Below are 288,358 nucleotides of genomic sequence, written 5' to 3'. Positions count from 1 at the left end.
CCAGGGTTTATATATATGCCGTTTTCGGTTAACCAGTTAGTGATTTGATTGATGTCGTGTTGCATATTTTTGTAAGCGATTTTTGCAGTGTTGTGAATGGATACTATGGCAGTGTCGTCTGCATACTGGAAGATTTTACTTTTTAGGGGGAGTTGGCTTATGTCGTGTGTGTATATGTTAAATAGAATGGGAGATAGGACAGCTCCTTGCAGTACTCCACAGGTTACATGTACCTCTTGGCTGTGTCTGATCCTATACGTGTGATGTGCTTTCTGTTTTTCGTGTATGCTTTAAACCACTGGAGTAGACGACCTCCAATTTCGATATGGGTAAGTTTCGTTAACAAGGTTTTATGTGTTAGTGTGTCAAATGCTTTTGTTAGGTCAATGAATACCACTAATGTTATTCTGTTTTTATCCAATGCAGCGTTTATTAGATCTGTGAAATCTTCCAGGAGTGTTGCTGTTCCTTTATTTTTTTTGAAAGCCATATTGTGTTTTGGGTATGATTTGAAATTTTTCAACGTATGTGGAGAGTTTCTGATGTACAATGCGCTCCATGATTTGGTTGATTACAGGCAGCGTGGCGATAGGTCTGTAATTACTTATTATGTTTCTTTTTCCCTGTTTGTGTATGGGTGTGATTAGTGCAGTCTTCAGTGTTTCAGGTATGTGTCCCGTTTCGAAGATTTCATTTAACAGTTTTTGTATAACTGGAAGTAGGTCGGTTGAGTGTTTCTTGATGTCTTTTGGTCTGATTCTGTCTATCCCCGGTCCTTTGTTAGGATTTATTTGTTGAATTGCCAGTGATAGTTCTTCTTTTGTTACTGTGGGGAACCACATCGACTGGGTTGCTCGTGGACCTAGTGGAGAATGTTCGTATGTGTGAGGAAAGGTTGTTTCTTGTAGCTTTTGGACAGAGTTCACGAAGTGCTGATTAAAGTTGTTTGCCAACTGTTTGAGGGATTTGGGGTCGCAAGCAAAGCTGTGTTTTATTGTTTCTGTGGCCGTGGTTCTGTGTATATTGTCCAGCATTTCATTAATCAGGTGCCAGGTTTCCTTTATGTCATTCTGTGCTGTTGTTAATTTGTTGCTGTAATAGTTTCTTTTTGCCGTTCGAATCTGGGTTGTTAGGAGATTCCGTTTTCTTTTGTATTCAGCTTTTAAAGCGATATTGTTCGGTGACTTCTTAAGTTGTTTCCATAGGGCATCTTTTCTTTGTATGTCTGTTAGTATGTTGTCTAAATAATAATAATAATAATAATAATAATAATAATAATAATAATAATAATAATAATAATAATAATAATAATAAAGTTACTGAGTCTTTGACGCAAGCAAGTAGGCGTTATTCCCACATCTTAGAAGAATCGATTGTAGAACCGAAGCTATTTTCATACAGGAGTAAGAAAGTTTCCGATGAGAGATAGCAGCAGTTGTTAGTTGTCTAGTGTACCCCCCCCCCCCCCCAATCCCTGTAAAATCATTGATACTATGTGCTCAGATGTCGGTGATTGCTAAGAATAGAGAACAACCGTCCCAATATCCACTCCTAAAGTTAATGGCTAAAAGGGTTTTGCCTACCTCCTTTGGATTGACTCTGTGTTGAAGATGAAATTGCAGGTGGACTTGCTAGATATTGAAGACATATCCATACAGGTGTTGGAGTAATTGGGATATTTTCAATAGACGTTTCAACAGTTGGATTCGAAACTTGTGAAGCATTATCTATCTAGTTATGCAACTCTTAGCTAAACCCATGGCATGGAATAGAATTCTCCGTATATCTTCATTGTTCTTTAATTCTTTTTAAAATTTCTGACTGTATCACACTGACGATGATCCATGATACGTGAATCAAAATATCTGTAATTAACCCATCTTAATTATGTATTTTCCACTGTTTGTACGTGTTACTAATGAGGAATGTATAATGCACAGTCATCTCTTAATAAAAGAGATGACTAACAAAATACATAACACTCCCTGTATAACAGGAGTACCACAAATTCGCTGTTATTTTTAAAAAAACCGCCATACTTTGCTGACATTTTTTAATATACAATCGTCCTTCATTGATTTCATTTCTAAAACACGTCTTTTTCACTATCTTAGAAAAGAAAGAAAAAGGACCACAAAAAAGTGCATCATGATGACGTCATCAACAAAACATCACTTCGTTCATCTTCAAACATTTCCTTAATTGCAGTTGCAGTTCGTTTATTTCAGCTTTTATTCATAATCGAGTCAATTTCTTTTCTAGTTTTCACTATTCAAATTATTTCCCAAGCAATTGTTTAATTTCAGATTGATCTTTTCTTCGAAGATGATTTAATTTTACTGTAGTAAATTAGAAAGGATTCAAATTAAAGCAAAGAAATCAAATTTGAAATACTCACAAAATTTTGAATAAATATTTTTATTAAATATGAATTTAGTAATGAGCAAAAACTAAACAAAAAAATACATGTGATATAAGTTGTATACATGAAACTTCTATTAAGGGGTATTGTGACTTCATAATTAAAAGGTCAGTTTATTCAAATAGACAATGATTAACAGATAAAATTAAATCCCCAGTCATCATTCCGATCCTCAAATTAAACAAAAAGTCTCGTGAGTTGTTTAGATAAATTTAGACTACTACTCACTTCTCCAAACAAGTTTCATTACTAAATGTGGATCCAGAGACCACTAGAGGGCTCTCGCATTTTCTAGAAAGCTCTTGCGTTGTTAACGAACGTCACGATAACTTTTACATGCACCAATCACAAGTCCGCAAACAGTTGTTTCCATAGCAACGACTATGGCTCATTCGGGAACTTTGGAGAACGCCGAGACTTGATTATATATAGCATACAGCAGCCATCAGCTAATAGTTTACCTCGCAGAGTGGGAGCGTGCTTATAACTTCACAGTTCAACTTTTGTTCTTTGAGACGTCCTACAGCAATAAGCGTATCGGTGAACAATTCTTTTTCTCGTGTGCAGCATAGTGAATGACAAATATGCCCAAGTTAGCAGCACCTGCAATCGGAATCGACTTGGGAACGACTTATTCCTGCGTGGGAGTGTTCCAACACGGGAAGGTCGAGATCATCGCTAACGACCAAGGCAACAGGACGACTCCGAGCTACGTCGCCTTCACAGACACCGAACGGCTCATCGGTGATCCCGCAAAAGCGCAGGTTGCCCTTAACCCTGAAAACAGTGTTTTCGACGCAAAACGGCTCATCGGCAGGAAGTACGACGACCCTAAAATACAGCAGGACCTCAAATATTGGCCCTTCAAGGTGGTTAATGAAGGAGGCAAACCCAGGATTAAAGTGACCTACAAGGGGGAGGACAAACTATTCAATCCCGAGGAGATCAGTGCCATGGTGCTCACAAAGATGAAAGAAACAGCGGAAGCCTATCTGGGGTTAGAGGTGAGGGATGCTGTCATCACAGTTCCCGCTTACTTCAACGATTCCCAGAGGCAGGCAACAAAGGATGCCGGCAAGATAGCAGGACTGAACGTGTTGAGGATCATCAACGAACCGACCGCTGCTGCCCTCGCTTACGGATTAGACAAAAATCTGCACGGAGAGAAAAACGTGTTGATCTTTGACCTTGGCGGTGGCACGTTCGACGTCTCCATTCTTACGATAGATGAAGGTTCTATGTTCGAAGTGCGCGCCACTGCTGGTGACACCCACCTCGGGGGCGAAGACTTCGACAGCAGAATGGTGACACACTTCGTAGAAGAGTTCAAGAGGAAGCACAAAAAAGATCTCCGTAACAGTCCACGTGCCCTGCGTCGGCTCAGAACGGCGTGCGAACGGGCAAAGAGAACCCTGTCGAGCAGCACGGAGGCGGGAATCGAGATTGATGCTCTCTACGAAGGAATTGACTTCTACGCTAAAATCACGAGGGCAAGGTTCGAGGAGTTGTGCATCGACTTATTCCGGAGTACTCTCGAACCAGTGGAGAAGGCGCTCAGCGATACGAAGATGGACAAGTCGAAGATCCACGATGTGGTGCTGGTGGGTGGTTCCACTCGCATCCCCAAGATTCAGAAACTGCTCAAGGACTTCTTCAACGGGAAGGAACTGTGCATGTCCATCAACCCAGACGAGGCCGTGGCCTACGGAGCAGCCGTTCAAGCCGCAATCCTAACGGGCGACACTAGTGACGTCATCAAGGATGTGCTGCTGGTGGATGTTGCTCCGCTGTCGTTGGGCATCGAGACTGCCGGAGGAGTGATGTCGAAGATCGTGGAAAGGAACTCTCGGATCCCCTGCAAGACCTCCAATACGTTCACCACCTACGCCGACAATCAACCCGGAGTGGCCATCCAGGTGTTCGAAGGCGAGCGCGCGATGACTAAGGACAATCACTTGTTGGGAAGGTTCGATCTGTCGGGAATTCCTCCCGTCCCTCGTGGCGTTCCTCATATCGAAGTTACTTTTGACATCGACGCCAACGGAATCCTGCACGTGTCTGCGAAGGATCGGAGTACAGGAAAGTCGGAGAGCATCCGCATCACGAACGACAAAGGTCGGCTGTCGAAAGAGGAGATCGACCGCATGCTTGCCGATGCCGAGAAATATCACGAGGAGGACGAGCAGCAGCGCGAGCGAATTGCAGTCCGAAATAACTTGGAGAGTTACGTGTACGGCGTGAAGCAGGCAGTGCAGGATGCGGGTAACAGACTGTCGGCAGACGACAAGGCCAAGGTGACGAAGAAATGCGAGGACGTAGTGAGTTGGATGGACAACAACAGTCTGGCGGAGAAAGAGGAGTTCGAATACAAACTGAAGGAGGTGCAGGCGGAGTGTTCGCCTGTGATGAAGAAACTTCATCAAGGTGGTTCCGGTGTTGGTGGACCAGGAAATGGACCCACCGTGGAGGAAGTGGACTAAAATGTCAGAATTGAATTTCATTATTGAGTTGTTTTTGTTATTCTCGTTACTGGATTCTATTAATTGTAAATAGCAGTCGTGTAAATAAGCTGTATTTGTTAGAGTGGAAAAAATAAACCAATTTTAATTGAGTTATGCGTTTTTCATGCATATTTTTATTTCGCGTGTGTTGTTATTGAGTTAGCCTACCGCTTTTGCATTGAAGTATAATATGACTGTTATATAATTTTAAGGAAATGGTATTAAATTTTTTTAAAATTATTCTGAGATGATAATAGATTTCGGAATGAGATGCGACAGCTGTATTAAAAGAACTTTGTTTTCTTTTAAGATTTTCCTTTCAGTTGATTTTGTTTTGAACAATACACTAGACATCGTCAGTGCCAAACAAACTAAACACAAGAAGCAGTAGATTAAAACTACGTTTATTTTAATCTTTTAAAATAAAATGGTGGGATTTTATTTTAAAAGATTAAAAAAATATATTTTATGATGGGATTCGCTTCCAACAGTGTCCACAATCACTTTTGAAAAGGGCACAGTATTTTTTTAATGCTCAATTACATATATACGAGAAGAAAACCTTCGATTTTCAGTACATTCTACTCATATAAACCATCATAAAAAAAAAGGAAAATGCAAACCTGGTTTACATTTTCTTCTTTTGCATTTTTATCGTGGAGTTTTATCAAGTACATTTAATCGATTGCATATTGCAGTGTATGTCAAATACATTTTACAAAACTATAGAAAAGGCAGTTCTTCTTGATGACTAGCGTTCTGAGAGGTGTAGAGATAATTTCTTGAAAAAAAAGCGCTGTTTTTAAAGAAATTATATTAAGGAGGATATAAAGGTAACTTCGCTAAGTTAGGATGATACAAGCTTTTATTTCTTACCCCAATGATTGAAATCAATCTTCACACACAAATGAAATTTACAGTACTTTGAAGGAACTTGTTTGTCAAATTCACATTCTGTATTTTACATACAAGAAAATGTTACACCGAAGCCTGTTTTCGTACCATAATATTGAACAACCCAATGGAAGAAACACTTCATTAAAAAATTAAGATAGAAAAGTGAAATAAAAAGACCGATCTTTTGATTTCGTTTTTGGTAACTTTTTTCTTTCATTTCTGTTTCTTTTTCGTTCTGTTACCATATATCGAAGGGGGTGCTTATATATCGAAAGGCATTTTCTTTTTCTCCCTTGAATTCCAAACATATTTGATCTATTTCTATCATTAGCAAACAATAATACCTTCTCGCTTGTAAGTATTGTGAGTTAATGCGTCATAGAGAACTAGCAAATACACCCTCTGTCCAAAAAGAAACCGAACTTTTCATAAATAGAAGAAACTAGTGGCGCCACCTGTTGTATCTTTTTGTTGTCGAAAGCGGCAACCTTCATTAGTGTTGTGTCAATGTCTGTTTATGACTTTTGTTTCATTAGAAGGCGAGTTATAGTGCCATGAGTGATAGTATGTTTTGACGAACGGTCGGAAAATGAGTTTCAAACAGAGAGCTGCGATTGACTTTTATGTTAAACTTGGTAAAAGTTTTACCGAAACGCATCAAATGCTTCAGAAAGCATGCGGTGATGAATGCTTATCCCGTACTCAAGTATACGAGTGGTTGAAGCGATTTCAAAGTGGTCGTGAGATGCTTGAGGACGAGGAAAAGCCGGGCCGTCCAAAAACTGGACTGTGCGAAGTTAACGTCCAAAAAGTGCGTGATTTCATCAAAGAAAACCAGAAATCGTCCTTGAGATTGATTGGGGATGAATTGGGGATTCCAAAATCAACTGTGTACAGCATTTTGACGGAGAGTTTGGGCCTTCGTAAATTGAATTAGCGATTTGTTCCCTCAAGTTGACCGACGACCAAAAAATGTATCGAACTGAACACTGCAAGGACCTCATTAACCACGCTACTGGTTAAGACGTCTAAAGACGTCTAGGTTATCATGGATGCGAAGTGCATTTAAAATTGTAATACCATTGATGTTACGTTGAAATACAGGGTGTTCGGGATAAATTTGACATATTTATAATTAATTATATTTTTCCGTAAGTTACATGTATTAACACACACTTCTCTTCATTTAAAAGTTTGGACCCTTCTTCATTCATATACAAGATGTCAGAAAGGATGGATAGCTGGAACCCACCTGAATCATGGAAGAGAATAACTTGTATCATGATGATTCGTGCCCGCCATCAAAATAAGGATATTACGACTGCTGCCCAATGCTCCCTGAATACAGTAAAAACAATCAGGCATGAACTAGAGACTTGCAATGGTGACTACGAGGATGTAGCAAGAAGAAAGATCCCTAGCAGACGATCTGATTGCGTTCGTACAGCAGAATTCCTCGCAAATCTGCAGGAACAGGTGTTGAAGAACCCTGGCATTGGAATTCGGGCTTTGTTCGTGGAGTTGCTAACTGTAGTCAAGCCCTGGATAACAAGGGTAGCCAATGGTAGGCCGTATGTATGGCAGCAGGATTCGGCCCCTTGCCACACCTCTGGGAAAAGTCAAAAATGGTTGTCTGAAAATTTCTACGACTTCACCAGTCCAAATGTTTGGCCTCCAAACTCCCCAGACCTTAACCCCATGGATTATTTTGTATGGGGCGCAGTTGAAAAAGACACCAATCGCACTTCCAGTAATACAAAAGCCCAGTTAATGGATAAAATTAAAACAGTTTTTGCGGCCCTTCCCAGGGAGACTGTAGCATCAGCTTGTTCGAGGTTCCGAAGCAGAATTGAAGCTGTGATCGATGCTAATGGTGGTTATTTTGAGTAAATCTTGTTGATAGTATTGTAATTAACTCTGCCTGTAATGTTTTTTTGTCAATTCATTAAATTTAATAGATACAAAGAAGATTTTCTTTTTCCTTACGAAACTGTCAAATTTATCTCGAACACCCTGTATATGATGGATACGAAGCGTATGAGGACGTATTTGATTCATAATGTCCGGTTAGGTAGTTCAAATTGCTCGTAAGGACTCAAACTTCCCGCCCGAAACAAAGCGCCAGAGTGCTGAGTGGAGACCACCCGAAGAGGGGCATCCGAAAAAAAAGTCTCTCGGAGAAGTCAAAAGTAAACACAATGCTGATTCGTTTCTACTATTCCAAGGGCATTATCCATAAAGAATTCGTTCCGCCTGGCCAAACGGTCAATGGCGAGTTTCATCTTGAAGTTTTGAAGCGATTGATAGCGAGAATTCGTCGCGTACGGCATGAATATCGTAATGCAGACAACGGGTCACTTTTGCACGATAATGCACCATCTCATCGTTCGAACATTGTGAGACTTTTTGAGCAAAAACCAAGTTTGTGTGTTGGATCACCTGTCGTATTCACCTGACTTAGCACCCTATGATTTCTTTCTCTTCCCCCGACTTCATTTGCCGATGAAAGGAAAGTGATACGACACCACTGAAAACGTTCATGCGGTAGTATCGACGATCCTCAACAGTATCCCAAAAACCGATATAAAAAACTCATTTAAGGAATTAATTGACCTTGCAAAACGCTATATCGAAGCTGAGGGAGAGTATATTGATTGAAATAAACGATTTGAATAATTATAATTGGCCTGTGTTTTATTTTCTATCAACAGTTCGGTTTCTTTTTAGACACAGGGTTATAATTTGTTTTATATTATCCCATGGTATTATTACACCAGGTATTACATCATGGTATTAGTAATCATGTATTTTATAGAGCACCTTTTCTGGGTTGTTATGAAGTTCACATTTAGAAATATTCATACAGTTTAGTAAATGCATTGCTGATGCTTCCTCGATATTACAGATTTTGCAGATGGGGAAGACTTTTATGCCATTGCTCAATTTGATTGGTCGTGTGGCCAGTCTTGACGCAAGAGATCATGGTAGTGACACAACGATTAAACTTGGAGTTGATGGTAGCGCTAGGTTTTTCTGCTGAATACCAATGGTGAGGCATGTCCTGGAGAATCATTCTTTTTATGTTTTCTTTTTGAGTAGTTGTAACAAGATCAAAATCTGTGGTATCACTTGATGTTGCAGCCATTTTTGCTACTTCATCTGCAGTTTCGTTTCCCTTTAGGCCCACATGGGATGGGATCCATTGGAAAATTATTTTGGAATCCTTATGTACTTTGTTTATGTTTTTTGCTACGTCTCTAAGTATTTCTTGATGGCTAGTGTAGCAGTTCTTAATAGCTTGAAGGGCTGCTAAGGAATCTGTGAAAAATAAATTCCTTTGGGGGTTTGTTTATCCAAATGTTGCAGTGCTGTGTTAATGGCTATTAATTCTACATTGTATGAGTTGCATCCTATACTGTTGGTTGTTTTTATTTCTATATTTTGAGAGCCATAGATGAGTATGCCACTCCTAGAATTGCCATTTGAATTTGTGGAGCCATCTGTGTAGATTTTTATTGAGGCAGGTCCATAATCCGTTATTTTTGAAAGAACTAATGATATCAAGATTTCAGGGTTTTCTAGTCTTTTTTTTCTCATATTTCCCTATTTCAAAGTTAATAACTATATTTTTCCTCTTTTGATTTGGAGGAAATGCTGGGCAGTTGGCTATATTATTTAGACAATCCAAGGAAATTTTATTTTCCATGATTTCATGCTTTCTTGATATTTTCTTTATTCTGTTTGTTGGTTGCCACTTTTTAAAAAGTTCACTTGTTCTATGATGTGCAAGATTGGCTCTTTTTTCTACAAATATAGTAAGATTTTCTTGCCACCTAATTTTTAAAGGAACAAGGTTGGATTCGAATTCTGCCATTTTTCCAGGAGTTGTATTCCTTAGTCCACATATGAATCTAGCTGCATTTTTCTGAATTTTTATAAACTTATCTAAACTGGTTTGTGAAGTTTGCATCCAGATGGGCAAAGCATATTCCATTATGGGACAGATAATAGAGGTGTATGTGACTTTTAAGGTTTTAGCATCTGCACCCCACTCTTTACCTGAGATACTTTGCATGATATTTAGTCTTCTTTTTGCTCTGACTCCAACATTCTGTCTCCACTTTCTGAGGTGGTTATTAATGGTTAATACACAAATTCTGATTTAGTAGGGTTAATTTTGATTTTTTGGTTTTCACAGTATGTAGCTAAACTTTCAATGGCTTTGTTTAAGTGACCTTCTGCTGTTTCGAAGTTGTTGGGAGCTGAGAATAGGACTAAATCATTAACAAACATAGCTATCTTTGTTGCTTTAATTACATTTTTATCTAAGTTGTTTAAGTAGATGGAAAAAAGGAGTAGGCTCAAAATGCTGCCTTAAGGGAGTCCCTGTCTTATTTCACTTTCTTGGAAAAGATATTATTTATTCTAACCGGAATTGTTCTATTTCTTAGAAAGTCATAAATCCAGTTTAGAACTTTCCCTTGCTTTAAGATTGGTATGATTGTGGCTCTCTTCCAGTCTTTTGGAGCTTTTCCTTATTTTAGGCTATAGTTGTATAGGCGAAGTAGCCAATCTAGGGCTACGGAAGGAAGATGCTTGATTATAATTCCTTGTATGTTATCTGGTCCACATGATTGTGGACCAGATAACATACAAGGAATTCTTGTCTCTAAGACATCTCTCAATTCAGAGATTGTAAATGTAAATGGATTGAAAATTGTTTTTATATTTAGGGGAATTTGCAGCGTTTTTCTACTGTCGAGCCTGTTTTGATATTTGATGGTCTTTTTTAGTGTTCATCTCTTGTTTGCTTATATTTTGAAAATGAAAGGCCAAGGTATTTGCAATCTCCCTGTCTCCAATTGTGATATTTTCATCTGGATCTTTTAGCGTGTTAGTTATTTTACTGGCAAGTTCCTCGTGAACCTTTGTGTAGTTTGAAATAACCTTCCTCCCGTAGCCCTTTGGGATACTTTTCTTTGCTACATTTAGGGTAATATTTTTCCAAGTTATGTAGTCTTTGTCTAAGTCATCATAGTATGTGCGATCTTTCAGCATTTTGCTTACTTCATCCTTGTATTTCTCTCAGTTTGCCTTCTGGAAGTTCGAATGTTATTTTATTCTGGGTGGGTGTAGTCATTTTTGGGTTCAGATTGATTAATAATGGGGTATGGTCGCTTCCTACTGGTTCCAAAACAGACCAAGTAGCTTTGTCGTGAAGATCTGGAGACACCGCAGTAATATCTGGGCATCTTTTGTACCATAAGAATGAGACAGATAAGTGGGTTCTCCACTGTTGAGAGTTATTAGTCCTGTTTCATCTAAGAAATGACTCAGGTTTTCTCCTCTTGGGTTTATTTCCTCAGAACCCCATAACAGGTCTTTGCTATTCATGCCGCCTAAGATAATGAAGTTTTCTTCAATGAGATGGGATAGGCTGGAAAGATTTGGTCCAGGTTTATTAGAAGGATGATAACAATTGAAAATGCTTAATGGTTTTTACTTGGTTCCAGTATTTGGATTCCTTGTATTTCAGTTCCTTCTGCTACTATATCTAGTTCAACAAGTTTATATGACAAGTTTCGGATTAGTGTCAGAAGCCCTCCTCCATTTTGATCACTTAGGTTAGTATGATATCATAGTTTGTAATGCTTAGTCTGCTGGATTGTCGAAGGTTGGTTTCCTGAACGCAGATAATATCAGCATCGTGTTTGTCAGCTAGTAGTAATAGTTCATTTAGCTTTTCTTTGCTTGCTGGAGTAACGATAACATTTAAATTACATTGGATGATATGAATATTTCTTGTAATGGGTGGAATGATTTGCTCATTTCTCAACTCTGACATCATTTCCAAATCAAATTTAGTCTGACTGTCAGCTCCTCGTGGTGCCCTCTGGATAATCTAGTTTACCTAAGTTACATAATCCATGTCAACCTAAGGCTGCTTTTCATCTAGAAATCTAAACCAGATTTTATGCCATTTCAAACCTCCTATAAGCCGAAAAAATTTAAAATAAACAAAAGAAAAAAAAAAAAAACATGAACGTCGCATAGCAGAAGATTATTATCGAAGATATTTAAGATATATTGGCATTAATCTTTCAGTGCATTATATCAAATACTTCACAACCACATTAAAACCTTTCCTTCATTTAAACGGTGATCAGAATACATCATAAAAATTATGGAAACAACTATCACGCTAGAGGAAAACTTTAGTTTAATACAAACCAAAATAAACACTCGACGTTTGGACCTTCACATTAAGGTCATCATGAGCTCCAGCTGGACCTCTAGTGGTGAAGAAAAAACTTACTACATCAACGCTAGAGTCCTATTGTTATTATTATTATCTATTAGGTTACAAAATTAAATTAAGATGGAGAGCAACATGTTTACAAAGAAGGAAAAAATTAATAAATAATAAATAAATAAAATTACTTATATAAGTATGCATATAAATTATAACCAACTGCTATGACAGTGGTCAATAAAAAGCTGAAAAATTGCTTAGAGTCCTAAAGTAAGGGTTTGCTGGAAACTAAGTGGGCTGAATGTGTGCCATCCAAATTCTTGGGATTTTTATGCCACCATTATTGTTAAGTTAGGGTGGTTAATCAAAATTTCACAGGCTGCTTTAAATTTCCGTTCATACCAGGTTTTTGTATGATGTAACGAGCAAGTACTTTTCCAATTAATTTGGTGTAGGGTGTTAAACGCGTGATCTGAGAGGCCTCCTTCACCAAAATTGTTGAATTTAATGTGTCGTTTGTGCTCTTTTTTACGGATAGGGATTGTACGTCCAGTTTCCCCAATATAAGGAAAGTTAAATTTTGTAATAGATTCAAAATCCAGGATGTACCAATGGGGGAGAGGAACCTTAGAGGAGTTGAATATGATTTTTTAATTTTTAAAGGTAGTTTAAAAGTGGCTCTGCGGTTCTGATATTATTCAAATTAACTGCACGATTTCATTTTTGTAAATACTGCATTGCATTTCGAATTAAAATTTGAGTATCAGAATAATCTAGCGTGATATATTAAGGGTTTTTTTTCACCAGAGGTCAGGCCAATAGTTGTAATAGTTGGTCAGTAACTTTAGCATGCCATGTAGATTTTGGTGCAGCTTGTTTCTTTGTATATATGTGTATACTCCAGATGATTACCTTCATGTGAGGGTCGAAACGTCGAGTGTTTATTTTGATTTATATTAAACTAAAGTTTTCTTCTAACAAGGTAGTTGTTTTCATAATTTTCATGATGCACATTAAAACAGCTACCATGTTAGTTTTTACATACTTCTCATCGGATAGTTTTTAGTAGAGTGATATTTGTGGAACAGAAACCTTTTTTTGTTGTTTAGGTATACTCTGGGGATATACGACATTGTTTTGGTGTGTGTGTGTGTGTGTATGTGGAGGGATCTTAGAGATTTTTTTTTTCCTGTGAAGTTGGAAAATGTTAGAATTTTCTGCTAAAATAATATAATAATGATATAATTCTTGGAGCTTTTAAGGGACTGCTGGGGAGATTCCAAACGAGTCTTTCCCCTTTATTTCACTGGTGATGCAAGTGGAGCAGTGAAATAAATAAATAAATAAAATAAAATAAATTAGGCAATGTTGGTATAAAGTTTGCTAAAATAATAAAAAAAAAATGATTTTATGGAAGTTTCAATTACGAATCCATTTCATCCACGTGGCAGATGAGCAAAATTGCTCATGTGATATAAACATGCGCAGAATCTTGAGATCGAGGATTTAAAATTTTTTTTTTTTTTTACCTTTTCCTTTCACTAATATTTCAATACGACAGGCAGGTTTTAACAATGAAGAGATGGCAACTCTTCTGAATAAGTTTGTACATATCAATTTTTATCTGAACTATGTGCATTAATTAACAGGGCGAAAGGTGACTGAATGTATATTCTTCAATATACCAGGATTTGCTGCCACTTTCGCAATAAATGCGTCATAATAAAAAGCGTCACTGCTAGAACAGCTCGTGATAGTGTATATAATCCAGACGGTGAAGGAGAAATAATAATAATAATAATAAAAAAATAGGACAAAAGGCCTGGACATGAATCATGTTTCGGGTGTACCGTTTTCGAAAATTAGGATCATCGACACCAAAACAAGTTAAGGCTCGCTTGTCTTATCTAGGGGGTGGGGGCAAAAATTTTATCATTGTTAAAATGATTGGAAAAACAAAACATTTTATTCTCAAAGATTACATCTATAATGTAATTTCTTTTTTTAAAAAAAGGAAGGTGATTATGCAAAATTTTCGAAACTCCTCCCCCTACTACTAATCTTTTAAAACTGCTTATTTCTTATCTAAATAATACTTAGTTTTGCACTCATTTTGTATAATATAATTTCTGAGGAAAATTAAAGAAAGAGGAAGTCTGTAAAGTTTGAAATTCTAATAAAAATTTAAAGGTAACCCTCCAAATCTAAAATTTGAATCTCTTCAAACACTTTAGTCCTAGCTCCGCATTTTCTACCATTGCTAGGTATTCTCAGCGAAAAATTTGTTCATAGAAAGATCCGTGTATCTGCTTTTTTATTGTTTGTTTGATCATCAGTATATTTGCATCTCGTGTCATGACGTATCCTGTAGAGTTTTTTTTTTTTTTTTTTTTTTTTTTTACAAAAATCTAGCAACAGTTTTCCACATCACCGATTGTATCAAGTAATAAAATTGAACATACGCTAGTAAGTTTTCCACCCCTTATCCCATAAAATTAAGACGAAAGAAAGAAGAAGTGAAGTATGATGGTACTAGAGGGATTTATGCTATCACTCTTAAGTGCATCACAAAGCAAATACTAACGATAAGTATGAAACTTTATCAAAGAAAAGTGGTCGGCTTTTACCGATGAAGACAATATTAATTCCACCTGCATAATACTTCAACCCACAGCAGCAGTGTTACAAGCAATAAAGTTATGGCACGTGATAAATGATTTGCGTCACATTCGCGATCCCCTAAAGTTGAGGAGAAAATGGAGATAACCCACTCAAAGAAACAACTGCCTTGCAGTCCCAGTGAAACGTCAAACACCTCCTTACGTCAGCCCCAGTCCGAAATAGTTCATCAAGACTCTTCGCCAGGCAGAATCAGGTGCAATTTTCTGCCACTGCCCGCAAATCCTATTAATGGCTTACCCTCATTCTCGCTTGCTGGATGCGCTACAAAACCTTTGTCTCCAGCAGGCAACAGAGTGGCGATCGCAACTAAGAGATCTGCTGTTGAGCCTTTATTCGACCATAGACTACCTAAGAAGTATCTTTCTGCTAAGCGAGCAAAGGAAGAACTTGCAAGTACGTCTTTTTATGAAACACCCTTTAAGGGGTCCGCTGATGTCGAACTGTTAAACTTTGCTTCTTTAGCTAAGAATCCGTCGTGTTGGAGGAACATAAAATCTGATGGATTGTCTATCGATCCTCTGAAAAAAGATTATAGATTGTGGAGAGAGGATCCTGTCAAGTCTGAATCTCCTTCTTCGAGCACAACCAACACCTCCGGCGAAGATTCTTTCTTATCAGATGGCATTGAAGACTATTTCACTGAAGGTAGGGAACAACAAACGTGAGATTAGTGTGAATTAATCTATATGGTTACACAAAATAAGACGTAAATTGTCTTTATACTTGGATCTAGACGTTTCGGTTTGCATATTATTGTTTATGAAATTTTCGAATTAATCAATATTTTCATGAATAAGATTAACATTAAATGTACCATTGGATTGTTAGTATCTCCAAAAGGAATTGTGTGAACGAGAACGGTTTCACCTCTCCCCCCCCCCTAAAAAGTAATGAGCATATTGAAATTCATTCATCTTGTTGACCCTTGAATTAGCAGTCATGTGGCGAGCGTATCTATAACTGAATAAGAATGGTAGATCTGCACTTTCTGGTGGGGGAGGGGGTAGAACGGACGACAAAGGAAAATAATTATAATTGTGCAAGTGCAGATGCAACAGATTTCTGTCAACTACTTGCCGTTTTGTGTTTAACTATGTTACATATTCTTTCCCCCCCCCTGGGAGTATGAATGCAATCGCTTAAGATAAAATCAAAAACTCTAATGTCAAAATCGTAATTTTACGTCTAAAAGAATAAGGTGAACTTGATAGAATGACGTATGGTAATTATGGTGAGATATTTAGTTGGTTTTTTATAATGACGTCATCCTGTAATGCATTCTCAAGGACAGAACGATCTTTGCTATTGGGGTGTTTTTAAGACTCGAGTTCGGATACCATTTAGAAAGCAAATAACGTTTAAGGGTTTTCCATTTGAAGATGTTTAAGTTGCTCGTATGGAGAGTAGTTGGGATATCTCAGAAAACCAGTTTATCCCCTCCCAAACATTTCCATAATTATTCATTTGTCTTCTTAATAAATAGCTAAACGTTCTTAATGAGAAACTGATTGTATTTTTTTTAAATTATTACAGATTACGGTCTATTCTGCGATGCCAACTGTAATTGCGAAAAAACCTGCGTCTGTTTTTTACCTTCACCAGATCCCGACGCCAGATGTCGTTGCAGTTGTTGCTGTGAGAAGTGTTCAACCCGTAACATCAAAGAAATATCTCAGGACATTCACGCAAAACCTACCGAGAAAATTATTAGCAAAACTGACACGCCAATGTCTCTAAGCGAAAGATTTTTAAAGTTTTTTACTCTGTCATCACCAGAACGTCTTCCAGAAATGAGTGCGGTCTACTGGGATGTAATCGACCCGTCAATGGAAAAAGACATGTTGGAACTTGAAGCGATCATTGACTGCTGTTCTGAGGAGCAAAATGACTCAATTTTTTTTAAAACGGAAAGATGACGCTGATTGGTCATATCCTAAAGAATGTGATTCGTTGCAGGATAGTCCTACGATCTCGAAGTATCCCAAATCCCAGCAATAAACGTTAATCTTTATATTGACCTTAGATACAACGAGACAAGTCTGATTGTTGAATTTTATTTTTTGACTTTGAATGAAAACGAAAATGCATTAGAAATAAAATGTTAAACTTAAAATAAGTTGCTTTTGTCTCCACTACACTGAAATTTCATTTACAGAAGTCTTGAGAAGATCGTGGATCACTAGATCTTTATCAGAACAATCCATTGATTATTTTTTTTTTTATTAGAACATGATACATTTTTTTTTCAGACTTTCTCCTTAAACCAATTTGGAATTAAACCAAACTTGATCTGTAATGATGAAACTACCACAACAGGAAATCCATGTCGTCATGGCAATGACTTTCGCCAAGTATTACGAGTTACTGACTTCGTTTTCTACAGAAAACGCCTCCGCAGCATAGTTATGAGCAGCGTTTCCCAAACTGTGTTCCGTGAAAAATTAAAATTAATATGGGCCTGGAATTGTTTTAAATGCTGTCATAAGTTCAAACATGTTTGAAAATTAGGCCCTCTTCATTTTGCGTGTGGATTGTGCCATTAAAGGGAGCTCATGCTGGCCTTGACTCAGCCGCCCGCGGTTGTCGACACCTCCAAGCCCGAGTGAAGTACGGAGGTATTTATTCTAGGAAACGTGCAGTCACAAGCAAGGTCAGTACGATGCGATGCGGTCCAGCATGCCTGTAGTGTGCGATGTCACATTTTTGTGAGGGGGATGCAGCCTGCTGCAGCGATAGTGTGCGCTTAGCTTTACATTGAATACGAGACCGATGATACTCGACTCTAACCAATGTGTTGCGTTAAAATTTCAGGATTTGCGAAGTGTTCCGTCGTATTGGGAAACGCTGGTTATGAGGACGATGCAACATTTGTCCTTAGATGGAATCGGATGAGTTCGAATCTTGTATGAAAAGCTTGGAACTTATCTCTTCATCTGGAGTTAAGTCTCACACTGAGAATCAAGGTTTGCTTCCTGGAAATTCTGGTTTTACATTCGTTAAATCGAACAAACCAACTGAACAACACCCAAGTAGCAGATATTTTAACTACTGTATTAGGCTTAATGGTCCATCAGGGCTAAAAATTCGCATTCATTTGTAGAGGCTTCAAAGCAGATATCGCAAATTGCAGCCAATTTCCTCCTTGGTTTTATTAACTTTCACAAAATGCGCACACTTATTAGATCTCTTTTGTGAGCAAATTATTGCTGGATTCAAACTGCCAGACATCGCAACTCATCAAAAATGACGTAACAAATTGAGTTTTCTCACCTTTTGAAAAACTTGGGTAACCTCTCCATTATAACTTTTATAGTTATTTTAATATTCGCTTAACATTGAAATGGCTATTCGATGAATATGTAAAAGAAAATAATCACATCAGATATATTCTCATCTGTAAGAAGCCGAAATGATTTGTTCTTATTTAAACTCTGCTCATTATATTTCTGGATATAAAAAGCTTCAGCGAAGCAAACTCAAAATTGGGTCATAAACTATTAATTTCAGCTCAATCCTAGCAAAAGACAAAGATTATGGTTCTCAAAGGATATGCAAAGAGGGAAACTCATGAGAAACAAGTGTACCTTAATGGAGAAGTAATTGAAGTCAGCAGGTTCGAGTACATGGGATCCATTATTAATGTGAAGAATTGCTGTTCAGAAGACGTTAGAAGAAGATTAGGAATCGCTAAAACAACAGTCAAAGATGTCCAAAATTTGGAAAGATGGATCTATTTCAATGGAAACAAAGTTGAGGATTTTGGATGCAGCTGTTTTTCCAACAGCGACTCATGGATGCGAGATTGGAACCTAAAGAAATCTGATAGGAAAAGGATTGCTGCTTTTGAGATGTGATGTTATAGAAGGCTGTTGAGGATATCGTATACTGAAAGGCGTACAAATGAATGGGTGTTAGAAAAGATCAGTCGAACTTTAAGGCTCCTTAAGGATATCGACAGAAGAAAGTTGAAATCTTTTGGACACATTGGAAGGGGGACTTTTCAGAATAGTAATAGAAAGCAAAGTTCGTGGAAAAAAGAGGAAGGGGTAGATCATCAGTGAGATGGATGGATGGTGTGTGTGTGTGGGAGTGACTGATCTTCAGAGAGTTGAAGCCTCCAGAAAAGCATACAAGGACTACATGCCGAAGTCTGGTGTGGCACATCACTGAGCATCGGGGTGAGCATACGGCATCTGTGGATGTCCAGTGAATAGATTATGAAGTCCTCTTCAACAAATTTTTAATAATTAATGCAAAAAGTCTATATAATTTATTTCAGTTACTTTCTATAAATAGTTCGTTACTGATAAAGAGCAGTTTGTTGCTGAAAAAAAAGTTACAAATTTTCATTGAATGCATCTGAAATCATCGCTAAATTATTAAAATACAGGGTGTTTCATAAAGAATATCCCTATTTGAAAATTGTGTATTATCTCTGCAACCACGAACTACAAATGAATGCGACTTGTGCCATGTGAACGGCCTTGGCCCAGAGTTTGATATATGTGTATAATATAATTAAATATATCACGGGTCATTCTTTTTGAAACATCCTGTATTATGAAAGTTATTTGGCACAAAATTCATTGTTGATCATGAAAATTGCATTCCCATAAATTAATAAAATATCTAAAAGTATTCATTTATATTATTGCATCGTAATATCGTCACGTAACTATTTATTTTCAGTTACTAATTTTTGTTTACCTTATATATAGATTATATTTATTTTCGAAAGTGGTTGGAGGTGATAAATAGCATTAACTCGGACATTGCATGAAAAGATTAGATAATGGTAGTATAACTTGGGCATATGACTAGGTACATGTCAGACAGAGGGCAGCACATATCTGTATTATGATTCACTAACAGATGTTACCGAGCAACGCTTCGTGCTCATTCAAACCTTCAAGAAATACCTAGATGGCAGCACACAACAACATCACGATTACATAACAAATGTTGCCATGACAACGATATCTTGCTTCTTCAAGTACCTTCTAGAACAGTGTTTCTTAACCTGTGATCCGCGGACCATAGGTGGTCCGCAGGCAGACTTAAATTAAATAAATAAATATATATTTTAATTATCCAAACAAAATAAATTAAAATTGACGAGATTACTGATGTTTCAAGTGATGCGCAGTTAATATGCTACGTAAGATATGATCATGATAACAACATTCATGACGATATTCTGTTTTGAAGATTTTCCTCCTTCAACTAAGGCTCAATATATCTTCAGAAGTGCTAAGTGATACTTGGACGAAGTGCGTCGTGAGTCTACCCCAGTTTTTCGGAACTAGGATTTGGAAAAGAAAAGCAAATGAAACAGGTGATGCTAACCTTAATTGTGATGCACGTGTTGTAACGGCGAGTAAATCTGATCCTATTAAAGTAGAAGTCTCAATAATTACATAGTACACAAAGGGATCCAGTGGGAAAAATGTATAGGCTTCTGTTCGGATGGAGCTCGCCTTACAGGCAGACATAGTGGATTGTTTCTAAGGTCAAGGAAGTAGCTCTGGATTTCATACATAGAGAAGCGTTAGCCTCCAAAGGAATGCCACCAGAATTTAAAACTGTGCTATATATATATAACGCTGCCAAGTTAGTTAATTTTATTAAGGTTCGACCTTTAAATAACCGGTTATTTTCAGTACTCTGTGATGAAATGGGCAGTGATATATATACAACTTTCGCTTCATTCTGAAATTCGCTGGCTTTCCAGGGGAAACGTACTAACAAGGATATTTCATTTAAGGTACGAAGTTTTATTGTTTGTAAATGAACGTAATTCTGATTTTGCATCACTCCTTGTTGACGAAGCATGGTTATCAACACTATCCTATCTTTCAGACATTTTGTTTCAAAATTAAATAAACTAAATCTCTCCTTTCACGAAAATTCTTAAATTGTACACCTACGACAAAATAAAGTCATTCGAGAAAAAACTGGTTTTATGGATTAATTATGTAAAAGACATTAAACATTAGAATCCTTTTTAGAGGAAAATGATGTTTTTGTTGATTCTGAGTTTCTGGAAAGGGTTTGTGACCACCTCAAAACTCTGAAACAGAATTTGGACACGCATTTTCTGAATAACGTTTATATATGAAATTTCTGTGGGTTCGCGATCCATTTCAGGTTACATTCACGAGAACGACCTTTCGTTATCGAAAAAAGACCAGTTAATTGAGCTTTCAAGTGACAGTGGGCTTAAAATGCAATTCCGTGATCTTGGTTTGGGCTCGATTTTGGATCTCGCCTTCGGTGAGAAGTGAATTTTCCGAATTATCTCAAGAAGCATTGAAAATCGTCATGAAGTTTTCTACAATCTATCTTTGTGAAAAAGGATTTTCATCGCTCCTTCAAATAAAAACAAAATACAGAAATCGTCTTAGTGTGTGTGTGCCGATCTTCGACTGTAGTTGACCAATATTGAGCCAGACATCCAGCAACTCTGCAAAGGCCGAGAAGCTCAACCATCTCATTAAAAGTAAGCAGTAACATAATTAGATCATATTATTTATTTGCTTAATAAAAATTAAGACTTTGTTCAATGATGATACACTTTTAACCGTTTACTTCCACTTTAACGAATTATGTTTCCATATGTATGCAAAACATGCTTTCAGATTTATTGTTATGAATGGAACAGTTTTTCTCGAATGTTGATAATCCCTACATAGGTTTTTAAAAAAATTACTTAACTTAGTGGTCCGTAGAATTGTTTTAGGCATTTTACTGGTCCTTCGGCTTAGAAAGATTGAGAAACGCTGTTCTAGAACATTTTCTTTTTGGTATATATAGGAACTTAATACCCGTATATTAGCTGTGCTACTCTGATACATGGGAGAACCAGTTTTCTGTTGAATTGTTAGAGCGCTGATCTATTTCTACAGTTTTGAGGGTAAAAGTGAACTATTCTTTTATTATTATTATTATTGTGAACAGCGTAGTTAATAACAAACATGCAGAAGTTACCAGCATCTGCACCTTGGAAGGTCGATGATTTCGATCTTCGAACAGGGGAAGGTCGAGATCATCGCTAACCAAGGCAACAGAACGACGCCAAGCCACGTCGCCTTCACACACACCGAACGGCTCATCGGTGATCCCACAAAAGCCAACGTTGCCCTGAACCCCGAAAACAGTGTTTTCGACGCTAAACGGCTGATAGGAAGGAGGTATACAACGACCTTAAAATACAGCAGGACCTCAAACATTGGCTCTTCAAGGTGGTCAATGAAGGAGGCAAACCAGGATTAAAGTGACCTACAAGGGGGAAGACAAACTCTTCTATCCCGAAGAGATCAGTGCCACGGTGCTTACAAAGATGAAAGAAACAGCGGAAGCCCATCTGGGGTTAGAGGTCAGGGATGCTATCATCACAGTTCCCGCCTACTTCAACGATTCCCAATGGCAGGCAACAGAGGATGCCGGCACGATCGCAGGACTGAACATGTTGAGGATCATCAACGAACTCCCGTTGCTGCCCTCGCTTAAGGACTGTACAAAAATCTGCACGGAGAGAAAAACGTGCTGATCTTTGACCTTTGCGGTGGCACGTTCGAGGTCTCCATTCTTACGATTGATGAATGCTCCATGTTCAGTCCTGCAATCGTGCCGGCATCCTTCGTTGTGCGCGACTGCTTGTAACACCCATTTCGGGGGTGAAGATTTCAATAGCAGAATGGTGACGTTGTTCAACAAGAAGCACAAAAAGGATCTCCGTAACAGTCCACGTGCTCTACGTCGACTGAGAACGGCGTGAGAACGGGCAAAGAGAACCCTGTCGAGCAGCACGGAGGGGAATAGAGATTGATGCTCTCTACGAAGGAATTGACTTCTACGCTAAAATCACGCGGGCAAAGTTCGAGGAGTTGTGCATCGACTTATTCCGGAGTACTCTCGAACCAGTGGAGAAGGCGCTGAGCGATGCGAAGATGGACAAGTCGAAGATCCACGATGTGGTGCTGGTGGGTGGTTCCACTCGCATCCCCAAGATTCAGAAACTGCTCAAGGACTTCTTCAACGGGAAGGAACTGCGCATGTCCATCAACCCAGACGAGGCCGTGGCCTACGGAGAAGCCGTTCAAGCCGCAATCCTAACGGACGACATTAGTGACGTCATCAAGGATGTGCTGCTGGTGGATGTTGGTCCGCTGTCGTTGGGCATCGAAACTGCCAGAGGAGTGATGTCGAAGATCGTGGAAAGGAACTCTCGGATCCCCTGCAAAACCCCCAACACGTTCACCACCTACGCCGACAACCAACCCGGAGTGACCGTCCAGGTGTTCGAAGGCGAGCGTGCGATGACCAAGGACAATCACTTGCTGGGTAGTTTCGATCTGTCGGGAATTCCTCTCGCCCCTCGTGGCGTTCCTCAGATCGAAGTTACTTTTAACATCAACGCGAACGGAATCCTGCGAAGGACGCAGTACGAGAAAGTCGGAGAGTATCCGCATCACGAACGACAAAGGTCAGCTGTCGAAAGAGGAGATCGACCGAATGCTTGTTGATGCCGAGAAATATCGCCAGGAGGACGAACAGCAGCGCGAGCGAATCGCAGTCCGAAATAACTTGGAGAGTTACGGGTACGGTGTGAAGCAGGCAGTGCAGGATGCCGGAGACAGACTGTCGGCAGACGACAAGGTGAAGGTGACGAAGAAATGCGACGACGTAGTGAGTTGGATGGACAACAACAGTCTGGCGGAGAAAGAGGAGTTCGAATACAAACTGAAGGAGGTGCAGGCGGAGTGTTCGCCTGTGATGAAGAAACTTCATCAAAACGGTTCCGGTGTTGGTGGACCCGAAAGTGGACCCACCCTAGAGGAAGTGGACTGAAAAGTTATAAGAAGAAATCTTTTTGAATACTAGTCACGTGTATATAATGTTTATAAGAATATTTTTACTTGTATATTTAAAATAAATAAATGAAAAGTTAATTACCAAAATAGAATGTGTCGTTTATTTATTTGTTCTCAATGTGTTTGATCGTTTTTAATGTTACATGAATGATAATTATTCATTTAAATCCACTCCCCTGAAAACTTGTCTAAGTATAAGCAACTGTCGCGTGATACTGGAACGAAAATACATTTTTCGATGCTTTAAAATATTCTTAATGTATAGTAAAATGATTAAACTTTTTATGACTAGGAAATGATACATATCGACAATTAACTTTTCATTATCTCTTTAACGTATCAATTCCTCTCTTTAACATAGTTTAGAACTAATTTTCTTTTTATTTAATCTTTGCTGTCCAATCACACGTACTTACATTTATGCATTGCTTGATAGCAATTGGCGAATTTAGTAAAGTAGCTTTGTAATACAAGTACTTAATATAATGAGTGAACATTATCTATAAACTGTTTTTTAAGTGATTCGATGTTAATTATTAGTCTGCAACGCATTTGTACTCGTTGGCCTTTTGTCTGAATAAAGGAACAGGGGGTTTGGGAATTAAGTATTGGATAAACTTCATTGCCCTGTGTGACGTCACCATCCCCACTTAATGAAGGTCTGAAGTGGCTTGATAAAGTTCTGTGTTTGGTGTTGAGAGCAGGGTTTCCAGATTATCTAATTTTTATCTTATATATATATATATATATATATGAATAAAGATAATGCAGGTGCGGGGGAAGGATGGTGAAAGAAGAATGCACAAGTCAGTTAGTTGGGGAGGGATGTAGGATGAGTTCAATGTAATAAAATACCACAATTCAAGTTCTTTTTGTGACGTAAGGCAAATCTCGCGAGCATCGAGAAATAAGAGATGACGTCACAAATGCACATAAAATGGTAGCTTGGACAAACAGAATCATTCTAGGTCCCCGTTATTCTCACGTTAATACCCCCCCCCATTACAGAAAAGGGAGAGCAATGGATGAGAATGGGCGTTGTATTACACAATTGCCAACACGTTTGACAGATTCTAACAGTTCTAATGGGAGGTTAGCCGATGCCGAAATGAAGATTCACGAAACAGAACAGTTGAGAAGGTTGTACTCGTCTACAATTCAGCCAACGTCTAAGATGCCTTTTGTAGATTCATCTCTGAACAGGGTAGGAAACGAACCTCAATCGCTTCCTCTTTCGGGTCCACACAAAGTTTCACGCCCAACTAGCGAGTATTCCCCTGCAACAGGAACATCCCCATCATGTGCAATCATCAGACCGATTGACTCAACTAAGAAATGTGACGACCAGCCATTGAGCAACGGGGATCTGCCTAAAAAAAATATTTCAACAAAAGAAGTCGAGAACGATATCCCAACCGATTTAAAAATCCAGATGCCCTTGGAGAATCCTGAAGGCCCGCTGTTAAGTTTTAGTTACCTAACTCCCCTCCCAGCTACACGGTACAAAAATCGGGATGAAGTTTCTACGAATTCTAAATTATGGCGAGATCATTTGAAGCCCGAATCATCTTCCTTGGAAGGAGCAGAAAGTGAGGGATCAGATCATGCGAAATCCGAATCATCTTGGTCAGCGATCATAAGCGAAAGTTCGGACGGAACCGAAGATGGCTTTGAGGAAGGTAAAATACGCAGTTGTTATTCTTTGCGATGTGATAATCGATTGTATTTGTGTCGGCTTTCCCTTCCCCCGCCCATAGCTAAGCCAACCATCACAATTAATTGGACATTCCTATATTTGATTATTCTGAGTGTATGAACTTGTTTAAAGATCATTAATAGAATTTTTTTAAATTTCTGTAATGCTGATATTTAACTGAAGTATTTCTAAATAAAAATGACTGCTCTTATTAAATAAATCATTCCCATACTGATGAAGCTAATAGTATTTCTTTTTCTGCAGGTAGTCCGGTAATGTGCGATGCCAACAGTAACTCTGAAGAAAACTGCATTTGCTTCTTACTTCAAGAACAATGCAGCTGCGATAAATGTATCCCTACGAATAGAATTTCCACAGAATATGAAAGTCCTACGCAAGTAAACATAAGTCGAACTGGAGATCACATGTGTCTGGTTGAGAGGCTTACGAAATTCCGATTATCAATGTTGTCCACTCTCTGATAGACTGCGGTTTTTTTTTGTTTTGTTTTCTTCACAACAGACGAAGATGAATCCATCTGAATAGTGAAAAATCTCTACTAAGATAGTTCATAAGAATGTGACACTGTTATTCCGTATGTGAAGTTCATGAAATCATTTGTCTTTCGATTGCCTGAAGATTAGTCAAACATTCTTACCTTGAGTTTTATGCACGTTTGCTCTAGAAGTACCTCCAAAGTATTTTTTTAAAATTTTACAGTAAGAACATGTCGGTTTTCACCTTTTGTACACACGACATATTCTTTAAATAAATTTTTTTAGATATAAAATCAATTGTATGCATTTTATTTTAATTTTAGGCCCATCCTAAATAGGAAGTGTTCAACCTTTTCTGCTAAATTGGAAGTAAGATTTTTTTTTTTCTTGGCTTTTCAGACTTTTGGGAAGCCAAAGTTTCGGTTAAGTATAAGAACAGATTTCATTTTTTAGTTCGGGTTCCCCCCCCCCTCTTTTCACAAAGCGTGCAAAATCTTTGCACGCAAAGCAACGCAGAATATGTAAGGCTGAGATGACTCCTTTTTTTTTTTTTTACGAATACTTAACGAAGTTTTTCGCTCAGGATTATCAAATGTATGTTACTATAGCTTAATTCAACCACTTTAAACTTTTTATCAAAGTTGTATTTTATTTATCAAAGCAAGTTGAAGTACTTATAAATCATACGCGCTTGATGGTGAATGCAAAACTTATCAGAATTCATCAACTTACGTTTTAACCAACAACTTGTGTGCGACAGAGACAAGACCTCTCCTATTTTTCAACTCAAAGTTCTCTGATTGCATTTTATTTTTTGGGCTAAATCGGCCTTGATGTTATTATTCATATTTCTAAGATCAAGTTGAACAAGCAAAATATTACAATGCGATTTAATACGTTTTTTTAATGCGATTCGTTTTTCAGCTATTTCTTGAAAAATTCCGCGATTGAAATATCCAACATGGAGTCTACATTTAGATACACAAAAGAACCACAGAAATTATATATATACCAAAAATGAATAATGTAACAGAATTTCCTGTGGAAAGGTAATATGGTATTAGTCCATGTTATACAAGATTGCCCTTAAGTCCCGAAGGGGTTTAAAAGAAGTAGTTTTTCATAATTAATAAAAAAAAATTAAAGTTACTGAATGTTTAAACACCTTCGTGACTAATGGGCCACCCTGTATTATAGGATGCTTAGGGTGGTGAAATAGAGGAAAGGGTTATGACGAAACCTGCTACCCTACATCACATACACGCAGGTTGGACAATGGCTCAAACTTTTATTATGCTCAGGAAGATATCTACATTCTACAAAAATATACGATAATTCCAAAGATGTATGCATGCACAGTAATAAATGTACACATTCATGACCAGGAATGAGGGGAGAAACTAATAGTAAATCCAGCACTCCAGTGGATTTAGTGTCTCAAAGAATTGGTTGGCTGTAAAACATCTTAAAAGGCTTGATGCATAGAAAATTGCAGCTGATAAAAATTAGTGTGATATTTTGTTCAGTTTCTATTATAAGTCTCTAACGAATCCTGGATAGACTACAATAATCTTTCCTCAAAAGCTTCACAGAATAAGCCACATTTTTCAGTGTTTGCTGTCCACGTCTCCAATCCTACTAGGACAGCGTTTCTCAACTTTTCTAAGGCCAAGGAGCAGTAAAATGATGAAAACAATTCTACGGACCACTAAGTTACGGAGGCGTGGGGCGATCGGCCCCGGGCGAAATTTTTTTGGCGTTTAAGAAATCTTGCCTTACTGTCTATAAAACCGCAACTGAGTGATGAAATAGACTTCGACAATGTCATCGACGATTTTGCGAACAGAAAAGCAAGAAAAATAATATTTTAGAAAGGTGGAATTAAAGTTTTATTTCAAAAATAAACAGTGTTTTTAATTTATTTCCCTATACGTCATTTTGACTTTTCGTAATTTTTTTAAAAACCTAATTGGGAATTACCAACATTTCGGGAAAACTGTGCCATTTATAACTTAAAACCAAAAGCATGTTTTGAATACATATGGAAACAATTAAATTGGGAGTAAACGATTAAAAGTGTATCATCATTGAACAAAGGTTTAATTTTTATTAAATATGATATAATTATGTTACTATTCACTTTTAAGGAGATGGATGAGCTTTTCGGCTTTGCAGAGTTGCTGGATATCTGGCTCAATATTGGTCAAATTTAGTCGAAGATTGGCACACACATGAAGACGATTTCTGTATTTTGTTTTTATTTGAAGGAGCGATGAAAATCTTTTCTTACAGAGATAGGTTGTAGAGAACTGTACGACAATTTTCAATGCTTCTTCAGATAATTCTGGAAATTCACTTCTCACTGAAGGGGAGATCCAAAATCGAGCCAAACCAAGATCACGAAATTGCATTTTAAGCCCACTGTCACTTGAAAGCTCACTTAACTGTTCTTTTTTCGATAACGAAAGGTCGTTCTCGTGACTGCAAGCCTGAAATGGATGGCGAACCCACAGAAATTTCTTATAAGGTATTCGGAAAATATGTTTCAAAATTCCGTTTCAGATTTTTGAGGTGGTCACAAACCCTTTCCAGAGACTCAGAATCGACAAAAATATCATTTTCCACTAAAAAGGTTTCCAATGTTGGAAAGGATGCAAAATTTTCTGTCTTTTACATAATTAATCCATAAAACCAGTCCTTTTTCGAATGCCTTTATTTTGTCGTCGGCATCAAGAACAGTTAAAGAATTTCCCTGATGGGAGAGATTTAGTTCATTTAATTTCGAAAAAATGTCTGAAAGATAGGATAATGTTGCTTCGTCAACAAGCAGTGATGCAAAATCAGAATTACGTTCATTTACAAACAATAAAACTTCGTACCTTAATTGAAATAACCTTGTTAGTACTTTGCTCCTGGAAAGCCAGCGAATTTCAAAAGGAAGCAAAAGTTGCGTATATTCACTGCCCATTTCATCGCAGAGTACTGAAAATAACCCGTTATTTAGCGGTCGAGTCTTAATAAAATTAACTAGCTTGGCAGCGTTATATAGTACAGTTTTAAATTCTGGTGGCATTCCTTTGGAGGCTAACGCTTCCCTATGTATGTATGAAACAATGCACCCAATTCATATCCGGAGCTACTTCTTTGACCTTAGAAACAATCCCACTATGTCTGCCTGTCTGTAAGGGCGCGAGCTCCATCTGAACAGAAGCCTATACATTTTTCCCACTGGATCCCTTTGTGTACTATGTAATTATTGAGAGTGTGAAATATTTCTTCTCCAGTTGTTCGGGATGGCAAAGTTCTACAATACAGAATATCGTCATGAATGTTGCTGTCATGCGCATATCTTACGTAGCATATTAACTGCGCATCACTTGTATATATAACATCAGTAGTCTCGTCTATTTGTAACGCATAATAAGAGCTCTTCTTAACTCTTTCGATTAACTAAGATTCTACGTCACCTGCCATATTATTAATTCTGCGACGGACATTTGAAAGAGGAATCAAATCAACATCTTTTAGTAGCCTGTTGCCAAACATCGTTTTTACCACATCTTTTATAGCTGGAAATAACAAATTTTCCCCGCTAGAATGAGGTTTCCCTGTTTTCGCTATGCGTAAACTTAAGAGATAGGATGCTTCCAGTGCCTTGCTATTAATTTGTTTGCTTTTCCATTATTAAAAAAAGGTTTCCGAAAGATATATAATACTGGGATTAACTCAGGACTTTATCCGAGTATCACTTAGCACTTCTCAAGATATATTGAGCCTTGGTTTAAGGAGCCTTCAATAATAAAAATCAATAAACAACAAGCCATTGGTTGAAATGTGGATAACACGTTGATTTCAAATCTGACGAAACAGCAAGTGAAGGCAGAAGCAATAAAACTATATTATTGTTCACTTCACCCCTCTTTTATTATTGTCATTCTGCCGCTACAAATTTAACGGCAGAATGACAGATAATAAAAAAAGGGTGAAGTGGACAACAATATGGTTTTATTGCTTCCGCCTTTGAATATTCTGACGATATTTTTTTTTCAGTCTCCATTTGATTTCAATAATTTTTACTTAATCAATTTTAATTTGTTTAGATAATTAAAAAATATATATTTATTTAATTAATTTAAGTCTGCCTGCGGACCATCTGTCCCATCGTCCCGGACCACAGGTTGAGAAACACTGTACTAGGATATGCATATGTATATGCGCAATTTTAGTCTAAAATTATTTAAGTTCACGTTCCTTCAAATGTAATAATAATAATAAAATGGGAACAAATTGCATATATTTGAGTCATTACACCACACTACTCCAAACGCTGTTTAGGACACGAAAATCTTTTATAAGGACTTTTCAACTGAAGGTGAGGTACCGGTCTTGTATGGAGGTGGCAGGGATTTCCTCTCCGAGATTAGGTCTTCTCCTGTTCCATAAAATAAAAAGCCAATCAAAGAAACAAGCAATGAAAATACATACTTATTTCATGGCTTTAGATGTCTCCGAGAAGGAACAGCAGCGTGATAAGTACCCTACTGCTGGCCAGAGTTTCTACACAGTCAATGAATTTAAAAAAGTAATAACGCGGCTCACTTATTTATTTCCTATGGGATTTCCCCCTTTCCTCACCGTCCCTTAGGATTTTGAGCCCGCCTAATGAGTTAAGTATGTATTTTATGACTATAGATCCGTGTGTTCACGGGGGAAGTTTGCCTGTTCTGGGGGTCGAAAAACTCGAGTTTCTGGGTGAAAAAACCCTCTACCTCCGTATGCGACTGACGGGGATCGAACCCAGGTCTTTCCAACCAAAGGGCTTCGTCTATACTGACTGAGCTACGGAGGCTTTATGCGACTCACTAAGAAGGCATCTTCGAAATTAAATATGCTATAGGAACACGTGTTATAAACTAAGCATCATCAGTGCAGCATAAAATGATAAAACTAATCTTTGAAATCCCAAAAGGAGATGCCAACTTATTCTCACCATCATAAGGCCTATGCAGCTGCAAAGATGTTTTGATGTTACTTTGATACTACAGAATACCAAGGATCACGTGTCATATAAGACCACAATCAACGAACTATATATGTAAATACAAGAATTGCCATTTGATTTTCAACATTCCAAACAACTTACCAGTTAAAACCAGGAACTTTGTTGCTTACAGTTACTTAAAAAGAGCAATACAAAACAAAAAAAAAAAAATGAACAGGGCTTCTGGCTTAATTTATCGCTCTTAACGAGTTCGGTGACATATTATTACATTCGCAGGTCTTTGGATGGGCCTAGATGACGATTGAACCCAAATCGTTTCCACTTTGCGTGTGTGAGAGTCCAAAGTAACTTTACATTGGACTTTAAGTCCAATATAAAGTTCCATTGGACTTAAATTTAGAAATTTAAGTAGTCCAATGTAACTTTACAGACATGTTTGCTGTAAAACTCTATAACGTATTTGAATGTTTAAAAAAAATAATATTTAAATTAATAAATAATTCGATTAAAATCACAGAGAATATTTTTGATTTTTTAATTAAAATTTTTAATCCCAAAGAAGGAAATTTTATTTTATAAATTGAAATACGTAACCAGATTTTAATTAACTAATTATTTATCTGCAGTTTGTTCAAAATTTCCTTATATTCGAAGAAATATGAATCTTTTAGTGAATTCAAACCATTAGTATTACATTCTCCAAACTCTTTTAAATAACAGAATAAAAACCTGCATGCCAACCAACAAGTTGAAATTTTACATCTGTTTATAATTCTTAAATAACAATCACACTTTAGAACATCAATTAGTGCCTTAGTCTTAATCTCGCAATGGCCGAGTTTATTTCCAAATCGATCGAGAGATTTTTATTATTTATCATCGTTTAACCCACACAAATTCTTCCATCTCACCCCCTATGTTGTAACATTCCGAAATTTGTTTTTCGCATACGAGTTTTGCGCATGCGTAAATTCTCATCGTAGGTAGATAAAAGGTTTGGTGCAAAATGTATTGTGCGGATTTTCGGTATTAAGATAACAGGATAAACAGTATTCTGTGAGAGGAAACCCCGAACTATAATGGAAAAGGGACAAGAAAGTAAGTGAAGTTAACATTGCTTGCTTTATTTCTTTTAATTTATTGAAATCTTTTTCTTCCTCGCTAGCACTGTTGTACTCATTTATTGAACAGTACGAGATTATCCATCAGCACCGTGAATTAGACAAATGTTAGTACTAACCCTCAACCAATACAACATTAAAAATAGCACTTGCTGGCATTGATCACAACAGTGCGGGATTAACAAACGCTAAAGTAACTTTCCAACTTCTCTTCTAATGTAAATAAAGAACAAACCCCTCCCTACAGGTTGAAAGGGTTTCATAACCCATCAACCAAAAGCAGAGCCTTAAATTAGAAAAATGGTCCCATCCCAACAGACTCTTGGAATAGAATTTCCAGGAAATTAACGAACTTATTCAAGGAGGTAACAGGCGCAGAGAAAATTCTCTCCTTACGGAGGGAGGGAAAGTATGTAGTAGTCAAAGACTCCGAAACAAAAGACTATTAGCAGGTTTTTGAATTTGAAGACAAATTTCCCATGCAGTACATAGAAGCTAATGACGACATATTGATCCAACTGTCTCGAACTTGGAAAGTTTCCAACATAAGGAAAAGTATATCTATATCGCTACAAGATCCTCAATGGTATTCGGGGAAGTATCCTTTTTCAAGGGTGATAAGGACGCCTGTCCTCTAACTTTGTCCAGATGGCAACTTCCCGAGTAATGGTAAATTACCCGGGGGTTCAGAAATGGTGTCTCCGCTACGGTTCCTTCCGGCACTTAGGGGGAAGTTTCCCCAATTCCAAATGCTTAAAGTGCCTGAGCACGGGATATATCTCGGACCAATGTGAAAAACCTTGTCGGAAGCGCGAAAGCACAGATCATAAGTAAACGTGTCCACAAAGAACATTTGCGGGCACCCGGCATTAATGTCTGCCCTGATCACATTCCCTTCCCCCCAAAACTGATATGGAAGTGTTCCCTTAATTAGCATCTAATAAATTTCAACTGACTACGCTGGGTAAAATCACGAGAAAATCGCGACGGGAACCTACACCGTCTGACGAAGCAAAGGCAAAAGACTACTTCTTCCCCACCCCTGAAGTGGCACCTTCAAGCGTCAGAGGCTTTCGCAGTCATCAAAAGCAGCAAGCTGTATAAAAATCGATGCTGAAACGCAACATCCGTTTTTTTCTCTGTAAGAGACCATTTTTAGCCGTTTTCAAGACATCCGAAAACTAAAGTAAATATCTGTTCATTTACTTGTGAAGCTTCCGAGGGCGTCGGCAGGCCGGAATGGAGATCTCAATTCTCCCCCATTTTGGGAACCTTCTGCAACGTCGACAAGGTTCCCAATGTCTAAGTTTACAAATTGGCTTATATTAGGAGAGAAAAGAACCAAAATACTTGTGCGTAATATGATCGGCACGGATAATAAGCACAAGAATAAAAAAGGTGTACGTATCGTACTTGAGGAAAACCTTCGGGCAGAACATTTGGATGAGGGGATAGCGGACCACAATCTAGTAGTTATAAAACTCGGGCATTGAAATCGGCTACAGGCTCGGGAGGCTTTCTCCAAGCCTCCCGGCAAATTTTTCCAACAAAATTAAACCATTCATGAAGAATAAGGGAACAACTGGGCGAATTTCAAACTCTAAAACTAAATAGATGGTCGAACTTAGCATACCAGAAGAGGGCGAAACTAAGGGGATTGTATAAAGAGTCGAGTTAGTTCGAGGCCAATCAACGGAATGGACTGCTCACAGATTGTAACATGGATATTGAAAAAATCCTACACATGAAAGAAAAATACAATTGAATATATATACCAAAGACGAGCAGACTCCCCTGCAGCAGCATTTTACAGTAGAGGGTTGACAAGAAATGAACTATCCCTTGAATACGACACAAGAAATGCTTAATGTTGGAGAAACACCATAGAAAACAGTTTGCGGCTACCCGAATTAAAAGTACTGCAGTCCACTATCAAGAGTGGGAAATAAAGCCTTTCCACCCCATAATTACAAACACAACTTGACAAACCTATAAGGGAAGAAATAACAGAAGACTTCAAAAATATGTCGCAACAAAGTCCCCAGGGTCAGACGGTCTCGGGATGGGATTTTATAATGAATTTGGTAGTCTATCGTCCCAATTCTCAGAACAATATAACGCCTTTCTGCAAACAATCCTCGAGTAATTATTTTATTTATCCCCAAGCCCAACAAGAACGGGAAAGACCTCGGAGACTGATGTCGCTATCTAATTGAGACTAGATTTAATTTCCAAATAATTAACGGGCTTAAAAGCAAATTAGGGCAAGTCATACAGAGCACCCAAACACACAATTCCAGACTACGCAGCAGAACTACACTTGTTCCTCCAATGAAACGAGGGTACCCATTAAGCCCTTTACTGCTCGTATTGGCCTTAGAACCAAACGTACGGAAACGCGCAACGGAATTCCCCACCCGGATACTAACAGCCACCGAACTGATTCCAATACTGGGAATATTCGAATCATACGACAACTCCAAATCGGAAACAAACATCTTAGAAGAATCCTCCAACAGGAACTGCTATGGGAAAATACTGCAATTTCTAAGATCAGAGCCACAACTGGGAACAAATGACACGTTTCAAATCTAACAAAGTAAAGGGCTACCCTCCCCAGTAGGAAAGTCCTCGCTTGGAGGATTGCCCATGGGAAGCTCCTGACAAACGCAAATATGTAGAGGTATACAGGCTATAGAGACCCTTACTACGAAATTTGGCACTACTCGATATCGCAGAACACACACCTTTTTACAATGTCCCTTAGCAAAGAGTCTTAGACTGTGTACAAGAATGAAAATGGCATTTACAGCAGAGCAAATACTGCTCATACAATTTCCGCCACCCCTTAAAAGTGGACGAGATCAGAATGTTGATCGAGAAGTAACCCTGAACGGAAACAATGAAAAAGGAACAAGTATCGTTAGTAACATTAGAAACGTGATAATTTGAGTGAGTTGGGTTTGATGTAGTTGGGATCTATTTTTAGTAGAATGAAATCTGTATTACTATCTGAAGGGAGGATAGACTCACTCCAGTCGCTGCTTAGATAGCTCTGGCCGAACTTAATGTGAACTGAAGAATAGTCTTCAACCGGAAAAGAATTAAGGAATTCTTAAATTCCTTCGGTTGTAGTTCGATACTTATAGGTCTAATGCCGTTTTCAGTACTCCATGTTATTAAACTCCTATTTCTCATGCACATAAATGACGCTTTTGCGGCGTATAAACTTGTGGTCAAGTACTCTCGGCTCTTAGTACAGATGTACTAAGAGTACATATTGCGAGCAACGCATGCAAGACTTTATGCAGAGAAACTTCAATAACAAATAAGAATCTTATCTAGAACAAATCTAAACCTAATGTTTAGAAGTATTCACAACCACGTGATAACTTCCTCTGCACATCCTGTTTTTAACGTATCGGATTCACCTCCGTACAATGAATGTTCATCGCTATTCTCTTCATGAAAATAACACGAACGTTCTCCTGAATTACTTGCTCTAAACTACCATTAAATTTAAGAATTCGTTGAATGTACTTTTCAAACTTGAGGCTAAAATTTAAAAATGCTTTCAACTAGACATCACCAGAGAATTTGATACAACTACACACCAAGCTCGAATATGTCCCAACAGATGCCTATATACTCAAGACATCGTCTGTCAAACTATTACTGGTGTTCAAGTTAACTTCCTGACGCATGTGACTGGCAAAGGTTGAGTTTGATCGTAGGGACTCGTGAGTACAGCAAGCTGAACTGTTCTTTACTTTCGTCTTTTAATTAAACTTAAACGATGTATTAATGATATTAACTTCGTCTATCCTTAATGTAACTTAAATTCGCCTGTTTAAGTCTAACTCGATCCATCCCATTCTTTGCAGGTACACCTACCACTCCATCTACAGAATCCAGTCCAGAACAGCCCAAAGAGGATCTTCCGGAACTAATCGAAGATGCGAACACAACAAAAGTCGCTGATCCAAGCAAACCATCCTACCCCGAAAATCTCGCCATAGCTACGTGCTACGATCCATCGGGCATTCCCATGGAATCGGTGAAGATCTTAAGCTTATCGGATAAGTTTCCTGGAGGTCCAGCGGTTGCTCCGTCCGCCGATTCCGAAAATGTTTCCGAGGAAAAACCCGAAGAGGCTTCCCCTGCGGAAGATACCGAGAAACCTACGGCTAGTCACGCAGATGAAGACCCAGCCATACTCTACAAAGGTCCACCTACGGAAGTCGTAGAAGCCCTTCTTACAGACGCCGTGGCCGAAGTAGCTGCTGAGCAAGTGATTGCTAAGAAAATCAAGGAGATTGAGGAGGAAAAGCTCAAAGCCAGCGACCTTGATAGTAATAAGAACCCTGTCACGGATAAATAAATGTACATAAGCGACTTATAAACTTAGTCATGTTAATAACTAAACTTCTCAAAAGCCAATTGTAAACTTTTAATGTAACAATACTAATAAACTTCTGTCTGGCTACTGTCTTGTTTACTCCGTGTTAATCTTTCCATCCTCGTAAGAGGGAAAACAAATCGCCTGCCTTTTTCTAAAATTGACAATTTTTTTTATAAAGTGAATGTCTTCACTCCAGTGATTAGCTAATCAAAAATGAATCTCTTACGGAAGAGATTTTAGCTTAGCAAGAAATTAAATTGCTGCTCTTACACGCCACCAACGTAAGAGGTCGTTGCAGTCGCGTGAGAGACTGACGGCGAGATGGATATTCAAGTTTTGTTTCAGTATAGAACACAGGTAGCTTCCTTTTTGATGAATTGATTTAAAAATTGTAGCCAGGAACTAAGGGAAGGTAGCATTATGACATTGAAAAATTATTCTTATGTGTCATCACTGTACTCGTGTAGGAATGAATTTAACATTCATTGAAATTTTTATTTTTTTACTATAAGTTTAGTACTGGATACTTTAGAATCAACTTCTTAGAAATATTTAATTACTACTTTCGTTCATCACGAAAGTCTTCATCTGCAGATTTAAAAAGGACTAACGAATGATTCGATGTCCAACACCATCTAATAATAAAAATCAAGGTCTCGGCTTTGGTTATATATATTGATCAAACACCAACGTGCAAATGAATTGGTTTTTGAGAGAAGTTACACAGCATAGTATCGCATCGAGTCAAACATCTCGATGCCATAATCAACTGTTCTCCCGTGTTCAAAGTAAGTTTTTCATTTACAAATTCTGTTAAAATATCTTCAATGTGTAAAAAAAAAGTACGAAACTAGCGTTGAAATAAACTTCGAAGAAGTTTTCCTTTCTTGAGCGATTTATTTCAAATCAAGGAAACCAACTCAAATGTTACTATTCTAAGCTTCGGTTTTCAGTTAAGAGTTCAGTAAGTATAAGTACGGAATTTTCTTCAGAATTTCATTTGTTTTAGTGAAATGGAAACTTAACTTGTAGGCTATAAATGAACAGATGAAAGTTAGTCTGATATTGATCCTTTCAAAAGTTCGAAGTCTAAATTTGAACTTGACTGCTTTGACTATTCACATTAAATTAAACAGAAGCAATTAACAAGTGATTGTGAAGTCACTCGGGATAATTTATAACAGCTTTATCCTGCGTATATCTAAAACAGTAAATAAAAAGCATGCTGAGGAGATCAGACAACTAATTTCGAAGCAAAAAAAAAACTTTACGTATAGTATTTTATATATTAGTGTATATATAATTTTTGGCCTTGTCAAGGGCATCTTCAGTATAACTTTCAAATTGAACAAGAATCGAAACCGGTATATTCAATGACAGCTACGAACTGCACGTTCATGATGTATAGCGTGCTACCTTAATTAAATTATATTAAGGTCCTAATAAAATTTGATAAATAGAAATTTAAATTTCTGGAATTTGTAAAAAAAAAAACTATTACCCACACGAGGGATAATTTAAGTCCATAGTTTGTATTTAGATTCGGTTATGTATATATAGACGAAGACCTGGGTTCGATTTGATTTCCGTCAGTGACGTGAGAAACCTTTTTTATCTGGTCTTTCGACTAAAGGTGAGTTAGCCGCTGGCGAGGTTTAAGGTTTTTCATCCCCAAGAACAGGCAAACTGGCCCAGTGTACACTTCTACAGACAAAAAAAAAAAAAAAAAAAATACCCCCCACGAATGTCTGGCTCTGCAACAAGTAGGGGATGGGTTAACGCGCATAAGGTAGCATCATGTAAACAGGCCGACCCCAAAAAGATCGGAAAAAGACATGAGAGGAAGTTTGTATTTAGATTCGGTCGATGTAGCAAACTCTCACAATCTTTGTAGAAATGTTCCAAGTGATTACTTTCACGAAGAAGTGTAATTTTCTTCCAAAGTACTCGGTGGCTGGTGGTGATAGCGTGCTCGGCAAGTTCCAATTGCTCTGGCTCATAGAACTTAATGAGTTCCAATTGCTCTGGCTCATAGAACTTAATGAGTTCCAATTGCTCTGGCTCATAGAACTTAATGAGTTCCAATTGCTCTGGCTCATAGAACTTAATGAGTTCCAATTGCTCTGGCTCATAGAACTTAATGAGTTCCAATTGCTCTGGCTCATAGAACTTAATGAGTTCCAATTGCTCTGGCTCATAGAACTTAATGAGTTCCAATTGCTCTGGCTCATAGAACTTAATGAGTTCCAATTGCTCTGGCTCATAGAACTTAATGAGTTCCAATTGCTCTGGCTCATAGAACTTAATGAGTTCCAATTGCTCTGGCTCATAGAACTTAATGAGTTCCAATTGCTCTGGCTCATAGAACTTAATGAGTTCCAATTGCTCTGGCTCATAGAACTTAATGAGTTCCAATTGCTCTGGCTCATAGAACTTAATGAGTTCCAATTGCTCTGGCTCATAGAACTTAATGAGTTCCAATTGCTCTGGCTCATAGAACTTAATGAGTTCCAATTGCTCTGGCTCATAGAACTTAATGAGTTCCAATTGCTCTGGCTCATAGAACTTAATGAGTTCCAATTGCTCTGGCTCATAGAACTTAATGAGTTCCAATTGCTCTGGCTCATAGAACTTAATGAGTTCCAATTGCTCTGGCTCATAGAACTTAATGAGTTCCAATTGCTCTGGCTCATAGAACTTAATGAGTTCCAATTGCTCTGGCTCATAGAACTTAATGAGTTCCAATTGCTCTGGCTCATAGAACTTAATGAGTTCCAATTGCTCTGGCTCATAGAACTTAATGAGTTCCAATTGCTCTGGCTCATAGAACTTAATGAGTTCCAATTGCTCTGGCTCATAGAACTTAATGAGTTCCAATTGCTCTGGCTCATAGAACTTAATGAGTTCCAATTGCTCTGGCTCATAGAACTTAATGTAGTCTAGATGCTCATCACAGCTGCAGATTTGCCTGTTTGGCCAAGATGCGATGATCCCCACTGGCAAGGAACCTGATACACTCCCAGGGTGGGCTAAAGGAACTTTAGCCGAATCTAGAAAAATAGATATTTTGTTCATATGACGGGAGAACATTTGTACGCAAACAGATCTAAGTAGTTTAGTTATATCTTCCGAGACACCTTTAACATAAGGAATGGTCACAAGACGGACCACTTATCGCTATTTCGATGAGAGGCGGTGACAAGGAAACTATCTTGTCGACATGATTCGGTAAAACTATTAGGAAGGTGTACTTGATTGATGTGATTTCTTGAGAGAGATGAAGCATTAGTAGATTCCATCAGATTGCTTTTTTATTCTCTTTTAACTGAAGAGTTACGATGGTAAAGGGCGTTGATCTTTTTTTTGTAGTGTGTACAGGACCCATGCCAAATCGCAAAAACATCAACACATCGGTACCATAAATATGAAAGAAAACTACCTACTTACGTGTGCTCTCACTTTGTTAGTCAAGGTTATTTTAAAATATGAAGTAGCCAGAATGAATGACAGTCAACTACGCTGACAATATCTGCCTGAAATTCTTGCTTGAGAAAGTTAAGTATTTCATCTAAAACATTTGTGAATAAGAATATAATATCCAGGCTGAAAACGAGATCACCTGGACAAAGCTAAGTAATTTCATTATTAAATACTTGAGACTAAATTGATCCCACAGATGAAATTTCTGAATATGTAGACAGTATTGCAAGATCAAAATATGCAGTACAATACTCCGCCAATACAAAAAGCAGAACATAGTTTAATCACAACCATTCGTTAGAATTACAAAGATGTTGGGGCTTAAAACAACTTAGCAGATTTGACGTTCCTATGAATAAAAACTGAGTCCAACTGAAACCCTTAAAGTGTCTTTCAGATCCAAATCAAGGTAGAATTCAAATCCAGGTCTTTTATTCGAAACTCACGACTGGTTGCAGAGGCACTTTCAGGTATCTATGATAAATGCATCGTGAGTAAAGTATTATCATACTTATTCTTGAATTCATTCGCACTGCTTGCACTCAACATCCAATGGCAATCCATTACAATCGCGCACCACCCTCTGAGAGAAAAATCTAGCCGCCCCCCCTTCCTGACAGCATTCTCAATTTCAAGTCCTTTCTCCACCCTCAATAAAATGAAATTCCATCTACTGAAATCCTGTATGATCCCCTTCAGACGTTTGTAAATCTCAAACATCAATATCATCCCTCCTGTTGGCTTGTGTGCAGTCTACAAATTCCCAATCTATCTTAATCAGTATTCCACAATTCTGATATCACTTTTGACACTATCAGAATCGGTATAGAAACCAGGAGACCATACATGCGCGCAATAGTCCAAGTGAGGTCTTATCAAGGCCTTGTTAAGAGGCAAAAATGATTTCATTTTTAAATGCCAAGGTTCGTTTCAGCATTGCAATTATTCTCTGCAGTCTTTGCTATATATATATATATATATATATATAGCCCTTGAACTTCAACTTCCAGTCTAAAACTAAGATCACTAACCTGATCAGTTTCTTGTGACATATCCCACCAAAACATATATATGACATTGTATATCACAAAAGTGCATGACTTTTCATTTACTGACATCATCCATTTTCCCTACGCCCACAATTCCAGCCTATTCAAATCATTCTGCGAGTACTGCATATTTTAGTAGCACTCCTGATGATTACTCTTCCTATCTTTGCATCATCAGCAAAGATGTACGTCGCCTGTCAAATCCTTACCAAGATCATTAATATACAGATTGAATAACAACGGACCAAGGACTGATCCTTGCGGTACACCACTTTTTTTTTTTAATTGGTCTTTGTACAAGTGTTTCACCCTATGGCTGTTTCTAGTTATCATTGTAGTCATTCTCTGGTGACCAGGGGCTCGCCAGTAGTGTCCTGCGCCTGTGTGCAAAACTTTAGTTGGCGCCCCTATTTCTCCCTCCAATAAAAATCACTTAAAAAAAAAAACGTTTTTTTTAAAAGTATTTCATCCTCTTTGGCGTCTTTACTATTCTGGCGCCTGTGTGCGTCTCACACATTGCACATATGGCCGGCGCTCCCCTGCTGGGGCAATACTATGCAACCAGTGTGGTCTGTAGGGCCCTCAAGGAAAGAATTTTTATATCCTTCTGCGTAAGTCCAAGCTGTTTTAAGTCATAACTATCTGCACTCCATACGCCATGTAAAGAGATGATGGCGCTAGTAAACCTCGGAGTTGCTCCATGCTCCTCCCGTACGTATCTTACTAACTAGATCTTGGTTATTTTTATAATAGTTTACTTATGGCTATAGGGCGCCCTATTCCCACCACCTGTGCATCAACAACCCAAACGTCATCTCTTTTAATCACTAAGTCTGGCTTACGCAAATCCGCGGAGATCCTATAATAATGTGGTCCCACATCAGTCTCCCAACCTTTGTTCTTATAGTGGTTGTTTAGAATGAAGACCATGGCATCATGCCTTCGTACACGGACCCCATGCGTGCGGAAGCAAAACTGGGCTATATGAGGCAATGTCTCACTGTAGTGGCAGCCAGCCCTACAGTTGGAGTCGTCACTACCCCTCGAGCTGTGCGGGATCGAGTAGGCAGGGCATTGATCCTCGTCCTGATAGTCAATATACTCGAATCCAGGGAGGAGTCTGGTGCCATCCCTTACCCCCAATCATGCTGGGAAGGCACCAGATATGACTCTTTTAAAGGAGCACCATCTACAGAACAGTGCAACAGAGATACCCATCTCTTGTGTTCTGCGGGTGCTGACTTGATTAAAGTACCTTGATAATGGGACCAGCCTTCAGGCCGCCTAAAGTCTTGTATGAATGAGCTATAGAAAGCCTCTCTGCAGATGGGGGAAGAAGATAGTTCTAACTGCGCGAATCTTGACAACCGCAGGCGTGGGATCAGCCATCTAAGTGATGTAACCCCGAGCCACCCTTAAACCTTGCAGACAGATCCCGCGTATACCACTTTGATATTTGACAGTCAGCAATCTTCTTATCCATGCCAATAGTTTATATATAATATAATACAATCCCATATTCTCCAATTTATGCAACAATTTTTTATTTCTGTACCTTACTTTAATTTCATTACCTTAGTAAACCCAAAAGCGCGTGTAGCTCAGTGGGTGTGGCGTTTGCCCACCACGGCGCTTAGCCGCACGAAGGAAGACCTGATTTCGAGTCTAGTTGGCGACTAGAGGAAATTTTTCTAAACATTTTTTCGACTGGTTCCCTAGTTAGTTGATCTCGTTTGCACGCTTTTCCGGGAGAAAAAACCCGCTTGCACGAGCAAGCGGGTTTTTTTTCTCTCGGAAACTCGGGTTTTACGTCCCGTAAACTCAAGAAAATCGACCGTAGAACCCACATTATTTCAGACATTAAAAATACGAGTGTTAGGATTAGGGACCACGAGATGGCGGTACCTGTAGAGCTGTCTCTCTTCCCTGCGTGCTGCTTAATTAGTGAGAGCCTTGGGCCAGCTATCTCTGATTGGGTACCAGTGGAGATTGAACTGCCCACGCAGTCTCCAAAAAGTTAGATAGGGCTAAAAAACTGCCTCGCCTACTCCCTGTATATACGGAAATAAAAAGGCGTTAGCTGATTTTTTTTTTATTAGTAAACCCATGCAAAGTATAGTTTCTCTGCCAACCCATTTCTGAATGGAGCCCTAACCAATTTTTCCAAAATCTTCACCACCCAGAGATATGCTAATAGGTTCGATAGTCGGATACATCAGTCATTGTACCACCCTTGTGCTACGTGATTATCATACATTCTTTCCACTCCTGTAGAATCTTCCCTGTTCTGAAATTCAAATTATATCAGTTGGTATATATATATATATACGAAGCCCTTTGGTCCGAAAGATCTGGTTTCGATTCCCGTCCATGATGCGAGGAACCTTTATCTGGTCTCTTTTGACTAAAGATGAGTTAGTCAGTCTCATATGGAGATTTATTTTCACCCAGAAACTTTAGTCCCTCAGAAGAGGCAACCCCGTACCGTGAACACACGGATCTACATTCATAAAATATATAATTCCTCAATTACGAGGGCTTAATCACTCGTACGAGACAGTTGGACTTCCCATACGAATAAATAAGTTGCATTTCTTCTGCAATTATGCTAAATACAATCCAATAGAATTCTCTTGGATTGTATTTAGCTTGCTGAGCCAGTTTTTCATACTCAGCTTTCCAAACAGTTGTGACTTGTGGTCTGCAGCTTATAATTTTCATAACGGAAATCATCCTTATACACACAGTATTCCCTCCATATCGTTTTCATACGAATCTTAGGATTAATAAATAGAATAGCAGTGAAAGGGATGCGTAATCTATTTATTCTTCCATGTACTGTTCATATTCCTTCCCATTCAACAAATGCTACCCCCCGAAGCCAGCATATTCCACAGGTGATCATAATTTCTTGCTTTGTAGTCCAGCATGAACTTTTCTGAACGGACCATTCATGTATCCACTTCAAGTTGATACTAGATGACTGCCATCAAATAGAGGCAGAAGAGTTACAGTTCTAAAATCTTCTGTTATAATCAGATCGAACACTGATCTTGAGGAAGTTTTCTCACAACAGCTTAATAAATTGTTGCATTCTTCACGAGATTTCACAGCTACCCAATCAATGTATAATTAATGTCCCCATTATGTTTGTTCGTTTCTCACCCATCTTTCTTTGGTAATGCATTTGTCACTACCAACCGATCCATCAGGTCTGCAACATCACCACTGTATTTGACTTGCACTTGCTAGACTCACCTCATACGAGATTGCTTCAAACTCACTGCTACATGAAAAATGGTTACTAATATTGCGGCCATGGGTTTCAACTCTAACTAGATTCAAGTCATCTAATAGCATTTTGCAGCATCCCCACCCCCTCCTCTCCATGCCTCCTAAAAATACTGAACTCTTTGCACTCGATACCAGTTAGTACGTACGTTTGCTTCTTATAGCAAAGGTCCCAGTAATGCTTACAATGAGGTCCCAATATGTTAACTAAGCAACTCTATTCCTGTCTGATGCTTCTAGCATCAGTATACAGACAATTTACTTGTATGACAGTATACTCATCTCTGTAGTCTGCAGGACGTTTGACAGATCTGTTCTTATCTAGTGTCTTAGTTATGTAAAATATACTTTGTACATATTTTAGCCAATAATCTCGTTTATACAATTTCAAATGGAAATTATAGCATAACATGTTAAGACAATTTGCATCCGGATTTTTTCCCTTTTGGGGGGGAGGGGGGGGGATAGAGCTGAGCTGCATTTTTTTTTAGTAAATGCTTTAAGTGAGGTTCTCACTTGCTAATAGTTGACTCTGGCATTCAAGTGATTTTTTTTAAAATTTACTTTCGGCCCTTCGATTGCATCATTATCCGAAGTGGTCTGATAATAACATAGCACTACTGGTAGCGTATGTTTAAGTTTTCACCAAAGAAAGCTTGGACGAACCTAAATTCTCATTTTGCGAATTAGTGTACACCTAAAGATAGTTATAACAGTTTAGGGTGGATCTAACTTTACTCAGTTTAAACACGGGGAAAAAAGGCAATTTAGGTTCAAAGATTAAACATTTTTAGGGATATTCAATCTTACAATAGCAACGGAAAACATTCTTTTGTTGACAACCGCATGTGTTCTTGTTCTCCATGTTGCTCGGGAAATTTGACTTCGTTTAAGAAGTTTGAAATGCTTTAATCGATTGTGGACATTTCGCTCCGATTCCATTTAGACTGAGGCCGTTGGTGCTTTAGCAGTTGTATATTTCACAAATTAAAGACAACATAATATGCCCAAATATTTATTGATCCATTAAAATCATGACTTAAAAAATTAAAATATTAAGACATTGAAGTTATTAGGGTCCAATCCTGTACTGTGGTAGCAGATCCATTTACTTTTTCATATCCAGTTTCACATATGGAGAAATTGGTTCGTCTTCTACGCCAAGGAGAATGTCCACGGAAGATGAAGACGAACTATCAGTCATTTCCACTTCCTCAAAGGAGCTGCCTGATGGGTGCTTAACTTTCATGCATGCCTTCTCATCCACTTCAATGTCAGATGGAGCATCAGCAATCAGCTCGCTTGGAAAGCTGCAGTTTGCTTCGTCACCAGGGATGACGAGATTCTCACTTTTGTATTCTGGAGCCTGGTCTGTGAGAAAATGTTTACCATCGCCCTTCTGTCCACTGTTGGAAGTGGAATGCTCTCCTGATGATTCCATAGGACAGTCTTCATTCTGAGGATCTTCGGCATGGGCATACGTGTAAAATATCTTCGGAGGATCTGTAAAACAAAAATAAGGACAAGACGTTAAATATTAAACATGTTTTTAAATATTAAAGACAATGTACTGCAACTAAAAAAAAACTTTTTCCCCTGTCTAACCCTTCCCTACCCTCCGATGATAAAGAAATTTTAACAGAACTAATTTTCAGTCTTGAACAGACTGACTGGTTTGAGAAAGTTGCTATGCTGTAGAGAGTTAGATTAACATGTACAGTAACGATAACTACCGTACATGAAGAACATCACATTAGGCAATTGTTTGGCCTAATTTTGCCACTACAGATGGTTCGAATGAGACCAGTTTAACAGATTCAAAATACCAGATTCATCCAGCCGTTGTACAATTTGTAAAATGCCGACTGTCAACTGGAATCATTTTGGCAATAAAAATAATTCCAATTGAATCCGTAGCCGAGTCATGCACATCCCACCAAGCCAGAATAAAGTTTATTACTGTTTGAGAAATTTGTCTACGTTTTTGTTTACAAGATGAAAAGATCGAAACCAGTTAGGATGGTTCAACATTCAAGATTCCTAATACCAATGTCCAAAATAACTTTAGTACAATAGGTGCTGCTTCTGCCTTTTTCGAAATATTAATTCACGAGGTGTTAATTTATGAAACGTTGCTTAAGCAATCCTTGTTATCAGATGTACAAGGATTATAAAACATTAAGAATAAAAGTACTGTTTTTTGATAAGCAAATTGATGTTATTAGATCATGGGCAGAAAACAAGTTTTTACTTGTGTTATATAGACGTTCTTACAGAACGTGGTATTTTACTGTTGAATTTTGAATCTGAGAAAGAGGTGATACGTATTCCAACAGGAAAATTCATCCTGGTTTTTGAAATTTATTAAAAAGATCCCTTACAACTGGCATGGATACCTACCACTATCTTAGGAGTAACTGCAGCTTTTAAACATTGATTACTTGGGCAATTCAAATAGTATGGAATTGAACTAATGAGGCAAGTTCGTACTGCAGAATTGTTTTTTTCAAATTCAGTTTTCAAGCCTACTTAAGCTTAGAAGGTAAAGAAATATTCCTATTATTTATCACTCAACGTTCTATTAGGATGCCCATCTATAATAATTCTTAATGCGATTCCCTCAATTAACATGCGCTATGCCAGCAGGACAGAAGTTAGCAATGCTAAGTGCATAACAGAAATGTCGGCAATTAAGGCAAGCTACTTAAAGCTAGTATGAACACGTTGATGGATATGATCAGTTACAAGGTAAGAATACTTAGCAAGCCTTTTTGGCGACAACCCTTCCAAATTGATTAGTAGAATGAACTACTGTTCCCTGCGTAGTTTGGAATTACAACCAAGAAAGTAAGTTTGTTTAGTGTCTTCAACTGTTTTCTGCTGGGTGGAGGGATCGAATACAAGTTTGTGAGAAAAAACTTACCACTTCCTTATATCAAACAAGTTCTCTAATCACAGTTCCTTCTTTTCATTAAGAAAAGGATTTAATCTTTAGGGATCATTGCAATACTATTCTGACTAAATTCCGAGTTCTTTTAATCTTGGAAAAAGATTCCAATGGCTTGCCCTTTAAACTTCGAAATCAGGCAGTCCTCACAAGCGCGATCTAACCTGCAGTAGAACCATGATCTGTGCAGATCGCTACTGTAAATGCATTTGTTTTCCTTCGTGCACTATCACACGACTATGCACAGGGAACATCAATACCTAAGGATGATTTATGTTTAATTCCTTTTTCTTAAGCCTCGGTTATGTGCACTACCTTGAGATTTGCATCTTTACATTTACGGAGAGTGGGAACAGTGTGGCTAAGAATCCTACACTACCAACGAAGTTCGGCGAGGCAGTTGCAGCTAAAAAAATAAGCTGCGCGGGGGGGGGGGGGGAGAAAGCCTCTATTAAATCTCCGAGAAATTAGAAGTTACTAACTTGTTATTCTTCCGATTTTTAAATCCCGTGCGTTTTATTCAAACAGTTCCGTGTGGAAGTAGCAACGATTCCATCGATCTTAAACAACTCAAATAACATGCGGTTTTGGTTATTTGTAGGACTACAGAACCAATAGCATGATACAGAATTAAATAAAGACGGATTGGAAGCTGAATTCCGATTCGCAGCCAAATTTAGGCTTGCAACAAGACTTGTACCAGCCCGTTAGCTAATATGAATTAAAGTCCACTCGTACTTTGTTTCTAAAAACAAAGTAGTCACAGTGTAAGATTATCGATTTACACAATTTCATTTCTAAGAAGACCCCCCCCATTTAGGACATTCAAATTCTCTTTGTCAAAGCGTCAGCAAAACTAAAAGTCAACTTTAATTGTAAACGATATACGAGCCTTTGCACTACGCTAAAAAAACTCCATTAGTTTCGTCTTTTATACCCTTTCCACTTTTCATAAATACTAATCCAATAGTAAAAACCACACAAGTTGAATTGCAGATAATCTCATCTAGTCGACTTGCAACATTTCATCTGACGGGCACTCCAACAACGATCATACAAGAATCAAATAATCTTTAAATCAAGAATGTAATAAGCATCCACAATCGAGGGTTCTCGAAAGAACAGGCCATATCGTTGTAAATGTAAAAATTTTGAATACCTTAACATTACGATGTTTCTAGAAACAATTCTGCATGCTTAACAGCTCTAGACACATTCTCAGTACTTACGCTCTACCTCCATGTCTTCCTTAGTTGGAGTATTGGCCATTAATACTGGGGGATTAGAGGTGTTATGTTAAAATCTAAATGTTAAAAAAACGTACTTATGCTGTTAAAGTGGGATGTTATATAATGTTTAACTAAAAGTTTAATGAGATCTGATTCGAGAGTAACACGTTGAGAATAGCCTTTAAAAAAACGGCTGAAGAAGAGGTGGAGGGAAAAATACTTAAAGCTTTACGTTAAGTGTTGAAGCGGGGAGGGAAGTGATACTACTTCTGCGTTTTGTATCCCGAACCATTCTAGATATCGCAACTATAGAGTTTGGGTTTTGAGTTTAGGTTCCGATTCTTCTTGAAGTAAACAGCATTTCGTTTTTGTCACACAAATATCGCAAACTAATGAGCGTGAAATGGTCGCCATTAATTTCTTTTAAAATATATCCAATAGACAATCAGTTTGCAGAACAGGCATACAAAACACGAAGTCTTGATTAATATTCGTAACTTGTGAATATGGTAGCAACAATAGATTTCGAAGACCACAGATATCATCTGTGGTACGAAAGTCATTGAGAAATAAAGCGAATATGCTTTTTGGGATTACTGACGAAGCAACTAAGCTATGAAAAAATTTGCCAGATGAAAAAAAGCTAACTTTCTGGGATGAAAACCCACCGCATCCATTTGAGACTAACCCGCTTTTAGTTGTAAAGTTCTTATATAGATTTTCTTTTGCGTTCTGGACTGGAGTCGAACCCATCTGTTTCCACAAAGGGCATCGTCGATTCCGACTGAGCTACGGAGACTAAGGAGGTGTCATTTTCATTGGAAATGAATTTCCAATGAAAAGGCCCTTAAGAAGTTTCTCTCATCCAGGATGAGAGAAACTTCTTAAGGGCCTTTCAAATGACAATGATATAATCCGTGTAACACTACGGTAACAATTTTTTTTTTCTTAAGGAAAAGTAGACAAACCAGCTATAGAACATATTATTAATAGACACATAAAATATTGTCCTCATAGAATTATAACCGCAACAACTATTCTAACTAACGAAATGGATCTACATCGTTTTACACGAATCATTGGAATCCATTATAAAACTCCTACAGAGAAAATTATTCATTTCCACCCTGCGAACTAGTTGTCGAACACTCCATGAGTATCGAGTCGAATCCACATAAGACAAATGTCTCTTCAGATCTAATTGTGTGACTAAATTAGATCTTAAAACTACCTCCCCTATCGCTGAATATAGAAAAAGAAAACATGACGTTAGTTTTCCCCACACCCCCTAAATACCATTTATGGCAAAAATTCAAAAAAGTTTGGAACAATTACTCTCGACATCAAAATAGTTTATTTCCTAGCATTATATAAGTCTATTTTTTTTCTCCACCTATCTCTTTTATTTCACCTTTTTTAAAATTCATCTCAATTTTTTTTACGATTTTTTCATTCTCAGTTTAATTTCATAATCATTGTCATCTTTTAAATATGGATAATAATATGGAGTTGGTATTTGATGATGAGTTTTATGATAACTACGATAAGTATAGTAAGTTAATAATTTGCATTTATTATGACCATTTGTGTAATAAACTTTTCTTTTTTTTTTAAATCTCCGTTGGTGGCATCAGTTCTATTAAATTATACTGGCTTTGCCAGTGTGATATAGCGCTGATATAGTTCATGTTCTAGAAAGTCTGCGGTGTTTTAGTCAATTTCCTTGTGATAACTAGTTCTGGTAAGGAAGATGATGAATTATTAGCGGTGAACAGAGATGTTCCCTATTTATAAGGGAACTAACCTCTCTGAAATCGTAACATTCAATGCAAAGCTTAAGTGTAATGCTTTCTTGAGTGGTAACGTCAAAAGAAAAAAAAAAGTTCAATAGTAATTGCTGAACATGTACAATACTTTTTTTTTCGTAATAAGACAAATCTAAACATGACCACAACCGCTTTTTAGGTCAAATATGAAGCCATGACTACTTATCTCCATACAAATCCCATTACCTAAAGTCAAACGTTGATTTCTTACATTGCTTAAAGTTCCAAGTAAGCTATAATTTTCCTCGAGGTGAAAAGGCTCCTGTACAACGTGTGCTCTTTTCCCAATGGGATAAACTCGCGATTATGTTGTCCCAGATTTGAAATGTTAAAGTATAACAGCTAATACAGTGAGTATAAACCTGCGCCACGATCTTTTTCTGGAACTTTAACAGATAAAATAGAACTCGCAACATCGAGACTCATCTGCATCCAATCCAAGTTTACACGCGCCTTCAATGCAAATATAATGTACATTATTGAAAACATGCTTCTACCTTGTTAGTGCTTCTATATTTATATCTGCTGTAGAAATTCTTACGTCGTCGGAAAATTTCATTTCGAAAAGCTTATTTAAATTATTACTTCGAAATATACGTACTCGAAGTACGAATCTTTAGTACAGCCGAACATTGATTCTTGGATGGTTTTTTACTTGGTGTGCGAAATCCCTATTTCACAAAATTGGGCGAATGACTGTTTTCGATATGCCAAGTTCCTTTTTTCACACAGACTTTGGCTATGCTTTTGTTGGCCATGGTTATTTCAAAACTGGATTATACTGAATTGAATTTTATTCAGGCTGCAGAATTCTAGACACTTTAACAGTGAATGTTATATTGACGTAAACTGTCCCGTTTAGTTAACGGTTTTGGTAATTTCGTTAAATGGTTTAATGCGACATAAACTTCGCATCAGAATAATTTTTACATTCATTTAACTAATTCTGTTCACAAACTTTTTTTTTTCCTGGCTAGAAAAGTTCTCGAGATTTGCGTTATTTTATTTCTTTAAATCAAATGTATTGTAGGCTTAGATCTTCCAGTGTAGGAGTCTCAGTAATTGGTCTTTCATGAATGCTAATTTTTCCGTCGGTTCGTGATTCTTTTTTTTTTTTTTAATCCTAGAAATATTTATCCTGGCATGAACGTCCCCCCCCCCCCGAAGTAGCACCCCTAAGATTCTTTCTTGCTAGACTTGCAGACAAGATTTTTCAGCGTTTAAATCTACTCATATCGCTCCATATCCAATGCTTACTTTCAGATCTTCACTACTGTGGAATTTTTTTTTTTCAAAGAAAACGGGAATATGCTATGCTGACATTTCAATTAGAATGGTACTATTTAAATTCGTACTTCTTCCCATAAAGAATACTTCTTGATTGCAATCAATTTGAATTGTTTTGAGAGACTTCAGTGTTACTAGCTAAATCTTAACTAATGCTATTCTACGAGAAGTTTATTTTTGCATTTAAAATGCTTTCATATATAATGTCCTCTATTAGGTGCAAAGAATTGTCCGCCAACAAACTAGAATATTCGTATCGACCACTTCAACCATGATACTTCAAATCACTAGCACCAGTTTGCCTGATTAATTTGATCGTTCTGTAGTCAACGAAATCTCCTATAATTGACTAATTCAATAGTTCTGAAATCGAAGAAACATGACTCATTACTACTTAAGGACAAACTTCAATGACCTTATTTTTCTTTACCTAGAACCCCCATCGATATTTTACCTCGATCCACCGGCGGATCGAGATACTGCAGAGGAGGATGGAGCTACAGCAGTGTCTCAAAATCGAGGACCACCACCTGCCAAAAAGAAGAAAACTGAAGGAAAAGAAATATTTCAAGATCTTAATCCAGAAGATGGCAAGATTACAGCACCAAACCCGAGATCTTCAGACCCACAACCTGACTTTCCAGGAAATGCATCAAATGGGATCTTCAAATTGGTCGAAAACAATACCAAGGCTTTGAATGTGTGCACCCAAACTGACACTGTCAAAGGTGTACCAGATGACCCCAAAATGAAAAAACAGTTGGAGTTCTCAGCTGAGGTCGACATGTTCGAAATGGATGTGGAGCCGAATTCTGAACCCATGATGTAATTCATCTTTTGGGATGGTCTGGAAAGATTCTGTAACCAAGATTCCATTAAGATTGTAAACACTTCCAGATCCATTTAACTCTGTATCACCTTTTTTAATGAATCAATAAAATCTCATTGTCATGGAACATTTCAACTCTTTACTTCATGCAATTGTAAAATTACATTTAAAATATTTATCTTAAAAGTATGCATTTCTCGCAAACAGAACTTTAGTTTCTAAATTTAACTAAATTCAAGTTACCTTCTCAGAGGCGAAAAACTTAAGGCAAAGACTGTCCATAGTTTATTGTATTTAATGGTCTAAGATGATAAATAGGACGATACTATATTATCCTTTGCGGGAGGGCTTATTTGATTTGCCTTAATCTTTAATATACTGAAAAGGAACCGCTTTAATATGGCTGAGTGGATGTCTTCAGCATTGGCTCAACAATTTTAATGGCCAGAGAAGAGACACCTCATTTCACGGCTTAAGTTCCATACATTCCTATATCATCACAAAACGGAATCATCAAAATTTCAGGAAGAATTCTTAAAATAAGTGGATTAAAATCCAGAATTCATCAAAAAGAAACGAGGTTACAACGAATGATTATAACCTAATCAAATATTCCTCATTAATTTCTTCCACAAAATATTTAAGAGCGTATGGTGGAAACCTAAGCTTTATTTATACATTCGTTCATTTTATTGAATGTATTGTCTCCCTAAAAAGCGGGTGGGCTTCTCTTCATTTAAAACGGGCATTTCGCACACATGTTTGAGGGTGGTCTAAAAGGTTCTCGGCCTAACAATGAAAAAACGAATTTATAATTAAATAACTTTTCAACATAATCTACCTTAAGACTACATTTATTCCAGCACCATTATCTTGTCACTGTAGTGGCTCTCAGTAAGATCTGTAAAATAAAATACCCTTCTATAGCTGGAATCACCTCTTGATTCGAAGAAATCGCTGACCAGCGAGGAAGAGTTTTGGGAAGACAAAATCAGAAAGGAGGGAAATAGGGTGGATGTCCAATAATTCATGAATTTATAATTAAAAAATTATAAATTCGTGAATATATAATTCATAATTTCCCATTGCCAAAACACCTTTGTAGGCAGGTGCATTGTCATCATGAAAGATGATTTTTTTCTTCTGCATAAGGGGTCTTTTCTCACGAATTTTTTCGTATTGTCTGGTTAAAAGATCGGAATAATATTCCCCGGTTATTATTTTATCCTTTTCGAAATAATAAACAAAATGTTTTTATCCATTTCGAAATAATAAACAAAATGCTTTTAGTATTCCAAAACACCGATGTCATGACCTTTCCTAGTCTCATCCATAGTAATAAATCGAAGCACAAAATCAGTTTTATTCTAGTTAAAACGCTCCAAGCACTGTTCAGAGATTTTCATGCACATGCGTTTTTGATCTGCTGTGAGCAAGCGCAGCACTCATCTTGCGCAAAGCTTTTTCATTTGCAATTCTTCATGCAAAATACATCCTACACGTTCTTTCTAAATGCCTATATTCTCATGAATTTCACGCACCTTGACTCGCCGGTCATCCAATACCATATTGTGCACTTGATCAATGATTTCTGGCGGTGTTACACTTTTTGGACATCCTTCGCATGGATGATCTTCAAGGCTGATACGGCCACGTTTAAACTCGGCAGTCCATTTCTTAATTGTCGAAAACGAAGAAGAGTGTCCATAAACTTTTATGATTTTCATTTGGCGTTAAACCATCTTTTACCAAGAATTTTATAACCGCACGATACTCAATTTTATCCATTTCAAGAGATATAGACAACACTTTTGCTTCAGACAGCTGTATAAAACAACATTCTTGATAGAATGACCTGCAATTTCACACGGATACTTATGACAGACGTACCAACTTAGAAAAAAAATGTTGACGATAGTGTTGCCATCTATGGTCTAGGCCGAAAACGTTTCAGCCCACCCTCGTAAATTTCTGCTCTTCCAAATACGAAACGAAAGTGAAAATGCTATTTTATATATATATATATATATATATATATATATATACATATACACACAATAGGGGTGGCCTGGCGCCTACCGCGCCTAATCACCCCGAGTTGTGAGCCGGTAAGCTGGTAAGATAAAAAAACGTGACATAAAAACGTTTCAAATTTTGGCTTATCTTTATATACAGGGTGTCCCAAAATTCACGCAAGATTTAAATTTAGCGCCATTTGTGCGGTAAAGTGTTGCCAACGAGGAAAAAAAGACAGCGTGAGAGCTGACAGTTCAGGGTTATTAAAAATGACCACACACACAGCGAAGAGAGTTCGTTGAATGGATTATGGAACAACAAGTGGATGCTTATTTTTCGAACAAAATCATCTTCAGCGATGAGGCTCATTTTCATCTTGCTGGCTTCGTTAATCGAAAAAATTGTAGCATTTGGGGTTCAGAAAATCCACGAGTGATTGTTGAGAAACAAATGCATCCACAACTTATCACTGTTTGGTGCGGATTTTGGGCTGCAGGCATCATCGGTCCATTCTTCTTGGAAAATTCGGCTGGTAAGGCAATAACGGTTAATGGTGCTCGCTATCGCGACATGATAATCCAGTTTTTTGTGTCTAAATTGCAAGATATGGATGTGGACGACATGTGGTTTCAACAAGCCAGTGCCACATGTCATACAGCCCAAGAAACAATTCAATTACTGCACGAGTCATTTCCTGGTCGTGTAATTTCCCGTTTTGGTGATCAGAATTGGCCGCCCAGATGATGTGACTTAACGCCGTTGGACTTTTTTCTTTGGGGTTTTTTGAAGTCTAAGGTTTATGCCAACAAGCCCACGACCACCCACGCCTTGAAGGGGGAAATTGAGCGCTGTATCAACGCAATTCAGCCACATTTATGCAAAACGGTCATGGAAAATTTCCACAAAAGAGTGCGTATGTGCCAGCAAAGCCGTGGAGGCCATTTACCCGATATGCTATTCCATGCTAACCCTATACTGTATACTTTATGAATCAATAAGAAATTACAATTTTTAATTAAAAACCTGTGTTTTTTATTAAAGTTTCTATCAAAATTACTTCTTGCGTGAATTTTGGGACACCCTGTATATATATATATATATATATATATATATATATATATATATATATAAATATAGAATAGATATATGGAAACGGTATGTAAGCATACCGTTTCCATATGCACGAGATATCACCCAAAATTACAAATATTTAAGTTATTTCTCCCCTTAGTGTCCCTAATATTTATATCATACTGCGACTTTTGGGACATTTTGTTTGAGATATTAAATACAAAACAAGGAGTAATTACTAAAATATGTCTGAATGTGAAATAATATTGCAGTCGTGACACTTTATCTCGTTTTTTAACACATTAATTTCCCTCGTGATTAGGTTCTACGTTTTTCAAGTGGTGCATTGGACAGCAATTTCAGACAACTGTGTTATCAATGAACAAAGGTTTATTAAACTCATTAGTATGGTACAATTCAATTTCTAATATATAATTTAATTCAATATTAAGAAAATATTTACAAAATAACATTAGCCTATCACAAGTAATTTGGCTATGATCCTATATGGGTATTGCGATCATGCCACCATAACAAATTCAACACATAAAATCATATGTATAATCCCAGATCTAATTAACACATTAGTTAACCCTATATTATTTTGAATACGCTATATGCTGTAGCACCTGGACATATGTGATCAACTCACTCTATTTAACTATGTAGATTAAATTATCCTTTCGCTGTACTAACACATAACTTTGACATTTAAACTTTCCTATAAGTTACAATACACATGCATGATTCTCAGGACACATAATTACTTATATAATATTAACATTAACAAGCATACTCTCATTATAATCAGTCATGTACTCAAGTCCTAGTATAATTTCCTTATTCTCTTCAACAGTTCAGTAATAAAAAATGATTACAATTACAGACGATTTTCAGTTAACATGAGATTTTTTACAGTATCTTTTTCTCTTGAGTTTTCTATGTTGGCCTCTACCTTTTACCGATTGTACTATCCTGGTATGATCTCTCCTATAATCTGTCACTCCTAAGTTCTTTTGGCAATAAACTGTGCTTACGCGATCTTATCCTTTCGTTCTTGAATTAAGGACACACTTTGAATCACCTATACAATGGCTGTGAAACTCATCACGTGGACACCGACTTCTTTACAGATTTTCTTTTCACTGGACGATGAAACACTTAGACAATACCTTTGGCTAAATGGCATTCCTCGTTTCTTACCATAGGAAATACGGAATCTAGATCCTGTTCACTATTGTTTCCTTGTTGTGATGATGGAGATAACTCCAATCCCACCACTCAGGAAAAACCACGTGAAACCAATACGAAGGAGCTCGTGAATAAACTATCCGGGAAAAAACCCCTTTGGGGGGGGTTTCTAACCCTTTTATAACTTGACTCCTAACGGCACCTTCTTTAATTTCTTTTCTCCACCCCTTACTTGATTCGACTTCACCGACCAATTAGGGTGGCGTTTTTCTACCAAACATCCTTTGGTCGGCGAGCCCGTTACGATGTCTCAAATCCGGGAATTGACCCTGAGCGATAGTCTATTGTTTTTCTTTTGCTAGCCTCTAAATTAATCCCCCTTCCAAATTTTTAAGAATTTACTTAATATTTTAATCTGTAGCCTCTCACATACAATTTCTTATGACTAATCCTTTCTGTCTTACTTAGCTAATTTAATCTTTTATATCACAACTGTAATATATTCCCTTTTTTTTCAACAAACAGCCTTTTTTTCATATATATTACTTGGATGCAAGGATATTTTTCTTTCTTTTAAATAATTCATCTATTAGCTTTTATACAGGGGTTTTATTTTATTTTCTCTTCATGTTACACCATGATAACTGGGAATTCTACATTCTTAAGGTATCAGGGTGTAACACTACCATCTCTCCAAGAACGATTATACAAGCGTGACGTTCTTTTTAAGTTAAGCTAATTAAGAAGAACTACTATTAATATTTTAGCCTAGAGCAAGACATCCAGTGTTGCTACTGGGAGTTCTCAGAAGTCATGTCAACCTAAAAGTAAAAAATGATGGATGAACTTTCTGAAAAATTATTCCCGCACCTAAATCGTTCGCACGCATTTTCAATAATCAAGCCGGTCTTCATATCTTAGGTGAAGTATTGGTTATTGACTTGATTTAGCTTTTTTTTTAATGTAAGAGTGAAGGAAACACATTGATCTAATAAAATAAGAGTGCCTCCAGCGAAACTGAAAAAGAAGAGGAGAATGGGGAAGGGAAGGGTAGGATACAGAAAGGGAGAAAAGAAAATTGGCTTCAGCTTGTAGTTCTAATCCTTGTCGCACAGTGCCATCTCTTTTCACAACTGGAATAGGAAGTCTGCAGGATGACGACTATACAGGCAACCTGGCACTCATGCAATCAACCGATTCGCGGCCGACAGCCTAGATTTCGCTCTCTCTCCGCCTGAATTCATCTGGTTTAAACCTTGGGAGACCACGGAACTCAGCGAACTAAAGACGTTCCTTAAATTTTTGCAGGAAGCGTTCACAGATGCATAGAATTGGTACATGATGATCCGAAATACGAGGGTGGTCTGAAAAGTTCTCGACCTCGACCATAGATGGCAGCACTATCGGCAAGATTTTTTTTTTTTATAAGTTGGTACGTCTGTCATCCTTGTGAAATTGCAAGTCATTTTATCAAGTATTTGTTTTATACAGCTGTATGAAGCAAAAGTGTTGTCTGTATCCCTTGAAATGGATAAAATTGAGTATCGTGCGGTTACAAAATTCTTTGTAAAAGAAGGTCTAATGCCAAAAGAAATTCATTCGAAGTTCATAAAAGTTTTTGGATATTCTTTTCCTTCGTTTTCGACAATTAAGAAATGGGGTGCCGAATTTAAATGCTGCCGTACCAGCCTTGAAAATGATCCATGTGAAGCCGTCCCAAAAGTGTAACAACACCAGAAATCGGCGATCAAGTGCACGATATATTATTGGATGAGCGAGTCCAAGTGCGTGAAATTGCTGAGACTATAGGCATTTCAAAAGAAAGTGTAGGATATATTTTGCATAAAGAATTGCAAATGAAAACGTTTTCGCAAAATGGGTGCCTCGCAGATCGAAAACGCACTCTGGAGAATATCTCTGAACAGTGCTTGGAGCGTTTTAATAAGAATGAAACTTATTTTGAGCGTCGATTTATTAGTATGGATGAGACTTGAATTCACCATTGCATGCTAGAATCCAAACAGCAGTCAAAACAGTGGACAGAAGCCGGTTGTTCAATGCCAAAAGAAGACAAAGTCGGTTCCATGAGCAGGAAAGGTCATGGCATCGGTGTTTTGGGATGCTAAAGGCATTTTGTTTATTAATTATTTTGAAAAGGGTAAAACAATAATTGGGGAATATTATTCCGAATCTTTCAGGACAATGCACCTGCCCACAAAGATGTTTTGACAATGGGAAAATTAAGGGATCTGCACTACGAATTGTTGGAACATCCCCCCCATTCCCCAGATTTGGCTCCCCCTGATTGTATCTCTTCCCAAAACTAAAACTCTTCCTCGCTCTGCGTTTTTCTTCGAATCAAGAGGTGATTGCAGCTGTAGAGGGGTATTTTGCAGATCTTAACGAGAACCACTAAGGGACTGAATAATGGCGCTGAAACATCGCTGGAATAAATGTATTAGTCTTTAGGGAGAAAAATAAAAATAATTGTGAATTATAAATTCGTTTTTTCATTGTTAGGCCGAGAACTTTTAAGACCACCCTCGTAAAACGATGCTGGGCAGTTGATGTTCTTGTATTAACAGGAAGTGGAGGAATGATGGTTGCCAGTTCAATGAAGCAATGACTATTAACGTAGTAGTTGAAATGGACATCCTGCTGAAACATTGCGTCTGTCAGATTGGTTGAAGATGATCTGTGAGAGAGGGAGGATCTAATAACCGAATTGTTCTCCTCTGGACAGCTTCAATAATTTTTAGGGAAGATTTAGGTGCACCACCCCAAATATATGAGTGGTATTTGAAGCATTGGCAGATTTGGGAGTTGTATATATACATTGTTAAGAGTTTGTTGACGGTAAAATAGCACCTTGTAAGAAACACAATGCCTAGTTTTTGGATGCTGAGGAAGCTACTGATGTGATGTTTATACCAGGAAAGACTGGAGGCGAAATGTTAGTTCAAGCATAGAGAGCTGATCTAGTCTTTCGAGTTTTATATTATTGAGGGTAATGATAGGTAAGCTGGGAATCTCTTTTACATGAAAAAAGGCAAGACATTGTCTTAGTGGCATTGAAAGTGACCACTTCATTGAAGAATGGTATGCAAATCGATGTTTAAGACAATGGTTGTAGATGATCTTGAAGCCTCGATTGTCAGAGTACTGCATCGTTTATAAAATAAAAAGGATGATGGGAGAGTACTATCGTCGGAAAATGTTGGGATAGGATTAATGTTGATTGAGAGTAGGTCATGTAGGAGAATGAGACTAGAAAATAGGACAGATCACTGAGGCACACTTGCATTGGTGGTGAAGCTCGAAGCCAGAGCCATCTATCATGACTCGCAGAGAACGACCAGAGAAAAGTTGGCTATCCAATTAGAGAAAGTAGTGGAAGACTAATGGATGACAATTTGATTAGCAGGCCTCGATGCCTACTCTCAAAAGCTTTGGAAATCTGACGAGAGCAGCTCAAAGTTCTCCGAACCTTTCAATGGTACGTATTCAGTGGCGAGTGGCATAAGCTAAGAAATCAGATGTCGACCTTGAATGACAGAATCCACACTGGAGATCGATGATTGATTGGCAGGCTTCTAGGTAGTAAAATAGTTGGCTGTTGGTGATTTTTCCATTATTTTGAAGATGGTCATTGGTCGTCAGTTGACTTTAGTCTCCCCGTTTGTGGAATAGGATTGTTTGCACACATGGAGATAAACACCAACTATGTGTAATAGATTAAAGAGACAATGCAGGACAGATGTGGAGCACGATGTTTAAGAACAATTGGAGAGATGCTATCAACTTCATGGACGATTTCAAATGTGTGGCAAATTCGGTCCTAGTCAAAGTATCAGGGAATCCGATACCAGTAAAATCAGGTTACAGACATCTGGAAACACAGCTAAGAAATGCTCACCTCGGCGATTTTCAAACTTCACACCCAATATTACGCACGGTTAGACCAGAGAGTTTGTAGAAGGGTTGACTGATTTGATGTAATACCATCAGTCCTTCCAAGAGTCAAGCATATAGGGCACATTAGCATCCGAAACAACCTCGGACCATAAGCTAATTGCACTAACCTTTCTAGATGAGGATAAATGAACACAGATGGAATAAAATGCGCTCATTATAAGCATCCATACAAAGCAGAAATTTGTCTGGACCCCTGGAAACTACTACCAGACTTCCTATAACTCTTCTCAGGCAAGCTTCACCATCTTTCATCCAAATGGACCAATGCTAGCTGAGATTGAGACACGTTGGTACTATTTAAAAACATTCTCCAACAGAGTATGACAGAATGGAGCCATAAACGTATCTACCACTATGGAATCTGAGCTCCGAGACTTGTGTAAAGAAAGGAGTTGGTTTGTATTAGTCAACACCATGTGATATGCTGGAAATCAATTAAGAAATCGACACAGAAAAGCAAAGGCAACTGGACGAAAGGCATTTTAAAATTAGATTTCACCTACGCTCGGAAGATAAACAAACGACCGCATTTTACAATAGGCGCTTCGTTAACTTGAGAGTGGAGAGAACTATCACCATAATCATCGAAGCGGTTGTAACAAGATCCCAACAACTGACATCCTTGAAGCCTTCCCGAGGTACTATGAAGAACTGTACCAAGATGACAGTGCCTTCCAAGACTGCTTCTCCTGGAATATTGCATCTCTCCCTGCACACACACACCCAATTAGCACTGGATTGTTCCTTCACACTGGTCGAAATTACAAACCTTTAAGTAAAACGTCTGGGCCAAGGTGTTATCATCAGGCATTGGATTCTGTTCGCCAGTAATCATGGCACTTTACAACGCCTTCTTCCATCGGAAATGTACTTACCAAGCGAGTTCGTAGTGTGCCATACAGTGTTCATCCCCAAGGCAAACAGAGGTCTCTCCCTGGAAACTGGAGAAATATTGATCTCCCACACACGCAAATTACAAGATCCTCGATCAACGCACAAAGAACAAACTCCGTGAGAATGAAATAAGTCATTCAAAGCATGCTGGTGTTCAAGGCTAATTGACAGGATGCACTCTTTTCCTCATTAGAGATCTGTTCTCTTGGTACCTTCTAAGAAATATGCAATAGCTTGTTTCAATTGACTAAAACCGAGTCTTTGACAACATCCGACATTCAATTTTGATTCGCATTCCCTAGAAATTCTGGATCAGTAAGACCTCCTTTCAATCCTTCAGAGAATCTACAACATCAAATCCACCTGACACCAGAATCAATGGATTCGTTTCGATTTTATTATCATCAAAAAAGGGGCCATACTAGTGTGTCCCCTCAGCCTCCTTCTAGAGGCAATTAGCATTCCGCTTTCCACGGAGGAATCCAAAATATTCGCAGAAGCTATTGCCATGGTGTGCATCATTAAGGACAGCAACTCCATCAACAATCTGTTCAATATCCTAGAGAGATTGAAAGTGTCGGGACTAAGAACCAATCGCGACAAAACACAACTGAAGATTTACAGAGTTTGGGATCCAGTCAACATCCTCCCTGGTCTACTTTCTAAAGATTCTTACCATCTTGAGGTACTATTTTCAGTCCAACACAAACTCGATGTTGACCACCTAATAATGAAATAGTAATTAATTAATTGTGCACAGCAGAGTCAACGTTACCAACATCTTAGAACAAAAACACCAAGCGGGCTATACGCAAAACTCTTAAAGTTCTCCTGAGAAAATTTATACAAGGAAGTTCACATCAAGATCCAACAGTTTCCTCGGGAAAAGCACCGAGGCTTCAGCGTTCGAGTTCTAAGTATGCTGTATCCGCGTAATACTGCTTTTCATCTGAAAAACGTAAGCTGCTAAGATGATTAGATTGCAGTATCCTGTTCAGATGAAAAGCAGGTTACGTAGGTACAGGGTTCTTAGAGTGCTCTACAGACATAGCCAACATTCAGGGCAGTATGGCCTGTTACGATTCTTATTCTGCATTGGTACGTAAGGATCAACAACATCCTGTTTGGTCACGTAGTCGAACATTGAGGTTCTACCATTGAGGATAGCGTATGGTAACCTGCGAGTTAACTTTAACTGCTAGCGCGTCCACAACACCAGGAACCCCCTTCTGTGACTTGCCCGAGCTTGAACACCATAGAGTACGCTTTCTAGAGTGTCCAATTTCCAATATCTGGAGGAGGTTGCATATATATATATATATATATATATATTGGGAGATTCCCAAAGATGCAATTGGGAATTCTCAAAATGAGCGGAAAATTTGAATCAATCTGTATCGAATATGTTTCATATATTTTCTTTAGCATCTCTAGAGATGTCACATAAGTCCAGAGGAGAATTCTTGAAGGTCGTTATAAAGTAAAACCTCTTGGAAATAATTTTCACTGGCGGGAATGTGGACATTTATAATTTGGTTCTGATTTAATCTTTGATCGATTCTTACTGTTCTTGTAATGGTAAGCACTTTTGAACTCTGTTAATGTACGAAGGACTTAAGTCTACGCACTGAAAAAAAAATATATATATACACATATTAAGGAGAACAATATGTAAATAAGCTTCCTTATAATTCATTTTACGATGAACTGTTTATTCAATTATCTGTAATTTCGATGAATAGTTTGTTTTCGAGGATTTGATTTCCATAAATTGATTTTTCGGTAAATTGCAAAGTGAATAATTGTTTGTTTGTTTTTTTTCTCGAAGAACTGCCTTTCGATTAATTACTTTTTCGATGAATTGTTTCGATGATCATAGATATCTATCCTATGTGGATTCAGTCACCCGATATAATTAGCACCCCCCCTCCTCTCCTATCAAAAAAAAAAAAAAAATAAAACATCGTACAGGAATAATTATTCACTGATACCTGGAAGATTGGTTTTCAGACATTCCGATCTTCACAAGTATCAAACGAGATCCACATAAGATATTTATTTGTTCAGATTTAGTTCTTTACAGAAAGGTTCCATCCCTATCGCTGCGTGCTGAAAAAGAAGCGTGCCATTTATTTTCCTTCACTCCTGACCCCTCCCATTTTCTGCTGTTTTTCAAAGAATTTTTCCGACAACTACTCTCGACATCAAAAGAAGTTATTACTCAGCATTATATAAAAGTCTCTAGTTTGTCAGAATCTTCTTACCATTTGTTTTTATTTCATAAGCATCATTTTTTTAAATAGCAATTCATAATGGCATCCAAGAAGAGTAAGTAATAACTTAATGTAATATAATATAATGTATTAATCCAGCTCAGTTTCTTCTTTTAAATCTCTTTTATGCTGTATTCAGTTCAAGAAACTATCCTGCTGTCTTTTACACTACATTAGAATACTGGTATATGGACAAGATTACTGCAACTGGTAAAAATTGGTCTTAACTTAAGTCTAATTATTTCTTATGTTACGGTCATCAGACAGCACTAGTTTAACTGTGCTCTTCAGTGTTTTACGATAAATATTTACAACGTACAGGGGGTGTCTTACAGTTAGTAAACTGTCACTACTTTCCATTGCGAAGTCGTTTACTTAGGTCGTACCTTACCCCATCGGAGAACTCCCTTATAGCACAACCATCGGAATAACGCGAAGTCAAAGCATAAGAGGAACATAACATTGAAGAACAACTCCATGATTGCATGCATCTATCCGTAACTTTTAAGTATTAAAAGTTTATTCAGATATTCAATTCCTTTTAAGCAAGGACGGTACTTCAATCCTTCCATTGATACCTGAACATTTAAACTTCAAATGACTCATTTAAAATAAGCTACTTTCCTTTTACAGTACTTGAAAGAAATCTTGCTATGGGCTAAAATACGTAACTGTCTTTTAGTGAGTAAATTTTTTGCGAACCTTCCTCGTACGTCTGAAGTAGTCCCTCCCCTACTCATAACGAGTCCAGATCAGATTAACCAAGTAATTCCACAATTCTTCCCTGCCGTCCTTTAATGCATTTTAAGCCTGTATTTAAATTTTAAGGGTGGACTTTAATCTACATGCCATTTACAAGAAAATTTTCTGACAGTAAAATTCACTACATATTTTGAATCAAATCACCGACTTGAAATTTGCAAGCATTGCAGCGGTAAATTTACCATCCCTAAAGGACAAACAACGATCTGCCTAACGAGACAACCTTTAATATTCAAATTTATGTACCAACCGGTACCTAAATTTGAATATTAAAAATTCTGTCTCGTCATTAGAATTAAAACACTCGGCTTGTCACAATCGATTCAGATCTCGTTTAAGATAACACTACTGTAGTTTATAAGACCCACTGGCGTACTACTTCTACCAACGTGGTAGATTAGCAATTATGGTCTCTAATCCATAAAATAGGTATCGTCCTTTTTAAATAAATTGCACTGACTACGTTCTTTTTTACTTTTCCTGCATCCACATTAACACATTGGAATGTCCTGAGTCGGTCTTTCCATACTAAACACACTTCCGCTGTGCCTTGTTCTCTTCTTGCCAGTCTTCAAACTTGGTCAAATCTTTCATTCAAACTAAACTTATCAGACTGCGGAGTTCTTGGCCCCTAAAGAGTAAAAACCCAAAAAGTATTTGGCATAAACTTCTCGTTACATCTTAGTTCACAAACTTCGTTATGGTTTAAAAATTCAACCTTCTCTCAGGGTGTAATCGTACCTACTTGAGTTCAGAAAATGCCATTTGGATTCATATTCACCCATCTTGCTGACTTTTTTTTTTGCAAAAAGAAACTGCTTTATATATGCTTTCATTTCTCTCCCCAGAGTTAAAGATTATAAAAATCTTATAGCCTACCCACGGTATACTGATACTTCCTGTGATTAACCTTTCATGGTTGAGTCAAATCTATTGAAGTATGTCAACTGTAACAACCACATAGAAGCTACAAAATCAACAGTACTAACATTTGATGTGGGTAAGATTTAAGTACACGCTGTCAACTCAAAAGATCGAGACTTTCTGCATCTAGAGTTGATTTTTAAATCTCAATCACTAGTTTTGTTAACATTTTCGGTTCTTCCATGGATACATCCATGCGATGAACTCAATTTTCAATGTATTTGAATTATTTGCATTCTAACAGGCGGCACCAACTCGACTTGGTAGAGTAGTTTAACGTACTAGTTCTGCAACTAACAAGCAGTTTCTAACCCTGCCATGGACGTGGGTATTCATTCGGCGGGAAAATTTCATCACTAATCCCTCAGACTTCATTGAGGCAAAAGTTCTTCCCTATTTTCAGTTTCTAAGAGAAATTTCCGGATTGCGTAATATTCAAAAGCTTTCACATACGGGGTACTCGTGCACAGTAGGCTTAACTTTATTGAGTGGATGTATTAATAGTTTAATTAGTTTTATGAAGGCAATTTCACTGTTTTAGTCTTCGAAACTTATCTGATCTTTGAAACCGTAACCACAACTAGTTTTAATCTTAACAATTCCACCGATGTATAAAGCTGAATGGGTTTAAAAGGATAATATCAACCATTCCAGTAACAACTGTTTAAGTATTGGGTTTTTTCCGTTTAAATGTGCCTAAAATGTAATTTTGTTTGCGTCTTGAGTATTTTTAGGTGTTAAGCACTTAACTATGCAAAATACCATTTTTAGTTTTGAAACTAAAACAGTTACACTACTCCTGAATTAATCGATCGGAAGAGAATATTCTGATCACCCCCCCTTCGGAAGTAGTTTAACTTTTCAGAAATAGTTTCCATTAAATGGAAACTAGTTTTGAAATTGAGCATTCCAGCTTCATTTTTTGACTATTAAAGAAATTACTTTAACTGACTTTTATTTTTCTGTCCAGAATCCTCAATGACAACTCGTTTCGATCGACCTGAAGATGAAGGCACTGCTGAAAAAGCTGAAGCTATGGACTTGTCTAGAAAACCTTCACCTACAAAGAGTTCCCCTCCAGAAGAGGCTACCATGACCAAAATTCCAAAGCCTGAATCTTCAGCTTCAGGAAGTTCATCAAGCGGAAACAAGGACCCGAGTATAGTCCCTCCAACCGAAGGTGCCAAAGCCCTACCTACGTTCAGAAGAAGAACAAGGTTGAGCGACGTTACAGATGGTGTGGACATACTGATCGAAATGGATGACGACGAGAGGTCAAGTTCTCCATTTCTTCTGATAGAATGACTTAAGCCCATCCAAGAAAAGATTCTCTTATGATTATATTCATAAGATCATTGTAAACACTTAGATGCATCCTTTTTAACTTCATCACTTAAGCAATAAAGTTTTTAATTTGAATTAGAACATGTCTCAACTTAATGTGTCATTTTAAAGTAAAATTTTACTCCAACTTAGAACATACCCTGTCCTCCTTCTATTCCTTTTTAAATTTAATTTATTAAACTTAGTTCGTAATAGAACTCAAGCTGAGTTTCTATCAGATTCCAGGAAAACATTTCAAGCGAGGGATATCAAACATCCCATACACAACTAATTGTTCTCGCTTTACAAGAAAGGGCTTAATTGTAAACCCGTTCTTATCCATTGGATCCAGATAAATCAGAAATCTTTGTTACTATAAGCTAGACTTGAATATCTGCAATCAACTTGTTCTTGGGAGTTTCCGTTTCGAAGACCCCTTCGAAAGCTTTGACCACTTGGTCAAAAATGAAGCCCTGAATGCGATACCGGCTGCAAGATTTGCAGGACCAGGAAAAAAGTTATCAGTGGGGTCCCAAAATATTTGCCAAAAAAATTTAATGAAAAATCAGTTATTTTATTAAACATAATTTCCCATAGATACATTTTGTGTTAGAAAATTTAGTGTCCGGCCTCGGTCTGAGGCCCGAAAACCAAAACCCAACTGAAGAAAATTTACATTTTGACCAAAACTTTCGTTTAGGTCAAAATGTAAATTTTCTATCTTATTTCTAAATGAGGAAGGAACGTAAGATGGCACTGTATATATAACATCAGAAGAGTTCTAGACATCTTACAATTTAGAATTGTTTCTAAATCTGCCCTATTGCATATATTTTTTTTTTTTTTCAGAAGTAACGTTTCCTCTTTCATTAACCCAAGACCATTGTACACAAATAACCTTAAGGACAAGCAATCTACTGGCATGGGAAAATGTAACTACAGTATGACGCAAAAAAAAAAACTGAGTAAACAGGTTTACTAACAAAGAAATTTAACGGTGGAATCTTGGTCAATGAAGTAGTAATGATGGCCGATTTTGCTCGAAATGAGCACCTTGCCTTTCAAGACTGGTTCTGTCATCTTAGAAGGGTTGAGACATCGTGCAGTTATATCCCTAAGGTTGAACTTCAACATACCCCAAACGGAGGGAAGTGTTCTGATAAATAGGCTCTAGAACGACTATGTCCGGTTGCTCCGTCCTTTGGAATACGTGTGCACGAGATGTAATGATTTTGAGTGATCAGAACCAACACATGATCAATATAGCATTCGCTATACAAGGTCACGGATACACCACACCCTCTTCAAATGAAGTAGAGCCCAATTATGCCCTGTCCGAAAACGGCACGCCATGCGGTGACCACCTTGCTGTGAAGTTTCTCTTGCACAAATTCAGCTCTTAAGAAACCCGTAAGTTAATCTGTTTTACAAGGCAGCTTAGATGAAAATGTGCTTTGTCCAAGAACCAGACATTAAGGACTGGTTCGGATCTCTAGATCTAGATATTTGCCAGCATGCGTGCTCAGTCCCCACCGTTGCTGGTAAAAAGCGACCCATCTCAATGACGTACGAAAAGGCACCCAGGTCCTTAAATTCTCTGTAGTGACCGCCTCGATATCCCAAGTGTTACTGCGTTTCGGAGACTGTACACTAGCTGCGGCAAGCAAACGCCTGTAATTCTCATTCGTATTAAGTTAGGAGAACCTCCTACCGGGGCTCGATTCCCATCAGTGACGTGAGGGACCTTTATCTGGTCTCTTTCGATGAAAGGCGAGTTAACCGGTCTCATAAGAAGGTTGAGCGTTTTTACCACCTCTTCGTTTTTCTTCGCCCAAAATAGGCAAACGGCCCCTTGAACACCCGCGGAAGGAGTAACCAACCTATTCCGTAAGATTTCGGTTCCGAATGCCTACTGTAAAAGTTTAGGTCTATGCGTGAGCCTAAATTAGGACCAGTGGTTTCCCCGAATGCCCTTTGCTCTGTGGCAGAACACTCCCGGTACATCGAAACCTCTTAAGCATGCCCCAAGAGACTGTCATTGTCTTAAGGAAACGAACAAACATGTCGTCGGCTTTGACCATTTGCTCTACCAATACTGTATGAACAAAAATGATACTCAAAAATAAACGTCTTTTCTACCATTGCTACGGCTAACAGATTCTACACATGCTCTTCTATTAATGTGCATGCAGTCGAACGGCATATCTCATAGCGAGTGTAGTGAAAGAGGTGTCAAAGTTCAGTAATTTTTCTTTATTTTTGCTATATATATGTATAGTATAATAGAAACGATTCAATTTTTCTGAAATAAATATAAAATATATATATTTAAGCGTAAGCTTTTCAAAACTGAATTTAGGTCTTTATCTTGATAATGGTTACGGTTTAGAATTTCATTGATTATTCCCTCTTATACAAAAGAGGGGTTGTCTGTATTTTATGATCAAATCCGACCTCCAGCCGTTGTTTGTCCGGCAGAATGAGCCAAGTGAAAATACCATTGTGGCGATGGTAGAAACGTTTTGAAAACTTGTCGGTATATTTTGTTTTTTCATTTTAGATGTTTAGAAATTAAACCAGTCACTCACTTTTATATATAAATAAAAACCAGTAGGATATCCTACGATATTAGCACACATCAGGCATTATTTACAGCATTTTTCTTTTCCATTTTTAAGAAAAATTTCCCTAGTCTGGAATGAATAGACGAGGGGAAAAAAAACACGCATCTGCATCGTGATTTTAGTCAACAGTTATTCCAAACTGCAGATTTACGTAAGAATTGAGCATATGCCTATGGGGGGGGGGGGCATGACTACATTGGTGATTAGAGACGAACGAAAATACACGACGATCTCGCTTACCAGATAATGTTGATAAATACAAGTCACCTCGGCCCTGCAATAAGCGGGGCAGTAGTCTCACACAGCACGATGAAACTCATCTGCAGGTCCAATTATATTTAAACTGGAACTATATATATATATGTATAATAAGATTTCTATGCTAAATACAATCCATTTAGTAACACTGCGCATTGCTATCTTAAAAGAATGTGAACAACATAGTAGGCTATAGAGGCAATATTGCCTGGCGATACGGAGTTTTGTATTCATGACGGGCAAACATCCTAACTTCGAATGGGAATAACCAGACATGAAGGTCCTCTTACCATCGTAACTGCCTGGCAGGTCAATGGCCACATGCGATGCAATCGATCCATGAAATTCCCAACCCGTAAAATTGGGTTACTTTTCGTTCCAGGCCATTATAAAGCAGGCGAGTAATATTACGGAGCAAAGGATTTTTTTTTTTTTTTCTGAAAACATTAATTGGTTTCATACGAAGTTTGCAAATTTTTTATTTCTTTTTTATTTTTTTTAGAAATAGGATTTTCCATGTTCGCAAAATGCCCCAAATAACTCCAGAACACAAACAGAACAAGAGCTTCTTGTAATTGTCTTAGTTGGCTTGGCGTAGTGGCACACCCACAGGGTGGCCTTGCCCTTCCAAAGGAAAAGAAATAATAAATTTGAATTAGTAAAAGATTTTGGAAAATTTTCTAGTGTTTTTTTTTTTTTTCATGTTGTGTCGTGTCTTCTATTTCTATACTTGGTGTAACGTAAAACCAAGCAACATTTTTGTATTAACTTAATTTTTTTTATTGGCCAATACAATTCAGCACTAAAAATATATATTATATATATATATATACAGGGTGGTTCAAAATTCCACGTACAAACTTTGAGAGGAGTTAGAGAGCATCAAAATCAACCATATTCACATAGGAAATCATGACCGGAAACGCCACCGGAAGGCAATAACAGGGACACAAAGTTACAGAAAAAACACAAGGCAGTAAGTAGTGTGAAAAACTTTATTAGGTGTAACTGAACAGTTCAATAGTAGTTGGATACATAATATGGTTTCACATCAGGTGCTCAAAGTTACGACCCAGTGATGCATGCTTGACACCGACGACGCATTGATTGCCGTACATTTTCGAAAATACCTGGAGTTTCCCGGATATTACCAGCGGCTATAGCGATTCTTGCCACGAAGTCCATGTCAGAGACAACAGGCGTTTCGTACACCATGACTTTAAAGGTCCCCCCCCCCAGAAAGAAATCAATGCTCGATAAATCAGGTGAGCGTGGGCCATGCGACGGGTCCACCACGCCCAATCCATCGAGCCCCAAAGGACATGTCCAAATACTGATGCACACAAATGCCAAAATGGGCTGGAGTCTCGTCGTGTTGGAACCACATCTGCCAACGCAAAGTCATTGGAACATTGTTCAGTAAATCCGGCAGAACTTCTTCCAGAAAGGTCCGATACTTCTGGGAGTCCAGTCGAGGTGGTAACAGATATGGGCCGACTAAACAGTCAGCGACGATACCTACCCACAGCGCGTGGGTTCTCATAGGCTCACACATGAGCATTGTGGTGATTGAAGACCCTTTCGCGGGTAAATGAAGCTTCATTCGTGAACAAAACATAAGTTCGAAAATCCGGGTCTATGGCACTTTTCTGCAGAAACCACTGCGCGAATTCCACGCGTCGAGGATAATCTTCGGCCATCAGTAACTGGACCCGTTGCAGATGGAATGGATGTAAGGACTCAGAGTGCAAAACGCGCAATACACTGGATCGAGATACTCCTATTGCAGAGGCAAACGTCGGTCGATCGAGTGGGCTTCGATCGTGGCCGCCCACTATCATGCCTGCGATCCCTGAATAATCCATAGTCACACAAATTCCGATGCAAATGAGCAAATATTTGGTAATGCGTTACACGTCTGTTTGAGTGCCTTTCGCGATACATTCGTACAGCGGCTCGTCCATTACCATCAGCTAACCCGTAAACGAGGTACATGTCTATCATCTCAGCATTCGTAAAACGCTGCACGTTCTTCGTACGACGTCGAAAGCTTGAATAAGGAAGCCCTAATTGCTCACCTGGAGAGCTGGCGAACAGCGCCACCTATCACTTTCGGGTGACGTTTCCGGTCATAAAAATAAATTTTATTTAACAGCAGTAGAACATTGTAATCACTGAAAATCATTAATAAGGAATTTTTAATAATAAAAATTTTCAAAAATGTTTATTCGTAAATATATAAATACAACAGAATATATATAAACAAAAATTACTTTGATTTTAATATAAAAAGAAATATTACATAACAAAGATAATTTGGAATTATGCTTTTAACTATACAACAATCAGTATAAATGTAGATTTATTTTACATATTTATTTATTCGTCTTGCTTTAGCCATCACAAAATTTTTAATAATATCTTTAATGTCTAATGAATCCATATTATTTTCAGTTGATATAATTGATAAATCCGTTAGACGCTCTCCAGACCTCGCTATATTGTTTTAACAGTATGAATATTTCCGTGACTGAAGTTATTGTCGTGTCTAAAATCGCCAAGAAAAAAGTTATTTTAATATTTTGTTCAGGATCATGCGTTGTCTCATCTAATGCTTCGTAACCAAACATTTTTATTTTTGTTCTTTTGCGAATGTCTGGAAAAATAGGATCAATATTAAGATCGTTTGCTACTTCTTTTGCAGTTCTAATAATATTTTCAAAATACTGGTCTGTTCGGCGATTTTGTTTATTTTTTTGTTTCAGACACGAATATGTTTTTTTTTTAATATAGCCCAACGCTTCACAGATATTGAAAAATAATTATATAATTCCTGTATTACCCCAAAAACTTTACAGTTTCACAGAATATCTTAGGTGCACCATTAACTACCAAATTTAATGAATGAGCAGCACACGGAATAAAAAAAGCCTTTGAATTTATTTCAAGGATTTTTTTCTGCAGTCCATTATGTTTGCCTCGTATATTTGAACCGTTCCGAAATATTATTATTCAATAATTTTAAATAATTTTTTATGAATTGAAATAGTCCTTGCCCAGTGGTATCTTCTGCAGATTGAAAACCCAAAAAATGTTCATGAATTTCTGCTATATTTGTCTTTATTTTGATTAACAAATCTAATAACAATAGATAATCGTTCTGTGTGGCTTATATTCGGAATAGTGTCAAGAATTAATGAATAATATTTCGCCTCTTTAACCATTTCTAAAATTTTTTGTTTTATAGCTTCAAAAATTATGCGGATGATTTCATTTTGTATTTTATCACCTAAATAATGAGCAATGTTCCTTTTTTGTGATGTTTGGATGCGATGCAAGTGTTCTGCTATTATGGAATCAAATTTAGCGACAGTTTCTACTACCTTTAAAAAATTGCCGTTATCATTTTCAAAACTTTTTGTGAAGAACCTCTAAAAGCTATACACTGTCTTGATAAACATTGTATTATGTAGATTAACCGTCCTATAACAGATTGCCAATGTTTTTTCTCAGTTTCGTATAATCTTTGTTGTGTGCAATCGATAATGCATTTCTTAATCAACGACATTTTAAGTTCGCTGGATTTTGAACAGTTTTTAATGTGCGCGGAACTTGTCTCGCGTATTTTTAGTATATGACTCAAATGTTGCCAATGGTTACAACCGTATTCGTTAGTAAATTGGGGATTTTGACTACCAAATATTTTGCAATAATAACAGAAAACCGAATTTCTGAAAAAACTAAATAACTTCGTAAAAGTTTTTCTCCATTTGCTAAAGTTCGATAATAGCATGAATCGGAAAACTTGCTGCCAGATTCATCTTTGGGAAATTCTTTATTAACTACTTGACGTGGGCAATGCTCAGCTAAACAATCTCTAACTTTGGTAGTTATATGATTCGGCCAATACCCGGATCATTAACATTAAAATTTGAAGTTTCGTGTTTCGCTGAATCGGAATCCAATATTTCTTCTGCTGCTTCTGTAGACAGTCCAGTCAGGCCAGTTTCATTTTCGTATGTAACATTTATTTCTTCATAGTTATCTTGTGTCCTCTCTTTTTCTGTAGTAGAACTGTTCTTCGTTTTTTATGTGGTCCTGAAGTTAAAAATTTATCCAGCTAATGTAGGTTCCAGTTGTACTCGTAGCAATTGTCTTTTCCTGTTCGAATAATAATCCAAATTTCCAAAAAAATTTACAAAACAACAATAAATATATTTTATAAAACAAAAGGCAACTGCACAGTAACACTCTAATGCACAAAATGATGCAAAAATACACCAAAAAAGTATCAAGAAAGGACCAATTGCAGTATGTGTAAACAAACCTAGATCATCTAAAGAGTTGTATAGCTCCTAAATAACCTATGTTTATTAATTTAATTCGAGCCGCGTCAGCCTGACGCACCGATAGTCTACCCCGCATATATACGGGAGTTTTAGCTATGGTCCCTCAGCTGATTAATATGTTTATAATTTATAAACTATTATCTTTAAAATTTTATTTGTCTATCAAAAATCCAAAAATAAGTACACAATTAAAATCAAAGTCAAAAATTGTTCAAAGTCACTTAAACACAGAATACACAAATACACTCAATACGTTTCACATTCAAAATTGAAATGACGCTGAAAAAAATGTAAGTGCATATTAGGATAGACGCTATTTCATCCATCCAAATTCGAAACGGAATTTAAGAAAACGAACAGCGTAAACCTATGCTTCGGACTAAATATTTGGATAGATCAGGGTTTCTGAAACTTCAGATATCCGTGTACTCCCCTTTCTTTAATTTTCATTGTACCTTTTCAAAATACCCTTATCAAAATAATAATAATAATAATAAATAAAAATATATTTCATTGTAAATATCTGTTTTATTTGCATTTAGATGTACATTTAAAAAAAAAAAGATTTATTTTTAATAGAACAAAATTTATAAAGATACTATGCATTTTTACTTAATATAAATAATATATCATCAATGAGAGAAGTGAAATTGCTTATTTCTATATCTGCTATATTGCTCTCTTTTTGTGCGTTATATATATAGACTCTAAACTTTTATAGTCTATATATATATATATATGACTATAAAAGTTTATGAAATTCACATCGTATGATACTTTATGGGTTGTTTCCTTAAGTATCTAATAAGTGGGTTCAAAAATGTTTAGATTTAGTATGTATGACTGTAATTATTTTATTAATAAAATATAATAAGCGCATATTTAACTGTCAATAGGAACTAGCACCTTTTTTATTTGGTAAACTAAACGCTGTGTTTTTGTAAAATATCTTGTTGCCGTAGTACGGCTGAACGAGCGCCCATAAGAATGAATTCACGGTCTGTCTTAAACTATTAATTTCCACCAAAAATATACACAATCGAGAATATTTATACAATTTTCGCTGAGTCGATGCTTACTCTGTGAAATAATGCTGTGGTAATATTGATAACGTTTTACTTCAAACAAATTATAATAAAACTGGTGTTGTATTACGTTAAAATGTTATTTTTAATTATTAATTAAATTAATTATTATTAAGAATTCATAATAATTTGACTGATTTAAAATTTCATTTTTATTGCATTAACTATAATTTGTAATTGTGTAATTTATATAGTACGATAAAATTCAAGAATAAGAAAATTTATATATATATTTTTTATTATTTTCCGTGGTGAAATGGCGCCCCTATCTTCAAGCGCCCTTGTGCGGCGCACAATCTGCACAACTGCACGGCGCGGCCGTGTATAAAACACACTTGCTATTCATTCAGGAAAGATTAGAAATATGAATTTTGCCAAGCATCAAAGAAGCCTTTTAAACTATCTTCAAAATAAATGCTTTCATTACACAAAACTTAATAAATGTAAAAGAAGTTAAGCTTGTGCTGTATTTCTCTTCCAGCTAACCAGATAATTCTAGACGAATCAAGTAAATATTCTTTACAAATCAGATGCCAGAGGTGGAGCCTTTATCAGACTCCCAACCAAAGTTTGAAGCATAGCAATGACGTGCAGCAAATTTAATCCCTTTGTATTTAATCCTGTTTGTGGGAAAAAACGGAACACTTCGTTATTACAAACAAGTTCCCTAAATCACAGTTCTTCCTCTTCGAGGATCCATCGCAATTCTGACTAAATCCAGAGTTCTTTTAATCGTGAAAAACGATGCCAATGGCTTGCCCTTTAAACCTCGTAATCAGGCAGTCCTCATAAACGCGATCCAACCTGCTGTAGAACCATGGTCTGTGCAGATCAATACTGTAAATGCATTTGTTTTTCTTCGGCGTTTTGTATCACACGACAGATGATTTATGTTCAGTTCCTTAAGCCTCGGTTATGTGCACTATTTTGAGGTTTCCATCTTTACATTTACAAAGATGTCTTTTAATTTAATTAACGGTACTCGCAGCACACTCCTTCAGGAGTACTTGACTAGCATTTAGTTCGGGAAGTGAACAGCGTGTCAAAGAAAGTTCTGCATACTGTAGACGGAGGGGTGGGAGAAGTGTCGATAACAAGCCTACACTACCAGCCATACAAGGAAGTAGAAAAAAAAATTTTTTTTTAGCTTTTTTTTTTAGCTTTACCAAAGCGTCAGCAAAACTAAAAGTAAAGTTTAATTGTAAACGATGCATAAGCCTTTGGGCTACGCTATATACGAAAAGAAAAAACTATTAGTTTCGTTTCTGTTAGTCCTTCCACCTCTCTTAAATATTCAAGCACTAATCCGATAGTAAAAACCACACAAGGTGAATGTTAGATAATTTCAGTAGACTTCCCACTTACAGCATTAATCTAACGAGTGCATCAACAACGATTATACAAGAATCAAATATTTTTCAAGCTCTCGAGGATATTGTCCTCACACAATAATTGTTTCAGTTATAATTCTAATTAAATGAAATCGATTTACATCGTTTTACACTAATCATTAGAATCCATTATACAAGACATACAGGGATAATTATTCATTTGCACCCGGCGAACTAGTTGTCGAACATATTTAGGTCTCCATGAGTATCAACTCGAATCCACATAAGATCTAATTCTCTGACCAAATTACATCATAAAATTACCTCCCCTATCGCCGAGTATAAAAAAAGAAAGCACGCCGTTAGTCTTCCCCACACCCCTAATCACATTTATCGTAAAAATCCAATGGTTTGGAACAAATACTCTCGACATCAAAATAGTTTATTTCCTAGCATTATATAAAAGCCTATTTTTCCTTCACATGTTTCTCATCAATTTTTTTAACTTTCATTTCATAATCATAGTAATATTTTAAATATGGATGTAGTAATGGCATTTGATGATGAGTTTTGTGATAACATGGATAACTATCGTAAGTTAATAAGTTGAATTTATTATGATCATTTGTCTAATGAACTTTTTTTAAGAAAAAAAAAACTTTTGGTAGCATCTGTTATATTAAATTATATCGGCTTGGCTACTCTGACGTGCTACTTGTATTGCATTACTTGTGAATCGTAATATTCAATGCAAAGTTTAAGTATAATACTTCCTTCAGTGGTAACATTTAGAGAAAATGTCCAGTAGTGATTGCTAAACATGAACAGTGGTTTTGTTTTTAGCTGACTTGTTTCCCCCCCCCCCCTAATACGATAGACCGCCACATGCCCACAACCGACTTTTAGGCCGAATACGAAGCCATGTCTGTGTCTCCATACAAATCTCATTATGTAAAGTACAGACGTTAATTTCTTACATTGCTTAAGTTCGAAGTAAGCTAACATTCTCCTCTGGAAAATGTTCTTTTTGTGCTCTTATCCCAAAGGGATAAACTTAAGATTATGTTGTCCCTAATTCATGAAATGTAAGTATACCAGCTAATGCAGTGAGCATAAACTTGTGCCACGATATTTTTCTGAAACTATTTTAACATACAAAATAGAACTCGTACAACATCAAGATTTCTTGCTTCTAAACCTATCCTTTTTTGACCTTTGTCTATTGCACAACACAACGTACAACCCCACCATCGGACTCATCTGCATCTAATCCAAGTTTATATACGCCTTCAATGCAAATATAATGTGCATTCTTTAAAAGACGCTTCTTAACTTGTCAGAGCTTCCATATTTTCGTTTATCGACTGTAGAAATTCTTGGGTTGTTGGAAAAGTTCATTTGATTCTTGGATGATTTTTAATCAGCGTGTGCGATCCTTATTTCACCAAATTGGACGAAGAAGTGCTGTTCCATTTATTGATATTGAAATATATTCCATCCATATTAATATTTTCAATACCCGGTATCCTCCTTTCCACACTATACTGACTTTGAACGTTGGTGTAAACTCTGCCCGTTTTAGTTAACAGTTTTGGTAATTACGTTAAATGGTTTGATACGCCATCGTAAACTTCCTTTAAGAGTAATTTTAAATTTTACTTAATTGTGCTGATTTAGTTTTCCCTGTCTTAAAGTTAAAGAGATTTGCACATGATTTTTTATTTTATTTTATATTTTATTTTTTTAAAGAAATAAAATGTATTGTAGGTTTAGAACTTCGCATGTAGGAGTCTCAGTAATTGGTCTTTCGTGAATGCTAATTATTTTTCATCTACTCGTGATTCTACTGTGTTAATCCTAGAAATATTTATCTTAACATAAACGTGTCCACATCCAACGTAGCACACAACATGGATGTGCTAAAGGTAAGAACCTTTTTCTAGTGTCTAAGATTTGTCTTTGAGCGATTAAATCTACTTGACTTACATCGCTTCTGTCTTAACTGGAACCGATTATTTTTTAGATCTTAAGCACTATGGAAATTTCTTTCTTTCTTTAAAGAAAATGGGAATATGCTACAATTAGATATTTAAATTCGTACTTTATCCCATAAAGAATATTTCTGGATTGAAATGAGACTTTAGTGTTACTAGCTAAAATCTTAACGACTTTCCACGTTACTTTTATTTCTGCATTTAAAATGCTTTCGTATATCATTTTCTTCTATTAGATTCAAAGGGTTGTCTAACACCACACCAGAATACTCGTATCAACCACTTAATTTCTGCCACTATGATCCTTTAAATTACTAGCACCAATTTAAATAATTCAATAGTTCTGAAATCGAAGAAACAAGATTTATTTTACTACAAAAGAACAAACTTTGACTTATTTTTCTTTATCTAGAACCCCCATCGATATTTTACCTCGATCCACAGGCGGATCGAGTTCCTGCAGAGGAGGATGGAGATGTAGAAATGTCTGAAAATAAAGAACCACCTGCCAAAAAACAGAAAACTGAAGGAAAAGAAATATTTCAAGATCTTAATCCAGAAGATGCCATGATTACAGCACCAAACCCGGGATCTTCAGACCCACAACCTTCCTTTTCTGGAAATGCATCAAATGGGATCTTCAAAATGGTCGAAAACAATACCAAGGGCTTGAATGGACACACTCCAACTGACCCAGCCAAAGGACTACCAGCTTACTCCAAAATAAAAGCACGGGTCGATCGATGTGCTGCTCGAAAAGGATGATGTAATCCATCTTTTTGGATGGTCTGGAAAGATTCTATGTAACCAAGATTCCATTTAAGATTGTAAACACTTCCAGATCCATTTAACTCTGTATCACCTTTTTAATGAATCAATAAAATCTCATTCTCATTGGAACATTTCAACTCTTTACTTCATGCAATCGTGAAATTACACACTTAAAATATTTCTCCTAAACAGAATTTTAGCAATGGAACTAAATCCAACACCTCTTTACATTTCGAATAGCCGAAAAACATAAGTCGAAGATTCCGTAGTTTATATTTAATGGTCTGAGATAAATGGAACGATACTATTTCTCTTCTGCAAGAGTGCTTATTTTATGTCTTAAACATTTCATGTACTGAAAAGGGAACGTTTCAATAAAATAATGTAGCTGTCTTCAGCTATTGGGTCAACAATTTTTATGGTCAGATGACACCTGATCTCAGTCACATCTCATGACTTAACGTCCGTGCGTTCCTATATAAATATAAAATGATAGGATTAACAAATCACACAGCTCGGAAATCCTGACCCTTTTAATCGGTAGGATTCCCAAATACACAACGAAATTATCAAACATGCTATATTCATGTTTGATCTATCAATCAAACATGAATATCGCAAACCTTGTTCTTGCAAAAGTTCTTCGGCCATATTTGATCAAAGGGAGAACTTCCAAAAGTTCCTGGTATGTGAAAGTACAATATATTGAGAAATCCGGGTAGTACATAATTAACTTAAGAATTACAAAGAACTTTTGGCCTTGTATATATATACAATGATTAAGTGACAAATCTAACTAAACAGTGTCGAACAAAAAATTAGTCCATTTCTAAAGGGTAATCGAAAGTGATTCTTCACTTTCGGATTTTAAATGCCTAAAAGTCTTCATTTCCAACCGCTCCAACTAACATTGTGCAGCAATTACCGTTAAGTCCAACGCACAACAGGATTATCACAATTTCAGAAAAAATTCTTGAAATGAGGAGTTTAAAATGCAGAAGTCTTTAAAAATAAGATTAGGACCAATGAATATAATCAATATTTCTAGTTTTGAGGTAGATTTAAAAATACAATTTCTTCCACAAAATATTTAAGAACATATGTTGGAAACGTAAGCTTTATATTCGTTGATTTAATTGAATGTCTTTGTCTCTCTCGCAAGACTGGAAATTTTGGTCGCTGTAAGCATACCGTTTCTGCTTTAGTGTTTTCATTTGTTTTTACAGTTAATTAGAAGCCACTATGACACCTATATATATAATATATAAAGCTCTACTGTATTGTTGACTTAAGAACACTGTACATTGTTCGTAGGATCTTTAAGATGAAAGATCCTACGAACATTCAAAATATGACTCCTTGATCATATCTGAAATTCAACAATATTTCACTGTGGAACTGCTTCAGGAACGTTTTCCAGCGAATTTGAGGGAAGAAGAGCCATGCAAAAGGTGAACAAGCTACAGTTTATTTTCCACACTTCTCTCTTTGCATTAGTCACTTTTAGTTTTGCCTTAATCTTATGTACTAAAGAGTCTTAATATATACTCAAGTGAATTGTGTTCAGTCAAGTTTAGAGATCTCGTTACACTTCATTTGCATCCTAATATTTTGTAAAAGTAACGTCCCTTCTTTCACCGCTTCCCAAAGAATATGTAAAAGCAGCAGATCCCGATCACTATTTACAGGATTTATCGGCTTACTAGTCGGAATGAATAAACATTAAATTTTTTTTATCTAAGAAAACGGTTCAAATCAAGTATCCACATCGGAATAAGACAAGCAAACTGCAGATATATAATTCTTGATTTACGGTGTAATCAATTGGTAAACCCACTTATGAAATGATCAAATTGGTAATTCGAATCGTACACAAGCCAACATATGAACATCCCCATTCCGACGAAGATTGAGAATGATTCCAATGATCAGATAATATTAGTAATCACAACCAAACATGTATCGGACATTCTTTTTGAAGAACTGGAACCGAAATGTTGATTTGAAGTTTCTATTTATTAAAACAAAAGAAATTGTCTTTTGCAAATGTTTATCCACCATCTCTCTAATAACGATTATACAAGCATGAAGTTCTTTTTAAGTTAAGCTAATTAAGAGCTACTATTAACATTTTAGCCTAGAGCAAAACATCCAGTGTTGCTACTGGGAGTTCTCAGAAGTAATATCAACCTAAAAGGAAAAAATGATACTTAGTAGCATGAACTTATTGAAAAATTATTCCCGCACCTAAATTCGTTCGCACGCATGTTCAAGCTATTCTCTATATATTCCGTAGGTGGAGTATTGGCCATTGGCCTGTTGAAATAAGAGGCAAGAGTGCCTCCAGAGAAATTGAAGAAGGGAGAATCGTTGTAGCTCAGTGCCATCAGATGGCATCTCTTTTCACCACAGGAAGAGAGTTAGTAGGATGACAACGACACCACAGAAGCAAGCCGGCACTCATGCGATCAACTGATTCCAGGCCGATCGCGTACAGTTCCCTCTCCGCCTAGATTCATCTGGTTTAAATCCTGGGAGAGAACTAAAGACATTACTGATAATATCATTTGCGATGTTATAGAAGTCTGGATTTAATGATTCAATTTCTCCAATCGCATTGAATGGGAAGAGAACATAAGAAATTCTTTAAATTTTTGCAGGAAGCGTTCGTACGGATGCACAGAATTGACACAAGATGATTTGAAAGATATCAAACCAGTTGGGGAGGATTGGTGGCTGCATATTTTTATCCTGATATTTTCGATGTGATATTTGAATTCAATGGTGTATGAAAATTAACCTTTGTCCTGCAGTAGAAACTTCGAGTGGTGGATGACTTGTTCGTGCAAGAGGGGTAGGATTCAACCTCCTCCAGATGTTGTTGGAAATTGGATACTCGTAGAAAATGTGCTCTACGGTGTCCAAGCTCAGGCAAGTCACAGAAGAGGTGCCTGGTGTTGTGGAAGTGCATAAGAGGCCATACTACCCGAATGTTGGTTGTGTATCTGATACTATTAGGATGAACTGACGCGTGCATGCGTGTAACAAAAAAAAAAAATAAAGTGTGTGTACATGTATAAAAACTTCGGAAATTAAACAGTATAGTTCTTACCAATAATTTCCGAGACTTTTTGGCAATAGAGAGTCCATCATTAAGGTTGAAATTTCGGTGTTGCAGAAGTACTTCTGCAACACCCAGATGTTCTCCCAAATATGTGCTCATATTTGTGAGAACATCTATGTAATAATTTACCGTCATTCAAAATGATCCTCTGGCTGGTATTAGTAATCCCATGTTCTGCTGGACTGGTTTTTTCCTGTTTATTTGAGGTAATGTAGGACTGATGTTCAGAAAGACGTATAAAAATAGATCGGCCTGTCAGCCCAAAGTAGAATAACTTAGTTGCATAAGACTGAATAGACTCCAGGTAGCAATTTTGTAAATATAGACAGACCAGCGTAAATAAATATAGGCAGACTTTTATATCGACGGTTGCAGACTAAAATATAACATAAACGTATTTGCAAAACTTGGAACAATTTCAGCAAACAGCTGAATAACTCGGGGAATCAAGTCCTGAGGACAATTTTATGAAGGTCGTTATAAAGTAAAACCTCTTGACTTTTGAACTCCTTTAATGTACAATGGACTTAAGTCTACGCACTAATATATATATATATATATATATATATATATATATAATGTAAAGTGGAACAATATGCAAATAAGCTTCAACAGCATCATAGTTACTCCAATAAAAACTGAAGTTATTTTGGATAAAGACTCCTCCTGCCTTATAATTAATTTGTCGGTGAACTGTTCAATTATTTGTATGTAGCGATTTTTCGATGAATTGTTAGTTTTCGATGATTTGCCTTTCGATAAATTGCAGACGGAAAAATTGTTTTTTTCGATAAATTGCCTTTCGGTAATTTGTCGTTCGACGAATTGTTTTCGGTGAACTTTTTTGCATGCTGCGTAAGGAAATTACGCAATAGTGCAATAAATCTTGCTTCATTGTTTTCATAACATTTCACTGCTATCCATCAAATGTTTGGTTATTTAGTAATCCTCGATGATTCATCATTTAGTATCCAGTAGGTTTATTTAACGATGCATTTAATCGTCACTAACATCTGATGCACTAGGTCTGTAACAACACCCAACTATGTATTTGATCTTGTTTGACTCCACTTCACACCAAAACAAAACAAAAAAAAATAAACCTACATGGAAAACTGTTACTAAAATCATAATCATAGCTATCCACCTATCTTATTTAAGTTGTACCTTTTGGACTCCCATTGTCATATCCCAATATTATATTTTTTTCGTTTCTCTTATTATCAGTCGTGCTCCAAGTTGCAATCGTTGCTTGAGCTAATCTTATCACCTTTTAGTCTACAATTTCATTCCCTCTCAAGGTCGTAACTATGCCACTTTCACGTGTGTGCAGAATAGATTCAGGAATTGCCTCTGGCCGGACCCAACTTCCTTTGTCTAACTAGCTGACTTTCTCTTACACTGCTCTTTAAAAATTCATTTGTATAACGACTTCGCCATTAAAGATCGAGCAAAGGATTTGTTTGTCTTTCTGATACATATAAGAGAAATGCTCAGCGGAACACCGAATTATCTCTAAAACTCAGTTCTAAATCAAGCCACGTTTGTAACTTACTATTAGTCAGTCGTGATTAACTTTAACGACACACGCAGGTTCTATATTTTTATGAGAAGTGCATTGGTAAGTCGAAATCAGGCAAGTTATTAACGAACAAGATAATTTATTCATACTAAGACATGGAAATTACAATATAAGAGGAAAACGATTTTACACATATCAAATTTATCTGGTTCTTATTAATTCTGTTAAGTAACAATGCAACGCACGTCTGGCTCTCAAATTACTTAAATCAGCACTTCTAACTTTAAGCTTAAATACAAAGATCAATATACGTTCACATGTACTTCAGACACGTGGTTAATTTCACAAACACTTCAAAATAAATTAACTCTCATCATTAACAGAATTATGCCTAACTAAGCTTCACATTCAATCTCCTTTCCAACATTAACTCTTAATATTGACAAATGCTCATAATTCTTTGGATAACTATTTCACAATAAATTAGAAGTGCGGCTTTTCCGACTTCCCAACTTGACATTATGCTAGCAACTATATAATCAACAATCCCTGCTCTAAGGTTCACAATCCATAACAGTTCTACATTAATCTTACTTGAAACCTGTCTCAGCCAGTTCAGCATTCAAGATCCTTAGAGATCACGAATATAATTTTCTTCTTTCCTTGTTGGAATCGCAAACGGACACTACTCCACGGCAATTACGATAACGCATTCTCGGAGATCGCTTAAGGAACTTTGCAATGGGATTCTGGAACGGGCCGACACCGCCGTTAAAAAAAATCTCCTTTCATCGTCGAAAAACTGCTAACGGGATATCTTTCCCCCATCTTTGGAAATGCTGGACACGGGGCTACCTCTTCGAAGCGGCACCAGAACACGTCAGGAACAGAGAGCCTGTCTCCTTGTTATTCTACCTTCACGACTTCTTCAGATCGAGTTCCCCGGATGTTCTACCAGGGGTTCCTTCCCCCCCTACGAAATTGCGCTGTAGTTTACACTGTAACAGAACAATGACATAAGACCAAGCTTATTGCGGTTGGTAAAAACGAGTTTTAACTTCTTACGTCTAATTCTTTGATGCTACGGTCATCAGCAGAAATAGTTTAACTTTACTCTTTGTTTAAAGATAAATATCTTCGACTTGTAGGGGTGTCTTGTCGCAAGTAAACTGTTACTTCTTTCCATTGCAAGGTCGTTTACTTAGGTCCTACCCCCCAATCGAAGAACTCCCTTATATATAGCACAACCATCGGAATAACGCGAAGTCAAAGCATAAGAACTTAACAGTGAAGAACAAAACTCCATGATCGCATAACGCATCAAATGTTTTGTCTTCCTATCTCTGACTTGTAATACTTAACTGCATTCATTTTCAATGTGGTAGACTAGACAACTTTTTGCTGTTTCTATTGCAAGAAATCAGATATTCGATTAAGCATTACAAGTCAGGGATAGATCCCACTTTTCCTTACCAGAAAAGTTGTTCTTATAGAGCAAAGTGGCCTGAAAATACAACACTACACTGACTCCATAGTCTTCGTGTGCCTAATTCGTGATTCTGACATCAAACTCCACTAGCGAGTTTGAATCAAATCGCCAACTCGAGAAATTTGAAAGAAATGCCGAAATAAAATGTACTTTCTCTGATAAAGGACAAACCACGAGGTGCCTACAATCGATTCTTAGATTGAACATTAAGTCGTGTTTCGTCACTAGTATTAAAACAGACGCAGTTTGTCATAATTAAGTAGTTTCTTACAGCTACTTCGAACTTTAATTTTCGTCGTGAAAATGCGCCTTTTGTGTACCACTGCTACCAAAATAGCAATTTTTCTTTCTAATCCTGATTAAATCGTATACGTAACGTTGAAATATATTTCGCTTTGTCTATAAAATAAGTTACATAAAACTTGCGAAATGTTGCAAAGGTCCATTTTCGGTGAAATGAGTGGATTTTCGTAAGTTTAAGTCCGATTATTACAAATGAACGTAATAGCAGATGTTAACTAAATAAAATGGCATTTATTTACCCATGGACTATAATTGCATTCACATTGCAAGCATTTCCGTTTGTGGTCTAGTTGGTTGCGCTATAGTAGTCATTCCACGGCATGATTGAAGAAGGCATTATTGCAGCATCAAACATCCGATCAGTGACGCCTATTAAATACCAGAGTGGTATGATCTTATTCCTTATTTAATTTTATTTCCTGCATCCATATAAACACATTTCAATGTCTTGAGTTCCACTTTCCATACGAAACTGACTTCAGCTGTGCCTTGGTCTGTTATCGCCAGTTTTCAAATTTGATCAAAATTCGAACTAAATTTTTAATTCTATTCTAGTTCTAGAACAAGGCTTATTGAAAGCGGCTCAAAGTTCTCTCCCTAGAGTTTAGGATTATATAAATCTTACAGCCTACTCACGGTATACTGATACTGCAGTTATGAACCATTCATGGTTGGGTCAAATCTGTTGAATGATGCACGTAATACTGTAATCGTATTAATTAACTGTAATAATTAACCACATACAGGCTACAATATCAACAGTACTCATATTTCATGAGAGTAAAAGATTTAAGTAAACAGTCGCGCAACTAAAGTTGTAGCAGTTGACACTTTCAGTAACTTCTTTTAAATCTCAATCACTAGTTTTGATAACAGTTTTCGTTATACTTCTGTTCGATGAACTTATTTTTGAATGTATTTGAATTGTCATCCTAACCTACGACACGCTCAAACTTGGCTAAGTGATTTAACGTGCTTTGCAACGAGCAAGCGCTGCTGGTTCGAACACTACCATGGACGCCTGTGTTCATCCTGTGGGAGATGGATTTCATCGCCAACTCCTCAAGCTTCATTATGGCTTGAAAAATTTCTTCCATATTTTCAGTGTCTAATAAAAAAATCCGGATTACGTTATATTCAAAACGTTCTCGCACACCGTAGGCCTGACTTTCTTGGCTAGAACTAACAATAGCTGAATTAATCTTTGGGAATGAACTTTTTTTCCCATAAGCAATTCCACTGTTAGTCTTAGAAACTTATCCGACCTTTAATGTGACCACAGCTGGGTTTTAATCGTACACATCCGCCGATGTATAACACTGAATGGGTTAAAGGATAAAATCAACCATTCCAGTAACACTTCAGGTCTTCAGGGTTGTTGTTTTTCAGGTTAAATGTACCTAAAAGTTACATTTTTCGCCTCTTGAGTTGAGTGTCATCGTAATTTTTAGATGTTAAGCACTTAACTATGCAAAATATCATCTTAGTTTCGGAACTAAAGTAGTAACATAAGTTACACTACTCGATCGGAAAAGAATATTCCGATCACTCCTTAGTTCAGTTTAAACTTCGTGTTTCTTTTTTCGTTAATTGGAAACTAATTTAATTTCAAAACTCCGGAAATTGAGCATTCAACTGACTTTAACCGACTCAATGGCAACTCGACCTGAAGATGAAGGCACTACTGAAGAGGCTGAATCTATGGAATCGTCTACTGAACCTTCAGCTTAGAATCATCCTCCAGAAGACGAGGCTTCTTCAGCTCTAGGAAGTGCATCAAACGGAAACGTGAAAGCCTTGAACGTAGTCCCTCCGACTAACAGTGTCGAAGTCCCAAGTTCAGAATAAGAGTACGGATGTGGACATGCTGGTCGAAATAATGTCACAAACTCTTCATTTGAGGTAGAATGATTTCAGCCCAAGAAAATATTTTATGATTCTATTAAGATCATTGTAAACACTCAGATCCATCCTTTTAACTCTACATCACAATTCAGCAATAAAGATTTTAATTTGAATTAAAACATGTCAACTTAATGTGTCATCAAATTTATTCCAACTTTAGGATGTACTTCTTCCTCTCTCCATTAATTTTAAAGACAATTTAATTTACTTAACTGAACTTTGTTCCTAATAGAACTCCTCCAAATAAAGCTACACGTGTTTCTATCACATTCCAGAGAAACATTTCAAGCAGGAATATCAAGTATCTCATACACAACTCTGTAATTGTCCTCGCTTTACAAGAAATGCTTAATTGTAAGACCCAAGATTTTAATGGATAGCATCCTTGGGCCGTTGGATGTTCAAATCAATATCATAGAACGCTTTTTATAGCTTTGTAAGTTCCATGTTTCGCTTCTAGAGGACTGGGATTATCCGATCCCAGCATTTCCATGAGATTCGGATACAACGGAAACATTGTTTTTGAAAACTGCACAACATTTGCATAATCAAGCGATCAAAACGTGACCATGAGAAATAAAATTGTTCTTGTGGCTTTCCGTCCAGAAGGCACCATTTTTCGTCAAGTAGTCCATCAAATTCTTGATTGACAGAATTCAACTGCTGGTGTTAATCTGTTATTCGTTCTGGTCAAAATGTAAATTTTTCTCCTATCCCAAAGGGAAAAGGAAGCAACTTAAGACAGCAGTCAGTACAGCATCCTTCCGGCCAGTTCTAGAAATTTTGCAATATTGTTTCTAAATCCGCCATGTTTGCACATGATTTTTCAAAAATAAAATTTCTTATCCATTACTCAGTCTAGTCTTGTGTACGAAGAACCAGTCAATTAAAAATCTCGAACTCAGTTTCAATAATTATGAAATTCTCGTATAAAGAGAACCTTGGAAGACAATACTCAGTTACTCGCAAAATAACGTTTTAGTATCAGAATTCTATTTTATAAATTCAAATACTAAAAACCCTGAATGATTACATAAAGTTTTAGGATTAAAACCAAACTAACATAAGCACAATCAACCAGTAGAAATGAAAGCTACTTGCATAGGGAAAATGCAACCACAGTATGACGCAAACAGTACTGAATATTTTGGAGTAAACGAGTTTGTTAATAAAAATGTTTGCACACATGTACGTCCAACTATCGGTGGAATAAAGTATTAACGAAGGTAGACTGTGCTCGAAATGGGCACCTTGTCTTTGGGTTTCTTAGTGCATGAGAAGGTTCTGTCATCTTAGAGAACAAGAGAGGGATATCAGCTGGATATATCCTGCAGTTTAATCCCAGAATTCATTCAAAAGTTGAACTTAGGGATAAAACTGCATGGTATGTTCAATAGACGTCCCCCCCTTGTTCTCTTTCAACATACCCCAAACGAAAACATCATGCGATGTGAGATCAGGAGAACATGGAGACTACAGGAATTCTGTGAGCCTCCGAGGAAAAGTGTTCTGATAAATAGGCTCTACAAACACGTGATGCGTTAGGTTGTTCCGTCCTTTGGAATACGTGTGCATGAAATGGAATGATTATGGGCGACAAATCCTGGGTGAACGGAATCAACACGTTTCGATGTAGAGTTCGCTATTCAATGTCACGATTACACCACCCTCTTTAAATGAAGTAGGGCCCAATTATGCCACGGCCGAAAACCACACACCATGCTGTGAAGAGGTTGCTCTTGCACAAATTCAGGTCCCAAGAAACCGTAGGTTCGTCTGTTTACATGACCGCTTATATGAAAGTGCGTTTCGTCCAAAAACCGGACATGGACATTGGCCAGCACGCGTGCACAGAATCTCCGGTGTTGCTGTTAAACTCCGACCCACCCCAACGTAAAAAAGGCATCCCTAGCTCCTTAGGATACCGAGGTAGTCACTACAGAGAATCCTTAAGTTTTACCGCTGTTCGTCGTTGACTGCGTTTCAGAGGCTGTAGCACTTGCTCCACAAGCAGACGCCTGCGATTCTCATATGCGTTCTCCCTGAATGCCCTTTGCATTGCGGCAAAACACCCAGTACGTCAGAACCCCTCAATTAAAGGCAGTGACACTATTGCTTGGGCCACACTTACGAAAACGACGAACAAACTGCTCACAAATATGTCGTAGGCTTGAACCATTTGCTTTACCAACTTAGTATAAACGAAAACAATACTGTACAATAAATGTCATTTCTTCCAACGTCATTGCTATAGCTAACAGATTCTACACATGCTCTATTAATGTGCATGCAGTCGAACGGCATAACTCTTGTACTGAAGGGGAGTCAAAGTTCAGTACCGTTTTTCTTTTTTTTGGGGGGGGCATACCGTGGAAACACCTCTTCAATTAATCTGAAATATATTTTAGAGCTTAAGCTTTTCAAAACTGAATTTAGGTCTTTGTATCTTGCGATAATGGTTACGGTTTAGTATTTTGATTTCCCCCCCTCTTATACAAAAGAGGAGTTGTCTGTATTTGGTATGACGAACTCTGACAGAAGAAAGTCTTCGTTTCTGCCCTACAGAATGAGCCAAGTGAAAATACCATTGTGGCGATGCTAGGAACTTTTTGAAAACTTGTCGGTATGTTTTGTTTTTTTTTCATTTTAGATTGTTTTCAAATTAAACCAGACAGAAGTCATCCACTTCTATATGAAGCATTTACAGGGTGTCCGAAAATTCACGCAAGAAGTAATTTTGATAGAAAACACAGGTTTTTAATTTAAAATTGTAATTTCTTATTGATTCATAAAGTATACAGTATAGGGTTATGCATGGAATAGCTTATCGGGTAAATGGCCTCCACGGCTTTGCTGGCACATACGCACTCTTTTGTCCAAATTTTCCACGACCGTTTTACATAAATGTGGCTGAATTGCGTTGATACAGCGCTCAATTTTCTCCTTCAAGGCGTGGGTGGTCGTGGGCTTGTTGGCATAAACCTTAGACTTCAAAAAACCCCAAAGAAAAAAGTCCAACGGCATTAAATCACATGATCTGGGCGACCAATTCTGATCACCAAAACGGGAAATTACACGACCAGGAAATGACTCATGCAGTAATTGAATTGTTTCTCGGGCTGTATGGCATGTAGCACCGTCTTGTTGAAACCACATGTCGTCCACAACCATATCTTGCAATATAGGCACAAAAAACTGGATTATCATGTCGCGATAGCGAGCACCATTAACTGTTATTGCCTTACCAGCCGCATTTTCGAAGAAGAATGGACCGATGCCTCCAGCCCAAAATCCGCACCAAACAGTGACACGTTGTGGATGCATTTGTTTCTCAACAATCACTCGTGGATTTTCTGAACACCAAATGCGACAATTTTGTTGATTAACGAAGCTATCAAAGATGAAAATGAGCCTCATCGCTGAAGATGATTTTGTTCGAAAAATAAGCATCCACTTGCTGTTGTTCCATAATCCATTCAACGAACTCTTCGCTGTGTGTTGTCAGTAGGTTTCAGTTCTTGAGTCAATTGAACTTTGTAAGCATAAAGATGCAAATCTTTCGTGAGAATACGCTGTAGAGAGCTTCTCGAAATGCCCAATTCAAAACCACGGTGCCGAATTGATGTTCCTGGACTCTCAGCAACACTCGCGCACTGCTTCGATGTTTTCTGTTGAACGACGGCCAGAGTGTATAAGATCACTAATTGATCCAGTTTCCTTGAATTTTTTAATTAATCTTTTCACAGTTGAAGTTAAATCACTATTCCGATCATATTTTGTACGAAAATCGCGAACTGTAGCTGCCAAACCTTCATTATTTTTAAAATATTGCTCAACAATGAAAATGCGTTGTTCTTTCGTGTAGCGCTCCATTTTTAATAACCCTGAACTGGCAGCTGTCTTTTTTTTTTTTTCTCGTTGGCAACACTTGACCGCACAAATGGCGCTAAATTTAAATCTTGCGTGAATTTTTGGACACCCTTTAGATATAAACACCAGTAGGATACTCTAAAGATATTAGCACACAACTGATCTGGTGTTACGTACAGTACGTTATTATTTGACACCTTCAGGGAGTCCAAGTGCTCATCGAGGGAGGGCAGCACCTGCTGTACAACTGTCTTCACCATTCCATCACCACCTGACCACAGCTACAACGCTATCTAGAGTGCCATTGTCATGCAGACTGCATTGGCATTTCAGCTGATCACTTGGTGGCGACATTCTCCACTAATGTTCTTGAAACTATATGAACATTTCACAAACTGTATACAATAAGTTTGTATGCTAAATGGAATCCATTTAGTAACAGCGCGTATTGCCACCTTAAAATGTGAATAACATAAGCGATATTGCATCGGGAGACTGAGTAACCAGACTCGAAGGTCCTCTTGCCATCGTAACTGCCTGGCAAGTCAATGGACACATGCAATGCAATCGATCACCCATGAAATTCTCAATTCGTCAAGTTGGTTACTTTTCGTTCCAGGCCATTATAAAAAAATACGAGTGGATATTATGTAGTGCTACGTCCACTTCAACACAAGGGTAACATTGCTAACTATGGGTATACAGTTTGCAGTCAACGACAATACTTAGGATGCAAGTTTATGGAAGGCTAACAGAAGCCACAATTGGTAACACCATGAGGGGCTCTGACTGCTTCTTTTGATTTTTTTTTCTTAGAATGAAACCTTTTAAGGATAGTTTATTCCTTTTTTCGCACGTTGTACTTAAAAATTGGTTACGCGTTATGCAAAAAATGCTACACTTTTACTTATTGTGACACATTACGAAAGAAATGTCAAATATTCAAAGACAATCTAAAAACGCAATTCATTTTGATGGAAAATACAGCTTAGCATCAAACGCATTGAGGAATCGGTATTTTATTGTAATCAAAAGCTGTATATATATATATATATAAATTGCATGTCATACAGCTAAACCATCTCCCTACTAGGGTGAAGTAGTGATATTTTTGGAAGTTAATGTTAGGACACTTTCAAATTCTTATTTATGCACCTTTGAAGTTTATTATCACCCTCAGTTATGAGTTTGGAATTCGTATCACATGTTAATAAATGAAAAAACCCTGCTTAATGAGAAACTTGTTCCATTCTCCTGTAGGAGAGTTTTGCACTTTTCTATATTTCCATTTAATACGGAAAAAGGTTTAGAAACTCAACTTCAACCCTAATATATATTCCTGCACTGCCATATAAACAGTGCAATCTCAAACATTCATAGCCAATTGAGATATGTCTGATAAAGGCTCCTTTGACTACGAGCCTTTAGACTCGTAGCCAAAATTTCAAGTATGGCAAAGACGTACAGCCAATTTAATCCCTTTTGCTTGTTACAGTTAGGATACTTTGTAACATTAAGTGTAATAATTTTACAAATTCAAGGTATGCGAACTGATTACGGGATGTATTCCCTTTTATCGCCCGCCTGTGTATACAGGAAGAAAACTTTAGCAGAGAAGACAATGCTGTTTGGAAGGCGAATATTATATAAAAAGAAAAAAATGCTCAATCAGTTAAGAATTCTTGTATAAATCAACTTTATAAACAACAGTTAACAAGTTCTATACAAATCAACTTTACAACAGTGTATGACATTAAAAGAATAAGTTCATATTAAACTAGGTCAATAACATAAATTTAATAAAAGTGGGAGGAAAGGATAAACTATTTCATACGCTGCTGACTTATACATTCTTTGTGGGTTCATTAGAATCTTCTTTATCCTCTTCATTAGCTGACGGATCAAATTCGCTGGCAGTCTCTGCGCGAGATGTTAAGTATTCGGGTGTATCACTAGATGCTGCAGATGCGTTTCTAGGTTGAGATTCACGTGAGTAGATTCCTCGCGTGCTGCCTCGATTTCTGTTTGAAGTTCCACGAAACATTGAACCGGGAAATGTCGACAAGGTAGGTGGTACAGCAGCAGGCCTATTCTCTTCTCCCATCATCCAATAATATCTTTGTAATGAAGATGATCTGAAATAGTTAGCAGCCCTACCAGGTCTGAAACCGTTTCCCCGACTGAGATGTCGCCCATTGCTTTTACCACGTTCTTGAGAAACGGGTACACTGACCGAACCCCGACTTCTTTTGAAGTGTTTCGATCTTGTTTGAGTACTTCTCGAAACTTGGTTAGTAGAAAGTATTGGAGAGCTCAATTGTTCAGTGCCACGTGAACGGGGGATGGCCCCAGTACTAGCAGTCGGTTGGTTACATGTCTCTAAGTATGTCAAATCTTCATGCACATGTTCCGATTTATACCCGTTCTTTGCATCGTCTGTAATGTTTGGATATCGGAAAGGTTCTGGGGGGTTGATGTGGTGTTGTGGTGACTCGGGTTCACCTCCATCGCAAACACTGCACACCTCTGAAATAGTTTCTTGCAGTGCAGGATCATTTCCTGATGACTGAGGTGCAAAGTAAGTTGGCCACAACAAGAATCCGGTAGGCACTGGTTGAATCAAGACTGGCATTGCTGATTGGAACATTAATAGGCCTAATGAACTTTGGTTAATACTTGGATTGAATGTTGTTGCAGGTATCAACTGCAACTGACTTAGGTTCATCCACATATTGAAGGCAGGCATCTGAGGAATTGACTGCAGCTGACTTGGGTTAATCCCCGGATTGAAGGCAGGCATCTGCGGCATTGACTGCAGCTGACTTGGGTTAATCCCCGGATTGAAGGCAGGCATCTGCGGCATTAACTGCGGCTGACTTGGGTTAATCCCCGGATTGAAGGCAGGCATCTGCGGCATTAACTGCGGCTGACTTGGGTTAATCCCCGGATTGAAGGCAGGCATCTGCGGCATTAACTGCGGCTGACTTGGGTTAATCCCCGGATTAAAGGCAGGCATCTGCGGCATTAACTGCGGCTGACTTGGGTTAATCCCCGGATTAAAGGCAGGCATCTGCGGCATTAACTGCGGCTGACTTGGGTTAATCCCCGGATTAAAGGCAGGCATCTGCGGCATTAACTGCGGCTGACTTGGGTTAATCCCCGGATTAAAGGCAGGCATCTGCGGCATTAACTGCGGCTGACTTGGGTTAATCCCCGGATTGAAGGCAGGCATCTGCGGCATTGACTGCATCTGACTTGGGTTAATTACTGGATCGAAGGCTGTCATCTGAGATAATGGCTGTAAGTGTTGACCACTAGGAATCTGAGATTCCAAGTTTCTTTCGGTTCTTTGTCCGCTCGCTTGAGGATGCACGTTCGTTTGGGAAGCCACAGTCGGTTGTCTCCAACTATCTGTGGTGAAATCCTGGTTTGTTTCTTTTCGCGGAGAAGTTTCTGGAGATAATTCTTCTTTGGTTAGAGGAGTCCAGATTTCTTGAGTTAACTGGAAACGTCTCACGGCATCGACGATATCATCAACACTAAAACAGGTAAAACCAGGCACTTCGTCTGGATGACAACAACAGCTGCAGTTACATTCTGATTTTTTTGTTGTAGCATAGACACGGCATTTGCAGTTGGAATCACATCGGCACTGAGTCCCACAACCAGTCAGCATTGGAATACCTATTAAAATTAAAAATACAATAAACACCTTATTAATAACACACCCTACTCTATTTACATTTAATACTTAACGCCTTGTTCCTTCAACAAATAGCAAATGTACTATTAAACTGCAGCTGAAGAATAACGATTTTTTTTTTTTTTTTTTTTTAATCAAGACTATGCTTATAAGCAACAAAGTATTCTGAATTCACGAGGGGCGATGTTTACCAGGATTTATTCTACACCCATTCGATTTCGTTTCTCAATTTCCGATCGAAATTGATATCAATCCTCTGTTGAAGGGACACAAGCCATCACCGAAAGCTTGCAAATTGTAATGGTCAGCGGCACTATTTCGCACGGATCCCCCAAGCTTTGTAAATAAACGGCGTGATTGTCAAAGTTATCCGAGTTAACTCTGATAATGACAAAGTTAACCGAGCTATGAGTTGTAGGTAGAGAGGGCGCCACACTAGGATAACGTAATGTAGTATCACCGGAAATATTCCTTTCTGGCTGGAGACCTAACATTTAGTAAATTATGCATTTAATTTTTTTTTTTTCCCGAGCAGTTTAAGGGTGTTCAAGAGGTTTGATGCATTCCAGTCCGTTTAAGTAAGGAACTGCTAGAAAACTTTAGTTCTTTCTCATTGCGATTCGTATTAATACACGCAGTTCTGGTTACAGTCAAATAATTCAACACAGCTTTTGTTCCTTATTTTTAAATTAATTCCTACCATGAAATTTCCTTAATTGCTAACCTAACACTAATTTGCATTGCGAATTGCAGAACCAATGCGATGAAACGCGCATTTACACAAGGAATGAGGACTTCTTTAAGTATTGCATTTACGTAAGATGGAAAATATGAAGGAACTCCCTTAGATTACCGAAGGCTATAGGAATATAATTCGGAGAAAAAGGAGATTTGATAAAGTAAACTGTACATGAAGAATCTTCCATTGATATATGAATAAATATTTACCAGACCGAAGCTTACAAATTCAATTCCAAAATGGCAGTAACTGATACTGAAGCCTGTAACCGCTCAAAAATGAAATAAAAGCCAGTTAAAGCTTTTCATTACTAAATACACCAACCGTTTAACCAGACAGGCTCATTTGCAAATTAGCATGGGGAAAAACAAATACACGTAGTACACAGTTTCGCATGTTAGGCAAATCTTGTTGCAGTACCCACAACTCTGGGCTAAGATACGTTAGATGGGATATTCGTAATAATTCAATTAGCTATCTGATTTTAATAGTCAATTTAAAAAGGATAACCATTAAAGTGGGAAGTGTATCGACCTCTATATTATTAAAAAGGCACGCTAGTATACTTTACGAGTCGACACACACGAATAAATATCAATCAGAAAACATTGCATAGAAATATTTAGGTATAAGGTTACAAAATGATCAAGATCGTTGTTATTATATTCTAATAATTTTCTTAAGACACTGGGAAGGAGATCCTCTTGTTAATTCTTTGAAACAAGCGGATATTAGATTTTTATTTTATTTTTTTTTTTGCGGAATAAATATTCAGCGAAGGGGAAAGTTACTTAAGAACATTATTTGAAAGTAGAGCATTTAATAGATCGAGTTAATTTAATTTTTTTTTTTTTACTTACAATCTTCCTCCCAGTAATCATCCGATAGTTGCGCCTCGGCCATCTGGAACTAAAAAGTTAAAATCGAAGTAAAAGTGTAAAAGACAAAATCGCTGAAAGAAAGTCTTATATAATTGTAGCAAGATTAGTTACTTGCGATCTAGTTCGAGAGTACTTTGCATGAAACTTTTTTTGGGGGAAAAACAAAAGGCCGTAAAAATAGAGGGAAGGAAGGCGTACTGATTTCAGTAGGGGACAGGAAGAAAATGCTTGCAATAATAATAATAAAATAAACAAAGACATGCTTACTTTGTGTATATTTATCAAATAGGGGGAACAGAATAAAATACATATCAATACGCATGTTATACTTGGTTTATTTGAATGAACAATGTTTTCATAAGCAGTTTGTATTCGGTATATTCTACCGTCATGGTACAACGAAGCTTCACGAGCAATAATGGAATATTTTAAATCAATAGTAGCAGTCTTGGCGTAGCTCACAAATCTATAACACCTGCATCTGTCACCAAGGAAATGGGTGACAGATGGTTACACCTTCATCCATATTGTGCGCACTCAGTCCATGAACTGATGGACCCAAATAAAGACAAACGAATAATCTTCTGCAGATGGTTGGGCTCATTCGTCGAAGAACTTGGTATGGAGATGCTTGATAGAGTTTTCTTCAGTGACGAGGCCTAGTTTCCCATGAGGAAACCAGGCCTCGTCACTCTATGTATGTGAATAGTCAAAACATGATTTAGTCATGTTGTTTTCAATAGGATTCAATGAAAACATTTTTGCATTCTCAAAAACTTTGAGTTTGGTGTGTGATATCACGCTATACGATAGCGTGATATCAACGGTGAATAGTTCCGTCTACCAAGACATCATCGCACAGTTCGTGGCACTGCCATTTTTGGTTCCAGCAAGATAGTGTCACATACCACACGTCAAAGAGTACCGTATTTTTTTTCTGCAAGATTTTTTCGGTAACCATCTCATCTGGAAAGAATCGCAGCCTTCAGTATCACCACATTTATCAGCACCAGATTTTTCATTTGGGAGTAACCCAAAGGTGTTGTTTATCGGAATAATCCTCACACACACTGGATGAACTAAAAATGAACAATTCTCTTTGTGCATTATGGGATGTTCCAAAATAATTTTTGCTCTTCCTTTTCTTGTTTGGAGTACTACCTTCAATTCTCCAAACCCCCAACACATGCTCTGAATGCATTGCAGAAATCATTCTTATCGACATAAGTATTTTCATTACTTATTCAATTTTCATTTCTCGCCTGTGTCCGAGACTGGGTCATTCAATCTGAAATTGAAAAGAACAAAAGAAAAACCCACTTTTGGCTTAAAGATAACCATTATTCTTGGATTCTTGCACTAGAAGAATCTGGAACTTTTTCGTTACTGGAAGCTTCGAAAAATCTTAAACAATCCAAGGTGCCCTGGTACTGATTACATTCCTCCAATTGTTTTCAAACTATTCATGAGCTAATTCCTTTCTTATTCTATTGGATTCTATTCTCTAGCTTAAATAAGCTAACAATATCCGATCTATCCTCAAATCAGTATTGCTTTACTTTTGACTTCTCCAAGCGACTCTTTTTTGGATGCCCCTCTTCCGGTGGTCTCCACTCAGCACTCTGGCTCTTTGTTTCGGGCTCATACTCAAAACACCACCTTTCGTCACCAGTAACGATCGTTTCAAGAAAGTGTGAGTCCTTACGAGCGGTTTTAATGATGTCCTTGCAGTGTTCAATTCGATACATTTTCGGTCGTCGGTCAACTTGTGGGGAACAGATTGCAAATTCAATTTACCAAGGCCCAAACTCTCGGTCAAAATGTTGTGCACAGTTGATTTTGGAATCCCCAATTAATTTTCAATCAATCTCACGGACGATTCCGGATTTTCTTTGATGAAATCACGCACTTTTTGGATGTTAACTTCGCTCAGTCCAGTTTTTGGATGGCCCGGCTTTTCGTCGTCCTCAAGCGTCTCACGACCACTTTGAAATAAATCGCTTAAACCACTCATAAACTTGAGTACGAGATAAGCATTCATCAACGTATGCTTTTTGAAGCATTTGATGCTTTTCGATAAAACATTTACCAAGTTTAACACAAAAGTCAATCGCAGCTCTCTGTTTGAAACTCATTTTCCGATCGTTCGTCAAAACACACTGTCACTCTTGGCATTATAACTCGGCTTCTAACGAAACAAATGTCATAAACAGTTGACACAACACTAATGAAGGTTGCCGCTTTCGACAACAAAAATATACAACAGGTGGCGCCATTAGTTTCTTCTATTTTCGAAAAGTTCGGTTTCTTTTTGAACAAAGGGTATACATATACTAACACACGCAAAGGACTTGCAGGGAAAGACGGGGTGGAGGGATTTTCGAAGGAGTCGTTAAGAGGATCTTGAATGAAAATTGGCTTGACCAATACTATTTCCAGAAGATTCAAATCCTTTTAGCTAGAAAATTATCGTTCACAGCACAATAAAGTTTTTTTAGTGCTGTGGACGATACTAAAGATTTCATAGACTAGGCAATGCTTATGGAGACGGTACTTTTGAATATCACAATCACAACAATCCCATGTGCCTATTAAAATCCACATGCAGTTATTCAGTCGGGCCATTCTGCATCATAGTATGATCGGTCATATTTGAAGACAGATTGATAGGTTCGTAGAATTGGGAAAACAAGCTAGAGCACCTTTGTGCCACGACTTCTGGCAAACAGGAAATATCTTCTGTGTTGTGCTCGACTGCTTTTGCTTGAAGGAGATCGACGGTTTCATGCATCAAGGAGCTCCACCACATTTCATTCTTAAGGCCCGACTGAAGGTATCTTGATCAAAGCCAGTACAATGGATTGATTGAGGAGGACAAGTTGTAATGGCTCTTCAATCACCTGACCTAAACTAGGAGATTTTTATGTGTGTGACCATTAAAAGTAATTGGTGCAATCAACCTCCAGTGGATAAATGTTGATAAACTACAGAAACGTACTGCAGATGCATACAATGCAATCAGCCACTAGTTCATAAAGTCTCGAGCTTTCAATGGTTAATTCTCAATAGTTAATTCTGGTTCTCAGCAGTTGCACGGCTGACAGCAAAATCATCTTACAGCATTTCTTTTTGCGAAAGGGTTTGTGTTTATTTCTTGACATTTATATTTATGTCTACCTTGTGCATTGCCGTCGTTCGTACTACCCCCCCCTTTTTTTATTTTTATTTATCCCACACAAGAGGTACAAGAACCTACAGCATATCATAGCCGTGAGATGCAGATCAGAAATTTCGACAGAAGAAATCTATTGACTTTTCTCTTGAAGAACTAGAGGTTTAAGCTGTTAGGAAACATTATGGAGAGGATGTTCCAGAGGACAGAGGTATATGTAATAAGTGAGGAAGAGAAGAAACAAGTTCAATGTGTTTGTGGTTGTACTGAAAATAATGTTGGCCTGTTGATTCTCTTATTTTGACAGGCCCACAGCAATCGGAAGTTATCACTACAAACGACTGTATATGTTAGAAATGCGAGCTTTCTGGATTCATGTTTATTGGGACATTTTCATTAATTTCGGGATGTAGAATAACCTTCTATCAATTTTTATAGCTTTGTAGACCACATTGTATTGTAAATGGGGAAGCCATCCGTGTCTATTATGTAGACACACCTAAGATCAGAAGATTTGGACTTAAGAAAGTTGAATTAATATACAATACTTCGAGTGGGAAAAATTTTGTCAAATTCAGTCACTCCAAAACAATTTTACTTGCTCATTTGTCACAAAATAAAAAAGGAATTTACACCAACTGTTTAGTTTAATATTTCGCTTTTCGCCTGAAGGTTTATATATTTTTATTTTTTATATTATTATTTTTTATTTAATTTTTTTTTTTTTTGAAGTAACAAAAGCTTCTCCTTTCAGTTAAGCGTTTTGGACGAGGCGAGTTTTGGAGAGAACATCTGGAAATCCAAAAATCTTGAGAAATCAATGGTTTTTCAAGCGGAGGTCAGTTGGCAGTTCTCATAAGGGGTGAGGGAAAGGTTTTTCCTTCCAGAAACTTGATTCTTTACACTCTCTAAAAAAAGAAATATGTAGCCGAATAACACACTCAAAATATAATAAAATTAGTTTAATCCTTATCCAAGTGTGAGCAAACAACGTTTGCGCCTGAAAGTATCTTCAGGACTGGGGTAAGGTGGTACAACACCAGGACAACTCGTTGCAAAGGTGGAGCAAGATACCAACACTCCTATCTCAGTATCTCCTATAATGCAAAACAGATCTCCTTGCGGATATGTCTAATGTTATGCATTAAGGGAAGGGCCACTACCCAGACTAGTTTCGACCTTTATTGAGGTCTCTTCAGTGGGAGCCAGGCCCAAGAAGCATTAGCAGGTCATCTCCACCTAATTTATTAACAAAGGGTGGCACACCATTTGGCAACTCCTATAGGTGGAGATGACCTGCTAATGCCTCTGCCTAGTATCTCCACTTGGGCCTGGCTCGCAGTTTTGAATTGGGAGATTGTAAAACGAATATCCTATCAAGAAGGGGTATTTGTGGAACTATAAGGCAGGTGATGTAATAGTAAGAAAATGTTCCCCTCCACCCACTGGGTGAATTTACAATGATTTTTCTTTGTGTTTTTGAAAAGAAAGAAAATAATCTTTGCACAAGATTATTTTCTTGCTAATTTTCCTTCAGAACATCTGGTAGAATGATGGTGATAACAAATGACAAAATTCAACCACCTACTGGCAACAAGACAGAAAGAAAAACAGAGAAAAAAGAAAAACGAAATGCTAGAAAAATCATCGAAACCGAGGATGAAATGGAAACGGAGACTAACACCAATGCCACCAAACGACCTATCACACCAGAAGAACAAGAAAATAAAAGAACCAAACCAAATTACGACAGCCCAGCAGAAACGTCAAGTTCAGAGGAGGAGGAAGAAAAAGGAAATAAAACAGACACCCATTTAGAAACAGATGAACAGGAACAAAGAGACGATCTAAGACCCATAGGAGAATCCCACAATCCTGGAAAAAAATCTCATAGAGGAATTCCAGGCAAAGCTGAAACAAAGGCAATATCAGAACAGACAAAGTTCCCTCACGCAAAGGCCAATGCACCTATATTGCATCTCTTAAAAGATTTCCCCGAGGAGGAGGCGAGACTACGAAAAGCAATAGAAACATTCAACTGATACTCACAGGACAAAACGGGCCAAGAGTCGTCAGTGCAGAATGGAACGACGTGTTTGTCGATAAAATATAGATGAAATCACTCCTGAAAAGATCATTGGTCTTATCGATGCAGAGGACGACGTGGGACTAGCACTGCACAGAGGCCTCTACATGCTAAACCACGTCCGTGGAGACAAATTAGCAGATCTCATCATCAAAACCCACAACAATAGACAGCAGGAGGATTTAAACCTCGCCTAACAAGTCAGTCGACTCCTAGTATCGATCTGCCAGAGGGGAAAAAAAAAAATAATAATTCTGGTTTGTTTTTTCTTCTTTTTATCCTCTTTCAGATTAGAATTTTTGTTGTAAAAAAGGTCTATGTCTATTCCACACAGGAGGGGGTATCCTGAGAACCTGGGCTGCGAAGGCTTACACCGAGGCGGTGCAGCTCCTTGTGGGCTGCATCACCCAGGACAGGCTCTGCCCCCGCTCTTCTCTTCTCAGTATTAAACTGGTCATTCAGGTTGAAATTTCAGAATTTACCTAGTTATGTAATTTTTAATGTTATTTACTAGTTCCTCTTTTTCATGTGGTGCTTCTTTCATTTGTTTTTCCCCACTTTCCTCGGGCAGACACCTGAAGAGGTGACTGACCGGGGAATGCTGAAAAGAACGGATGGAGGGAGATAATGTCGGAGATCTGCTTGGTGCTGACATTTAAGTCAGGCCAAGTAGATCGACTGAGGCCTCTTTTAACTATCTACTACTATCCACTCTATCTTTTCTCCTCCTCTCTCACTATCAAGCTGACTCTGAGCACACCTTTTTTTAAATCTAAAGAGGCCAGTGATGAAAAGCATGAACTCCCATTCGACCTCAATAAAAGTCGAAACTAGTCTGGGTAGTGGCTCTTCCCTTAATGCATAACATTAGACATATCCGCAAGGAGATGTTTTGCATTATGGGAGATACTAAGATAGGAGTGTTGGTAGCTTGCTCCACCTTTGCAACGAGTTGTCCTGGTGTTGTACCACCTTACCCCAGTCCTGAAGATACTTTCAGGCGCAAACTTGGTTTGCTCACACTTGGATAAAGGATTAAACTAATTTTATTATACTCTAACCAAGTGAAAAATAAACTTTCACACTCAAAATATATTCTTGAAAACTGTAGGCCGTATTCAAACAGGAAGAACAATCAAGTTGGTTGATGGTCTCTATTCAACTGAACATTCTGACAATGGATGTTCATTGTCTCTGAACAGTGCATTTATAAATTTGACCTCTTTCCTTCTGAACGTATTAAAATCCTGAACGGTTATCAAATAAATGTAAATTTGAATTTATATAAACAGACACGCAATAGGTTATTACTACTCTATCGCTACCCGCAAACACATTATCCTGTAGAACAAGTTCCCTAAAATAGTATTTCGACTAATCTTATAATTATTTTCAAAGAAAAAAAAAAGTAATTTTTTAACTAATCCCTGGACCACTCATAGGTTCGGACTTTTGTGGAAGTCAGATTTAAAAAAAAAAAAAAAAAAAAAATCGCTTTTCGGCGTCAAACAGGCCGTCTTTAATAATTGATATAATTTCCATCATCTCTACATGGTTAGTATATTGCCATTAAAATTATGTTTAAAAATACTTTTGACTTCACTTATCTTGTATTAACTCATGCTGAATATTCTCGATTGTAGTATATACTTAAATGAAGTCTATATTCTCTTGAAGACGAACTCAAGCTGTACACAAGAGCTGTCATCTTCATACTGTTGGAATTAATGCGTTTTGCAATTACGCAGTTCGTAAGGTTGTAGTGGAAACGACTTAGGACTGACATTCGAAGTATGAAATATAGAGGTTTGGGTTGATGAGAGCATTTACCTGTTGAGAAGTCAGCGGTGTTTACAACACACCAAAATGTATTGCCACGTTGCCATTGTGTTGCTGTGGAGAATTTTGTCGCATGCTAGTATCAGAACACTTAACTATCACGGAACATTGATCGTGAAGTCTGAAAAAAAAAAAAATCATTTTCTTTTTGAGCAAAAAATGAATAAAATTTGCATTTTGTTCAGAATACAGACAGATCTAATTCTTCCTGATGAGGCAGAAATCATTATAATCATACATATATACACCTCCGAATCAAAAAATTAGAATAATCAAAGAAATGTGTTGAATGATTTGGATTCTAATCAATTGCAGAGAAAATAATTATTTCCAAATATGAATTAGCACAATCTAAATCTGCGTACTTTGTAGATATAACCATGTAAATTTGCCTTTCTCTGAGCTGTTTTGTAGAAGTGATCTTGGAAGTGTGACAAGAACCTGAATGTTGCTGAAAGAGGAAATTACCATCACAAATCTTCCGATGCCGGTAGCAAAGTGCTCAAGAATTTCTTGGTACACTTTGAAATTGATTCTTTCGTACACAATACACAGCCTACCTGGACCCTCTGCAGCCATACCATGACACGGGTCGGAAATTTTCACCGAAAGTTTCATGCATGCTTCAAATGCTTCTTAAGACGCAAACACATATCCCTTAATGACCATGGGACATACGAAACAGTTTCATCGCTAAAAAGTACCTTTTCCCCGTCCTCTTGACCCCAATACAGTTTGCTTACACCATCGTCCGTTTTTTTTTTTTTGCTTAGAAGTCATAAATGGCATCGTCTTAGCCACACGCGATTTAAATCCAATTTGTGAAGTAGTCTTATCATCTTAGATCTAGACACATTCACAAAGTTGTTTCCATCTCCTGAGAAAATGCCTTGCATTTCAGAAACTGTTTTTCTTCAAACTCCTCTCTTGATGTAGTTACCCTTCGACCGCTATTACAGCGATTATAAAAACTCTTATTAGAATAAGATCTCAATACTCTACTCACGCTTGCTTGAGAACATTACAATTCCTTAGCTACAAACCGAATTTGGCCTTTGTGTAGCGAAACCATACGAAAGCGTTTTAGTTTCCGATATGCTACTCGTTTGGCTTATGTTTAGCAAATGATTAACTGAAATCCACGCGCAAACGATTCCTCACACACGAGTCAGTCCCCCAGCTACTGAAATATGTGCTAATTCTATGCTCTTCTCAAAATCAATCGGAAAAATTTGAAATTTTGTCATTAACTGAATCACGTTAAAGATATTCTGAATGTTTTCAAAACAGGTCTTAGATTTTTTTTATGTATTTACATGGTTATAATCTACAAAGTATGTAGATTTAAATTATTCTAGTTTATGTTTGGTAATTATTTTCTATAATTATAAACCAGAATCGCAAGTAATTCTACACATTTTTATTCGGGAGGTGTAAATGCTTCTTCCTGTACTTCTTACCCTTCTTTAAAATCCCATGGATGACTAAAATCTGAGCAACCTTATAACAGTCCTGAGAAGCACTTATTCCTGTTAATTACAAAATTCCAACCCTACAAGACATTTGAGATACCATCACTTTCAACCTCTAGTTCGTCCCCCCCCCCCCCAAAAAAAAAAACTACAACTAGCTACAACGAAGGGAGAATGCAAAATTTTCTTCGGTAAAAGATAAACTAATGTAGAATCAAATCTAGTTCCTTCTTATATTGTGGTTAAATATGCCGTATTGCATAAGATAATAGATACCGGAAACCTTTATTCTGAGCATGCGCAATGATCGCTAGAGCGTTGATTGTAATTGTCTGTTGTAGGAATTTTAACATCGTTTATTTTAGAATATAGCTTTATGGGCGGGAAGTATTTCATATTAAAAAAAAAAAAAAACTAAAAAAGGAGCATAATTTTTCACAAAAAGCTTTATTTCTCTAGTTGTCTAAACATTAAAAACAAGTATGAAACATTATAAAAGCAATAAAATCAATATTAAATCACAAGGTCATTTTCTAAGTGGGATTTGTGTTCAGGACTAGCGCTTATCCGATTTGAATTGTCTACAACGTGCAGCTGATGGGTCGGTGTTTCTTCGACGCCTCCTCGGTGAATCTGTTTTCGAAGAGGAATCAGAACTGGAAGATGCTTTCAGAGGTGAAGCATTGCCTGGAAATTCCAAATCTTCTGGGTTGACTGGCACCACCTGATCTAAATTCTCTGACAAGACGCTAGGTACAGTCAAATTTTCTGGGCGGAAACGACGAACAATTCTTATTTCTAGCGGATGTTCGTAGTTGTCCGCCATAAATTCGAAGGCGGATTTAGAAGGAAGTTCCTTTACCGCTCTCTGTGATGAAGAATCCCAGAATGAAGCAGATGGATTTGTATCTGGCAAGTCATTAGCGGATTTGGATTTAGGAAGAGTTTCACTGCCAGTGGGCTTAGAATCATCAGCAGCACTGGAATCACGATTTGAAACATTTGGGGATCGTGATTGGATATCTGGGATCTTTTCCATTATCCTTTCCATCAATATATTGGCAGCTTCTTTCATGAAACTAGGAGATGGAACATTTGGCATTCCACGACCAAAAGCCTGCTCCGATGGACATTGATGAGGGACGAAACGGACTGTACAAGAACCCGAACTATTTTCTTTCATAAATTCAAATCTTTTCAGTAGCGCTTGCTTTTTATTCTCAGCTATTTCTTCAGGCGACAAATACCTTAGGTTGGCAATGGCAGAAGACGCTGCTCCATCTGAAGCACTGGCAGAAGTAGCACTCGCATGTTGAGACGAATTCGTTTGCTCATGTTCACTGCATCCTTCCACAGATGGATGATCAGAAGAACTAAGCTTCAACATTTTCGAGGGACTTCCTTGAATTTCGGAGGAAGCAATATCTGGAACACTGCTTGGAGTTTCAATCTCTTGATGTGTACTAGAAGATGGTCCAGCTGAAATTAAGGGTTTGTTTTCTTCATCTACTAATTTCGTTGGATCAATGACGAGAGGATATTTTGGAGCTTCCGGTTTGTGTCGCCTCCGATAATCCACAATAATATCAAATTGGCTGGGATCGATGCGTTTTTCGCTATTAATGATAGCCTTTAATTCGCGTGCACATTCCCAAAAGGGGATACGTCTACGAACCGATGAAAGTGGAGAAGCAAACAGGCCACTGGCGGGAACACTTTTACTTGTTCCTCCTTGAAGCTTTTCTTCGCACATTTTCTGGTAATCTCTCTCACTCCAAACATTTTTTTGTTCCTCCGAACTAAGTGTGCCTGAATCAATATTCGAGTCTTGAGAATCACCTGCAGTTGAAGAGTACGACTCACTCGTGCTTAGAGACCAGTCTTGATTAGACGAGTCACTTGCCATAACTTCTTCACAGTACAATTGTAAATCTTCATCCGTTATCACATACGGTAATGACCTACTTGACCCACTAGGTTCTTCGAAAGGCAAAGGAGGAGCGGGTTCAACAGAAAATGTCCCCTCGAGTCGTGCGTTTACGTCTACATCTGCTTCTAGGTGTTGCGGAACGTCTTCTATGTCTTCAGCTTGCTGGATTGTTGGAACTTCTCGAGAGTCGTCTAACCGTAAAGGAATTTCTTCAGAATCGGACGTAGGTGGCGAACCAACCGAAGGAGAACGAAGGTTTTCGATGCTATCGTATCCCACAAGCAGAGAATAACTGTCGTACCAATCCTCGAAGTCTTCAAGGTCGCTATCACACGAATACAAAGACCACGACGTAGAATGAAGATCGCTGCGAGTAGAAGCAACAGGCGTTTCACTAGCCACCTCACCGCTTTCTGCAGATTCAGTCGACCCGACGCATGCATACGGCAAAAGTTCACTTTGCGTTGTATGCGATTGTAGTTGTGGAGAGCAAAGAGACGCAGATCTTTTGGATGGATGAGGAATTAACCAGTCCATACCGAGTATAAAAGCTACGTTAAATTTAGGAATACGTTGGAGTAAGAAATTGATAAACAGACTTGACTGCGCTTGGCATTCAAAGGTATTCACAAATGTTAACCTCAAGTGGCCCGTAGACACTTGAGAATCCATCGCAGGGGAGTTGGGTTTTGGGCCGTTTAGTACAGATGATACTTTATGCGAAGTTAAGCAAACTACCGATTTACATCCACCTACGAAATAGTCGATGTTACTTTCAGAACTGTAATCCAATCCAGAGGCCACAACGTCCGATATTTTATTAATGCACACATCATTCGAGAGGGTGGTTTGGAAATATTTATTACTACGCATCACACAGTATGTATTAAAACGATTCCAAGGAACGTGGAAATTAGTACAACACTGCATTGTTTTGTCATCATTATGATGAATGTCAAAGAAAATTATCCACGTCATTTTGTCTTCTGAAAATTCCGACAAATGTCTATTATCTACTCACGTACGGTAACGTGGATGACGTCGCCCTTTTCACAGTTATTCAGGATGTCTTTAAAGATTATCGGAATGCAGACCCCAAATACTGCCACCTATCCGTTTCACTTGCATTTAAAGGCACACTTATAGTCGACTGGTGTTTGTGACGTCACTGCCAGGCAATTGTCATCGAGCAATACAAACGTAGATACTAATATACAAAAAAATGTTAAATAGTTCTTTTTCGCAAGTTGAATGATAATCCCAAACCGTTACCTCTTAGAAATATTCTAAATAATTATTATTTCAGTTTAAATAAATTATTCGCTTTAATTTTATTGTATTTAGTCGAACGTAGTAAACCACATATATTCATCGATTCTGCGTTGTAACAGAGATGACGTTTTACGAGCTTCTGTTGGCAAGGTTTATCTGCAACCCCTATCAAATAATCGCATGCTTCTTAAAAATAGAATAAAATGACTCAACGTGATTTTAATAAGAAATCCGTGACGCTTAAAATATGCAAAAGATCCCAAATAGAAGGGGAGAAAACATTCAGGTTTTTAAGACGCACTATAGTATTTCCCTACATGTTGTTGTCTTTTGATGTAAATACCCAGTAGAACTGTAGCAGCATTTAAACCTAGATATATTTGTTGTCTATTTTTAGTCAAATTGTTTTTTTTTTATAAAGCAATTTCTATTAGTCACCTTTATTGCGATATAAAGGTGTATTCGTTTTAGTATTTAATTTTGAAGTGATTAGCATGGAAAAATATTCAACTTGATGGATGGATCAGTTCCATTTTAAATGAATTAAAATTAGTAGAAACTGGGTATTTGTCATTAATTGCTGTGCCTTTTTGAAATATCCACTTAGTGTATGTTTAATTAAATTTTTTATTTGATTTTATTGGTAGTTAATCATCTTATTTATTACTTATTTTTCATAACGTTTTCCAACTCGATATTAACTGTTTTAAGAGACACAAGAGAAATATTTATAACACCAACGATATGTTGTCATCAGCAATCAAACGATTAAAATGCAATTAAAATATAATTAATCAGGTGACGTTTTTATTATAAATGATTTTTCATTTTGGGATGGTCTGAAGTGTGTGAAAAAAAATCATGTAATAATTTTTTTTTGAATGGCGATTGCACAGGGGTGGGGTGGGAGAAAACCAGGTTCTTAAAAAAAAATCTCAGCAGCATCAGTGGTAGTAGTTTTGTGTTTATGGGAAAATTCATCGGAAAAGGTTGTCCAAGTTAATAATTGTTCCACTCCCTAACTCACAAGACAGGCTTTGAGTTTGAATTCCATTGTTTTTAGGTTGAAAATAGACGTTTGTATATATCGTTGTGGGAGATTACCGTGCTTATTAGGGGTCCTGAAGTTACCTGATAGTTCCATGTTTGTTTATTAGAGCAGGAGGTTTTCGGATTATGTAACATTACCAATGGTACTAATTTTTAATGTTCCCAAGCTTTCTTTGATAGAATTATGAGTTAATGTTTCCACTTAAAACGCTAGTTCCCAGTGATTAAAGACTATTTTCGTTTGGATTCAACGTCAAACCCCAAAGAACATAGTTATGAGTGCTTGTAAAGTTCACCCACAAGACCAAAAGACTATAAATGTACGTAAGCTGCTGTGCTGATTGAAGTATTTAAATTTCTTTTCAAGCAAAGGATTTGATCCAATTAAAAAAAAAAAATCTGTGTATATCATGTCACCAGAGGTCGTCTAATAGATATACATGACTTTATATAATAGTGTGATTTTACTTGTTTGATTCTTCGGTAAACTAGCAGTGTACAAGTGTACACAACACTGATATACTGACTTAAATTCTCAAAGATTAGAGGGTATTTTTTAGAGGCGCTGAAGAATTGAGATCAAGGAATTTTGTTAGTATGGAATGGCGCAAAAAAATAATAAAATGAAATAAAAAACTGAACTTCCATTCCATTCGTATGCCATTCATTAGATTTAGCTGTAGCAATTGTGTTGAGGTTGGAACAAAAGACGTTTAGCATGATTGTCGCTCATACTGAGTTGGTAGAGCAAATGGTCCAAGCCTACAACATGTTTTGAGTAGTTTGTTCGTCGTTTCCGTAAGCGTGTCCCAAGCAATAGTGTCATCATCGCATTAAACGAGAGGTTCCGACGTACCGGGAGTGGCCTGCCGCAATATAAAGGGCATTCGGAGAGAACACGAACTGTTAACACAAATGAGAATCACGGGTGTGTGCTAGAGAAGGTGTTACAGTCACCGAAACGCATCAAAGCAAAAAGTGGTAAACTTGGGATACCGAAGCGGTCACTACAGAGAAACGTTAAGGACCTGGGTGCCTTTTCGTATGTCATTCAGGTGGGTCAGTGTTCTTGGCCGAAGCGCATTTCCATCTAAGCGGTCATGCAAACAGAAAAACCTATAGGTTTTTCTGTTTGGACAAATTCAATGGACAAATTCAGGTATCGAGAAACCTGAATTTGTCCAAGAGAAACCTCTTCACAGCGAGAAGGTTACCGTATGGTGTGCAATTTCTCGCATGGCATAATTGGGCCCTACTTTAGTGAAGAGGGTGGTGTAACTGTGAACTTGAATAGCTAACGCTACATTGAGAATGTGTTGGTTCTGTTCACCCAGATTTGCATAGAACTTGTCGTGTAATCCACTTCGTACACATGTATTTCAACAGGACGGAGAAAATTGTCACACAGGACATCGTTCTAAGCCAATTTATCAGATCACTTCCTTGGGAGGATCATTTCGATGTTCACAGAATTCCCGGATCCTTCGCGTTCTCTTGATCTCACATCACTTGATGCCTTCGTTTGGAGTATGTTGAAGGAATGGGTATTCCACCATGACCCGCCTTCAAACCTTAATGAACTAAGAGATAAATCACGCGATATGTCCAGCAGATGTCAAACCCTTATTCTCTAAGATCACATAGAACCTTCCTGAACGACAAGGTGTCCATTTCGAGCACGTAGTCTACTGTCGTTAATGCGTTATTCGACCAAGATTCCACGGATAGATGTGGATGTACATATCAATAAACATACACGATTTCAGCACACATATACGATATGCTGAAAAGTTGTGATAATCACCATGAAGGAACTGAGGTAGAACTACGTAACTTACACATTATTCTAATATTTCCCATGTATACACCTGTTAAAACGCTGCTGCATCGTTTGCAATCCTCTGAAAAAAAATGTATTTCCCTTGTTGCACAAATTGGTCTATTTTTGTTCTGGGTGTTTATCAGAACTTTTTAGCCCCACCTCTCGTATTTCTTTTTAATAAATCCGTTTAATACATAACATATCGTTGTAGTTATTCAGTACTTTTTTTTTGTTGTTTTTTTTGCGCCATACTGTAGAACAAGTACGGAAATCTTATATCACCCGAGAATGATGGACAGTGGAATTCTAACTCTGGAAGACTCCATTTTATATGACACTAAGTGTGAATAATGCGCTATACATGCAATCCATCATCCTCCCTACTTGCTTCCGCACATTTGCATAACAATATGAAGAATTTCATAGGAGTATTACCACATTCCATCTGATTGTTCCTTCCAGGTTGATGATAAAGAATTGAATGAACAAATATACAGCTTTTCTTCATATTTCAATTCGATGGTTTCACTCTGGTATACTCTCAATTGCAGGGTTGTTTATTAGTTTATTAATAGATATGCAAATATTCCACTGAACCTTCACTCATCACTTCTCCTTTGCTTAATAAGTAGTTACAGCAGTGCCTTAGATATGCACTACCCTTGTGTAATTTAAAGATTTTCTTCTACACATACTTGGAAAGAATGTTCACGTTTCCTCGTGATAATAAAAAAACATACAAACGCCCACATATATAAGTCTCCCGGCTTTCCATGAGACCAGCTCTCCAAATTCAAGCTACACTTACTGCAATCAAGCAAACATAGTTCATTCAATTAAATATACTCATTTCTGTAGAAGTAAAAAAATCAATTCCAAAAACAATGAAATATCTTTATACTGTTCACTGAACCTTCTAAAGATTCAAATAAAAATCCAACACTATGGCTGAAAACAGTCCCCTTCTGTGTGAATTACAATTTTTTTTTTAATAATAATTGTGTACGAGCGTGTGTTGAAAAGTTGTGATAATCACCATGAAGGAATTGAGATAGAACCATGTAATTACATATTATTCTTCATATTCCCCACGAAGTGTTATACGAGGGTGGTCTAAAAAGTTCTCGGCCTCGACCATAGACGGCAACACTATCGGCAAGATTTTTTCTACGTTGGTGGATCTGTCATAAGCATCCGTGTGAAATTGCAAGTCATTCTATCAAGTAGTTTGTTTTATACAGCTGTCTGAAGCAAAAGTGTTGTCTGTATCCCTTGAAATGGATAAAATTGAGTATAGTGCGGTTATAAAATTCTTAGTAAAAGAAGGTTTAAAGCCGAAAGAAATTCATTCGAAGTTCATAAAAGTTTATGGGCACTCTTCGCCTTTGTTTTTGACAAATACGAAATGGACTGCCGTACCAGCCTTGAAGATGATCCACGTGAAGGATGTCCAAAAAGTGTAACAACACCAGAAATCATCGATCAAGTGCACGATATATTATTGAGTGACTGGCGAGTCAAAGTGCGTGAAATAGCTGAGACTATAGGCATTTCAAAAGAACGTGTAGGATATATTTTGCATGAAGAATTGCAAATGAAAAAGCTTTGCGCAAGATCGGTGCCCCGCTTTCTCACAGCAGATCAAAAACGCATTCGCACGAAAATCTCTGAACAATGCTGGAGCGTTTTAATAAGAATAAAACTGATCGTGCGTCGATTTATTACTATGGATGAGACTTGGATTCACCATTACACACCAGAATCCAAACAGCAGTCAAAACAGTGGACCGAAGCCAGTTGTTCAGCGCCAAAGAAGACAAAGTCGGTTCCATCAGCAGGAATGGTCATGGCATCGGTGTTTTGGGATGCTAAGAGCATTTTGTTTATTAATTGTCTTGAAAAGGGTAAAACAATAACCGGGGAATATTATTCCGATCTCTTAACTAGTTGTAGTTTGTTGTTATGTTCCATCGAGTCGTTTTCGACTCCTGGTGATTCTATGAACATACGCTCGCAATTCGGATTTTTCCCTTTCCATATCTTCAGAATTTCCAGGCACATTCCAGTTGCTTCTTTAACTCTATCCACCCATCTGATTCTTGGTCTTCCTCTTCTCTTGCTTCTTTCAACTTTAGCAAGCATCATCATCACCAGACTGTTCTTTGCTCGCATAATATTCCGAAGTATAACAATTTTTGCTTGTTGATCATAGCGTCGAGGGAACCATCTTGCTTTATTCTGTCTATCACTGATTTATTGGTTTGCTTTGCAGTCCCTAGTATTCTTAGTAACCGCCTCCAAACCACCCATAATTCAAATGCATCTATCTTCCTTCTTTCACTCTTTCTCAGGGTCCAACTTTCACATCCATACAGTACCACAGGGAATTCCATTGCTTTCACGATTCTGATTTTTGTTGTGAGGCGAATATCTTTATCTTTAAAGATCTTGCTTAAATTGGTCATTGTTTTCTTTTTGAATAATAATCTTCTTCTGACTTCTTCAGCACAATACCCATCTTTATCAATTTAGATCCTAGGAGCACAAAATTGCTAACTACCTCCATTTTCTCTCCATCTACTTCAAAATCATTAAGTTCACATGTTGCCATAACTTTTGTGTTTTTGAGGTTAAGTTTAAGGTCATATTTAGCACTTTCTTCTTTACATTTCATAATAAGTTCCTCCAAATCTGCTAGCGAAGTCGTATCATCTACATACCTCAAATCATTAATATTTCTTCCAAAATATTTAATTCCAACTGAAAACATTTGGGAATCCTTTCTGTAAAACGCTTCTGTATACTCCTTCTATCTTTCTTTGATGTCTGCAGCTTCTGTAAGATACCCTTTGTGTTTTTAATTTTTCAATATTATAACCTTGGCGCTGAACTACTGTGTCAGGTCCCTGATCTTTTTGAAAAGATCTCTTGTTTTTCCTTTCTTGATTTGGTCTTCTATTTGTTAGCATTCCTGGTTAAAGTGTTTTCCCCTTGTCTCTTCTTGCTTATCGTTGAAACTCTGCATTCAAATGCCATACTTCCTGCAAATTTCCTGCGACCTTCATTTTCTTCCTTTCCTAAATAGTTTTGATAGCATCTAATCTTACAGCCATTTAGACTTCTTCTTGCAAACTGTTGGAATATTCTTCTTTGCTTCTGTTTTAATTATATCTTTAGTCTCTTCTCACAGTTCATCTGGTTCTCTTTCACACAAATTGAGTGTGTTGAATCTCTTCTGTATGCTAATACTATATTCAGCTGGTATGTTTCCAAGATCATATCTGATCGACATTTGTGTTGTTTTCAGTTTCCGTAGTTTCATACCCACTATTAATTCGTGATCAGTTAAACAGTCTGCACCTGGAAAAGTCTTCACAGACTGAATTGCACTTCTACATCTTCTTTGTCCAAGAATATAGTCAATTTGATTTCTATTATTGTCCATCAGGTGATATCCATGTGTATATAATCTACGTTTATGCTATTTAAAGCAGGTGTTAGCAAAAAACAAAGAATTCTTTGCACAAAACTCAACTAGTTTCTTCCCTGCAGTGTTACGAATACCTAAACCAAAACGACCTGTTAGTCCTTGTTCCTCGGTTTCTCCCACTTTTGCATTCCAATCTCCGATAAGTAGCCTTAAATCTCGCTTTGGTGTTGCATCTATTACATCTTGTAACTTGCCATAAATGTCTTTGTCTTCTTCTGATGCCTCTGTAGTGGGTGCATAAACCTGTATGGTAGTCATATTCATTGGATGTCCACTGACTCTTAGAGAAATGATTCTGTCACTCACTGGATTATAGCCTAATACATATCTAGTCAACTTTTTCCTGAGTAAGAAAGATACTCTATTTTTACGACTCATCTCATGTCCTGAGTAATACACCATATAGTCCCCTGACTGAAAATGGCCCATTTCTGTCCATCTAAGTTCACTTATTCCCAATAAATCCAGATTTTTTCGGTCCATTTACATCTTTATTATTTCCAGCTTACCTTGGTTCATACTTCTAACATTCTAAGTTCCAATGTTGGGGATTCTTGTGAAACAGAGAGCCTCCCTTTACCAACCAGCAACAACCACGAACAAGCTTCCTTCCGGATTTGACCTAGACACATCATAACAGCTAGTTCTACTTGTGGAAGCCCTCTGTTCTTCCCCAGTTGCATGTTGGATGCTTTCAGGCATGGTGCTGGGGTCTTACCATCCAGCACTATATCGCACTTTCCCATTTTTGGCATGCTCATAGAATGTTCCTGGCAAGGTACAGAGGTGGTTTTCCATTGCATCCCTCTGGAATATTTTTAGACTTTCCAGTCTAGACCGGCACTGTTCTGTGAAAACGGGAACACTTCTGGAAGGATGTGACTTTTAACCAGCCTAGACGACAAAAATCGTGAGAAAAGACCCGGTTTGGAGAAGAAAAAAATCATGTTTCATCAGGACAATGCACCTGCCCACAAAGGTGTTTTGGCAATGGGAATATTAAGAGATCTTCACTATGAATTGGAACATCCACCCTATTCCACACATTCCGCTCCCTCTGACTTCTATCTCTTCCAAAAACTAAAACTCTTCCTCGCTGGTCAGCGTTTTCATTCGAATCAAGAGGTGATTGCAGCTGTAGAAGAATATTTTACAGATCTCACTGAGAACCACTACAGGGACGGGATAATGGCGCTGGAGCATCGCTGGAATAAATGTATTAGTCTTAAGGGAGATTATGTTGAAAAATTAAAATACTTTGGAAATTATGATTTGGGTTTTTCATTATAAGGCCGATAACTTTTCAGACCACCTCGTATACCTGTTACAATGCTGCTGCATCATTTGCAATCCTCTGTGAAAAAGTCTTTCCCTTTTGTACAAACCAGTCCTCAGCTGCAGATTTGACTTCATTTGTGGTAATTTATGTTCTTTTCAAATGTTTCTTTAAATTTGTCAGTGGAAATAGTCACATGGGGCCAGATCTGGTGAATAGGGTGGATGAGGCAAGTATTGAAAGCCAAAGTTGTGTATTGTCTGTTAGGTTTCATGAGCAATGTGAGCAGGTGCGTTGTCCTGCAAAAACAACACAACTCTGCTCAGTTTCCCGCGGAATGTTTCCTTCAGTACCTCCTTTAATTTCTTCAGAGCTGTTGAATAAACTGCTGCTGTAAGAGTTTCACCATTTTGAGGTACTTGGTAAGGATTACACCATCCATATCCCAAAAGACAATGGTAAGAACCTTCCCTGCTGACTTTTGGATTCCAAACTTCTTGGGCAGTCAAGAACCTTTGCGTCTCCACTCCATTGACTATTGTTTGATCTCCGGGGCATAGTGATGAAACCATGTTTCATTAACAGTCAAAATAGAAGCCAAAAATGTGCGCCTGATTTCTCAAAATTATTTGAGATGACAGCCCGTTTTCTTTTGGTTGGCATTCAAACATTTGGAGATCCACTTCGCTGAGAGCTTCTGCATGTTCAGAGTTTGGTGAATAATAACCTAAACTCTTTCCCTGGATATCTCCAGAGTCTTTGCAACGTTTTTGGCTGCTACTCGTCTATCATCAAGAATTATGGTATACACACTGCATCGATGTTTTCGGTGCGATCGCTGTGGAAGGTTTTCCTGACCTGAAGTTTCACACAAAGTTTGGTGAATCTCAATTGCGGACTTTTCTTGCGGCACGAAAAACTTGCCGGCCCTGACCTCTTGTCTTCAAATTTCTTCAAAACCTCTGCCATGTCTTCTTTTATATACCTATATATAAAAGTGGAAGGTCATATTCTCAGATGAGAGCCATGTCTTTGTACAAGAGCGAGTTCGCAAATCTCAGCGACTGAGAAAACTTCTCCCACAAGCTCCTAAACACCCAGCTAAAAAGATATTCTGAGGTCGTTTTACACGATCCAGGATCACTTGTCTGTTGAAAAGTGACCAATACATATAGATCCAGAAAGAAAAGTTCTTCCAACAGGATCTCGCTCGATCATTTGCGATGACAGCCCATCATGACCCACAAATTTTATATATGTATTGAGTTAATGTCAGGTGAGTTACCTGCCACTGAAGCAATTAGATGTGATTTTTGAGGAAATCTTGTATTTTTTTGAAGTGTGGACAAGCCAAGTTACATTACACACAGTAAGTTAAAGAAAATGATTTGATTTGATCACCGGTTATTCTACTGGCGTGACCGCTAGTGAAAAAAAAAATACAAATTATTTAGGAACTACATCAAAGCTAAATTCTATTTTCAGTAACAATGATGTCCTATTTTTAACATTACAATTGTTATTTTTGATTACATACAGTCCTGTTTATAGTTAACTCTTAGAGAGGTTCCGTGGGTAAAATATGCACCTTTCATATGCTTGGGATTTTTATTAGACCATTATTGTTCAGATTGGGTTGGTTGATAATCTCATAGGCTTCCTTAAATTTTCATACCATGTTTTGGTGTGATGTAAACAACTAGTGCTTTTCCAGTCAATTCTAAGTAAAGTGTTCAGGGCATGATCAGAAAGGCCAGCTTCATAGTTTTATTTAATGAATCGTTTATGTTCCTTTTGTCTGATAGGAATTTTGCGTCCTATTTCCCCCTATACATATAATACAGGTGCAATAAATACAGTATATATATATACTCCAGGGTTGGCCAGCGGAGGGAGTGGGTCTTTGGATGAGTTGAGTAAGCTTTAATTTTGCAGGAGGTTTAAAGGTTTTATTTTTGTAGTATTCTGTTTATGTGATCTGATGACCCTTTAATGTAAGGAATGGTTATAGTTTTATCTTTGTTTTTTTATTGATGTCTTGTAGAGAAGTTTGTTAATCCAGAATCTTAAATCAAAAATAATTGTAATGTTAAAAATAGGACATCAATGTTACTGAACGAAGACTATGTATAAGAATGTTTTTCTCACGTTTCCTTCAATAGAATTTAGCTTTGTAGTTTCTAATTAATTTGCAATTTTTTCCCACTAGAGGTCATGCCAGTAGAATAACCGGTAATCAAATCATTGTTTCTTTAGAGCTTACTGTGTGTAATATAACTCAGCTTGTCCATACTCCAGCTGATCTTAATATGAAGATCGAAAGTAAAGTCCATAATTTCTAAAACGATTGGAGTTTCAATTTTGTACTTATTTTCTTGCGAAATAAGAATTTCGCAAGAAAATAATAAAAATTGAAAATGTTACTGTTCGGGTTACTTGTTCGCTATTGTACTTATGTATTCCGCAACAAACGTGCCGATCCAGCTTCTTTTCAATGTATTTTTTCCCATCCCTCAAGTAAAGATGGACTTGTATGGTGCCCGATTGTGTTAAACTGCCAACATTTAAAACTAAATGTCCACTTTATCTCAGCTTTCAAAGCGACCAGCTTCATATATAGGTAATGAAAGTTCGGATCTCTGCTGAAAAAAAAAAAAATACACTTCCTATAAAAACAATAGGAAACAGATTCCAACAAAGGGAAAAATTCTTTATATACACATAAAGAAAGCAAATCAAATAATGCTTTCGTGGAGAAAGTGCGGGTCATCTTAGAACTGCAGGTTATAAGTTAGTCAAGAAAGTGGTAGGAGCTATTGATTCAACAATGAGGGGAAAGAAAGGCTAATTCCAATACGAAGCCATCCGTGGGATATGGACTATTTTTTCTTTCTAGCAGATGAAATATTAGGAATGTCGGGTGACAAACATGTCAATATTCGTTTGAGACCGGCTAACTGTCGGGCAGGAAAATTTTTTCGCTCCTCTTGAGGTGTTAGAATCCCATGCTTTATTCGTGAAAAGGAGCTACAATTGAAGATCAGCAACGAAGAGAAATGACTATTCCTGAAAAGTTCAGGATTTTCAGAACTCAGTAGGAGTATCCCCCTAATTGAGAATTCCTAGTGATTCAAAACAATCACTCAAACAGAAGGTTGCCGCATTCGAGTTCTACAAGTACAGTTTCTAGTTGTCGATTATCTTAATAAGACCACTTAAGTGTCGTTTCCCTTTTGAATGGTGGTGTTCAGCCTTCCACAATATGTATGGTGGTAGGCTGTGAAAAAAAAAAAATTAAAATTCGGTAGTTTCTTATTCGATCCTTGAGTGAAATCAGCAAGATGTCGGGCACCTAAAATTGAGTCAGAAGATATTATACAGTAGTAGTTTAAACATCGAGTCTAATGCCTTCTCATAGCGAGAAGATTGTGCTTAAACTAAACTTGATCCACTAATGAGAACGACAAATTAGTGACCGTTTTTGAATTACACTGGAAGTATTGGTTTGAGATTTAAAAATTACTCTGGATATTAAAAGTAAAACACTTTATTAAAATACAATAGTAAAAGTTATGAAAATACAGTAAAATTAAAGTCTAAAAAAAGGGAAATTTAAGTCCGATTCACTCATCGCCACTCGTAGCAGAGTCGGTCGTTTCTCCTTTCATTAACTTGGCTTCTGTCTTAGGAGACCTCCCGCTACTTCCAACATCAGGAGACGATGGCTCCATGAACAGTTTCGCCTCGCTGGCTCCTACACCGCCGGCTTGTTTCGCCGCTATTTCCAATTCGTCTACGGATTCCGAACTTTTCTCCTCGTCGGAATGGGTTTTCCTACCCGTTTCTTCGTCGGAGCTCGAAGAGATCTTAAGGTCCTCTCGCAGAGCAGCATCGTTCCCTGGGGTTAGCGGCCTCGTCTCAGGGTCACAGTGAATGCAACGACAGATGCATTTCGGTCTCTTTTGGCCAGGTAGCCGAGGTTGGCGGCAAACGCATCCAACATCGCATATGAAGGAGTCTCCACACTCCTGTGTGGGACATTGAGGTTCTAAGAAAAATAAAATTAAGCAACATTAGCATTCAGTGTATAAAGAAGGAATTAAAATTTAGACTGTCGGTTAACAAATGTAGACAATTTTATGAGGATGAGTAACAGGATACGAATTAAGTGCTCATAATAGATGACCAAACTACTTTGTGGACAGTTTTAAAATTGTGTGCGAATGGCCAAAAACATACGCAGACAGAATATAGATTTGTTTCATTTATTTGGTGGTATCATCGCTATAACAAGAGACATATGCTTAAGAAATATGTCAATTATGATTTTACCAATCCGAGCTGCTAGTTTCACGTAAAAAGAATGGAAAACTTTTTATACGTATTTAAAGAGTCCGCCATCCTTGATAAAATCGTGAATAGATTAGGAACGTCTGGCAGAAAATCTAGTTGTCTGATTAAAGTTGGCACTTTCATGAAGTGTAACATGTAACTGCAGTATATTTCAATAACAAGTTGAAAATTGTTCATTTTTGGATCAATAAAGTAGTGTTGCCCTTCAAAAATTAAGGGTTAAAATTAAAAACTTAATTATTCCTAACAAAAAGTTACTTCAAGTTCATTAATAACGATATTCTTTAGCTCATGAATCTAAAATGATTCAAGTCTAACTTGCTGATCCGTAGCTAACATTTCACAACTCTTAAGATGCCGCATATTGAACGGGGGGTGAATTCAATAGATAACCTTCAACGAACTAGCTTACCCGCAAGTTAAGTTTACCATTAACTTCAATGAAGCAAATCCATGCTCTGAATACTACACGTGTAGTATACTCCCAATGAAAGAATATCGCGAATGAAAACCAATTTTACCTTCGTAAGCATCGCAAGTATAACCCTAAACCCTTTATCCTTTTAAAGGGACGATTAAAGACAAAAGCCATCACTTTTAAATTATCGGTAATATTACTTAGAACACAGCAAGCTAGTAAAAAAAGGTATACCAACTCTTGCGAATGCGAGAGCAGCTAAACTCTAAACACGTGTCAAGGCTGAAAGACACCGATAAAGTTAGTAAAACTTACAAATCAATCACAAGTAAACTTAGAACTCTAGACAGCAGAAAGCTAAGATCTCACCGGCAGAAGCGGTACAACAGGATAGCCAAAAACATTCATTATTGGAAATGCTAGGCTAACTAAATTTGGCCTCCGATCATTGGACGCTATTAGCCTCAAACTTCCCTATTCTTTCTATTATGCAATTTTACGAGCTCCATTTTCTTAATATTTCTTTCATCATTAATCGCAGAATTCGTTTAAAATGAAAGTTTTAAAAATATGCTTGCCCCTTTACTAAAGGGTTGGCACATTTGTTAATCAAAGGGTATTATAAATATCTTAAATATCTACGATCTCATTCCATTTTCAAGATTAAGTAATTAAATTGAAAAGTATGCTTACTCTTCTCTGGCGATCCTGTCGTTGCCATTTTAAAAATCGGGGGATTAAAAATTTAAAAAGAATTAAAATTTAAAAAAATAGAAGTACAAACTTATCGCTGGCACCGCTTTTATAATCCCACTGACACTACATTATAAAACATGCGCATGCGCGTCACCACTCTTCTCATTTACATAATGGCACAATATGTAGAAGAAATCAAAGGGTATTTAGAAACACATCACTTAAAGTTTAAAATATTCATCCTACCCACCCCGACTTCATATTAGACGCTGGTATTGTTGGTTTTAGCATGTTCGCTTTCAACCAATCAGAAGCCAAATGCCATAACTCAAAACATTCTTTATTAATGATAACCTCCCGGATAATGAAGACCAAAATTAAACCATGAAGAATCGAAATTTGTATCAAAAGATTCTACTGTAGTATCTTATATTTATTTTTATTTATTTATTTTTGTTGTTTATTTAGATATTCGCTGTAATTAGGATACTATGATGAGACTCAAGACTACAATAAGTAATTAAAATTGGGCTGGTGTAAAAGAACTGAAAAAATATGGCGATACAGATGTTGTCCACCAACCTACAATACGGAAAAATTAATACTGGGAACTGTTGCTTTTTATTTAATAAAAATTATTTTTTAAATTAAACTGGAGACTGTAGGAAATAAAGGTTGAGCTCTTGATTTATTTCTTTCAGCTAAATTACGGTGAAGTTTCTGTGCTTGGACTAGTATTATGTTAGATCAGGGGCGAATTCTCCATGCTTGCTGCGCAAGCTCATTAACTGAGAAAGAAGTAATATTTATTTGTTAATAAATGCATGCATTTATAAGCATTCCATTTAGGCTTTTATTTTTGTAGACAGAAGACGTCTTAAGCTTGCACGGCAATAATTGAGCTTTGCGTTGTGTATCGAAGGATCAAAGCTACCTTGGCTTGCTCCGTTGTAGGAGCTTCCAGGTCTTCTCAGCACCACTGTGATTTCATGCGCGCGCATAGCCATTTCACGTCGTCTCACTCTGTTGCTTAAACACAGGCCGTACGCAGTCAAAGTAGCTCTAGCCAGTGAGCTTCAGCCAGCCTTGACAAGTGTGCGTGTTGCTTGGGAAAATTAAGTTACAACCAACTTTTTATGACGATGTTATTGACCAGTTCATAAAGAAGAACCGTAGGATAGAATTTATATTCAAGTAGCTAAATTGAAAAAGATAGAATATCATTTGTAAAAAAATTTCTAAATAGATAGTTTTAAATGGTCAGTAATTCATTATTCCGCTAATTAGACTTAAATCACACCTCTCACTCCCTGAATGATAACAAGAGCAAGCGTGAATTTCAAGACCAGCATTCGCCCCTGATGTAGATATTTTACATTAACGACTTCTGTGACATACAATTATCAAATAAACGTCTTTGCAGATGAAGCTGCAGTGATCTTCATTGCAAATTCTGCTAATGAAATACAAAAGAAAAAAACAAAAACATGATAAACACAGCTCTGATGACAGTGACAAACTGGTTTTATGTGAAGGAACTTATTCTCAATACAAAAAAGACAATTTATAATTTAACTCAGAAATTACACTTATTACTAAAATCAATTTTTTCGTCCATGTAATTTAAATTGTAACTATATGGAGATGACTTGTTTTTTTTTTTTTGTTTAATATTTCTCCCACACACGAAAGGCAAAAGAGCCTATAGCAAACAAAAGCCGTGCGTGGGTAGGGTCAGGAGTATAAGTAATATACTGTATTAGGATTAAAAATTGACAGCGACCCAAGTGAGAACCATATATATTAGAGAAATATTTAAAAGTAAGATTTATGCTATCTAGACTTTTTCCATTTTCTATTCTTTTTTCTTCTTTTTAAATTCTTAACTGTGACAATGTTACATTTCGAGTGGATACACACTTATGCACTGTACAGTATTCTAAGCTGGAGAGAAACTCATCATCCCTTACTGATGCCTCTAAGTTCTATCAAAAAAAAAAAAAATCAGCTAATGCCTTTATATTCCCGTATACGGGAGTAGGCGAGGCCATTTAGCCCTATCTAACTTTTGGAGACTGAGTGGGCAGTTCGGTCTCCACTGGTACCCAATCAGAGACAGATGGCCCAAAGCTATCACTAATTAAGCGGTACGCAGTGAAGAGAGACGGCTCAAATGTGCCGCCATCTCGTGGTCCATAACCCTAACACAATATATTTAATGTCTGAAATAATGTGGGTTCTACGGTCGATTTTCTTGAGTTTACAGGACGAAAAACCCGAGTTTCCGGGAGGAAAAACCTGCTTGCCCGTGCCAGAGATCGATCGACTAACTCGATCCTGTCGAAAAAAGGCTTAGAAAAATTTCCTTTAGTCGCCGACTAGATTCGAAACGAAGTCTTCCTTCGTGCCGCCAAGCGCGATGGTGTGCAAACGCCACATCCACTGAGCTACACAGGTAAGTTCTTTACAGAATAAATTAATAACCATACTAATCAACAGTAAATATAGAGACACTAAAGAACTCCAAATTCACTCTATTAAATATCTTACCACTTTAGATAATTGTATATAGACAGAATACTACTATTCTTCAAGTCTGATAATCTGAACGTAAGCAGGAGAAAAAATAATTATTTATGCAGAAAAATGGGCTCCAAATATATAATCCTAAAAGCGAATAAAGAAATGAAATCCTATAGACAGAGGGATATCAGTGTTTGTTACAACTATTTACTTTTGTGAAATTTATCTCTCATGGACATTATCTGTGGGAGGATAATGTGTTTCCCATGCTCCTCAGTTGTGGTGGTAAAAGTACTGAAAAAAATTGGTCAAAAAGAGAACTCAATAATTGGTGGAAATAAATATGATACTGTATGAGGATCAACTTGGCTTTGTGAAGAGTCGGTCATATCTTAGTAATTTATAGTAGAGTTAGATAAAGTAAATGGGTATAGGGTGATTCTGATGGATTTTGAAAAGACATTTGACACAATACCATATGGAACTCTGTTACGCAAATTAAAACAAATGGGGGATGGATATGACACTGTTTAAGTGGATGAGACGGTGGCTGCTAGACAGATATCAAAAACGTGGTATATGGAGAGCGCAGAATCGAGGCGAAAACATGTGACTAATAGTGTGCTGCAAGGTTTAGTACTGGGACCATTTCTGTTTAATTTGTACATAAATAAAAAATTAGTTATTTGTTGATGATGCGAAATTAGGTATAAAGTAATAGTTAATCAAGCGATTTGGAGAGCTTGCAAGACGATTTAAATACACTGTCATTATTATTATTATTATGTAACATCTCCAGCAAGTCCAAAGACTCATCGACGGAAGGCACATACTCTACAATTCGCCGTTTCCACCACTCTAACAGTCGCAACTACCTTCATCTACACCAACGCCATCTACTGCCGACCACCACTAGTATTTTCACAGATGATCACAAACATCCATCCGGGAAAAAGATAAGGGGGTTTCAGTTCAATGTACAGAAATTACATTGAAGAAATGAAATGACAGAAATTACTTTTGAAGCACACACTAACAAGTAGAGATAAGAAGTTGTTATTCCTCTTTATAAGGCCTTGATATGTCCACATCTGGATTACTGTGCTCACGTTTGTTGTCCTGGGTTTCTTGGGTATGAGGAAGCGGTGGAGAGGATTCAGAGGCGAGTGACCAAAATGATGAGTGGTTTGTGGAATCAATCCTTAATGTTCCCTTTGACGATTGATTGAGGGTGTGTGGATTGCAGAAGTTGGTTGATAGGAGAAAAAGAGGGGATATGATGGAAACATTTAAGTTGCTTAAAGGGTTTTATAGGATTGATGTAGGGGAAATGTTTCCACACTTGGCTGGAGGGACCAAAACAAGGGGTCATCCCTGAAGTTGAATAAAGGTGTGGTTAGTAGGTTGGTGTGAGCAGAGACGGGTCTAGAGGTATTTTCACCTGAGGCAGGAGGATAAATTTTCGCCCCTATGTATATAGTTTTTTACTTCTAATAAGTATTAAATATAAATAAATAAATAAATGATTTAGGAACAAAATAAATTTATTAATTATCAAATAAAAAAGTCACAGAACGCAGTAAGAGTACAATAGTACTAGGAACATAAAATTACACATATTAAAAATAAAATCACACTGACCTTAACAAAAGAAAAACAAAATAAGTATTACACATGAGATGAATTAGAATATGACAAATATTTCAGTAATTTAATTTAATAATAGAGACAAAATAATATTAATAATACTTATATAAATAAATGCCCAATATAAAATCTTTTTTAAAGTTTTACTTTTCTAGCTTTTAGTGAAGCCAATTCATCAATTATTTTATCAAAATGAATTTGTTTTGTAAATTCCTGTTCGATTGATAAAATTGCCATATTTGACAATTTTTCCTGAGCAAGTGACGATCTTAAATGTTTTGATAATTTTTAGTTTACTGAAGTCTCTTTCACCAGAGGCTACAGTAACAGGTAGTGTTAGGACTATTCTCAATGCAACTTCTAAATTTGGATAGGACTATATTCACGAATCGTTTTTAAAAGATCTAAACTTGTAACTGCTTTAAGGTCTGGAATTAACGTCATTGCCTGATTTTTGAAACTGATTATTTCTGATAATAATTCTACAAAATTTATATCGTTTGGATAATTTTGCACCTGTTAAAAATTCGAAATCAGACGAAATCCCATATTAAATTTTAATATTTAATAATTTGGCTTCGTTTGATTTCAAAATCGGTAGACAATTCCATTTCTGAAGCCAAATTTTCCATATGGTGTCTCTCATTTGCTGCAAGGAATTAGATAATCCTTCTATTAAGCGTGAAGCTTTAATTATAGTTATCGTTTTTGATTGCAAAGCTTTGTTTATTTTATCAACTTCTTGCAATATTAAATTCCATGTACATAACGTACGTAAGAATTTAAAATTTATTTGTTTCAAATGCTTTTAATTTCAGCGCATGGCAATGATTGCTCATTTTTCAAATCAAATAATATCTTATACACTTGGGGTATTCGTTGGTGTAATTTCTTGATGGCATTTGCTCTTGAGGTCCATCGTGTGTCCGTATGAGTTGTTTTAATATTATTATTAAAGTTGTTTTTAATGCAGACATTAGTTTATCCCATCTAGTCGTCGAAGTCACAAAAAACGTATAAAATCTGAACGATTCCGAAAAATGCGATCATGTTAGCATTTGAAGAAGCAGCATTTTTACAAACTAAATTAAGGCTGTGAGCCGCACAAGGAATGTACATAGCTTGTTTATTTTATTTTTTTTGAGAAATTATGGCTTGTACTCCATTATAAACACCCGCCATGTTCGCCCCATTGTCATATCCTGGACCTCCAACGTTTAGAATATCGAGTCCATCTTTTTCTAATTTATTGACAATTTCAAAGGCTAAACCGCTACCAGTTTTTTCTTTTATCGCTATAAAATCTATAAAGCTTTCTTCAATCGTAATAGAATCGTTCCTAATAACTACATCGAATAATTTGGCACATTTGTTCGTGATGCGATACATCAGGTGTACAGTCAAGCATCAAGGAAAAGTATTTCGATTTTTTAATTCTAGAAAGAATTGCAGTTCGAACACGGTTCCCTAAGAGTAAAAGAAATTCGTCTTGAATCTTATTAGATAAGTATGAAACAGACCCCTTCTTATGATTAGCAATATGTTCTGCGATGGTCATATTGTATCGGCTTATTAATTCAATCAAATTGAGAAAAATTCCTGCATTCGGATTACCAATAATTTCTTGCGTACCTCTAAGAGGTAAATTATTCTTTGCACAAAATAAAATTACATCTAACACAACACGTAAAATATTTCGCCATTTTTCCTTTTCTGTCTGTATTGCTTTTTACAACAGATCGTCTATAAAACCACCAGTTTTAAGTTTCTTTTCAAAGCATTTCCAATGGAGATACGCGTCGCAATGAAATACAGCATTTTCATGATCGGAAATTCGATTTAGATTTTTCCAATCTTTAAATCCTCGACTTTGATTGCAGATGGTAGAATCCATTTTACCTCCTTTACCAAAAAGGATCCATGGAAAACAAAATATCGACATAGATATTTTTGAAAAAATGAGCCAGTTACGATGGATTCGCTCTCCATTGGAGCATTTTTTAAAAAACCATTCCTTTGAAAATCTCTTGCCATCCTCTGAAGCAGATTCTCTAAAATCTGCGTCTTCTCCTTGTTCTGGTCCATGTTCAATTAGAACACGTCTAATTTTATCCGTAATAGGCGGCCATGAAGGAGGATCGTTGAAATTAATAGAATTAAATACCTCCTTTTCTTGTTCTGTCGAATTTTCTCGTATTTAAATTTCTTCTTCTTCAACTTCCCTTCTTTTTTCTTATTCTTCAATGGTAGTGTTTTCTTGAAATTCAATCTTGAGCCTCGACCGGTATTGTCTCGAGTGAACTGCTTGTATTTAAAGCACTCGGCTTATCTAGCCAATTTTGCAACTGTATTACACTATGTTGATTTGTTTCATTTCTCAATTTTCTTCTTTTCCTATGTTCAGCAACGCTGGGTTTTCTTGACACCATTAGTTCATCTGAAAAAGAAAAATTATATATTTGTAATGTAATCACTTTTGATTACATTACAAATATAATACGATATCATACGAGGAAACGAGTGTATCGAGCGAGAACGTCCGACGCAAATCGTTAGTTTGCTTAAGGTATTTGACGAACATTGCAAGATACATTTGGCTTTTTATTTTTTTATTTTATTTTGCAAGTTATTAATTTTCATTTTTCGCCAATTTGCCGCTTCTTTCCCATTGTTCACCTGAGGCAAGTGCCTCGTTTGCCTCACCCTTGTCCCGACTCTGCGTGCGAGGACTAGATTTTCTGCTCGGAGAGTTATGAATGAGTGGAATGGGTTGCCAGAGTCAGTTGTGAGTGCTTTGTCTGTTAATGGGTTCAAAGAGAGGTGTGGTAGATTTTGTGGATAGATTGAATCTCCCGCGATGAGTCTTCGGATTCCGTGGAGGCTCCCGTACAACAACGACAACAACAATAATGATCCTCTATAATTCAATAGTCCTGCAAACCATCTTGGTTTATATGTGAGTTCATTCCTACTTTCTAAAGTACGACCATGTCTTTAAATTCTTTAATATTTAAAACTTATTTCTTAATACATATATGAAACACTTTGATTTTGTGTCATGCTTATTCCTAATTACATACGAATAGTTACATAACAATAATTAAATTGCATTTTTACTTACATTAATGTTGGTTAATAACTTATTCCATTATTATTATTATCAACAGACCTCCATGGAGTCAAGAAACTCACCGTGGCAGGTTCCACTCTCACATGCACAGCTCATCGTACCGCGGATAAATACATCCACTGTTCCTGCACTCAGCAAACTCTCAGGATTGCATTCCAATCACTCGCTCCTCTAAATGCAAAAAATCCACTCCTCATCCTCGTGCTCACACCCACGTTATACAGCTTCCAGGAATGGCCTCTCGTTCTCCTCGTTTCCAGATATTCTATGAAAAATCTCATCCGCACTAATCCGGTAATTACCACTAACCAATTTATACATCTAAATCATGTCTTCCCTCTTCCTTATAACCACTAGGCTCTGTAATTTGCATTCTCTCAATCTGTCCTCATATTCTACATTCCAGAGACCAGAAACCAAGTTAGTTAATCGTTTCTGGAACCTCTCCAGCACCTCGTCATCCTTTCGAAAATCAGACGAACAAATCTGTGCACAAAAATCCATGTGGTCTGGTCAAAACCTTTACAATGGAAACAAAACATCCTTACTTCCACACGTCAGCGTTCTCCGCATTATACCCATAATCCGCTGTGTTGTCATCACAATTGTAGCAAAATGTACACGTAATTTCAAGTACCTGTCCAGAGACTTATCCTCCTCTAAAATATCTTCACTAATCCTATACTTTGCATCCCATTTTTGTTTCCCAAATTTTAAAACCTTACACTTTGTAACATTAAATGGACATCCCCACACACTCGCCCATTCAGACAGTCTATTTAGTCTTCTTGCAAAGCTACATCTGCTCTACTTCTTATAACTCTCCCCAGCTTAGTATCATCTGCAAACAACTGTATATCACCATTTAAGCCCTTTCTAATGTCGTTTACATACAAATTAAACAACATTCTCTCCCTGGGGCATGTCACTAGTGACTTTCCTCTTCTGGGATATCACCTCCCCAATACACAGCCTGTTGATATCTGTCACACAGCTAATCTCCAATGCGACGCACTAATCTGCTCTCCAACCCCATCTGTTCCAATTTAACTAGTTTGTCATGTGGCGGTGTATCGAAAGTATTTGCAAAATCTAAATATATTCCTGTATATGCATTCCCCTTATCCAATGTATTCGTCACCTTGTTATAATAAGTAAGAGATTGCAAAAACACGATCTTCCTTTAGCAAACTCATGCTGTCCAATAATGAGAATTCTACTACTGTCATCATTTGTTATTATGAATGCCATAATTCATAATAACAAATTTATTATGACTTTATTATGAATATTTGATTATCCATTTTAAGTATTCTTAAAAGTTCACTTAGTATCCAGAAATTGTCTTGTTAGCTGCTTTTGATGACTCTTTTTTCGAGATCCCCCCCCCCATACACACAAAGTTCTTCCTTCTCAGCCATCTAGGTGATTGATCTGGTTAGTTTGATGGAAAGTGGACTCTTAAGGACTCCTGTTTCTTCACTTTCACGTTGTTCCGAAGAAGAAAATTCTTCATTGCATCTTGAAAGTACCGATGTAACTTTGTCAGGATATTATCTTAGCTTTGTGCGCCGATAAATTACGACTGTAATTATCGGGGTAATCTAAATATCTGCTTTTCATTCACACTCCACATTTTGGTCGGCAGACATGCATGGTGCATTTTAAAGAAAAACGTTTTATAGAATGGACTTATTGGATGTCGGAATACTTTGTTTAAAAATGACCTTAGTAGAATCTTGCGTTGGTGTTGAGATATAAGGAAAATGGATCTAGAAAGCTTTGCGTATATTGCTCGTAATTTAGTATCTAATAACTTCTCTATGTTGTAATTTTCTCCTACAAAGTGATCTCCGTCAGCAATTTCAGTGAACATTCTCGGCAGTCTTGGTTTAATCTCAAGGAGCGAGCTGATGATTTTGTCACGGAGGCATTTTTATAGAAAGGTAACGGTATCCGTGTTATGACATACGCTTTTTCTGCAATTATGACTCGTTATCAATATTTCCAGGTATATATTTACTAGACCAAGGCCTCCAGTTTCTATTACTTGGAAGTCTGTTGTAAGGCGTGTTGGTTTATGTTGTGAATCCCCCCATATGGAGGTTTCAATGGGCTTTGAATTTCATCTACCCATTATCCTTGGTGCGGGATGTTGTCTATTTCGTACCACAGTCAATAGGCTAGGTAAAGGTTACAAATCCTGTTTTGTCTCTTACAGAAAGTGGTCCCCTACGCATATTGCTTCATACAACTCTTTCTGCTGATCTACATAAACATCCAGATCTTCAATTTTGATTCCTAAATGAGGAGTAATTTTTCTTGATATTTGCCGATGTTTTAGGTTTCTTTCCTAGTATCCTATCCCCCTGTTTTACACTTATGCCTATAATTATACAACTTTCTTCATTCTCATAAAAAAAACCTTGAACCAGCTTTGAAGATTGCTTCAAAACCTACTTCTTTAACTACTTCAAAGATGCACTCATAGTTCACTGTGCCAAATGCTCTTTCGATATCTTGGCTTAGTAAATGAATGACCTGTTGGTCAATCGATTGTGTTCATGTATACATCTCAAGTGTGTTGAGGAATCTATTATATTTATTTCTTTTACGGTGCATGTCTGAGTAGGCGATACAAGCTTCTGTAGATATTTCTGTATTCTGTTTGTGAGAATATTGAAAATTATTTTATAGTCTGTATTTAACAGTGTTATATCTCTCCATTTTTTATATCCTCCAGTGTTGAAGTTTCCTGGATTTGCCTGTGGTTCTAACACTTCTTTAAACAACCTCGTCAACGCCATTTCCACAAGGCTACATAGGCCACTGTAATGAACTTTATTATTACGAGACTCGAAAGAGTTCAAAAACTCGTCGCGAGAGGGTATTCCATCCCACAATCTACAATACTTAATCCACATACACAAATGCCACAATGCATTCACTGATAGTATATTTTGTCTGTAAATTGCAGGAATACTAGGGATGAAAAACCCAGGTTTTCGGGAGGAAAAAAAAACCTCTTAAAAAACTCAAAGAGTTTCATGCCGAATATAGTAGAAACTATATAAAGTTCAGCGATTCCAAGCGTAAGCAAATACCTAGATATTGCAGCAACTGACCTTAAGGGTCAGTTGCTGCAATATCCAGGAAGGGTTGTAAGTTCTGTTTAAGTGTAAGTTCTCATAGAAGAGTTGTAAGTTCTGTTCGCTACAAACTTGATATTAACTAGTTCTACCTACTCACTGATGAGACCTCAATAAAGGTTGAAACCGGTCTGGGTAGTGACCTTCTCTCATGATGTAGAACAGTAATACAACTCCTAGGAGCTAAGTTCACATTATGGGTAAATATCAAGAATAGTGATCGGATCTTGCTCCACCTTAGACATGAGTTGCCTCAGCTTGCACTACCTTAAGGGTCAGTTGCTGCAATATCCAGGTATTTGCTTACGCTTGGAATCGCCGAACTTTATATAGTTTCTACTATATTCGGCATGAAACTCTGAGTTTCTTATTCGGCTAAGAAACGATATGGGATATATATCCCTTAACTTAAACAAGTCATATGTCACCGAATTGAAGCCTTTAGCTCTTCATATATCTAATAACCTCTTAAAATTTTATAGAAACGTTTCTTCAGACCCTCGTCCCCTCATGCTGCATGTTTCTTTAAAAGAAACCTGCGGATAAGAAAAATCAACAAAACCTGTTCGCCTTGGAAATCAGACGTGCATACAAGGTGAAGTCGTATCAAGGATTGTAAATGACTTCTTTATCCTTGCATGTCAATGTTCGTTTCAGCACTACAGTTATCATTTAGGCTATGGCCCCTGAATACTAAATCTGGGAGATCTAGTATATATTTGTATACTAAATCAGGGCCCTGAATACTAAATCAGGGCCATAGCTTGATCAGCTTATTCTAACATCTTATCAATATACCATACCACTGGATAGCTAATCACTCCAAAGTGCATAACTTTACATTAATATTGATCAGACGACAATTTTCACGTCTGCAATTGTAGCCTATTCAAATCATTTTGCAAGTGCCCCATATCGTTATTCCTGATTACCCTGCCTATCTTTGCACCATCGGCAAACAACTATGTCTCCTGTGAAATACTCCCCAATGTCATTAATGTAAAGCCTGAACTAATCAAGGGCGTATATAAGCATCCGTCAGGTCGATTGGGCGATGCATTTCATCGTCATCAGCAACTTGGTTTATATAACATCTCGCTATGTGTTTGAACTTGTTTGACTCCACCTCACCAGACAACTTCAAATTTACTGTTACATGGGAAGTTATTACGAATACTGCATGCGTAGCATTCTACTCTAATTGTACTCAAGTCGTCCGATGTCATTAGCAGCACACGCTGCTCCTCTCCTTCCTAAAAATACTGCATCCCCGTTGCACTCGATACCAGTTAGTACATCTGTCTCTGACAGCCAAGTCTGATTTCACAAATATGACTACTATCCGAGGCCCCGAAGTATTTACCAAGGCAATAAACTATCCCTTTGCTCCTCATACACCTGGCATTTGTGTACAGACAGTTTCCTACAGGGCTTTTTTGTACACTCACTTGGAGCTGCATGTCCCAATTGGATGGTTTTCAGATTCCTATTCTATTCGCATTCGCATGTAACGCTTCATTTATGTAAAAATCCTTGCACATACTTCCGAACCGGACGAACACACAAATCTACTCTAATCACAATTTCCCCCATGATTATCCCTTCACATCATTATTGTTGTATATCTAGTTGATCTCGTTACAAAAAGTATAAATTTTCAGTAATTTAAACAATTTTTGTGATTCCGAAGCGGACAACAGAATAAGCAAAAATGGTATATGTTGGAAAGTTTGTAGGCACGCCAGTTGAATTTACAATATACATACACACAGAACAAGAGAAAAATGTGCTAAAATCAGCAGTATACGAATGAATGTGTTCAAACCAATTTTGACTTTTAGATTCTGAGAGGATGAGCCTCCGTAGATCAGTCGACATAGACTCTTTGGTCGGAAAGACCTGGTTCGATTCCCGGCAGTGACGTGAGGAACCTTTATCTGGCCACTTTCGACGAAAGACGAGTTAGCCAGTCTCATACGGAGGTAGGGAGTTTTTTCCCCCACCCGGAAACTCGGGCTTTTCGTCTCCGAGAACAGGCAAACCGGTCCCGTGAACACACGCATCTACAGACAGGAAACACCGGGAGGCATAGGGCTAACCACCTTACTCTCGAAGCGGTTTCGGTCAGGCCACTAAGCCTAATACGTAGATCCTAGCCTAATAGGAAGATCTGAGGGAAAGTTGGGTAAGAAATAGAGCAGTCGATCAAAGTCCACGGATATAAAGTTTTGAGAAAAATTGGTGATGGGATGGCATCTGGGGGGGAGGTCATTAAAAATGAAAACATTAGGAAAGAACTTGACAGCTTTCTTGATGTGTGAACACTTTCTTGATGTGTGAACATAGCTAATCTAAGGTCATATGGTAACTTCAATAGAATGTGAGGAAAATTTAGCAAAACGATATACATACATACACGCACACCGAGTGTTAGGAAAAGGCTCAGGTATCAGTGAATTGATGTATTCCCAAATGTTAGATTGGCTCCATTATCACAGGAATAGACTGATTTGGAAGAAAGCTGTTATTAGGAAGCCAATCATAGTTCAGATCTAATCATATAGTGGTCATAGTATCTCCTGTTCCTGTACATGAGAAATATCTATCGGGGATTTGAGTGTTGAAGTATTTGTCAACTTATTTTCTTTCTCTCTCGAAACTACGTTCGAATCGTCTGACAACCCCATAAGAATATTTTTGGCATTCATTTCTATCGAATGACGTCACTAATGAATCGTGGTGTCCACAATCAGTCTAAACGCGTCTATCTTAAATTCGTAACCAACGGAAATTCGGCTAGCAAATGTAGTCGGCAATTAAAAGTTCGCTTTATCTAATATGCTCCGTATCTTAACACAATTCTATATGAGTTTTCGATTTGCCAAAGAATGTTTCCCCCTTGTCACGTCACTATACAATGTTTAATTCTAGTTCTTTCACCCGAAACATTTATTTCCTTTCCATTCGACAAAATTATTGAAACATCTGTTGATAACTTAAAGTGAATTGATGAAGTTTAATAGCTTAACCTCCCACTTTTAAGCAAACTAATTTTTAAAACAGTTAATTTACTGTCTGAAATGCATACGGTTAATTAAACATGTTTTAATAGAGAAGTTTAAAGTTAAAACATGTCCATCTCCCCTCCATTCTTGTCAGTCAAAAATCTATAGGATAAGGGACCCGATATTTTTTTTAACTGATCAGTCCATACAACACTCTGATTTGCCGGTAAACGTCATTACCATATTTGTTTTGTAAGCCACATACAATGGTGTCAGAACAAAGTGACTGTAGTTCTGACTCTTGGGGAAAAAAAAAAAGAAACTATGGTCAGCAAATTCCTATTCTTTTTGTGAAGAAAAGTACGCTCCATGCCTTGCACAATTTGCAGGAGGTAGAATAATGGTATAAAATGTTACGTTGTGGATGAATTTTAAGAATTAATTCGATAACTCCCACGTTATATTTCATCTACCAATGAGATTGATAGAACCCACCTGATCTGTTCAGTAAGTTGACAAGTATGACGATTAAAAATATTGTTTTTCCAGACCACTCCTGTTCCAAAACCAGAAGTCGACTACTAATGGTCCCCCATTATTGAAGCATGTCTGTCTTACCTATCCTCTTCGCTCCCTATTTATTTGGATTTTATGATTTCTCTTTGTTATATATATATTTATGATTTTCTGAGAATCCCGTAGTGCTTCATTAACTTCCATAGTCTGTCTATGCTATTAAATGCACGTTCAAAGTCGAATCCCAAATATAGGCTACTCTGACAATTATTCTTAATGTAATCTGATCAATACAAGATCTGTTTGGCCTGAACCCAGCCTGTTCTTTCCTCGGTTTAGTTTCATTCTTTCTAGCAAAATTCTAGTAAATACTGGACTTACATTTAGAAATAAAATCCCTCTCCAATTTTTACAAAGTGTTATAGCTCCATTTTTTTTTTGGCAGTTTCACCAGGAGTCCTGTATTCCAGTCTTCTGGCCATTTGCTACTTGATTAAATAGCAGATGTAGCATTTCAACAGTGGTGTTTATATCTACTTTAAGTAGTTCAGCCTGTATATTGTCACTTCCAGCTGTTTTGTTTTATTTCTTTACTGCCAGAGTTATTTCTAGTTTAGTTATAGTTTCTGTAACTATAACTGAACTAGAAATAATTTATTTCTAGTTCAGTTATAGTCTTGGAAATATTCTACCCATCTTTTTTCTATGTCTGCTTCATTTGTAACTTTCCTTGTTTTTCTTTTTTACAGGCCTTTCTCTTTTAAAACTTTTCCCAGCTAACTTTATCTGAACCTCTTCGGGTCAAATTTACTTACTGCTTCTCTTCAGCCTCTTTTCTCATTTTCTCCGGGAAAACTCTCCACTTTCCTTGCACTTTGTTTAAGCCTGTAGCTTTCATTTCTCCTATTTCTTTTATTTTCTTCTGTACTTTGCAGAAGTGTATTCCATAAAGCTTTTCTTCCTTCACATAATATGGTTTCTTCAGAAATCAATTATTTGTGATTCCTACTCTGCCTTCCCAGAACTTCTTCGACGGTACTATCATTAAGTGTATTCTTTATTTTTATCCTATTTTAAATTTAAAAAGGTTCAAATATTTGAACCATTCAAATACTTTTGATTCAGATTAATTTTTTGGCAAGCAAGTTTTTTCATTTGCGGCTGTTCGGGTATAATGACTTCATATTTTAAGTCTCCACACCATTAAAAAAATCTAAGTAGCCTTAGATATTACATGAAAATCGAACTCTAGTACGCATGTGTAAATATATTTTTAATTTAGCAACATTTAAAATTGGGGAACGCTGCTCCTACTTGGTTATTGTTAACCCTAACAGCCTGCCTTCACATAGTGATTATCCAGCGAGTTAACTTTCGCCAATTTATCAAAAGATGCCACTGATGTCACGCGCATTAATTCGCAGATGAATATACACACGATGTATTAACGAATTTTAATTCAACTTGCTGTGCCAAACGGTCCGTTATTCAGTGTTCTAATTTAAAGATTGACGGAATGTTTTAAATCAAATTTTACTAAAGTCTTGGTCACCATATTTTAGTTAATCGTCATGAGAAGTTTCAGTAGCTTCACAGCAAGTAAAATAGGACACTTAAAATCCCTGCAGTTAGTAAAAATAATTTCATATTTAGTATGAAAAACTAAATCAAATTTCAAGCCTTTTACCCTCAGTGGCACATTCTTTGGAACAGTAGTAGTTTGAAATTAACGTTTCCTGCCTTCAAAACAGTTCATTGAGTTGAAAGATCAATTTATTGATTCTTTAAGGAAAGCTTTCCTTACGTTTTACAAAATACATTAATTTATATTCCTATACAACTTAACAGAAAAAAAGTGTGCCATAGTTTGACACACAAGTACTTCTGGGAAATATGCCATAAACTTCTGAGTTTAGTTATGTCACTATACATACAAGGATTTGCGAAAGGCACTTTTCTATTCCAGAAGTTGCATTTTAATGCACTTTTCCCGTTGGCTTTCTTGCTGTCTAATTTGGAATACAGCTTTAAAAGAATCTCATCGCTTAACTTCCCGCCGGCAAACTCATTTTAACTATTATTCTAGAAAGAGGTTTGGAGCAGCCATACTATTGTAACATTCCGATGAAAAGTTTATTTAACATTGTTAGAATTCGAGGCGCTACAATGGTATTAATGCATTAAGTACACGTACATAATTATGTACTTACTGTTAACGTTTGATTTCAGTAATCATGGGGGAAGTATATTTTCCTATTAATATCGGACTCCATCCTACTAGTTTTATAATGAGAACTCTGCATTTAAATTTGATCTCAAAAGTTTTAACCTTTAGAAGACGGTTCTTCTGGTTTAATGTTGCTCTTTAAAGGGTGGAGAAAAATAAAAGTCCATTAAAAAGTATCAGATTAAAACACTAATCTCCAAAGGAATAATAAATTACGTAACTTTCAAAATAGGTAATTTATCGAACAATTATTCTAGGCAGCACATTGGGCCGAAAGATCCAACTTACGAGATGATTTTTTGATTACAGCAATACTAAAAATACAAGTAAAGTGACGAATGCGCTGTTGTGGGCTTTCTGTAAAAGTCTTGCAGAGATTCTCGATAAAATTGATTTGATAAACGGGAGTTACACCACGAAAGTTTAGTTTAAAATGAGTTGGATCCAAAAATTGATGCAAGTATAGCTTAAAAGCAAAGGAATTAATGAGCAGTCAAATCTCCAATAAATCTGTTCATTCCTATGTTTTAAGTTTACTGTAGACATTTGAACATCAAACTTCCTATTTTTATCGCTTCAGGTGTCATTTCGCCAGGGCACTAGTCAATTGGTAGTCTAGCACTTACACCTACAAAATCAAGTACAAACAAGCTAATTTCCTGCACAAAAATCATACTTGTTTGCGCTAATGATCGACTATTGATCAATCGTCACAAAGCTATGTAGACGTCTTGTAAGTTCAATTATTAAAATTAAAAGTTTAAGTGTAATTGTGTTGTGAATCTAGCACTATCAAGTAATGGGCTAAAGATTTAGTCAAGTTTAAAATTCTTTATTAAAATTATTAGTTAAATTTCAAAGACATTAATAAAAACTCATACAATCAAATGAAATTGAAAGTTTGCAAAACAATTTCAGGAATTTGATCCGTTATACTTCAAGGTCTTCAGTCATCGTTTCTGCTGTCGAATCCTTGGAGTGATCCTTATCCGGTTCTTCGGTCACGGTTGCTGCTGCTTCAGAATCTTTAAGGCAATCCTTATCCAGATTCTCTGATACAGTCGAGTCCTTAGGAAGATTCTTATCGAGGTCTTCCACCACCATTGCTGTTTCCGAGTCCTTGGACAGAATAGAAGCATCACTAGCGGTTGACATATCGGGAGATGGACTAACATCTGTGCCTGAAGTCTGCCCCGAATCCGATTCTTCCGCGGATGGTATGACTTGGACAGTTTCGGCTACTTTTGTAGTTACAAGGGTGCACTTAACCGAAGAAGGCGGAATTAATTCGCTCTCGACAATGGTTTCAGTGGCATGTGCCATAAGAGAACCAGCAGTCGCATGCTCTTCCTCAGGAGCACTGCGAGGGACGTCCCTACAGCGGGAACAAGGGCAAGGACACTGGCAACGTACTCGTTGAAGTGGTACACGACAAGGACAGAATGTATCGCAAGTACATGTTGAGATGCAATCTAGAACGTGTGCTAATTGGGGGGGAAAAGAAATAGTAAATACAAATGTCAGTAGTGAAATATTACCAGTTAAGTCACAAATTGGGTTAGTTTGTATGCAAATTTTATAAACAATTGAGCTTTGTCTTTAGCATAATACAAAAATCTAAGTATGATCTACTTAAATATGAGTCTTAAATTCTACAGGCCCATTAAAGTCCAGATAATTTACAAACAGCGAGTACGTAAATCAACCATTTTCATCATACAAACTTCAATGGCAAAGTTCTCTCATTTATTCGTTTAGAATAGACTAGATTTCCAGTCATTGGCACCAATCCCTTTAAGAAAAAGTATATTTCAGATTATCTGCAGTATTATACACAGAATTTTTTTTTTTTTAAGAAAAGTTATGGTTTAGTGATTATACTGCAAGTTAAACTTCAGTCTGCATTTTTATGCGAATCTAATCGACCCAAGAAAATTTGCAAAACCAGTAGCACGTTGTGCAGTGAGCCGGTTGAGAGTTAGTTCATCTTTTTAAGTTCTATTCTACGAATACTCGGCATGGTCTCAAACGCCGCACGATAAAATGGCACTGCGACAGAAGAGGGATTCAAGAACAGTCAAATCCACAGTGAGATTCGGATTGGTTATAAAGGGCAATACTAACAATTAAACTAGCGCTTGGTGTTTTAATTATATTCCCCTCCATATAGTGAATAAAATGCTAAAGACAGTGCTCTGCAAATTAAGTTCATTTTGAACAGCTGAAGTCGAATTTAAGATAGCAAATTTTAAACTAGTAGTAAGAAAGCGTTCGTGCATTTATCACGAGGTAGTAAAATTGTTCATCGTGTAGGAGAAGCAGTAGTTCAAAGTAAAGGAAGTTAGACAGCACTTAAGCACGAGTGTTAACTCAATTTTAAAGAAGTTATTTTAATTAAGGTATTATCATCTAACATTAAGACTTGCCTTTTTCAAGCGATTCTTGAAGTAATGCAAGTTCATCTTTTTCTTCAAACCCTGTTGCCGATGTAGCTGTACCTTGTGTTGCACACGGCTCGGGGGGCGGTTCCTCTACATGTTCTTCAATTTCTTCCCGAAATTCAGCTGTACTTCTGATAGGCCTAAAATACTTGCCCTTATCATAATTATCTTTATCATTCATTGCTGTTTGCTTTTGTATTTTGATTTCTGTTTAGCAAGGCTATAATTTTAAAAAAAAAGATCGTCCTGCTCCTTGCTATACCTTTTATGAGAAGCCTTTTATGACGAACGTCAAACATAAACCACGTGACGAAAGTATTTGCATTTTGGAAATGTTATCAAACACTAGAGATTTGTGTTTAATAAAATTGTCAATTTACGTAATAATTTCTTTCTGTTTTAAGGCATATTCCCATCTGTGAAAATTTTATTCAAGTATATTGTTTGAAATAAACTACATTTTGAATTTTAAAATGCGTTTTTAAATTTCTGTTTTTATGATTAGGCACTAACTTAGTAAACAACGCTTTGTATTAGTAACGATTAAATAATGTCTGCACATGCAAAACAAGCAATAAACATATAAAAACGTATAAATATATACTGTATATAATGGGATATTTCGAATAACAGTGATATGTCATCACACACGGTGAATATCTAACAAATTTGATGTCAAACGTCAGAATTTAGATGGCAAATATTCTTTGGGAATGCAAATCAAAGAAAAATTACAGTAAGGAAAGAATTTGTATAAGATTTGTTTCCTGGTGGGCCTAGGTATTTAGAAGTTTAACAAACACATTTGTTTAGAAAATAACATTAAATTATAACATTTGACAGAGAACTATCAGGTTGCCTACGACAAATTTGTTATTCAAATTACTCTTTAGGTATCTTTATGGAAAAGTTACAGAGTGTTTATTAAACTGACTAGTTTTTCCTTTTATAATCTACGCATGTAATTATCTTTTTCATCAGTGGTTTTAACAGGCATTTAAGCGCCTACGATCTTCCAAGTAGCCTTAGATTTCGTAACCATAAGGTTAGCCCTAAGCCTACAAATATTCTTTTGTCTGAAACTGTGTGTGTTCCACTGGCCGGTTTGCCTGGTTGATTGACAAGTACAATTGGTCTGATCGAAACCCAAATTCGAAAATGATTCGAAAATGATTCGAAAATTTTAATACATTTTCTAAATAGAATAAATACCATTACATTGAATTCAGCGTTGGTTTGGATTAACTGGAATTATGACTGAAGTGGCTAAGGCTATGAGGCAAGTGTATATATCTGTTAACAGTGTGCGTTCTTATGACCGGTTTGTCTGTTTCTTGGAATGAAAACCAGAGTTGGATTAATTCGTGTATAAGACCGACTCCCTGGCTGATATTATTTTAATCAGTGGAATTCTGTCGTTTGCTATTGTTATTGTGTTGCTGGATTTTCAGAGCGGAATTCAAATGTGAACAATTAAAGCAAAATTGTCAGCCAAGTATCTTCTTAAATTGCAGCCAACCTCCTAATTTCTTAATGCTTCGCCATTTTAAATATTTGTTTGAGATGTCAAAATACTTCAAACCATTAAGATTCTGCAATTGTAATATTGAATGAGAAATTCCACACGATTTGTGTGAACTATTCTTGTAAATGAGCCTCCGTAGCTCAGTCGGTATAGACGAAGCCTATATTGGGTGGGAAAGACCTGGATCCGATTCCCGTCCAAGACGTGAGGAACCTTTATCTGGTCTCTTTTGACTAAAGGTGAGTTAGCCAGTCTCATACGGAGGAAGGTTTTTTCCACCCGGAAACTCGGGTTTTTTCGTCCTTCAGAACAGGCAAACTGGCCCGTGAACACATGCATCTACAGACATAAGACGGGAGGCATTGGAATAACCACCTTATTCTCGAAGCGATTTCGGTTTCAGATGGTAGGCCATGCCATAAAGGCCATGCCAAATGCGAACGTAACAGGCCACTAGGCCTATTACGGGAAAGGAGGATTCTTGTGAATAGTTCTGATAATGCAAGTTAGCAAGTGAAATGTTAAAACATTCTTAAAATGTTATTTTAAAATACAAATAAAAAGCAGGAGAAAAGGACCACCGATAAAGTTTTAAAAATGTCATTATTAATAAAATATAAATTAAACAAATTAATTAATAAAATATAAATATAATTTAATGAACACTTTTCATTGATAATGATTAGACGGCAGGTAATAATGTTGACAGCAGAGTAGCTGCTTTAAAAGTGAAAGACATCAGCATTGTTCATATTCGGTGGTGTGATTGGCATACTTTTTCAATTCCATAAAGAACATATACAAATTACAATATCTATTAATATTTTAGTCGGTAACAACGATGACCTTTGGTTGGGAAGACCTGGGTTCGAATCCCGTCTAAAACAGGATGGAACTTTACAAAGACTTTTCAGATGAGGCAACTTAAGCTGTTATGATTGTACAGTATTTAAGACTAGTTGATTAGTTTGGTTACGCTAAAGGAACTTAGGCGTATGAAGCAAGTGTAATTATATCAGTAAGCGACATGTTTCCTCTGACTAGTTATGCACATTTCAGGATGAAAAATACAGACTGATGAAATACTTGCCACTCCGTCTGAGACTTATTAATGCGCTTTCAATTGAAAAAGTTCCTCTCATAGTACGACAGAAATCAAACTTAGGTCCTACAGCAGGTGTTTCAAACCATAATCATTATAAATAAAAAAGCAATAAACATCTAAATAAGCTTATTAATTCAGACCAGCCTTCAGTTGTAGATTTTAAATATTTAAAATTTTTAAATATTTAAAATTTTTAAATATCTAAAATTATTTTAAAATTTTAAATTAATTTTAGAATTAAGTATAATGCTTACGACAGCCTATGTGGCCTGGTCAAGGGCCTTAAGGATAAGTGCCGCGGCCTTCATAAAGTGACTTCATATTTAATTGAAAAAAAATAATAATAAATAAAAAATAAATAAATAAAAAAAAGCAACGAAGGTGGTAAGAAGAAAGAATATATTCGCACCCACTTTCTTTCTATTTAGATATGCGCGGATCAACAGAATTACAGTAGCTAGTTATTGAATACCAAAGTTAAATACCGATTCTAATATTAGTATAATTATTCATTTATTAATGCAAGTTGGAATGGGTGTATTAATCATTAATTTCTAGTGATTAATATTTAACTCTTGATTGCTTCGTTTCTTTTATGCTACTACATAACAGATAAATAACGTTTCTAAGCTTCAGGTTTTGCGATTCTTAATTTGAAATTAGCAGAAATTTCTTGTTTAGAGGACGATATGACGTTGTTTCACAAGCAGACGAACTAAAAATCTCCTTAATTCTCAATATGTTTTTTAAACCTGTATTCCCTTCTACACCAACATGCTTCGTTTACAAAATTTCACATAAACACAATCATATTAATTATTTTGTTAATGCAAATGTTTTAATTTAATTCTAAAATATATCAAGAGTCATGTTCTTTATAAAAAATAAAATATAAACAAATAGAATACCTAAACAAACATGATTAGGTAAATTTTCACATAAAATACCTTAGCTTTTATTATTTATGGGATACGGCTTTGCAAATTCTGTTAGTTCGATTTATGATCAACATAAAATATAGTATTAAAAATAAAGCTAGTTCGTCTCACATCACTAAACTTATATCCTGTAATCGAATACGTCAAATATGAAGAAAAATTTGCATACACGTGTACACATGACGTAAGCGTCTGTGACGTGCAGCTAGCAATAAAAGGAGGTGTATAGAGCAGTAATCGTTCCTTTTTCTCTTGCTGTGTTCTTTAGCTAAAGGAATCCAGATGGCAGATAGTCAGCAAACAGAGGAGGTAGCATCCCTTGCAAAGAACGATCAGCCAACCGTCACTTCGAGCGAGGATACCGCTCCAAAAGATGACCAACCGACTTTAGCTTCAAGTGCTGATACAGTTTCGGCTGCAAATGTTGAGCAACAGAGCATTGCTCAAACTGCTGATACCAACACAGACGATAAACCAACCCCCACCTCAACTTCTGATACCCCTCCAGAAAACCAGGAATGTATCGCATCAAGTGATAAAAGTGTAGCGGAAGAAGTCTCAAGCGAAGACACGAGCAACCAGCCAAAGGAAACCGCATCGAAAGATTTTGAATCGAGTAGTTCCTCTCATCACGTTACAAAGAAAGACGGATTTTTCAATAGATTCGTTACCTGCTTGCGTGACTGTCTCCTATCAATTTCTTTGAAGTTCAGCCGTGGTAGTAGTAAGTATTGGACTGAGGGGGTTGTTTAATCTATTGTTATTAACTTAGCAGTTTTTTTTTTTCTTAGTTAAATACATGGGAAGTGGATAAAAATTCGTACACGCACGGCGCATACAATCGATATACCTTATTCCTAAATATTCCCCTCCGATTACTGAATCTTATCTTAATTAAAACAACTTTCCTTACTAAACAAAGTTGAGATCCGAAACAGACTATCCAACTTATGTTGGAAAACCTTGAAGCGAGTCATTCTCCGAAGAACTTTGATTAATTCAAGTGCTTTAGTCTAAGAATGGATTTGTTTTTAGCATTTAATTACTAGGTTCAACGTCCAGCTAAACCCCTCTTCTGAAAAAAAAAAAAAAAAAAAAAATTTAGTCTGCTAGATTTTTTATCGCGTGGAAGGTCTTGTGTTGGCAGTACATAATTTATTCAGTATTAATTACAGTACAATGACAATGGCTGACTTATTAGGTGATTTTTCTGGTGTTTATATCCAACATCTTCAGAAGACAATCATAGTCTCACTGTTACACTAAGTGAGTTGGTGTACTAAATTAGTTACTTGGTAACTAATTTCCTAATTAGAAAGCCATATCTGAAGAGTTAATTAGATCTTAAATGATTCTCCCAGACTGTAAATTTATACAGCCGTATTTGGGGAATGGAATAGCTTTTAAAACTGCTGTTGACTCCTAAAACAATCAGACTTAACTTCTGTGTAGTACTTGTTTTGATCCTGTGAAGGGATATCCAATGAAGCGTCTGCTAGACCTGACTTGCCATAACGATGGTGCAAAATTTGTTCATAAAGGCGAATGTCAACAGTTCTTCCTGTGTCCATAGTAAGCCATGTCACATGAATAGAGTACTTCAACTCTGGATGTAATAAAAGGTCATTCTTAGATGAACGGATGAGTTTCCAATTTGACAAGATTGAAATATGGCAGCGTTGCTGATATTAAGCACCATCTTTCAGACGTGCTTTGAATGTATGAATAAGTTTTTCGCTGTAGTTTGAATAGGCAGTGGACAGGGTCTCTAGGGAGCACTTTGTATTTTTCTATCCTGTGGGATTATAGACATTGGCTAAGAAAAGCAGAGTTCAGTAAAAGCATTCTAATTAGAATAGATGACTCGTTCTGAATTAGTGTTTTTACGCTACCATACTGTTTGTATAAACATCTCCTACCTGTATGAGTTTTCTATAACCATCCTGATTCTGTACAGTAATAAATACTATGAAAATTTCGTTGCGTTGCCTAGGAACCTATTGCTCATCCATAATCTAGTATGGACAACTTGCTAACGAAGTTAATTTGTAGTAACGAAATAACTTCGATTAGTTGCTAACTCGATTCTAAAACTAACAGTATCTACAATATACCAAACAGTGCTAATTTCAAACATCTTGTGCTTCTGTTTTACTCAAAGCAATAGCTAAAATAAATTTTACTGATTCTGCTCTTCACTTTCTTTCGAACTTAATCGAGAACAGTTAACTTGCTCAAAGATATTGCAAAATCTTCTGATCCGTGCTGGAAGATACTTCAAATATTTGTAAAATGAGCATGCTGCTGTCTTAAGGTGCTTGTCCAACTACATTAATTCTCAAAGCATGACTTAAAATTTAGTTTTCTCTAAAGAACTTTAGGACTATCAAAGTTGGTCTGTAGTATATGTGCCTGCTATAGACTAATTTCGTAGGTGAAATAGACTAAAGATTAAACTGAATTTGGCTTCGGATTGTCGTAATGACGAACGAAACTCAACTAGATGACATGCTCGAAGGCGTCGTTTTAATTAATCATAATTGTTTCTCAGAAACAATCTACTTCCCCTCATTGATCGCATCTTTGGATCATCCTTCCGACGATTTCCAATTTCCTCCTAGAAACTATCATTGAGTTGCAAAACTACAAACTTAAAAGATGCTATAAACCCCACTTTCGTGCAATCAGTAACGCAATACTATTTATATTAGTCCTGCGCGACCCATCAATATATCACGTGACTGTTTTGCTAAAAAAATCTGATAAGCCTAGGTCAAATTTAAGATTCGTTCGGACAGTGAGATCTCAAAATAGTTCTAAATTATTCTCAATACTGAATTTTCTAAATTGGTCTCTAACTTCGTGCCGATTATCCTAATTATAAAATAATGCTAACGCCTTTAATTCCCTTCTAAGGGGTAGAAGGCCTCGCCTACTCCCATCTAGTTCGATACTTAGCTAAAATCTAAACCTGTAATCTCAGTATGTTAAGCTTGGTTGCCGTTGAAGACTAGAATGTTTAGATTCTATTTAAAGCATGAAACTTTGTGTTTGTCTTTAGTAAACATGCTATTAAATCTTTGTAATAAGGAATGTGATCAGATTTAACCAACTCTTTTCACTTTAACAAGTACTAGAACTTTGCTTGCATGAATACACTTCTGGTTTAAGCTGAATATTTTGCGCTAACAACTCTTTTAACTGTGCAGGTGGTGCCTGTAGCTGTACAGAAGACGCAGCCTGTCGAAAAGAAAACACCAGCTCAACTCAGGAAATCGAAGTTGCCTGCGATCCTAACTGTGCAAAGTGCACGAAGTCGACTAGTTCCTCAGAGGCTCCACGTTCTGGTACCGCCAGTGATTCCAAAGCAAAAGAAACTACTGTAGAAGCCATCGGTTCTAAAACTACAGAGGCAGAGATTGAAAAGAAAGTTGAAACGGCTTCAGCTACTGAAAGTACTGAAGAAACCGAAAACCCATCAACCAATGCTGAGGAACCAAAGGGCCAAGAGAAAAATGGAATAACAGAAAAGCCAGTTGAAGGATCTTCGGAGGTATCCTTAAATACTAAAGAGATAGCAGAAGCTTCCAGCACATCTACTTCATCAGATACTCTTACACCCTCTGAACCATAATTAACTTATTAATTGTAAATTAATTTCAGTTTAAATTTGACGTTGACTTTTTGTACAAAAATAAACTAAATCAGCAATCTAGAATAAATATTTTTCAAGTTGTTTAGTCTGATTCAATTTCTGAAGTTGACGGAATTAATATTCTAAAATCTTTACTAGATGTAAAGTGGATATCTTAATTCGTGTGGTACCATTCTCTTCAATAGAGAATTGAGTTGCTCACCTTTTATGAACAATCCAATTTCTTTTCTAGAGCCTTGATGCAAACAAAACAATGAAAACAAATTTAATTTAAAGGAAGTTAGTCAAATATTAATTTCTAATAAAATTACTGCTACGACTGGAATATTCACTTTCATCTGAAAATGAATCCCATATTTCATCTACACCGAAACTAGTTTGGAATAATATACTGGAAAATGAACTAGTCTCTCTATATAAGAGCTTATATTCAAAAGCACTACAACCTGATTAAAACACATCAAATGACTTGGCATTTTTGTTAACTAAAAATAAGGTGCAGTTTCACACGAATAGCAGCATGAACCCCTTCAGCAAGTCACTTATGAAAGTTGAACTGAAATTTCAAAGGAGACTCCATCTTTCGAAACAATTTTCGACTTACAAGTCTAAGCGCTTCCTTAGAAATGTCTGGCTTTTTACTCTTGAATGCTTTAAGGTGGACATTTAAGCTGAAATGTATATACTTACTGATGGCCTACATTGGCTATCATATTTGAGCACATGAGTATATATAATTCCTATACTAGTCAGCTGACCTTTTAAACCTATCTAGCTTCTGGAGAGCTCGTTCGCCAATGAGAACGGGCCCATGGCTATCATAATTGCAACGGACAGGTAAACAAATACTGCCATTTCTTGATGCCTAATATGTTGCTATCTGAAATGTGGATTATATGTAGTCGATTTTTCAAGTTTACAGCACGAAAGCAGTATGGATGCAACTACCTGCACTGAGATAGTCACGTGAGTCCATATATTAGTTTAAACATTCCATTTTGTCACAGTGCCCTTAGACAAATTTTGTAGGACAGCTCAAACCCAAACTACCAGTACCTATATTTGTCCTAAAAAGTTGTTTTTTTTCTTTCAGTGAGAACACTGATTAGGACTAATGGCGGCAATGATCTTTTCTCCTAAGCTCATTCCTTGATGTCTCAGGACAGAGTAGCTGTCCGCTCGTCTAAAAGTAAGCTGGGGTTGGACCATATATCCCTCTGAAAAATAAAGATTTGTTGCAAATAACTGTTAACCGCGTTCCTTTTATCTTACTGGACTAGATTTATATCTATCTAGTGCTCTAGAACAGTGTTTCTCAACGCCTATGGTCTGCAGGCAGACTTAAATATATATTTTTAATTATCAAATTAAAATTGAATAAGTAAAAATTATTGAAATCAAGTGGAGTCTTAAAAAAACCAACAAATAGCTTCAGAATGTTCATAGGCAGAAACAAAAATATTGTTTTTCACTTCACCCCTCTTTTATTATTCGTCATTCTGCCGCTAAATTTGTAGCTGCAGAATGACGAATAAAATAAGAGGGGTAAAGAGAAAAACAAAACTGTTTTGTCAGATTTGAAGTGAATATGTATTATCCACATTTCAACCAATGGCTTGTTATTTATTGATTTTTATTATATATTGAAGGTTTACCCCTCATTCGACCAAGGCTCAGTATATCTTGAGAAGTGATACTCGGACAAAGTGTCCTGAGTTAACCCCAGTTTTATATTTTTCGGAAACGTTTTTTTAATAATGGAAAAGTGGCTTAGAACTAGGACTTTGTAAAGAAGAGCAAATGAAAGGGGTAATGCTAACCTAATTGTACTACACGTGTTGTAACGACCAGTAAATCTGATGCTATGGAAGTAGAAGAAACAACCAGTTCAAAGAAAAAAATACAATAAGAAATATAAACGGTTCATATTTGGAATTCGGGTTTACTTGGTGTGGAGATGAAAGTGAACAGAAACCTCAATGTGTCGAACGAGTGCATGAACCTGCGAAACTCCGACATTTAGAAATTAAATAGAAATTAAACATTGTGATGTGAAAAATAAGCAAAATGAATTTCTTCAGCGACGCTTAGGGACATTAAATCATGGGAAAGATTGTTTCGGCCATGGGTTCCATTTAAAAGCAAGGTACTGGACGCATACTATCTGTTAAGTTTGCACATAAAGGGAAACCTCATTCTAAATGAGAAAATTGACTACTTCCAGCTATAAAAGATGTGGTAAAAACGATGTTTGGCAACAAGCTACTAAGATGTTGATTGATTTGATTCCTCTTTCAAATGACACTGTCGGTGGCAGAATTAATGATGTGGCAGGTGACGTAGAATCTCAGTTAATCGAAACAGTTGAGAATCCCTTATTATGCGTTACAAATAGACGAGACTACTGATGTTACAAATGATACGCAGTTAATATGCTACGTAAGATATGCTCATGACGATATTCTGTTTTGTATAACTGTCATCCCGAACACTGGAGAAGAAATATTTCACACCCTCAATTAAATAATACACAAAGGGATCCAGTGGGGAAAATGTATAGGCTTCTGTTTTGCTCTTACAGGCAGGCATAGTGGGATTGTTTCTAAGATCAAAGAAGTAGATCCAGATATGAATTGAGTGCATTGTTTGGAATGCCACCAGAATTTAAAACTGTGCTATATATATATAACGCTGTCAAGCTAGTTAATTTTATTAAAGCTCGACTGTTAACCGGTTATTTTCAGTACTCGGGGATGAAATGGGCAGTGAATATATATATATAACGCTGTCAAGCTAGTTAATTTTATTATTAAAGCTCGACTGTTAACCGGTTATTTTCAGTACTCGGGGATGAAATGGGCAGTGAATATACACCACTTTTGCTTCATTCTGAAATTCGCTGGTTTTCCAGGGGCAAAGTACTAATAAGGTTATTTCAATTAAGGCACGAAGTTTTATATTATTTGTAAATGAACGTAATTCTGATTTTGCATCACTCCTTGTTGAAGAAGCATGGTTATCAACACTATCCTATCTTTCAGACATTTTTTCGAAATTAAATGAAATAAATTTCTCCCTTCAAGAACAGTTAAAGAATTTCCTTGATGCCTACGACAAAATAATGGCATTCGAAAAAAAGACTGGTTTTATGGATTAATTATCTAAAAGACAGAAAATTTGCATCTTTTCCAACATTGGAATCCTTTTTAGTGGAAAATGATAGTTTTGTCGATTCCGAGTCTCTGGAAAGGGTTTGTGACCACCTCAAAAATCTGAAGCGGAATTTTGAAACATATTTTCCGAATAACTTATAAGAAATTTCTGTGGGTTCGCCATCCATTTCAGGCTTGTCACGAGAACGACCTTTCGTTATCGAAGAAAGAACAGTTAATTGAACTTTCAAGTGACAGTGGGCTTAAAATGCAGTTCCGTGATATTGGTTTTGCTCGATTTTGAATCTCGTCTTCAGTGAGAAGTGAATTTCCCGAATTGTCTGAAGAAGCATTGAAAATCGTACTGAAGTTTTCTAAGCTATCTTTCTCGAACTAAACCAGTGAAGTGAATGTGAGAAAGAATTTTCATCGCTCCTTCAAATAAAAACAAAATACAGAAATCGTCTTAGTGTGTGTGCCAATCTTCGACTGAAGTTGACCAATATTGAGACAGACATCCAGCAACTCTGCAAAGGCCGAGAAGCTCAACCATCTCATTAAAAGTAAGTAGTAACATAATTATATCATCTTTATTTGTTTAATAAAAATTAAAACTTTATTCAATGATGATACACTTTTAATCGTTTACTTCCAATTTAATTGTTATATCTTTCAAAACATGCTTTTAGAATTAATGTTATAAATGGCACAGTTTTTCCGAAATGTCGGTAATTCCTACATAGGTTTTTTTTAAAAAAAATACAAAAAGTCAAAACGACGTATAGGGAAATAAATTAAAAACATGTTTATTTTTGAAGTAAAACTTTAATTCCAACATTCTAAAATATTATTTTTCTTGCTTTTCAAAATCGTCGATCACATCTTCGCAAAAGCATTGATCACATTGTCGAAGTCTATTTCATCACTCGGTTACTGTTTTATAGACAGTAAGACAAGATTTCATAAACGACAAAAAAAGGTGCCGCCAGGGGAAAAAACCCCAGCTACGCCTCTGTAACTTAGTGGTTCACAGAATTGCTTTAGGCATTTTACTGGTCCTTGGGCTTAGAAAGGTTGAGAAACGCTGCTCTAGAAAGTTTTCAATGTTTTTTGTTCTTACGTATTTATTTCCCGACTGTTTGAGGTATGTTAACCGAGAATTGTAAGAACTTGCTGCGCTGGATTTGAAATATTGATACGAATTGTGCCTCGCATACTACGACGCAGCGTAGCACACAGTTGGGAAAGGAGCGATGTATAAACTAAGACTGTAATACTCGTATTTTCGTCATTTATTCGTTACCTTTCCTGAAATAAAATGCTGAGGTCTGATATTTGGTTCTGTCCCATAAACATTTTAAAGGTATCTACTTAAATTGGGATTTGCAAGGATCCCCGATATAACAGTGGAGAGTAACCACTTTTGTATTTAAGTATATATACACAATACTTGCAAATTAACGGTGAGAAAAATGGTTACAAGCAGTAAATGGCAAGTAGTCATACTGAAGCAATTTAAATGTTTTTCGTGCTTATGAAAAAAATCAATTTTTGCAGTTTGGATTCTATCCTACACTTTGTAGAGAATAAGCTTTATGATGGCATATTTCACAAAACTTCAACTGAAAAGTGGAAGTGGTGGTTATAACACTTACTGTACTTCCGTATTACCACGTTTCTTTCGGGTCAAAAAATTTGAGATATATAAAATGCTGAGTGCATACGAGGCGTGTAGAAAAAAATGAACTTTTTAAATAGCCCACCTAGCGGCAGGTTTGATAAACTGCCATTGCCCCGTTCTGCTATGAGCATTAGTCGAGTTACATCTTCGCTGAAGCGAGCACGTGCACAAGCTGTTCGTCGGATTAGTGACAATGAAGAGGCGTAGCTGGGGAGGGGGGGGGGGGGGTAGTCTGCCTCGGGCAGCACTTTGAACCTTTTTGAACTTTTGCAGTTAATTCTAAAATACAGTCTCGAGAACTCATTTTCAAATCAAATATTGCAATACTACGAATTTTCCTCACGATTGCTGTAAGTGTTGCTAGTTGTGAGAGGAGTTTATCTAAATAAACTTGATTAAGAATTACCTACAGTACTATGAAACAGTTCGCCATTGTCATCGACAATTTTGCTAACAGAAAAGCAAGAAACATAACATTTTAGAATGTTGAAATAAGTTTTATTTGAGAAATAAAGAGTGTTTTAATTTATTTTCTTATACGTCGTTTTGAGTTTTTGTGGTATTGTTGGTGTGTATTGAGAGGGACGGCAAACTCAGGGAGTGCCCCGGTGATAAAAGCTCTGGCTATACCACTGTGACAATGAAAGGACTTGAACAACGTGCGTGTGAAACTTTGCTGCAAACTTGGTAAAAATTTCAATTGCTTAACCTATGGGAAGGACTGTATGACCCAAAAGCAGTGCTATGAGGAATTAAGCAACAAATGTTTAAACACTCATAGCACTTCAGAAAGGGCAGAAGTCGGTCAGTGAAGATCCCGGACCTGGACGACCTTCCACATCAACATAGACGACCATGTCGAGAGAGTTCGTGCTGTGATTCGTAGAAATTGAGAAGTTGTTGAAGAAGTGGGCATCAGCATAGGATGTTGCTATCAAATTTTCTCTGAGAAAAACATTAGAGAACCAGAGAACCGTGTTGAAATCAATCAGGAACTGCTTGCAAATGCAGTGGTTAAATTCAGCCGGGGCTCGGACCCAGAACATTTTTCTTAATTACTCCCTTGACAGTAATTAAGTCTAATGGGAAAACAGACAGCAAAGGCAGGCTATTAAGATGAGCATATGATTGGTGCAGAATTAACAAACGATCGCGCAACCGAAAGATAAAAGCATAGCTGAGAATTCAGTTGAAATGCTAACTCTCTTAAATCGAATTCCATATGTGAAACTGCCATAACATTCACTATATATATATATATATATATATATATATATATATATATATATATATATATATATATATATATATATATATATATATATTTTCTTAGTTTTAACATGTTCGGTTGAATTTTATTGCTGCTTTGCGGCAGACGAACTTGCACACATCTAATTAATAACAATAGTTTTGTTAGATACTGTCTTTGCAACATATAGTTTTGCTTGAGTCTATACAGCATAGTTTCTGTATGAGGGGACATGTGATTCATTAATTAGTGTCGTTTTTATCCCAGTTGTCTCTAATTGTATTATATTTGTTTAGAAATATATTACATGGAGTGCTTGTACTTTATTAACTGACAGAAAAGTATTTGTTTTTCTTGCCTTTGCAGTATAGTGGCTATTGGGGAGTGCGCGTTGTTTACCGTGGAAGCAAATTACTATCGCCATGACGTAAACGTGTTTAAGCTTTTTTCGTGTGCGAGGTATATGCAAAACTTTTTCATTTCTTTTTTCGAAAAGTGAAATCAGGGCTGTGAGTTATATTCGAGTAGATACGGTATTTCAACTATGGATAAATATATTGGTACCCTCTTTAAAACAGAAAAATAGCTCGGATGACAGTGATAATACAAAATTAGTTTGTAATGACAGTTTGTAATGTGTTGTTTCTGAAGAGAAAGAGGTCTATAATGAATCCACAGAAACAGAAATCCCATAAGTTGTAATGCGATAATATTAATATGCTGAACAAAAGGAAAGATTTGCTGACTTGCTGGAGTCTTGACCAGTGGATCGCATTCAAAGGTAAAATACAATTAGTGATTTTGTAGGAACAGTTTTCTGTTTTGTGACGTTTCTCTCTTTATGGTAATTATGCCTACATTATTGTGCTATTATTCAACAATTGTTTGCAGTTTTGAATGTGGATGTATAAAGTCAATATCAGCAGTCGCCTGATTACGAATGCGTGATGAAAGGGACGGGGAGGTTTAGAGCTTACCCGGATAGTATCCAAAGGTAAATGCAATTGATTATTTTGTATAGGACCCCAGAACTTATTCGTTTAGAATTTAACCACTGTTCAAATGGTAATGAAAACGTTCCTCATTACCACCCTATTCTCAGCCCCAGCAGGCTTTTTCCTGTTTCCCAAACTGAAAACCACTTCGAAAGATCGTCGTTTCCAAACGATAGAGGAGATTAAGGAAAATGCAAGAAGAGAACTGCGTGCCATCACAGAAAGTGCTTCAGGAAGCATTCCAAAGGGAAGAAATGTTAGGATTGGTGTAACGCCTGTAGAGGGGGGGGGGACTACTTTAAAGTGGACAGTGCTTAAAATGTTGTAAAATGAGTGATAGTCTTTATAGCAAAAGTTTGGTGGGTTTTTTTTTAACACATCTTATATATTCATCTACAGATATGCACACAAAGGCTCGTAATTACAAAGTTTCGATTCCTCAAACTTTCAGGGGACCTGAAATTGACGTTTTCATTAGGTATGCTGAGTTTCCTCCTTGCAAGTTGGGTTTCATGATATAATAATAAATAATTAGACCTAGAACTCCATGGAATGAAGACACATTGTGGGAGGTCCTACAGTTTGTCATATCATGTACTCACTGCACCCTCAGTGAAGTCATTCCACCACCTACAAAATGCATGCAAAAAACCTACTGCTCATATTTTATACATCTTCTGGAGATGGCCTTCCCCCCCCCCCCCCCTCTACATTCTATGAAAAACTTCACATTGATCTGGTAATAACCTCTAAGCAGCTTAGGATATATATATCCTATCTACCAGACTGCAAATCAAATTGCATTCCTGCAATGTGTCTTCATACTCAACATTTCACAGATCAACTACCTTACTTAATCGTCTCCGTACCCTTTCGAATATCCCTTCATTCCTTGAAAACCAGGTGAGTAAATCTGTGCATAAGCCCATAAGTAGCATTAACAAAGTCTAATACAACAATGGAACGAGAACAGCCTTATTTATATTTATATACGTCAGTGTCCTCTGCATCATTGCTATAATTTGCTGTGGAGTCCTTATAATTTTAGTAATGTGTCCCCGAAGTTTTAGGTTCCTTTTTCAGGATCACTCTCCTCTTCTAAGATTTTCCGACCAATTATATACTTTGCATTCCAACTCTTCCAGAATATAACACTTTATACTTTGGGACACTGAACTGGCAAATGTGCCTATTTCTCCAGTCTATTCAAGTCCTGTTGAAAAGGTACATCTGCTCTAAACCTTATAGTTCTTCCTGACTTTGCATCATTTGAAAACTACTTATCATTCAAACCTTCCCCAATATCATTAACATACAAGATAAACATCAGCAATAGATTAAAAACAGAACCGTATAGCACGCCACTAATGACTTTCTTTTCTAAGATAATCTCTCCCACACACAACTTGCTGATACCTATCAGACAACCAATCTCCAATCCTGGCCACTGATCTACTATCCAATCCCATCCTATCCAATTTGATTGCTAACTTGCCATATGGAAATCTATCAAATGCCTTTGAAAAATATAAATATACCACCAGGGCCACCCCATGGGTAAGAGGTGCCTTTATTCAAGTTATACTTCAGCGCCCCAAATAAAACAGAATTTGCAAATTAAATGAAATTTTAAATGAAATGCGATCTTCCTGATCATGTGCCTTTGTGTGGGGCACAACCCCATGGGACAATCCTATATACCGTTATCTCTCTTGATTAATGCATTTGTCACCTTGTTTTAAGTAGATTGATAAATGCGATCTTTCTTTAGCGAATCCGTGCTCTTCATCAGAGAGAATATTACTGTTGTCAACTTCGTTCGGAATTTTAGTCGACACTAACACTTTAACAATTCCTGACACCTGGATTGATCTTTAATTGAAAGCCTCAACTTTATCGTCTGCTTTACGAAGGGGAAAAATGTTTTTCTTTCCATCACTTTGGAACTTGGCTCAACTTAAGACTCATGAGAAAAAGGCATGCTGCCAACTCCCTGGAACATTACCACAAAACATGTGATATACAGGGTGATTATAAAATAACGTCGCCAACAGGGGAAATTTTGGCGCTGTTTACCGAGTAAAACACATTAATTTGCATTATCGCGTTTCTTGTGAGCGATCATGCAATAAGAGGCCTGTGAGATTTCTTATCATTCGTAGACGAACTGCTTTTCGATGCCTCTTACCTTACGTGAGCGTGCTTTGTTAGTCAAACCCTATTATCGGTAGAATAATAATGCCAATGCTTGTCTTCGTGATTTTCGGCGTATGAAAAATTTACGAAAAGGACCGATTAGCGTAACAAACTTACGAAAACTGACTCGGCGATTTGAAACTACTGGAACGCTAGCAGTACAAGTAAGCAGTGGACCCAAACCAATCAAGCATCAACAAGTTGAACAAGTTGCACTGCTATTGTGAAACAGGACATGACGAATGTGCAGGGTACCAGCAGTGCACAAGCAATGTCCCGGCAAACCCATACACAACGGTGTGGAAAATCCTACATCAAATGTTGAAGTTTTACCCCTATAAAATCAGAATTGCACCCTGGTGATGCGACCACACGAATCGACTTATCTTTGAGATTCTTAGCGCGCATGGAAGTGGATGATGCATGGCCGTGGCAGATTTTATGGAGTGACGAAGCGGACTTTTATTTGAACGGCGATATTAACACACGCAACTGTAGCATATGGGCTGTAATTAATCCGCACGTGTGTTTGCAGATGCCTATCGACTCGCCCAAAGTCACAGTGTGGAGCGGATTTACAGCATCGTTTATCATCGGTCCATACTTTTACGAGGTAAATCGCCAAAATGGACCAGTGACCTGTTTTGTCAATGCTAACAGGTATGCCAATATGCTACAGACCTTTGTGGTTCTATAACTGCAGCAAACAGGATGTCTCGATTCGACCATCTTCATGCATCACCCCACATCGGACTTCAGGTACAGCGTGTTTTGCGACAACATTTCTCTGACAGAAAAATCATTAGTCGTGCATTTCCCACGCCATGGCCACCGAGATCGCCTGATCTCAATCCTTGTGACTTTTGACTGTGGGATTTCTTAAAATCATCGTGTATCAAGGACATGTACTCGATATTCCAAGTCTGAAAGATCGAATAACGTTACACGTGAAACAAATCAATTCCGATATGTTGTGAGCCACTGTCGAAAATGTCGTGCACCGTACGCAGTTCCTGGAACATCAGAATGGTGGTCATATTGAACCTCATTTGTAATTAACAATAAACGTCATGAAATTGATGTGTACTGTCTCTCATTTGCCATTTAGTCGTTCATTAGTCACACCTACTAAAATTAATTTGGCAGCGCCAAAATGTCCCCTGTTGGCGACTTTTGGTACTATTTTTTTCGTTAAATCGAATCCCCATGTTCCACTCTGTACGTCTACCGAATATTGGTGTGTGTATTATTATTCCAATACATTACTCGCTAGAGGGCTCTGAACACTTGATGCTATTTTATAATCACCCTGTGTGTGTGTGTGTGTGTGTGTGTGTGTGTGTGTGTGTGTGTGTGTGTGTGTGTGTGTGTGTGTGTATCAAATCGTCAGCCTTATTCACATCAAGTTTACTCAGTTCTTCACATATCTCCTGTTCGCTCACCATTGTTGACATTTCTCCTTCCCTCTCTCTTCCTTCTGGTGCACTCAAGTTCTGCATGATTTCACGTTCACGAGGATGAAATATCTTTATAAATTGCCCATTTAATATCTCATTCTTCTTTTCCTCTGGCCACATATTGAAGTACTCTTTAGGATTGGTTTCTCATCAGCTAAATGCTGCTGATAGCGCACTTTTGCTACCCTTACCAGTGAGTAGCCTTTCTCGCCTGCTCTTTGTACTCTTTGGGGAACTGATTACTGCTACTCATCTTGCCCCTTCTTCCAGATTGCATGCCTCACCTCTTCGGTCATCAATGCTACACCAAACGTATTTGAAATAACGTTTGAAATACATTCAGACATTGCTTCTGCCAGATAGTTCCTGAGTAGGGTCCACTGATTAGCCAAGTGGTTAGTGTATCCGCTCCAGCCAAAAAAGCTGTTTGTTCGAATCCCGCCATGGGAACGAATGTTTTTCTGTGAAAATACTAGTATTGTGGTAGGCAGTATATGGCGTTGGTGTAGATTTCGCTGTAGTTGGTGGATTAAGTTGAGATGGAGAGTTGTTGAGTAGGTGTCCTCCCTTGATGAGGCTTTGGACTCTTTTGAAGTGTTGCGTAATAATAATAGTATTAATATCTTCTCAAAACAGTTCCCTATTTCGTGATATAGCTGCAAGCTATCTCCTGAGTTTGTGATACTGCTTCTGCCAGATAGTTTCCGAGTAGAGTACAAGGAAATCGGTTCAAACTGATATCCTTCTCACAACAGTCCTCATTCTATGATATAGCTGAAACCCATTTCCCGAGTTTGTCCTTAATCACTAACTTTCTAGTAAAACACATCCCATTTGTTACAGAAGACTTCATGTGGGTGGCCACCAAGTGATTTTTCATGGTCACTTTTTTACCAACTGGGAGAAGCTTTGACAACTCATTTATAATAAGTTCTGATTGAATGATCAAATCCATGATCCTCATGGACCAGTTGTCTCTCAGAATTTCAAAAATTCATTCTCTTTGTTCCACGGATGCCGTTTTTTCTTTCCAATTTATACAGTATTATCATAATTAAAGTCACCCATAATGATCACCATCCTTTTCATATTTGCCCTTTCGTGTCTTTCTCACTACTCTTTCCATTCTCAGGTCTACAGCAACTCAACTAAATATTTCATCCTGCTCACCTATACCGCATACCATACTAACCCGAAATTGCTGCTAATATTTGCCCCTTGCATCTCAACCTATAAGCATAACTCCTCTGTCATCAAGAACACTCCCTCCTCCATTTCTGCTCTATCTTTCTTCCCGAAAAACATCATATCCCTCCATCTCTATTCTTGTCAGGATGTCTTCCTCATTCAACCACGTCTCACTTATTCCAACAAATTTTTTGGTGGATGAACTCAATCAATGTAACAATTTCGTTCTCCTTATTTCAGATGCTTCAGGCATTCGAGTACAAACGCAGTAGCTCACTTCTGGTTCTATAACAAGTCTCACGGGCACTTCTCGAATGTGACTCCTCCATACCTCTCCATGGCCATGTCTCCCGATCACCAGCAATCCTAGAATCCTTACCAGACTCATATACTCTCTGCATATTCCAGGCCATCTCAAGCTTTTCTTTCTCACTTACATATTCACTTCTAAATCCAGTACACATACTTCTCATGCAGTGTCACCCTGATCACTCCTCCCTTCGTTTCCTTGCTGTCTTGTGTTCCTGCATTCTGATTCTCTACACATGCACTACTCCTCCATTCACAAGCTTTTCTACAACGTTATTATTATTATTATATTATTATTATATATGGGTATCTCCATGGAGTCAGAAGAATCATCGCGGGAGACCCAAGCTATCAAAACAATATCTATCATACCTCTTCTTGAACTGATTTAGAGACGAAGAACTCACAACTGAGTCAGGCAATGCATTCTATTCATTCACCACTCTCCAAGCAAAAAATCTAGTTCTCACACCCTTGCTGACCACATTCAAGTAATTTAAATGTTTCTATCATATCTCCTCTTCTCAGCCTATCAACCACCTTTGTAATCAACAGGCTTTCAATCTATGAATGTAGGGAGCATTTTTACACGACTCACCAACTTAGTCACTCTCCTTTGAGCCCTCTCCACCAATTCCTCATATTCAAAGAATCCAGGCGACCAGACTTGAGCACAGTAATCCAAATGTGGAAGTATCAACGCCTTATAAAGAGGAATAATAACCTATTTATCTCTGGATGTTAGTGTGTTCTTCAATACCCAAGTAATCCTATGAGCAATCATGGACACCTTAGAAATGTGTCCTCTGAACTTCAGTTCCCTCTCCACTAATACACCCAAGTCCTTAGCCTCATCAATCTCTTGGAGTACCGTTCCATCAATATGGTACACAGCTGGAAATCTTTTAACCCCAAAATGCACAACTTTACACTTTTCCAGATTGAACCTGACATCCAATACCTTTGTCCATTTTGCAAGCTTATTTAAATGATCATACAAATTCTCAACATTGTCTTGATTTCTTATTGCGCTTCCAAACTTTGCATCGTCAGCAAACAACTGAACATCTCCCTTTAAGTGATTTCCTATATCATTTATGTACAAATTAAACAATAACGGCCCAAGCACAGAGCCCTGAGGCACACCACTGGTCGCCTGCTTCATCCTGGACTCTGCTCCTCCATACACTACTTTCTGGTATCTCTCCATAAGCCAATCTCTTATCCAATACACCAGTTTAGTATCCATCCCCATCTGCTCTAATTTGCACAACAGTAATTACATGGGATATCCTATCAAAAGCGTTTGCAAAATCCAGAAGTATCACTGTGTAGCCTTCCCCTTGTCTAACTCAGATGTCACTCTATTATAAAAAGTTGATAAATTGCTAAGGCAGAACCGACCTTTAACAAAACCATGTTGGCCCTTATAGAGTATCATATTCTGATCCACTCAATCCTGAATTCTGACCTTAACCAACTTTTCCAGTACTTTTACCAACACTCCCGAGATGGTAATTTGTCTTTAATTTACAACCGCAGTCTTGGAGCCTTCTTTATGCAAAGGAACTATTCTCCTTCCTTCCACTCCCTAGGGACCATACCAGAGTTGAAACTCAAGTTGAATAACCAAGTAAAAGGTGTTGACAATTCTCTTGCACATTCGCGTAACACTCGAGCTGATATTCAATCTAAACCAAGAGCAGTGTTTGTGTTTAAATTCTGCAATATTCTAAGTACCTCTGTTTCATAAACTGTGAATTCTCACATCAGTTATTGCTACAGGTACAGAGATATTCTCACTTGCGTGATAGACTTTTGAAAAGTGCTCACTCAGTAACTTTACTATTACAACTAATTTGGTCACCTCGATATCATCGGCACCCACTAAGGTTATCCTTCCAAAGTCAATCTTCCTTTTACTTGCCATGTAGCGAAAGAATTCTTTGGAATTATCCCTGATCCCCTTAGCTAAGGTCTTCTTATAATCAGATTTTGCTTTTCTTACTATGCTGGTAACCTTTCTAGCCTGAGCTTTGTACTGCTCATGAGTGTACTGATCACCTTTCTCCTTGTAAATTCTCCATAACGTTTTCTTTTTTGTAGATCAAGCCTGATAGTACTACTAATCCATCTAACGCCTACCTTGTTAATCTTCATAACCATGGGAATACATTCTGATATTGGCTCCCTCAGATATCCACTAAATATATCCCATGCACTGCTAATATCTTTCCCCTGCAATATTTTCTGCCATGGGATGGCTGTAAGCTCACTCCAAAGCTTGTTCTAGTTACATAACCTGTAGTTCCGAATATACCCCTTCTTAAGAGAGAAATCCACAATTTTTTCAAACTCCCAAGTCAATACTACAAGATCACTCTCACCAATTAGAGGTAACGAGGACACCTTTCTTATGCATATGTCCTCTGAATCTATGACCAGATCCAACACCCTTACACCACAACATAATTGCACAATTAGTACAGTTATGTGCTGTTTCAAGTAATTATCTCTTAGTAAGTGTAGGAATTCCAATTCCCTTTTGCCACGTGATAATTCCTCCTTCCAATCGATATCACCATAATTAAAGTCCCTCATAATAATCACTAATTTCCTTGCACTTATTACACTAATTTGCTGATGATTGAATTCAACAAAACCCCTTGCACCCCCTGGCCTATAGCAGCAACCAACGGTATATTTGGTTGCGTTGGTCACTATTTCACACCATACTACCCCCTCAAATGAACTATTATTCACACGTCTATCATCTTGATATACTACTTTTTTGGCTGCAACTCATCAGCTATCATCAACAATATTATTCCCCAGTTCTATCTTCTCTGTCCTCCCTGAAAATACTGTATCCATCAAATTCAATTCCAGTAACCACATCTTCTGCTGACAGCCAAGTTTCACTAATGCCTACAACTTTTGGTGAAATTGCACTGACTAATGCCAAACATTCCTCCCTCTTATTTCAAATGCTTCTTGAATTAGTGCACAAAAACTGCAGATTCCCTTTACCTCTTATACCAACTTTAGAACTGATATTCATTCTACTAATTTTAGTATTCACAATAGGCCCATGCCGATTTTTATGTACTATATTTTTTAAATTATTCCATGAAAAAGGATAAAGAAACAGGTATTCACTGCATAAGTTTCTCTGTCTTCCACTCAACCTCTTCAAATTTAGCTTCCCTGTCCAATTACTTCTACTTGCTCAGAAAACAGTAACTTTCTCAAACACTTATGACCCTCCAAGTTCAGATGTAACCCATCTCTTGCATACAGCTGTCTTTTGCCTTCAAACACACTCCAGAGATCAACAAATTCCAGACATCTGTTTTTGCACATTCTGGCAATCATGTCATTCATTATCAACGCTCGTCTACTTAGCTCATAATTGTCAAAGCGAGGCAGCACTCACGCTGTCCTCACTTTGACACTTTTCTTCTTCACGATATCTAACAGTGTTCTTAAATTTTTTGCTACTCGATTAATGCTACCACTCAGGCCATTTGTGCCCACCATAACTATCATCTTTTCTGCATCTTGCCCTCTCTTTATTGCTAAAGTCACTCTCTCTATTGTTCTACCATTATTTTTCTGCTTTTCCAAATTCCCTCTTATTTCCTCAGATATTTCTTTCACTGCATTCGTTTATCGTCCTTCTAGCAACAGTCTTTCCATCTGACTCACATAAAACTTCATATACAGGCCATCTTTATTGTAAAGTTTCATCTTTCCTTCAAATTCATTCCCATAAGTTCATAAAATGCACTCTTTTATCCTCATATACCAGTGTTTCTCAAACTTCAGATATCCGCGTTCCCCTTCTTAAATTTTCATTATTACCAAGTACCCCTTATCAAATAATAAATAAATGAAGTATATTTCATTGTAAATGTCTATTTTATTTGAATTTATATTTTCATGTATACAAAAAATATGATTTATTTTTAATAGAACAAAATTTGGAATAGGTTCCTCTTCATTTCCCATTCATGAAAATCCACATTTCAAGTAATTCATACCATACTTACGAAGATTTTTCATTTTCTTCCTAGTTGGTTTTCTAGAGATGTCAGACGACACAACCTTATCAATTTCATTTGATCCAGATACAATATCAACGTTTTCTTGTTGCTTACAGCTGCTTGTATTTGCTATATTGCTCTCTTTTGTAGGTTTTATAAATCCAATCTTTAACCAATGATCCAAAAAAAAAAAAAAAAAAATAAGCTAACGCCTTTTTATTCCCGTATATACGGGAGTAGGCGAGGCCATTTAGCCCTATCTAACTTTTGGAGACTGAGTGGGCAGTTCAATCTCCACTGGTACCCAATCAGAGACAGATGGCCCAAGCCTATCACTAATTAAGCGGTACGCAGTGCAGAGAGACGGCTCAAATGTGCCGCCATCTCGTGGTGACTAACCCTAACACAATATATTTAATGTCTGAAATAATGTGGGTTCTACGGTCGATTTTCTTGAGTTTACAGGACGAAAAACCCGAGTTTCCGGGAGGAAAAACCTGCTTGCCCGTGCCAGAGATCGACTAACTCGGGAACCGGTCGAAAAAAGGCTTAGAAAAATTTCCTCTAGTCGGCGACTAGAGGAAATTTTTCTAAGCCTTTTTTCGACCGGTTCCCGAGTTAGTCGATCTCTGGCACGGGCAAGCAGGTTTTTCCTCCCGGAAACCAATGATCCATACTTAAGAATTTGAAAGCTAAACAATTAGCCTATTTACTCGAATATAACTTGCATTTTTTTCCCAAAATTAAAGCTAAAATATCGTGGTGCGAGATATAAACGGCATTTTTGGAAACTAAAGTTTTCAGAAAAAAACTGAAAATAGGGTGACTTACCAAGACGCTCCTACTCGCTATCGCTACTTTTGGCATCGAGAAAAGTTTCCTTATGTACATCGTCAGTCATCTACCCAAATAGCTTCATCTTTTCCCCATTATTTCAAGCAAAAATTACCTCAAGTCTTGTAAATCAGCAATTTACAAGAATTGAGATACATAGAGCAGCTATGAAGAAGTGCATATCATTGGTGCGGTATTAACAAAAGATCGCGCGAACCAAGACAAATTAGCATTTCAACAGTTGAGTTTAAATGCTAATTCTCTTCAACCGAATTCCATAACATCTGAAACATATTCGCTATATAGGTATATATTTCTTAGTTTTAACACATTCACGATGGGGTGGTGTCAAGCAAAACCATATGTTGCACCGGCAACATAAGGTTTTGCTTGAGTCTATACAGCAGTTTCTGTTGAAGGGAGAAGTGATTCATTAGTTAGTGCCATTTTTATCTCAGTAGTCTCTAATTGCACTATTTGTTGAGAAATATAATGATTCCATTCGTTAATGATGCATAGCCGAAAATTGCCACTTACCTACCTGAAGATCTTTCGCATACTACTAGGGGTATGAGTACCACATGTTAGGAAACACTGTCGTATATCATTCATTAGATAGTCTGAACACTGGATTACAGTTGTAAAAATGCGAAGGATTTGACTATAAATTAAAGTGATGCATGTACATATCGCGCTTTAATTCCGCTATTTTTATATAAGTGGTGGCTATGGTTTATTCAAGATGCCGTATTATCTGTCATATTACACACGAGCTCTCACAAATATTAGTACTAGCAGCCATATAATTCACGATTTATTATTTTTTTTTTTTTCTTTACATGTAACAGAGGACGCTTTTTTGTTTGTTTTAGAAACAAACATGGCGAGCTCCTTACCAAGTGTTCCTCCAGCTCTGAAAGCTATTCAGCCATATATAAAATTAGCTATTGAACACGAAAAAAGGGATCCAGTTATTACTTACTGGGGTAAGTAGAGCTATATTTATAGCCGGATCGTTTATACATATTTATATACATGTCGTTTTCGTTAACATAAACAGGTGAGTTCTGTTTGAAGAACGTCAACTAAAATATCACTTATATCTTATCACTCTTAAACAGTTTGGATTTAAATATGGACAGTATTTTCTACCTTTGATATATTTTTTTTTTTAAAAAATTTAATCCAAAAATTTACAAGCACCATTTTCAAGAATAACTAATTAAATAATTAAAATGAATTCTCGGCCGATCTGTTGATGATCATCCGCTGCAGGACGGTGTCGGAAAAGTGTCTAAAAAAAAAGTAAATAAAAATTATTATTATTATTTTTTTTTGTTATAACCAAGTGTGGCGTGTCGAAATGAAATGGTACTAATGCTTTTTACGTAGTGTTCTCATTTGCGGAAATTTATCCCCACCCATCTATGGACTGCTTCTGTTTAAATATAACCACGTAATTATGGGGTAAGTAGAGCAAATTGGACAGGGGAGATGCATATACATGTACTGGATTTTGCAAAAGCTTTTGATAGACTGCCAAATGACAAACTGGTGAATCGATTGAAACAGACTGGATTGGATTAACAGATTTCAAGTTGGATCAGTGACTGGCTATCAGGTATCAGAAAGTTGTATATGGGAATACAGTATCCCGAAAAAGGAGAGTCACAAGTGATGTACTGCAGGGATCAGTTTTGGGACCATTGTTGTTCAGTTTGTTTGTTAATGATATTGGGATGGGTTAAAACTAGTGGTATACAACTGTTTGCAGATGTTGCAAAACTGGAGAGAGCAGTGCAGAGTAAAGTGGATGTTATGGCCTTACAGGAGGACTTGAATAGATTGCATAAGTGGGCAGATAAGTGGAACTGTCAGTTCAACCTTGCAAAGTGCAAGGTTTTGAGATTTGGTAAGCATCAATGAGATGTGATAGCGGACAAGGACCTGAAAATCAGCTGCCACATTGCACAAGTTGTGAAGACATCACATTGGATAATGAATGATGCAGAGGACCCTGACGTGCAAAAATAGAGAGATTATGATAGCATTGTATAAGGCCTAGATCAGGCCTCTGGTGGATTATTGTGCACAGATTTGGTCACTGGGTTTTCATGCTGATGAGCATATATTCACAAGAGTCCAGAGAATATTCCCAAAGGTGGTCAGTGGTCTTTGGGATGTGAAGTATGAGGACAGATTGAGGGAATTGTAAGTTGCAAAGCCTTGTGAATAGGAGGTGGGGAGGGAGGATATGATTGAGACATATAAGCTAGTCAAGGGTTGTTATCAGGTTGACATGGAAGAGATTTTTCTTAGAATGGGAGAAGGTGGGGGATAGGGTAGAACAAGAGGCCATCACTGGAAACTGTATAAGAAGGATGTGAGCTGGGGAGTGAGAAGCAGGTTTATTGCATGGAGAGTGGTTGGTGAGTGGAATGCATTGCCCTGAGTGTGTTGTGAATGCAGACACATTGAGTCAGTTTAAAGCATGGTTGAATGAGCATTGTGTGCAATAGTGTGCACCTCCCACAATAAGTCTTTGACTCCATGGAGGTCAGATGTTAATAATAATAATTATATTAACCACAACTCATCAATGAATTGCGGTTGTCAATGGTTGATTATATTTCTCATTGCAAGGTTGAAGTGTGTATTCTTTCATAGCCATGAGATAACATATTTTGATCTGTCCAAAATGCACAAAAAGATTAAAGTTAAAAACGGTTTGCTATACACATATCATGATTACATGAGTACCGGAAAACTTGGTATTATTGGATCACTTGTTTTTCAAATACATCCTATCTCTCTACAGTTGGTTTCCATAGAGTCCTTACAAATTATCAATAAGAAGTAGTACTTCACAGACAGGCTTAAAACACAAACTTGTCCCTAGATATTATAAGCATTACAATGGAGAAGATACCACTAATCATTAAGCTATTGGAAATAACACTGTCATAGTCAGAAGTATTATTTTTAGAGCTTCTATTTATCTGTAATATCTATTCCTAGCAATTGTTAACATAGAACAGAACATAGTGATGTCTTCCACATGCTTATTTCTTACCCATACAAGAACATGCTACTGGTAGCAAGTCAACAGAACCAAAAGAAATAGATGAATTACTGAGTAATTATTTTGGGCAGGTTTATCATCAGGATGAAAGTGGAGTAGTAGCTGATGAGACAAGCATGTATATGAACTTTGAAGTAGACATACTAGAGGTGCTTAGGATATTAAAAAATCTCAATGTGATTTCTTCCATAGGATTAGATTGGATTTCGGCATGTGTGAATGTGCAAGGAAACTGGTCTTGCCATTGCCTAGTCTTTTTAAATTAAGTTTCAGCTCAGGTGTAGTTCCAAGATCATGGAAGGAGCATATGATAGTTTCATTGCATAAAGGTGGATCATACACAGAGGTTGAAAACTACAGGCCTGTTGCTATCTTGTAGGGTGATGATTAAGGTTTTGGAAAGTTGGTTAAAACCAGAATTGAAAAATTATCTGAATACTTTTTAGAGGTCAGTATGGCTTTGTTAAGGTGGAAGTCTTGCTTTAGCAATTTACTTTGTTTCTATAATAAAGTAACACTAGAGTTTGGATAAAGATAATGTAATGCTTATGTTATATTGTTGGATTTTGCAAAAGCATTTGACAGAATACTGCATGTGAATCTGTTAAGTAAGCTAAAACAAATGGAATGGATACAGGATTGGCGAGATAAGAGATTCGCATGGACAGGCATCAGAGAATAGAGTATGATGGAGCAGAGTCAGAGGTCAAAAAAAGTGACCAGTGATATTTTACAAGGCTCTGTTCTTGGTCCATTGTTGTTTAATCTGTATATTAATGATATCGGAGACAATTTACAGGGTGATATTTATTTGTTTGCTGATAATGCTAAGTTTGGAACAACTATAGTAGATAAAGACAACGTTGTGAATGATTTGAATCAGTCTCATTGTGATCAAAGGATAATGGGTTGTTTTTTAATGTGACAAAATGTAAAGTTATTCACTTTGGATTGAAAAAGTTTCAGTTTGTGTACTCTGTTGATTGAGTTTTGTTTCTGGAAATTTATGAGGCCAGGGATCTGGGAGTTATGGTCAATAGGAAACTGAAGCTCAGAGGTCAAAATTTGTACAACAGTTTAGATGATCACTTGGATACTCAAAAATACTCTGACTAGTAGGGACAGAAAAGTCATTATTCCTCTTTAAGTGGTTGAGAGGATTTGGAGGTAACTAACCAAGATGGTTGCAGGCCTGTGGAACTGTGGAATGTTCCAACGAGGATAGATTGAAGATTTGCTTGTACAAAAATTGGCAGATAGAAGGAAGAGAGGTGACATGATAGAAACATTCAAGCTGTTAAAAGGATTTTATAGAATGGAGGCAGGGGAATATTTACAGTATATGTCAGGTGGTGAAACAAGAGGTCATCATTGGAAGTTGAGTAAAGTTTCAGTTAACAAGAATGTGAGATCTAAATTTTTTTTTCCACAATGTGGTGAATTGAGTGGAATGGGATGCCTGAGATGGTTGTTAGTTTCACATCAGTGAATCAGTTTAAGGAGAGGTATAATAGGCACTTTGTGGCGATCTTGCATTGTTGAAGGTGTGATATTTAGGTAGATATATTTGGAACAGTGTTTCTCAGCTTCCATGGAGATGCTCATTAACAATAATAATTACAACAACATATATATATATATATTTATTTATTTATTTATTTATTATGCATGTAACATTGTCAGAGCTGAAGATACTGATTAAAAAAAAATTCACTGATTGCTTTATCATTGGTGAACATAGTTTGCCTTTCTCTAAATTTTTAACAGCAAGATAGGGAAAGTATTTTCTCTCTCTTAACCACAGATACCCACAAAATACCAGTTTTTTGTGGTATTTTGTGGAACTTTAAAATGTTCTTTTTTAAACAACATTTTAAAAAGGAATTGCGAAAAAAAAATTGAGAACACAAAAAATTGTTTTTGCTTCTAGTTACTTAGTAAATAGGCTTTTCCACTCATAATAAGTATGCGTTTTATATCTTTTAGATCAAATTGTAGAACCCATTGTTTAAATTGTGTGACTGTATAAAATTTGAAAGAGTGAAGAACGATGTGGTTGACATGCCTCAGATACGCTTTCAAATTTGATATACCGTATTTACTTGAATATAACTCGCCCTCACATATATCTCACAACCCTGATTTTCCTTTATGAAAAAAGAAATTAAAAAGTTTCACATATACCTCACACACAAAAAAGTTTAAAACTTTAAGAAATAGATAGTGAATGTTGTTATGGCAGCTTCAACTATTTTGGAATTCGGTTGAAGAGAATCAGCATTTCAACTCAACAATCGCTGGCTTGCTTTTGTTGTCAAGTTGCGTGATCTTATGTTATTACCACACCAATGATGTGCACGTCTTCACAGCTGCGCTATTTCTATTGGCCTACCTTTGCTGTCTGTTTAACGCTCTGCTTTCACTTCTCATTAGTCATTCATGGAGGATTGTTCATACTGTATCTCAAGTCTTGTAAATTAATGGTAATTTTTGTTTGAAATATTGAGAAATGGTCAAGTTACAGTGCTCGTTTTAAACTCAAAGATCATTCCAAAATTATAAAAATACAAGCAATAATGAAACTGTTTGTTTTAATTTAATTACAGAAGCAACGTTGCTAAAGATTCACATATATCGCATGATGAAGCCAAGCGACTGATAGCGTAAATAACGTTGATAATTAAAATTTAGATGCATTCATTTTATGAAATTCTGTCATGTTGTATCATCATTTTTTATTTTGGTTTAGGCTAATAAAGAATACAATTTGGCCGGCTAAATCCCAAATTGTCAGCCCATCCTTGTTAGGTCTGTGTCCAGGTAGATACCTAACAGGGAGCACCATGAGAAGGTGAGGATTTACTTTAAAAAGACAAAGACATGGAAATATCAACTGCATTGTGAATGGAGAACCCATAGAGCCTTGCTGCATTCCTGATCCCCTCATATGTCTCGCACCATGATATTTTAACTTCAATTTTGGGGAAAAAAGTGCAAATTATATTCGTTTGAATTCAGCATGTTGCAACTTAATTATGTTTGCTTGCAAATTGTCACACTTTACTTGGCATGGCATCAGGACTTGTTGTCATATTGATGGATAGTAATTGGAAGAGGCCAATGAATTTATTGTTCTGGTGGATAACACGGTCATAGTCAGAAAGAATCCTGTCTACCAATCTTGTGATATTCATGTTAAAAACAGCTTTGATTATCATATCATTGTGATGAGTTCCCTAGCAAAAGTACCATTGGATGTCACAAAATGTATATTTGAAATATGAATTACCATGTAATAAGGAACTGTGAAGCGGAATTGTGAAATCCGATTTAAGAAATGAGTGGTTTGGTTGATTAGATTTTTAAGAGTTCATTGTATGTATAGTTTTTTTTTTTTTTTTTTTTTACAGTTGAAGTGCATTCATGAAAGTTGTGCAAGCACAGAAAAGGAGAGAAAGGCGCAAGCTAAAAGTGGTAAGAAATCAAAGTGCACTAGAATGTGTGATTGGGACTGATGGGCTGATCATTTATTTACTGCAAGAATGCATTCTGAATGGGGACATCAACTATAGTGGTATAAACTGGGCAGAGGAGACAGCATACAGTAATAAGGGAGCCGAATTTTTTGATTTCTTGAGTGACAACTGTCTTAGGCAGCATGTGGTGGAGGAAACACAAGGATAGAGAGTTCTAGATTTGGTCATAGGATCTAAATTATGACTGACATCAATCAGTCACCCATTTCACAAAACAGATTCTGCAGTTTGGCAGAATGTCGCAGGTGCAAAACAGGAATGTGTAATTTGTGCATGAAATGCAGGCAGTGGGAGGTGCTGAGAGACTTGAATGTCTCGATCTCGGGATTTAATGGCAGCAGAGATAGTGCGTTGAAAACAGGTGATTTTCAGTTTGTGGATGCCAGTTGGAGGATGGAGAGAATGTTAAAGACTTATATATAGATTTAGCCCTGGGTTGTTTAGCAGATGGAGATGGTTTGTCTGATGGCCATGATTGTGTGTATGTGTGTGGTAATTGAAAGCAGAATGTGTGGAAAGAGAAATAGAAAACTGCTGAGAAAGGAGATGTAAGGAATGAAGATCTTGGGAGGATAGAGAGGTCAGCTGGTGTGAGAGAAATGAGAGCAGGTGTAAGAGAACAGCATCAAAGAAGAAGGCGAGAGAATGGGAGAGACAGTGGAAGAGAGGAAATTGCAGAAAGACGAGAGAGTGGAGATGCAAGAGAGAAGGGAAGGAGGGAGAGTGGGGGAGAGAGAGAAATTGCAAGGCATATGAGTCAGGGATGCCAGTGAGAGAAGGTTGACTGAATCTATTCAGAGTGCAGAATACCAGAGGAGTGCTTGCCTGCTGGAATGATAATATGTGGCAGTGGCACTAAAGAGGGGTGAAAGTGTGGAGGAGATGATAGTAATGGTTAGATCGGAATGAATGACCCGAGAGAATCGTGTAGCACAAGATTTGAGGTTGATGTTAGACATAGTGGAGCAGAAATGTATCCGAGGAAAGATAGTGAGTGTGCTGCTCCCTGTATGATAATGCAGAGTGAAGGAGAAGAGCAGTGATGATGAATGAAATGATAGTGAGAATGTGCAGGAAAAGGGATCTGAAATATATGGATGCATGGAGTATGTTTGAGGATAGAAGGGAGCTGTATTCAAGAGATGAATTGCATTGGAATGCTGAATAGGCTTTTTATTTTATTTTTTCTGGACAAGTGAGTGTTTCGAGACAGGGAGACTAGAATCACGTAGGCGGAATGTTGTAGGAATGGGGATAATGACTTGAGAAATAAGGAGATGTACAAAGCGAGGTGAAGTATGAGGGGAGTAATAATGGCTATAAGAAGGCTGACAATACACTGGTGTTTCTGTATACAAATGCTAGGAGCAGTACGAATAAAGGGAATGAATTTATGACATTGATTGATTGATTCAGTCTCTCCAAAGTGTGTTGGTATCAGTGAAATTTGGTTAACTGAGGAGGATGTTCTAACAGGGATAGAAATTGAAGGGTATAGCATATTTCAGCAGGATAGGAAAGGTAAATGTGGTGGTGGAGTGTTGCTCATGATAAGAGATGAATGATGAATCATGAGGGGCAGAAAATCTCAGTGGAAATAACACTAATGGCTTTGAGAATATATGGTGTGAGATGGATGTTTATAGGACAAGATATTTAGTGAGATGTTGCTTCAGATCAGAAAATATAGATTGTGATGAGCAGAAAATGTTTTTTTGTCAAATAGTGTCAAATTAGTTTGGCAAGTGCCAAGCAAAAAAGCAGTCATTATGGACGACTTCAACTATAGTGATATAAACTGAGCAGAGGGGACAGCCTGCAGTAATAAGAGAGCTGAATTTTTTGATTTCTTGAGGGACAACTGTCTTAGGCAGCATGTGGTGGAGAGAACACAAGCATAGAGAGTTCTAGATTTGGTCATAGCATCAAAGGATCTGAATTGTGACTGAGATGGCATACTTGTATCCTATTGTTGAGCGTGACCATGTAGTCCTGACTTGGATGATGAATAGGCATGGTGGGTATCAGAACAAAAGGAAGTTATGTGGAATTATTAGGCAGGTGACTATTGTAGACTTAAAAACCAGCTTGCAGCAGTGCAATTGATGAAAGAATTTAAAGAAAGAGGGGTTAATAGGGCATCAGAGATACTTAAAAAAAATTGTTGACAGCAATGACAGATTGTATACCTTGAGTGAAGGATATAAAGCAATTTGGAGTCAAATGGATGACAAAAGGAATAAAAGGGAAATTGCAGAAGAAAGAGATCATGGAAAGCATACAAAGAGAGAGGCGGAGAGCATTTGCTTGAGGAATATAAGGCTCAGGCTAGGAAAGTGACTAGTATTGTAAGGAGAGAAAAATTTGAATATAAGAGGAGATTGACTGTAATTCAAGGAGAATCCCAAGAAATTTTTACGCTATGTGACAAGTAGGAGGAAAAATGATATTGGAGAGAGATTATCTTGCAGGATGGAGATGGGAATCAAGTGCCCAAAGCAGATGACATAGTTGAGCTATTTAATGATCATTTTACTAATGTTCCATCCTAGTACTACAGGCTTTATTCCTAGAAGAATAATGAGTAATGAAGTGTTAGAAGTGAATGAAGAGGATGTATTCTGAATATTGAATACACTAAAGGCCAATAAGGCAGCAGGACTAGATGGAATTTCACCACTGTGGAACTTATTGTGCTATTAACTTGGCTGTTTAATGAGTCTTGTAATGGGTCAGGTTCCTAGAAAGTGGAAGGAGGGTAAAATAGTACCAAATTCATAAGGGTGTGGTATAATGGAGGTATCAAACTAAAGGCCTGTTTGTATTTCTTCTGTAGTTGTTAAAATTTTGGAGAAATCTGTAAGAACTCATATACAGAATTGGGCAGATGAGGGTAATATTTTTTATGCAGACCAGCATGGATTTGTTAAAAGATGCTCTTGTTTTAGCAATCTGATTCCTTTTTACAATAGAGTAACAAGAGCAGTGGATGAAGTTTCATATGGCATACACTGTCATTTTTTGGGCGGGGTTTTCCAAGGCTTTCCATTTAACAGGATGCCTCATGATAAGTTCATTTTTTAAGTTGCATCATATGAGTTTGGATATCAGGTTAGCAGATTGGATTGGCAATTGGCTCTCTGATAGATATGAGAGAGTTGTATATGGGAGAGGTTATTTCAGGGTGTAGGTTATTTGCAGAGGACGTGAAGCTTAGGAGGGTTATTAGTAATATTGCTGATGTTTTTGCTCTTCAAGAGGATTTGAATAAGCTGGAAGGGTGAACAAAGGCAGGATGTCACTTTAATGTGAATAAATGTAAGGTTTTAAAATTTGGGATCCACAGAAGAGATTCTTCATATTATTACTCCAGTATTACTCACTTGGTGGAGTTATACTGGAAGAAGTGGAGGAAGTAAGGGATCTTAGAGTGATTGTGCATAGATTTAAAGTTCTGTTGACATTTTGCAAAGGTTGTGAAGACATCTTAGAGAATTTCAGCAATGTGAGGAGAACATTGACCATGAGAGAGAAAAAAAAAGTATGCTGATGTCATTATATAAAGTTTTCATCAGACCACATCTGGATTTCTGTGCTCAGATCTGGACGCTGGGATTTGAGAGGGTGCAGAGACCCCTATCAAAAATTATTAGAACTGTACAATGTTGATTATGAGGATAGACTGAGGGCATGTGGACTGCAGAGTTTGTGATCGAGGCATTTAAGCTGTTGAAAGGTATTATCATATCAACACTGAGGAGATTTTTCATATGGTAGAATGAGGGAAAAGAACAAGGACAGTAGGCCATCCCTAGAAGTTGCAAAAGGAGATGGTGAATCAAAGGATAAAAAAGTTTTTTGCATGGAGAATGGTAGGAGCATAGAATGCATTGCCTGAGAGAGTGGTTTGCTAGTATGGACCTCCCACAATGAGTCTTGTAACTCCATGGGTCAGGAAAATAATAATAACTTCCACTATCACAACTTCTTATTATATAGTGATCCATATTTTTTATATCTTTTTTGTACTATGCTTTGGATTCTTACCACCATTCATCAACTAGTGACAAGACTTATTATGGTAGTCATGATCTTTGTTAGATATATCCATGCAGATTTAAATCATATCTTATGAAATGAGGATATATGGACTGCATAGTTTCACTATCATCAAAAATATCGAGACACTTGCTCATCCCAAATCTTACTCTAATATGAGAGGCATTAATATGGAGTTGGTCCATTCTTTGCTGCTATAACAGCTTTCAGTCTTCTGGAAGACTTTCAACTAGATTTTGGTAAGTTGCTGCAGTATTCCCTTCTCTTCTTCCAGAAGAGCATTAGTGAAGTCAGTCACTGATAGATGATTCAACCTGGCTTGCAATCTCTGTTCCAGTTCATCACACTGGTAGTCAGTGGAGTTAAGACTAGGACTCTTAAGTGAAGGCCAGTCAAGTTCTTCAATGCCCATTTCATCAAACCATCCCTGCACACACTTTGTTTTGTTGATGGGACATTGTCGTGTTGATACAGGAAAGGGCTTTCACTGAACTGTTGCCATAAAGTGGAAGCACAGAATTGTCTAGAATGTCATAGCTGCAGTGTTAGGTCCCTACTTCCTCATCACTGGAAGTAGGGGACCTAGCCTGAACTATGAAAAGCAGCTCCAGATAATGATGCCTTCTCCATTTGGCATCCAAACCCAGACTCACATCAGAATGCCAGATGGTGAAGAGTGATTCCTCACTTTGAAGAATTCATTTACACTGTTCCAGATTCCAATGGTAGCAAGCTTTACACCACTGCACTGACATAGCTATGAAACCCCATGTTCTTCAGCTCCCAATGAATAGTTGTGCTGGTACTTGCAGTAACATTTTTCATGTCACACGCTTTAGCACTCGACAGTTCTACTCTGTGATTTTTATGTGGCCTACTAGGTTTTGATTGTGTTGTTGTTGCTCCATTTCACAATAACATCATTTACAGTTGATATGGGCATCTGCAGCAGGGCAGAAATTTCCCAAACTGAATTGTTGCAAAAACAGCTTCCTTTAATAGTGCCAAATTGAAATTCACTGAGCTCTTCATTACAATCCATTTCACTGTCAATGTTTGTCTGTGAATCTTTTTTGATCAGATAGCGTATTTAGTTATTAATGATAAATACATTCTTTTTTGCAGATGTATATAGACTATGTTCATTTAGACATCTTAACATGTAGATCAACTTGACTAGTCATTATTTACATCAAGAAGTGGGGGTTCATTGTAACATCTCTAATGCATGGGACATTTGAATTATTTGAGAATTCAAAGTCTGCTATCTAAAATATCAGATGGTACAATGCTATAAATCACTTTTCCTTTATTTCATTGTTATTTGGTGTTTCACAAATCATCCATTTTTTTTTTAAATATTCATTATCACATGCTATCTTATATCCACTAGCTCCTCATCACTAAACTTATTTTCCAGTGCATATAAACTGTCATTATCTATCAAAAAATCAGTTATAACTTTCCATTTTAGTGCTTTTATGTTTTCATTGTTTACTTATATATTCTTCAACAGAAAGGGTATGCATATACCATCCTAATAAAATAACTTCACTGCTCTGATTATGTGAAAATGGATGCAGTTATATAATATGCAAATTTTTGTAATTTATAAAATAGATCAATAGCTTTCATAGAAGTCATGTTAATCTTGTATGGAAAATGTTAATAGCATTTCAAAGGGAAATGATAATTTTTATATCGACCCAGGGCCGGTTTTATCATTAGGCGAACCTAGACAATCGCCTAGGGATGCTAAGACTTCGGGGCACCATACTTATGTGAATATGGCAAATTATATATAGAGAGAGACAATGTATAGGGGTGCCTAAATTTTCTTTGCCTTGGGGCTTCAGATACTCTCGAACCGACCCTGTATCAACCCCATACATGAGAAGTCCCAAGAATGACATGACAGTGCTATTACAGGAAAGTAGTCAGAAGAAAATAATTTGTCATCATGTTTCTTGAAGAGCTGAGGATTGTAATCATTGGGGAAAACAGTAGGGAAAACTATTCCAAAGAGCAGAGGTATGGGAAATGAAGGAGGAGGATGTGAAGTTGGTTTGATAAATTTGGAGCTGAACTGTATATGGATGTTGAACAGTAGTTGCTTGTGTTCATACATGATTAGAGGAAAATGGAAACATGGTAGTGGCTAATTCAGTAAAGCAGTGTCCATGAATATACTTCTAGAAAAGGCATAATGTATCAACAGAGCATCCATATGAAAGCGACTTGAAGGAGTTGGCGAGACTCCCTAAATGCTATTAAGTAAGTCAGTAGCTCTCTTCTGAATATGATCAAGCATTCTGAGGGATGTCCTAGGTGCACTACCCTGGATGTGAGAAAGTTGGACAGATTTGAGATTAAAGTGTCTGAAGTTGAGCACTAGAAAGAGAAGAACAAAAAAGAATACTAAGCTTTTTTTGGAGGCCAAAGAAGCTATGGACGTAATGTATTTGTGTCAGGATAGTTAAATGTGAAAGTGAACCCAAGAAGAGAAAACTGATCCTAGTTGGTGAGCAGAATATTGTCAAAGTGAGGGATAGTCATTCATGGTCTTTCTTCTGGGAAAGGACTGTGTTTGGATGGCATTTAAACTTTTGAAGTTATCCCCCCTTGAGAAGGGTAAGGAGATCATTGTTTAAACAGTGGGTTAAAGAAGATCTTGAAATCAATCACCCAAATACTACAAGGTTTTGAAAATGGAAAAGAGGAATTGAGGGTACCGCCATCAACGAAGCTATGAATTGGATTGGATGTCAGAGAGAGGAGTTTGTTGATGTATAGGAGCAAGAGTGTTGATGAAAGCATAGAATCCTAGAGTATACATCACTATGGAAAATCAAATGAAACCCCATTCAGCATTACTGCAAACTGATGATCTATTCACAAAGGGTAGGAAGAATACTATAAGATGGCACGCAGTAATGCAAGACTGAATCAAATACCTTGGAAATATCAACAGAGATCACTTGAGTTTGTCCAAACTTTTCCATGGCCTGTGTCCAAAGATGGTTAAGGTTTGCTAAGAGAGCCACTGTGGAGTGGGAATGGTGAAATCCATATTAGTGATCACTAAGTAATTGATGAATCTCCAACTAGTGAAGTGGCTGCTGTCAATAACCTTCATTATTTTTGAGAGTATCGAACTCAAAGCAGTAGGACTGTAATTTGATGATAGACTTTTATCTCTCTTGGGAACAGACTGGATAAAAGTTTTGAGGCTGTTTGATAGATGCCAGATGAGTATGACACTTTGAAGAGGCGATACAAGATGGTTGTTAGTTCTGGAGCACAAGATTTTAGTACAATGGACAAATACTGTTGGGGTCAAGAGACTTATTGTATCCATGCTTGAGTAATTTTCTGATGTTCTTCGGGCAAAAGGTCAGAGATGGCATACTTTAAATAGTTCATGGAATAGTGTAAAGAGATTTGCCTAGGTCATCTATACAAGAATTGAAGAGAAAAAAACTGATGCCAAAGAGATCTGCTTTATCTGTAGGGGATGTTGCTTTTGTGCCATCGGGATGCAAGAGAAGTGTGGAAACATGGAATGACAAAGGTTGCATCCCACAACCTTGAATAGCAGAAGACCCAACTGCCATTTGAGCAGGTGATAAGATTAGTACATTTGTCCTTTATAAAGTCTGCTTTGGATTTTTTGATGTTTTTGCAATTGTTACAGGCTGTAGTATAAATTTAGTGAGGGGCTGGAGGTTTTGACTTGCATTATTAGATGTATGCTGAATTTTTGTCCAAGAGATTGCCAAAGCAGTTCTACAGGCCCACGGTCATATCTAGAAGCTCTTCAGTGGACTCTACAACAACAGCATCTGCCATATGGTCACTCTGTACCTCAGTAATGTTCCACACAAATTTCCATCAGTTGGTCCTGTTGTAGGCTTTTCCCGAGGCTTCAACTCTCCAAAGACCAGTTACTCCAGACACACTATCTCATTCGAGATCTACCACTTCCTCTTTTCCAGAAATTTGTTTCTGGAAAAGAGGAAGTGGTAGATCTCGAATGAGATTGTTTTGAGATTTCGAAAAGCTTTTCTTCCATTCTTTTTGTGTGTCTAAAGTATTCCATTTGTTGGCCTTTCACTGTACAAGATCCTCAACAGTCTCCTCTAACACTGCATCTCAAAATCTGTTGTTCTTTTCCTAGGTTCCAAATTTCATATTCATTAGCTAGTGGAAAAACAGCTGCATCTAGATTCAGTCCTCAGCTTTGTTCCTTAGTGATCTGCCCTCCCAGACTTTGGAGAAATCTCTGACTATTGTTCTAACTATTACTATCTTCTATTGTCCTCTGAATAGCAATTTTTCATGTTGATAATAGATACCAGATTCTCAAATTTGCTGACTTCCTCATATTTCTCTATTAAGGTACATTTGCTTCTCAGGATCTTCTTGATCTGTATTTCCTTCAAGATCCATAATCTTTGTCTTTGCTATGATCGAGTGTAAGTGCTCTATTCTTGCAATTTCATTAACTCTGTCAAGGATTTGTCGTGGTTCTTTTCTGTCATTATAGAGAAGTACAGTGTCATCCGTTTATCTCAGATTGCTGATCCACTTGTCACCTATTTTAATTCCTGTTTTCAGCCCAACCAGCGCTTCATTCATTATGTCCTCAGTGTAGATACCGAACTGGTGATGAAAAAGTAGGCAACCTTGCCTACCTGAAGTCAATCAGTTAATCCAATGGTTAAAACTAATTAGGTCATGCCTTGCAGTTCTTCATATTTCCCTCCTTGTGCAGTGGTATGAATACTGGCTTCTTGTCTCTAGGCCATATTCTGACCTAGATCTGGTCTCCTATATTCTTATAAGCAATATACAAAACACTTATCCCTCCATCCCCTGTGATCTTAATTAACTTTGGTTGGATTCCATTGCACCTGGGGCCTTATTGTCAAACTGTTTTTTCAACTTCATGCCTGAATGGAGGTGATTCAAACTTAAGATTATCCTGGGAAGGTCTCTTTTGAATGCTCCTCATCTTTGCTGTTATACAGTTCCTCACATTATCTTTCCATCTATTTTTGATCCCTGTTCTTCTGTTAGTACTCTCCATTTCTATCCTTGATAACATTCATTTGGAATTAAACTTATAGTTAAGCTCACAAATTAACCAAAACATCCTTATGTAATTGTGCCTCCTCATCTGGAACTCTAACCCTTCATGTTTCTTAGCATAATATTTATCTGTTTATGTTTTTTTATATTCCTCAGTCCATGTGTCTTTTTGTTTCTATTACCTCCTTCTTGTGATCAGGTCCCATTGATTTTGAGAATGAATTCTCTTCCTCAGTCTCCAAGAGAGCATACATTGTATATCAATGTTTGATGTCCAAGTACATGTGTCATGGGTACTGGAAGAAGATTAGTAATAACTAATCTGTTATCAGGGGCAAATTCCAGCAGTCTTTCACTGTTGATGTAACATTCACTTGGACTTTACCTGCTATAGTCAAACTTGCTGTTATACATGCTTGCTGATAAGTCGAAGAACCTATTGAGAAAGACTGTTCCAGAGGGGGGGGAGAGGTTGATAGAATGGAAGAAGAAAGAAACAGGTTTTGGTGTGTTTGCAGTTGTACTGAAAATGGATGCTGGGCAGCTCTTGCCCTTGTTTTAATAGCCCCATCAGAAAGCTGAGGAATGAAGTGGTTGTCATTTGGTTGAGCATGGGCCAAAGAAGTATTTGTAGCACAGAGACATAGCTGAAACTTTGCACCTGTAAGGTAAAGGTTGAAGTGAGTCTGTAAGGATAAGATCTGTTAATTGAATTGCTCTCCTCTGGACAACATTGAGAATTTTTAGGGAGGTTTTAAGGATGATACACTCCAAAACTTACATGAACAGGATTCTAAAGATGGGCATATTTGGAATTTATATAGTAAGTAGCTTAGTCGGTGAAAAATAACATCTTGATCAGAAGAAATGCCTTTTTTTTTTATAGCTGCTGAAGAAGCTATTCATGTGATGATCTTATGCCATGAGAGGCCGGAGGTAAATATTAGTCTAAACAGAGAGAGAGAGACTGGATCCTGGCTCACCTGTGATTTATATATTACTGAGGATAAGGGCAGGTGAACTGAGGTCCATTTGTGAGAGAAAATACAATTCTACATTTTGGTAACATTGAAAGTGACCAGCTTTTCTTTACCCCATTATATCCCCTCTTTCTCCTGTTCACAAGACTTTTTAAACTGCATTCCCTGTCTGTCCTAATACAAGTGGTAGGGAAATTGGTGTTTAAGGCACTGAAGGTGATATTGCAGTCTGAGCACTGCATGGTTTGGCAAACAAATCAGATGAATAGAGAGTACTATCATTTGCCAAGCAGTGAATAGCATTAGTGGTGATTAAGGATATTATTATTAACACCAGACCTCCATGCAGTCAATGACTCAACATGGGAGGCACACAGTTACACACAAAGCCCATCAAACTGTGCTTTAAACTCATTCAATGTATCTGTTCACCACAGTGTTGGATAACACATTTCACTTCCCAATCACACTCTAAGCGAAGAACTTGCTTCTTATGCTCCTGCTCACACCCTCCCATAGATGTCCCATTGTCCTATCCCCTTCTCCCATTCTTTGAAAAAATTCTTGTACATTAACCTGATAACAACTCTTTACCAACTTAAATGTTTCAATTATATCCCCTCTCTTCCTCCTGTTCACAAGACTTTGCAAACTGCATTCCCTGTCTGACCTAATATACCACATCCCAAAGACCAGTCACCCTTAGTACTTGCTAAAAACTAAATTCTTAGCAAGTACTCTCTAAGACTGTGGGCAACAGAGTATGAATGATTCTTATTTTTAGTAACAAGAATTCTGAGTAATTAATTGCCAGCCTGTTTATCTAAGTGGTAAGCATATCTACTTTCCTCACACTACAATGTTTGTGACTGTCTTTAGGTGATGTTTGCAATCATGTCTGGGCAAGAGATGAATTTCAGTGTAATACTATTATTCCGATTATTGAACGCCTGAAGTGCCTTGAAAAAGTTCCATGTTTGGGTTCTAGAGCAAGGTTTCTGGATTATATGATAAAATATAATAAATATATAAAATATCCTCAGCTTACTCACAGTACTACAGGTGATGACCTTTTCTGAGTGGAAGTCACACACAAAAAAAAAAAAAAAAAATGTTTATGCCTTGTTAACTAATCTGTATAAGAAACACAACTCCCAGATATTATACATAGCAGCAGTAGTAATGATGTCATCTTCCTGCTTATAACATGCTGCAACTTTTATGAAATACCAGTATGTTGTTGCCAGATTTTTTAATGTTGAGCCCATACATGAGAGATTGGTTAATCAACCTATAGTGCATTAGTACCATGTATGGGTATTGTCAATGTTGTCACTGCTGTGACAACAAACAGTAGAACCATATATGACTGTGTATGTCTGATAATTATGGGTGGATTATGAAAGGTCATCTGCTGTTACGCTTTGTGTCTGTCATTTACATTTTTTGAAGTCAGAGCAAAAATGTTTTGTATTTCTTCATGCTTATTTCTTTCTTCCTTCCTTTATTCAGACATTCAAATGGTCTTGTTCTTAGTGTCCATTTTATTCTCCTTGCTTGCCTTTGATATAAAAAAGTACTAAGTTCCAAATTCCAAGCTTGATGTTTTGGTTCTTAAACAAATATTTAAGCTGAAATGTATCCATCTGCTAGCTTCCTAGTATACTTTAATATTCATAAAATAGAATCCTTCTCCATACAGAATGCAATAGATATAACTGAAACCAAGCACCTATTAAATAGGAAATAGCATGAGTCATAAAAAATATTGAACTAAAAAATACTATTTTCTGTTTCAGCATGTCTGTATGCTTTACAAACTGGACTCAAAATAGACAGAAAATCAAAGGAGAGCTTGGGTTTTCTGATGGCAGCCATGGACTGGTTAGAGAAGGTAAATGTGTGTTCTAGATCAAAATAAACTTTTGATACAAAAATAATCACAATGTTTAGATTTTTTCCTCATTTAGTATTTGTTTATATACTGAAATTACTTTATTAATTATATTTAATTAAATAGTAAATAGAGTGGGAGTGAAATGGACGAACAGCGAAATCAAGCAAGCGATGCTGGAAAAGAAAATGTTATGGAGGAGGTACAAAATAGTTGGTGATGATCAGATTCCATGAAGAGTATAAGGTGCAGGCTAGGAAGGTGACGAGCATGGTAAAGAAAGAAAAGGTGCAGTATGGGAGGAAATTGGCTGGTCAGGTCAAGGCTAACTCAAAGGAATTTTTCCATTACATGGCAAGCAAGAGGAACAATAATTATGGCAGACTAACATTGGTGGCATGACAACAGACTATAACAGTTGCAAAGGATATAGTGGAATTATTGAACGAGCACTTTATCAGCGTATATCATACTGGTATAAATTATCCAGTACAATATATAGAAGAGAGGCAAGTATTAGGAGAATTGGAAGTGAAAGAAACAGAGGTGTCAGATGTTGGTTGGGTTAGATGTGAATAAGGCTGTAGGAATGGATGACATATCACCATATATGCTTAAGGAATGTGCACTACAGTTTGTTATGCCCTTGACCTGATTATTTAATGAAAGTCTTGCAATGGGTAGGGTTCCTAAGGAGTGGAAAGAGGACAAAATAGTACCACTCCACAAGCATGGTTCAAAGACAGAAGTCTCCAACTATAGGCCAGTTTGTATAAGGTGTTGGAGAGATTGATAAGGAATAGAATACAGAATTGGGTTGATGGACATGGTATTCTTTATGAAGGTCAGCATGGATTTGTAAAGGGTAGGTCCTATTTCAGTAATTTACTTGCATTTTATGATAAGGTGACAAGTGTGTTAGATAAGGGAGAATCATATACAGTGATATTCTTAGACTTTGCAAAAGTGTTTAATATCTAACCAACATACTGTCTATTCCCATCCTCTGCAGCTTGTACATCATGTAGTATCACATAATGGATAGATTGGCTCTCCGAATGATAACAACAGGTTGTGTATGATGGAGCAGTGTGTCAAAAAAGAAGGGTAACCAGTGGTGTGCCCCAGGGTTCTGTTCTTGGTCCCCTGCTGTTTAACTTGTTTGTAAACGATATATCATGTGGACTGACTGGGGGATCTTCAGTTATTTGCTGACGATGCGAAGTTGGGAAAATTATAATTAGCTTCTAATGCTGAATTCTTTCAGGAAGATTTAAATAGACTTCTTACTTGAACAAAAGAGCGGAGTTGTAGTTTTAATATCAATAAGTGCAAGGTGTTGCATTTTGTAATGCAGAAATATAAGGCTGTGTACTATATTGATGGTGCTATACTGCAGGAAGTGGATGAGATTAGAGATTTTGGAGTGATGATTGAAGTAGTTAGAGGGCATATTGTTAGGGTTGCGAACGTTACACATCATAGCGCTGCTATGATAAGAAGTACTCTAACATGTAAGGATGTGGTTGTGCCACTGTATAAGGCACTGGTCAGACCACATTTGGACTATTGTGCTCAGATGTGGTCACCTGGTTTTCAGTGTAATGTGGAGACATTGGAGAGGGGTCCAGAGACGAGTGACTAAGACAATATCAGGAGTTTGGAATGCTGGCTATGGAGAGAGGGTGAAGGGATGTGGATTGCAGAGTTTGGTGGATAGGAGGAAGAGAGGCGATATGATAGAGACATTTAAGTTAGTGAGAGGATTGTATCAGATTAATCCAGAGGGGATTATAAAAAAAGGTAGAAGGTGAGAGGGGAAGAACCGGAGGTAATTCCTGAAAGTTATGTAAAAGTATGGTGAAGAAGGGTGTGAGGAGTCGATTTTTTACATGGAGAATTGTTAGTGAATGGAATGCATTACTAGAGTGTGTTATTAATCCAAGGAGTGTTAAGGACTTTAAGATTCAATATGATAAATATGTTTTCAGTTGAATGAACCTCTCACGATGAGTCTGTTGACTCCATGGAGGGTGTAATAATAATTTATACAGTAGGCCTCCTGCTGTAAAGAAGTTCAATGGCCCACATTAATAATCTGCCAGAGTTGCATAATATGTTATAATAAATTTTCCTTAAACATTGTACATGTGGGATTTCAGTATTGAATGGTGTCTACCATAGTGAGAATCAACTTATTAACACATTAACTTATCTTTGGCTAGCATGCATGCATCATGCTGAAAATGTAGATTGTCAACTAAATTCAGTATTCCAAGGAAAATTATCATCTTTATGAACTTGGCAAAGTCAATAGAAACTGCCATAGTGTTCTGAACAAATTCTCACCAGAACACTATGCTGGTGTATAGAGAAATGTTTTGTTAATCCTTATTAAAAAACACTTGATCAGGCAAATTATTTACAAGAAAAATAATAATATTGTAATAATCCAAATAACACAAAATTAATGCGTCAATTCAGGTGAAGTAGCACTTAAGTTATTAACATTCGATGTCCACAGATGCTGTATAGTCACTCCCATACTTAGTAGGGTTGTGGGATTGAAGCCTTCTGCTAAAAGAGGTGGTAGGGTTGTAGATGCCCTTTCTACACAGAGTTAGTAGGACAGTCACAAACATCTATGCCCATTGATTTGAACCTGCAGCATCTTGGCTGGATAGCAGATACGCTAACCACTTGGCCAACCAGGCTGACAGGTTGCACTTCATTATTTTATATGGATCCTCAAAGGGTGTACAGGATACTCTAATAGTATGAAATGAAAAGTTTACATAATTACTAACTTCCTTTCAATAATTTCTATCCAAATTTGGCTCTTATTTCGATCTTACAAGGCATTTCTAATTGTTTCAATTCACCCAGATCTTGATCTTTCTATGGATCTTTTTTTCCCCTATCGTTTGGATCAAAAACTTTCTGCTAACATTTACTTCTGTTCAGGTAACCATACCACCTGAGATTAGATCTGCTCATACATTCTTGAATGCTAACAATGTCAAGTTCGCTCCTAATATCTTCATTTTTAATAATTCTGCCATTGATGTTGTTCACTCCTTACAGATATGAAACCAGAAATATGAGAATTATGAATTTTATCAGAACTCTCATATATGGTATCCAATCTTTGATCAATTTTAATTTTAACCCAGCTCTAAGATCCATAAGTTGAAATTATTTGAACACTGTCTTGTATATAGTTAGTTTAGTCTTTTACTAATTTCTGTCTTATTCTATATAAAGTTATTTATTTAACTCCCTGCCATACCAATTATGCTTATTCTTTTGTCCATTTTCATATTTAATTTGCCATTTTCACTAAAAGTTGTGCCTAAAAATGTTTTACTTGTTCTATAAGTTTTTCAGTCTTGATGTAGTTGATGTTTTCAATGATCCTACTAATTTCATAGTCTTTGCCTTTTCATTCTTGATTTTCATATCAAATTCATTACATAGTGATTTATTTTAGTTAAGGAATCCTGAAAACTGCTGTACTGGATTTATTTAAGAGTAGATCATCATCTGCATTAAGTAAAGAGTTGAGATTGAATCTCCAATTTTGATGTCAGGCCTAATACTGCTTCATAGTGTGTATCCACATACAGTAGATGGTGAATAAGAGTGAAGATAGTGTAAACTCTTATCTCACAAGTGATTTTACATCAAACCATCTTCATGTACCTTCTTCAGTTCTGACAACTGACTTACAACTAAAAGATGATATATTCTTCATATAATGTTATTTTTACATATAATTGTAGCATTTTTTTAAACTTTTTTCTTGGTACCTTCTCATATACTTTTTTAGATCTACAAAACTTCTCCAAGTTTCTCTTCTACAGTTTTTTTAAGTTTCTTCTCAAGTTTGCTTGCATGAATTTTTTTGCCTTTGAAAACTCATCATCATCATCAATTTCCTGATGTGTACCATCAAGGAGTGTTCCGGCTACTCTGACAGCACTACCCAATTAAGTTTACATTATTATTAATCTTCTATGAACAATTTTCCTGCAGGTGAGTCTCTTACTTGTCAGCATTCCAATATTGTCATATCTAACATTTCATTCTTCTAAGGTATTTTTGACTGAATCAATCCATCTATATCTTGGCCTTCCTCTGGGTCTCTTTCCTGCCATCTTGACATCAAACACTTTGCTAACTTTTCTTCGTCCATTCTGTTTAAGTGGCCATACCATCTTAGGTTAGCTCTGCTCACACATTCTCAATTGCTAACAGTGTCAAGTTCCTTTCTAATATCTTCATTTTTAATACGAGTCTGCCATTGCTGCCATCTGTTCACTCCCCAAATTTTTATCAGAACTTGCATATCTGTAGTCTGTAGTCTTTGATCAAGTGCTTTATTTAACCAAACTCTCAGATCCATAACTTAAAATTGGTTTCAACACTGTCTTGTATACTGCTAATTTAGTTTTGGCTAATTTCTCAATTATTCCATATACATTTATTCAACTGGCTCCTAATCATAAAAGCTTTGCTTATTCTGTTGTAGCATTACCAAATTTAATTTGCTATCTTCACTTAAAAAACTGTGCTAAATAGCTAAAATATTTTACTTGTATAGGCTCTCCATTCAGAGTACAACTGAAGTTTTCTGTGTTCCTCCCATTTTCATAGTTTTGTTCTTTTTATTGCTGATTTGCATGCCAACTTTTTTACAGCAGTTGTTCAATTTAGAGAATACTGGAGACTTTGGATGTGTTTAGGAGTACATCATCATCATCTGCATAAAGCAAAGAGCTAAGTTTGATATCGCTGATTCGACTATCAGATTATTATTATTATCTGATTATATGCCACTTTCTTTCATGATGCGATCCATATAGATAATAAATAAAAGTGGAGATAATGTACATCCTTGTCTTACCCCTGATTTTACAAATCATTTTCCTGTATTTCCTTCAATTCTAACTGATGACATAACTTTCTCTGTATAATGTTCCATTTACCCCATATAATTGTAGTGTTTTGAAAAGCTTTACTGTGGACACTTGTCATATTTCTATGATTTCTCAATTATTTGTTGTAAACTTAAAATCTGATCTTGACAACCTCAATTGCCTGAAACCAGCTTGTTCTTTTCCAAGTTTCTCTCCCACAGTTTTTCCTCAGCCTCTTTTCAAGTATAGTTGCATAAATCTTATGTGGAACACTTAATAGAGAAATTTCTCTGTAATTCTCACATTCAGCTTTATTCCCTTTTTTTTTTTGTAGATAGGAAGTATGAGAGCTCTACTCCAATCATCTAGAATTCAGCTTTCTTACCAGGCTCTCTGAATTATGCAGTGTCATCATCATCATCAACTCTTTTTCCATGCCTACTGGCACATAAGGCTGCAATGCTGGTTTTCCATCTGCCCCTGTCCCTTGCAGCTGCTCTTGCTTCTGCCCAACTCGCCCATCTTGTCTCCTTCATTTTGGATTCCATCACTCTTCTCCAAGTTAATTTTGGACGACCTCTAGATCGTCTTCCTTCTGGAGCCCAACTCAGTGCTACTTGGGGAATTCTGTTTATCCCCATGCAAATAACATGTCCGGTTCATTTCCATCTTCTCAGGCGAATCTCTTCATCTACTGATTTGGAGAAGGTTTTCTTTAAAAGTTCCTCGTTAGTAATTGTATTTGGCCAGAAGATTTTTAAACTTCTTCTTAAACACTTGTTTTGGAAAATGTCCAATTTATTACTTTGTGCCTTGGTAAGTTTCCAAGTTTCAGAGCCATATAGCAGTATTGCTTGCACAATAGATTTATAGACATTAATTTTCACTTTAACTGTAATATTTGATGCTTTCCATAATTTGTTTAATGACCTGAAACAATTTTGTGCTTTAGCAATTCTTTGTAAAACGTCTTCGTCAGTGCTGCCTTGTTTATTTATTACTGATCCAAGGTATGTAAAAGTATCAGCATCTTCAATTGTTTCATTTTTTTAACTTACTTTCTTTATTTGATTTTTCATTTATTCGCATGACCTTGATTTTATTCTTGTTTATATGTAGACCCACAGTTTCTGTGCAGCGAGCAAAGACATCAGTTTTTAGCTGTAAGTCATTTAACTTGGAGGACATGAGCACTATGTCATCAGCAAAATCAAGGTCTTCCAGTGTTAATGTAAAATCCCAACATGTTCCTGTCTTTTGATGATTAATTGAGTTTTTCATAATCCAATCAATTAAAATTGTAAATAATAGACCAGATAACACACAACCCTGCCTAACTCCAGTTTCAATGATAAAGAAGTCTGTAAGTTTTCCATTTACTTCCACGCAAGACTTGCTGCCATCATACATATTCTTAATAATGTTGATAAATTTATATGATATTCTGTATTCTTCTAATATTTTCCAAAGTTTCTCTCTATTTACTAAGTCGAATGCTTTACTGAAATCGATGAAATTTAGGTAAAGTGGGCCTTGAAATTCTATACATTGTTTGATTATATTTCTAAGAGTGAATATTTGTTGAATGGTTCCGCAACCAGTTCAAAAACCTTCCTGTTCTTCTCTTAGTAAATTTTCGATTTCTTTTTTTAATCTATTAATTAAAATTTTGGTAAACACTTTTGTGGGAATTGACAGCAAACTTATTCCTCTCCAATTTTCACACTTAGTCAGATCTCTTTTTTTAGAGGTTTTTATAATTACTGCTTCTTTCCATTGTTCGGGAATTGAATTTTTTCTGTCTTCCATATTTCATTGTATAACCTTTGTAATTTGGCAGTAGTTGTGTTAAGATCAGCTTTTAACATTTCGGCATTGATGTTATCTTTTTCACATGCTTTGTTAGATTTTAGTGCCTTCGGGGCATCTTTGACTTCGCTCAACGAAATCTCGTCTTCGGAAATGTTTAAAGTGGGTGTTACATTGGTTGTAATATTTTGTGGCTGTTGAGATCCTGTATCTACCTTTACATTTAAAGTTTCTTCAAAATAGTCTCTCCATCTTGCTTTGATTTTGGAGTCAGTCGTCAATAACTTTCCTTTGTTTTCTCTAATGGAGGAAGGGATTGCTTGTTTGTTACCATTGATTTGTTTTATGATCTGATAAAGTTGTCTAATTTGTCCATTTTCTGCACCATGTTGTACTTCTTTTGCTAATTCATCAATATATTTTCTCTTGTCAGCTCTTGCAGCTCTCTTTACGCTTTTATTTAGTTCATTATAGCGATTGCTATGCACCTTATATAATTGTTCTGAACATGTATTGTTCATTAATGATTTAATCTTTTTTCTCTCTTCAATGATCTTCCAAGTTTCTGCAGTTAACCATTCTTTATTTTTCTTTTTTCTTCGTTTACCAATTATATCTTCAGCAATTTCATTATATGTATTCCTGAAGTTTTTCCAATATTCTTCTACTTAGTTGTTTTCTACTGTTACATCTTGATTTTCCTCTATTTCTAATATATTGAATCTGCTCTTTATCTCCAAAGCAAATTTTTCTCTTGTTTCTTTAATTTTTAATTTTTCAACATCAAATGCAGTTCTTGAACTTCTTTCTTTCTTAATACACTTTGAAGTTTTAATTTCACCTTTGTCACTAACAAGAAGCGGTCAGAACCAACATCTGCACCACGTTTGACTCTCACATCAAGCATGGATCTTACGAATTTACTATGATAGTGTTAAATTGTGAATGAAGATATAAGTAATAATACTTCATTCATAATTAACATCATCTACTATGTCATAAGCAGGACTTATTTAAATTTATTCTGTTAGTTTCTTGCTTATAAAATGTTATTCATGTAATTCCTTTTGAGTTTTGTTAGTTAATTTTATTTATGTGATTTTAAAATATATTATAGACATGAAAAGCCTCTATATTAAAGTGTTAATTATTTTATTTACTTTATTCCTTTGATAGTAATATAAGAAACTGTAATATATGTAATTTTAATATATCCAGAAGATTCTTTGTGGTAACATTTGATTAGTTGTTATGAGAAAACATGCAAATTTCTCCTAGCGCGTGAACTACTATATACGAAGGGAAAGGCAAGTTTGATGTTTTATAAAGGATTTAAAGGACCGGGAATCGCTTGGTATTTTAACTTACCTTTTTCTGAGTTGGATTTTTACCAAAACTTCCTAACGCCTAGCAGTGAAATAGTGCAAGAAATAGGTTAATACGTATAAGAAAACGAAGAAATAAGTAGATAACTTAAACCAAGTGCATAAAGATTATATTCTCCCAAGTCTATAAATCAGTTGCGGAAATGGAAGATTCTTTTAAGTGTGTGTTACTACATAGTAAAAGTCAGCAAGAACTTAAAAATTGTTGTTCGATCTACTTATTATGTGTTGAAACTATTTCCTGGTAAGATTACCTCTACCATACTTAGCAAGAAGTAACGAAAATTAATTCCTCCGAAAGTAAATTGTTCCTAGTTGCAGCATTCAGCGAGTCAAGATTTAATATGTGATGTGCTAAGACGTTTTCCTCTTCAAATGATAAATGCTATGTTATTGAATTAAGTGTTCATTAACTGAATGAGAATACTGTGAAGCCTATTTGTTGTAATTTAGGAATCTCGAAATTACATGAACTAAAATTGATTAATTGAGCCTAGAAAATTACAAATGAATGTCTGAATGTTCACGAGTTGTATTCTTTCTGAATATCTTGAACTGATTTGATATTTAAATGTTTTGAGATGTAACCTTGATCAGATTAAGGTTATGATAGAAGTTCTTTATAATATGAAGAATAAGATCTGTTAAATATAATCTTTAATTATAAAGTTTAAGCTCAGCTGAGTAGTATACTAGAATCTTAATGAGAGCTTTATATTCGTTTAATTATAATGTCCCTGTTGGAATACTGTGTTATGATGTAATTTATGTGACACTGCATTAAATAATTTTATTTGAATTGAATCTTGTATTTGCCTGATTATTTCATTGCACTGCTCATTAAAATAATACGAATCTTAGGGGGAACCCTATGTAGTAAGAATAAAAACCTCAGCCTAAAATCAACTTATGATAACATGATCCAGTTGAAGGTTGATTTATCTAAGTTGCTCTTGAAATTTCTGAACATGGAGTGGCGCAGTATAATATAAATTTTCTTCATGTTCGGATGATATATCAGCCTACAACTAATTAAATACTAATGAGAGAGAGTTATAAGACGATAAAGCATAATTGAGCAAGAAGTACGATACAACAAAATGGTGCAGTCGACAGGATTCGAACCTACTCAGGGAAACCCCAATTTTTTTTAATTTTTCAACATCAAATGCAGTTCTGGAACTTTTTTCTTTCTTAATACACTTTGAAGTTTTAATTTCACCTTTGTCACTAATAAAAAGTGGTCAGAACCAACATCTGCACCACGTTTGACTCTCACATCAAGCATAGATCTTATGAATTTACTATTGATAGCAACATGATCAATTTGGTTTCTTGTGCTGCCGTCCGGTGTGATCCAAGTCAATTTATGTATTTCTTTATGCTTGAATTTACTTCCTCCACTGACAAAGTTGTTCATTTCACAAAAGGATACAAACATCATGCCATTTTCATTTCAGTCTCCACAAGACTCGAAACCTAAGGATTTTTCTTCTACACATGACCTTTTACTCACTTTTGCATTAAGATCACCAATGAGTATTATCATATCCTGTTTTGGAATAGAATTTTTTACTTTTTGGAGTTTTTCATAAAAACATTCTTTTATTTCTTCATCTCCATCATTAGTAGGTGCGTAAACCTGCACAACAGAAAGTTTGATAAATTTGGAATAAAACCTGGCTGTTATAATTCTCGTTTACTGTTTCCCATTCCATCAGGCTTTTGGTTACTTTTGGGTTCAATATTAGCGCAACTCCTTTTTCATGCTTCTCCTCTGATCCAGAGTATAATATTGTCTTGTTGTCTTTAGTTATAAGTCTACTAAAACCAGTCCATCTGAGTTCACTGATGCCTAAATTGTCTAACTTGTAATTGTCCATTTCATTTGTTACCTTCCTAGTTTTTCCTACCTGGTACAGTGTTCTAACATTCCTTGATCCTATCTTTAAAATTTTTTGTGGCTTCATAAGTGACTCTTTCAACAACAAGGGTTCCGAAAGGCTTTCCCCTTGGTGTGTCATATATACGTTATCCACATCAGACCAGGCTAGATAACCATCTTCTGGGGTCTCGCAAGTCACGTCTGTTGCCAGGAGCATTTGTTTATCCAGATTTGCAGTTTCCGTAATCAGATAATTTTTACAGGGAGGGGTGATTAGCCCTTCACCGAACCCCCAAAGGGTACCCACTTATACCCCCGGGGACTGGGTCTCCATTTATCGCTTCTTACGATACGCAGGAGTGTGGTTGGGGTATTCTACTACCCGCCCTGAACGCGGGGAAATTATGCAGTGTAGCCACTGCAAAACTTTTATAGCTCCATATTTGAGCATTTCTGGTAGGATATCATCTACTCTAATTGCCATTCCACATTTCATGTTTTTGATACCATTTTCTATGTAATGTATTGACATGCACTCCTGTTTGCATTCTTCTTGAAAATTTTCTACTACCTCTGTCACTGCTTGTTTGGTTTAACTCTTTCAAAGAAATTACTCCAGACATCTAGAATATCCTTATCTTCAGTTTTTTTGTCACCTTTAGCATTTTTGATTCCTTTTACAGTTCTCTTTCTTCCCAAGCTTTTTCAATAGCCTCTAGACAATTTTGCTACCTTCCTGATAATTATCTTCTATTTTATAAATATTTTATTGGTATTAAATCACAAACAAATATGTCAAATAAAAACCTTTTTCTTTTTTTTTTTTTATTTTGACTCGATTCATGAAATACTTTGTTTCATTTCATCAGGAAATAACATGAATAAACTAAAAAACTAGAAAGCAAGTAATAACAGTTACCATCTCTAGAGAAAAATATTTGAACACATTTAAACAATGGGAAGTGTGCATTTGCTATTGTTGGCTGCTAGTTTGTGTGTTGCTATATACTGTTGATAGATACAAGTGCGCCATGAATGAAGACCAGACTTGATGTAAAATCACCCCTTGTTTTTTGTTGCACTGTAGAGGATGCTTCATCATTTCTTTGAACTCTCTCAACTAAAAACAGTCATCCAGATTTGGCATTTTACTTGATGTTTTGTTTCTGTTGTATGTGCTTCCAGTCCTGATTTGTGCTTTGTTTCATTCGAACGTCCTTGAAGTGTTGCGATTGGCATATCTCTCCAGATTTGTCTGTCTCTGTTATATTACTTTTGTTTAGCTATTTTTACCTATAGTTTAACTCTCTTACATTTTCCTGTGTATTATTTTAGGACATTTACAAACTTATTTGCTAAGAACTTGAAGTATGCATTCTTCTTGTCTAGTGAAGTTTTCTGCTTCTTTAACATCTTGTGTCCACCATGGTGTTCTTAGTTCTAATTTTCTGATTTACAATGATTTATTTAATAATATAAATAATAATATAAAAATATGAAAAAAATATCAATTTTTATATATAAAGAATGAAATATATGTATAACAAATTGTAAGATTTAAAAGAAATCTTAATATATTAAATTTTATTTAACTTAATGCGCTTATCAATAAAATCATTTATAACGCTATCAAAATTCAAATTTTTTGCAATTTCATGTTCTATAGATATTATTGCCAGGGACGACAAACGTTCTTGAGACATAGAAGATCGCAAATAGGTTTTTATTAATTTTAATTTGGAAAATGACCTTTCTGCTGATGCGACCGTAACTGGACTGGTCAATAATATTTTAAATGTCATAGTAATATTTGGATAAATATCAGACAAATTATTTGCAACTATGAATTTTAAAATATTAATGGGTGCATCTTCTGGAACAATATTTCTAAAAATAATTAATTCATTGTAAAATTCAGCTTCATCAATATCTGTATTTAATTTTTGATATAGCTGTTTGCAGCAAAATTTTAATTCATTTTCTGTCATTTTTCTTATTAATTTCATATCATAAAGAAATCCAAATGATTTTTTGTAAATTTCATACAATTCAAATCTTTTTTTGACAGTGTAGAGCAGTATCTAAAATTACAAAAAAGAAATTTATCCTAAAATTATCTTTGTTATCACCTATGTGTGATTCATCAGGTGTTTCATAATCAAAAAATACTTCTTTTCGATGTACTCGACTTTCTTTAAATTTAATTTCTATTTCTAATAGATTTGACAGTTCTTTAGCAATCTCAAAACATCTATCAAATCCTGATATTCTCTGCTCTTTAAAGTACTGCACTAACTCTTTAATATGCTTAGTTGCTATGGTAATAAGTTGCTATGTCTATGGGAATTTTTGCATTTTGTAATACTTTACTTATAAATTAACTTTTGACAAAAGCTCATACCAAATTAGAAGGCTTAGTATAAACTGAAATAAATTATTTGTTCATATATTGAAACCACTTCTACTTTGATAGTATTATCTGATGCAGTTTTAAATAATTCTTTTAATGCATTTAAAAATTCTGGAATTTGAAAACGTACAGCTCTAACTGATTCTATTCTATATTCCCATCTTGTATCACATAACGGTTTTGGAGTTAATTGTTTCACAAATTTCTTTAATATGTCCCAACGTGAAGTTGAGGCAGCAAATAATGTATATATTTTTTGTATAACATTAAAAAAATTTATTGCTATAATTGATGATTTTGCAACATCTCCTAAAATCAAATTTAAATTATGACAGGCGCAAGCAGTATAAAATGGCTTTTCGTTTTCATTTAAAATGTAAGCACGGACTCCCTTATATACTCCTTTCATATTCGCTCCGCTCCATTATCATACCCTTGCCCTCTACAATCTGATAATTTAAGATTTAATTTATTCAAAAGTGATTTTATATTTTCAGATATACCTTTACCAGTAGTATCATTAGTTGTTAAAAACGTCAAGAAGTGTTCACGAATTTCAATATCTGCTTCAAACATATGTCAAAATCTAAAAATTACTGAAATTTGCTCCTGATGACTAACATCAGGAGTACAATCGAGAATTATTGAATAATACTTTGCCTGTCATATCATATTTACAATATTTTGTAGAATTTTGGTTCCCATATCAACAATTATTTCATTTTGTACAATGGGTGATAGATACGAATTTTGTTTCTTACCTATAAATTTTTTTTTCGAACATCGCATTAAACGATCTTTTAAAAGTGGATCAACTTCTGCAATTAATTCTATGATTCCAAAAAAATTACCATTATGGGCTATGTACATAAAGTATCAAAATTACCTCTAAAAGCTAAATTATGTTCAGATAAATAAAGAATTGCTGCTACTATTCGTCTTAAAACATTTAACCTTTCTGCTTCAAATTATATGACATTTTGATTTGCCTGATCAATTGTATTGTGATTTTTTAAATTACATTCCATTTGTGTCTATGAATACATGCATTTCATGTGCACTGGATTTCGTTCGTGCGACTTTAATCTTTCACTTACATGTCGCCAGTCAGAAAAGCCATTATTAGATAAAAAAATTATCATCAGAAGAAAATAATTTGCAACAAAAACAAAAAATAGACTTGGAAGAGTTTGAATATACAAGCCATCTTCTGTTTTGCTTCTCTCCGTTTAAAATTGTCCTAACATAGTGAGCTGTGGAAAACACCTCTTGTTGTCATCTTTTGGAAAATCATTTTCAGTCAGAGGAGACTTTGGATTTGTGTTAGTGTTGCATTGTTCAAAATTTTGGGCCATGTTGCTGGATCATCAATAGTAAATAGTTCACCTTCCTCTGGTGTCTCAGTTTTAGGATCTTCAATACTCATTGTTTGACCAAACGCGTCATGTTCTCTGCCTCCTTTGAGTATTTCAGAACTCTCGTTATTAATTAATGTTGAAGCCAAAGAACTGTTTATAGTTATTTCAGAACTCCCATTATCAACTGATATATCTTTACAAATATATGAGTTCAACTTCATAAATTTAAACAGTAAATTTCTTTGATGTTCCTCAGCCGCTTCTTTTTCTTGTTTTCGCTTTTGTTTTTCATGTCCACTTGGGTATTTTCTTCCATAATAATCTCTCTCAAACTAGTCATACTCTAGAATTAAATACGATAGATTTAATTATAAAATAAGTTAATAAATTAAAACAAAATTACTTACCTGATAAATAAAATATATCTAAAATAGATAATATTAGAAAATAAATAAATCTAATATAGATTGAAAACTGCTATTGAAGAAATATTCTGATGTCGGATAACCTAAAATCAGTTTACAAAATATATTTTTAAGATGTTTTTCAAGTAATGTCACATAAAAAAATTGCCACGACAGTACTTGTATATACTTACTTGTTCATAAAATCATGAACTAAAATCGAAAAACTCTTTAAAATTATTAAAAACACCTGTTTTAAAATGCACTTTTCCCTTATTTAACACTATGTTGTACGATATTGTTATATATCTTAGAGTAGTTTCAAATACTACTGCTCTAGCGCTATGATCTTATTTCGCTTACTATAACAACAATAGTTGGTTGTAAAATTATATACATATATTTTTCTATATAATAATATTTTTTTATATAATAATTAAAAAAATTAATGGATTTTCTTTTTTCAATTTTTTGCGCTTTGCGGGGCCCTATGCCACCACACAGTTTGCACACCCACGAATACGGCCTTGCTTGCAGACAACTTCATCACCTAGCTGAATTAGTCAATGTTTTCTTTCAGAGTTTGCCACTGAAGCTCCGAGGTTTGTATACCCAAACACATGCCAATGGTCACAGAGAACCTTCTCTGTGACCATTGACACAGATAAGTTTCATTATCCATTTCCCCATTTTGAAGTTTCCCATATAACTCTACTTGAAAATGCCTTCCAATGAAGAAGTTTATCTTCATGTTTGGTGTTGAATGCTATTGCTACTCCCCTTCCCTTGATTGTTATTGTCCAAACATAACATCCTATACTTCTTATTTAGTAAGATCTCAACTGTTATCTTCTTTATCTCAGTAATACCAATTATGTTCATATGGTACTTTTTCAGTTCTTCTACAAGTTCAGTTTCCTTTCCATTACTTATTCCTCTTCAGTCCATTGGGAGCATAGGGCCTTGACCACGGATCTCCATCTGATTCTATTTTGGGCCTCTCCTTTCATCTGTATGCAGTTCTTTCCAATCTTTCTAAGCTCCTCTTGTCCACCAGCTCTTCTTTTAATCTAACTCTCTTCCACTATCCTTGCAGATTCTAATACTTGTTTGACTTTGTCTTTTTCAGATTTTTTTAGTACATGCCCTATCCATCTCAATTTCTCTGATTAATATCATACATTATTTATTGGTTTTTGTTTAATTTTTTGCCATAATTCATTATTGGATATATTTTCTGACCATTTTATTTGTAGAATTCTTAGACATTTATTTACAAAACTTTGCAGTTTTTTTTCCTAATTCTTTTTGTTGTTGTCCATGTTTCTGATGCTAGAGTAATAGATAGAGTAAAACTGATTTAACATTTATATTAAGTAATCTGATTTTGTATTTTATATCTATTTTCTTTGATCTCCATATTTTCCCTAAAATGTTAATTCTTTATGCCCTTTGTATCTTCCTCTGCTCCTCTCTGCTTATTTATTATTAAAGTTATCCACTGTTTCTAAGATTTGACCATTGTACTACGTTTTCATTTTATTTATTCTTGATCCAACAGTCAAGGCTTCTTGATTGGGTTTATTGTTTTTTTCCTTTATATGTTGTGTATGTGCCAGTCAACATATATCATCTGCATAACAATAATTAATATTATATTATAGATGTTTTATTATATAATATAAATTATTATAATACAATAATAAATAATAATAATCTAGGTCACATGGCTGTTCTATTAAATTCCACTGTATTCCTTTTACATTTTTTTATGGCATTTCTCATAACCCAGTCTACAACAGTAAGAAATATTGTTGGGGAAAGAATGCAACCCTGTCTAATTCCTGTTTTAATATCAAAATTTTATAAAAGTTCTCCATTGTGTATGATTTGTATTTTATATTTTTCATAAATTTTTACCTGTGTTGCTAATTTTACATGGTATGCCATAATATGACTTTAATTTTCATATTGCTTCTCAGTCAATGCTATCAAAAGCTTACTTTTCATTAATATCTCTTGTTGATAGTTCCTGTCTTCACTTCATCTGACATTGCGTTAAGCCAATAGAGAGTACAATTTGGTCGGCTAATTCCCAAATTGTCAGCCCATCCTGGTTTGTTCAGTAAACAGTGGATGCCTATTAACAAGGTGCACCTTGTGAAGGTGAGGATTGGATCTTAGGTCAGAAGCCCCAGCCAGTTTTCCATATTCCTTAAAGGTGATGTCGAAGTCTCCTCCCAGTTATTTGACTTTGATTCTTAAGTGGCACTACCTGGAAAACTGAATAGGAAAATTTTCCTGTAATTCTCACATTCAGTTTGATCACAAATGAATCAATGTATACAGTTGACCCTTGAAGAAAGTGGGTTTGAACTGTGCGGTTCTACTTATACACAGTTTTTTTTTAATAAATATATATGAAAATTTTTTTAGAGATTTCGACAATTTGAAAAATCTTGCAGTCGAACTACATAGCTTAGAAATATCGAAAAAAATTAAGAAAAAGTTAGGCATGTAGGTATTGACAGACATAACACACGCAATTTACAGACAAAAATTACTAGTTGTGGTGGTGTTGGAGGTGGGTGGTAGATGGCGTTGATTCGTAGTAGAGGTAAGGTGTAGAGACAGTTGAAGATGTCCTCCCGCGATGAGTCTTCGGACTCCTTGGAGGTATCAGGAATAATAATAATAATAATAAGATAATAATAAATAAATAAATAAAAGTGATAATGAGCTATACTTAAATAGATTTGGAATCAGGTATCTAGAGAAAGCTTTATTCATTAGGAATGACCAAAAATGCAAAATCTAGTCTCCCAAATGACAAGATCAAATGTGATAATCAATATTAGGTATAAACATCGTTGGAGGCCTTAGAGAATGCAGATGCTACACTTTATATATGCTAATACCAGCAGTATCAGGAATAAGAGAGAGGAGTTTGGTTTGGGGCATTGATTAGCACAGACTTGCCAAAAATTATATTTGGCTTACAGCAGATGATATACTTACATGGATAAAATGTGAGGGGTATAGTATTTTCAGGGAGGATAGAGAAGATAGGATTGTGGGAGGGATACTGATGATGATAACAGATGAATTACAACCAAAAAAAGGAATAAGAGATCAAGAAGACAGGCTTATGATGGCTTTGAGTTTGATTTTTAGTTCATTTGAGGCAGTCTAATGCAATATAGAGGGCTAGTAGGAAAAATACAGTTGGTTGCTACTGTAAGCCAAGGGTTGCCAGGTATGATGCAAAAGAGATATGCATCAGCAAGTTAATACGGTAAGTGCAGGTCAAGTGATTATTATGGGGAACGTCAACTACGGATACATAGATTGGAATGAGGAAGAATCACATTGCAGGATGGAAATGGAATTTATACATCAACTAATTAATAACTTGAAATGGTTATTAATTTTTTTAAATAGTTAACATATAAATAGTTAAATAGTTCTAATTAACTAGTTGAAATAGTGTATGATGGAGGGGAGTCAGGATTTGAAAATTTGAATCTAGTCATAAGATCAGAAGATCTGTCCATAATCTTGGTTATGGACAGATTATTGCCTCCAAATGGGAAGTGATTATTTGGCCTTGACTTGGGAAGTTATGAAACGTGGATTTTTGAGTTAAGAAGGGATATATGTAAAACTACAGGGTAGGTGATTATGACATATTTAGGAGGCAGGTTGAAGCAATGCTGTGGCATATTAATCTGCAAGAGAAGGATGTTAACAGTACATTAGAGATAACCAAGGGGTATCTGAAGGAAGCACTTTCAGGGTTTGAAATATCGTGAGGATAAATCAGGTGGGAGATTGGATGAGTAGTGTCATTAAACAGGAGCTGCAAAAAAAAAGAAAATGTTGCAGATGATATATAAGGAGAAAGTGATCAACAAGCTCATGAGCAGTACAAGGCTCCAGCAAGAAAGGTTACCAGCATACTAAAGAAAGCAAAATCTGATTATGAGAAGAAATTAGCTCTGAGCAGGCCAAAGGAAATCCCAAAGAGTTCTTTTGCTGTGTTGCAAATAAAAAGAAGAATAACTTTAACGAGTACTGATGGTGGCAAGGTGACAGAAGGGAATGAAATAGTTGTTACTGAGTGACCGTTTTGCAAGGGTCTGTCATCCACATGGATACTGATGCAACAGCTGTGACAGGAAATGATGTGAGAATTAGAGGTTGGTGAATTAGAAGTACTTAGGATATTGCAGAATCTCACTGCAAATATGGCTGTGGCACTAGATGGGATATCAATTTGATATTATGGGAATGTGCAAAGGAATTGGGAATAAAATAAAAATAACGAGGACCATCAGAAGGACACATGCCTTCTAGGTGTGAACACTTTTTTCTTTTCTTTTTTTTTATGTCCACAACCACAAAAATTTGGAAATCTATAATACGTTAATGCTATATTTAACATGGGTGATGGCCTTGTACTATGCTATTTACAGAACCAAATTCATTTATAACCTAAATATTTTCATAAACATTCATGCCAGTGAGGATTATAATCTGCAGCCATTTAGTAAAAAGCAGCGATCCTCTCCAGTTGGCTACCCAAGCTTACTTATCTCAATCATAAAAATGACTGAGTCGACTAAGGCATGATATTGTTTTGATTGAAATTATGGCAGAAGCAACAATGAGGCAAGTACATTGTGTGTTTGATATTTTCCAGTGCTGTGCCTGTTTGCTGAAAAATGCGATTCCTGTTAGGGAGAAACCATCATCTCAGTATGAGAATGTCTAATTTATTTTCAGTTGAAAAGCCCTGATGAACCTATGTAGTACTATGAGTTTTCATAGTATACTACATAGGTTTTGAATCCAGGTTTTCTAATCAAAGAATATAACTATGGACCACATATCTCATATCTCTGAAATGCATGTTCACTGACTGAATTTGTTTGTTTTGCATGGTGAAGAGCCCTAATTTCTAAACAGGAATGAAATTGGGATAATTGTTTTAGAAATGACATGCATAAAAACAAATCTCTTAGTCGCAGTTCTTACAGAGCAAATTTTTCTGGATGAGTTGTAAAATCCTCAGTTTTCCACGACTAGGAAATGCAAAAGTAACACTTGGAAGAGATCCTGCTCCTTGTCCTAGCATAAACCAAGTTTCAAGTTTTACATTACTTGAAAGGAAAAACAAGAAATATGGCTACTTTCAAAATATAGAAAATAGTGTTATTATTGTTGTTGTAATTCTAGTAACAAGGCTTATACGTTGGTCATACATAACTGGTAATTAGCTTATGGAATTAACAACGCATATAAAGGATATTAATTAAAGGCAACTTTAATGAATAACTTCAATATTTTAATTAATTAATATCCTTTATATGCATTGTTAATTCCGTAAGCTAATCACCAGTTAGGTATGACCAATGTATAAGCCTTGCTACTAGAATTACGATCATCCATGGAGATTCCATCGCACGAAAGGCCCATCAATACGGCAAAATGAGGTTGAAGATATCGAGACAACTAAATCGTCTGACCTTCCTAAAATGCTGCCAGGATAACAAGGTAATCCCTAATTGTGTTAAATTTAAGCACTGTTTTACTTCACAGAAATCTCTCCGTATTTATAATCGCACTAGCTTCGCCCTATTAAGAGAACAAATTACCATGACGCGTGTTCTCCTTGCCGACGAAAACAAAACCTTACGGGTGCTAGAGGAAGAGCTTTCAGACATGCTCGCCCATGATCTTTGGATGATTCTTTATGATGTCTCATGCACTTCGGCAAGAAAAGAATTCGAAAAAATACGTAGTTGGAAAAATACGAAAACCTGATAAAGAATTCTACTTTACCACAGCCACCACTCAACACTGTAGTCAACCTCTCATCTGTAGTTTTAAAGCCTGAAGCACTCACCACACTTTCACGTGGCCACAATTTCGCCCTAGCTCCTAAAAGAATACCTGCCGAGGAAATCATGATCCAAATAGAACGTGGGATTTCCATCCTTCCTAACCATATCACCAACAACGTTGAACTGGATGTAGCCGGTGTTCTCACCAAAGCAAAACCTCCAAAAACCAACTTACCCAAAGACGAATATGCAGCTCTACTAGAAATGAAGAAAAACAAAAAAATAGTAATCACCAAAGTGGATAAGGATAACAGCACTGTGGTGCTCAATCAAAAGGACTACAAAGGAAAGCTTAATGCTTTAGTACTAGACCGTACTACCTACCTCCCTATTGAATATAATCCTACCAGCTCTCAGATTAGAACTCTCTACAGACTCCTTAAGAAAGTCATTTCTTGGCCTGTGGAAGTCACTAACAAACTAAAACCTTATAACTCTAGGACCCCCCCCCCCCCCCAATTATATGGACTCCCAAAAATACATAAACAAAATGTGCCATTACGTCCCATAGTAGATGGCATTGATTTCCCCACATATAAATTAGCCAAACATTTAGCCAAAATGCTCACATACTATACTGGCAACACCATCACACATAAAAAAAACTCAGCCCACTTTAAAGTCTGTATAGAAAACCTTACACCCCAACACGCTGACATAAATGGTCAGTTTTGACGTCTCCTCCCTATTCACTAATGTCCCAATCAAAGAAACCCTAGAGCTCATCCAAGCCAAGTTTCCTCCCGATATTTCAGTTCACAATGAACTCAGGCTATTTCGTTTGGCAAGAAAAATTCTACAAACAGATAGAGTGGACATCCATGGGTTCACCACTTTCCCCACCCTTGGCCAATTTCTTTATGGAGACCTTTGAAGAGAAAGCCTTAAACTCAGCCCCACAAAAACCCACTATTTGGCTTCGATACGTGAATGATGTGTTCACTATTTGGCCACATGGCTCAGATACACTCCACTCCTTCCTAACACACTTAAACAACCAACATCCCAGAGTCCAGTTCACCTTAGAAAAAGAAGAAAACAACACCCTTCCTAGACACTTTAATCACTCGCCAGCTTGATGGATCTTTGGTTTTCTCTGTTTACAGAAAACCCACCCATGCAGGCAGATACATTCACCAGCAATCCCATTCCCCTAACAACAATATGGGGTTATAAAAACACTATATAACAGGACAAAATTAATCTGCTCAGATGATGATGCCCTAACGACTGAACTAAACCACATCCTCAACACTTTCTTAGCCAATGACTATAACCCCCAAAAAATCCAAAAAATACTAAAACCAGTAAACCACAACCCCCCTCCACAATAAAGATGACACCAAATCTATCACCATCCCCTACATCCAGGGCACCTCTGAGAAAATAACCAATATCCTCAAAAAATATGACCTGACTTCTTGTTATAGACCATATAAAAAGTTGGCATCCCTCATCCGCTCTACCAAAGACCAACCACTTCCCCTAGACCTACCTAGTGTATACCAGGTCCCTTGCAGCTGCAAACTGTCCTACTTTGGCCAAACAGGCAGGACAGCAAATATCAGGATTTCAGAACACAAAGACTACATCCTGTTTCACCAGTAGCCACTCTGGGCTGGCAGACCATGCCTTAGATACCCACCATAGAATTCGTTGGAAGAAAACTAAAATAATACACCGCAGCAAGTTTAAGTACGAAAGATTATTCAAGAAATCATCATCAGCTCTAAAAAAACATTCCAAACCTCAACAAATTTGGGTGCATGAAACTACCCCAAATTTGGGAGACTTACATTATGAGAACTTCAGCTCAATGGCCAAGACAACCAAATTAGCCTGCCAGAGGGCACCATTAGGACTTTAGGAACAATATTAGTTTCTTGCCTTCTTCGTCATTTGCTTTTGTTAGTGCCTGCGTGCACATACCATATTTTTATGTTCCTGAAGATGGCAACATGACGTTGCCGAAATATTGAAGTTATTCATTAAAGTTGCCTTTAATTAATATCCTTTATATGCGTTGTTAATTCCGTAAGCTAATTACCAGTTATGTTGTTGTGATATTTTACTAAAAATGGGATAAAGAGATGCTTTTTCATATACATATCAATTTATATCAATTACATAATGTAAATTGTATTCTATAATAACAGTTACATAATAATAATATAATATTCTGTTATTCTCATTCACTCTGTAAAAATGAATAAAATAAGATTGACTATTACTTTTATTATCAAATTTTTATTTCTAATGGAAAAAAAAAGAAAAACAGTTACTATTAGAACATACAATTTTCCAAATACAGAGCAATACTCGACAGAAGATGCCCATGTTATTTCATAATACTCAAATTCTGTTTTTCATGAAATCTGTTTTTATCAGGGAAAAACATGTTAAAATTGAAAAGTAAATTATTTCACCAAAAATAAATAACGAACATTTTCCCTTGTCCACACAGAGCACTGGTGTGATATGGGTTCCAAATTTCTCGTGTGGGATATATATATATGTTTGAAATATAATTAAAGCATTATATCAATATATATATATATATATATGAGATGATGCCTTAATTATATTTCAAAACATTTCTGAATCATTGGCTAAATCAATTTCTAAGATGTTTTATTTCTTAATTTTTTGAAACATTCTGTGTACCATTATCCTACCTAATGCAAATGGTTTTTGAAATCTATCTGTTATAAGATCATTTTTAGTAAATAAAAACACAGTGTGTGCCAATACTAAAACTTTATCTATTAAATTTTCATAGAAGTGTGTGCCACAGATTAGAAAATTTCAAAGTAGCATTAATATTTGTTTTTATTACAAAACAGTAAATTTAAAAAAATTATATTATGACATATTCAGAGAGGGAAAAATATAATTCTCTCTAAACAGAAATACAGAAAAATTTTTTCATGCAGTTCAGCTTCCTTCCTTCCTTTTTTTTAAAGGTCAGAAAATAGTGTTAACTATTTTCTTTATCTAGCTTTCATGACATATCTAACTTTCATCACATAAAGATAAGACTTTTCTTATCTTTATCTTAACAAACAATAATGTATTAGTAAAAATTACAATTTTAGCTTATCGCTATTCCCTAAACAACTGAATACTGTGACTCAAAGAATAGAAAGTAGTGGTTAGAATAATCAAATAGCAAAGAAATTGTATGGATATAGACGGATAAGAGAATAATTATTTCATTTCTTGATGGTTAAATGAAGTTATAGATTTCGAATGCTGAAATGTGAAGTACATACTGTCACTCTCATAATTATATTATAAGAATGACAAAAAAGTCTCAGAATCAGAAACCGAGTAATGCAATTTAACATCATTTATTGTTCATAAAAATAACAACAAAAAAAAAATTCTAAAACTGAAATGTGACGATCCATATAATGGTATTTTTCAAGGAAAGAAAGTAAAAGGTCATATTTATTTCAATAAATGCTATTTTAAAAAATTATAAATATTTAACATAATTTTCTGTGCAAACAAACATTTGAAAATTGTGTAAAAAATTATTATTATTATATATAAGGTGCCTCCATAGACAAAAGACTCATTGCGGGACACCCAACATTGAAATACTAACCGTTATTCACACAATACCTGTCATACTTCCCCTTAAACTCATTCACAGATGAAGCATTCACAATCACCTCTGGCAATGCATTCCACCCATTTATAACCCTGCAAGCAAAAAATCTAGTCCTGACACCCTTGTTAATCACACTCTTACACAATCTCCAGGGATGACCCCCCTTATTCTCTCCCTTCCTGCACTGGTCTTAAAAAAGTTATCAGTATCAATCCTATAAAACCCTTTTAATAATTTATATGCCTCTATCATATCTCTTCTCCTACGTCTATCAACTAGTTTTTGAAGTCCACAAAAATACTTCTATATTGTCAGTAAAATGAAAGAACATAAATTGTTTTGTTCCATTGCACTGATTTGAAGAATAAAAGACAGCAAATTTGCTACTATTAAATGCATTCATAACAAAGGCTGATCTCTTGTTATTTCAGGATTGATTATTTTTGAACATGTAAAATTCGTTTTTATTGTTGGGAAGAGATACAATAAATTGTGCAGCACAAAAGGTCATATATCGAAGGACAGTAAAGGAAATTATCAACAGATAATTTCCAAGTAACACAACACTTTAAATCAAGTGATAAGAAGGTCTCTCCATTCCATTTAATCCACTAATTGCTCTAAATACACCATTAAGGAATTAATGGCAATGGAGGAATAAGTGTAAGCAATTACATGATAAAAGGTAGAATGGCAATAAAATTTTGATCCATGAAAAATGTTAGGGTAGCCTGACTATTTCATCCACCTTGGCCAGTAAGGAGATTAATGTGAAAATGTGTGAAGTTATGCATTTTGGGATTAAAAGATTACAAGCTGGTACTGCATTTCTGGAATTTTACTCCATCCAGGAAACTGATGAAGCTAAAGATTTGAAAATGGTAGAAGATAGAGAGATGACGTTCAGTGGACTAATGTTAAGGCGGTGAAGATGTCTCATAGAATTACTTGGTTATTGAATAACACACAAGCAAAGATAGGGAAGTTGCCATTCCTCTTTATGAAACCTGGATATGTCCACATCTATATTGCTGTGCTCACATCCATCATCACCTGAATTTCTTGGAGATGAGGAAGTTGTAGAATGGATCCAGAGATGAGTGACTGAGATGGTTGAGTGGTCTGTGGAATGCCCCCTATGAGAATTGATTAAGGGTTTGTGGGTTGCAAAAGTTGTTTTATAGGCAAAAAAAGAGGTGATATGATAGAAACATTTAAGTTCATAAAAGGGTTTTTCTAGAATTAATGGAGGAAATATTTCAGCACTTGGCAGAACAAAAAGGAAGAACAAAAGGTCATCCCTGGAAATTGAGTGAGATTGTGGTCATCAAGGATGCAAGGATTAGATTTTTTGCTTGGAGAGTTTGTGAATGAGTGGAATAGGTTGCTAAAGTCAGTCATGAGTGTTTTATCTGTTGATGAGTTCAAAGTGAGGTGCAATAATTATTGAGTGGATAGTTTGAGTCTCTTGTGAGATATCTTCAGACTTCATGGAGGTGCCTCTGTAATAATAATAATAATAATATTGTTATTATTGTACTGGTACTTCCACGAATTAAAATCTACTCCTCGCAATCTTATTTGAATTCTAGGGATGATCTCTTCTTCTGTTCCCCTCTAGCCATGTGCTGAAACACTTCTCCTGCATCACTTCTATGAAGTCCTTTAAATGACTTAAAATTTTGTAATATTCCTATTTTTTGTCTATCAACCAACTTCTGCAACCCACAAACCCTCAATTTGTCCTCAATCACTCTAGGAAGTAATGCACAGACCACTCACCATCTTGGTCACTTGCCTCTGGATTCTCTCCACTATTTCATTTCCAAGAAATCCAGATGACTAGACCAGAGTGCAGTGATCAAGATGTGGACATATCAAGGACTTATAAAGAGGGATGATAACCTGCTTATCTTTGCTTTAAATTGCAGATACCAAGAAATTATATTCTTGCTTAATCCTTTATCCAAGTGTAAGCAAACAAAGTTTGTGCGTGAAGTATCTTCATGGCTGAGCTAGTTGTATATAGTGGCTAACAACTTCGCATCAGTTGTCTTAGTATCCCAGAATGCAAAGCACGCATCCTTTTGGGTATGTGTGTAATGGCATGTATGATAGGAAGGGACACTATCCAGACCAGTTTCGACCTTTACGGAGATCTTGTCAGTGGGAGAGCCAGACCCAGAAGGGATACCAAGGTGCAATGCAGAAGTTATATATATCTCATATACAACTAGTGAAAGTGTGTATCACCTTATTATTAAATTACTCTAGATCGGATATAAATGCTGAAACTGATGAGACTTCAATAAAGGCAGTCTAGGTAGTGGTCCTTCCCGTAATGCATACATTATACACACCCGAAAGATATATGCTTTGCATTATGTTATGGAATACTAAAGGGATTGATGTGAAGTCATTAGTCTTTATACAGATAGTCCAGTAAGGAAGATACTTCACATGCAAACTTTGTCTGATTATACTTGAGTAAAGGATTAAACCAATAATATAATTTCTTTGCATATTTAATTTATAGCATAACTAAATGAAGACATGTTCAGTATTCTTATCTCTGCTTGTTAGTGTGTTCTTCAATAGCCAAGTAATCTCGCTACCTGGGCAACCTTAGCAATATATCTTCTAAACTATCTCCTACCACATTCAAATCCCTAGCTTCATCTGTTTTTTTGGAGTATAGTTACATCAGTGTGGTACACACACAGCTTGTAATCTATTTATCTCCTCAAATGCATAACTTTATATATCTTCACATTAAACTGATACCCATTATCTTTTGCCCATACTGATATATTTAAATCATCCTGCAAGCTCTTCATATCTCCTTGTTTAAAACTATTACTCTATCTAATTTTGCCTCATCAGCAAACAAACGAATCCCTTCAGATTATTTCCTATATTATTTATGTATGAAATACGAGGGTGAAAAGTTCTCTGCCTCGACCATAGATGGTTACACTATCAGCAAGATTTTTTTTTCTAAGTTGGTACATCTGTCATAGGCATCCAAAAGTGTTGTTGGTATCCCTTGAAATGAATAAAATTGAGTATCGTGCAGTTATAAAATTCTTTGTAAAAGAAGGTTTACTGCTAAAAGAAATTCATTCTAAGTTCATAAAAGTTTATGGGCACTCTTCTCCTTCATTTTTGACGATTAAGAAATGGACTGCCGAGTTTAAACGTGGCCGCACCAGCCTTGAAGGTGATTCACGTGAAGGACGTCCAAAAAGTGTAACAACACCAGAAATCATTGATCAAGTGCACGATATAGTATTGGATGACTGGCGGGTCAAAGTGCGTAAAATTGCTGAGACTATAGGCATTTGAAAAGAACATGTAGGATATACAATATTTTGCATGAATTGCATATGAAAAAGCTTTGCACAAGATGTGTGCCATGCTTGCTCACAGCAGATCAAAAACGCACTCGCATGAAAATCTCTGAACAGTGCTTGGAGCGTTTTAACAAGAATAAAACTGATTTTGTGCATTGATTTATTACTATGGATGAGACTTGGATTCACAATTACACACCAGAATCCAAACAGCAGTCAAAACAGATGACGGTTGTTCAGCGCTAAAGAGGATAAAGTCAGTTCCATCAGCAGGAAGGGTCATGGCATCGGTGTTTTGGGATGCTAAAGGCATTTTGTTTATTAATTATCTTGAAAAAGGGTAAAACAATAACCGGGAAATATTATTCCGATCTTTTAACCATACAAGACGCAAAAAATTCGTGAGAAAAGACCCATTTTGCAGAAGGAAAAAATCAACTTTCATCAGGATAATGCACCTGCTCACAAAAGTGTTTTGGCAGTGGAAAAATTAAGGGCTCTGCACTATGAATTGTTGGAACATCCACCTATTCCCATATTTGGCTCTCTCTGATTTCTATTTCTTCCCAAAACTAAAACTCTTCTTCGCTGGTCAGTGTTTTTCTTCGAATCAAGAGGTGATTGCAGCTGTAGAGTGGTATTTTGCAGATCTTACTGAAAACCACTACAGGGATGGGATAATTGCACTGGCTCATCGTTGGAATAAATGTATTAGTCTTAAGGGAGATTATGTTGAAAAATAAAAATAATTTTGAAATTATAAATTTGTATTTTCATTGTTAGGCTGAGAACTTTTCAGACCACCCTCATAAACAGTAGTGGTCCTAGCACAGAACCTTGTGGCACACCACTAATAACCTGCTTTCTCCTGGAATCTGCTTCTTCATATAGCGATTGTCATATCCATGTGGTATTGTGTCAAATCCTTTGCAAAATACAGCTGAATCTCCATGTAGCCATTCCGTTTATCGAACTCAGCTGTCACTCTATTATAAAAAGTTAGTAAATAACTAAGGAATAACTGATTCATCTTAAGGCCATATTGCCCCTCATAGAGTGTGATATTCTTATCCACCCATTTCTTAATTCTCTTTTTGACCAGTTTTGCCAGTACTTTTACCATCACTCCTGAGATACTAATTAGTCTGTAATTATATTTATTTTATTATTATTATTATTATTATGGGCAACTCCAAGGAGTCCTTAGACTCATCGAGGAAGGCCCTAAACATTATGTCAAGAACTATCCAACATTTGTGTAGTACTACCATATTTTGCTTTCAACTCATTCACAATCATGGCACTCACAACTGACTCTGGCAACCTATTTGACTCATTCACTACTCTCCAAGCAAAAAAAACCTAATTCTAACACCCTAGCTAACTATACTCTTACTCAGTTTGCATGGATGGCCCCCTAGTTCTCCCACCACCAGACCTGTTCTGAAAAATTTCCTCTGAATTAATCTTGTAAAAACCCTTCAGTAATTTGAATGTCTCAATCAAATCACCCCTTTTCCACCTTTCAACCAGTTACTGTAGTCCACAAATCTTCAACCTGTTCTTGTAAGGTTCATTCCTTAGACCTGCACCCTAAACTTTAACTCCCTATCCACTAACACTTCCAGCTCTCTGGCTTCATCAATTTTCTGGAGTACAGTTCCACCAATGTGGTATACAGCTGGTAATCTTTTTACTCCAAAATGCATAAACTTACACTTTGCCACATTAAACTGACATCTATTCTCCTTTGCCTAATTTGCCAATCTATCCAAATCATTCTGCAAAATTTTGACATCATCTGTATTAACTATTGCTCTACCCAACTTTGCATCATCGGCAAATAATTGGACAGTTTCTCTCAGATCCTTTCCTATATCATTAATGAACAAATTAAATAGTGGCAGTTCAAGTACAGAACTCTGCAGCACGCCACTAGTCAAATGTTCCATCGTGTGTATCTTAAGACAACATCAGTGTGAGCGAAGAACAGTAGTAAGGAATCTGAACAGTAGAATAGTAGGCACATGCATTCTGCTCATGACACAAGATGAAATATTTATAAAATAAATATAATTTTCTAGTGTGGCACATGTAATTGTATAATCACATAACATAAAGCAGTTACCATTTTCATGTTACAAAGAGTGGCTGTATTGCTCTTCATTTTCACCATCTTATTTCAAATTTATCCCCCTTATTATAAAGGTCAACAAAACTATGATTTTTGTTGACCTTTATTTGACATTACTACAGTTAATTTAAAATTTCATTGTTGAGAATGTAACCCCTGTTTTTCAGATTATGTCTATAGGAAATAAATTCCTGCTCTATGATGTATGCTAGAAATAAAATTACCCCGAAACTCAGGATCTGCCTGTATATCTCATTATAGTACAACTTCATCTTCTATAAATATAAAGTTACATTTGTTTAGTCTACTGTATATTTTTACAATTGAAATATCAGCTTTCTTTTATGGTAAGGTTGATGATATAAATAATCACAGAAATGAAAATTTCAGTTTTTTGGTAAAGTGAGTATCATAATACAGTAAAACATTGATTATCTGAACTATCATGCATTCAAATCACTGTCCCCTCCCCTCCCAAAAAAAAAATTACAGTATCCACTTTTAGTGCAATGGTTGTTATGAAATATTACTCCTGCTGCTTAATACATTTGTTTCCGATTATTTATTCAATGATATATGCAGTATATATGCATTGTTGTCACTGATGTGTCAATCTCTATTATACCATTGGCCGTTCAATTGTTCAACTGAAGAAGAAGAAATATTTGCATTAGTCCAGGATGAAGAATCGACTGACTTAACCAAAGTGATTCTGATCATGAAGAGGAAGCTTGGAGCAGGCAAACCCATGCAGAGGCCTCTGCTGTTCTAGAAAGACCTTGCCATGAAAAAAAAAAGATAGTCTGACAGTCTTGCATGGTTTGAAGAAATCAATATTACATATATTAAAAATAAACCTTTCCAAGATTCATTATATACAGGGTGTTCGGGATAAATTTGACAGTTTCGTAAGGAAAAAGAAAATCTTCTTTGTATCTATTAAATTTAATGAATTGACAAAAAAACATTACAGGCAGAGTTAATTACAATACTATCAACAAGATTTACTCAAAATAACCACCATTAGCATCGATCACAGCTTCAATTCTGCTTCGGAACCTCGAACAAGCTGATGCTACAGTCTCCCTGGGAAGGGCCGCAAAAACTGTTTTAATTTTATCCATTAACTGGGCTTTTGTATTACTGGAAGTGCGATTGGTGTCTTTTTCAACTGCGCCCCATACAAAATAATCCATGGGGTTAAGGTCTGGGGAGTTTGGAGGCCAAACATTTGGACTGGTGAAGTCGTAGAAATTTTCAGACAACCATTTTTGACTTTTCCCAGAGGTGTGGCAAGGGGCCGAATCCTGCTGCCATACATACGGCCTACCATTGGCTACCCTTGTTATCCAGGGCTTGACTACAGTTAGCAACTCCACGAACAAAGCCCGAATTCCAATGCCAGGGTTCTTCAACACCTGTTCCTGCAGATTTGCGAGGAATTCTGCTGTACGAACGCAATCAGATCGTCTGCTAGGGATCTTTCTTCTTGCTACATCCTCGTAGTCACCATTGCAAGTCTCTAGTTCATGCCTGATTGTTTTTACTGTATTCAGGGAGCATTGGGCAGCAGTCGTAATATCCTTATTTTGATGGCGGGCACGAATCATCATGATACAAGTTATTCTCTTCCATGATTCAGGTGGGTTCCAGCTGTCCATCCTTTCTGACATCTTGTATGTGAATGAAGAAGGGTCCAAACTTTTAAATGAAGAGAAGTGTGTGTTAATACATGTAACTTACGGAAAAATATAATTAATTATAAATATGTCAAATTTATCCCGAACACCCTGTACTTATTTGTCTACAATTACTCATGTCTGTTTATTTGTGTTTATGTAAAAAAAAAAAAAAAAAACTATCATTTATAGCTGAAACCATGTAATGCAATTATAATAATGTAAGTTCAAAATAAATGTAATATACATTGTTTTCTTCAAAATGTTTGGTTATTATGTATGTTTGATTAACCAAAACTAACCTTGATCCCAATTAATTCAAATAATCAATCAATGTTCTACTCTATAAATATCTTTAATTGTTTTTATGAAATCATTTTAAGTTTTTCAAAATAATGAATTAAATGGCAAAAATATTATATAAATGTATGTGTGAAGATAAGAATGTTATTACCTTTTTATATTTTTTAGGAAAAAAAAACCAGACATGATAATGAAGCTATTACCAGTGAGATAGTAGCTCAAGCACATGTTGAAAATTATGGTCTTAAATTATTTCTTTGGGCTGATGGTGAAGATAGAGCAGCTAGGTTTAATAAGTAATATATATTTGTTTTAGTATTCTCTGATGATGTTGTATATTTAAATTTCAGTTAGTTTTAAATTGTCCTTTTTTGTCATTACATATTCTATGATTCCATTCTATTCTTATAATAATGTAAAAAACAGATTCTGATGTTTTTTGATGCCTAGAAAAACTTTATTGTGAAAATTGCTGTCTATTTAAGTTACTGTTATAAAATAGTTTATTTTATAAACTTTTTTTAAAAATCAGAATTTCAGTAGTTAAATTTTTTTAGGAATATAAAAAGAAGTTGTAAATTTATTTTAAAAAAAGTGTAACACAAATGCTACATATAGTATATCATTTTGTTTTCTTTCCCCATTTTACATCAAGTAATACATTTTTATTACATAGGAAAAGACATGTAAGTTAGTCTTCTCTCATTTAAAAATTAGATGAAGCTTATGTAGTAAATAATAAGCAAAAATAATGCATTATATGGAAAACTTAGTAACCTATAAGTAGAAAAAAGAAATAATGAACAGAAAGTATAAAATATTGTTAATTATTGATCTAATTTCTTATTAATGTTGTTGTTGTTGGACATGTTGAACATCTTGTGCTTCGAGTTAATAACAGCTTTTGCAATATGTCAAAATTGAATGTAAGAGTTTTGCAAGTCTGTTAACAGTGTGATGAAGAAATGCGCTATGAAATATTTAGTGCATCACCATAATTCTAATTACATTATTTCAAGTAGGTTTACCATTTATATATAAAAAAAATTTAATTTCCTGATAAATCACATCAGTTTTGATTCCGAGATTATTCATGTTTTACCAATGCTTTAATAGTAATAACATCTAAAGAATACATATTATAGATTAGTTGCAGCTCCTTTGCTACTGTTTGAATGTATTGAGGTGGCAGAGTAATGAGAATGATAGTTAACTGACTAGCTAAATGTTAAGGATAGTTGATTCTTATATCTTTTTGGTAACACAGAAATAGATGCCAGAACAGTATGACAGCTTGAATGTGCAATATAATTGGGGTTGACCAGGAGACTGATTTATTGCATTTTTTATTTTATTTATTATTTTTCATATAATAAATAAAATATCAAATAAATGTCATGTGTGCTGTGGGCAAGAGCAAAATAATCTGTTCACGTTCTTTTCGTTAAGCTGGAGGTTGAGGTGGAACGAAAGGTGAGTGGGAATAGCAGGTTTGGTGAGTCAGCACCTCAACCGTAAAAGAATGTCGAGTAGTTTTGCTTGTGTTACTATATGTTTAGCAGAAATGTGGATATGATGGATGCCATTTCTGCTGAATAGTACCAATAGATATATCTGTAGAAGAGACAATTTAGAAACTGACTATCTGTGAGATAATGGCTAAAGATGAAACTAATGAGTATTTTTATGTCATCTTTCTGGTAAAAGATCAGAGGAGGTATGCAGTGAACTGCTTGTGGAATAGTGGGAAATGTTTTGCCTTGGTCACACTCAGTAGTTTCAGTGAGGGAAGGCTTGGTTGCCATTTCCACAGGTAGCAAGTCTTCTGCATTTGATTTGTTGGGATTTTTTTTACAAATGTTGCAGGTTGAAGGTATGAATTTGGTGCGTTTGTCTAGAGCTGTTTCAAATATGCTGAATCAAATCTACACAGTTTCAAACTGTACTGTATATGAACAGTTATATTTGTTGAAAGTTTTTTCACTTGGTTATAACCATAAATTAAAGATACCAAGAAATTATATTCTTGGTTTCATCCTTTATCCAAGTGTAAGCAAACAGAGTTTTCACTTGAAAGAAGTCATTTCATGGCTGGGCTACTAGTATATAGATGCTAATGACTTTACATCAGTTGCCTTAGTATCCCATAATGCAAAGCACATATCCTTACAGACATGTATAATGCTAAGCATTATGGGAAGGGCCACTACTCAAACCGGTTTTGACCTTTGTTGAAGTAAAAAAGTAAAGAGACATCATAGGCCTAGAGTAGTTAGATAGTAATAGGAGAAAGAAAAGACAGACAGATAGTATGAGAGATAGAGAAAAGGCCTCAGCTCTCTTATATCATCGTATAACCAAAGGCTATCAGTTTTCCTTTTTCACTAATCTCATAGATGAACAACCAAAAGCAATAGAAAATAAAGCGCAAAGATGACTGATATCCAGGTGGTTAGCCTTCTCTGCCTAGGATTGCTTCCAGTCATCCCTGCGATTGACTATAAGGCCACATTGAATTATGAGAATAGAAAACTATTTAAAAAACCTCTCATAGCAAGAATAGGCAGAATTTTATTTCCCCCTGGTGAATATTGCATAATGTGGGTGATCTCTATCATCTAGTCAAAAATTTGATATCTCCTAGAATGCTTCTTTCTAAATGCAAAAATCGTCTGACTGAACAATGAAATTTCCACAATACAATATTATAAAGCGTTTAGATGTCATATTGCTGATTTTCAAATCCATGCTTTTTTCTAACCTTCCATAAATGGCATTTTAATTCATTAATTATAAAAATCAAAATTCTCTTCCCATTGCTGACAGGTGGCGGGTACTGCAAAAAAAAATAACCTGTAAGTAATGGAATGCCCAGTACGTTATATAATCTGTTCCAAATATGCAGAGGGCAACTGTAGAATGCACGTTCTACTGTTTCCAATCAGTAACAGATGTCACAGATTGGATCTCCATTGTTAAATCCCTCAATTAATGCACCTCCAATTAGTGCATCATTTTTTTTCTATACCCAGATTCGATTAGTACGCCTATATACATCTTAAAAATTAATGTTACAGATTTCAAAAATTTTCTATCTATATACATTTTTTATGGCTAACTAGTTTAAAAAAATCACTCACCAGGATGAAATAATTTAGTTACCGATTTAAAACATTTTACAAAATTATTTTTTAATGGCATACTACACATCTTCATGTATACTATGTTCCAAATTTACTGCCAAAATTTATGTCATCTGCTAATTACATAGCATTTTGATGATCATATCTTGTGCCTCCTTTGCAATTGTTTTCCTTACTTTTTTATTTGAAAGTATTTTCCCAACCTTTAATCGTGAGTAAAAGAATTAGTGAGCAAAAAAAAAAGTGTGAAAATGATTTGAAAAGTAATCTCATTGGAAATAAAACTTGAAATAATAAAGAAAAATGTACAAGGCTAATAGAGAGGAAAGATAGGAAAAGAACACAAAAATGGGTGAATCAACTATAAGAGCAATTTTAAGCAAAGCTGCTGAATACAAAGAGATAGGTAAGGCTGCTTCAAGTGCATCATGAATTCATTCGAAATGTATTATAATGATTGAATTAGAGAGACTTCTTTCTACATGGATCAAAGATTGTAATCAAAAATGGATCCTGCTAAGCACTGACCTTATTAAATCTAATCATTAAGTCTCTTTGCAACCTTGAAAGAAAGGGCTATCAATGATGGAAAAGAAGAAGAATTCCATGCTAGTGCTGGTTGGTTTGAGTGTTTCAAAAAGAGAAATAGCTTACATAATGTTCTAATAGCAGGTGAAGCTGCAAGTGCAGATAGGAGGTGGCCATAAATTATCCAGAGATTTTGAAGAAAATTGTGGAAGAAGGAGACCATTGTGACCAACAAATATTTAATGTCAGTGAAACCAACCTTTTTTGGAAAGTGAATGCCTTCCAAGACTTTTCTTGCCAAATCAGAGAAATCTCAGCTTGGTTATAAAGTCTATAATAAATTTAGTTTAATCCGTTATCCAAGTGTAAGCAAACAAAGTTTGCGCCTCAAGTATCTTCAGGACTGAGGCAACTCGTGGTAAAAGTGGACTAAGTTCTCATCACTTGTCTTAGTATCCCCTATAATGCAAAGCACATATCCTTATGGACATGTATAATGCTATGCATTAAGGGAAGGGCCACTACCCAGACCAGTTTCGCCCTTTATTGAGGTCTCGTCAGTGGGAGCCAGACCCGGAGGTGGTGATACTAAGGTGGAAGTAATGGAGAAGATATATTTACCTATACGAGTTGCCAAAAGGTGTCTCACGTTATTATTAAATTACTCTGGATTTAGAGAAAGATGTTGGAAGTTATTTTTCCACTTGGTTAGACTATAATAAATTTAATTTAATCCTTTATCCAAGTGTAAGCAAACAAAGTTTGCACCTGAAGTATCTTCAGGATTGAGGTAAAGGACGCATGGTAAAGGTGGACCAAAGTCCACCTTTACCACGAGTTGGCTCAGTCCTGGAGGTACTTCAGGTGTAAACTTTGTTTGCTTGCACTTGGATAAAGGATTAAACTAAATTTATTATAGTCTAACCAAGTGGGGAAAAAACTTCCAACATGGTTATAGAGTCACAAAGTCGAAGGAAATTACTGCTAGCAATATGCAGCCATTTGGAAGCACATTTTTTCACATTGTGCAAATGATTTTAGAGACTTTTCAAATGAAGCTAAGTTAATTAAATCTCATTCTGAGAAATTGCGTGATTCCGACCTGCTACATTTAGATGCACAGCATGAAGATCCTGAAGAATATGAAAAAATTTAATTGCTGACAAGCCCAAAGAGATTTCACAGAAACAATTTGAAAATATTTTTCAAATTGTTTCTGTCATACAGTCAAAGTTTTTAAGCAGCAATGCTTAGGGGCTGACCCTGATGAAGAGAGAAGCAGTAAATTTTCCAGCAGAGTAGAAGAGGCAATAGAGCCATACTGTCACTTGTATGAAAAAAAAAAACTAGGGAGCCCCTTAGTGTGTGTGTGTATATATATATATATATATATATATTAATATATATTAAAGATAGCAAGCAATTTTATAAGCTAGGTTTTAATCCTTTTTCCCAAGTAAGCAACCAGACATGTAAGTCAAGTTTGCACCTGCTCGTAGTGCAAGTCTGAGGCAACTCGTGGTAAAGGTGGAGTAAGCTCTGATCACTTTCCTTTGTATTTACCCGTAATGCAAAGCATATCCCTTTGTGGAGATATATGATGCTATGCATAAAAGGCAGGGGCCACTACCCAGACCGGTTTCAACCTTTATTGAGGTCTCATCAGTGGGAGCCAGACCTAAAAATGCTAAGGTTGAAGTAATGCAGAGCTTATAAATTTTACCTAACAAGTTGCCACAAGGTACTTTGACCTTATTAAATAAAAATCTCAGGATGAGAGTAAGATGCAGAAAGTTTTTTACCTTGGGTATATAGTATATTAAAGATACCAAGCAATTTTATAAGCTAGGTTTAATCCTTTTTCCCAAGTAAGCAAACAGACGTGTAAGTCAAGTTTGCGCCTGCACGTTACTCCACCTTTACCTTGTATTAGAAGCAAATGCAATTGTTCAAATGAGTACTCACTTCACTAAGATCTATCAACCTGGTGTATGCATTATAGTGTTACCACTACATTGAATGTAGGGATAGAGGTCCATGCAAATGAGGTTCGGTGGTTGCATAACCTAAATAATAATTTGATAATAGAGACAGGTGGGTTATCAGCACATATGCTAAAGAAATGCTCAAGCAAACTGGCTAGGCCTTTGACATGTTTGTATGATAATCCCAGTTTACCTCTCAGAATCTTTGGAGTGGTTTTGAAGATTTTATAGATTTTAGAGGAATTGTTAAAAACTCACATATAGAGATGGATTGAAAGACAAGCTATACTTTGTATAAGTTTATTAAAGTGACGTCATATCTGAGCAATTTGATCATATCGGCTTTGCTAAGTCTTTTGATAGGACACCACCTGAAAGGCTGTTGCATAAAAATATTATGGATGTGGGATTTGAATATAAATTACTGATGTGGATAAGTAGGGACTGAGAGACAGATATCAGAAATTAGAATATGGGGGAAGGGATGAATGTGCCAGCTTCAAGGTGACCAGTAATGTATCCCAGGGATCATTCTTGGATCATTATTGTTCAATCTAGATATTAATGATTTTGGGAAGGACTTGACAGGAGATATTGCTGTTTGCTGATGATGCAGATAGGTAGGACAACTGGCGAAGTTTTGAATAAACTTGAAGTGTAGGTAAATAATGACTGTCAATTTAGTATTAGCAAATGTAAAGTTTGAGATATGAGATATCCAACGGAATATTATATTGGTGGGAGTATGCTTGGAGTAACTGCCGAGGCTAGAGATCTTGGAGTTTTGGGGGATAGTAAGTTTAATTTCAAAGTTCACATAGCAAAAATTACAAATGCAGCTAGGACTTGCATAATGCAAGTTTGATTAATGCATTTCTGAGTTACCATGATTTGAAAAAATTATACCTCTGTTTACTTTCCTTTCCACAATGCAAATTTTCAGTTAATGTAATCTTATTTTATGTAATAGTGAAAAATATTTTAATCGTGCACTAAGGTTACTGTATGTCAGGTGGCCAATAAGTTTAGTGCATGATTATCTCTAAGGAAATGTCATATGAATCACGAGATAAGCTTACCTGCATAGGGCACGCCATAAACAAGTGTTTGTCCACTGCCTGCCTCAGTGTGTTCCATCATCCATCAGAAACAGACATTCTACTTGTTTGTCTCCTGCTAATAAAGTCACTTGCAGAATTTGCATTTAAAAATTAAAATTTTCTACCCCTGTTAATTATGGATATAGTCCGACCACATAAGTGAGAGCTATTGTTGGCAGACTGCCAAGAAGAGTCAATTCATGTTGAAGGGAAGAAAGAAATCAGGCGATGTACGAATTGGTCACCAACACGCAAAAATTACGTGCTTTATATGTAAAATTTTCCAACTGTTATACAAGCAAAATAGTTATCACTTTAAAAACTATGACGATCATAAAAGAGAAGTTAATTTTCCGACATGTAATAATAAACACTCATCCCACAATATGGATTGATTACCCTATTATCGAAATGGATTATCCTTCTTTTGACATGCAGAAGTGTCGAAAGGTCTCATATTTGTGGGTGTACTATAAAGGAAAGAGTGAAAAAAAAAACATTGACTGGTTGAGGGGGGGGTGAAAAGGCCATCAGAAATGTGTATGATAAGAAATGTTATCATACACATGAAGGTTATTAGTAAACCTATAGTAGTACGTTTATACTATGGATGGGCTAAGGATTTTTTCTTTTCATTTTTTATCAATTTTATGTATAAAATTATTTTTGCATAGTCTGGGAACCCTGCTCTAGAGACCAAACATGGAACTTTTTTCAAGCCACTTCAGGCCTCCAATAAGCGGGGCAGTGGTCTCACACTAGGCAATAAAATTCATCTCCCACCTAATGACACAAACATAAGCCTTTAGCAGGATTTGGGGGAGAGAGTACACTAACCACTCGGCCAACCAAGCTGGTGCATAATTACAGTATATTTTCATTATCTTTTACATGGTATTCAGTTCAAGTGCTATTTAAAAGATATTTTAAAAATTCCTTATGAGCATTCCTGAAGGTTAAGGACTAATTATAATTGTTCCTGTTGATTATATTCAATTAATGTGTTTCCATTTTGCATGATGCACTTGTGGGATGAATAAATTATGTTAATCGAGGCCAGCCTGTGCAACTCAGAGGAAATAATTCAGTGTTGAAACAAACATTGACTTGTAAGAATAAGAAAGTCGTTTTACTTATTTACAAGGCTTGATACAACTGCACTCTTGGATTACTGTGCACAAATTTTGTCTCCTGGTTTCCACAGGAATAAAAAAATTGTGAAAAGGCTGCAAAGAAAAGTTTTACAGTGATGATATCAGGATTATGGAATGTCGATTACAAGGACAGATGGACTATAGATACTTTTAGTCAGGAGAAAAAAAAAGGTTGTTAGAGATGAATAGAAGTTTAATAAACTTCTGAAAGGGTGTTATGAGATATCAGTTGATGAAAATTTTTGTTATATGGAAAATGAGAAGGGGACATCCATGGAAGTTAAGTTTGTATGCAGTTAAGAAAGGGATGAAGGCTAGATTTTTTTTTTTTTGAGAACAGTGAGTGAGTAGAACAGTTTGTCCTTTGAAGTGATGAGTGCATCTAGTGTGAATGAGTTTAAGAGGATATGACAGTTGGTGTAGGCGATGTATGGCCTCTATTGATTGAGTCCTTAATCCCCTGGAGGTCTCTGGTGATGTTAATAATGATTTCGTAACAAGTAGCTTTTTATATATTCTTATTCTTGAGCTTCTGTGGTGGATAAATGTTAGCCATGGAGCTCGTTAATTACAATTCCCATCTGAGAGTTGTTTAACTTTGCTTAGCAAAGTTAAACATTCTGAACATTAGCAGTACATGTTTTTCTTTTCAATGGCATATTCAGTTTTATTCGGCTCAGTACTAGGTAGTGCTCACTAGTGTAGATTAGACTCTCCTGTATGCTTTTTATCTTTAACCAATCTGAAGACATCAACAATGACTTAATGGATAACAATGTGCATTTATGGAATGTTAAGTAATGAAGCATGGTGTGATAATAACTAGTTCAAATCCTGAGCCAAAATCTTGCTATTACTTACCTTTATTATTAGCTTTGCCCTTTTCTTCAATTTTTTGCAGAACATTTTTATACGTGCGTGAATTATTTCCTATACTGCTGTTTTTGTCTCTAGCAAGAATTGGCTTTTCTTTTTTCTTTATGTCATCTATTCTAATGATTTCAAAAATCCCTCAGCCTTTTTCCTTGTTAGAATCTCTATGGATTGAAATATGAAATATACTTGAAATATGCTCCTCACATTCAAAATGTTTGTAGTAATGTTTTATGTTGAATATCATAGTTGCCCTCTCTTTTTCCTGATATCCAGTGAAAAAAATCATTGTATTAGTTAAACAAATCCCACTTGTTTTTGTCTTCTTAATTTTAGTAAAACAAAGTAGTATGTCAGAATGGTATTTGTGTAATTCATCTGTTAGCTCTACATGTTTTCTATTCATGCCTCTTACATTGATAGTGCTTAAGAAGTATTAACATGAATGCATTAATCATTCTGAATTCTGGAACAACAAGGATGGACTGGTTTTGTGAGTTTGTATTTTACATTGCTTAAAACAGAAGCTATGTGTAATAATAAATTTAGTTTAATCCTTTATCCAAGTGTAAGCAAACAAAGTTTGCACCTGAAGTATCCCTTCAGGACTGAGGCAACTAATGGTAAAGGTGGACTAAGCGCTCATCTCTCCTTGTCTTAGTATCTCCCATAATGCAAAGCACATCTCCTTATGGACATGTATAATGCTATGCATTAAGGGAACAGCCACTACCCAGACCGGTTTTGACCTTTATTGAGGTCTCGTCAGTGAGAGCCAGACCCTGAGGTGGTGATACCAAGGTGGAAGCAGTGGAGAAGTCATATTTACCTAATGAAGCTATGCGATCATACAATCTCACGTAGCTGAATCCATCCTTGATTTTTCAGCATATAGGTTGTACAGGAAGGTGGTGGTTAAACATTGGTCAGAAGCTTGTCTTTTTTCATTCCTTGTAATCTTTGTGAGAGTCTTCTCCCAGTTAATGTGTCTTTTACCCTTAAGCAGTAAAATCCAGGGACTCATAATTAAAAATCTGGCATGTAGAGCATATTGTGTAAATTTAATAGATTTCATTCTGTTTAAATATAGATTCAAAGAATAAATTTTCATTCCAAGAACATGATTTCTCTCAAAAATACTTGTGGCATATGATAATGAGTAATATGAAATAGAAGAAAGTAGTTTACCTCCAAACCCATAGAGTGACTAAAATTAGAAACTACAGTCACAAACAAATATTTTTAAGTAATAATGCTTATTTCCAATAGTAAAAGTAGTTTTCTGAAAATCTTTGTGGAACATTGCTGCAGCAAAATAAAATAAAAATTTTACTGAAATGAAACTACACAAATTTGTTTATATAAATCATACTTTTTTATGATAATAGTTGATCGACTTTCTCTCTTGAATTTTTAAATTATAAAGAAAAAACTTAATTTTTTATTAACATTGAATAATACAATCCTAGATATAAATCAATGTTTGAAATAACATTTTGTTTCTGTTAGAAATGTGGTAAAATCATTCTATACTGCTGGCATGATTTTTGATCTTCTCACAACCTTTGGAGAATTAAGTGATGAGGTATGTAAAATGAAATGTAGTTTCAAAGTGTTCTAAATAGTAAAGACAATTATTATATTCTTGCATGAATCATATGAAGTTGATTAAGAAGTAATATGAAAAATTTTCATACGGTTGCCAGTTTTTTTTGGGAGACATGTCACAAATAATAGAACAACAGTATAAATTGTCAAGTACTATCTTCCATTTGTGTAGTAAGTAAGTAAGTCATTATCATTTGTGAATGCTTTGTTACACACAGCCAACCAGCAAAGTTTGTCTTTCTAAACCAGTTTTCACTAAGATAGATCTGTTAAATCCTATCCTTGTAATCTGTTACCGGTCCAGTAGTATGTGGTCCTCAACTAATATATGTGATTTGCAAGGTTAGAGCATCAGGTCGGGAGTTGCTTAAGGGTTAGCTAGCATATTTGGCTGAATGAATAGCATCTTCACTCCTTTCTGTATGGGGTCAAATTCCATTATGGTAATGGATGTTTGTAAATGTCTTTAGGACATTAATGAATTTCATTGCTTACTGATGAAAGTCATTCAAAAAAAAAAAAAGAAAAGTAATTGGAGTCTGAAATGGCTTGAAAAATTTTTTATTTTATCTCTAGAGCAGGGTCTCCATACAGTCTATTCCTTTACCATGTTTGCAAGTTTATATTCTTTTAGTGGGATGATTTATATTTAAAAAAAAAAAAAAAAAATGTAGACCTCTATGTCCTGTAAGGAATGTTTGTTCACTCGGCCACTTTGCCTGTTCTGGGGAGCATAAAATCCCCTGCCTCTGTATGAGATCGGCTAATTCACCTTTCAAGACAGATAAAAGTTCCTCATGTAACTGATGAGAATCAAATCCAGGTCTTTCTGACGAAAGGGCTTCGTCTATGCTGACTAAGCTATGGAGACTAGAGTCTTAAAGAAATACAATCTCTACACACATGGCTTTCAAGTCCTACCAAAAGCTTGCTAACGTTATATGTTCCACTAAAAATTTACTCCCTCCTCTTTCTGTGCCTAGAGTATACATACAAAGTGCCCTATCCTGCAAGTTGGCCTACTATGGATTTGCCCACTTGTTTCACTTAGTTTTGTGTTGTCTTTGTGTGTATGTATTACAGTGTCATTGTAATCCCTGATTATGTCTCAGTAACATATGAAATATTGGAAGAATTAAATAGTATTTTAATCTTACTACTTCCTGAGTGCTGTTTCACTCCATTAAGTTTCTAACATGAGAAAAATGTAAGACAATGAAGTATTGCATAAAGTAGCTAAACAAAAGTCATGGGAAGACTGGTAAAAAATATGGAAGATAAATACCAAGAAGGTGGCAAAATATTCTGTAAGCTATTGGAAAAAAATTGCTTAGAAATGGAGGAAAGAGTACTGTAAAAGTAATCAGAAATGATAAAGTGATGTGAACCGAAGATAAAGCTATTTTAACTTGTAGTTATTACTTTAAAAGATTTGACAGCATGGTAGTAGAAAACATTCATGAAGAATGCAATTGCAAGTACATATCAATACTTGAGGAAGAAAAGACCATCAGAAACCTAAATGTGAAAAGACACTAGATTGTATTCAATCAGAAATACCAAAATATAGAATTCTAAAAGTTTTGCAGTTGCAGCAAGGCATAATTCAAAAGGCTTAAGCCAGAAGATCAAATTCCAGATGATTGGAGTATAACTCTCCTAGTACCATTCTATAAAAAGAGAAACAATGTGAGAATTACAGCATTTCCTTACTCTGTTATTCCAGGTAAGATTTATAGAAACATTCTTGAAAAGGGCTAAAGAAAAATGTGGAAGACAAACTCAGGAAGAATATGCTAGGTTCAAGCCAAATAGAGGTTGTCTGGATCAGATTTGTACTTTAAGACAGATAGTTGAGAAATCACAGATATATAACATTATCTGCATTTATTTCTAAGATCTGGTAAAGTCATATGATAATGTGACTAAGCTGTACAAATGCTGCAAATATATGGTGTAAGTGAGATGTACAATATATAGTCTGTAAGTTTAAGGTACAAGAAGATGGTTTGATGTAAAATCAGGTATAAGATGCTATCTTCAGTTATTTATCATTTATATAGATCCCATTATGAATTTGAATTCAAGATATTCAGCTGAGCTCTTTGCCTTAGGCAGATGATGTTGTACTCTTATATCAATCCAGTACAAGTCTTCAGGGCTCTGCAATAAATTGAATAACTGCTTTAGTAAATTTGACATGAACATCTGTAATAAAAAGACAAAAATTATGAAAATAGGTTGGAATGTGGAAAACATCAAGCGCATTAATTAAGTAAATATTGAAGTAAAACAAGTAAAATATTTTGGCTATTTAGGGAATTTAAGCAAATTAAATCTGCAAATAGACAATAGAAATAAGCAGATCTGATATGGTGGGGAGCATGTAAAACTTTTTTTTTTATTATTTTTTTTTAATATCACTCCCATCCCATGAAAGGTTGCAAACCTAAAGTACCTTGGTACCCTTGGGGGTACCAAGGGTACCAAGGGTACCCCCAAGGGTACCCTTGGTAATAAGAAAAAATAAGAGAAAAGTTAACCAAAACATTAAACTAGCAATATACAAGACAGATAGTATAAGATCCAAAAGTGGGGTTAGAAATAAAACACTTGACCCAAGACTCTAGAAGACCACACACAGTGGAGTATTCTGAGAAGAATTAGAATGAATGAATGAATGGCAATAGAAGAATCATATTAAATGAAGATATTAGAATGTAACTTGATATTGTTAGCATTCAAGAATGTGTGACAGAGCTAAGATAGTATGATCATTTAAACAGAATGTGAAAGGAAAGATTAGCACAACAGGTGTTTCATGTCGGGATGGTAGAGGAAGACTTTTTTTTTTAGATCGATACCATACATAAAAGGTCAAAGGACCTATAAGTACATCAGTGCCGTGGTTGGGGTGCATGCGAGGACTGAGATAAAGTTTGTTGACAATTTTTGAAGAGTTGCAGAGTGTAGTTGTTTGAGAATACTTCTTACAGAAGACTGTTCAAGATTCAAGAGGACAGAAGTAGATGGAATACAAGAGAACGAGGAGAAGGTGGTTCAATGTGTTTGCAGTTGCACAATGATGGAATGCGGCAGATGTTGCTCTTGTATTAACAGATGCCACAAAAGGTGGAGGAATGATGGTTGCCAGTTCAATGAGCAGTGACTGTCGAAGTATCTGTAATATAGATGCAGTGCTAAAACAATTACATCTATGAGCTGAACTCCTGTTCTTCTGGACAGGATTAAGAATTTTTAGAGAAGTTTTAGGTGCACCATCCCAAGCATTGAGTATTCTAGAGATGGAGAATTTGGTGTTTTTACACCCTACCAACTCTTGACTTTTTTATAAATAGTTGGTTGGGTGTAAAATAGCATCTTGAATGAAAGCGGATGCCTAGTTTTTTGGATGCTGAGAAAGCTACTGATGTTATGTGCTTATGCCAGAAGAGACTAAAGGTAAGTGTGAGTTCAAGCAGAGATCTCAGTTTGTCTGGTGAGTTGTGTGTTACAGAAGGCAAAGGTAGTGATGAAGAGATCTGTTTTGTGAGAGAAAAAGCAAGACTGTGTGTGTTTTGATGGCATTGAAGGTAACAGATCAATTCAACAAATCAACAAAAAAAAAAGGCATTGGTTGTATATCATCTTGATTCTTGGAATGGCTATGCACTACATGGTTTGTCAAATGAGTAGAATGAATGGAGAGTACTATTGTTTACAAAGCTGTGGATTGGATTAGTGGTAATTGAGAGTAGGTTGTTTATATACAGGAGAAAGAGAGTAGGTGATAGGACAAAGCCCTGAAGTACTCTTGCATTGGTAGTGCAGTTTAAAGAGAGGAAGCCATCCACCATGACACACGGTGAATGACCAGAGAGGAAACTGGCACTCCAGTTATAGAGGGTGGGGTGGCAGGTTGGCTGAAGGATGTCAATTAGTTTAGCAGGCATTGATGCTATACATGGTCAAGAGCTCTGTAAATGTCAAGCAACAGCAAACTTTCTCCAACAGTTTCCATAGCACATATCCAGTGGTGGGTGATGTAAGGTAAATAGTCCGTTGTGGATCTTGAATAGTAGAATCTGTACTGGTGGTCGCTGATTATCTGGTGGGACTCTAGGTAGTTGAAAGTTGGCTGTTGATGACTTTCTCCCTTATTTTGGAGAGGATGGAGGTTGGTAGTTTGGTAGACTTCTGTCTTCCTGTTTTAGAATAGATTAGATATGTGATTGCTTCCATACATTGGAATAAACACCAGCTGTGTACAATATGATCTATTGTCCAGGACAGATGTTAGCTCTGGAGCACAATGTTTGAGAACACTTGAAAAGATTCCATGAGGACCAGATGACTTAAGTGTCCAAGTTATTTAATCATTTTCTGATTTTGTTGTTGTTGTTGGAAAACTATGAGGCATATAGTGCTCAGATTCTGATATGGTAAGAAGTGATTTCCCGTGGTACAGGAATTAGGAGAGAAGAGAGAGAAGCTAGATCATCGGCTTTATCTTTGGGTAAAATAACAGTGATGCCATCAGAATGAGTGAGAGAGAGGGGTGTAAGTGCAAGTGAATAGAAGTTGATGGTAGACTTCTGTCTTCCTATTTTAGAATAGATTAGATATGCGATTGCTTCCATACATTGGAATAAACACCAGCTGTGTACAATAGATCATAGAAATGATCTCTATGATTTATTGTCCAGGACAGATATTAGCTCTGGAGCACAATGTTTGAGAACCAAGGAAAGGAGGGGTAGAATTTCCGGAGGCCATTTCATTTGGCACCTTTTGTAGTGCCAGAGGATGTGAGATTAGAAGTAGTTTGAAGGAAGCATTGTGGGTGAGATCTAGATTGATAGACTGAAATTTAGATGGATAGGTGCTAGTAGTTTTAAGGGCCAAAATGTAAGATTTGACAATATCAGTATTTGGAGTACTGACAAGACTAATTTTGTCAGATTATTGTTGATAGGAATTTAATAATAAGATGAACCTAATCATATAGTACATTGCACACTCCTTGTGAGGGGACATATTAAGAATTTGATGATGGTAAGAATTCTCTATGCAGTATTCAAGTTTAGTCATCTATAGATTCAAGCATGAATAAAATAGATAATAGAAACAATGTGAAAGCATTAATTGCTTGTTTAGATTGCTATTTTATAATTGCTTATCTGAATATAATAATGTTGTGTATTGTAATCTGGAATTACAATACACAATACATTCCAGATTACACTTAAAGCAAGGCATAATTTTAGATGTATTGTACCATTGAGCCATTTATTTTAGTCTCTTAGCCAGTGTTTCTTTCTTTCTTTCTTTTTTTTTTTTAAGTTAATTGTATTACTAAACTCAGTACTCAGCATCATTTATTTGCATTATTGATAAAAATTACTCATGCATGCCACTAAATTAGAAACCTTTATGAAGATATACGTAAACACCACTTGTGCAGCGTATATGCACAATAATTGGTCACATGCACCTTCATGTGCTCTAGGCAACTATTTAAGAATGCTGCTGGCCAGTAATTGTCAATAGTGTTGATCACAATGGGAAAAAACAAAGGATCTTTCAGAGTTTGATAAAGGACTTATTGTTGTGCTTGTCTGGCTGGAGCCACAATATTGAAAACAGCAGAGCTGACTAGTTTCTCAAAAGGTGAGATATCCCAAGTTTAATCAGTGGAAGATAACCCACTTTGTTATTTTCTAAGAGGTGTGACTGTGGTCCTAAGACAGTCTGTCAGAGTTTGCCATCATCTGAAAAGGCTTGTATGACACAGAACTTCCTATGTGGGCAATTGACCAAGGCATTTAATGAAGGCTATTCCCAACCCATATCTCCCTGAACTATGCAGGGAATTGAAGAGGTTTAGTATTGCAAGTCGCATGCCTGTACGTAAAATAAAAGTTTCTGATTCAGTGGCTGATATGTGTACATATCTAAAATCTATAAAACAATTTACTGATAATACCTATTTTTATGTTATATTTATATTTTTCAAAAAAACCTGTTTTCAATTAAGGTTGCCCAGCATAGGAAATATGCTAAATGGAAAGCAGCTTATATTCATAATTGTTTGAAGAACGGAGAAACTCCTATTCCAGGACCTATGGATAATGAAGATGATGATGAACTCAGAATTATGGGTAACTTTTTGCATGAATGCCTATTATTAAGCTGACATAATGAAAGGGGGGGTAATAAAAACAAATAAAGCTTTATTTGTATATGTTATAAAATTTTGAGCAATTAATTTTGAAATTGCTATGATAATTATTTAAGAACTTCAAGATATCTAAAGACTTTATTATGTTTTATTCTTTTTGCTCTGCTGCCTACAAGATATGAGTTACAAATATATGCATAAAAAAATGAAGGGTAGTTGCCCAGAATGAGAGATGTGAGAGATAGAGATAAAAAAAAAAAAAAAAAAAAAACAGCAGCATTTCTACTTATTTCTGCATGCATAGATGATTATAACCAAACTGATCAAATGCACAGCTAATATTTTGTGTTCTATTCTGCAGTAATCTATTTGTTTTTGAATATTCATACTGTAATAAAAATTAACATAATAGCAAAATTAGCATAATACTTGGTATATATAAATTATCAATAAAGTTCATCCATAATTTAATAAAATAATTTAGGTAGAATACTGTGTTGGTTCAGTAATATGCATTACTTAATTCTGGGTGAACTTTATTGATAATTTACACATACCAAGTATTTAACTTTTTTTTTAATCATCCAAGCATATAATATGAAGAAAAATCATGCCAATGGCGAAAATCTTCAGATTTTTAAATTACAGCAATACCTCAAGTAGTGCAGTTAATGCATGCTGAAAATATAATTGAGTACTAAGTACTAATTGAAACTGCACTGACCAGAGCATTAATATAACGAGTTTCAGTATAATGCATTTCAGAATTTAGGTGGAAGATGAATTTCCTTGCCTGGTATGAGACCAATGCCCAGTTTATTAGAAACCTGAAATGTTTGAAAAAGTTCCATAAAGTTCCATGTTTGCTCTTTAGAACAGGGGTTACAGATTATGTAAAAAATATAAATAAAAATACAAAAAATGTAAGAAAACGTTATTAAAGTAGAAAAAAATCCTTATCCCACCCATGGTATTGTAAGTTTATAACTTTTTGTTCTGTGGGAGCAACATAAAAAAATACAATTATTATTGCAAAAAGAATAAACAAACATTAGATTGATCCTCAACAGGCATTATTTGTATTGTACAGTACTATGGCTAGATATTTCAGTTTATTAAATAAATCTGAACGAGACATTTGAGAACTTTTTGTAATGCTCAAGAACGTGATCCATTTCAATTTTTTGACACTGCTACTCCAATGCAATGAATAACTGTAAAATGTAATCAACATAATTACCTTTCTGATGAAGTTATAATAAGTATACTGTAATGCATTTTACACTAATTACATTATAGCATAACCTGCACAGTTTGAAACCATACTGTTTGAAGTATTGCTGTATTTTTTAATAATTGTTTAATATACATGGAACTACCAAAATGTCTCAGCCAAAAACCCTATATCACACTTTAAGAGAAATAACATGCTCTAACAGCCAGCCTGATTGGCTGAATAAATAGTCTCCCCTTATCAAATAGACTATTCCTTTCAGATCCTACTGTGTGTATGGATGTGTGTAGTGTTTCCAAATTCCTGACATTTTGGAACCTTCGGGAATCAAGAACGGGAAATCATATTTCCCAAGAATTCTCGAGAATTCCCGAAATAATCTTTTTTATTTAATTTTCGTTGATCATCTGTAATAATGGCTATAACAGTAAATGTTAATAAACAGAAAAGCCATAGAGAAGGTGGGGAAACCGGGGGTTCGTGACCCTGGACCCCCTCGAAACTAAGAGCTTTCGAGACACTCCTATATGTAAACGGTCAAAGCAAAAAATGAGTAAATGAAATTTCCTAAATGGAGGTCGACTGGAATTTCATGACTAGTGCATCTCTTGCCCTGAGCGCTAAACAGGGTGTCACTACGGTATCATTTTGGCTAGGTTTCTGTTATATTTCAGGTTTTTTCTCAAAATATAAACAATATAATTAATGCAAACTTTATTTTACCAAACCTTATAGTATACAGTGAGTTTTTACATATATCACACAATGTATTAACATTCCCAATCTCATTTAAATATTTTATTTATTAAAATAAACATTAATAGAAAACAAACGCAAATATTATTCGTTTGAAAATTAAAAAATACTTCAAATAGTTTTTATCATTTTTAAAATGAAACTTTAAGAAACATAGAGCATTAATTTCCTGATCAGACAATCGTGATCTTCGCTTCATAACAAATATACTTAATGTGGAAAAATTTCTTTCATTTTCTGTAGACGTTGGTCGAATTGTTAGGAGTGCGTCTAAAAGCATCTTCAAGTTGGAAGTGAGAGAATGCATTGTTTCATATAAGCTCATTTCCTTCCTTAGAGAAGCAAATATTTTGTCTGCATGCATTGGGTTAGGCTTTGTCGAAATTGATATTGCTTTAGTCAGTTCACTCTTCAGATCAGATTCTGATTTAATGTCAGAACTCTCTGTAAGGACATCCTTTATTTCTTTTATTGGTACTTCTTCTGCTGTAAATGTTCCTTTAAAAAGTCTTTCCATTAATGACTTCGCCAATCGTGCAATTTCATTCTTACTTGACAAGGCAAAAAATTCATCCTCTTCCATCTCACATAAACAACTAACGTTGCTCAAGTACTTTGTGAGAGACACAAGATCTCTATTTTCTATGTTTAACCAATTCAAATTTTATCATCATCATCAAATTCCTGCTGTGTACCTTCAAGGGTACATGGCAGGAATATCATATACGTGTACAGGATATGATAGTACTACATGGAAAAAATTACATCATTACTAACTTCCTATCTACAATTTTCCTCCAAATCAGTCTGTTACTTGTCAAGACTCCAACATTATCAGATCTTATATTTCTATCGTCTAAGGCACTTTGTACCGTATCAATCCACCTATATCTTGGTTTTCCTCTGGGTCTTTTTTGCTGCCAACCTGGCAGAGAACACTTATTTTGCTAATCTTTCTTCGCCCATTCTGTTTATACCACCTGAGATTAGCTCTGCTAACGCATTCCTGGATGTTGACAATGTCAAGTTCTTTCCTAATATCCTCCTGTTTAATATGATATTGCTATTGATGCCATCTGTTCACGCCTATAATCTTTCTCAGGACTCTCATATCTGCGGTCTCTAGTTTTTGGTCAAGTGTTTTACTTCTGACCCAGCTCTCAGATCCATAAGTTAAAACTGGTTTGAACACTGTGTTGTATACAGCTAATTTAGTGTTCTGACTAATTACTCTCTTATTCCATATGAATTTATTCAATTGACTTCTTACCATACCAGCTTTGCTGATTCTGTTGTCTATTTCTATATTTAATTTACCATCTTCAGTAAAAATTGTGCCTAAGTAGCTGAAATGTTTCACTTGTTCCACAGGTTCTCCATTCACAACACAGTTGACATTTTCAATGATTCTGCCTGTTTTCATTGTCTTTGTCTTTTTATTGCTGACCTTCATACCATATCTATTACAACAGCTATTCAATTTAGTCAGAGAATCTTGCAGACTTGTAGTGGATTTATTTAGAAGTATAACATCATCCGCATAAAGCAAAGAGCTGACATTAACATCTCCAATTTCGAAATCAGCTTTAATACCACTTTCCTTCATAGTGTGATCCATATAGATAATGAATAACAGAGGACACCAGATTTCACATTAAACCATCTTCCTGTACTACTTCAATTCTAGCTGCTGACTTATAACTCAAATAAAGACCAAGTATTGCTTGATATAATGCCCCATTGACACCATATAACTGTAGCTTATTGAATAGCTTCTCTCTTGGCACCTTGTCACATGTCTTTTCCAGATCTGCAAAACTTAAATACAGATCTTAGTTATATTCCCATGATTTCTCAACTACTTGTTGTAAAGTGAAGATCTGATCTTGACAGCCTCTATTTGGTCTGAATCCAGCTTGTTCTTCGCCAAGCTTGTCTACCACAATCCTTCTCAACCGTTTCTCAAGTATACTGGCATAAATCTTACCAGGAACTCTCACATTCGGTTTAATTTCCCTTTTTATATATGGGTATTATGAGAGCTCTACTTTAATCATCGGGAATTCATCCCTCTGTCCAGGCCCTATGGAGTGCAGCCACTTTATACCTCTATACTTGAGCATTTCTGTTTGAATATCATCTACTCCTGCTGCCTTTCCATATTTCAGGCATTTGATGGCTTTTTCTACTTCAAGTATGTATTCCTGACTGCATGCCTGGTCAGTGTTTTTTTTTTTTACCACTGTGCTGTCATCACTGCTTGTTTCATTTAGCAATTTATCGAATTAATTACTCCATACTTCAAGGATATTTTTTTCTCTAGTTTTCATGTCATCTTTATCATCTCTAATTCCTTTTACAGCACTCTTTCCTCCATTTCTGAGATTCTTCAACAACCTCTAGAATATCTTGCCACCTTCTTGATATTTATTTTCTATGTTCTTACCAAAGTCTTCTAATGACTTTTGTTTAGCTAATTTTACACAGTGTTTAGCTTTCTCTGTATTCTCTAAGAGCACAAGCTGACTTATTTGCCGAGAACTTTCAATATGCTTTCTTCTTTCCTTCATTGCCTCTTTAACTTCCTGTGTCTACCATGGAGTTCTGATTTTTCTATCCTTGCCGACAACCTCACCAGTTGCCTCTCTGGCTGAATGAATCAATTTTTTATTCAGGGCTTGCCACTGTATCTCCAAGGTTTGGTTCCTGCTCTCAAACGCTTTCATTTTTTCATGAAAGCTCAACTTTTAATCGCTTTAAAACTTTCTTACATGTTCTTCTTTTCAATGTGAAATTCAATTTTATCATGCTCAAGATAAATAGTGATCACTTCCAATTTCAAATCCTCTGTACACTCTGGTGTCCTGCACCATGGAGAAAACATCACTATCAACAATAACAGAGTCTATGAGACTTTTCTTATTCCTTGCCTCTTTCTCTCCATGTGAATTTGTGCACATTTTTATGTTGGAACATTGTGTTAGTAATAACCAGTCCATGTCCTGAGCAGAAATCCGACAGGTATTTGCCATTATTATTTGCTTTTCTCTTTTCTCCAAATTTTTCCAAAATATTTTTGTATGTCTAACAATCATTTCCTACTCTGTTATTTAGATCCCTAGCAAGGACCAACTTTTCCTTTTTCATTGTGTCAGTTGCTTTCTCTAATGTCTCAAAACATTCCTCCACTTCTACCTTAATAGAACCTTCTGTGGGACCATAGGCACAAATAAGTCTCATTGGCCAGTTCCCCATTCTGATATTTACACACATCACTCTACTTGAGACTGCCTGCCATTCAAGAAGATTATTCTCGTATTTAGTGTTGAATGCTATGGCTACTCCATCTTTTCCTTGATTGTCATTGCCTGAATATAACATTTTGTATTTATTGCTCAGAAAGATCTCACCAGTTTTTGCCTTTTTTGTTTTAGTCACCCCTATTATGTCGATCTGTTACTTATCTAATTCCTCAGCTAGCTCCATTTCTTTGCCATTCAGGCTTCTTTTGTTGATAGTACCAATCTTGGACTCTGGTGATGTGGAGTAAAGATATGTTTTAAGATTTGTTCCAGTAGCTGACTTTTTGCTATTTGCCCTGGTGTTCCCTGGCGAAAACAATCTGGGGCCTTGTTTAACTGGGCGACACACCCAGCCAGCATGAAATTCTGTTATGTTGTGCTATCATTTTGTGTTTTGGTTTAACCCAATTAGAATACAATTTGGTTGGGTAAATCCCAAATTGCCAGCCCATCCTCATTCGTTCAGTATCCAGGTAGATACCTAACAGGGTGCACCACGAGAGGGTGAGGATTGTACATTAGATCAGAATCCCTGGTAGGGTTCTCCGCATTCCTTTGAAGGCTATGTGGAGGTCTCCTCTCAGTTATACAGCTTTGACCCCTGTGAAAAGTCACTCAAAGAGTTTTATTCTCTCTCTCTGAAAACATTATACACACACACACACACACACACACACTAAGAATGATTCTTTTTGAAAAATGATTAGTGATATTTGTACAAACTCACCTGCAATCATTTGTTAGATAGGACTGCTTTTTGTTGCAAGAATACACTATTGACCACATGGAAAATGATTCCACTTATAGTGGAAGATAGGTGAATAAATTAACCTGTACCCAAATACTGTGATATGTTTTACTCCACTACATATGATGTCATATGTAGCGGAGTATAGTCTTTGGGTAGGGGTTAATTTATTTACATCTGTCTTCTTCCTTCTTTATTTTTCAGAAGATTTAAAAAAAGAAAAAATAAAGTGCATTGTTAATCATAGCCAATCATGTTTGGATTCATAGTGTTTTGGAAACCTGTCAATTAATACTCATAAAATTATTTTAATCTTAATAAAACTTATATTTTTATTTGCATTTGCTTTTAAAATATAATCCTAAGAATTCAAAATTATAATTTTTAAAGAAAAATATTAACTTAGTTTCCTTAAAAAAAAAAGTGCTAAACTTTAAAACATTAAGTAAATACGTATTTAAGTGATGTGCAGTAAAGTAAATCATATATGTTATTTTACATAAAGGAATTCTAAAGAATTGGTGCCTTGATTTTATTTGACATTTGTTATCATAATATTTTATTTATTTTTTTTTTTTTATTTCAATTTGTTACTGTTTAAATGAGAATTTGATAATTCCTTAATTTAGGAAGTGAGAGAGGAGATAGTCTACCCCAGCCTATTCCTCCTAATGACTCTGATGAATCACAAGCAAGCATAGGAATGTATCCTCCACCTCAATCATTTCCTTTTATGCCATCTGCAAACCTTCCTACTAATAATTCCAACTCTTCTCTTGTTGCTCCTATTCCTGGAGCACATGCTCCACCTTCTACCCCAAGTGGATCTAGTCAGCCTTCTCCATCATCTTCAGGCATTTGTTATGTTCCTTCACAGGCTTCAAGTAAGCACAGGAATTATTTAACATAGTATAAACTCACATATTCATATAGATGCTAAGTTAAAAAAAAAATTAAATGTCCAGGTTTTTGTTATATTGTTGGTGAAAACTTGGAAGTTTATCAAATTCCTCTTTCAGGTTGGTAAGAAATTATACTGATAAGAATATTGCTGGTCTGGTTGGTTGAGTGGTTAGTATGTTTGCACTAGTCAAATAGGCTATGAGTTATGGTCTCACTGTAGTTGTAAAAAGTTGTGAATGTCTTTTAGGTGAGAGATGATTAAAACCACTGCCTCGATTATTAGAAGCTACAAGTGGCTTGGGGAAAGTTCCATGTTTGATCTCTAGCAGGATTCCTGGGTTATATACAAAGAAATGAATCCTGAAAGAAGATATCGCATTCTACATAACATCACATATAGAATGTTCCTTGCAAATAATATTGAAGAATATTTGTCAGGAAGTTAGCAAAAATTGTCAGATAACTAAGGTGTATAAGCAGATCACGGGCTTCATGAAAGGTTATAAACCTTTTTCATTCCTGCAACCACAGGAATGAGATGCAATTATTCATTATTGGAAACTAATTCAGATGATCCTGTCTAGGAACTTAACTAGGTGTTTTTTTCCTTCTTCCAGTGAATTATACTGCTAAGAATGTTGATATAGTATGGTACAGAAGTCAAAATTCTTTCAGTTAATCAAGCTCAATAGGAAAAGGTCAAAAATCAAAAAGCTTTCTACAGCAGTGAAGAAATTATGCACAGAGTTCATTCCAGATGACTAAGCTGTTAATGCTGTCTGCTGTTTAGACTTTCTGAAACAATTACTGCAGAGAATGTCATGTACAGCCTCGTCCAAAAAAAAAAAAAAAGATTCCTCTTGCATGACAATACTCCAAGCTACAAAGTGCTTGTGATTACAGAGTTTTTGCCAAGGGGCAGGAGATACTCTCATGTTCACTATACTTGCCCGGCGTTTCTGTCTGAATGCTTTTATTTATCATGGAGTAGTACTGATTCTGTTTTGGTGAGTCATTTATGAGTTATAGCTGGATAACTTGAAAAAGACCTTTTTTTTTTTTAAAGAATTGAATTGGTGCATGTGTGTGTGTGTGTGTGTGTGGGTGTATGCTGACCCAATATCCAGTGACTCACTTTTCTGGTGTAGTGAAGACATATTGGCAGTTTAGTATTTTGCCAACCACACCATATTCTCTATTGACTGAAACCAAAAAATCGCTGATATTACAGCATAATCAAGAATCATGCTAATTATAATTATAGCCCAGTTAAAATATATGCTGTTTGTCCCAGAAAACCTGGGGGATTGTTTAAGCTGTCAGAGCATTATCAGAATTTAAAATAGGTACCATCATTATATAGAAAATCAATGGAAAAATAAGTGAAATTAGCAGAGGTAAAGCAAAGATTAAAGCAGGTGAGTCTTCCAAATATAAGAATAAGATGATTGATTCAGGTACCAAAGATCACAAGAAAGGAAGAAATAGCTGTAGGACTTAATGCTAATCATGAAGATAAATTCAGTTAGAATGATGTGGACAAATTTCAAAATAAGAACCTGAACAGTATCTATGACACACACTTCACTTGTTATTAATGAAGGAGCAGAAATCCTCTGAATCATTGGCAGGGCAGTTGGCAGGCAAATAAAGGTTCTTGTTAGAGACCTAAACAGAAAAATAGGAAGTGAATCTCAGATAATAATCATTATTAAATTCTTGCTTGATTTTTGCTTGATTGTGGGCTAGCTGCTACTAAACAACACTGTTCCAGCTTATAAATGCAAAAAACTATAATGATTACATTAATAATGATAAGTGACATCTTCAGACTGGATAAGCTTGTGCAGACATTTGAAATAGAGAGTGATCATTGTATAATTCTGACAAGGGTAAGAAGAGTGTCGTGGTGAAAAGAGAAATATGGAAGAAAGTTTTAGAATGAATCAAAGTAGAACAGCTTTCAGTAGTGAACTTGCAGCTTGAAATATTAAAAAAAAAAAAGAAAGAAAGAAATGGTAATGTCCACAAACAGAAGCAAAATCCTAAGACTGAATTGGCAAAATCTGAAAATATACTAAGCCAAAGAAATATGTGATGAAGTCATTGGCATGGAAGGATAGCAATGTACAAACTCTATGGTGAACCCCCAAAAGCTTACAGAAACAGTTCAAGAAAAGAAAACTCATTTAGTAGCACAATTAGTTGTGACTGTGACCTCTACTCTCGAAACACATGACAGTAGTCACTAATTTGAATATAGTTATATTCAAAGTCTCTCTCTAAAGATAGTCTCATAATAAGTGGTAATATGTCATGATCATCAGTTCTTGATATGCAGAACACTGACAGTACTACACAGTTAAGTTTGCATTATTACTACAGTGAGTTACATGATACTTATATAATTATCCAAACCAGAATAATTGGGGCGTCATATAACTCACCTCCTTGAGACTAGGATGGTTGAGAAGACCTGGAACCAGAATAATCAGGTACTCGGGTGGGGATAAAGGAAAAAACATCAGACTGAAGTCTGAAAAGATAATGGTAGAGCCCGTCTCCAGTACTTACTATTTGATTTACATGTATAATAATTGCAGTATAATTAACAGTTGCTACAGTTATTATATAATTGAAAAGAAGTAATAATGTTTTTTGGTAGATATGATAATGCACTATTTTTGAGGATATAATTATATTCTTCTATACATCTTTCATATCATCACTAGAATTTTTGTTTAATTTATTATATTAAATTTAAGAAGTTGCTATTAATTTATTTGATAATTATTAGTTATTTGCCAAGGATAACCAATAATCATTCTTTGTTTATAATATTGCTCGTACTAAATGTTTTTTGGATATGGGAATGCTTCATGAATATCACAGAATTAGCTAGAATCAAATCACAGAGTAATTTGCATATTATGGATTTGAAGATAAATGATCGTTCCTTTTAAGATAATCAAGCTTTTGGAAAGATTTATATCAAAGAGTACACAGTCTTTTCAAAAAAAAAAAATTTTTTTTACTGCTTCATTCCATTGTTTAAAAATTTATTTTGCTGGCCCTCCCAATCTTGTTTGTGGGCAAGTACTATTTTTGGTGTCTCTTTTATCTTTATTTTGTAGCCTTGAAAAGGGCTTTATGTTTTTATTCAGTTTGTGATCCATTATGAATTCTACTTATTAAATACAATAATATGAAAAAATTGCACCCATAACTGATTTGCCCTGGTTTGAGAATAGTCATTGTTTCTGTTTAAAGGCTACTAAAATAAACTCTTTTTACTGATGATTTACTTAAAGAATTAGTTTTTCATTGCACAACATTTTTGTATAGAGTCAGATATCTTTACACTTGCAAAGTGACAGGAGAAATCTAGTGCTAGTGCAGCTTGAAATTCACTACTGATTTACTTCTTCCCACCCCCAATCATGCTTTATTCATTCAACTTGCTTAGGTCCTAAATTCCTACAGGTAGGTAAATAATAAAGCAAATTGTTAGCTAAACTCCTTCAGGTTTCTCTAAATTATGACTTGGCCATGACAAAATAGTCCAGAGATTAATTTACAAATAGTATTTAGAAAACCAGTTTAATTCAGATTTATCATCATCATCAAATTCCTGCCATCTACCATCAAGGGGTGTACAGGATGTGATAGTACTACATGAAAAAAATTACATCATTACTAACTTCCTATCTACAGTTTTCCTCCAAATCAGTCTGTTACTTGTCAAGACTCCAACATTATCAGATCTTATATTTCTATCGTCTAAGGCACTTTGTACCGTATCAATCCACCTATATCTTGGTCTTCCTCTGGGTCGTTTTGCTGCCAACCTGGCAGAGAACACTTATTTTGCTAATCTTTCTTCGCCCATTCTGTTTAAGTGACCGTACCACCTGAGATTAGCTCTGCTAACGCATTCCTGGATGCTGACAATGTCAAGTTCTTTCCTAATATCCTCGTTTTTAATATGATATTGCCATTGATGCCATCTGCTCACGCCTATAATCTTTCTCAGGACTCGTATCTGTGGTCTCTAGTCTTTGGTCAAGTGTTTTACTTCTGACCCAGCTCTCAGATCCATAAGTTAAAACTGGTTTGAACACTGTCTTGTATACAGCTAATTTAGTGTTCTGACTAATTTCTCTCTTATTCCATATGAATTTATTCAGTGGACTTCCCACCATACTAGCTTTGCTGATTCTGTTGTCTATTTCTATATTTAATTTACCATCTTCAGTAAAAATCATGCCTACGTAGCTGAAATGTTTTACTTGTTCCACAGGTTCTCCATTCACAACACAGTTGACATTTTCAATGATTCTGCCTGTGTTCATTGTCTTTGTCTTTTTATTGCTGATCTTCATACCATATCTATTACAACAGTTATTCAATTTAGTCAGAGAATCTTGCAGACTTGTAGCGGATTTATTTATAAGTATAACATCATCTGCATAAAGCAAAGCGTTGACATTAACATCTCAAATTTTGATATCCTGTTTAATACCACTTTCTTTCATAATGTGATCCATATAGATAATGAATAACAGAGGGGATAATGTACATCCTTGTCTCACACCAGATTTAACATTAAACCATCTTCCTGTACTTCCTTCAATTCTAACTGCTGACTTACCACTCAAATAAAGACTAAGTATTGCTTGATTATAATGCCCCATTGACACCATATAACTGTAGCATATTGAATAGCTTCTCTCTTGGCTCCTTATCATATGCCTTTTCCAAATCGAAAAAACTTAAATACAAAATCTTTGTTATATTCCCATGCTTTCTCGACTATTTGTTGTAAAGTGAAGATCTGATTCGAATAGAACAATAAGCACATATAATGCATAAAATATGATGCTACTTCTAAAATAATATAAATTGAGTAAAATGCACAATTAATACTTATTGTTTTCTGGATGCTAATACCAATCCATAATACTAGATATGTGACTTAAGAAAACAATAATAAATAAAAAAATAAGACTTTAACTCTTGGTTTGTCATGAATATCTGTTCTCTGTTCCACTTTAAGATTGCAGCCCACTCACTAAAAGGAAGGTGCATAATCCTCCGTGCTCCCTCTCCCACTGCTTACTCCCATTAACAGATGTTGTTTTCATGGAAATGGTTTTTATATCATCTTTGCATGTCGTGCACTCTTAACAGTTGCGTCGTTCCATGATTTGCTGGTAGCATGGTACAAATTAACCCACATTTTATCCAACAAAATCATACTCATCCCAGCTTGTTAGTGCTGTCGAATAGCTCGAAGGTATCGATGTTGCCAAGCAGTTATATCCTCTCATTCTATGAAGGCCAGTGCACATTGCTGTTTTATATACCTCAAGTAGAGATCTTCCATCATCTGATAAAGCATTTTTCTTGATTTTTGTGGCAGATTGGGATCACTATTGGCTTCAGCAATCAGCTTGTTCAGTGTGGACTGCTCATTGCTTAAGGCAAATGCATGAATCTTTCAGCAAATGGCACCGCCGTCCAAAGTCATCAAATCTTGGTGTTGAGTGCTTCACTCTGGATTGGCAGAGTTCAAGTCTCTGTCGTGCCCTCTTTTTTGGATGTTGTCTTCAGCACATGTGACCTTTTTATCGGCTTTCACACTGAAGATGGTTCTTTCTGAATTGCCGTCAGCTTGCTCACCATTGTTGTACTCTCATCCTTGGTCTAGCCAGGGTGTGAAGTTCACAGCTTCATGTAAACGTTCATAAAAGTTTGCTTTGAACTGACTCATCAATGTATTTCCATGGGAATTTTGAATAAAAAAAATCTGGTGTCACAATTGAAATAACTGTCTCGTCTGACATGTTGTTTGTTCTGAGTTTAAAATTGTGGAGTGACAACAGTGCATTGTGATTGGTCAGAACAATCAGCCAGTTAATTTAGTTATTTATTTTTCTGGCTTTTTAAAGTAGTACTAAGTTTTTAAACTTTTTTTTAATTTAAGAATGACTAAACATGCTCGTAATTTTAGGTCTAAATGATATTTTAATTGCATCTAAATAAGGGACTGTTTTCTATTGGCAGAATTGGTTGTTTTCCACGAGGAAGTGATTTCCTACAATCTTAAAGGGGAACAAGGTATAGTGGTGAGACAGTATAGGAGAATACAATAATACACATGGAGCCACCACCCCTTTTGCTTTCCAAAAATATTCAGATATAAATGCCAAATAGTTATGCTTAAATGATGTAGTTTTTTTTGGCCTATGCTAAATCACTTAGTTTCATTTATGCTAGTATCTGTTTTTAATAAGAAAAAGCAGGAATAAGAAAGAATAATAATACGTGGGCTGTTCAATAAGTAATAAGACTAATTTTACTGTGGTGAAACCACTCATCACAATATTAATTTCTGTGGAATAAAGAAATGTTGCTGTCTGTATTAACATGATAGATGGCGTATACGGGCTGATGTGCCAGAGTGTCATGTGACTAAACGCAAGCTTGTTTCAGCGCCTACGAGGCGCGACCAGTCTTCAAAATGGAAGCGTCCTTGGAGCAGTGTTATGCGATTAAATTTTGTGTGCATTTGCAAAAATCGACATCAGATACTTTTAACATGATACGCGAAGCTTTCCACGATGAAGCAATGTCAAGGGCAAGTGTTTTTTGCTGGCATAAAACTTTTAAGGAAGGAAGGGAAAATGTGGATCTTGAATGTGAGGGAAGACCTTCAGCGTCCATCACAGAAACAGTGATCAACACAGCAGCGATTATCATCAAGTACGTCAAAAGGAAGCATCCATTGCTGAAGAATGGCTTCTTATTGCACCACGATAATGCAAGTCCACATATTGCTGGTTGTGTAGTGGACGTTTTGCAGAAGAACAACACAGATATCCTACCACACCCTCCATACAGTCCTGATCTCACCTTGCGATTTCTGGCTGTTTCCTTCCTCAGCTCAAGAAACCACTAAGAGGCCACTATTTCGAAAGCAACAAAGCATGTGTAAAAGTTGAGGAAGGCGGTTTTGAAAGAACTCTCAAAAAACGGACTTTCATGTGTGTTTAAGAAGTGGACGCAACGTTGGGACAAATGCATCACGTCTCACGGTAGTTACTTCGAAAAAGACCATGTAAATGATGACGATTAAAGGTAATCTGTTTTCTGTATAAATATAGTCTTATTACTTATTGAACAGCCTACGTAGATAATAGAAATGAATAAAAGCATGTTACTGGCATTTTTATTTTTGCTTTTACCTTTAGTTTACTCTGTGTGTCTTCCCCTATATTCTCAGATCACCAAGCTGCCATTTCTCTCTCTCTTGTGTTCCTTATTTCCTTCCATCCCATCCTTATTTCATTCTTTGTTATTTTCCTTTTGGTAAAAAAAAAAAAAAAAACTGTTTTGCAGTATTATTCCTTTTAATTTTCTTATTTATTTCATATCTCATATTTAATATACAATTTCTTTAAAAATATTTTTTATCTTGCTTCCTTCTCATTTTAGTGGCGAATTGTTTCCTATATTAATTGTACATTTAAATCTTTAATTTATATAAAGTATGTACTTCATAATCTCAGTAACCAAAGAATTCTTTTCTTCTTTATATTACCATGCTTTTGATCATTCTACAATATGTATTTTATTTTTATATTGAATACTATGTTTATTGCTATTTTATGATTAAAAACGGAGGCCAGCACAAATGAAACAATCTATAACTAAGTGTGATTTAATGTTGGTCACTCAGTAAACCTTAAGCATAGCAAAATAACTATTTTACAATGAAAACTGGACTCAATTTACACAAACACAGATTTGAAAAGTCTCACTGATCAAGATTTCTTTAGTTTTCGGCCTTTTATTTGAAGTTAGGAACAAATTGTGGTGTATGGAGAATGAGGAGAGATAGAATTCTACACTGCATGCTGCTTGTCTTTCTAGGAAATGGCAGTAGTAAAAGTTCAAATACTGCAAGTTGCTCTCCTCTCTTATTTAAAATTATAAATGCATGGTCTTTCACAAAGCAAAATAAGTTAATAAATAAAAATGAATCATATTGAAAAGTAACTATATATATGGACAGATATATAATTAACATTTTTAAAAAACACATCCAGAAACTAAATGGTAGTGGTGATCAGTCATAACTGCCACAGTAAGCTAAATTTCAAAGACAGATAATCATAGCCAAAGATATAGACTTAAATGCCAGTCAGACAGAAGGCTGGAAGGTTAGCTGATAGGAGGCCGGATGTTGTTAATTTGCCATAGCTTCCTGTCAATGAATTTTTCTCCAAATTAATCAGGTAATTGCCGACCTGGTTGGCCGAGTGGTTAGCGCATCCGCTCTCCAGCCAAAAGGCTGCAGGTTCGAATCCTGCCGTGGGCATGGATGTTTGTGATTGTCTATGAAAGCACTAGTGGTGGTAGTCGGCGGTAGATTGCATTGGTCTTAGATGATGAAGGTTGGTGGAGTAGTGAGACGAGTTGTAGAGTAGATGCCCTCCCTCGATGAGTCTTTGGACTCCCTGGATGTGTGATATAATAATAATAATAATAATTTGCTATTGTCAGGTCTTACATTTTGGTCTTCTATAGTACTAACTGTATTAGTCCACTTTGCTCTTGGTTTTCCTCTGCATCTTTTTTGCTACCTAGTATCATTTCCTTCTGAAAAAGTTGTTAGATTTTCAAATCATATCTTTATTGAAATATTTGCTTTATTAAAAGGTTTGGGTTTCATAACTACTGATAGCATCCCAGACATTGATATAACATTTTGAAAAGGCAACCAGATATTTATTAAAAAATAATACACATTATCTCCAAAAACTACTACACTTCTGTTAAATGTTACTATTCTAAAAAGTATCATAATAGCTTTGGAAAAGAAAACTCTCTATCAATTTAGATATTAAAAAAAAGTCTTTGTTTTAAAGCAAAGGAAGTGCACTAATTATCATGATGCAACTCGGCAACTTTACTCTGATCCCTCAACCTATTCAGTATTAGATATCCAGTTTGGTCAACCCATTTAAAAAATAATAATAATAATAATAAATAAATAAACTCTGCTTAATGACATGCTTAACTGGTTAGAGGATTACAAAAAAAAAAAAAAAAAAAACATGCCAGATTTCATCATCCTCTGTGTTCCTGTTTGGGTTACTACACATCCATATGTTAGCCACTCCATACATGTCAAAGATTCATATGCTAGCAATGCTCTTAAAGAATCATGTTGGACATACTAATTCCTATATTAAATAAATTAGTCCTGAAAGCTTTCATAATTAAATATCTCTTCAAATATACTAGCCAACTTAGATGTTTGTTTTCTTATTTGCCACCGTTCCAGTCTTAGATGTTCTCTTGCACATCAAAAATTTGTTTTGTCCAGATATGGTAGAACTATATAAACATTGCATCCCTTCTAGCTTTTTTCAGATGGAAGGGTTAGATTTATTGCCAGCAGTATAGCTTAGTCCCTCAATGACCCCACTAGAACAAACTACAGAACAGCAGCAGCTAGAATGTTTGTAAGCATAATGTTATTTTGAATTATCTGAATCTGAAGTTCCTGTTGCCCCTACTGATTGGTAAGCTTAACATGTATGAACCAACCCCAAAGCAACTTTCCTTCAAACCAGCATGAAAGTTTTAAAGTTTTTATAAATGATTAAGACCTTAATGTATACCAAAAGTTAATAGGATAGAGCAAAATTTGAAATAATTTAAACATAAATACATAGCTGGGAATATATAGAATAGGCAATGTACTAAGAATCTCTCTAAGGAATGAATATTTCAAACTTTTGATCTTCTGTTAGGTGTGTTTGAATGGTAAGAGGAGATAACTTTGCTGGAGTAATGTGGAATGTCATAAAAGTGTGAGGTTGTAAAGTTCAATATGAAACCATTCTCAAAAAAATTAAGGAATATTAAAATTAAATTTTTAACAAATGAAAAAGTTTTGCTTTGTTAAAATGAAATAGATTGGAAAGAAAGTTAAATAGATATGAAACCAATCCTGGAAAATGATTAAAGAATATTAAAATAATTTTTAACAAAGTGTGAAAAATTTTATTTGGTGTTTAAGTCACATTTTTCAGTTTTGATACTGATATTTTCCATTTAAACAACAATAAACAATTGGTTAATAAACCTTGATATTGATATGACATTATTGAAGTAGCTAATAATAGCTTTAATGAAACATGTGCACTAGACATATGAAAGCAAATTTCACAGCTTACATGTAACAAAAATTATATAGAATTTATTCAAAAACTCCCTGATGTTATGTGGACATCATCAGGGAGATTATTATTATTATAAAAAAACTCCAAGGAGTCAAAGACTCATTGCAAGAGGTCCACTAACACACACACACAGTGTTTATCATACCATGCTTTTAATGTGTTCACTGTTTCTGCACTCACCACACTCTCGGACAATGCATTCCAATTACTCGCCACTCTCCATGCAAAAAAACCTGCTCCTCACCCCCCTTGCTCACACTCTCCTTATACAGCTTCCAGAGATGACCTCTTGTTCTCTCTCCACCTTCACCCATTCTATGCAAAACCTCCCCAGTATTAATCTGGTAATAACCTTTTAACAGCTTATATGTCTCGACCATATCCCCCTCTCCTCTTTCTGTCTACTATCCAATTTCTGCAAATTGGATATAAATTTATTGAGCTGGCATCCCACTTTACCAGCTTTGTTTATTCTGTTGCCTATTCCATTATTTAATTTGTCATTTTCACTAAAAATTGTACCTAAATATCTAAAATACTTGTTCAATAAGTTCATTGAGAATGCACTGATGTTTTCACATGTTTCTGCCTGCCATTTTCATAGTTTATTTTTATTGCTGATTTTCATACCAAATTTGATATAGCAGTTATGCATCATGTGCATAAAATAAAAGCCAAGTTGAATATCTTCAATTTTGTCAGGTTTAATGCCCTTCCTTGTAATGTGATCATTATAATTGATAAATTAGAGTGGAAATAGCTAGCACATTTACCTTTTACCTGAATTCATATAATATAAATGTGAAATCAGGTGTATATGATATATACATATGTAGGTATGTGTGTGTATATATCACTGCACACATGAGGATGCAAAACCCATATCACAAAGTTGCCATGTAGACATGGTTAAATAAAATAAGAAAAAAAAACCCTTATTTAATGTTCCTTCAACTGTGGTCTATGAAGAAAACAGTGTAAAGAAGGCTATTCCATAGAACACAAAGTAGGTGAAATGAAATAAGACAAGTTTATGAAGTTTATTTAATTTGAAATGTGTAGGAACCAGTGCTTTTTTGGGGATGGTACACAATGGTACAACATATTCGTATCTTTATTAACAGTGCCGTGGAATCATTTCAACTCCAACTTTTCTTACTAGCAAAGAATGTGCATAGCATCTATTGTTTGACAAAAAAAAAAAAAAAAAAAAAAAAAAAAAAAAAAAACACTGGTAGGGACATACTAAGAAGAAAGTGAAAGAATGATAGTGGTGAGTTAATTACAACAGTGGTCATGAAAAGATCTATAAAAAACACATAAAACAGAAACAAGATCATCTATTAACTACTCTGTTCTTCTGTGGATAGCATAAAACATTTTAACTGATGCTTTTGATACACTACCCAAAATATGGAAACATTATTCTAAGGTCAGCAGGTTTGGAATTATACACCCTCTGTCCAAAAAGAAACTGAACTTTTCGAAAATAGAAGAAACTAGTGGTGCCACTTGTATCTTTTTGTTGTCGAAAGCGGCAACCTTCATTAGTGTTGTGTCAACTGTTTATGACATTTTTTCATTTGAAGCAGACTTATAGTGCCAAGAGTGACAGTGTGTTTTGACGAACGGTCGGAAAATGAGTTTCAAACAGAGAGCTGTGATTGACTTTTGTGTTAAACTTGGTAAAAGTTTTACCGAAATGCATCAAATGTTTCAAAAAGCATACAGTGATAAATGCTTATCCCATGCTCGAGTTTAGAGTGGTCTAAGCGATTTCAAAGTGGACGTGAGATGCTTGAGGATGACGAAAAGCCAGGCCGTCCAAAAACTGGACTGAGCGAAGTTAACATCAAACAAGTCTGTGATTTCATCAAAGAAAACCTGAAATCGTCCGTGAGATTGATTGAAGATGAATTGGGGAAACCAAAATCAACTGTGCACAATATTTTGACCGAGAATTTGGGCCTTCGTAAATTGAATTTGCAATTTGTTCCCTACAAGTTGACCGACTACCAAAAAATGTATCGAAGTGAATACTGCAAGGCCCTCATTAAAACCACTTGTAAGGACTCAAACTTCCTTGAAACTATCGTTACCAGTGACGAAACATGGTGTTTTGAGTATGAGCTGGAAACAAAGTGTCAGAGTGCTGAGTGGAGACCACCAGAAGAGGGCATCCGAAAAAAGGTCGTTTGGAGAAGTCAAAAGTAAAGACAATGCTGATTTGTTTCTACGATTCCAAGGGCATTATCCACAAAGAATTCGTTCTCCCTGGCCAAATGGTCAATGGTGAGTTTTATCTTGAAGTTTTGAAGCAATTGATAGCGAGAATTCATCACATACAGCATGAATATCATGATGCAGGTCACTTTTGCAATAATGCACCATCTCATCGTTCAAACATTGTGAGACAGTTTTTGAGCAAAAACCAACTGTGTGTGTTGGATCACTCGCTGTATTCACCTGATTTAGCACCCTGTGACTTCTTTCTCTTTCCCTCGACTTCATTTGCCAATGAAAGGAAATTGATACGACACCATTGAAAACGTTCAAGCGGCAGTAACCACGACCCTCAACAGTATCCCAAAGACCGATATAAAAAAACTCATTTAATGAATTAATTGACCTTGCCAAATGCTATATCGAAGCTGAGGGAGAGTATATTGATTGAAATAAATGATTTGAATAATTATAATCCTGTGTTTTATTTTCTATGAAAAGTTTGGTTTCTTTTTGGACAGAGGGTGTATATTTATATCAACCATATACATGATAGGTCACAAAACTGTAATGCAAAATTGCTGCATGTGTGTATGTGGGGGGAGGGGTCATTCTGATCATTCCTTTAGCAAACGAGCTGATATTCCATCTGTCCATTTTTGACAAACTTCCCTATTTCATTGGAAAAAATAGAATAGGAATAGAATAGAATAGAAGGCTGTAGCTGGTATGAAGGAAGAAAAAAAATGAGAAGTTTGATAAGTTTTAAAGTTGACCTGTATATAGATGTTTACACTATCGGCATATATTCTTGCATAATTAGAGGAATGATAATGGCTGGTTTGGTGGAGCAGTACTCATGAAACTCCTGTAAAAAAAAAAAAAATGTGGAAACAAAATCTCTATGAGATAGTGATTGGAGGGAGTCTGGCGGAAAGGTGGGAATCCTCTATACAGAAGAGAGCAATTTACTTAATCTAAATCTACATCCCCCCCCCAAAAAAAAATAATTTTGGGAGATGATTTGGGTACACCACTCCAACTGTGGAAATAGTATTTGAAAGGTCAGGCAGAACTGGGATTTATAAGGTGTTATGTTAAAATTGAGCAAGAGAGAGAAGTAATTATTATTATTATCTGAGCCCTCCGGGAGGAAAATGACTCATTGAGGAAGGCTATAAATCACCCAAACCAGCTGTCATATCTTCCCATAAATTCATTCACAGTAGATGCACTCACTACCCGTAAATGCAAACTATTCCACTCACTCACTCACTGCTCTGTGAGAGAAAATCCTAGCTCTTACCCCTTTCTTGACTGTGAACAAACTTAACTTCCATGGATGCCCCGGTGTTCTCTCCCCACCTTCCATATAGCGAAAAATTTTATCAGACGATATCCTATAACACCCATTCAAAAATTTATAGACCTCTGTCATATCACCCCTCTTTCTCCTGTTAACCAGAGTCTGTAATCCACATACTCTCAATATGTCCTCATAATCTAAATCCTATAATTCGAATATCATCTTTGTAACTCTTCTTTATTCCATTGGAATTTGGGAGACCAAATCTGCGCAAAACAATCTAGGTGTGGTCTTATCAAAGTCCTATAAAGAGGCAAAATAACTTCCTTATCCTTACATGTCAAGGTTCGCTTCAATATCGCAATTATCCCCTGAGTTGTATTTGCAACTTTTGCTATGTGACCTTTGAACTTCAAATTCCTATTAACCAAGATCCCTTGCTGCCTCAATTTCTTGTAGCATACCCCACTAATATACGCCGCTGGAAATCTCATCACGCCAAAGTGCATAACTTTACACTTACTAACATTAAACTGATAGCCATTTTTGTTTGCCCAAATTTCCAGTCTATTCAAATCATTTTGTAAGTGCTGAATATCAGTAGCATCCCTGATTGCCCTGCCTGTCTTCGCATCATTGGCAAACAATTGCACATCTGATGTTAGACCCTGCCTGATGTATAGATTGAACAATAATGGTAATTCTCGTAGACAGGCTTATACGTTGGTTATGCATTACTAAATCACTTAAGGAATTGACAACGTACATAAGAATATAAATTAAATTACACTTTAATAAATATTTCCAATATTTTGGCAACGTCACGTTGCCATCTTCAAAAGGAACTTACAAAAAAGGCATGTGCACGTAGGCACTACAACACAGTAACTGAGAATGAAGTGATGAAGCTATTGTTCTCCTAAAAGTCATGTATTTTTTAAGATTTTGGTAATTTTTTAAAATTTTTGGTAAATATTGAAACCAACAAACCACATCCTCCCCCTCCCCCTTCACAACAAGGATTACTCTAAATCCATCACCATTTCTTACATTCGAGGTAACTCAGAAAAAATTACCAAAATCTTAAAAAAAACATGACTTGACCTCTTGTTACAGACCATACAGAAAATTGGCATCCCTTTTCCGCTCCACTAAAGACCAAGCACTTCCCCTAGCCCCCACCTGGTGTATACCAGGTCCCTTGCAGTTGTAAACTGTCTTACTTTGGCCAAACAGGCAAGACAGTGAATATCAGAATTTCCGAACACAAGGACTACATCCGGTTTCACAAGTACAGCCACTTGGGTCTTGCAGACCATGCTCTGGATACATGCCACAGAATACAGTTGAAGAAAGCTACAGTAATACACCGTAGCAAGTTCAAATTCGAAAGACTATTCATGGAATCAGCCTCAGCCCTAAGAAACTCTCCAAACCTCAACAAATTTGGTTGCATGAGACTGCCCCAAATTTGGGAGGCTTACATCAGCAGACCTTCAGCCCCAATGGCCAAGAACACCTACATAGCCTGCTAGGGGGCACCATCAGGACTTTTAGGAGAATAGCTTCATCACTTCATTCTCAGTTACTATGTTGTAGTGGCTATGTGCACGTGCCTTTTTTGTAAGTTCCTTTTGAAGATGGCAACGTGACATTGCCAAAATATTGGGAATATTTATTAAAGTATAATTTAATTTGTATTCTTATGTACGTTGTCAATTCCTTAAGCGATTTAGTAATGAACAATAATGGCCCAAAGACTGAACCTTGAGGTATACCACTGGTTACCTTAAATCTGGCAGATTCCCACCCACTGTATACCACTTTTTGATATCTGTTTGTCAACCATCCCCTGATTCAAGTCAAGAGTTTATATTCCAGTTTATGAAACAGCCCTTTGTGTGGTATCCTATCAAATGACTTAGAAAAATCCAACATTATCGTAGTGTATCCATTTCCTTTATCCAACTCTGCCATAACATTGTTATAAAATATGAGCGAATTTCTAAAACATGACCTTCCTTTAGTAAACCCATGCTGCTCCTTGCAGAGTATAGCAGCTTGTTTGTCTGCCCATTTCTGTTTGTGAGTTCTTACCAACTTCTCTAAAATCTTCACTACTACTACACCAGAGATACTGATAGGTATCTCTGGTGTAGTAGTGAAGTTAGACACATCAGATTTTGCACCATGCACCACCATTGTACAATGGAATTATCATACATTCCTTCCATTCCTGTGGCATCATTCCTGAGCTGAGACTCAAGTTATACAAACATGTGAAAGGCCTAGCCAATTCAGCTGAACATTCCTTTAGCAAACAAGCTGATATTCCATCTGCCCAATTTTGACAAATTCCTATCCAGGTTATGCAACAGCTCTTCGACCTCGTTTTCATGAACCTCTAACTCTTCATCCGATGTAGCAGTAGCACTGTGCACCATGTTATATACACCTGGTTGATATATCTTAGCAAAGTGAGCACTCATTAATTGAACCATCTCATTAGCTTCCAACACTCGTACCATCTGCATCCAATAAAGTTATTCTTTCACATTCATTCTTTCTTTTGCTTGCTGCACAACAATAACATTTTGGGGTTTTTGTTGTTGTTTTTTTAAGCTGAGAAGGCTATCGATGTGATGTACTTGTGTCAGGATAAGCTAATTGTGAAAGTCAACTCAGGCAGAGAAACTGATCTTGATTGGTGATCAGAACATTATCAAAAGTAAGAGGCGGTAAAGTGAGATCTATTTTCCAGGAAATGACTGTGCTTTTATAATATTGAAATTCACTAGGTTATCTACAGCCTACTTAAGAATGATGAAGAGATCAGTGTTTAAGGTATTAGTTATGGAATATCTTGAAGCTTGAATCATTTCAAGTACTATAAGAGTTCTTGAATGAAGAAGAAGAATAATAAAGTGTAATCTGTAAAACTATGGATAGGATTTGAAGTTAAAAGGTGTTCATTGATGTATAGAAGGAAAAGTGGACAAAGCCACAAGCCCTTAGATTCTACATTGATGGAAAATATAATGAGGAAGCTAGCAGTCCGATCACAAAGGATAAGAAGGAGACCATTAGATGACATCTTGGTATAAAAAATAAAAAAGCTTCTATTTTCCACAGCCTGTGTCCAGACCTAACCTTATCCACCAAAAGGTGGGTAAGGACCTCCTACTTTTGAGAGTATTGAGGTGAGGGCTATAAGACAATAGTTTGCTAAGTTTTATCTCTTTTTTTTTTCTTTTGAATAAATGTTTATTTCCATGCTGTGATATGCTAAATGAGTATGGCAGCTTGTATGTATATGTACAATACAAGATAGGTGTATCAGTTCTGGAATTTTTTTGCACAATTGGAGGGATACCATCTGTGCCAGAAGATTTGTTAATATCAAGACTTTTGAGGATTTTTCAAATGTTCTTCTGATTTTAAAGATTAGCATGGCATGTTGCAAGAAGTTTCTTAGTATAGTGATTTGCCTTCATCTATACAAAAGTTAAAGGGAAAGATGCTAAGAGGTCTTTGTCTTTGAATGATGCCATCATGGTACCATCTGAATATGAGAAAGGTAGAAACAGAAAAAGGCAGAAGTCATGCACAACAGCCTTAGTAAGGAAACCAGACTGATATTTACTGATATTTGAGCAGGAGGTAAGCTTCTTCTTCTTCTTTTTTTTCCCTTAGGATCTAAAGCCTTCTTTGGATTTATCATTTTTCTATGATTGTCTCTGATTGGAGTGTAGGCTAAGCGAAAAGCTGGAGTTTTTGACTTGAACCATTGAATGTATGCTGAATTTTGATCTTGAACTGTTTCGGCACATTTCTTGGAAAACTAGGCTTGGATAGAGGCTGGGGATTTGCAGAGGGGTGGGGGGTAGTGAATAAAGTCTAGTAATAAATAATGCAGTTATTTGGTTGAAGCAAGTGTTTGGATCTGAAGGGCCGAAACAGTAATTAGACCATATATGAGAGAGGTATAGAAATCCAGAGATCCATCTGTAGTGTATTTAGAAGGTGAAGAAAAAAATCCAGGTTGTTGGAGAGCAAAGAAAGTTACAGCAGACTCCTGATTATCTGAGAAAATCATTAAATGAACTTTCCCAGATAATCAAATCTCTGATTAATTTGCAAAATTCACCCACCCCACAAAAAAATAGTAGTAATATGAAACTGATACAGTAATATTCCCCCTCCACTTTACAACACTTCACATAACTTATTTTATTTCATTGTTGATAATAATGACAGATAAAATTCAAAGTGCTGTTGCTTCCAGTGAAAAGATGTGTAAACCTATTACATACTAAGATTAAAATTATTAAATTTGGTGACAGTGTATCAAACACTGACATAGACTGTAGACTAAACTTACCTTGCACTATTATTACAGTTGTTAAAAACAAATATGCAGTTCTAGTGAAGTGAAATGCATTACATTAGTTAATACTATACTTAGCCATAAATATCACAATCTTATTGCTAAAATCGAAAAAATTTTAATGGTGAAAAGGAATAAAATATATTAATATTTAGAAATTATCCATAGAACACACACACACAGTGCATATTTATAAATACAAGCTGAAGTTCAGAACATAGTATTGAGAACATTATACCAAGATCATCACTTGATCTTGGTAATGATAAGTGGATACCAGCTGCCTATTTCCAACACACAAAAAAAAAAGGGGTAGAGCAAAAAAATACTATGAAACATTAGAAAAAAAAAATTTTTTTTTTATTCATATGGGAGTTACCCCGTTCCTCCACCATCCCTTAGGACTGGTTGAGCCCTCCGTATTAGGGATTAAGTATGTATTTTATGACTGTAGATTGTGTGTTCACAAGCTGGTTTGCCTGTTCTGAGGGATGAAAAACCCAAGTTTCTGGGTGAACCCCCCTCCCCCATATTAGACTGGCAAACTCACCTTTAGTCAAAAGAGACCAGTAAAGGTTCCTCATGTCATGGATGGGAATCGAACCCAGGTTTTTCTGAGCAAAGGGCTTCATCTATACCGACTGAGCTACGGAGGCTCAATTAATGGAATAATAAAATATAACTTTGATCACAATTGTAATTTTGAAACATGGAAAAAAGTTACTTGTATATATTATAATTTTGCCTCTAGGTGAATCACCAATGATAAGTACAGTCAGCCCATTATACAGACTTGCTTACAATAACAAACTGAAAATCCTGACCAAATAATTATAAATGCATTTCTGTTTAAAGGAAATTGACAATAGCAAAAAGCAAAATGTTCATTATAACAATTTATTTCTACAGTAATGAGCCAAGAGGCTATTTTTTTGGCGACGTAAATTAAGTTAAGGGGATAACTTTGGCTTTATCAAAACTTAGACTCCTGTTTTATTTTTAATAAAACGGGCAATTACAATGAAATAATGAGGGATTTATCATCCCCTTAATATGTGTTGGGGGGGGGGGATAATGCAATGTTTGAACAAGTACAGTTTCTGGAGTTTTGGATTTAATTTTGTACCTGCATATACCATAATCAATGTCAGTGTGCATTCTCTTTATCAAAACTTAGACTCCTGTTTTATCAAAAAAAAAAAAAAAAAACAGGAGACTACAATGTAGCCTTTACATGATTAAAAATAAATTGAGACAACAAGTCTGTGATGATTTGTAGCCAAATCTGAATGATTCAGCACTAACTTAAGTTTGTACTGCTTTGAGTCGCTGATCAAACATCATTTGGCTTCGAGAAGCTGTATATATCTGAGACTTGTTTTTTTTTTTCTCTCATAAGGTTTAATGGAATAAATACAGCACACACAAATAATTGAATAACACATTTACCCTCCCTACCGGCCAATGTGGATGAAATAGTGACACCAAATTGCACTTCTTATCCATGTTATTCAGTGGGTTTATAGAGCTTCGTATCCAGATTTATCTCGACATCTATAGATGTCATGGCCGGTTGGCGGGGGGGGGGGGGTAATCAGGCCTATATTTCATTTGTTACTGAGACATCATTAGGGAAACAATATTAAAATTGCATAAAAAATATAGAATTTTAGATACAGAAATATTAAATATAGATATAGAAATATAGGGTTTGATTAATCTGTTATTTAATTATTTATGTACTGTATTTATTCCATTAAATCTTACAATGAGTTCAAACCAGCACATAAGTCAAAATAGTTCGTTTTTTTTTTTTCTCTCAACTAAATTAAACTATCATTATTGGAAGTTTTTTCCCACTTGGTTAGACTATAAATTATATATTTAGTTTAATCCTTTATCCAAGTGTAAGCAAACAAAGTTTGCACCTGAAGTATCTTCAGGACTGGGGCAACTCGTGATGTGGAGCTTTATCCGCCTTTATCACGAGTTGCCCCAGTCCTGAAGATACTTCAGGTGCAAACTTTGTTTGCTTACACTTGGATAAAGAATTAAACTAAATATATAATTTATAAACTATCATTATTTTAAAAATAATATATATCCTTAGCAGTAATTAAAACTTCAAAGTCTCTCTTGACAATTTAAAAAAAAAATTAATAAATAAAGTGCAACCTGTAACCGTTTCCACCAAGTAAGTAAACTACATTTATACTGAAAGTAATATCATTGGTAAGAAATGAATGCTTTATCTTCCTTCTAAAATAATTTGGATCGCATTGGCCAAACTTGCAAATACAAAATATTACTTTTTTAGAGTTCTGTTACTTGCTTTTTTTAATCCGTGTATTAAGACTTAAATGCTGGAGGTTTAATGGAGTATTGACAGCACTAAGAAAGGATAAAAAAAAAATACCGTATTTTTCAATAGATAATGCGCACCTAATGTATAACACGCACCCCCAACAAAAGGAGTGATGATTTTCATCACTCCTTTTGTTGGGGGTGCATGTTATACATTAGGTTGGGAGTGATGATTTTCATCACTCCCAACAAAAGGAGTGATGAAAATCATCACTCCTTTTGATGTATAGATAACGCGCATGCACCAACTACCGGTAGAGCTAGGAAGTACAGACAGAGTATGGAGGAATTCTTTAAAATCACGTGCGTTGCTAGTAACAGTGGTCAAGAACGTCATATAAAGATATACTTACATGGATTGTAGAAAGTTGGGCTGCTGTAAGTGAAAACCGTGTTAGAAATGGTTTCATTAAAGCACAAGGGAATGCAGTGGTGTCCGGCGATAATGATTATGAAGCTGAAGAAATACCAAATGCAATTGATTCTTTCAATATTGAGTCTGATGAAGAATTTTTTTGGATTTGAATATTGTAATGTTCAATAAATATTAAGTAATACTTCTACCTTAGTTTTGTTATTACATTTGTTTACCTCTCTTGCCTTTCAAATGTATACTGCGCATGTTAATTTTTAACAATTTTAGACTTTTTTTGTATAGATAATGCACACATTATCTATCGAAAAATGCAGTAATTTTAATGCTTTTGTCTCAGTCTCTGAGGCATCATCAGGGAGTACAAATAACACACAAAGACAACACAATACTCAATGAATCACATGGCTATGACTCTAGACAATGTAGGTGAGCATTTATAGGTGGCCTAGGATGATGTAAACGGAGACCTCTGACGATTAAAGCTTCCCAAATTTTGGGAAGTTTTTGCTGCTGCAGATTCCAAAAATAGTCTTTTTTTTTTTTGGTATCCTGTCAAATCCCTCAGCCAGGTCCAGCAGTATCACTGTAAACCCATTACCCTTATCCAGTTCAGTCGTCACTGTGTTATAATACTTGAGCAAGTTACTGAGGCATGATCTACCCTTTACAAAGCCATGCTGTCCCCTATACAGTATCTCATTTTCATCAATCCATTCCTGTATTTTTCCCTTGACTACTTTCTCCAAGACCTTGACAACGACTCCTCATATGCTGATCGGTCGGTAATTTGCAACAGCAGTCTTGGATCCTCCTTTATGCAGTGGAACTATTTTCCTCTCTTTCCACACCTTCGGGATTAAACCAGACCCGAGACTCAGATTAAACAACATGGTCATTGATAATTCTTTAGCCGCTTCACGTAAGACCCATGCTGGTATACCATCCAATCCCACAGATGTATTCACATTAAGGTTCTGTAATAGACTATTCACCTCTACTTCATTCATCACATTTCTCGTATAAACTAATGGTTCCTTCATTTTTCCAATGTCACCACCTGGATGATATACTCTTGCAAAGTGCTCACTCAGTAATTCCACTATATCGACTGATTTAGTGACCTCCTTACCATCGTCATTTCTTAAAATCATTCTGCCATGTACAGTTTTTTTTTTTGCTTGCAGCATATTGAAAGAACTGTTTGGGATTCTCTTTAGCCTGCATAATAGCTAGTTTCCTTTCATAATCCGCTTTTGCTTTTTTTACCACCCTCGTTACCGTTCGTGTGCCTGCAGGTCAACTTTCTCTTTAAATTCCCTCCACAGTTGTTTATTTTTTTTGCAGCTCAAGCTTAATGGTGTTATTCATCCATTTAACCCCTACTTGTTTTACTGTTCGGACCCTAGGTATACAATCAGCCATAACCTCCTGTAAATGCTCCTTGACCACTTCCCATGCTCTATTGACATCCAGCCCTTGCAGTTGTACATGCCATGGCACTGAACCAAGCAATCTCCTAAGCTTGTCATACTTGCCAGCACGGTAATTCCACATATACCCTGTCTTAATTGAAAATTCCACACCTTTAGCCACCTCCCAGGTCAAGACCTTATAATCACGCTCACCAATAGGTGGCAACATGGTCATATTCATTACAGTCAAATTCTCAGATGCTATTACCAGGTCAAGCACTCTCAAGCCCCTAGTATTTTCAATTACATGCTGTCTCAGATAGTTATCCCTTAATAATTGAATAAAATCCAGTTCCTTCCTCACATGTGTCCTCTCCTCCTCCTTCCAATCAATGTTACCATAGTTGAAATCCCCCATAATAATTACCCTCCTTCCACTCATTGCTTCTATTTGCTTATGCATACTATCTCCACCATCTATTCCATCACCTGGTCTATAGCAGCACCCAACTGTATATTTTGTTCTCCAGTCTCAATCTCACACCAAATAGCCTCAAATGAGCTCTTTTCACTATCCTGCAATACAACTTCAATTCTCCTTGGCTGCAGTTCATCGGCTATCATCAATAACACCCCCCCCATTTTATTCTCTCTGTCCCTCCTAAACACACTATAAACTACACATTCTATCCCTAAACTATATCATCTTCCGTCAGTCATGTTTCCCTAATGCCAATAACTTGTGGCCAGGAAGAGCCAATCAAGGCCAAAAATTCTTCCTTCTTGTTCCTAATACTCCTGGCATTAGTATACATGAAATGCAGAGGTCCGTTTGTTCCACCCCTATCTCGATGCGTTATTCTAACTATCCCATTCCGATTTCTTGTCCTTAGTACTGGCTCGGGTACATTATATACATTCTTACACTCAACTGTTTCACTGATGTCCGCATATCCACTTCCTCCCCTGCTTGGTAGTTTTAGTTTCCCTGGTTCTACACATCCATTTTCACTTCATTCAGCAACACTTTTTCCAGTTTCTGCACATCAAATCCATTCAAATGCGGGCCATCCATCTTGTATAAATCCTTTTGCCCATCAAACTCATTCCACACGTCCACGAATTCCACACCGTCATTTGCGATTATGGCCCTCTTTCTAAACTCCTCTCTGTCGTACCGTGGCAACAAACTCACCATCCTAACTCTGTCACTCTTTTCTTTCGCTACCTTTAACAATACTTTCAACTCCTCTATCATAAAAAATTTATCATCATCATCAAATTCCTGCCATGTACCCTCAAGGGGTTTACAGGATATGATAGTACTACATGAAAAAAAATTACATCATTACTAACTTCCTATCTACAATTTTCCTCCAAATCAGTCTGTTACTTGTCAAGACTCCAACATTATCAGATCTTATATTTCTATCGTCTAAGACACATTGTACCGTATCAATCCACCTATATCTTGGTCTTCCTCTGGATCGTTTTGCTGCCAACCTGGCAGAGAACACTTGTTTTGCTAATCTTTCTTCGCCCATTCTGTTTAGGTGACCATACCACCTGAGATCAGCTCTGCTAATGCATTCCTGGATGTTAACAATGTTAAGTTCTTTCCTAATATCCTCGTTTTTAATATGATATTGCCATTGATGCCATCTGTTCAGGACTCTCATATCTGCGGTTTCTAGTCTTTGGTCAAGTATTTTACTTCTGACCCAGCTCTCAGATCCATAAGTTAAAACTGGTTTGAACACTGTCTTGTATATAGCTAATTTAGTGTTCCTACTAATTTCTCTCTTATTCCATATGAATTTATTCAATTGACTTCCTACCATACCAGCTTTGCTGATTCTGTTGTCTATTTCTATATTAATTTACCATCTTCAGTAAAAATCATGCCTAAGTAACTGAAATGTTTCACTTGTTCCACGGGTTCTCCATTCACAACACAGTTGACATTTTCAATGATTCTGCCTATTTTCATTGTTTTTGTCTTTTTATTGCTGACCTTCATACCATATCTATTACAACAGCTATTCAATTTAGTCAGAGAATCTTGCAGACTTGTAGCGGATTTATTTAGAAGTATAACATCATCCGAATAAAGCAAAGAGCTGACTTTAACATCTCCAATTTTGATATCATTTTTAATACCACATTCCTTCATAATGTGATCCATATAGATAATGAATAACAGAGGGGATAATGTACATCCTTGTCTCACACCAGATTTAACATTAAACCATCTTCCTGTACTTCCTTCAATCCTAACTGCTGACTTACAACTCAAATAAAGACTAAGTATTGCTTGATATAATGCCCCATTCACAGAATATAACTGTAGCATATTGAACAGTTTCTCTCTTGGCACCTTGTCATATGCCTTTTCCAAATTGACAAAACTTAAATACAGATCTCTGTTATATTCCCATGCTTTCTCGACTATTTGTCGTAAAGTGAAGATCTGATCCTGACAGCCTCTATTTGGCCTGAATCCAGGACAAATGTTCTTCACCAAGCTTTTCTTCCACAATTCTTCTCAACCGTTTCTCAAGTATACTTGCATAGATCTTGCCAGGAACACTCAGTTGGGAAATACCTCTGTAATTCTCACATTCAGTTTTATTTCCCTTTTTATATATGGGTACTATGAGAGCTCTACTTCAATCATAGGGAATTCGTCCCTCTGTCCAGGCTTTCTGTACAGTGCAGCCACTGTAAGACTCTTATACCACCATACTTCATCATTTCTTGTCGAATATCATCTACTCCTGCTGCCTTTCCACATTTCAAGCCTTTGATGGCTTTTTCTACTTCAAGTATAGATATGTATTCCTGACTGCATGCCTTGTCAGTGTTTTTTACCACTGTGCTGTCATCATTGCTTGTTTCATTTAGCAGTTTTTCAAAGAAATTACTCCATACAGCACTCTTTCCTCCATTCCTAAGCTTCTTCAACAACCTCCAGAATATTTTGCCACCTTTGTATTTATTTTCTATATTCTTGCCAAAGTCCTCCCATGACTTTTGTTTAGCTAGTTTTACACAGTGTTTAGCATTCTTTCATTTGTCTCTGTATTCTCTAAGAGCACAAGCTGACTTATTTAACAGGAACTTTTGATATGCTTTCTTCTTTTCTTTCACTCCCTCTTTAACTTCCTGTGTCCACCAGGGAGTTCTGATTTTTTTATTCTTGCAGACAACGTCACCACATGCTTCTCTGGCAGAATCAATCAATGTTTCCTTCAGAGTTGCCACTGAATCTCCAAGGTTTGATTCCTGTTCTCAAACTCTTTCATTTTTTCTTCAATAATCTTTGTGTATTTTAGTCTACACTTCACATCTGAGAGCTGCTCAACTTTTATTCGCTTTAAAACTTTCTTACATGTTATTCTTTTCAATATGAAATTCAATTTTATCCTGCTCAAGACTAAATAGTGATTGCTTCCAATTTCAAATCCTCTGTACACTCTGGTGTCCTGCACCAGGGAGAAAACATCACTATCAACAATAACATTGTCAATGAGACTTTTCTTATTCCTTGCCTCTTCTCTCCATGTGAATTTGTGCACATTTTTATGTTGGAACATGGTGTTAGTAATAACCAGTCCATGTCCTGAGCAGAAATCCAACAAGTATTTGCCATTATTATTAGCTTTGCTCTTTTCTCCAAATTTTCCCAAAATATTTTTGTATGTCTCACAATCATTTCCTACTCTGCTATTCAGATCCCCAACAAGGACCAACTTTTCATTTTTCATTGTGTCAGTTGCTTTCTCTAAAGCCTCAAAAAATTCCTCCACTTCTACCTTAGTAGAACCTTCTGTGGAACCATAGGCACAAATAAGTCTCATTGTCCAGTTCCTCATTCTCATATTTGTCCACATTACTCTACTTGAGACTGACTGCCATTCAAGAAGATTAGCCTCGTATTTTGTGTTGAATACTATGGCTACTCCTTCTTTTCCTTGTTTGTTATTTCCTGAATATAACATTTTGTATTTATTGCTCAGAAAGATCTCACCAGTTTTGGTCTTTTTTGTTTCAGTTACCCCTATTATGTCGATCTGGTACTTATCTAATTCCTCAGCTAGCTCCATTTCTTTGCCATTCAGGCTTCTTATGTTGTTAGTACTGATCTTTAACTCTGGTGATGTTGAGTTGGGGTTTGTTTTCAGATTTGTTCCAGTAGCTGACTTTTTGCTGTTTGCCCTGGTTCCCTGGCGAAAACAACAGGGGCCTTGTTTAACTGGGCGACGCCCCAGCCGGTATGAAATTTTGTCATGTCGTACCATCATTTTTTTATTTTGGTTTAACCAATAAGAATACAATTTGGTCGGCTAAATCCCAAATTGCCAGCCCATCCTCGTTCGTTCAGTATCCAAGTAGATACCCAACAGGGGTGCACCACGAGAAGGTGAGGATTGGGCATTAGGTCAGAAGACCTGGTCGGTTCTCCGCATTCCTTTAAAGGCTATGTGGAGGTCTCCTCTCAGTTATACAGCTTTGACCCTTAAGCACCCTATAAAAAAAAAAAAAAATTATCTCCTTTCAATTCATTCGTACCTGCCACAACTATCAATTCTTTCACCCTCTGTTTTTGCGCTCTAATACTCTCACTTACATCCTTAAATTTCGCACCCGGTGAGTACGATTTAGTTAAACTCCCATCTATCACTCCTCTTAATAATAAGTCATCATACAACACTCTTTCCTTCATTTCAGAAACTCTCCCACTCTCACGCTTATTTTTCCTTTCAGACACTTGTTTATTTCCATTAGCCGAGGCACTCTGGAAAGAGTTTTGTAGGTGCTCCAACTGCCGCTGCGCACTGTGTATCACTGCGCACAACATAGCGATCTCACTCCCTACAAATAATTCCTCTTTTTTTTCATCATTTAAACCATTTTCTCTCTCTGTATAGTTGCTTTCACTCTCTCTTTGATCACCGCTCTCATTGCCATCTTGTACATCTTGTATTTGATAATACTTTGTTCCTTGCACAGGATCGCATTTCTTAGTGTGACATTTATTCTTAGCCTTTTCTTGCATGGCACAAATACATCATATCCATATCACACTTTCATCCTCCAGATGTCCTTTTCTTTTTAGGTGGTAGATGAATTTCATCGTCTGGTGTGATATCATAACCACCCTGCTTATTGGAGGCCTGAAATGGCTTAAAAATGTTCCATGTTTGATCTCTAAGAGTGGGGTTTCCAGACTATGTGAAAAGTAATAAAATTACAAAAAAATATATATATATAAAATTGATAAAAATTGGAAAAAGAAAACCATGACTACTTCTTAAGAGATTCAACAATGATTTCTTAGGCCGTAACAGGTCACTCTAGGCCTAAATCCTTGATGGGCATGATGATGATGATAAAAATGGCAAAAAAAAATCCTTAGCCAACCCACGGTACAAATATATCATAATATCCTTTATAATAACCTTTCATGGATGGGAACCACAAATTAAAAAAAAATAATAATAAATAAAAAAAATACAATCCTGTATAAATCTCAAATCCACCCAACCATAAAATACTGTTCTCACATGCATGTGTGTGTGTATATGATCCCAAGACCTATCACACAGCAGTGCCATGTCTTGGTAAATGGTTAGGTGGAAGAGAGGAATTTGCAGATGTGTTTTTTTGAAAACCTGAAGGTTATAGTCATTGGGAAAGGCTTTTCCAAAGAATAAAGGTGTGGGAAATGAAGGTAGATTATGTGAAGTTGAAGATGATGAGTTTAGAGTTGAACTGTAAATTGATGTTGATTGGCAGCTGTTCTTGTTTGTGTGAAGAGCCATAGTGCACTGACTGGAGGGAAGTTTTAGGTGTACCACCCCAACGTTGGGCAGATTTGAGCTTTATAAATGTCAGAAGTTGAGCTGGAGAGAAGGTATACTGATTGGAATGGAAAAGAATACTGAGGAGGCTGAAGAAGCTATGAATTTGATGTGTTCATGCCAGGACAGATTGGATGTGAGAGTCAACCAAAGGGTCTTGAATGGCAAGAGGAATATTGTCAAACGTGAGGGAGAGACTGGGATGGTCTACTTGAGAAGTAAAGAGATCATTGTTTAGACGATTGATTAAACAAAGATCTTAAAGGCAAGTTACCTGAGCACTACAAAGTACAAAGTTCTGAAAACGAAGAGGAGTGGAGAGAGTACTGTTGTCAACAAAGCTAATGAAAGGAAACCATCTACCATAACGCACAGTGAATGGCTAGAGAAGAAGCTGTCAATCCATTTGCAAAGGAAGGGAACAATACTGTGGATGGTAGCTTTGTGAGGAGGCCATGATGTTACACTCAATCAGTTGCCTTGGAAATGTCATGTGAGTTCTGGAGCACAAGCTTTTAGTCCAACTGGAGGAATACCATCAGGGCCAGAAGACTTATTGGTATCAAAGGCTGATGATTTTTCTGATGTCCTTCTGGTGAAATTTCAGAGGAGAGAGACATACTGTGGATAGTTTATGGAATGATAGAAGTTCTGCTTTGGTTATCTAAGCAACAGTTGGAGGGGGAAAAAAACTGATGCCAAGAGGTCTGCCTTTTCTTTGGGAGATGTTACCATTGTACCATCAGGGTGTAAGAAAAGTGGAAACATGGAAGGACAAGAGTTGCATCCCACAGCCTTGCAAAGCTACCAGAAAGTATAACTGTCATTAGGACAGAAGATAATCTTAGTACGCTTGGACTTTACAAAGTCTGCTTTGGTTTTTTTTTTTTTTTTTTTTTTTTTTTCCCAGTTGTTACGAGCAGTAATGTAGGCTGAGTGAGAGGCTTGAGTTTTTTGACCAGAGCCATTGTGCACATGTTGAATTTCTGTTTGGACAGCTTTGGCACAGTTGTCGGAGAACCAGGGTTTGGGTAAAAGGATTTTGAGTTGGAATGGGTAATAAAGCACTCATCCCAGTGAGAATAATTTCTGTTATTAGATTAGAGCAGATGCCAAGATTGGTAGTAATAATCTGAGAATGGAAATGATGCATAAAAGTACCAAAGATCATCCTAGTTGGCACTATAGTGTGGTGTCACTGGATATGAGGCTGTTAATGACTGGGAGAAGGCTAATCTGTAATAAATGAAAGATGAATAGTAATAAGTGTATCTGAAGAGGAAGCTAATTAAGAAAAGGTGCAAGGTGTTGGAAGAAGGAAGAGGATTTTCTGGAATTCTGGTGGGTTTGTGGACAATTCGTGTTAAATCATTGCTGATAGCAAAGTTTGACTTCTTTACCAGCTTCGTCAGTGAAGTTGGAGAAGAGAAACCAGTTGGAATTGTGAACATTGAAATCATTAAAAAAGATTATCTCACTATTGGGATAGTTAGATTATATGTAATTGATTTTCAGAGATAAGTAGTCAAAGAGGTCAGTGAGGTTGTTGGAGTTTGGAGAATGGTAGAAGCAGTAAATAAAGACAATAAAGAGCGGAAGGGAGATTTTGATTGGTTATTCGAAAAATAAATTATTCGAAAAATAAAGTAGTAAATAAGATGCATACACAAAATGTATGTTAAGTGATGCAGTATCTACACATAAACAAAATTACTGTGAAGATTTCAGCAGTACATAAATAGATAACTATAGATTAACATATGTATATACAAAACAAGTCAAGGAAAGTAGTGTCTACATCTAGTAAGATTACAACAAACATTATTATAGTAATACTTCAAGAGTCAGAAAGGAATTATTATACAGCATTGATGCATAAAATTTAAGTTTAGCATTATGGTATTTACATATTAACAAAATTACAGCAGGATGATACAAATATACAAGATCAAGGCCTATGGTAATACATAATTAGTCAGATTTAACCTAATGAATAATATGTATGTATAAAAGTTAAGAAAAAGTATTTACATATAAACAAATTTATGGTCAAATGTGTTTGTACAAATTAATTCTTTCTAAAAAATTAAAAACATCATGCAATTTGCCTGAGTCTGCTAGCATTTCCCTGAGCGTATATGGCTTGGTTAAATAGGTGAAAATTTCATTCTTCTCTCATGTAAATTTTTGACAGTCTACCAGAATATGATGAATAATGAGATGTGTATTGCATTTTCACATATGGGAGGGTCATCAGCTCTCAGTAAATGAGAATGCGTAAGGTGACTGTGACCTATGCGGAGCCTAGCAAAGACAACCTCCTCCCTTCTTTTTGTACGTTGACTAGAATGCCAGTGTTTAATTTCAGGTTTAATGTTATATAATTTGTTTGTTGATGCTTCTTGCCATGTTAACTCCCACTGAGCAATTAGCTTTGATCTTATAAGTTGTCTGTATATGGAACTGTCAAACAGTATGTGGAGAAGGTATGAGCTGATTTAGCAGCTGCAGCTTCATTTCCTTTGATTCCGATGTGGCTGGGAATCCAGCTGAACTGAACATCGAAATTAAGGATTTTCATTTTGTGAAGCAGGTGTAGCACCTCATAAAGTACTGGATGCGGATTATACATAGGAGAGGAGATAGCCTGTAAAGAGCTCAATGAGTCTGTATAAATTATACACTTTTGGTAGCAGTTTTCTTTTATATGCACAAGTGCAAGCTAAATGGTATGTAACTCTGCTTTATAATTACTGTAGTCTGGTGGGATCTGATTTGAGATAATAATGTCAGGAAACACAGCAGCACAGCCAACAGAGGTGTTAGTTCTTGAACCATCAGTATAGATGGGTACGAAATCAGCTTGTGCTGCTCTGTGTGCATTAAACAATTGCAGGTAAATGGATGATGGGGTATAAGATTTCTGTAGCTGACAAAGTGAAAGGTTGCAGGATGGTGTGCAAACCTACCATGGAGGAATGCTGTTATGTTTAGTGTAGCTAATGTTATCAACATATTATACTAACAGCTTGCACAGTTTCTTTAATGCACATACCAAAAGGATGTATAGCAGTTTGATGTGTGTGATATTGAGCTTCCCAATGCAGAGAGAAGATACTATTCCATGTAAGGTGATCTGGAAGATATTTTATTTTTAGGGCGTAATTAAGAGACAACTGTTTCCATCGAAGTGATAGAGCCGGTTCATTTGCTTCAACATAGAGACTTTGAGTGGATGAAGTGTGAAAGGCACCAGTAGCTATCCGTATACCGTGATGATGGATGGAATCCAACCATCGTAGGTTACTCTGTCTTGCCGAACCATAGATGTGTGATCCATAATCCAGCTTTGAACATATAAGTGCACGATAAAGATGGAGCAATAAAGCTTGATCAGCACCCCACTCAGTAGAGGATAGAGTGCGAAGGAGGTTCAAAGTTCTTTTGCACTTTTCTCTTAGTTGACGAATGTGTGCTAGAAATGTGAGTTTTCTGTCAAAGATGAGTCCTAAGAACTTGGTTCTGTAGCTACTGGAATAACGGTATGTCCCATTCTTAGTTCAGGATCTGGGTGATGAGTGCATTTTCGATAGAAGTGTACACGGATACTTTTTTCTGTTGAAAACCTAAACCCATTATTAAGAGCCCACAGAGAGACATGATCAATTGCTTGCTGACGTTGTCTTTCAATTACCTTCATGTTACGTGAGTGACAGTAGATTGTGAAGTCATCAACATATAGAGCATTGTCTACAGTGGGAGGAAGCTGTTCAATGATTGAGTTAATTTTAATAGCAAAAAAAAAAGGGGTTACACTTAAGACAGAGCCTTGGGGAACACATTGTTCTTGATGATATGGTTTTATGGTCAAGATAGCATACTTCCTACTCTGACTTGGAAAGGTCGCCTGGACAGAAAGTTTTTAATAAATATAGGGAGGTGTCCTTTGAAACCTAGGTTATAGAGGTCTTTTAATATGCCATATCTCCAGGCTGTGTCATAGGCTTTTTCCATGTCAATAAAAACTGAGACAAGATGTTCTCGCTTCAGAAATGCATCTCTTATACAAGTTTCTAACCGAACTAAATGGTCTAAAGTTGATCCACGTGTATTGGAGAGAACCACGTGTATTGGAGAGAACAGTGTTGCTTTCTAAATACCAGATAAGTCTGGCATTAACCATTTTCTCTAGTATCTTACAAAGACAGCTGGTCAGAGCAATGGATCAATAATTATTTGCTTGTGTTGGATCTTTTCCTAGTTTTGGGATAGCAATGACAATTGACTTATGCCAAGAATTTGGAAACTCTTCCTCTGCAAGTATATAATAAGAGAAGAAGATCCATAGAAGATGATGGTAGATGTTTTATCATTTCATAATGGATGTCTTCAGGTTCTACTGCACTAGGGTGAGATTGTAGGAGAGCTCTTTTTAGTTCCTCCTTGACAAATGGCTGATTATATGGCTGAAGAATGTTGGTAGAAAAATTAAGCCTGTTTCTCTTGCTTCTCTTTCAGTATTGAAAATTCCAGAGAATATGAAGATGTTGCTGAGATTTTAGCAAAAGTTTCCTCCCAAAGTATCTGCAATATCTTTGGGATCAGCAAGAACACTTCCATTATAGTCTAAGGTGGACAAACAGTGTGTACTATATCTGCCTTCCATTTTCTGGATTTTATCCCATACAATTTTTGGTCATTTGATTAATTGATGTAGTAAATTGGATCCATGATTGTTTTTGACTCTGACGTTTTACATAACATGCTTTGGCTCGAGCGTGCTTGAAAGTTATTAAATTTGATGTGGTGGGGTATCTATGAAATATGCTCCAGGCTCTGTGTTAATCTATTTTGGCTGCCTGACATTCTGGGTTCCATCAAGGCTTTGGATAGACTGGAAATCAAGATGTTTTGGGGATGGGGGTTGTTGCTGCTTGGACAATGCATTCTGTTATATATTTTACAGCTGCATTGATAGGTGTTTGACTGATGGCATCAGCATTAAATTTTGCAAGATGAGAGAAAGTGTTCCAGTCAGCCTGGTCCATTTTCCATATAGGTATCCGTGTGGGTGAACATGGTTCCAGTGAAGACATTGTGCAGAGAACAGGAAAGTGATCACTTCCATATATGTTCTCTCAACGTCCCACGTGATCAGTGGAAGAATGGATGGGGGAGCAGATTGTAAGATCAATTGCAGAATATGAGCAGGTAGGCATATGGAAGAAAGTATTGAATTTATTTTTTAAAAGGGAGAGGTTAGTATTATCAAGAAGTTTTTCAATGATTCGACCTCGTCTATTAGTGTTGGCACTAACCCTTAGAGTATTGTGACCGTTAAAGTCACCCATCAAAAGTATGGGTTCAGGCAGTTGCGAGATAAGGTTATCAAGATCAATTTCATTTAACTCAGCATTTGGTGGTAAATAAATTGAACATACTGTAATAAGAAATCCCACAGAGAAGCGAATCGCTACTACTTCCAGAGAAGTATTAAGTTTGACCTGATGGAAAGGAATATGACTTACCACTAGGATAGCTACTCCTCCATGAGCAGGACCATCTCCAGTTCTATCCTTACGTACAAGAGTGAAATTCCTAAAGGTATGGTCCTCATTGGGTCTTAAGTAAGTTTCCTGTAGACAGAAACAGAAAGGTTTGTGTTTCTGCAACAACATCTTGATATCATCAATATTCTGGCAGATTCCACGACAGTTCCATTGTAAAAAATTTCCTTTTGTCTTGATTTTATTGACATCTGGTTTTCGAGAGGTTGAGGGATTACCTTTGTCAGATTTATATTTATCCACTGTTTTAGGGAAATATGGATGGCCAATGTCCATCCCTTCCTCTGGTAGAGTGTTCAAAACATCAAATGTGTTAGGGTCAGTTGGTATGTTTAGTTTGCTTTTAGTGGGTATCGAGGTATCCGTTTTTTCTGTGCGAGTGTCTGGTGGTTTATCTTTGAGTGAAGTTCTCCACCATAATTTTTTTGACAGGTGAGTTTTCATTGAATGGGACTATTTTTGAAGTTGTCTCTGGAGTAAGGCCATAGGTCTTGTGATTAATGCACTCAACAGAGAAGCACTTGCGATTGTAAAGTTCAGGTATGGTGGAATAAACATGCATGTTTGAGTTGCTGTTGGCACTTTTTTAATTGTTACTTTTTTAGCATAACAGGATCGTAGAACAGGTGTAATGGTGGCCAGCTTTCTTTTTGCATCCTGATATGTTATGTTTTGTTCTGTTTTAATTTTTTGTATCTCTTTTTCATCTTTCCATTTCTGACATGCACGAGAGTATGCTGGATGATCTCCCTGACAGTTGACACATTTAGCTTTTTTTTTCACAGCAAGATTTATTATCATGTTCTTTACTACCACATCGGGCACAGGTAGTAGAACCACGACAGGCAGTTTGGGCATGTCCATATCTTTGACATTTAAAGCATCTCAGCGGGTTAGGGATGTATGTTCTAACAGGACAGCTGAGATACCCTGCTTTTACAGATGTCAGAGGCCTAGGTGTATCAAAAGTAAGGATGATGTTCTTGAGACCAGGCGACCATCCCTGCGTATCAGAATGCACTTCACACCTGTCACTCCTTGATCTTTAAGCTCTGAACATATCTCCTCATCAGGAACATCAAGGAGATCCCATTCTGATATCACTCCTCTACCGAATTGAGTGTTCTGTGAGGTGTTACTGCAATTTGTATTCCACCCATTGTTGTTGCTCTCAGTAGTTTTTCAGAATGTTGTTTGCGCATTGTTTCCACTAGGATATCACCAGAACGCAGTTTCTTGACAGTTTTGGGAGGTCCTGCCAGTCCTTCTAAACCTTTTTGGATAAAGAAGGGTGACATTTTCCTAATTGGTTTTTCACCTGTTGCATGAATGATTAAAAAGGTTGGTACATTTATATTAGTATCCGATATCTTTTGTTTCTTACTTATGTTTCCATATGCTGTGTCCATATTATCAGTACTTGGTTGGGACTTTGTTAGGGTCCCTGAAACATTTGAGGATGAAGAATTCATATTTAAGGAATTTTTAATTCGGCGCCAGAGCTCCCTACCCACCACGGAGCCATATATGGGCGCCCACTACCCGGCAAGCAAAGACTCCGCTCAGGAGTGGAATGCCAGGTCTAGGATATCGACCCCAGGCCATGGGGTGAGAGATTTACTGCAACACCGTTGACCCTTGCAGGTAAGCCACTAGCTGATTGATCCTGGCTGGGCCAGCCAGGACCACCCATCTTGCTGAAGCAGGGGCCAAAGTAGTGCAAGACCACCAGGATCCCCCTTTCCGGATGTCCACAGGTCGCACCGCACGGCAAACACGGCGGCAGGGCATTGGATCCCAGTGATGGTGGTCTGGAAAAAGGATAGTGAAAAAGACTCAGGAGAAGTAGAGCAAAGAATACGGGAAGAAAAGCAAAGAAAAAGAGGAAGAATGAAAAGGGCCAGGTACCATCACTGGGAAGTCCCCTCCACCACGAACAGGTGCCCCACATGGAGAGGGAGAGATTTTGAGCCAGATGTTATAAAGGGGATTCACGCAGGTTCCATCCTTCTTGTATCATTGCAAAAGGCATCATGGAAGATGTAATGAGGAAACTCGAGGCGAGATGTCTTTGTAGAAGGTGCCAGTCGTGGTTCAGTGATAAATATTGTATCAGATTTTGATCTGTGTAGGTGGTGGTGCACGTCAACAATATTGAAATTAAGATTCCTAATGTCAGTGAAGATTTTTTTTTTACCGTTTTATAGCTGCACCCGTGAATGGAAAAGGTACCGGTTTCCTGGTTAAAAGATTTGAATGAGGGGAGTAAGAATGGGATGGCCTTCACCTACACTGCATGCATGAAAAAAAATGGGGAAGACAGGAACTAGAAAACTTACTTTAGAGATGAAACATGGCAAATACCACTTTGGACCTCTAAAAAGTGGAGCAGTAATGTTTCACTAGGAGATGATATATATCTACCAGCTAGAGTTCTAGTTGGCATTTGGGGTAATGCATCATAAATTGTTCTTGATCGTGTCTTCTTAATTGATGACTCCTCTCTTACAGACCCACTCTATCTCACAGATGATTTCAGTGGATTACATGCCAAAAAAAAAATAAATCCTCCATTAACATTCCAGATCCACTTTATAAATAAATGTATGTGTGATGATCTGTTAGTTGCAAGCTCATGTCAATTTGCATCTTCAATCTTCCAAATCACACATACTTTCCCTAGCAGGATTTTTTTTTTTTTTTCCATGCACTACACATCCGACTTTTCCTAGTTGCATATTTCATCTGAGATGTCATTTGTACGTATGTTTAGTCCAATATTTTAAGTTAGAGTCCAACTTAGAATTTCCTCTTATTAAAAGAAAGGATAATAAAGAGCTATTATTTCATACTTAGGTATCAAAAACACATTTATTTTTAAAACTTAAAAAAAAAAAAAACCTTTGAATGTTGCCCTACCAAAAGAAATAAACTCTTCCCAGGAGTCTTTGCATCTACCTTTTATTAAAATTGATATATATATATATATATATATCAATTTTAATAAAAGGTATATATATATATATATATATATATATATATATGGATTTCAGTAGCCTGAAAGCCGTTTTGAAATATTGGTTGTCATTAGAAACCAGGCAGAAATCCTGGAGAGCAAAATCCTTTTCAGTACTATGAATTTTGTGTTTTAAGGTAGTATACAGCGCATTTGACTTCCACTGTAGTCAGTTTACAGGGACTATCAGAATAATTTGTTATAGTAGATGGTTTGATATAGTGAATTTCCTTTATTCCTTTAGAGTAGCATTTGAGAACTTGAGTTAGTGGAATATTTCAGTAGTTTGTTGTAGTGAGTGAATTTTGTGATGAGAACTCAGTCATCTGTATTAAGCCAGCTCTCACACCAATGGTTGCATCCTTGTATGTTGTCTGTAACTCTTGCGACAAACATTGGTTTGATACTTTGCCCTGAAACAGTAATAGATATTTATTATCATTTTAATATTTTTTTGATACCAAATGTAGTATCAAATTTTCAACTTCTATAGAAATTGATTTGCTCCATTCTATCAAATTCATTTGTTGTCTCTATGGATCTCCTAATGATATTCACGATTGTGAACTTTTTGATTTCTTTTCCTTAAATCTGTATTTTCTCCAGTTGATCTAGATAATTCTAATTGCTCTCCAAATGCTTATGATTTCCTCATTCTCACTGACAGTCCTTCTCAATATACCTTGGATGTTATTTGTCCTCTAAGCAATTTAGATGAGGATCCAGTGTTTTTTCCCTAGTTCAACTATAGCTGTTTTCATGCCCATGTTGTCTGGCATTAGAAGAATGCTATGTGGTATGATCTTTGTGATTTCTGTGCTTTGTTTCCTTCACTGAATAATCATTTTCGGTTTCTGATATAATGCTGAAATAATTCTTGATTCTTACTATGGCACACCTCTTGGTTCTCCTGGACTGTTAAGAAAAGAATCAAGGATATTGTATCTGACTTATCAAAATCTCCATCTTCCTTTTCCTGCTAATGTAGCGAAATGGGCTGTGTGTTGTACTGTGATTACATTTATATAAAACATGATACCCTAAAGTATCCAGGAGTTTGGTGTTACTGCAGCACACTGTATTAATACATTGAGTTGCATGTGGAAGAACATCTGAGAGACATCGCATGTGGAAGAACATCCGAGAGACATCACATATAGCAGAACTAGAAACCAGTGCACTATCTAGTCCCATTCTTAATTTTGCTCTCTCTAATAATAAAGATTCTGTTACCCATCCAGTGATCTTGAACAAATCAGAAAACATATTTTGACATTTAGACGCATTGATGAACTTGAAGAGAAGAATTGTGGAATTAATAGGTATTGTCCTCAATCCAGTTCCTCTTAATACCAACCTTAGCTATAACTTATCTGATTGTCACTCTTCAACTATCCAGCTTTGGTACACAAGATCATGCCTGTGCGAATATGCCCAATAATACTATGGCATCTAGAATAGACATTCTAGGAAAATCAAATGTCAGCAAGTTAATTTATAGCTGTTAATTTATAGCCGTTGTTAATTTATAGCTGTTAATTTATAGCTGTTGTTCTCTTGTAGTGTATATTTTTGTATTATGTTATGCACCTGATGAAGTCTTCTAAGATGAAACTAATTATTCATTCAAATAATAAATTTTTTTTTTCTATTTTGGTATCTTTTGGCTTCTAGTCATTAAATTTCTTTAATTATGTCATATAGCCAAGTAAATCCATTCCATCAAATATATATATGTAAAATTATTACATTTAACTTGCTTCTGATCTATATTCAGGCAAACTATCAAGACTTCCAAAACTAATGAGAAAGCCTGAAGATAGGAAACTTGCCTCATGTCCAGATGGACATGAGGCAATCATGCTTTAGGCCTGTGTGTTAGGTAGTAGTTTTTCCTCTAAAACTCAAGTTTCTCTGAATGTAATTCCAAACAACAGCTTTTTGATTCTGAAAGTTTATTTTTTCACTTGGTTAGAGTATAATAAAATTAGTTTAATCCTTTATCCAAGTGTGAGCAAACAAAGTTTGCGCCTGAAGTATCTTCAGGACTAGGGTAAAGTGATACAACACCAGGACAACTCGTTGTAAAGGTGGAGAAAGCTGCCAACACTCCTAACTCAGTATCTCCTATAATGCAAAACACATCTCCTTGCGGATATGTCTAATGTTATGCATTAAAGGAAGAGCCACTACCCAGACTAGTTTCGACCTTTATTGAGGTCTCTTCAGTGGGAGCCAGGCCCTAGTGGAAATACCAGGCAGAAGCATTAGCAGGTCATCTCTACCTATAGGAGTTGCCAAATGGTGTGCCACCCTTTTTTTAATAAATTACTCTGGATTTAGAGAAAGATGTTGAAAGTTTATTTTTTCACTTGGTTAGAGTATAATAAAATTAGTTTAATCCTTTATCCAAGTGTGAGCAAACAAAGTTTGCGCCTGAAGTATCTTCAGGACTAGGGTAAAGTGATACAACACCAGGGCAACTCGTTGTAAAGGTGGAGAAAGCTACCAACACTCCTAACTCAGTATCTCCTATAATGCAAAACACATCTCCTTGCGGATATGTCTAATGTTATGCATTAAAGGAAGAGCCACTACCCAGACTAGTTTCGACCTTTATTGAGGTAGAATGGGAGTTCATGTCTCTCATCATTGGCCTTTGGAGAATAAAGCATGCTGAGGATCAGCAGACAGTAAAAGAGGAGTATGATATAAGATAGAGTAGGATAGTAGGAGGTAAAAAGAGGCCTCAGTCAACCTGTTTAGCCTTATTGGCTAATTGGTCTGTAACATATAATCTCAATTTACCTGTTCAGAAAAGGTTAAACATAGACTTTTGTCTCTAGTTCTCATATTATTTTATCTAAAGTAATGATTTACTCCAGTATTAATGGAGGTTCTTTTTATGTTACTAGATATAATATCCTTATTTTTATTCCAGGTAAATAATATATATAATTTTTTTTTTTTTTTTTTTTTTTTTTTTTTTTTTAAAAACAGGATATAAATAATAGGACTTGTTTAAATATTTATTTTAAATCTAAAATAACGGGACTTAAGGTCCGGTAAGTAGGAATGAATAGGAACTTACTGAGGAACTTGTATACCTGGTACCACTGGGACTTAGAATGGGGAAGAGACTGGCCCGGGAGATGCCGCTCACGAGGAGCGGCACCGCCTCGCAGTAAGCCTTCGCCGCCCGGGTTCTCAGCTCTCCCCCCCTTGTTTGGAGTAAAGAAACCGTGCCAGCGAAAGCTTTCTGGCTAGGGGAAACAGAGTGGTTATTCTTTTTCCTGGGGTGGGGGGGGATGGTGGGTTTTTTTTTTGGGTTCTAAAGAGATATACAGGGCTTGATGCGTCCCTGTATAAGAAAGCATATTATCGGTGGTTTGCAGTATTGATTCACAAATTTAAAGTCTCCTAGTAAGTGCCTTTCTTGTGCAAGAAATTTGTGTAAGTAGAAAAAGAAACCTTTTCTTATTCTTGCATACATTAAATTTGCGTCTCGTACCTGGGATTTTTTCCGTACTTTCCAGATGTGATATTTTAGTACATTGATTAGGAAGATAGTGAACTTTTGGGTTTTTTGGACTGGTGGCGGGAATTGTAGTCGTACTACCTCTTCTACTGTCAGCATGGGGATTCCCAATGCTGTGCTGAGTCTCCGCCAGATGCGTTGGGCTGGTGGGCAAAAATAAAAGAAGTGGTCCACCGTTTCCACGTCCCGGCAGACATCGCAGAATGGGTCGCATGGGTTAGGTACATACCGGGATTTCACCTGTTTCACCGGGAGCCGCCCGTAGGCTATTCTCCAGGCTAGATCCCGATGAAAAGGCTGTCCCCAGCTATTTTTGATGTTTCTGAAGAGAATTTCATTATTTGTACTAAGATTGGGTGTATCACGCCTGGAAAGTTGGAAGAAATCCCAGTATACTGCTTTGGGTTTGTGTGTGAGGATTGCTATTCCTCTGTCTCTGAGTGTTGTGATCGATTTCACTACTGTACGGTACCACTTGGGCACCCCTCTTGCGCAGGGTCCAGCATAATCCGTGATCCCAAAGAGGGGGAGGAAAAGTCCTATAAAATATCTAATTAGTAGGCCAGAAATGTGGTTGGAGTTTAAGGCCTTCCGTACGGTTTTGAACGTGTTTGCTTGTAGCAAGCTTCTGTGATCGGGCAGAGCATAACCCCCTTCTTCCTGTTTGAGTTGTAGATATTCTTTCTTTACTTCGCGTTTTCTCCCATTCCAGAAGAAATCCAGGAGTTCTTTTGATAATTTATTTTCTTGTGCCAGTGTGATGCCTGTGATATTGACAGTGTGCATCAGCATTGGGGTGACGATTGTTTTTATTACTGTCGCTCTGCCATAAAAGGAGAAGAAGGTTGGTTTGAACAGCCTTATCCTTTCCCTGCTTGTCTCCTGCAATTTTTGGATTGGTAGTGCTAGGGTGTCTGAAAAGGGCACGCCTAGTATAGTTAGAGGCTGTGTCTGTAGCGTTAAACCGTAGGGAAGTCCAGTGCTATGGAAATTTCCGAAACTTTTGATTTTGGTTTTTTGTGCGTTAACGCGAAGACCACTGACTATGCTGAATTTTTGCAGCGTGTGCAGATAGATATAGATGGACTCAGAGTCTCTGAGTGTAGCCACTACATCGTCTGCATATGCCACTATTTTGCATTGTCTGGAGCCTTGGGGCAGTGGAATACCGTTAATTGCGGGGGTGTTATCAATTCTTTTGATTAGGGGTTCTAATACTAGGGAGAAGAGGAGGGGGCTTAGCGGGCAGCCTTGCCTAACCCCTCTCTTTATGCGGATTGGTTCTGTTAGAAACCCATTAATAGATAGTTGGGTCGTGGCTTCCGCATACATGTTTTTAATTGTACGCCGAAGTCTCGGGCCCACGCCTGTTTTTAGTAGGATGTTCTGCAAGTACCTGTGGTTGACGCTGTCAAACGCTTTCTCCAGGTCGGTGGAGAGAAGTGCCAGGGGGTATTTTTTCTCTTTGGCCAGTTTGATCAAGTCTCTTAACAAAAAGAGATTGAATTCCATAGATCTACCAGGGATCCCATAGACCTGTGAGCTTGTTATTATTTTTTCGATACCACCCTTGAGGCGCATGCAGATAATTTTTGCAAAAATCTTGTAGTCTACGTTGGTTAGGGAGATTGGACGCCAGTTATTCGACAAAGTCCGATCTCGGTCTTTCTTGGGGATAAAGATGGTGTGGCTCTTAACGAATTCCTCGGGGATGTTTCCCGAAGTGAGGAATTCGTTAAAGATGTTTATTAACGCTGCCAATGCAAATTCCCAGATAGATCTATAGAATAGATCTATAGAGAAAGATGTTGAAAGTTTATTTTACTAACCAAGTGAAAAAATAAACTTTCAACATCTTTCTCTAAATCCAGAGTAATTTATTAAAAAAAGGGTGGCACACCATTTGGCAACTCCTATAGGTAGAGATGACCTGCTAATGCTTCTGCCTGGTATTTCCACTAGGGCCTGGCTCCCACTGAAGAGACCTCAATAAAGGTCGAAACTAGTCTGGGTAGTGGCTCTTCCTTTAATGCATAACATTAGACATATCTGCAAGGAGATGTGTTTTGCATTATAGGAGATACTGAGTTAGGAGTGTTGGTAGCTTTCTCCACCTTTACAACGAGTTGCCCTGGTGTTGTATCACTTTACCCTAGTCCTGAAGATACTTCAGGCGCAAACTTTGTTTGCTCACACTTGGATAAAGGATTAAACTAATTTTATTATACTCTAACCAAGTGAAAAAATAAACTTTCAACATCTTTCTCTAAATCCAGAGTAATTTATTAAAAAAAGGGTGGCACACCATTTGGCAACTCCTATAGGTAGAGATGACCTGCTAATGCTTCTGCCTGGTATTTCCACTAGGGCCTGGCTCCCACTGAAGAGACCTCAATAAAGGTCGAAACTAGTCTGGGTAGTGGCTCTTCCTTTAATGCATAACATTAGACATATCCGCAAGGAGATGTGTTTTGCATTATAGGAGATACTGAGTTAGGAGTGTTGGTAGCTTTCTCCACCTTTACAACGAGTTGCCCTGGTGTTGTATCACTTTACCCTAGTCCTGAAGATACTTCAGGCGCAAACTTTGTTTGCTCACACTTGGATAAAGGATTAAACTAATTTTATTATAGCTTTTTGATTCCTTGCCAAATCTATTTGCCATAAGTTTTGGTCACCACTGCTTCTACCTCTTTTGCACTTATATAGTGCAAAAGGAGATAGTAAACTATTAATTATTATCCACAAATGTAGTCAATCTTTGACTTCTTATTTTCCCTTCTATTTTTGTATTGATGATCTCAGTAAATGTCTTTCCAAATTCATAACATTCTCTACCTGCTTTGCTTTTTCACCAAAAAACAGATGAGAATAATTTTGTTCAAATAGATGTCTAAAAGTATCGTGGTTCTGATAAATATTTCTCCTGTGAAATTCCCAGTTGTTCCATAGGATCTGAAATCTCCCATAAAGGTATGCCCTTTATGGGAGATTTCATGGGATTATTGTATAGGATTTTCTCCCTTTATGGGAGAAAATCCTATACAATATCCATATTATGTATCAGTATAATATGCATGGGATTTTCATTCCATTTATTCATTCCAGCTAACACAAATGATGTATGTACAATACATCATTTGTATTAACTATATAAATAAATGAATATCTTTCTGTGACCATATATTTTATATGAAATATCATGCTGATTTAATATTTATTAAATCAGTTGTGTTATCAGTAGCATTCCTTGATTAGTAGAAGCTGTAAAATGTTTTTTGTTTGTTTTATTTTTTTGTTCACTTTTTAGATGGAATCGTTCTTCGCCCTGAAGATTTTCATAAGGCACAGAAGTACTGTAAATGGGCAGGAAGTGCACTGCAGTATGAAGATGTACCTACTGCAATTGAAAACTTACAGAAAGCATTGTTGCTTCTAACAACAGGAAAAAATGAATGACTTAACAACCATTTCAGAGCTGGATGTATAAATACAACATAAAGCCTTTAAAATTTGTTAATGTAGCACATAGAAAGGCTATGTATTGTATTATGACTGTATGTATATATATGTATGTAGAAATGTTACATGACATTTAACTTGCTTCTGGACAGTATTCTGACAATTTTCAAATAGTGCCTAAAGATTGTGCTTGTGCTTGCTTGCACAGTGAACTTGAATTAAGGTATTCCTGCCTTAATAGCTGTGATACATGTTATCCTTTCTGTGTATGTTGTTATTGCTGCCAACCGAACTTGTTATAGTTACAGTTATTATCTTCTTATATTCATCTTGCATTATTATAGACATTTAACTGATAATTTAATTTTCTAAATTTAGTTTGTAATCTTTAATTTTGTATCTAAAATACTAATTTTATTTTTAATTTCTTTATAATACACTGACAATGTGATATTATACCACTGAATGTGCATGTTAAGTTTTATTGTGATTTTTTTATTGTTTGAAATTCCTGATTTTGGAAATTGCAAAAAAACTTGATTTAATTAAAGTCATGGTTATTTTAAAAACAGCATATATAGTATATTTAGCGTAGAAAGAAAGAAATTTTTTGTACACCTAAATGTTCTTGCAAATTACATTTGTTTAAAATATTTTGGGTTTAGCATTATAATAATATATAAGTTAGAAGGTTTTTCAGAATTGTAATAACTGACTGTTTTAGTGAAAGAATACTGGTTTAATTGTTATGTCAGCTGTTATTCTTTTGTGCTCTGCAACACTAGCATAAAAGAAAGACTGTTGGTTTGTGCTCAAAAAATTAGCTCAATAATATGATTTAATAAAATTGCAAAAGTAATTTTAATGCCTTCATTCATGTGTGCTATTGCATTGTTTAACTGCTGTTATTTGTAACTGCAAGTGTTTACAGTTATGATTTTTACTATTGTTCAGTATGTGTTATAGTACCATAAAATTTCCATTACATATATTGAAGTTTGTTCAGTTTTTAATTTTACTCTAGCTTCTTATTAAATTAATAAATGTGTGTTATCTTTAATGATTTTTGTATTTATTGTAATTATACAATCAACTTTGCAATAGTAAAATTATTAGAAAATTATAGGTTTTATATATATATACACACACACACACAAACTTCGATAATTTAAATATATGTATTGTTAGCACTAATTGTATTTCCACCCTATTTGTTTTCATTATATTTACTTTGAAATATAGTAAATTGAATTTTCGAACTGATAGCAATCTGCTTAAAACTATGGAACTAAGTGCTGCGTGCAAATATTACAGTGCCTCATTTTGACCATGCATTATGTGAAACTAAAACGAATTTCAGATTTATTTTAAATTAGATTTGCTGACAATTCCCCCCCCCCCCCATCAAACATCAATTTCATGTCAGCAAATCTTATTTAAAATAAACCTGAGATTTATTTGATTTGTTTTGTAGATAAAGAAAGTACCTAAATCTGATGAATGTAAGCAACAAAGGAACATTAACTTCCTGTAATACTACTAAATAACATAACAGATAAGGAGGTTAATGTTCCTTTGTTGCTTACATTCATCAAATTTAGGTACTTTCTTTATCTACAAAACAAATCAAATCTCACGTTTATTTTAAATAAGATTTGCTGACATGAAGTTGATATTTTTTATTTTTCCTTATCTGTTGATATGTTATTTAGTAGTATTACTTAAAACATACTCCCGTATGTTTTATTTATCACATTTAGATACATTTTTTTATCTACAAAACATTTAATTAGATATTTGAAACAGTATAAATATAGTTTTGGATTAAATATTTTTTTCCATGCTAGTCTAGCCTCAGGGGAATGTAGACCAAGTTTGAATATACATTGCTTGGAAAAAAGTCAATGGACACCATAGTGTGAGGAACAAACATCCATGGCACCGACCTTAATAAAATGTAGGACCTCCTTTCACTGCGATGACTGCAGCAATCCTACAGAGCATACTTTCCACAAACATGTGATAGTGATCAATGGAAATTTTGGACATCCTTCCTCTAGTCATGTAATGAGGTCCTGGACTGTTGTGAGGTGGACATCCTTTGACCTCACCCGATGCTCTAGTTCATCCCACAGATATTCAATAGGGTTGAGATCAAGGCTCAGTTGGAGGCCAATCAAGTGTGGTGACGCCCATGTCCAAAATCACTCAGTTACCACAGCAGCCTTATGACACCGTGCATTGTCTTCCTGAAAGAGACAATGGTCACTTCCATAGACATGCCACAAAGTAGGAAGCATTGCATTGTCCAGAATGTTCAGATGCCTTTTGGAGTTCAATGTTCATGGCACCACAGATGTCCAGGGTGATAGTATGATATCCAGGAGATGTTCAGTGGGTATCCGCCATACCTGTCTGCTCAGTACAGGGTATATCATGATTTGTCGCTTCATAACACAACTTTCTAAGCTTCCATGTCCCACTGTGTACACTCTTTACACTACTGAAGACGATGCTGTATGTTGGTTGGGGTAATGTGGGACTTGCATATTGCAGTCCCACCATGGAAACCCATGTTGTGAGCCTTGATTCTGAATGTTTTTGTGCAGATTCATGTTCCAGTTGAGCCCAGAACTCCGTATTCAACGTGTCGGCTGACAAATGGCAGTTTTTACATATTATCCTACATAGCTCCCTACACTCACGTTCAGTGAGTGTGGTGGGTCATCCATTGTGACTAGCACTTGCAGCTGACTCCCTACACTTCCATCTCAGTATGGTACCACTGATTGTTGACCCGAAATGGTCTAATTTGTCAACAATTTGCCAAACAGATAAGCCTACAACATGTCATCCTATTACAATGCCTCTTTCAAGCTCCGTCAGTTCCCTTCTCGCAGCCATTTCACCCAGACACAGTTGCACTGACTTGGGAGCATTGTATTCCTCCAATTTATGCCAATTACAAACACTGGACTCATTACATGGTACAATACACCCTGCCCATGGGATGTCCATTGACTTCTTTCCAAGCATCGTATGTTTACTGATCATATAATTAACTGGGTCAAACACACTGGCATGTCAGTTCTCAAGCTTAAGTTGTTTAACTTAACTTGTTAGGTCAATTAATGCAACCTTTAGAATTCCATAAATTCATAACATTCTGCAGTGATATGAATTTCATATATTTCTAGCCAAGTAGGTACACTGATATTTGAACTAAAAAACAAAAGTTTTTGAAAGACCGAAGATTATGCACAAGCTTGGCATTACATAAAAAATGTTTCTATTAAAAAAATTACTATATACCTGGAAGATGCTATATTTTTGATTTTGTCAGTGATTTTTATTAGGATCTCTCTGACAGTACTAAGATTCTGTAGAAAAACTTTGAATACTGTCAGTAGTTCATTTTGAAAGTTATGCGACTTGTAAACTCACTGTCAATTGGAGATAAAATTACTTTGAAATGAAAAAGAATGTACTTTAAAAGACTTTTATAGATATTTTATCCCATTTTCCTTTACATTTGGGCTCAGTAGTCTATTTACAGCCAAGCAATTGGTCCCTTATATCTAATTTGATAATGATATGTCCATTTATTCTTTATAGTTGGCTATATCTAGTGTTTTTCTGTTCTGCTGGAGGAATATCTTGAGGTAGAAAAGTTCATCACTTCTGCATGAAATTAGCTAACTCACCTTCAATTGACATCTTCATAAATGTTCCTTGCTCCCTCAAACAGGATTCAAACTTGCTGTTTCCATCTGAAAGGTAGATGGAAAGTGATTGGATATTTTATCATTCTTGTAAATAGTTTAATCATCATTAAATCTTTTAAGACTTGCTTCAGAATGATGCTCTTTTAAGCACTTACGCTCATCAAAATAATGATTTCAATCTCTTGACCAAAAAAAAAAAAACATATAAACTGCATAACTTTCATGTCTGTTGCTTTCAAAAAAAATTCAGCCACAAACATTAGTTATCATTCTTACAGAGTAATATGGATATTTTATTTAAAAATATTATTTTTTAAAAGCAAAATATCCATATTACTCTATAAGAATTTATTACATACTTTTGTACTCTTCCTTTGAAGAATATTTTATGAATAAATGTGTTTAACTGTTGTGTTTATATTCCTTTTATTTATAATCCTATCTTAAAATAAATTGTAGATTGAAGGGAGGGAGAAAGCAGATGTAATCCAATTTGGAAGTTTGAAGACAGTTATATAGTCATACCAAGTTTGTCTATTGGGTAGTGTATCATATTTGACAAACTTTGTTTCCTTTTATATTTTACCTAGCATATGCAAATAAAAGTTTGTACAAAGTATCTCATCAACTGGTTATTTGCATATACTGAAAGCAGTTGACTTCACAAGTTGCTCAGTGTTATGGTGAGGGCCACTTCCTATACTGGTAAGATCTTTTAAAGTTTTATCAGAAAAGTTAAGATTTCATATGCAATAATTCATACACTATGAAAGGCCAAAACTGGTATAGGAAATACGCTGCATCATGGTATACTTAGGGCCACTGTGAAATCAATTGCCCTTGCTATATAAACATGAAGATATTTCATGTGCAAGCATTTCTTCTTATACTAGATTAAAATCTGGATAAAAAGAATATAATTTTTGTCAAGTATAATATACTTAGTTATATATTATCTTTTGTTTTTAGTTTAAAAAAAAAAAAGATGCTCACAGATTATATCTGTACAGTGTATAATGATTTAGGGTCAAATTACATTTTTGCTTCTCAGTCTCTTCTAACTGCAATTCAGTTAAATTCAGAGGTTCAGTTAAAAACCTCTGGATCATGAGTTGGTTTTCTTCTGTTCAGACCAAATATAAATTATAGCATTAGACTTTTAACATTTCAATTGTCTTATATGGCAATATTTTATATCATGGAAGTACATTTGCAACTGAACTAATTTTATATTGATGCAATAAAAAAGGTATTTTTTCAATATAGTACAGAGTGAAAACATTAATTGTTGGCTATCTGAAGGTGGGGGTGAGCACCTTTACCACTTTTTTTTTTTATAACTGATACATGTTATAGAAATTGACTTCATTCTTGATTTTTTTATTAATTCAAAATTCATTTTTGCTCATTGTTATTTTACAAAAAAACTTTGTTATATTCTATTATATATATATATACATATATAATTAAAAAAAGAAAAGTCATTTATTCATTTAAGCAATACAACTGCAAAAGTTGTGATTGGCTAAGATAAACATGATAATTTTCTAGTTAACTTGTGTAATTTGTCATGTAATAATAATATTTTAAGATTTGAATAGGATTACATAAATTTAATAAAATCTTAAATACAACTAAAATGTCCTTGTATGATATGTTTTTTCTGTCTTTAGAACTAAATTATTATTGATGTTTTCATGTTTCCTTTCTTACCATATATATGTGTGTAACTTTGCTTATAGAAAACATTAAAACTGTTTTGTATATAATAAATTACAATAACTGAAAGCATTTTGTTGTAAATCCACTTAATGTGTTGATGCAGTGACCTTTTTTAAAGTTTTTTTAATGTCTCAAAGTTCAGCAATATATCAACCCTTACTTGATTATAAAAAACATAACTGAACCAGAATCAGTTAAATAAATTATAATACTTCTTTCAGCATAGCGATTTGCTTTTATCACTTGCATTACAAGAATGCGAAAGGGAACTGTCAGTTTCAACCAACCTGTTTGTCTCAGCTTTGGTAAGGCACAAAAGGAGTGGAAAGAGGAAAAAATAGGTCCATTGCATAAAGGAGGCTCCATGACAGCAGTAGCAAATTACAGGTAACTATTACTTCAGGAGTCATTAAGTATTGGAGAGGTTGGTCAAAGACAGAATTCAAGAATGTGTGAATGATAATATAATACTCAATGAGAGCAGTATGATTTTCTGAAGGATATTTGTCTTAGTAATTGACTTGCTTTTTATAATAGTGACAGTGAGTTGCATAAAGGAAATGGTTGCACAATGATATTGGGACTTTACAGAAGCATTCAGCACGATTCTACATGAAACAGGAGAATGTGGAGGTGAATAAGTAGGCTGATGGATAAACATCAAAGAGTAGTATGCAGAGGGCTAATATAGGAATACTACAACATTGATAAATAACATACGAGCGCTGTTCGATAAGTCCGTGCAAAGTTGAAGAGATGGCACCACCAGTACGTATCGAGGCTATTTTTAGTTGCTGGCAGCTGTTGGAGGATCACACTATGTTTCAGTCATTTAGATCTATTACTCTGTTGTTTCAAGGATACTTGCGACATAAGACTGAATGATATAATCACGTAAGCACAAGAAAGATATTTAACCAAATATTTCGGTCTGGAAATAGCAGACCATCGTCTGTGGTATTACAAGAACAGTTTAAAAAATACAAGCTAGAATACTAACAATAGATCGTTAAAATAAGAGAGATCACAGTTGCAAATTCCGTGCAACTGTGATCTCTCTTATTTTGGACAAACCGGATGTTCTCTTGAAAAAAGAATCCAAGACCATCAATCATCCATTCTTCACAACAACCCTGAAAAGTCTGGATTGGCTCAATACGGGATTGAAACTGACCACAGCATCCTTTAGTCCAGGACTCGCCTCTTACATAGATCCCATTATAGGTTCGAACGTTTGTTCAAGGAAAGCGTGGAGGCCTTGCTCCATCGCCCCAACCTGAATCGTAATGATTGTATATCTATATCAAAAATCTGGGA

The 288,358-nt window shown here is 36.3% G+C and overlaps 8 protein-coding genes and 1 pseudogene across 8 annotated transcripts; 7 read left to right on the top strand and 2 right to left on the bottom strand.

The window, feature by feature from the left end:
* Positions 1-2,925: 2,925 nt before the first annotated feature.
* LOC150094244 (heat shock protein 68-like) lies at positions 2,926-4,985 on the top strand. Its single transcript, XM_090412365.1, has one exon. It carries the CDS (start codon positions 2,998-3,000, stop codon positions 4,900-4,902), a length of 1,905 nt encoding a protein of 634 aa, XP_090268491.1. The 5' UTR covers positions 2,926-2,997; the 3' UTR covers positions 4,903-4,985.
* Positions 4,986-14,829: 9,844 nt separating this feature from the next.
* On the top strand, positions 14,830-16,820 carry LOC150094243 (uncharacterized). Its single transcript, XM_090412429.1, has 2 exons — positions 14,830-15,400; positions 16,289-16,820. The coding sequence occupies exons 1-2, from the start codon at positions 14,830-14,832 to the stop codon at positions 16,669-16,671; spliced, it is 954 nt and encodes a 317-aa protein (XP_090268555.1). The 3' UTR covers positions 16,672-16,820.
* A 4,946-nt stretch (positions 16,821-21,766) lies between these two features.
* LOC150094242 (heat shock protein 68-like) lies at positions 21,767-23,605 on the top strand (annotated as a pseudogene).
* An 8,257-nt stretch (positions 23,606-31,862) lies between these two features.
* Positions 31,863-36,401, top strand: LOC150094241 (uncharacterized). Its single transcript, XM_090412360.1, has 2 exons — positions 31,863-31,921; positions 35,829-36,401. The coding sequence occupies exons 1-2, from the start codon at positions 31,903-31,905 to the stop codon at positions 36,323-36,325; spliced, it is 516 nt and encodes a 171-aa protein (XP_090268486.1). The 5' UTR covers positions 31,863-31,902; the 3' UTR covers positions 36,326-36,401.
* An 8,858-nt stretch (positions 36,402-45,259) lies between these two features.
* On the bottom strand, positions 45,260-48,395 carry LOC150094240 (uncharacterized). Its single transcript, XM_090411883.1, has 2 exons — positions 48,343-48,395; positions 45,260-45,669 (listed from the first exon to the last, which is right to left on the bottom strand). Exons 1-2 carry the CDS (start codon positions 48,380-48,382, stop codon positions 45,275-45,277), a joined length of 435 nt encoding a protein of 144 aa, XP_090268009.1. The 5' UTR covers positions 48,383-48,395; the 3' UTR covers positions 45,260-45,274.
* Positions 48,396-76,903: 28,508 nt separating this feature from the next.
* LOC150094239 (uncharacterized) lies at positions 76,904-79,188 on the top strand. The gene is made up of 2 exons (XM_090411806.1): positions 76,904-76,953; positions 78,767-79,188. The coding sequence occupies exons 1-2, from the start codon at positions 76,911-76,913 to the stop codon at positions 79,117-79,119; spliced, it is 396 nt and encodes a 131-aa protein (XP_090267932.1). The 5' UTR covers positions 76,904-76,910; the 3' UTR covers positions 79,120-79,188.
* A 59,476-nt stretch (positions 79,189-138,664) lies between these two features.
* Positions 138,665-140,356, bottom strand: LOC150094238 (uncharacterized). The gene is made up of 2 exons (XM_090412428.1): positions 140,161-140,356; positions 138,665-139,218 (listed from the first exon to the last, which is right to left on the bottom strand). The coding sequence occupies exons 1-2, from the start codon at positions 140,354-140,356 to the stop codon at positions 138,665-138,667; spliced, it is 750 nt and encodes a 249-aa protein (XP_090268554.1).
* A 3,668-nt stretch (positions 140,357-144,024) lies between these two features.
* Positions 144,025-147,483, top strand: LOC150094237 (uncharacterized). Its single transcript, XM_090412311.1, has 2 exons — positions 144,025-144,467; positions 146,953-147,483. Exons 1-2 carry the CDS (start codon positions 144,026-144,028, stop codon positions 147,375-147,377), a joined length of 867 nt encoding a protein of 288 aa, XP_090268437.1. The 5' UTR covers position 144,025; the 3' UTR covers positions 147,378-147,483.
* Positions 147,484-165,368: 17,885 nt separating this feature from the next.
* Vta1 (vesicle trafficking 1) lies at positions 165,369-282,717 on the top strand. The gene is made up of 7 exons (XM_090411764.1): positions 165,369-165,491; positions 183,053-183,147; positions 214,477-214,604; positions 224,601-224,676; positions 230,737-230,860; positions 237,550-237,804; positions 281,443-282,717. The coding sequence occupies exons 1-7, from the start codon at positions 165,386-165,388 to the stop codon at positions 281,589-281,591; spliced, it is 933 nt and encodes a 310-aa protein (XP_090267890.1). The 5' UTR covers positions 165,369-165,385; the 3' UTR covers positions 281,592-282,717.
* The last annotated feature ends 5,641 nt before the right edge of the window (positions 282,718-288,358 follow it).

This window comes from Typopeltis vanoorti, chromosome 22 (genome assembly GCF_054136105.1).
Source record: "Typopeltis vanoorti isolate ZY-2024b chromosome 22, IOZ_Tvanoo_1.0, whole genome shotgun sequence".
Lineage (NCBI taxonomy): Eukaryota > Metazoa > Arthropoda > Arachnida > Uropygi > Thelyphonidae > Typopeltis > Typopeltis vanoorti.
The sequence above is the reverse complement of the archived record's forward strand: the minus strand, read 5'-3'. Positions and strand labels throughout refer to the sequence as shown.

Coding starts and splice junctions, on each gene's coding strand:
- LOC150094244 (XM_090412365.1), top strand. CDS start 2,998: ATGACAAATATGCCCAAGTTAGCAGCACCTGCAATCGGAATCGACTTG.
- LOC150094243 (XM_090412429.1), top strand. CDS start 14,830: ATGGAGATAACCCACTCAAAGAAACAACTGCCTTGCAGTCCCAGTGAA. Junction 15,401..16,288: donor TGAAGACTATTTCACTGAAG/GTAGGGAACAAC, acceptor AAATTATTACAG/ATTACGGTCTATTCTGCGAT.
- LOC150094240 (XM_090411883.1), bottom strand. CDS start 48,382: ATGGCCAATACTCCAACTAAGGAAGACATGGAGGTAGAGC. Junction 45,670..48,342: donor GGAAGACATGGAGGTAGAGC/GTAAGTACTGAG, acceptor TTTGTTTTACAG/ATCCTCCGAAGATATTTTAC.
- LOC150094239 (XM_090411806.1), top strand. CDS start 76,911: ATGGCATTTGATGATGAGTTTTGTGATAACATGGATAACTATC. Junction 76,954..78,766: donor TGATAACATGGATAACTATC/GTAAGTTAATAA, acceptor TTCTTTATCTAG/AACCCCCATCGATATTTTAC.
- LOC150094238 (XM_090412428.1), bottom strand. CDS start 140,356: ATGAATGATAAAGATAATTATGATAAGGGCAAGTATTTTAGGCCTATC. Junction 139,219..140,160: donor TCAAGAATCGCTTGAAAAAG/GCAAGTCTTAAT, acceptor CCCCCCAATTAG/CACACGTTCTAGATTGCATC.
- LOC150094237 (XM_090412311.1), top strand. CDS start 144,026: ATGGCAGATAGTCAGCAAACAGAGGAGGTAGCATCCCTTGCAAAGAAC. Junction 144,468..146,952: donor GAAGTTCAGCCGTGGTAGTA/GTAAGTATTGGA, acceptor TTAACTGTGCAG/GTGGTGCCTGTAGCTGTACA.
- Vta1 (XM_090411764.1), top strand. CDS start 165,386: ATGGCGAGCTCCTTACCAAGTGTTCCTCCAGCTCTGAAAGCTATTCAG. Junction 183,148..214,476: donor CCATGGACTGGTTAGAGAAG/GTAAATGTGTGT, acceptor TATATTTTTTAG/GAAAAAAAAACCAGACATGA. Junction 237,805..281,442: donor TGTTCCTTCACAGGCTTCAA/GTAAGCACAGGA, acceptor TTCACTTTTTAG/ATGGAATCGTTCTTCGCCCT.